Raw genomic sequence first — 288,358 nt, 5'->3', positions numbered from 1 at the left:
TTGAGGCCAAATTGAGTGGGTGGCAGGCATTTAAGGCAAAATTTATGGGTTAGATTCTTGAAAATTTGCTGGCAATCTAGCATTAATGGGTTGAATGTGGGGGGAATAGTCGGATTTGAATTCAAAAAACCCTATAAATTACAAGTGGTTGTCCAGTGAAAAACACTTAGAATTTTGAAAATTCAGTTGTCGCACTATCAGCTGTGTATGGACCATGCGAATTTTGAGGCTTTGAGAGAAAGTTCAGCATTTGAGAGATTGCCGAGGGAGATGTAGGACCTCCTGAATAGAATGATGTCAACACCCTTAGAAGCCATGGACACAGAAGTGGTGATAGCCGAGAAAGCCACGCAGGAAATTGAGGTAGTAGAAGATGCCCTAGAGAGTACCAAAGTGGTAGTCTAAGTCCCTAAATCACCCAGGACACGGAGACCAAAGAAGGATAAGTAGAATTAGCCTATGCTACCAGTGTGCATCTCACCAAGAAACCCACATAGGAGCAAGCTCACCTTATAGGAGAAGGGGAAGGCCATTAACCTTGAGGAAGGCGAGGAAGAATCTGAATAAATCCTGGTGGATGAGAAGGATGTGGAAATGGAAGTTGAAACATAGGGTGTGGACCCTATTACCAGGTTGCTAGAATATGTTCCACTGCACAAGGGCAAAGCCAAGGTACTGAAGGACATAGACGAGAGCAAGAGCTCCCCACAAATTCCATTGCTCCCGGATGACATTGTTTTTGAGGGGCTGCGCTTAGGGTGGGTCCTTGTACTAAAATTTGAAGATTGGGACCTCGCAGATCATGAGAAATTCCCACATTTGGTGACTGAGCAGTTAATGCACCAAAGGATTGATACAACTATTGGAACGGTCGAATTAGAGCCATGGAGATGGCTCAAGGGTGTAGAGAAATCCAGGTTGTTCAACCTTCTCTATGTACCACATTACCACCACACCCCAGTAACCATCTTCATCATCAGGAAGCTACTCTGCTTGGTGCATGATGGGTGTTTATGGATGGAGGAGCCCATTCCCATCATAGATCACTTGATTCCTCACATCACATGGTTGCCTTACTCAAGGGAGAATCTAGCCAATATATCAGAAGGAAAAGGTGGTGAGTTGAACCTCACGGAGGTTATGAAGGTGAAATTCAAGTTGGAAAAGAAGAAGCAGAGATATGCCATCTCCAGCATTAACAACCTTGCAGTCAAGGTAGGTGTTATCACCTAAGAAACAATTTCTAAATGGTTCACTCATTTTGATTGTAAAGGTTTAGTGTTAGCCCGAGTTTAATTTTCTTTCAAGATTGGGCTTTTGGGCTTATATTTATCAAGAGATGGAAAAAATTGGTATTGCTGGGTCAAATGGCACCCCTTACAGATGACAGCTGACAAAAAAAATTGATCACCGCCAAGCAGAGAGTGCAATAGACCGTATGGATTGGATTGAGAATATAACAGGAGTAATTGCTTCACTTCTGTGTTCTCAAATGCCAGAGCAGAAGCTGCCTTGTAGTCCAATGAGTAGTGGACATCAACGCACAGCCAGTGAGATCAGCTCATTGGGCAGCTCTTCTGATTTTTATTACACAATACCTGAAGACAATGCATTACAGAATTGTAATCTTATAGTTTTGGGAGCCTTTTGTTATCAACTTGTTCCAATCTCTTGGTGATACTTATGCCAACTCAGTATGGGAGGAGATTCTAGAATCTGAGAGGAATTTGAGAGAAGATGGTAAACTGCAACTTGTTACTGAGAAGGAGACAAAGGGTTCTGTTTACAATCTGAATGCATTTAATGGAAAGTTGCTTGCTGGCATCAATCAAAAGATTCAGTTATACAAATGGGAGCCCTGTGATGATGGTTCAAGAGAGTTGCAGTCTGAATGTGGCCATCATGGTCATATTCTTGCACTATATGTTCAATCTCGTGGAGATTTTATTGTAGTTGGTGATTTGATGAAATCGATCTCTTTATTGATATACAAACATATAAAATCCAAACCATAGAGTTAGCCATCTATCCATATCTTTAATCAATATCATTAACCCTTTGAGAGAGCCCTCTCAGGCTAAGGAGGCTAAGCCTTAGCTAAAAGATTGGTTTGAAATAGTTACACAGAGATAGTCTGATCAGCAGCCTATCAGGGTCCTATTTTGGTGATAACATTTTGGTGCGTCTGCCGGGAGTCTGAAGATTATTCATTCCCGAAATCAAGAGACTGAACTTCTGAAGGTAGCAGGAGCTCAGAAATCTTTTTGAGGCTGTAAATCTACCTTAGCGACTCCATTGTTGAAGAATTCAAAATTCATAGATTCATGGTGATTCCACTGGAGTTATGAAGGACCCAGATGCTACCATTCTTATTTCAAGGTATGCATGCATAATTCATGGTTTCCCAAATCATTTTCCCAAGGATGCATATTTTCTAAGGAATGGTCCAAAATTCAATGGAGAAGATTTGAGTTTAACTTTGAAGCATATATCAGATTTTTGTGATTTTACAAAGCTTCTTAGAGTTAAACATGAGGATGTTTGCATTATGTTGTTCTATGATTCATTTCAAGGGAAATGTAAACAATGGATTGAAAGCTTTCCTACCAAATCCATTAAGTCATTTGAAGACTTTTGGCTTATGTTTTTGGAGGAATGGATGGATAGATCAGATGCGGTGGCAAACTCTCCTTCAATTCAAGGTTTCAAACAGTGGAATGATCATCATATTAATGAAGAAATAGTTGAAAATTTTTCTTTGTCCTTGTCTTCTTATCTAAAATCATTTGACTGCAAAGCAGAGGATAAGATGAAATTTTTGGATGAAGTTGCTAAAGACATTGAGAAAGACATTGAAGGTTTACAAGGTCAAATTCAGGCATATAGTCTTCATAATCATGATCATTATTTTCAGAAGCTTTCTATGGCAGAACACAAGGAGAGAGTGTTGCTTCCTTTCTCTTTCACGATTGAGGAACTGTACACTGTTGTTGAAGATCAGTTTGCACAACCAGAAAGTTACAAGAATCATCAAGCTGATCATGTATTCTGGGATCCTATAGCCAAATATATGGAAGAGTTTTACTTTCCAGTGTTTCAGTTTTTCTATGAAGATCAGAGGCAATTTCAGTGGCACTGGTCATCACAATATCATTGTGGCTCTGAACTCCGATGCAGTCAAAAAACTCAAATATCAGATAAGACAAATGATTGGCTACATTGGAAATTTCACATTGATTGAGCTGAAAGAAGTTTGAATTGATAGGGTAGGTAGGTAGGAAAATGCAAATAAGCTCAAGGTTGACTGAGCATTTTTTTCAGTAGTGGTAGATTTCTTTCTCCTACAGTCATCATCAAGCTTAAGCCCGAGGTGAAGGCCCAAGAAGCTTGAAGAGGATGTTTGTCAAGCAATTGTCCGTTTGTCATAAGAGGATAAAGCACTGGACCTACGAGTTCTTAGCATACTACAAGAGCACACTATCGCAAGTGGAGCCACCTGTTATCACCTAAGAAACAATTTCTAAATGGTTCACATCATTTTGATTGTAAAGGTTTAGTGTTAGCCCGAGTTTAGTTTTCTTTCAAGATTGGGCTTTTGGGCTTATATTTCTCAAGAGATGGACAAAATTGGTATTGCTGGGTCAAATGGCACCCCTTACAGATGACAGCTGGCAAATAAAATTGATCACCGCCAAGCAGAGAGTGCAATAGACCGTATGGATTGGATTGAGAATATAACAGGAGTAATTGCTTCACTTCTGTGTTCTCAAATGCCAGAGTAGAAGCTGCCTTGTAGTCCAATGAGCAGTGGACATCAACGCACAGCTAGTGAGAGCAGCTCATTGGGCAGCTCTTCTGATTTTTATTACACAATACCTGAAGACAATGCATTACAGAATTGTAATCTTATAGTTTTGGGAGCCTTTTGTTATCAACTTGTTCCAATCTCTTGGTGATACTTATGCCAACTCAGTATGGGAGGAGCTTCTAGAATCTGAGAGGAATTTGAGAGAAGATGGTAAACTGCAACTTGTTACTGAGAAGGAGATAAAGGGTTCTGTTTACAATCTGAATGCATTTAATGGAAAGTTGCTTGCTGGCATCAATCAAAAGATTCAGTTATACAAATGGGAGCCCTGTGATGATGGTTCAAGAGAGTTGCAGTCTGAATGTGGCCATCATGGTCATATTCTTGCACTATATGTTCAATCTCGTGGAGATTTTATTGTAGTTGGTGATTTGATGAAATCAATCTCTTTATTGATATACAAACATATAAAATCCAAACCATAGAGTTAGCCATCTATCCATATCTTTAATCAATATCATTAACCCTTTGAGAGAGCCCTCTCAGGCTAAGGAGGCTAAGCATTAGCTAAAAGATTGGTTTGAAATAGTTACACAGAGATAGTCTGATCAGCAGCCTATCAGGGTCCTATTTTGGTGATAACAGTAGGAACACAAATATTAGTAGGGAAGGTGATGCGGAAGTGCCACATGGATGAGGTGCCTACACCTTTTATTGCATTAGCAACCCAATGTGATGAGAGAGTCGAGTTCAACTAGGTGAATTATCTATGCGACGAGTTCCTTGTGAATTGTCACGAGGCACAAGAACACGACAAGACGTTCCACTACACATGGCTCTTTCTCTCGATTGTGTTGGTGGAATGGGAGCTGCCAGAGGATAGCCAATTCCATTCAATCGCACCGGACCTTCTGGAGGCAGCGAGGTATGCTTTGTTGTGGGTGACCAAGGATCTGCAACACGTAAAATGAAGCAAGATCTTTTGGATGTTGATGGAGATCAGTATCCGAATGGGGATCAATCGCAAGTTGCGGTTGTCACCCACAGTATATGCCAGTTTGCAGAGCATTGCAAAGTTCAAATTAGATTTCCACCATGTCTTTATGAGGGAGAGAAAGGACCCTACGAAGACATGGTATAACTTACCATATCTAAAAACTGACAATGTTATCTTCATAGTCCTCGAGTCTTGGCCGCCGGAGTGGCGCACTGCAACAGGCTCCATAGTGAAATGGAAAATTTTGCTGTGTAGCCTAAGAAGGAAGAAACATAAGTCTGAATGGTGCAGCTAGGTGAGAAGTGTAGAAAAGAGGAGTCGGAGGCTAAGGCCCAGGCAGCGCGTGACACCGCGAAGCTGGTAGAACAATAGAAAATAAGAGGAGAAGAGCGTGAAGGACAAAATTCACCTGCGCTTGGGATTGAAGAAAAAATAATGGAGCCAACAGAACAAGGTGGCATAGACTGCAGACGACGTCCACCCAACTCAAGTGTCAGTGACTGTAAGAGAAGGCAGGGCCATGAAAGAAAACCAAGGCATCAAAGACATCCTTTGACCCAATCACCCTCACTGAGGGGGATTTTCATGATATTGGATAAACGACGAGGGATGTCACCGCAGAGGCCCTCCAATAGTTCAGAGAGCAGAAGAAACTAGTATTAGGGGCTCTCTAGATAGAGTTGTAGGAGTTGTAGGCCCGAACTCCATAGGCTGGCACAATGTCCACTAGCCTTGTGATCGACACTTTAGTTTCTGCGAAGATGTTGCGCACAAAGGTGACCAACACGATAGTGCTACCAGATGGGGTGCTGTGGTGAAGTAAAATTATAAGTGCGGACACGAACGAATTCATCTAGCTCGATAATGGGTCTAGCCACAATAGATACATTCTATGGAAGATTTCCTTAGGTTAGAATTGATCAAGAGGGCCTACCTCTTGGTCACTTATCTTGCTTGATGATGTCCTCGCTTGCTCGCTCCAACAATATCTCGTTTACTTCTTCAAGTTCCTAAAACAACTAAACAACAACAACACACAAACATAATAATAAACAAATTGCAATTCAACCTACTTAACAAGTCAAGAAACATTAAGACATGAATATGTAATATTACAAAACATGTAGGAAATCAATCGATAGTTTCATATATTAATATCAAAGAGAGATTACAACCATTCGTCTTGATGTTGCAGTCTTCATCTGACAGGACCAGGTTCCCACACACTTGCTAGCATTCTGTGATGGCTTCAAACAAGAATAGTTTTAAAGCTCTTCCCTTTAGGCTTCACTCCAAACCAAAAAACACTTATCCCTCACACAACTAGATAGCTACAACTAGTAATATCTTTCTTTTCTACTCCAAACCAAAATAACATCAACACTCAACCAAAACTCTGCAACTATAACATTAGGACTCACTTGTGCTTGGGAAGAAGGGAGGCCTATATAGGAAATATGAGTGGGAGATGGATCCTCTTCTCATGGGAGAAGGACTTATCCCTTGAGGTATTTCCATCATTATAGGGGAAAGGAGCCCAAACTTTCATCCTCGACCCCATCCAGCCAAACCATTTACCAGATTTCCATTACAGAGCTTCTAGAGCTGGAAGCTTCAACTCTAATTTAAAAAACATTCCATAACATGACTGACGTGACTGAAACACATCTCAGTCGCTCCGGTTGGAATGAGGAGTAGTGCTAATCTCTGCACAATGGTGTGGGGGAGACAAAGGCCATTAGCACCGGTCTTGTAAACTGGGCAAAACAGAAGTTTTAGGGGAAATGTTGCAAAAGGGAATTTATCTGCTCATGAATAGGGACACAATGGGAGTTTCTTCATGAAGGCAAAGCATGTGGGGTTCATTGTAGAGGTCCCCTAAGATCAAGGAATGAAGAGTAAAGGAACATTGACAAAATTCTATGTAACAAACACTTACTACAGAAAATGAGGCTGACAGGCCCATGGTCAGTAGCCTGAAAGGGGTGGGATTGAATATGGCCACGCTCCCTCGAGAGACACTCCACCTATTGCAGGATGGAGTCACTCTGGAACTTAGGGCCTGGGAGAGTCGTGCTCTGCAAGTGATGAGCGAGAAACACATTAACATCGAGAAATTGGACCTGTAGTGCAACAAGGCAATGGAACAAAATAAGAAGACCATGCAGGTTGTGGAGGAAGCTTGCCAAATGGTCTCGAAGTTGGAAATTCAAGCAGAAGCACTGGTTGAGGTGTGCGTCCACAAGTTGGTCACAGGGGTGCATGACGCTTGAGCAGAGATGGCCAGGATTCAACTGGAGCTGAACCTGTAGCTCAGAGAATTATAGTTGAGGGCTCAACATTCAACCCTGCTAGAAGTTAGGGAACAACGTGCCACCACTGTTATGACATCAATAGCAGTGGTTAACAGTGCAGTAGCAGACTGTACAAGACTTTTTTAATAGTCATTTGAGGTCCTAACCACCCTGCAGGAGGACTCGAATGTGGAGCGTTTGGAGATAGAGGCACGTGAGCTACAACAAATATATGATGAGGTTAAAGGGACCACGTAGATAGTTTCCCTTGCACAGAGGCTCGCATAGATGCAGGAGGAAAAGACGCTTAAGTAATAGGTGGATGCCATTTGGCACAAAGAAGCGGTCTTAAAAATGCACCTACAACCATGGATAGATGAGCCATATACGATCACAACTTCCATTGAAGAAAAGCTCACGACACTGCAGGCAATGCAATAGAAGATTCAGGGTGGAAATTCAGCGGCAGTCACCAAGCAGAGAGTGGAAGAAGTCCAGCAGGCGACCGCTCAGTGCACTACCAAGGTTGTAGTCATCTAAATAGAGCTGGGAGTTCTTCGAGCTAAGATCTCCGCAGCTGCTGCGAGTGACTCGAGGGAGAGTCATGATGTTTGTGTTGGGATCCTATTAGGCGCGGGATCCCCCAAAGATATTTTGGGGCTAAAAGCCCACATTTTGGTCAAATTTTGTAATCCAAGTGTAAAGACTCCACATATTGTGGTCTCGGAGCACGTAGGTGTTAAAGAGTCACAGGGTTGTCCGCCCTTATTTTGGAAATGTAATGTTGGCTGTAAGAGATCTACCCATGGTCCGCGGACCATGGGATTGTATAAAAAGAGCTCAGCTCTAAGTAGTTAGAGACATCGAACATGTAAGAAAGTCATAGCTTAGAGTAGGATGTTTAAGTCTTGGGTCATAACATAGGTAAAGGCTCTATATCTGAGTGCAGAGAGGCCTAGAGTAGAAGTCTGTAGCTAAGTGTGCGGACCCCTGCAACTGAGTGCACAAGGCAGGTCAAGTCTGTAATTTTCCGGAATTATCAATAAAGAGAAGTATTCTACAATTTATGCGTCTTGTTATGTTGGGTATGAATTTCACTTATAATGCTCATATGATGCACGAATGTATATAAATGTGTTGGTTAAGTGAGCGCAACTAAGAACACCCATTTACGCAAAGATAACTAAGATTGGTTAATAAGATAAGTAAGACACTTAACCTAGTTTGGGAGATATAGCAGTTCGCTGCCATAGCAGTGCGAAAGTACCTTAGCCCCAGGTTAGGGCTGCGTGAAAGCCGATTGTACCCTTTCGCGAAGGTACTGAAGGGTGGAACAGAGGGCTAAGCAACCGACATGAAGGTAGGTATAGCTAGAATAAACTGACATCAAAACCATCTCAAGGGTGTGAAAAATTTGTTCCAGCATCCCCCCATACTTCTTCGAGGGAGACTTCAGTCTGCGCTCTGCCGGGTGATGCTGAAAGGGCCAGTAGTGTAGGGATTTGTTTGGCTAACTAAAACTGAACTTGGGTTAGGCCCCCTTTAAGCCAACACACAACCTCCATCCTGTCCCTCCGGGTTATAAAATTTGAATTTCCTTCCAAGGCATACTCAAGCCTCAACCCATGGAATGCCATCTGCCAATCCTGAAGTATATATGCAAATTTGACTTTCACCTGTAACCCAGAAACTCAAAACTTCAAAATATCCTCTAGAGAGATTATTTTAAATCAATGATATCTCCTTCATCTCAACTCTGATTTGGCCGATTCATTTTTTGAGTTTGGATATCTTTTCCCAAGATCTCGAGATCAACAATTTGTTTAAAAAAAAATTGCACAGAAATGATCACATCTGATCTGCAAAATCTCAGCCCAAAAAACAATATTTCTTTGATACCATGTATACAATCCTGTAGATTCACAACCTAATGCAATTTGCTAAAGAAAGAGACAAGAATATAATTCTACTCTTTACTGCGGAAGCCCATAAACATCGAGAAAAAGGTAATGAATAGAGGAAGAGAATCAAAGGCACATAACACAATAAATATCCGGGAAAAGCCACAGCTCAAAACCCCACTATCTGTTTATTAATCTAGAACATCAAGATGAAATTACAATTATTGTTCTCTCTAGAAAAATCCCAGCACTCAGCAGATTCAATATCCAACTCATAAGAAAGCTCAAGGCCAAATATTAGCCTCTTCACAAGCTTTCCAAGTCTCTATTCCAATGCGTAATTACTATGAAGGATAGCTTATATTTAAAGGGAAATAAAGCCTCTAAAAATTATGCAATCCCTCTAGGATTAGCTCCTAAATGCATGCACTATTAGTGCAACTCTGAAAAATCTAAAACAAATAGTACACTATCCCTGCACTCTAGTCTCAACTAGATCTTTTTCAAAATCAACATGCATGAGTTTCTGATGAGAAAATATTCAATTAACTAGAGTATCACTGGTGAAGTTCATTAGTGTCACCATTGACTGTTAACTCACTATTAGTTCTCTCAATCAGTTTGAGAACTAATTTAGTTGAACTGACTCATGAAACTGAGTCTTCTATTTTCCAACTAACAATCAACTCACGCTGGACTCCTACAACTTAAGGAGAACATACACATGATGATAGAAAGGCTTCCAACTTGAATTTCCTAAGTTAAGTAAGTTTAATGAACTTAATTAACTAATTTTAAGTTGCTATGAGAATAGAATTCGAATTTAATTCAAGGAAAAATTAAACTAGAATTTCTTGTTCCCATTTCTCAATATATATAGTGCCAAGTCTACCGATTGCAACAATGAATGAGATGGTTGATTGCGAGACTATGGAAGAGCTCCTCATGTAGTTATTAGAGCTTGAAGAAGACGAATTTTTGGCTGGATTTCACCAACAGGTGCAAAAGGAACGTGAGAAGGCCTGGCATGATAGGCATATTAAGTTGTGCACCTTCAAGGTGAATGAGCTCGTGTTGTTATATGATAGAAAGTTAACAAAGTTTCTAGAAAAAAATAAAATGCATTGGTTAGGGAAATATGGTGTTAGGGAAATCATGGATGGTGGCACAGTTCAACTCATGAAGCTGAATGGGAAGAGTCAATGAAAGCTGAATGAAGTTGTATCGAGGAGATCCTGCCCATGCGCGATGACTATATGATGGAAGGACAGTCTTAGTGCTCTAGGTAGCTATGAGGTAGTATGGGAATATAAAATACACTGCTCGAAGACTGAGAAAACGAATTAAGTGGGCTGCATGAGAGGAGTTGGAAGTGCGCCAAATGGAGTTGCGCCAAGGAGGTCGCGCCATGGAGGATGGTGCCACGCAACTGGGTCCAAATATAGCCGTTGAGTGAATTTTAACTGATTGGATGGCGAAAATACTGTTAGGAGGAGCGGGTAGGTGACATTTATGGCAAACATATTTGGAAATTCGCCACTAAAGATGCATTTATGACAAGATTTTGGAGGGAACAGTTGGATTTGCATTTGAAATCACCTATAAATTTGGTATACTGGGCTACAGTAGAACACTTTGCCTTTCGAAAATTATTTCTAACCTCTATTATTTGAAATTAATGAAACGAAAAGATTGGGAGGAACTTCTTTCACGACCAGGGTTATCTGAGTTTTGTGAGTGGAAACGAAAATCCTTCTTAGACAGTATGACTGGAACCAATCCCGCAGAAGCTGCCAGTTTTGAAGCCGTTGTAGTCATGCTGCAGCCCATGAAATTGCGTCGATGGAAGCTACATCAATGTCACCTAGGTTGAAGCCATCTACTACTAAGGAAAAGAAGAAGAAACCCCAAGTTGTTCTAGTGAGGCAGTCACGGATGAAGAACCCCACGAAGGTTCAGGAGAAAGGGAAGATGGAAAAATAAAAACATCTATACGAACCCTTGGATCTGGATGAAGAGGAGCTTGGCGATGGGGTTGAAGAGTTGGATGCTGAGGGGGGCGAGCCTATCACTAGGCTCCTATAATATATCCCTCCATGAAAGGGAAAAGCAAAGGTACCCAAGGATCTGGATTTTGAAAAATTTATTGTTTTGACACCACTGTTACCAAAGAAAATGCCATTTGAAGGCACCTAGTTAGGATGTGTCCCTGCACTAAAAATGGAATATTGGGATCTCACTCATCATTAGAAATTCCTTCATTTGGAAAAAAACAAATACGTGTCAAGAATGTACTATGAGGAGACTGGAGTCATGAGACTAGAGACAATGAAGTGGGTCACGGGGGTTGAAAAAGACGAGTTGTTGAATATGTTGTGGGTACCCCACTTTAGCTGAACCACAATCAACATTGTGTGTGTACCAGTTTCTTATGTTGGTTCCTGATGGGTGTCTCTAGCTGGGCAAGCCCATCCCCATCACAAATATATTGATCCACTATACCATGAGGTTTCCCTACCAAGGGATGGATCCCGTGAAGGAGTTTGGTGGAAAGAGTCAAGAGAAACAAATCATGGATAAAATGAAGTGCTAGTATGGCTTAGTGAAAAAGTTGTGTGGATACTCTATCCACTCCATCTCTGATAGTTTGGTGTAGTTTGCTGCCCAGATTTTGTCTTGTAACATAATGAGAAAGTGTTGTGCAGATGAGGTGTTGGTGCCAGTCATTTCATTAGAAGCACAATGTGAAAAGTGGGTGCAGTACATGTGCAAAGAATTCCTGTTGAACTGTAGCGATGCACAGGATGATGGCAAGGATTTTCACTATGCCTCGCTTTTGTTATTGTTTTTTCTTGTCGCATGGAGACTTCCGAAGGATAGTAAGTTCCCTCTGTAGGATTAGGATTTACCAGAAGTGGTGAAGTTTGCTTCGCTGTGGTCAATGAAGAACTTAGAAAGGGTCATGGAAACGGAGGTATTCAGGGTGCTAATGGAGATGGAACTTTGTACCATGCTTAATTAGAGGCCAAGGGTGTCACCAACATTGTTTGGACAACTGGAGGCCTACACGGATTTTAAAGCCAATTTTCATAATGTACCCATCTGTCTTGGAGAATTTGGTATCTACGGATAGATACTAATTCCCTAGATAAGTAGTTGTATCTAGAATGACAGTTTAAAGTGTTTTAGTCTTTTCCTCTAAGAAATAGATAAGATGAGAAGATAAGAAGACCTACTTGTAGTTCCTCTTTCCTCTCGTCTCCTTTGTATCGATCTTGTCGCTCCTTCCCGTACTTAATACACTTGAGAAGTACCTACAAACACAACAAAAAACAAAGAATCGATCAAAGCACACGATCTATTGAATATAAGTGAATGGAATCAGATACAATTCACACATATAATAATTATGAAACAATACCAACATATGGGAGAAAGGTTCAAACACTTTATTAAATAGAATAAGGAATTAAAAACATTGGTGTTTGATTCAAAGCCATTCCTCCAGCTTGGTTCCCATCCACATCACATCAAAAGCATGAACAACTTGTAGCATTACAATACTTGCTTCAAAGCCAAATATCATAGCAACATTATCTCCTTACAATTCAACATAATCCAGCCCCTGATCACTTAGGTGAGTGGTCAATTTATAGGAAGATGAAGGAGGTTTTGTCATAAATGGTGGCATTGAATGGCCTTCCATACTTAGAATTAGTTTCATGGAGGAAGGGATGAGAGGATAGGATGCACCTTAAATCATTCCTCATCCATTTTCGAGCTCATAGGAGTTGATAAGTGATTGAACCTTCTAGATGACTCCAAAAGATAAGAATATTCCCCAAACCCTATGTGAATTTCACTCATTCTCGCCCAGCACAAGTGAAAGGAATCCTAAGTGCTCTATAGAGCACCCTGGTAGTGGACTCAACTGCTCTGCAGTGCATCTTCATAAGGGCTTACCTGCGCTGGTCCTTCTAGAGGTTGTTTCTGGATGTCTTCAAGTCATGAAATAGTCTAGGAAGGAGGCATTCAAAGGGGTGAATTGTTTAGGGCATGAAGCAACTAAAATTAGGGTTTGATGAGCCCTAAAACACTAATCTAGATGTTGGGATTTGATGTGCCCAAGTGGAATTGTAACAACCGCCCCCTAAAGCATGAAGTCAGAAAAATGCCAATGTCAAATGAAATTCTTTATGATGTGATGAGGAGGTATCAAATTGGAAGGTGACCTGCATCAATTAAAATACATATATTATGATATTTGATTTTACATCAATTGTTGAGGGAAGCCATACCCATGCTCAGCTTATAAACTTTCATTACATGTACATAAACAATCATCTACAGATATAGACCCATGATCGGAATGACCATTAATGTAAATCCATTATACATATGATTTAGTACTCGTTAAATCACAGCCCGGATGGATGAAACTAGATCCGAGGTATTCAATCTTGTTCAATCACTCGCTCAAGTACGAGTCTAACCATGTGAATATGTGATCTGAATTCGAACATGGGAAGACACCATCTGATTACCAACCAATGATGTAAGCTGTTAACAGATGCGAGAGAAATCACCGATAATGATAATGATCCTCAAGGTACTGTAGTACATTCTGCATGGTGTGAATGGATCATTTGATGTCGAACACTATACAAAGTCTTTCGGTCGAAGGCCATTGATGTATGCCTATCACCAGAAGTGAGAAACTTGCCATTGATGCATCCAAGCTTCAAGGTATTGAATGGGTGTTTCTAAGTCAACTTCTTGGATAATGAGCTAATTTCGAAAAGGAGCAACTCGTTAGAGGAGGGCCTTGATGTATCCCACATCAATGACACGAAACGAGTGTAGTGATTTTGGAGATGGAATTTGACTGACAACACAAGGTTTAGGAATGGCAGTCATGAAAATGAAGATTTATGGTATTGCAAAGGATGAATTTTGACTGAATGAATTCTCTTAAACATTTTGGCGACACTAAAGTGAATTGGTAGCATTGACCCAAAACAAAATGACGTATGGTATGATAGACCAATGGTGTGATAACCATCAAGCTAATAACCCAACCCAGATAGTCAAGGTGATGGAGTGAAAGTGTCATTTTCAAGAGCGACCTGCTACCATAAAGTGGTTTTACCCTTTTTCCCATTTTCCCCAATCATTGTTGATCAATACCTCTTTATTTTTAGCAATATTGAGGAGGATAACATATGCTTGTTGTATAATTTCACCCTTCGGGTGAATCCATCGCTATTTGATGTTTTAACGAGTCTAGCAAAGGTGAAACTCAACCTTGTCTAGATGGACAAGTTTGTCACTGTTTGATATCTTAACGAGTTTAACGACAAATATAACTTGGTCCTTTTCATGTTTAGAGGTTTTGAAAAGGGACAGAAAGAAAACTCCACAAGTTATTTTTCGTAAATTAATCTCTGAAGACTGAAAAAGTGTAAAATAATATAAGAGAGATATCGTTTCCAATTCATTAATGAGCTGAAAAGGACAAGTGCTTAACAATCTTTTCATGTTTAGAGAGTCTGAAAAGAGCTTAAAGAAGACTCTACTTTGAGGTACGATTGGTGTCTATGATAACAACTGGTTCCGATGATGTTGTAACTTCTCAAAACATGTTGATTTATGTGAAGAGGCTGACTAATAAGACCACTCATTGCAACTATTCCTCAAAAAGGGTAAAACAACCAAGTGAAAGCATATGATCGGCCAAGTAGATAGTGACAATGGAAGGACAAAAACCAAGGCTCATTTGACAGAAGAGGTTGATAGAATGGCAATCACGAGAGTTAAAATGGAGATGGGTTCATTTTTACAAAAGCTTGAACCATGGGAAACTATGCTTGGATTCAGTTTCATGTTTACACAAACTTGAAATGAAAAACTATGCTCGGATTCAGTTCCATTTTTAGACAAGCTTGAAATGAAGAACTATGCTTAGATTCAGTTTCATTTTTACACAAGGTTAAAACGAAAAAATTATGGTTGAATTCAGTTTCATTTTTACACAAGCTTGAAGCAAAGAACTATGCTTGAGATTAGTTTGCATGCCCCCAACATGATGAAAGGGAGAGTCTTATGTAACAATATGGAAGTCACTAAAGTGAAGTAGGATAGTTATCCAACACCTTTTTGGCTTCATCCAGATAGGGACAAAGGTGAATGGGGTGATTCCCTTCACATAACCTACAGGGAAACTTAACTTTACCATTAGGTGCATTCCCCCCAAGCTTCATTAAATTCACCTAAGTAGACTACTCATGGCTATTAGGAGGATGGAATGAAGGTTTGTTTACAAGTTCAAGTGAAAGACTCAATTGGGATTTTACGAGATCTAACAAAAAACTCGACTTGGAACTTTGCTCTAGGGAACCTTGTTTCATTTTTTGATGAGCTTGACACAAGACAAGGAACTCTGCTTAGATTCCTTTTGTTATCTCAAAATCAGGCCCTGGAAGGCTGCAGACCAGGAACACTTCAAGTAACTGTTTCAAACCTACTTTAGGCTGAGGCTTAGCCTCCCGAACCTGAGAGGGCTCTCTCAAAGGATTAAAGGTTTTTTGATTATGATCAGATGGCTAACTCTTGTGAAACAAATAAAAATGAAAATGGTGGAAACACAACTAACGATTATCCATTGGGATTATGGAGTCATATATGATTCAATATTAACAGTAAGGTTGGCTTTGCATAAAAGTCAAGGCATCCGGATTTCAACATATGTAGAGCATACCAAACACATAGAAGGAAGTTTACGAGTATATGAAGGAAATTAGAGCACTGTAAGCGATTTGTAAGTAATCAAATACACATAACACTGTAGATAACATGAAAAGACAACAAAAGAAACTCATACATTGAACTCTCTATGATTCTTGAGAAGCATAAGCCAGTACTGTATTACCAAAAAAACAGAGTCTTTACATAAGCCAAATATCAGAGCGTTTTTCCATAAATTTCCAACCCTTGGTACATTTCTCTTTCTCCTATATATAGAGTTATTTTACAAAGCTGAGAATCCTCCTCCAACATGAGGGGAACTCGAATTCTATTTCTTATGACACCTATTCAAATTTTAACTACCTATTAAATGTCACATCTTCTCCATTGCCCCTGAAAAACAGGAAACTTCCCCTGTTTATCTGCCTTTGGTTTTCCTCAAAGATATTCGAATCCAATGAACCCTGCCCTTCATCTTTGATTATACAAAATATATCAGAATGCCACGTCCTTGATGTGCTGTCAACCTTTTCCATGTGTGAAGACAAAAGCTCCTCCAAGTTGTCTGACATATCATAGACTATAGTAAATGTGATCACTTTATAACAAAAAGTTTAGAGTTGGGTTCGAATATATGTTTCCTCCACCTGTCTTGAGCTTGTTGAAAGTTGATACCTTTAGATGATCCCTTGAAGATATTCCTTTTTCAAAAGTTTTCCCTCGGTCTTTCAAAATCAGTTGACTGAGTTTAAATTATGTAGCTTCAGCAGTTTCGTAGCGCACTATGAAACTGTTGTGCATTAGTCATCATCTTCAGCAGTTTCGTAGCGCACTACGAAACTGCTGTGTAATTCCAAAAACACAGTTTCAACCCAAAATTTTGCTCAATTGAGCGTCTTGATATTTAAACATCCCTTTCAATTGCTCCAAAGCTTTTCAAAACTGAGTGGAAATGTATGATTCTTCAAGAAATATTATAACAAGGAAAACCATCAAAATTTGAAACATAGCCTTACTTGACGTGTGACTCCCTTAAGGAAATTCTTTCTACTGAATTAACTGTATCTTTAAGTCTTCAATTTGTTTCTTCATGACTCTGATCCCAGCTCTCAGGTTTGTATTGACCTTTCTGATGAATTGCGCTTCCTTTATTGCAGGGACAGTCTAGCTACGGAATTGAACATTAAAATCAACCACCTCGGGTATTTGAAATGTTTTTTCCTCCCACCAAGCTTGCATTTGGTTAGAATAAGCCTCCTTGATTGCAAATTTCCGGGAGGATTTCTTCAGTCTAGCAATTTCAAAGTTTTCCAATTCCAACCTCCTTTTCAACTCTTCCATACTATCTTCTTCTTGAAGGGTAACTGCTTTGCCTTTATCTTTTCCTTCATGAGGCTGTGTTACCTCCCCTGTTTCATCTGCTCTTGGCAGTACCTCCTGTATTTGTTTAAAATTCCTCGTTATGGGTCTCCTTGGCTTAAATACAAATTGATCAACCTGATCATCAAACTTGAGTTTTTTCGAGGCTTTGACTCTCTTAGCCTTGTCTTTTCCTGACTCTATCAAATCTGCTTGAACCAGGGGAGATTCTTCAATGTCAATGGCTTGTAGTAAGTCATTTAAGTCTCCCTTTGAAACAGGGCTTTCTTCAATAATCATTGATTTGCCTTTTTCTTTAGCTACCTGGCTCCTAGTCCTTCTTCTTTGAACTCCTTCACATGTGCTTGATTCATGTGCACCTTCTTTGACCTGAGCTTTCTCTTTAAGGGAGTGCTGGGGTGTATCCTGGATAGTCAGTGGCTTGGTGAATTCTCTTACTTGTTTCCTAGCCTTCAACTTTGAAAAACTCCTGGATCTTTTTTCTCCCTGATGACCATTTGTTGTTGGAAGATCTTTTGCAGCTTGAGGATTGAGACCGGTCTCGTTCTTGAAACCAGACATGAATATGAATGTGGGCCAGTCCCTACCTACTATATGGAGTTCATGCAGAACAATCAACTTAATTAAACCGTGGTGAAACAATGAGGTCTCACAGGCTTCTTTCCATAGTTGCACCTTATCACACATTTTACTTAAGCTACGAAATAAGTAAAAAGGTAAATCAAGGGATATCTTTCCTGTAAAATGTAGCAGAAGCTTGAAATGGTATGAATACACCTTATTATATCTCCCTTCATAGTTAAAGTACCTTTGTATATAGGTAAGCAGATTGGCATATGAGTCCTTGGCATAATTTCTAGGCATATACGTGTTTAAATTTGAGTAAATGTACTCTGGCTTCAGAAATTCTTTGCAGGGGGTCATATCAAATTTGAAATTCTTAAACCAAGTTTCTTGTCACCTTGGAATCTCAGTAACTGTGGATATTACCTCTGGTGAGACTTGCAATTCGAGCATCCCAACCTTCGAATTCAGCCCTATGAAATTCAAAGAAAATTTCTTTGTGATTTGTGCATGACCTCCCTGGAGTTTCTCACAAAAATTCCAACATCCAACCTGCTTGAATGCATGCTCAACTTCTTTGTTTTTCAAGACAATGTCTACACCTTCAGGTTCGTTTCTCAAGAATCTGCCTGATCTGTGGTCTTTTCTTTCTCCAGATCCCTCCATGAGACTTCAGCGTAATGAAGGTTTGAAATGCTAGCACTGCTCAAACTTCAATCTCTGCCTCGCTTGAATGGCTGCCTTGCTTGATAACTGCCTCACTTGATAACAATGCATTCAAATTGAAAACTTGCAGACTTGTTCCCCATGCAACGAATACAATCATCATTAAGACTGTGAATACCTGGCTTTTCTTGGAACTTGCAATCCATGTGTACCAAGGTACCTAGCGGTGTAATGATGGAGATAAGTGGTTGGACATGATATGTGGAGTGTATAAGCTAACAGTGAATGATGCAACCATAACTGAACTTGACAGATTTGACAGTTAGGAAAGATTTTCTACGGATTGCACGAATCTTCGATTTCATTGCGCATCCAGTGTAAAATTTGAGTTATGCACTACGAAATCACCTAAAACATGTTGCACTGCGAAACTGCTAAAAAGATTTAAAAGGATTTATGCGCTGTGAAAACACTTCAAAATGATTTATGTGCTACGAAATCACCTAAAGAGCTTTGTGGCACATAGTAACCTTTGAACAAAGCTAACACATGGTTATGAGACTGGTGATGAATGAGAATGCATAATTGACCTTTATTTAAGTATACCATCAAGACTCCTAAGACTCAGACTCTAAGGCAAACAAAAATCAAACTTAGACTAGCACCGACCTTTACCATCAAACTAATGTGAGAAATTTGGGTATTATACTTATTAAGTGATAACACCTTGTTTCATCTTTTAACGAGCTTGACACAAGACAAGGAACTATGCTCATACCCTTGGTTTCATTTGTTAACGAGGTTGACACAAGACAAAGAACTATCCTCCTATCCTTGGTTTCATTTTTTAACGAGGTTGACACAAGACAAGGAACTATCCTCATGAACCTCTTTCATTTTTTAATGAGGTTGACACAGTAAAATAACTATCCTCATATTCTTTGTTTCATTTTTTAATGAGCTTGACACAAGACAAGGAACTATGCTCATATTCCTTGGTTTCATTTTTTAACGAGGTTGACAAAGTAAAAGAACTATCCTCCATATTCCTTTGTTTCATGACTCATAAGAGGTCATGAAGGAGAGATCTGGTTCCAATGCCCCCAGTACATGATGTACAACATCACGGAATTGATCGTCAGTTGATGTAGGTATGGAACGACTTGCCACATAATTGAGCCATGGCGGGGATGATGCCATTGGTACAAAAGGACCATTTAGGGAAGATGGTTGACTGGAAGCCATATTTGGACCGGGAAATGAAAGTTGGTCAACAATGACAATTCTTCCTTCATGTAGGAAACACATCACTCGAAAGAGTGTTGAAACAATAGCTCACATGAAATAAACATACTCGCGCCCAAGAAGTAAATTGTAATCTAAAGGGTCTGGTACTACCATGACATTCAGATAAATTATTTTTCCTCCCAAAGTAATAAGAAACTAAGGAATGATTTCTAATGGTTGATTGTTTCCTCTATTAAAAGCCAACAAATTCTGGGTAATAGGCACAAGTGGCAACGAACCAAGCACTTACCAAGAAGTTCAGGAAAGGATACTCACAGATGCACCTTCATCTACAATAGTTCTAGATATAATGATATTACAAACCTGTACTATGATATGGAAAGGCACATAAGAAGGAAGACGAAGTCCTGCCAGTCGGTTCCAATCAAAGGAAGTGACTAGACTACTTGGAGGGGGTACCATATAAACAGGAGAATTAACCCCTTGAGTTACGAGAGTGGGAGGATTTTCCTCTTGTCTTGATGGAATAGGAGGACTTCCCCCAAGCTCATTAGAATCTGAAGAAACAAAAGGAACTTGAGTGGTATCATATTCACTCTCTTCGGGAAAGGTACGATAAACTGAAGGTGAAATCGAGTCAACTGTTACTTTGACCTGTTGATTTGGGTCGGGTATAGACTCATAGGATTCACTTTTAGAGAGATTGGGTTTGACTGGCGGTTGATTTTGGTCAGTCAATTCATCAACTAGTGATGGATTTAGCGAGAGTTTCCTGTAATCAGATAGAAGTCTCTATGGTGAAGCAAGATGGTTATCCAACACTATTTTGGCTTCATCCAGATAGGGACAAAGGTGAATGGGGTGTTTCCCTTCACATAACCTATAGGGAAAATTAACTTTACCCTTCTTTCCATGAACTTTACTACCACTAATTGATGGTGTGTCACCAGCATGATCTCCAGAAGTTGATGACACAGGATGATGTGAACGGGAAGACCATTCTTCTAAGATTTGAGGAATACCAGAAAAATTTCAAAGAAGATGGTCTCCTACACAAAGTTTGCATGGATATCAAACTTTGTGAGGCTTGATAGATGATTTCTCATCAGATGTTGCATTCAAAGCAATGGTTGCTTGGTTTCTCCTCTGCTGAATTTGCTTCTTCTTCTTCTTCTGTTTCTTCTTCTTCTTAGCCACCTAGTTACTAGTAACAATACTTTCACCAGGCGAAGAGGAAGAAAGGGAGGAGAAAACAATAGAGGAAGAAGGAAAAGGGTCAACTTTAAGATCAATTGGAGGTTGATTTTGTCCAGTTGGAGGAGTTCTCGATTGCGGAGAAATCACGAAATTTTGAACCAAGGAGGTTGAAAAGAACCATACTGACAAGCCAATGGTAAATCCTAGTAGGGATAATGTTGCCATATAAGGAGCACCAATATTTCCAAAAGGAGGAAAAGGACTAGTATTTCCGTCAAAAGGAATTCCTTGATCAGTGGACTTCGGATTCGTCACCATATGTTTCAACCTAAGATCAACTAAGGAGCGAGCATGGAAGATGTTATCCATGGCCAATTAATTTTATTTTAATCAAATTAGAATAACAAAATAGAATAGGGATAATCTAGGAAAAAGGTTTACCAAGCAACTGTGAACTGCAGAATACCTCCCGGTGAACCGAGAAGTGCAGGCAGTTAATCTCCACGAGTGCTATGTTCAGTGTATCACAGGGTACAAAACGGCTGACTGGCTTACCTAAGGATGGATAGCAACCTAGTTTTGTCCTCCCATATGTAGCCAAAAGTACGTGGAGGCCCAATCCATATAAGCGATGTCTAATGCAAAATCGCACAATGAGAGCATTCGCATATACTTTACGTACTATAACACCGCCCTATATACCTGAAGGTACATGGACGAGCTATGATATACTCATGTACGTGGAATGATGTATCACACTCGGGATGTATTGCAGACAAGTTAGTGACAGCTGCATTGTTTTATGACGCTGGAACACATCTCTAGCCTTGACCTCTAAATTCTTTTCGTTAGGTGACAATGCTCCATTAGGTAAATTCAGATAAAGTTTATGTTGATCTTCTTTAGAATTTGCCTTTCAATGTTCACCACATGATGTATGTGTGCAATTCCTAAAATGCAACTAATATGATAAGCATTATTTTCATTCAATTAATCTTTGAAAACCTTAGCTAGTAGGGATAGAGAAATCAGATCTTTGACAAAGAGCAAAGAGCACATCTAATGCAATTTCCCTAACTATTCCTTTCAAGCATTCACAAACTACAATATGAACGATGCAAGCTTTTCTTTTCGAATCCATTAATGTTATGATGAATAAAAAGGAAACATGCACATACAATCAATCAATCTTTCATAATAACGAAGACTTTTACAATAGTTCTGTTTCGAAGGAAAAGAAGACTTTATGACACTTTCTTTTGAACAAAGATTAATCAACTATATTCTAACTTTGGCTATAGATCGATAATGACAAAGAAAACATTAAAGGAACATAAATAAGTCAAATCAAAGTAGGGCTAGCAAAGGAGATATAAACTTGTTCTCTGAGACATAACATTCATTGATCAATCAACAAACAAACAAATAGAGGAAATTTGGTAAAAAACTCAATCCAAAGGTGGAAATTTGACCTAAGGTGGATCAGCGCAGGTCAAAGAGGGCCTAACTACACTGCAGAGAACTGTCTCTCACTCAAGGGTGCTCTGCAAAGCACTGTCCCCTGACCAAGCCTGCGTTGATTCCTGAGAAGCCACTCAAGAGTCATCTAACCTCAATTTTTGGCCAAAATTCAATGCAAAAGAGTTCAAATACAGTCAATGAACAAAAGTAAGGTGTACAAGGATGTCTTAGGAGGTGAATAAGCTACTAAGAAAGGTGATAGTTCCCTAGCGGAGTCGCCAATTTATTTTGGAGAATTTGGTATCTACAGATAAATGCTAATTCCCTAGATAAGTAGCTGTATCTAGAACAACAGTTTAAAGTGTTTTAGTCTTTTCCTATAAGAAATAGATAAGATGAGAAGATGAGAAGAACTACTTGTAGTTCTGCTTTCCTCTTGTCTCCTTTGAATCGATCATGTCGCTCCTTTCCCTACTTAATATGCTTGAGAAGTACCGGTAAACACAATAGAAAACAAAGAATCGATCAAAGCACACGATCTATTGAATATAAGTGAAAGGAATCATATATAATTCACACATATAAGCATTATGAAACAATACAAACATATGGGAGAAAGGTTCAAACACTTTATTAAATAGAAGAAGGAATTAAAACCATTGGTGTCTGATTCAAAGCCATTCCTCTAGCTTGGATCCCATCCACATCACATCAAAATAATGACAAACTTGTAGCATTATAATACTTTCTTCAAAGCCAAATATCATAGCAACATTATCTCCTTATAATTCAACGTAATCCAACCCTTGATCACATAGATGAGTGGTCAATTTATAGGAATATGAAGGAGGTTTTGTCATAAATGATGGCATTGAATGGCCTTCCATACTTAGAATTAGTTCCATGGAGGAAGGGATGAGAGGATAGGATGGACCTTAATTCATTCCTCATCCATTTTCGAGCTCGTAGGAGTTGATAAGTGAAGGAACTATCTAGATGAATCCAAAATATAAGAATATTCCCCAAACCCTATGTGAATTTCACTCATTCTCACCCAACGCAGGTGAAAGGAAGCCTAAGTGCTCTACAGAGCACCCTGGCAGTGGACTCAACTACTCTATAGCGCACCTTCATAAGGGCTTACCTGTGCTAGTCCCTCTAGAGGTTGTTTCTGGATGTCATCAAGTGATGAAATAGTCTGGGAAGGAGGCATTCAAAGGGGTGACTTGTTTAGGGCATGAAGGAACTGAAATTAGGGTTTGATGAGCCCTAAAAAATTGATATGGATGTTGGGATTCAATGTGCCCAAATTGATCTGTAACACCATCTATGCGAGGCGAGACCCCAAGAAAGTATGGTACAAGTTACCATACCTCGTAATGGACGTAGATGTGTAGGAAGTCATAGGAAAGTGGCTAGCTGAGTGGAGGAAGCCATCAGATCTCGACACAGGAGTAAACACAACCGAGAAAAGTTCCAACGTGAAGGCCACATCAGCACATAAGAAAAAAGAACTCGTGTAGGCTTCCACTCGCGAGAAGGCATTGCAGAGAAAGAAAGAGGCTGAGCAGGAAGCAGCCCAAGAAAAAGAAAACTGGGAAAAGAAGAAATTTGTTGCTAAGGTAGCCGCTGACAAGGAGAGCATCGTGAAGGAGGCCACACAGGAAGTTGAGGAGTCTGCTTCTCAACATACTGAGGATACGCAAGGGTCCGAGGTGGAAGGAAGTGGTGGCGGGGAGATGAGCACTTCGTTTAAATTATAAAAGCGGACCAAGGAGACGACTTTAGGACCCAAGAAGAAGAAAATATCAGACAAGTAAGTAGACGCAAATCCAATGGTCCCCACTGAGGGGGACTTGGATGAGATTGGGGTCAAGGTTTGCGAAACAATGAAAAAGATGTGGACACAGTTCGAGCAGTAGTACTTGTAGATGCTTGGGAGCATCCAACAGGATCTGCACGAGTTGTAGATTTAAACAGGTAGAATTCAGGCGAGTGGGGGACAAGTGAATGGGATTCAAGTAGGCCTGCAACAAGCCAGCACATCGGTACTAGATGTAAAAAGGACTCTTGACGTTAAAGTCATTCCATTACTAGAGGGACCACTGTATGTAGATGCAGATGAAGCAAATGCCTAGCTCAGACAAATCAAGGATGTGGGTATCAACTTAGCTATGCTACCCATTCAGACCCTCCATGAGGTCAAGATGAAAAATGAGCAGATGTTTGCAGAAAAGGTTAAGGAACTAAAATAAAAGGAAACAATGGCCGCATGAAGCCAGAGCTTGGAGGTAGCAATTGCATAGGCATGCAAGATGCTGCCAGAACTTCACATTCCAGAGGATGAAGAAGCAACAGTGAATATTCGGAAGTTGGATGTCGCCGTCAAAGAATCTAAGGATGAGATCAGTCGTGAAACCTTTGACTTTCAAATGAAAATATTAGAGTTGCAATTGAAACTACAACCAATGACTCTGCTAGAGGTTTGGGAGCAGCACGGAGATGCCATCAAGGAAAGCATGGGCACTCTAGATGCAGTAGTCACAAGTTGCAAACTAATATTTGAATAGGCCATGGAGCTAGGGATGACTCTGCAGGAGGATCCAAACCTCCAAAACTTGGCATAGGCATCTGGGAGACACAGTGATAGTTTGAAGAAGTCAGGGCAACTGCGTGCACTTTGGTGCATTCCAACACCTCACTCGATTGCAGGAAGGAAAATAGTTGCAATCCCAAATTGAAGAGCTACAGAGGAAAGAGGTTGTTTTAAAGGCCAGAATACAACCATGGATAGAGGAAGCATATCAACTTACTCTGTCAATCTAGGAAAAGTTAAAGACACTTCAGCAGACACAAAGGATAATGTGCCTGGTAGTGGAAGGCCTAACTACAGAAAAGATGATAGAGGAAGTACAACAGGTCATGATACAGGGTTCTGTTGACATAGTAGCATTGAAATTTGAGTTTAGTGAACTCCGAAACAAGATCGAGGTGCTTTCTAAGTGACTCAAGGGCAAGTCACCATATTTGTGTTGGGGGCCTATTGGGATGGGGCCCCTGGGGTCAATTTTGTTAAGTTTTGAGTAATTTTGGAAATATCTTTTTGTAGCGAAGGTAAATTCTCTGCGAAATGTGGAAAGCTGAGCATGAAGCTAAGTAGAGTCAAAGGGGCTCTAGTCCCTTAGTTGGGGAGGTAATAGAGTTGTTTTGAGACCAGCCCATGGTCCGCGGACCATGGTATTATAAAGAAAATGCTATAAATAAATGAGTCATAACGAGTCTTAGAGATAAATTTGGTGGAAAAATCATTTTATGGACAAGATTCTAAGGCAGGAAATGTTTGTTTCCTATACTCATGCGAAAGGGGAAGGCTCCTTCAGTTGAGTGCGCAGAGAACTTGGTAAGTCCACAAGCTAAGTGCATGGGCCCCTATAGCTGAGTGTAGGAAGGAGAAGTATGTAATTGAACACTTATTCATAATAAACACTGTTGGGAAGAAATTATGATGCATTTTTGCCTTTTTATTTACTTTTGTTTAAGTTTATGTATCTTTGCTTTGTGATGTGTTTTATGTGAATTAATGCTTATTTACTGCACAGAACTGGTAGATCTGTAATATTTATGCATGATAAGTATAATTAACCACCTTCACAAAGATCTAAAACTCTTTTAGATAACGTTATAGTAGTTGTCTATCGAAAGGGTTATATTTGTGTCAAGGAAGACCTAAGCCGCAAGGCTATTAGGAAACCATCACAATGGCCTCTGGATATAGAAGCCTAGTTATAACATCCCCCAATACTGCTTCGAGTGAGATTGTAGCCTACGCTATGTAGGTTGTTACTGAAAGGGCCAGCAGTTAGGGTTTTGTGGGTTGGCATAGTTAAAGTTGAACCTAGGCCAGGCCCCATCAAGCCAACACTATCTCTATAAACTAACAACAAAATCATTGCTTAAAAAAGATAATCTTGAAATTAAATTAAAATTAGATTATTATTATTATGGTAAATACACCAACTATGAAAGAAATGTTTTCAAACACAACCATCAAAAAATGGTCTTAGTTTTTCAAATACAACTACAAACTTATTATATAAAATATTGTATTTATTGTTTTTCAAGGAGGAAAATTTTAACATTTTTGAAAAAATTCAGCGTTAATTTTGATGTACCAAAGCCCTCTCAATTCCAATATTCATTTACATTCTAAAACAAGTAGTATGCTTTCACTTTTCACAGGGTGGAGGGAAAACAAGTAGCATATTTTCACTTTTCACAGGGTGGGAGGTAAAACAATATTGAAGAGAGTTCCGAATTAAGCTTTTACCAGTAGTAGACTGATATCGAACCCCACCATTGGATCTTCATTCCATTAATGGTGCCTAGGTATGTTTCATTTTTAACCTTGTTGCATTTCCACCCCACTTTCAGTCTTCTTCAACACAGAGAGGAGTACACACACCTCAAATCTCTAGTTCAAAATCCACTATTTTTTTCGTCCTTGCTTTTAAGTTTATGCTTTAATCTCAGTGATGCACTTTGTTACTATTTGTAGGGATGGCGTTGGCACTTGATGACTTTTGGGGTCCATTTATCATAATAAAGAAGTAGGAGTAGAAGACCCAAATGAGGCTTAGATGCTCAGAATGTGAACATTGTGGTCGTCGGGGATGTCAGAGAATATTCCACACCTCACTTGACTCCAAGGGAATAGAAAAGATACTCTAGATCCCCTGCGGTAATGTCATCACTAGTATGCTCCTGTTCCTTTTATTCATTCTCTATTTCTGGATCAATGAAACCCCTTAAGTTATGAAAATTAGTAGAATTTACTTTAAAACATTTATGATTCATAACTAAAAATTACCTAAAAAAAATTGCATATATTCTGTAAGGAGTGAAATATGCCAATACTCTGTGATGTACTCACTCTTTCTCACAAACTTTGAGGCCCACTGAGTTAGATGCTCTACATATGTCGATGCCTGCCTACAAAAGCTCTTAAAATTAGTTAATGTGTTCAGATGTACTTTGGATCATTGGACGTCTAATGTGCATTAAGGGAATTTCAACCCCTAGATTTGTATGTGCAATATTGCATCATGTTGGTTCCCTTTATAGGTGCATGTCAGTTTTCGTTGTGGGTGGAGCTTGACACAATCAATTTGGTTAGATTTCGAGAACTTGCTATTTATAGTAGTTCTCCTATTTTATAGGAGATAGATTTTCAAGGCCTACATGTCAAACATATCTACATGGTATTGTTCCATGCATGTAATATACCCAATACCTTATATGCACTTTGAGGATTTGTTACTTCAGTTATCCACCCAAATTCACACAAATTTATGAAGGAACTGGACTGAATTGTTTTTGTTATTAACTATTTACTATTGGCAAGAATGAAACTATAGATTTATGCAACATAAATGCACACAACCATTCCATTATTCATGAATATGTAAATCACAAATGCAGCTAACACAAGAAGTTAGAGAGGCAAACTAAAAATTAATTCAGTCATGAAATAAACCATAAAAATTTAGTCATAATTCAATACAATTCATATATAAATTTAGGAATATTTATCTGCCTGGAATTGTTCAACAATTAGTTGCAGAAGAGAGAATTAAGATCACAACCATATAACCCAATATCAATCACAATTCACACATTTCTCGGTCACTCGCTTCATCATTGACATTGGTACTATTTAACTTGATCATAGGATCCATTGTTAGTAAGGTCTTTGTTTGACAATAAACCACACATAAGGGTATGCGGGTGTATTGTCTTACTCTCCATAAGTATCCCTGAAATATAATCTCTTCATGAGTATAATCGATGCCTTTTACTATATTGGAGCTGCGTAGTTGCTAGATTGAAGATTAATTTTTCAAAGGATAGTGAGTAATTTGACTGGCCTTTTTTTTATAGATCTTCCTTCCAAACCTATAGTTGTTCTTGGATGATAGGTACAGACAAAACAACATGATGCACTTCTTGTCTTGACGCTATTTTTTTTCAAGTCTATGCTTTGAACAAGACATAATATCTCTTTTGACGATACAAAAAGGAACACTTAATACTTGGTGAATAATCTGAAGAAGTGCCTTGGTGTTGTTGTGCAGAAACTTATGGACAAGAATAAGAAAGTGAAACAGAGCTAAATTGGTCAAAACATAGGTTTGTTATTGATCACTAGATCCATAACTAATGATACCATAGTGTTAGTAGATAATCGTTCCTTCAAATAATGATCCTCATATGTCTCGGGTTATTTTTGTTTTATTCCACCTTCCATGGTGTTGATCTATAATGTGGAAGAAATTTTCTGATGAAGGCTACTAAATTAGCCTATCAACTTCATAGGGCTCCAATTGATGTTCTTTTGTCCAACTTCTAATTTCTAGTCTTTAAGCTCTCTCGCAATGGTATATGTATATTGATGGGTCTTTCTGGACAATGTCTATAAACAATTGATCTTTCACTAGATAGACAACAAAGTTAGCAGTCTAAAGTTTTCTATCACATTTTTATTTTAAAAGAGATTCCTTTGGTTCTTCTCTCAAGGTTCCTTATTCCCCTTCATGTCACACTTCCATCATTTACTTTCACTATAATTTTTCTTAGTTGGGTTGTTTCTATGATTTTAGTGTTGTAGTAATTACTCTCAACATCTCCGTAATGTCTACATTTCTTTGATGTCTGCTTATCCAATTCACATCCACTCCTCCACATACCATGCTTTTTCTCTTTTCACAACTAGCTTCTAGAGATCATCTTACCAATTCTCATCCTAGAGCTGCTTCTCTCCCCTAAATCTCCTTTGTTGGATTTGCAACAAAGGAGGGAGAATTTTTTTTTCTTTGTTAGATTTTCTTCACAGCAGGTTCTTCCTGCTTTAATACGAAATGATGGGTGCTAGAAAATGCAAAACTTGCATAAATGCACACAATATACTGTAGGTAGATAAGAAATAAAATTTACTACCCATCTCAGTGGATGGTGTTAATCACAATCAATATACTTCGCTAAAAAGAAGCCAAGCAATTTGACATGAGGATTTTATCATTAAACTTGTATTATAACATTCAAGTAAATCAGTGAAATAATAGTGATGCTACTCAATTACATTCACTCTATAGTAGAAATTGATCCTCATGCATGAGATTAAGAAAGGATAAATAAAAATAAATACTTTGTTTCTCACACAACAATGGGTTGCATGGTTTCTTCTTTAGGCACAAATTCCATACTAGTTAACTTTCCAGGAATTTAACCTTCTTGTTGCTCAATGATTATTCCTTAACAATCTCCTTCATTTTCAATGGAGTGATATTGCTCAATTTCCTAGTGATATGCCTCAACTGCTCCAAGGATCTTCTTGCCCAATGATTGTGCTCAATTGCAGTTATGGGGAATACAAAATCCCTCTATAGTAACATCATCAGACGTGAGTACCAAATACATGGCATTTCCATTCTCTAGCAGAGCTCTGGAAGAAATTTCCCATTCAACCAGATTTATAATTTGGCTTCTCTTCAGAGGTATGTTGAAGGAATAACAATCATCCAACTTCTACTTTCCCAAACTTGTATTTTCCATGGTGATGTCCTTGTTGGATTGACCATGGTATCTCTCAGTGGTTTTCCACTAGCTGTACACAGAGGGATCTAGGGTCTTGCTGGCTTCCAAGGATTGCAAAAAATCTTCCACAATGGAATGTTGAGTAGGGTTGAATCTTCCATACCAAATGAGATGAACATACACAGTAGGACTAGTGGTCAGAAAAGGAGCATTTTGATAAGTTAAAACAAGGGGTTGTTGTTCAATCAATATGGAGGAACACAGTTCAATCAGAAGAAATAGACATACAATAAAATTAAACCCTCCCATTCCCAAAATCAGAGAAACTCTACAAACCCTAATGCTGTTGGTTTTTTCCTGACAGAGAATAAACACCTAATTTTTTTTCTCCCTCCTTTGTTGGATTTGCTTCATTGCAGGTTCTTCCTGCTTTAATACCAATTGATGGGTGCTGGAAAATGCAAAATTTGCACAAATGCATACCAATCTATTGTAGGTAGATAAGAAATAAAATTTACTACCTATCTTAGTGGATGATGTCAATCACAATCAATGTACTTTTCTAAAGAGAAGCAAAACAATTCCACATGAGTATTTTATCATTGAACTTGTTTTATAACGTTCAAGTAAATTAGTAAAATAATAGTGATGCTACTCAATCACATTCACTCTATAGAAGACATTGATCCTCATGCATGGGATTAAGAAAGGATAAATAATAATAAATATTATTTTTCTCACACAAAAATGGCATGCACGATTTCTTATTTAAGCACATATTCCATGCTAGTTCTCTTTCCAGGAATTTACCCTAATTGCTACTAAGTGATTATTCCTTAACAATCTCCTTCATTGTCAATGGAGTTATCTTCCTCAATTTCCTAAGTGATATGCCTCAATTTCTCAAAGGATCTTCTTCCCCAATGATTGCGCTCAATTACAATTGTGGAAGTCGTTGTGTTCTTCTCCAGAGAGTCTGTTGCTTCTCTCAATTTGTTTTCCTCAATGAATTCTTCCACTTTAGCCTAGTGATTTTTGGTCTATGTTAAAATTTCTTTCTCAATGATCTCCTCCTTTACAATGAATGTCTTAATTATTGCTGTAGTTGAATTTTGTTTCATCATTCAGCAAGATGTTTATGGAAATAACAAGATCCATGATGCATGCCATCGCACCCAGCTATATGTTAGTTAATTCAGTATCTCTTTATTTTTGTCTTATTTCTCCAATAAAAACAATTTGTCATCTCAACTCCTTGTTTTTATTGTGGTTCCTGTGTAATGAGTGAATAAACTAAGTACACTGTATCTTGCCTTTCCTGCTAGCTATTTTTAGAAATGTCACGTTTAAAGTGGGACTCAGTGAAGTTAAGAGTGACATCATGTGGGCTCATGTAAGTCTCACAAGAAAAAATTGTTGATTAAACATGAATGAGATGCTTGAATTTAAACACATTTTTGGTGATGGAATAACACCAATGGACTGGGGATGCTCCTGCATCAGTCATTCCAATGTCCAAAAGATAGCCTTTGTTTGAAAATATTTGTTGAAGTTACAATTTATTTATCACGTGGCACCATTTGGTGCAGTTATAACAGATTGAGTAGACACGTAGTTGAATAGATTTAATAGAGAAGTGGATCCAAGCCTGAGATTCCAATGGTAGTTGGCCTTATTTGAATGATAGGAATTGGATTTCCAACATGTGCCTGATGTTTTTAACTGCTTTCAACTTTTCCATTTGACAACATGTTTATGTCGTTGTTTGAATGCTAGAATTTAGTTATTTTCCCAATAATTATTTGGAGTAGTTTATGTTCTATTTGCAGTAGTAACCATTATTTATCAGGGTTCTTTGAATTTATAGGTTCACGTTTAAATACATATAAATTTGAGTTCCCCTGGGTCTAGTTCATTTTATTTCATCCTTTTCTTCTATCAATCCTTGTGTTTGTTGGTGATTTACAATTTGGTGATATCAGTTTCCTGCTGCAGCGCCTTGTTGGATTTCTTAAAGATTTTTCTTTGGCTTTATCTTACTATCTTTCTTGCGAAGAATGATTATTTATTTTCATAGATAGGGTTGATGTTTAAGCAGTTGGTTCTTCATTTGAAGGAATATTTTCTTATATGATTTGGTTCTATTTGGCAAGTATATCAACCTTTAGAAGAAGAAGTGATGGGATTTCTTGATCCCTATGTAAATATAGTTTGTTTATATTGTAATGAGGCTGTTGATGGTGATCTTTTATTATTGTGTGATCGCTGTGATTCAACATATCATAGATATTTTGTTGGCCTTGAAAGGGTTATCCCTTAAGGAGATTGGTATTGTCAAGGCTGTCAAACATCTATGTCTAGATAGTCCAGCACACATGATGAAGATGTTGAGGATTTCATGCTTGATTTTGACAATGGGGATGAAGGCTTAGGGATCATAGAATTTTTTGAAGATGCTTCAGTTGGGATGGTTGCATATAGATCTTATTTTATCACCACCTTCTTCTTCTTCTACTCCTCTCGTAGAGACAAGGCCAACTCATGTAAGAATAATTCACTGAATTATTTTGCAACAAAGCACTCCAAATACATCTCCTACATTTCTAGATGAAGCAAGGGCTTCACTTAAGAATACTGAAGAATATGGGTCTACATCCCAAGTATCCATTATACAGGAAAAAAAACTCGCGGGTCAGCGCATACTTCACGAGCGTGTGCAGGCTTTACATGACAATTGGTCTACACCAAAAAGAGTCTTTTAGAAGTTTTCACCTAGCTCTTCCCTTGACAGATTTAGGGTCGGAGATGGGGCTGATGCAATTGTACAACCCACACCCAACAATAGGTTGCTTCTCTTTCGTGAATCATCTCAGAGAAGTAATTTAGCCCCTATTTTAGAGATGGAAAATGATGCAGTTAAATCTGATGTTGATCAGGCGCGGGAAATGATGGAACATGCTCTAGCATCAATAATATAGGTCCGACTAATTCTCATAAATGTGTAAGAAATTAGTAGGGGTCATCTTCTGGTCATAAACAAAATGATTTATCAGAATTGATGGGCAATGCAAGGTCATGTGTTGTGAGTGAAAGCATCTTAACTGCTCATGTACAACCAAGAACTAGTTATAGTCAACATAGGCACAACCCTACAAGTGCTAACTATTTGGAAAATCAAGAAAGGATAACATAAGAGATCTCATGTAGGGATGTTGGAAATAATAGGTTTCTAAGACCTAATGTTTCTAATGAGATATTGGGTATAATATTATCTGAAAGAAGTAATAGCTTACATCATCAACTAAACAATGGCACTTCATTTAGTAAACATCATGAAAATGGAGGCATCAAAGTTGAAGGTGCAAAGGAGAAGGTGCTCCCCATGATAAAATATCATATGAAGTGCACAATCACAAGGGAACATACGTAAAAGCATCTATATTTTTCCTTCTTTTATGGGTTGTTTACATAGAATTGAGTTTGTTGAATTGAGGCTTCTGTGATCCATATCAAGTTTATGAGAAAAGTTTTTCGGCGTAAATCACATAATAAAACATTTGTTGACGTGTTTCAAACCAATGAGTGTGATTCATCGTCAGGACAAGTTGAAGAACTAGATCATGGCTGCATATTTAAATAGGGAGAGCAGATCGTCCAACGGCTATGTTTGACTAAAAAATGGCTATATTGAAAAAACGGCTATATTGGTTCAGACTAGATAAACGGCTAAGATTGACCAAGAATGGCTAGATTTGACTATTCAATTTTTAATTATATAATAATATTAAATTATTATTTTATTACTTATCATATGTTATTTAAGTGAAAAGTTAACCAAGTTTGAGTTTAAAATTTTATATTCAAATTTCGAGAAATAATAATTAATATTCTATTATTATTATAATATTGTTATCTTATTATTTTAATATTAGTTACATATTAGATCCCTCCAGATTATTCATAAAAAAGGGGGATCTAATATGTAACTAATATTAAAATAATAAGATAAAAATATTATAATAATAATATAATATTAATTATTATTTCTAGAAATTTGAAAAAATTTTAAACTCAAACTTGGTTAACTTTTCACTTAAATAACATATGATAAGTAATAAAATAATAATTTAATATTATTATACAATTAAAAATTGAATAGTCAAATCTAGCTGTTCTTAGTCAATCTTAGCCATTTATCTAGTCCAAACCAATATAGCTGTTTGTTCAATATAGCCGTTTTATAGTCAAACATAGTCGTTGGACAATTTGCTCTCCCTATTTAAATATGTAGCCATGATCTGGTTCTTCAATTTGTCCTGACGATGAACCACACTCGTTGGTTCAAAACGCGTCGAAAAATGTTCTATTATGTGATTTAAACCGAAAAACTTTTCCCATAAAATATAATTGATTTTACTAGGTGTACATTGAATGCATCTCAAAATTTCTCTTTAGGAAATTGTATTTTTATTCTTTCCATGAAAAACTCTCATGGGAATCCTAATGGATATTTCCCCACATTCATGTATGACATCCTAGTAAACCAATTGGCATTGAATAGTGCAGCTCACCCAAGGGATTTCTAACAGGGTATCTGCCAGCACAAAACTTGCCAAATACCCAGTAACATTAATGACATACAGTTGGGTTAACCCCTTGGGCTCAATAAATCATAATCAACTACACTATTTTACATATTAGCATACTGATCTTGTTTAACATTTTGTTAGAGTAACCATAATGATCCAAGCTTGTTCCTATTGTTATTTTGGTTTTTAATTCCTTTTTTGGTGTGGCGACAACTTTATATGACTGTACAGATGTTTATTTTTGTCAGAGTATATGTTGAAAAGTAGATTCTCTCTTACATTCTGCCTTGTCTGTTATGTATTGACGGAGTTTGGTTTCATTATTTGTGACCAAAGAACTATGTCAGACATGTATACAATGATTCTTGTATCACTATTTATAAATTGAACATTGTCCTTAAACAAGCAAAGTAGATCCTTAATGCTACATTTTTTCATCACAAGGAACTTCCAATCGTAATAAATGAGGTGAAATTTAAGTGTTTCCAAAATCCAAATTTGAGTTTTTGTGAATTCACTCATATATGGTCCTCGAACAATGAAGTGAAATTTAATTATTTGCAAATATTAAGTTTTGTGAATTCACTCATATTTGGTGCTAGAAACTTTTGAGCAAACATAAAGAATTTCTTTGAGTTGCATTCAAATTTTCCAAAAATAATACTAAATTTATCCTTGACTAATATTCTCCCTGAAATGGCCTTGGGATTGAAAGTTTTGTAAATATTTTTAGGGAAACAACCCGAAATAATTTTTCTGTATTAGAGTTTTATAACACTAGGTACTAAAACAATCTTCTATTTTCTGTTGATAATGTCTAATAGATTCTTCCCAGAAATTGATCAAAAAATTAGGTAGATTCGCTATATGGACTAAATAATTTTGAATGAATAATCATTTAAGATAAATGATATATTAGGTTACATAAATATATAAATTAGAAGCATGAAATGAAGAATAAATCTCAACGAGATTGATATATTCTTAATTGAGTTGAATGAGGCCATGAATAACTTTGACCAGAGGGTGTTGAAAATGGTATAATTTTGTTCTGGTTGGATAGCTTTAGAACTGAAAATCAACAGTTTTCTTGCTTGCATAACTTGGGAATATTTTTGTATCTCAAGTCTCAAACTTATTGAATAGTATGATTTTTTCCTTGCAATTTTGAGACATGTTGTGATACCACTTGCTAGTAACCTAAACACTTTGGATGAAAATTTAGTTTTGAATTTTACTTGCAAAAGATATAAGTGCAAATATAGATTAATTGTCCCTTGTGTAGAATTTCACTGAAATTTTGCTACTACTTGAATGAATAAATATGAAACTAATTGTTGCACCAAGACATAGAATTTCTCTACCAATATATAGCGGAATAGAACAGAAATAAAACACAGTCACACTATAACAAAACAAAACAAAAAGTTCTAGGGAACCCAACTAGGAAAACCCTTTGCTAGCTATAGAAATTTAAAATACTACCCATAGTAGAGTTTGAGACACCTTCTTCAAGACCAGGTTCATTGATGCTTATTGATTACCATATTCATTTTCATAAGCATTAGGGTTGTTTTCCTTCAAATCATAATAGCTATAAAGTGTCTCTTTGATTTCAAAAAGTAGATTGGGATCAACTTCATCCAAGAATCCCTTAGAAGGCTCATCATTAGCAACAAGAAAGGTCTCATTTTTTATTTCATCACATGCATCCATCATAATCATTCATTTTTCTTCATTTTTGTCATGGTCATTTTCAAAGTTAGATGCAAAAGGTAATCAAAATATGGTTGTTTGACCTTAGGAGTATGTTCAAGATTCAACCTGGTAAAAGAAACAACATCTTTATTATTACAGATTTTCTTCTCCTCCACACAAGTCTGCTTGTAATCCTTACCAAAAATCCTCAACCAAGTCTCATCAGTGTTCCCTCGATCGGATTTATGATTAGAGCTATGATCAGACATTTCTTCCTTATCAGCTTTATATATTTCATCTTCATTCCCATGAAGACAAGGATATTAATATACTGTAGATTGACATAATTTATCAATAAAACTCCACTCATTCTCTACCACAGAATTGTCGCATGTATTCATTGTCTATAGAACTTCCCAAGTAGCAAGGTCATCACCATCAAATAGTGCTAAACCTGTAGAACTTGACATTGTTATAGAGTCAATATTTCCTCAAATACTTCATCATGGATTTGATCCAATGTGCCTCCTTGGCAAACTTCAAATCTCCTTTCTTGATCTGCAATATCAGTCCAGTCATATTAAGATATTTGTTCCTTTCCCTCTTCTAGGAAAACATGCACATCATCATAGATTAGAAGAACCTCAAGGTTCTCTTTAAAATTTGGCATACGTTTATCTTCAAGACAGGCCAAAACTTCTGAAAATTCATCATCTTCTTTAGTGGTAGCTTCATCATATTCTAAAAGGCGTTGAAGACCTTCCTCTTTCAAGGTTGTTAATAGGTCTTCATAAGTGTCTTAAAAAATATGAAATCTTAGACCCCAATGGTTGAGAAATTACGAAATGAAAATCTTGATAGAGGATAGGCATTTTGGATTGCAAGAGTACCTAACCTAGTCCATTTTCCTTTTCCCTGAAGAGTACCAAAATAATATTAGTAAAATATCCTCATGTCTTTCATTGAATGTGACAACTCGGTCACTTTTTACCCTTTGTAAAATATTATGAAAAAAAAAAAACAAATATTTTACCTGATGATGGTAACTTCATAGGAGAGTTGAGTAACCCAATAATCACCTCCAGATAGATAAGGGGGTGTGCTATAGATGACTTCAACTCATTCACAACCCTTTATGTATCTTTCTTGAATGCATTGCTATGCAAATGATGACACATAGAATTTATGTCGATGAGGAAGGCCAGGTACACTTTATGGGTAGAATCATCTAATCCCTTGAGATAGTTGAGTAGAAGAGTTGGAGTGGCATAGTATGAAAGTGGGCACCTGCCAGATTTTCTATAAAAGTAGTCAAACATACCATGCAAGTATTGATTTCTTCTACTCATCATGCATGATATGTTTGCAAATGGAAAACAGTTCCCTTAATTGCATGGATATGGATTGTTTGCATGATCTCTAGGAAATTGTTCCCTTAATTGAGAGGATAATAAAAAATGTTATCCCTTCCCCTTTCTATCTCGTACATAAATAAATAAAAGCTTAGTTAAATTAAAATGATTTTTTTGTAGCTGTTTTGGTATATACATAAGCTTCCAAGGAGCATGTTTAATGTAGGCATTATTATGTTCCATAAGGTGATTATGTCCTTAATAATGTAAGAATGTACTTTTCTAATGGTCTTTATTTTTTAGGCTACAAAATGTATTGGGGCAACGAAATGGAAATTTTTTCTCCCCAAAAGGTCTGATTATGAATATTTACTGTCATGTTCTGGAATTATCAGGTCTCGGGTGTTCCGTTTTGGCCCCACACACTACTATTACACTCCAAGGTGTGCTCTCTAAAAGGCTACAATATACACGATACCTCTAGGAGACCTGATAATTGAATTAGAAGGTAATCCAAACAATATTCCACCACTCATTTTACAATGCACAAATATGTTTTACCTTAGCTCAAGAGTATTTGCCAACATTTATTTAAAAGACAACAGGTTCTTTGAGCTCAGTTTGCATTTCATTATTTTTTTGCAGACATGCACAGTGATATTCTCATTGAACTATTTGGAAAGGGAATCTTCTAAGTTGTGACCATGGAAAGTACTTATATTTATTTGATTCCTTTCAGATTTAAATAAGGAAATTAGGAAAAAATAACCATGAAACCAACCAAATTTAGTTCACTATGACTTCACTACATACTGCTAACAATTAAAATGTATGATGCATTTGTGTACATGCTTACAAGATACAGATAGAGACCAGTCATCCTGATAATGTGGATATTCATTATCATGATTGTAGAGTATTCCAAGTTGAGATGAGTCCTACACAAATCGTTGAACTGTAGAACAAATGAAGAAGCCACCATCAAGGGTTGATATTATCTAGTACAAATTTTCTGTGAGATTCTTTGATGTCAGATAAAATTCATGAACTTGGAATTCAAATGTATTAAAAGGTGGATTCAAGCCACTACTTATGTACCAATTTCCACTAAAATATAATTCCAATGAACCATGCTTTAATTTCTAGCAAAAATATCAACCTTCGAAATATTAAGTGGTTATTTTGAGCATCATATCAAACATATGTAAGTGGTTAATACCAAAGTATTGTCAAGCAATGACCTAAGTGTAGTTTTTAACCCCATACAAAAATTACCTACATATGAATTCTAAAAACAAAAAATGAAAAATTCCGAGAGCATAACACAAAACAAATATACACAGAGACTTTCCCCTAGATCCCAAAACTAGGACTACTAGATTGGTCTTTCATTATATTCCTTTCAATGTTACAATACATATGTATACATGCCAAAGCATCCATAAACCCCAATCCATTAACCCTAGATTAGAACATAACTGTAGTTCCCGTGATCGGATCTACAAAATACCATGGACCGAAAAACCATCGTGCCCAAAATCATGTGTGAAATCCATGCACAAAACCATAGGTAGGTCTACCCACCTAATATACGGTCAGAATTCTTTTTCTCTTGGGGCACTGTCCCGAACCTTGTAGAGGGGGGCTATCACCCACCTCAAACCCCCCTTATGACCCCTCCACTGCGGATCAACACAACGAGGGGGGCTCCACCCCCCCTCTAACCCCCTCTAACTACTGGGGCTAGTCGTTGAAAGAATATAACACAACCCAACACTAAGAAATTAGTGTTGTTAGCTCTGTTAATGAAAATAAACAATGCACTTGGTGTTTGAATGTGAAATAAAAAAGATCCCAATTGCACATATATACATTATAATACACTTTAGATTGAAAGTGCATATGCATCAGTCTACTTTGTTGTAGCAGCACATGGAACCATCTGAAATTTTTCTCATCCGCACATCTTTTTCATAATCATAGTGGACAAGATGCATGATGATTTTTCTATCATCGTTAGCAAAAACAAATTTCCACTTTAGCCTCCAAAAGGTGAACAATGGCACAACTTTGAGGTAGCTCCAAATCCCTCAAAGGGCCAAGAGCACAAGTGTTGGGAGCACGATTCCCCAAGGGTAGTTTTGGGGCTAAAAGCCCATGTTTGAGTCAAATTTTGTAATAAAATTGTGAAGTCTCGACATTTTGTGGTCGTAAAACGTGAAGGTGTCATGTGTCACAAAGGGTAGTCCGCGCTTAGTTTTGTAAATTAAAGTCGGCTGTAAGAGAAAGATTTAAGCTCTAAGTAGTGAGAGACACACAATGTAAGAGAGTTGTAGCTCTGAAGTAAGAAGTCTAAGTCTTGGGTTGTAGCATAGGTAGAGGATCTACAGCTGAGTGCATAGAGGCCCAGGGTAGAATTCCGCAGCTGAGTGGATGGACCCCTGTAGCTGTGTGCGCAGGGAGGATAGAGTCTGTCATCACTTGGAAGATATCAATAAAGAGAAATATTCAACAATTCCTGTGTCTTTTTTCTGTTGATACATCTTGATATGTTATGTATGAATTTCCTTTATTATGCTTATGTGATGCACGAACGAATGTAATTACATTGAATAATTGAATGCATTTACGAATATCTTTTTACGTGGTGTTAACTATAATTGTTTGATAAGATAAGAAAGTCACATAGATTAATTGGGGAATTTGTACGGCACGCTGCCATAGCAGCGCGAAAGTACCTGAGTAGCAAGCTAGGGCTACGTGAAGGTCGATCATACCCTTTCACAGAGGTATTGAAGGAAGGAATAAGGGGCTCATCTTGCAAGCCCTAGATCGAAGCGACCTGCATGAAGGCAGGGATAGAGGGAATCAAACGACATCACAACCATCTCAGGGTGCGGAAACTTGGATCTAGCATCTCCCCATACTGCTTCGCGAGCTGATGCCGAAAGGGCTAGTAGTGTAGGGATTTTTTTGGTTAATTAATGCTAAACCTGGGTCAGGCCCCCTTCAAGCCAACAAATGGTTCCAATGTGGGGACAAGAATCTGCATAAGGGGTGTGAAGTCATATCATTGGAATCCAACTAAGAAGGAGATCATAGACTAGTTGGATAGGAAGATCCACGAATTCGCAGTGCAGGAGAACAAAAACCGAGTACTGACAAAGGAACAGTGGTTGGAGAGATACCTGTATACAGAGATCCATGAGATATTTTTATGCTCCTTCCCAATTGAGCTATATGAGTGGAGAACAAAGCTAGTAGGTGGAAACATGACGGTCCTATTATTTGGACCCTGGAGCTAGTACAGAAATTGGAAGCATTTGAGGACAAGATCACCCACCTTGTCGATCATTAGTTTGATCACATCATAGGAGGGTTTGTGACTGAGTTCGCGGTTGACACCTTGGTCAGCTATAGTGAGGTGGAGCGATGATTTTTCAAAGGACCATGAGGTAAGTATGTGAAATTTTTGAATACCTAGATTACAATGTTATTGTGCGAAAAATTGGTTATGTGGCTACCTTGATGTTCAGAACTAGGTGAAGTGGAAAAACTTATAACAATGAAGGAAAAAAGGGTCCAGAGTATAGTCCATTGATTTCACCTCCGTGGGATGACGGGGAAGGGATAGCAAACGTTTCTCCGCCGAAGTGCTATTCAGTTAATAATACAAGGATTCTTGTGAATACCACCTCCGCCCACACCACCTCCGACTTCACCACCATCACCTGCGGCTTCACCCATACCACCTCCACCTCCACCACAGTTCAGTGTGGAAAACTTAATGAAGGTGCCTTTGTTCAAAGGCTTGCAAAATGAGGACCTGGACCAATTCTGATTCATTGTGAAAGTTGTATGGGAAGCTCAAGGTGTTACAGATGATCATATAAAGAAAGCAATATTGGTTAGTGCTTTGCAATATTCGGCACTAACCTAGTATATCAAGTACTCTAATGACAACCTTAATGATCGAGTGGTAGACATCTAGACAACACTGAATAGAGAGTTCAGTAGGCCTAAATCTGAGTCACATTTGATTATGGGATTCAAAGAAATCACGATGCAACCAGGCGAGATGCCTTGGGAACTAGATCAGAGGTTGAAGTGTGCAATCCATGAAGCCAACATGAATTTGACAAACAGACAACATCACAAGTGGTTTGTGCCGTCTCTACTTCCACACTTAAGGGTCACACTTGTTAACACCCAGGTTGTTCCCTATGACTCCCAAGGGAATACGGCCGGGGTAACCACTAACCAATCTTTGGATCACAGTTTCTAGCCAAACTGTAACCAGAGAGGGCTCTCTCTTTATAATTTGTCTCTGTTTTGATAGTGTTTTTAGGCTAGCTATTATGCTCAGGTTTTTGGTTTATGTTTTGGTTGAAGGACTTCTTTCAGTGCATTAAGATGTAGTTCTCAGAGAGTAGTATATCATTGGGCAATGGAGTCTAGAGCTGTGAAGTGTTTTGAAATGCTGGAGAGATGATGTTCAGACTGCAGGGCCTATTGAGTATCTCGACAAACAAAATTTAAACTTAAGTGGTGATGTATGGCCAGCCAACAGAAAGCAATTAAGAATTCTCTATTAAGCTGGTGATGTGATAGTGAAACATGTTGCACAGGAGCAAACTTGAATTCCTGAAACAAAGGTCACTGTGAAAGATATGTTCTGAAAGTGCAGCAATTAAGAATTACACTTATCAATATTATAGCTGAAGAAAACATTTATTAACAACATAGATTGAGCTCAGGGTATTGCATGAATAAATCCTGAAGGCTATTCTTTTTCTTTGTTGCTAAATACTTAGAAACTACAAACATGTATGGATTGTAAAAGATCGAAACACATAACAAAGAGAGTTACAGAAACTTATTGTATTGTGAGGTACACAGGAATCCTGCAGTTCTCAACAAACACTAGAACGCATTCAACACTTCAGAACTCCGAGAAATTCCATCACTTTCTTTATTAAACTCTGAAAGGATTACAACATAAGAACTTCTTCAAGAGAAATCAACAACAACCCCTGCAAGCTTGTGCGAGGGGCAAATATATACAATCAGTCTTACAAAATATCTCAGGCGTTGAGTCATCTGAGAAATAAATATTTCAACAAATTTGTTCAGAACAGCAGATAAGAAGTTATTGTTGTCTTTAATACAACATAAATGCATCTTTCTATCTGTCAGAAGATATTTTGGCTTTTGGAAGCCAACGAGTCGGTTGTAGTGATCTGCATTAATGTTGAGAAATGCGCTTTTGGAGCTGCTCTGCTGTAGCTTCTCGGCTTGGACACCTGTAGCTTCTCACCTTGCTTTGTTGGCCGTAAATTCTGCTGAGTTGGCTCAGCTTTAATCTTTAATGCATGCTGATTCTTTTAAACTGTCCTGTGTAAGACAATTTGCATTTTCCATGAACAAAATTTATTGAATGGCTTCCTGTTTATAAAATCATCTGTATGGCCTTAGTCCACCATTCTAGTGTAGGTAGTTGATGCCTGAGAATTGCATCCATAGTCTCCTCTGCCTCTGTATATTTGTAAAAATTGGGAGGTGCCTCAAACAGGTGTTTAATTTCATTCATTATAAAAAATAGACTTTCTACTCTGTTGTAGAGAGTCTGTCCTGTGGCAGGCCCTGTTTCCTCTGAGGTGCTGGGCTTCTCATTGATCTGACTTGTGGCAAACGCATTAACCCTTTTGGCATACTGCTCATGAGTGAACAGTCTCCCTGCGTTGTTCAGTAAGCTAGGGAGCCCTCTGTTTTCTAATACCTGAAACTTCTCCATAAACCTGTTTACCTCAGTCTGCATGTCCTCGGTTCTTCTCTCTAATGTCTGCACCAAGTTTCTCAGTGTAAGAACCCTCTTGATTAACTGAATGTGCTCAGTTCTGTTTGAAATTCCCATGGCAGCCAACTGAGTACTTGTTCTATTGTTAAGCACATTAATCATCCTGGTGGCCACTTCAGGCATATTGCTTAGAGCAGCTCTTGATCTCTGAATTTCAGTCTATGCTTTTGGAATGAGCTCTAACTGCTCATGGATTGTTTCAATATATTGCCATTGGTCATTAATAGATTGGCCAATATTAGCCCACAGCACTATTTTAAGCTCAGCCACAACCTTATCTAATCTGAGCTCATTCTCTAGCTCTTTGATCCTGTCTTTGAGGGCTTTTATCTCCCTGCCCTTTTCTGCCACAGACTGCTTGGACTTGTCGTATCTTTCATTGACTTTGGCTAGTTTCTCCCTGGCCTCATTCAATTCTGTCATTTGTGCTTCCAGGGCCTGAATCTCATTCCTTAGCTTTTGCATATCCAAGCTAGGGGCTTGCTCTGTTGTTGGTGGTGCTGAAGTAGATGGTGCTGCTTGTTCAGTCTGTTGAGGAGGAGGAACAGTAGTTGGAGCAGTTTCCTCAAGGTTTATTACTTCAGGAGGAGGCTGGGAGGTCTGACCTTCTTCTCTTTGTTTCAGAGTTGCTTGTAACGCTGCCTGTGCAGCCTTTGATTCTCCCAGCTTTTCTTGTGTCTGGATAAGCTGCTTGTAGAGAGACACCAGAAAAGCTGTGGCATCTTGATCATGCCTTTGTTGAGCTACTTCATCTGTTTGAGGGTGAATTGTGGCTGGGAGTTTGATCTTTCTCCTTAAAGCTGCCATATCTGCATCCCTTAATTTTAATATTTCTTGTATGCCCTTGATATCTTTGAGATCATGCCCAATCTCAATAATTATATCTTCTAAGGACCTTATTCTGTTGTCCTTTGCTTGTGAGGATTCCCTTTCCAACTCAAGTTGGGCAGCTGTATTATTAAGGCTATTTTCTAGCCTGTAGTTATCAAATGTCTTGTCTGCCAAGGAAGCATAGACCATCTCACCTGTTTGTTTATGCAACTCAATTTTATCCATCGGGTGGATGTCCTTGGCCAGGACCTCAAGATTGGTCCTCAAGTAATCTGAAGGGGACTGTGGCTGCAATGTAGTTGGTATGAGGTGACTCATTATCATCTTGCCCTCCTGGACATCATATGCAGACATTAGTCGCTGCTGGTTGGTGGGAGCCATTTTCAACAAATGGTTATACAGCTGTATCTTTATGGGCTCATTCCTTTTCTTTATTTCGATGAACTGCTGTTTAATGCTCAGTTCACCCTCTCTCTGCTGGCTAGAGGAGCTGACTTCTCCTCCCACTGTCCTCTCTTGTTCCTGTTGGAAGGAACTTGTAGATGCCTCCAAACTGGGCGGGCCCATACCCAAATATTGCCCTATAGGCATCTCTTCCTCTGAAAGGGGATTCATCCTGTGCCTCTTCTCACCATGACTTGTTGATGTAGTCAAGGGAGTCTCTCTATCTCTTTTTCTACTTACATCCTCCTTTTGAGGAGTTTGGAGGACTGAGGTTTCATTAACAGCCTCTTGCCTAGGAGGTACTATGTTTTGAGCCCGCTGCTCAGTGAGAATTGGGGCCTCAACTGCCCCTTCTTGCTGTGTGGGGTGCTCTCTGTCATGCTGCCCTTCTCTTTGCTGTGATTCCTGTTGTTTCTGTTGCTCTCCCTGCTGCTACACTTCTTCTTGTTGCTCCATCTCTTTTTCTGCTTGCCCTTCAGTTATGGGAGGTGGCTGTTCCTTCTCCACCTGTTTTTCTTTGCCTTTGCTTCCTGTCTGTTGAGTGTCCATGGCAGTTTGCTGATGTGTTGTTGAAGAAGAGGCAGCTGCTCCAAGTTGCCTTTGATATGATAAGGAAACCTGTCCACAAGTTTCCAAGTCAGCTTCTTTTTGAATATTCCTAGCCTCTCTCTCTAGTATCTACTCTCTAGAGATTGGCTCTTCTAGAGTGCCCTCTTTCCAGCCTAAATAATTTGCATACTTTTCAATATGAGGCAGCTTAATATGTGAATAGGTACCCAATTTGTGTTTTATCTTCCTGAGGGAAATAAAATGATTACGGTCATAAGGTGACCATTTGAAACTGGTTTGTAGTTTGAGGCTTGCTAGGATCATATCTACCTCCTTCCATCCCTCCTCTCTTTTGTTGTACAAAAAAGGGCCTAGCTGGCTCCTTACCTTCAGTTGTACCTTCTTGTTTTTGCTTTGGAAATGGAAGTAGTCAGCATATCCAAACTGCCTGAAATATTCTAAGGCAAAAAGTCTCATGGGGACATACCTTAGAAGCCTGAAAGGGTCCAACTCACAGCCATATACTCTGATTACTGTGTGATGTTGGTAAAAATACCAATCACCAATGCTGTAGGATTTGGAGAGATGGAGAACTCTCTGCATTTCATCGGTCAACCTTGGAGGAGGGACACCATACAACAAAGTCATAGCTGGGTGAATGAACAGGTCTATAAATTCGCAGTATGTGTATGGCGATTGAGAAACATGATGGAAAACTGGAGTCCAGAACACAACTGACCTTGGATTCCCCTGGGCATTAAGTTTCTTGAGGGGAATGGAGAAACTGTCTGGCTGATAAAAAAAGAACAGGTGGTAGATGTATGAGGTGTATCTGAACACCCTTTCCCTTGGTAGATTCATTAGCTGTTCATGGATCTTCTCTGCAATATAAGTGGCATAGTCATAGTGTACAGCTGGAGACTTTCCAGGAGAAAACATGGACAACATTGCCATTATAGTCTCATCAACATCTTCAATTCCTTTAAAGCCCAGGACATAGCTGATTAAATCCACTAGCATTCTGCCCAAGTCATTCAGGTAGTGATATCCAATAGGAGGAGTCCTTATAGTTTCAGAGCTTGGCTGTACAAATAATTGGTTAATTTTGGTAATCTGGGCACTTGACAGATTCCTCCCCTTCTTTATTAAGTCCAACATGGAAAGAGGGGTTAATGGCCTTGCAGTATGGAAATGCAGCATCTCATTTATGGTTTCTGGGGTGATAAAGAACAAAACTGAGCCTGTAGGACTGAGAACAGCTCTCTGGAAAGGATCATAGCATTCTTGGCACTTATGGATCAAGTCTGGAAGGGCATTGACTTGAGGGAGGTTGTAAATGGGCAAATTTGAGTCCCAAATCCCTAAAATGTCAGCTCCATTAAGGTGTTGAGCTTTCAATTCATTTAGCATGTGGATATTGAACTTAGAACCCATTGGAAACCAATCTAACATCTGATAGTCTACATCTCCCAGGGCTTTCCATGCTATCTCCCTATGAGGGGTATTCAGAGGCTGGACATGCAGGGCTATTGGTGTCTCCATGGCTACTGAAGCTTTTGAACTGTAGGTGAACCGGTTTCAATCGAGCAGAACAACGGAGAGGAATATTTTCTTGCAATGGAAGTGAATTGTAAGAAACAGAAGGCAAATTGAATAAACAGCAGTTGAAATACTGTCTAAAGGATTGATAAAACAATAGCAGGACTGACCAGGAGTATTTTCTGTGGTGAATCTGGTCAATTGAAATCTCTAGTTCACGACTACGCGAACTAGCTGTGAATTTAGCTTAATTTGTCAAATGCGGCTCTGCAGGAGGTTTATGGCTTCACTGGTTGAAAATGGGTGCAAGTCACCGTGTATTTGATGGTGAAAACAGTGTTTTACAGTCTCTTAACAGTTTGCTTGAGGAAATACGGATAAAACCAGGCTCATGGAATGATTTTGAGGAATACCTGGTAATTTCGCCGGTAAGAGTTGCAAATGGAGGTGCAATGGAGGCGCCGGCAGTCTTGGAATCAGCTTTAGCAGGTCAGCGCTGGTTTGAACGTGAGCAGCATGCAGAAATAGCTAGAGTTTCTTTTGCCAAAAGTGGAAAAAACATGACATTTTGGCCTAAATATGGATTTTTGGCAATATTGGCGCGTTTTTGGGATGACGTCAGCATGACGTCATCGCGTGGGGTCGAAGTCGGATGACATCAGCATGACGTCAACAGGTGATGTGGCAGGCTGCGATTGGTCCATGGGGATAGTGAGGTGGCGGCCATATCAGTGCGGGGGCGGATGAAGGAGTTGATGCGATGGCGAGGTGGCAGTGACGTGGCTCTGACGTGGGGATGACACAAGCCCGGCAAAACAGGTGGTAAGCGGAACAACGGTAATGGTTTTCTCGGACCGCTTACAATACGTCGACGGTTTTGTCAGAGGCCGACCCGAGAAGCTGTGAGGGCAACGCGTGGCAGAGGCCTGACGTCACCCTCTGACAGTTTCTCAGGTGCTAAACGTCGGACCTCGGGCCCAACCCGATATTCATAATAGTCGTCCGATCAAAAGTGCCCGATCGGACGGTTGACGGGTTGACGATTTGATCGGATGATACGGACGCGGGGGAAGGATTAAAGTAACATATTTTTTGGATTTTGCGCCCGGCGGAAAAACTTAGGGATATAGTGTTTTGTAATGTTTTTCAATGTATTTTTTCGGAATGAAATTATGCGGGCGGAGACTTTGGATAAATGGCAAAAAGTGGGTTTTTGTGTTATTTCATAATACAAAGCGGGTTATGGGTAAAGGGTTTTTTCCAAGGTTTTCTTAGCAAATGAAGGTTTTAATGGGCCAAATGGATTCAGAAGAGAGGAGGGGGGTTAGACTTAGGTTTATCAAAGTGACCAAATGTCATTTTGATCCCTGACAGAGAACATATGGCTATAATGCCAAGGGGAGGGATATTTATACAATGTTTGGGGTTTATACACCATGGTGTTATAATACTAGGGACAGGGTGATATAGGGGAACTATATAATAGAGTTAGGGTTAATATGGATGAAAGGAGTGGATGAGGGGAGATACCACTAAGTTTGTTTGAAAATAACTTAGCTTAGGGAGTAGAGCAAAATGAAAAGAGTTTTAGACAAGAAATGTGGCTTTTAAGGGACTAAAAACCACCATAAAACCATCGTTTCTTCCATGAATCACAACTGATGAGGGGATATTAGTAATGAATGGAAAGGGGATAAGTGGGAAGTTAGACATGCTTCCTTACTTTGCTACAACCTGATAGAGAAGAAGGACCTTTCAATCCATTGATTCTTCTTTTGTGAAATAGTTTAGCATACCTTCAATGATAAGGAATGATACTTCTACAACCCCATCTGCCTACCCATTTACTTGCCTAGCATTTTTTATTTCTTCTTGGAGGGTGCACTTAGGCTTGCAGACCCTTACCTGCCTTTTCTTTTCTTTGGCTTTTTTCTTTTGATGGTCTATCTACTTCTACCCTTATTTCTTCCAAGGTCCCAGATTAAGCTGTTGGGAGCCTTTCTTCTCTACCTAAACTACTTGTCTGCCAAGATTAAACAGTTTGGACAGACTTCTTTCTCTATTCTACAACTGAAAATTTAAAACATGGCATGATCCAGATTAGGCTGTTGGACCATCCATCAAAAATTGAGTCCACATCAAGCTATAAGCACAGATGGTATTCTCTTGGAAATATGTGATCTTTGCATCATCAAAGCAGAGCATATTTGGACCTTTTCATTGCCAATCATGAAATATGAAACCTATTGGTATAGGTAGCTAACAGTGGCTCCACATGGGGATGGTTTTTCTTTTGAAAGACCAAGAACAGCAGGTCAGATTGCCTTGGCCCTTGACTGCTTTTATCAAAATTTTGAAGTTTGCTGCTTTGAAATGCCAAAATTGTGTACTTCCCTTCTTGGTAGACCTCTTGATCCTATTTACCTTTTGCTGGTAGTTGAGAAAACTTTGAGAAATTGCATTTTTACATCTTAACAGAAAATAATATATACATCTGGATATGTACAAGGGAAAACTCAGGCTGCACTTATGGGTGGTATTCAAAATAGTGTTTCAGCATCCTGCCATTCACAGGACCTTCATCCAAATCAGTTTCATTAAGACTTTTAAGGAAATAAGTGTTGTTTCCTTATACTTCTTGGACAGCAAATGGTCCTCTCCAGAGGGAATCAAATTTTCCATGTTTTCCCTTATCCTCTCTTCTTGAATCCCACTTGAGGACTTTGTCACCAATGTTGAAATCTTCTGCCTTAGTTCTTCTGTCAAAGGCCTTCTTTATTTTTTCTTGTAGAACTTGAACTCTGCTGAAAACTTGGTCTCTAGTTTGTTGTAAACATATGATTTGATTGATTCTTCTTTGCATATCATTTGGTTCAGCTTGGCTTTCTTGAAGAAGTTTCATAACAGGTACCCCTAGTGATGAAGGAAACTTGGCTTCTAATCCATAAACCAACTCATATGGGCTGGTCCCAAGTGATCTTTTGGTTGTTAGTCTATCTGACCATAGAGCATTCACAAGCTTCTTATGCCAATTCTTTTTGTTCTCTTCTAGCACTTTCTTTATAATGTTTACTAGGCTTTTGTTTGATGACTCAGCAAGGCCATTACCTTGGGGATAGTATGCAGTAGAATGGCCTAAGGTAATGTGAAATTTGTGGTAGAAATTCACCATTTTCTTGGATCTGAAAGCAGCAGCATTGTCTGTTATTATTTTGTCAGGGCAGCCAAATCTAGCCAATATGTTGTTCTCCAAGAACTGAATGATAGTGGAATCATTTGCTTGTCTGCATGGAACAGCTTCAATCCACTTGGTGAAGTAGTCTGTGGCTGTTAAGATCCATCTATGTTGGCCTGAAGATGAGGGATGAATTTCCCCAATGAAATCCAAGCCCCATTGTTGAAAAGGTCTCTCTGTTGCAATAGGCCTCAAGGGAAGTGGCAGCAACTGTCTCTTTCCCTCAAACACTTGACATTTATGACATGAGGTGGTGAATTTCTTGACATCAGAAAACATGGTGGGCCAGTAGTAACCAGCCCTTAGTATTTTATCCACAGTGGACTTCCAGTACAAGTGTCCACCACAGTCACCTGCATGAAATTCTTTTATGATATTGTCAGTTTCATTCTCAATTAGGCAGTTTAGCAATATCCCTTCATGGTTTTTCCAAAATAAATTCCCATCCATAACACAGAATTTAGAAGCTTTCATTTTTAAGAACCTACATTTAGTTCTGGACAATCCTGGGGGAGCACACAGGTTTTGTAATACATAACATATATCAGAGTACCAAGGGGATTGTTCAAAGGCTACATTGATCTTTGGAGTCGCCAGCTCTGGTTCACTGTCCAGCTGGTTGATGTCTAAGGCTTGGAAATTTGCTTCTGTCATTAGTTTGGCCAAACCTTGCCCTTTTATTAGTTTTGTAGGTTTTATCTCAATATCAAATTCCAAAATGTTGGCAATCCACTTTCCTCTTCTGCCCTCTAAATTTTCTTGGGTGAGAATGTCTTTGACAATAGGACTTGGTACGTAAGCTATAACATGTGAATAGAGGATATAAATCCTAAAGTCTTTAATGGCTTTGACCAAAGCATAAGCTTGCTTTTCCATGATTTGATATTTTAAAGGTGCATCTCTAAGAGCTCTGCTAAAGAAAGCAATTGGCTTCTCATTTCCTTGGTCATCTTTCTGTAACAAAACAACAGCAATAGTATGCTGGGAGGCAAAAGAGAAAATGATAAATTCTCTGTCAAATTGAGGATTGGTCAAGACTGGGGTTTGGGTAAGGGCCAGCTTTATACCTTCAAAGGCTTGATTGGCTTCAACAGTCCATTTTACTTTTGAATCCTTCTTTAGCATGTTATTTAGCAATCTGATCAACTCTGCTAAGTTGGGGATAAACCTTCTCAAGAAATTGATTTTCCCAAGAATCCTTGCAACTCTTTGATATTTCTTGGGTGGGGCATTTGTAAGATAGCCTGTATCCTATCTGGGTCAATTCTAATGCCATCTTTAGAAATGATGTGGCCCAATAGTTTACCTTCCTCTAAACCAAACAGGGATTTCTTGGGATTCAAGGAAATTCCATATTTCCTACATGTTAAGAAAATCTGCCTTAAGTGTTTTAAATGTTCTTGATCTGATTTTGAGAAAGGTGTAAGGTCATCTAAGTAAATGACAAGGAAGTCATGAATCTCTTTGGCAAAAGCAATATCCATTGCTCTTTGAAAAGTTGCCCCTGCATTTTTCAATCCAAAAGGCATTTTTACATATTTGAAAGTTCCCCATGGGGTTGTGAATGCAGTTTTGTCTTGATCATCAGGGTGTACTAAGATTTGATTAAATCCTGAGAATCCATCAAGTAATGAGATCCTTGAGGCCCCTACCACTCTTTGGAGAATGTGATCCATCTTGGGTAAGGGATAGTTGTCTTTGAGGGATACTTGGTTCAGATTTCTTAGGTCCACACACAGCCTTATTTCACCAGTTTTCTTTCTTGTAGGGACTAAGTTTGAAATCCACTCAGAGAATCTGATAGGTGCTATGATGCCTGCCTTGAACATTTTCTGTACCTCTTGTTCCATTGCTGGGAGGAGCATAGGATTGATTCTCCTTAGTTTTTGTTTAAAGGGTTTTTGATCAGGCTTGAGAGGGATAGTGTGCTGGATTACAGAGGTATCATAGGACTTTAGGTCCTCATAACTCCATGCAAAAACATCCTGGAACTCTTTAAAGAGGTCAATGTATTTAGGCTTTTGGTCAGGAGGTAAGGAAGCAGACAATTTTATTATTTTGGGTTGTGCAGCAGTCCCAATGTTGCATTCTTCAATGGCTGCATTTTTAGTTTTCTGGGAATATCATTTGAATCAAAGATGTCCTCTAGTGGAGTTAGGCCTGTTGGAAGAAAATTGTCCTTCAGTTCTATGATTTCAGCTTCAGCATTGGCCACTTCTTCACAACTGATTGGTTGAATTTGCTGAATGTTTTCCTTGTTGAAAATAGTTGGATTTAGCATTTGTTTTGCTGTTCTAGGTGATATTGGGTGAGTAATCTATTGAAACTGTATTTGTGATGGACTTGCTCCTTCAAGTATTTGTGATTGACTTGCTCCTTCAAGTATTTGTGATTGACTTGCTCCTTCAAGTATTTGTGATTGACTTGCTTTGTCAAGTATTTGTGATTGACTTGCTTTGTCAAGTATTTGTGATTGACTTGCTTTGTCAGTGTCAATATTTAATCCTGCAAACTCTTGTTGCAGTGTTAAAAAATTGTTTATTTGCATATCATCCTCAAATACTTGCCAATCTTTAACATTGTTTGGAATGGAGGGTCTGTGTTTTATCTCAGCTGTGAAACAATTGTTAGGTTCCAATGGTAATTTGCAAGTACTAGCAAATGTGGCCAAACTATGAGCATGTGGATTATGGGTTCTAGGAATTTTAGTGATTTGGAATTCAGAGAAAAAGTTTAGTACCTCAGCAACAACAGACCTATAAGACCTTAGTCTTTTGTCATTGGTGACAAAATTTCCCTTCACTTGTTGGATAACTAAATCTGAATCACCCATGATTGAAACCCTGGCAGCTTGCAAGAACTTTACTAACTTGAGGCCTAGTAAAAGAGCTTCATATTCTGCCATGTTATTAATACATCTGAAGTTTAATCTATAGGCTCTGCCTTCTGCATGACTGTTTTCTTTATTGTGTACCCAAACTCCAGCTCCTGCCCCTAATTTGTTTACTGAGCCATCAAATTCAAGGAACCATAGAATATCTTGTTGTGAAGGAGATTTAATGATTTGTTCATGTGCTGGCAATGTAAGTTGAAGTACTGGTTTTTCATCTGGCTTGTCTTCTAGGACAGTTTCATCATTTAATTGAATATGCTTGACAACTAGAGCAGCAGCAGTGTCTAGGGATTGATTGACTGTTGTTTCATGGGTGGTAATTGTTTCATTAGAGTCTTCCTCTTGTATGAGTGTCTCGGTTTCAACATCATTTTCTGAGAGAGTTGTGTTGTCATTGAAGAGAATGTATGAGTCTATGTCTGAATGGACAGCATATATGGGAAAGTTTTGAGGCTTTTCTTCACTGCTGACCATGTATTTCATGAGTGTTTCTCTGTATAGTCTTTTTGGTTGCCCAAAAACAGAGATGGTGGCATATGACATGTCTAATTTTAGGGAACCTTGGAGTTTAGCTCCCCAAGATCTTGATAACAGCATCCCATACTTAGGTGGGATATCAGCAACTACAACATCCATCAGAATTGTTTTGTTTGGGTATTGAACCAGAGACACACATAAATCTTTTATGAGACCTAAACACTTGACTTGGCTGGAGTCAAAGGAAGAAAGGTCCTTGTATGGTCTTGTTATATCTAGATTCAATCTCTCCATGACTGCTTTCGGCATGAGATTATGAGAGGCACCTGAGTCAAACATTGCATTATGTAATATTTTATCATGAATATGTAAGCTGACATAAAAAGGTAATACCCCTGTGACTACTGTTTTTCCATCTACTTCTGGGCCAAACAGTAATTCTGGGGTGTCATCCAACACATTAACATCATCTTTGTTGCTAGTGAGTTGAAGGGAGTGCTTGATCTGTTGTTTATAGATGTCATGCTTGGCTAGTTCTGAGAGAGGAATTGCTATCTTTAGTTTGCCAATTTCAGTTTCTAAGTCAAAGGGTTTTTCAGATTGGGTCTTGGGGTTGTGGATAACAGTCCTTTCCTTGTTCACTAAATCTTCTTGTTGATTCTTATCTTGTTTGTGGAAGTTGTCCTTTTTACCCATCTCTTGAGGAGTAATATTTAAATTAGGGTGAGAGGATGAAGTAGCCATAGGCTGCTGTTCTAAGGACAATGGTTCAGTGATCTCTTCAATGATTACTTCTTCTGTAGGTGAATTTTTTTTTTCATTAGGCTCTGTGACTATGGCTCTTTTAGGCTGCTGATTATCCTTTATCTTATCAGGCTGATTTACATTCACAGTTCTGCTCCTTAGCTTGAATTGTTTATGGACTTCATAAACAGCAGTGTCATAGCCTTGTTTAAAGTCAAAGGATTCACCCGATTTATTTTGGAACAATTTGATTTCATCATCCTCATGATCTTCTTGTGTTAAGAAAACTTGACTTTCACCATCTAGACCCATTAAGTTAATCTGAGGATCTTCATTGGGTTCAGTTGATGTGGAAGTCTTTGCATAATTTTCTTGGAAAGGGGGTCTTATGTCTTGGTCAGCACTGGGCTTGCCAATGCCTGGGTTTTGAGTTCTCCTAAAATTTGGATTCCTAGGAGGGTTGTTCTGTGGTGCTTCCCATGATGATTTTCTCTCAACCGATTCCACTCTATCACCCAATCTTTTCATTCCATTGAGTATTGCATCCAGCTTTTGATCAAAAGCAAAGGGTTCCTCTTTGAAAACAGACCTCTTTTCCAACCTTGCTCTGTTTCTTTTGGCAATCAGGTTAGCTTCCACTGTGACAGCAACCCTTTGGGCCTTTGCAAGGGTTTGAGGGTCTGTTTCCTTTAACTGATAGGCCATGTCAGGGTCAAAACCATCAGGGAATTTGTACAAAGCTAGATCAGGAGGGGGTCTTAAATTTTGTGGGATTGCGTTATATACATTGTTAAATCTTGCACAATACTCCAAAATAGTCTCTTGGGGATCTCTTTTGATAGTGTCATATTCCCCAAGTATGTGCAGAGGATCCTTCTTTTTCTCCCATCTGCTAGTAAAGGCTTGATAAAGCTCATCAGGAGTTGTGATGGAATTTGCATTCAGGGATCTAAACCAAGTTCTTACATCCCCAGTCAGACTTTGAACAAACATCCTCATTCTCACACTGTCATCATCTATTTCATAGGTCTCAAAATGGTCTTGCATCCTTTTGGTATGCTGAGTAGCTGTGAGATGACCAGTGGAGTCAAAATATGAGATTTTGGTTTGGTAGTCTTGGGGTAGAGGTGCAGCATTAGCTGGTATTTGCAAGGGTGTATACCGGTTAGCCATATTCACAGGGTTTAAGGGTTTGACAGGGATGAATGGGACTGGGGTGACTGGTATAGCAGGGTTAATGGGAGGGGTAGAAACTAGAATGTTGGTTAAGGGAGTATGTGCAGTGGATGTGGGTGTGATAGGAGGGCTGTGAGATGTAGAAGGGGAACTGGGGGAATCAAGGGTAGATCGAAACAAAACCTTGATTGGGGTTGGAACAAGGTTTGGATAACCTATTTCAGGAGTTGAGTCAGCAAGAGTTTGCTATCCCTGCTGCTTCCTGATGATCCTAGGGATTATATTAGGATTTTAAAAAACAGCTGGTGGTTCTGGGTCAGGATTTGACCTAGTATGTATGGTTTTCCTTTTAGGAGCCAGTTTCTAAACTTCTTTTTGGTATTTTGCAGGATATTTTTGTGTCTACGGAGGCTAGACAAGATTTTGAACTTACTGTATATTTTCCAAAGCTAGTAGCAAAAGGAATGAGCAGCTTTCAAGAGATAAACAGAAATTAGAAAATCTTGAGGAAGTCCCCAGCGGAGTCGCCAATTATGTTAACACCCAGGTTGTTCCCTATGACTCCCAAGGGAATACGGCCGGGGTAACCACTAACCAATCTTTGGATCACAGTTTGTAGCCAAACTGTAACCAGAGAGGGCTCTCTCTTTATAATTTGTCTCTGTTTTGATAGTTTTTTTAGGCTAGCTATTATGCTCAGGTTTTTGGTTTATGTTTTGGTTGAAGGAGTTCTTTCAGTTCTTTAAGATGTAGTTCTCAGAGAGTAGTATATCATTGGGCAATGGAGTCTAGAGCTGTGAAGTGTTTTGAAATGCTGGAGAGATGATGTTTAGACTGCAGGGCCTATTGAGTATCTCGACAAACAAAATTTAAACTTAAGTGGTGATGTATGGCCAGCCAACAGAAAGCAATTAAGAATTCTCTATTAAGCTGGTGATGTGATAGTGAAACATGTTGCACAGGAGCAAACTTGAATTCCTGAAACAAAGGTCACTGTGAAAGATATGTTCTGAAAGTGCAGCAATTAAGAATTACACTTATCAAGATTATAGCTGAAGAAAACATTTATTAACAACATAGATTGAGCTCAGGGTATTGCATGAATAAATCCTGAAGGCTATTCTTTTTCTTTGTTGCTAAATACTTAGAAACTACAAACATGTATGGATTGTAAAAGATCGAAACACATAACAAAGAGAGTTACAGAAACTTATTGTATTGTGAGGTACACAGGAATCCTGCAGTTTTCAACAAACACCAGAACGCATTCAACACTTCAGAACTCCGAGAAATTCCATCACTTTCTTTATTAAACTCTGAAAGGATTACAGCATAAGAACTTCTTCAAGAGAAATCAACAACAACCCCTGCAAGCTTGTGCGAGGGGCAAATATATACAATCAGTCTTACAAAATATCTCAGGCGTTGAGTCATCTGAGAAATAAATATTTCAACAAATTTGTTCAGAACAGCAGATAAGAAGTTATTGCTGTCTTTAATACAACATAAATGCATCTTTCTATCTGTCAGAAGATATTTTGGCTTTTGGAAGCCAACGAGTCGGTTGTAGTGATCTGCATTAATGTTGAGAAATGCGCTTTTGGAGCTGCTCTGCTGTAGCTTCTCGGCTTGGACACCTGTAGCTTCTCACCTTGCTTTGTTGGCTGTAAATTCTGCTGAGTTGGATCAGCTTTAATCTTTAATGCATGCTGATTCTTTTAAACTGTCCTGTGTATGACAATTTGCATTTTCCATGAACAAAATTTATTGAATGGCTTCCTGTTTATAAAATCATCTGTATGGCCTTAGTCCACCATTCTAGTGTAGGTAGTTGATGCCTGAGAATTGCATCCATAGTCTCCTCTGCCTCTGTATATTTGTAAAAATTGGGAGGTGCCTCAAACAGGTGTTTAATTTCATTCATTATAAAAAATAGACTTTCTACTCTGTTGTAGAGAGTCTGTCCTGTGGCAGGCCCTGTTTCCTCTGAGGTGTTGGGCTTCTCATTGATCTGACTTGTGGCAAACACATTAACCCTTTTGGCATACTGCTCATGAGTGAACAGTCTCCCTGCGCTGTTCAGTAAGCTAGGGAGCCCTCTGTTTTCTAATACCTGAAACTTCTCCATAAACCTGTTTACCTCAGTCTGCATGTCCTGGGTTCTTCTCTCTAATGTCTGCACCAAGTTTCTCAGTGTAAGAACCCTCTTGATTAACTGAATGTGCTCAGTTCTGTTTGAAATTCCCATGGCAGCCAACTGAGTACTTGTTCTATTGTTAAGCACATTAATCATCCTGGTGGCCACTTCAGGCATATTGCTTAGAGCAGCTCTTGATCTCTGAATTTCAGTCTGTGCTTTTGGAATGAGCTCTAACTGCTCATGGATTGTTTCAATATATTGCCATTGGTCATTAATAGATTGGCCATTATTAGCCCACAACACTATTTTAAGCTCAGCCACAGCCTTATCTAATCTGAGCTCATTCTCTAGCTCTTTGATCCTGTCTTTGAGGGCTTTTATCTCCCTGCCCTTTTCTGCCACAGACTGCTTGGACTTGTCGTATCTTTCATTGACTTTGGCTAGTTTCTCCCTGACCTCATTCAATTCTGTCATTTGTGCTTCCAGGGCCTGAATCTGATTCCTTAGCTTTTGCATATCCAAGCTAGGGGCCTGCTCTGTTGTTGGTGGTGCTGAAGTAGATGGTGCTGCTTGTTCAGTCTGTTGAGGAGGAGGAACAGTAGTTGGAGCAGTTTCCTCAAGGTTTATTACTTCAGGAGGAGGCTGGGAGGTCTGACCTTCTTCTCTCTGTTTCAGAGTTGCTTGTAACGCTGCCTGTGCAGCCTCTGATTCTCCCAGCTTTTCTTGTGTCTGGATAAGCTGCTTGTAGAGAGACACCGGCAAAGCTGTGGCATCTTGATCATGCCTTTGTTGAGCTACTTCATCTGTTTGAGGGTGAATTGTGGCTGGGAGTTTGATCTTTCTCCTTAAAGCTGCCATATCTGCATCCCTCAATTTTAATATTTCTTGTATGCCCTTGATATCTTTGGGATCATGCCCAATCTCAATAATTATATCTTCTAAGGACCTTATTCTGTTGTCCTTTGCTTGTGAGGATGCCCTTTCCAAATCAAGTTGGGCAGCTGTATTATTAAGGCTATTTTCTAGCCTGTAGTTATCCAATGTCTTGTCTGCCAAGGAAGTATAGACCATCTCACCTGTTTGTTTATGCAACTCAATTTTATCCATCGGGTGGATGTCCTTGGCCAGGACCTCAAGATTGGTCCTCAAGTAATCTGAAGGGGACTGTGGTTGCAATGTAGTTGGTATGAGGTGACTCATTATCATCTTGCCCTCCTGGACATCATATGCTGACATTAATTGCTGCTGGTTGGTGGGAGCCATTTTCAACAAATGGTTATACAGCTGTATCTTTATGGGCTCATTCCTTTTCTTTATTTCGATGAACTGTTGTTTAATGCTCAGTTCACCCTCTCTCTACTGGCTAGAGGAGCTGACTTCTCCTCCCACTGTCCTCTCTTGTTCCTGTTGGAAGGAACTTGTAGATGCCTCCAAACTGGGCGGACCCATACCCAAAGATTGCCCTATAGCCATCTCTTCCTCTGAAAGGGGATTCATCCTGTGCCTCTTCTCACCATGACTTGTTGATGTAGTCAAGGGAGTCTCTCTATCCCTTTTCCTGCTTACATCCTCCTTTTGAGGAGTTTGGAGGACTAAGGTTTCATTAACAGCCTCTTGCCTAGGAGGTACTATGTTTTGAGCCTGCTGCTCAGTGAGAATTGGGGCCTCAACTGCCCCTTCTTGCTGTGTGGGGTGCTCTCTGTCATGCTGCCCTTCTCTTTGCTGTGATTCCTGTTGTTGCTGTTGCTCTCCCTGCTGCTGCACTTCATCTTGTTGCTCCATCTCTTTTTCTGCTTGCCCTTCAGTTATGGGAGGTGGCTGTTCCTTCTCCACCTGTTTTTCTTTGCCTTTGTTGCCTGTCTGTTGAGTGTCCATGGCAGTTTGTTGATGTGTTGTTGAAGAAGAGGCAGCTGCTCCAAGTTGCCTTTGATATGATAAGGAAACCTGTCCACAAGTTTCCAAGTCAGCTTCTTTTTGAAGATTCCTAGCCTCTCTCTCTAGTATCTTCTCTCTAGAGATTGGCTCTTCTAGAGTGCCCTCTTTCCAGCCTAAAGAATTTGCATACTTTTCAATATGAGGTAGCTTAATATGTGAATAGGTACCCAATTTGTGTTTTATCCTCCTGAGGGAAATAAAATGATTACGGTCATAAGGTGACCATTTGAAACTGGTTTGCAGTTTGAGGCTTGCTAGGATCATATCTGCCTCCTTCCATCCCTCCTCTCTTTTGTTGTACAAAAAAGGGCCTAGCTGGCTCCTTACCTTCAGTTGTACCTTCTTGTTTTTGCTTTGGAAATGGAAGTAGTCAGCATATCCAAACTGCCTGAAATATTCTAAGGCAAAAAGTCGCATGGGGACATACCTTGGAAGCCTGAAAGGGTCCAACTCACAGCCATATACTCTGATTATTGTGTGATGTTGGTAAAAATACCAATCACCAATGCTGTAGGATTTGGAGAGATGGAGAACTCTCTGCATTTCATCGGTCAACCTTGGAGGAGGGACACCATACAGCAAAGTCATAGCTGGGTGAATGAACAGGTCTATAAATTCACAGTATGTGTATGGCGATTGAGAAACATGATGGAAAACTGGAGTCCAGAACACAACTGACCTTGGATTCCCCTGGGCATTAAGTTTCTTGAGGGGAATGGAGAAACTGTCTGGCTGATAAAACAAGAACAGGTGGTAGATGTATGAGGTGTATCTGAACACCCTTTCCCTTGGTAGATTCATTAGCTGTTCATGGATCTTCTCTGCAATATAAGTGGCATAGTCATAGTGTACAGCTGGAGACTTTCCAGGAGAAAACATGGACAACATTGCCATTATAGTCTCATCAACATCTTCAATTCCTTTAAAGCCCAGGACATAGCTGATTAAATCCACTAGCATTCTGCCCAGGTCATTCAGGTAGTGATATCCAATAGGAGGAGTCCTTATAGTTTCAGAGCTTGGCTGTACAAATAATTGGTTAATTTTGGTAATCTGGGCACTTGACAGATTCCTCCCCTTCTTTATTAAGTCCAACATGGAAAGAGGGGTTAATGGCCTTGCAGTATGGAAATGCAGCATCTCATTTATGGTTTTTGGGTTGATAAAGAACAAAACTGAGCCTGTAGGACAGAGAACAGCTCTCTGACAAGGATCATAGCATTCCTGGCACTTATGGATCAAGTCTGGAAGGGCATTGACTTGAGGGAGGTTGTAAATGGGCAAATTTGAGTCCCAAATCCCTAAAATGTCAGCTCCATTAAGGTGTTGAGCTTTCAATTCATTTAGCATGTGGATATTGAACTTAGAACCCATTGGAAACCAATCTAACATCTGATAGTCTACATCTCCCAGGGCTTTCCATGCTATCTCCCTATGAGGGGCATTCAGAGGCTGGACATGCAGGGCTATTGGTGTCTCCATGGCTACTGAAGCTTTTGAACTGTAGGTGAACCGGTTTCAATCGAGCAGAACAACAGAGAGGAATATTTTCTTGCAATGGAAGTGAATTGTAAGAAACAGAAGGCAAATTGAATAAACAGCAGTTGAAATACTGTCTAAAGGATTGATAAAACAGTAGCAGGACTGACCAGGAGTATTTTTTGTGGTGAATCTGGTCAATTGAAATCTCTAGTTCACGACTACGCGAACTAGCTGTGAATTCAGCTTAATTTGTCAAATGCGGCTCTGCAGGAGGTTTATGGCTTCACTAGTTGAAAATGGGTGCAAGTCACCGTGTATTTGATGGTGAAAACAATGTTTTACAGTCTCTTAACAGTTTGCTTGAGGAAATATGGATAAAACCAGGCTCATGGAATGATTTTGAGGAATACCTGGTAATTTCGCCGGTAAGAGTTGCAAATGGAGGTGCAATGGAGGCGCCGGCGGTCTTGGAATCAGCTTTAGCAGGTCGGCGCTGGTTTGAACGTGAGCAGCATGCAGAAATAGCTAGAGTTTCTTTTGCCAAAAGTGGAAAAAACATGACATTTTCGCCTAAATATGGATTTTTGGCAATATTGGCGCGTTTTTGGGATGACGTCGGCATGACGTCATCGGGTGGGGTCGAAGTCGGATGACGTCAGCATGACGTCACCGGGTGATGTGGCAGGCTGCGATTGGTCCACGGGGATAGTGAGGTGGCGGCCATATCAGCGCGGGGGCGGACGAAGGAGTTGATGCGATGGCGAGGTGGCAGTGACGTGGCTCTGACGTGGGGATGACTTAAGCCCGACAAAACAGGTGGTAAGCGGAACAGCGGTAATGGTTTTCTCGGACCGCTTACAATACGGCGACGGTTTTGTCAGAGGCTGACCCGAGAAGCTGTGAGGGCAACGCGTGGCAGAGGCCTGACGTCACCCTCTAACAGTTTCTCGGGTGCTAAACGTCGGACCTCGGGCCCAACCCGATATTCATAATAGCCGTCCGATCAAAAGTGCCCGATCGGACGGTTGACGGGTTGATGATTTGATCGGATGATACGGACGCGGGGGGAGGATTAAAATAACATATTTTTTGGAGTTTGCGCCCGGCGGAAAAACTTAGGGATATAGTGTTTTGTAATGTTTTTCAATGTATTTTTTCGGAATGAAATAATGCGGGCAGAGACTTTGGATAAATGGCAAAAAGTGGGTTTTTGTGTTATTTCATAATACAAAGCGGGTTATGGGTAAAGGGTTTTTTCCAAGGTTTTCTTAGCAAATGAAGGTTTTAATGGGCCAAATGGATTCAGAAGAGAGGAGGGGGGTTAGACTTAGGTTTATCAAAGTGACTAGATGTCATTTTGATCCCTGACAGAGAACATATGGCTATAATGCCAAGGGGAGGGATATTTATACAATGTTTGGGGTTTATACACCATGATGTTATAATACTAGGGACAGGGTGATATAGGGGAACTATATAATAGAGTTAGGGTTAATATGGATGAAAGGAGTGGATGAGGGGAGATACCACTAAGTTTGTTTGAAAATAACTTAGCTTAGGGAGTAGAGCAAAATGAAAAGAGTTTTAGACAAGAAATGTGGCTTTTAAGGGACTAAAAACCACCATAAAACCATCGTTTCTTCCATGAATCACAACTGATGAGGGGATATTAGTAATGAATGGAAAGGGGATAAGTGGGAAGTTAGACATGCTTCTTTACTTTGCTGCAACCTGATAGAGAAGAAGGACCTTTCAATCCATTGATTCTGCTTTTGTGAAATAGTTTAGCATCCCTTCAATTATAAGGAATGATACTTCTGCAACCCCATCTGCCTACCCATTTACTTGCCTAGCATTTTTTATTTCTTCTTGGAGGGTGCACTTAAGCTTGCAGACCCTTACCTGCCTTTTCTTTTCTTTGGCTTTTTTCTTTTGATGGTCTATCTACTTCTACCCTTATTTCTTCCAAGGTCCCTGATTAAGCTGTTGGGAGCCTTTCTTCTCTACCTAAACTACTTGTCTGCCAAGATTAAACAGTTTGGACAGACTTCTTTCTCTATTCTACAACTGAAAATTTAAAACATGGCATGATCCAGATTAGGCTGTTGGACCATCCATCAAAAATTGAGTCCACATCAAGCTATAAGCACAGATGGTATTCTCTTGGAAATATGTGATCTTTGCATCATCAAAGCAGAGCATATTTGGACCTTTTCATTGCCAATCATGAAATATGAAACCTATTGGTATAGGTAGCTAACAACACTGTCGTAGCAGAAGATAACCACTCAGGCAGAGGCCTTGGAGATTGCCATGAGACTACATGAAAATCCAATGCAAGATCCAAACCTCAGGGTTTGGTAGATCCATGCGTAGTTGAAGAACCTATGCCTTGAGATGCAAAGTCTGAAGCAGAATAGGATGATTCGACCAGAGGTGCATGAGGAGGTATGGTGCTTGAAATGTAAGAGTCAGGGGCATGACAAGGACCATTTCTCGGTCTTTGTGAACTATATTTCAGGAGGAGGACCGATGCCTTTAAGGCCAGGAGCTCAAGCAGGACTTAGCGTGGGGCCTGCATTATGGTGCGCTATCTATCAGGTGGCAAGAAAACATGCCATCAATAACTTTCATTTGCTGCAAAATTTTGTACAGACACCGTAACAACTATTCTGCAACTCTTGTAGGTCGGTAGGGCATGATGAGCATAATTGCAGGAGTTATGAGTCGATGATGGATAGAACTCCCACCTATATTGTTCAACCAGAAACATGGCCCCCTGACCAGAGTGTAGGAATGGCATGGACAGGATTTCAGGGGCGTGGAAGAGGCCGATGTGGAGGAGGACTGGGTAGAGGTCGAGGATTGTTGATTTGCTACAATTGCAGAGGACCAGGACACTATGCCCATGATTGCACTAACCCAACACATCCGTCATGCAAATATTTGATCATTGAATGGAAGATTGTCCTATGATGACAGCTAGGATACGTGACAAAGGGGTGCTACCACCTTCGCCGACTCAAAACCTACAGATGATTAGGTCTGAGATGCACGAAGAGGATCCAAACATAAATATAGTGCTCAGGAGTGGAATCGTGACAAGAGATGACAAGGGGAATCAGCCAGAAGACAACACATGGGTCCACAAAGCTCCAGTGAAGGAGGCTGAGTTCGGTTTGGAGCGCGCATGTGAAACCTTCATGGAAGCTAAGAAGAGCTTCGTTGAGGCCTCCACCTTAGGAAGCAAGGATAAGCCTGAGAAGGAGATGGACCCCTCTATGCTCACAACTTTCCTGGAGACTTGTATGAAGTTACTGTGCGATAGTAAGGCTATGAAAGGGTTATAAGAGTTCATCAATACATGTGCTAGAACTACACTGGATGAGCCGTGTGTAGTACGAAAGATTGGAAATCATAAAACAAGAACGGGATGGGAGATGAGACTGATCGCGCAGATAGGAGAGTATGAAATGGATCAGGTTATTTTGGACCTAGGGTCAGATGTGAACATATTACCAAAGTAGACTTGGGAATGAATGGGGAGACCTGTGCTGTAGTGGTCTCCAATTCAGCTAAGGATGGCCAATTAGGAGAAGATCATCCCCATGGGGCAGCTGTAGGAGGTGACTATGGATATTGAAGATGTGAGAGTGCTAGCTGACTTTGAAGTAGTAGAGATAGTGGATGACAACAATCCCTATCCGTCACTCCTGGGAATTGACTGGGCTATTGATAAGAATGGGGTAATAAATCTAAAGGAGTGAAAGATGATATTTGAGAAGAAATCGCTACACATAATAGTACCCCTAGATCTTGCTGAGGGATCATGCTATACTAAACCAGTTTTTGATTACGAGAGTGATGACAATTTGGATTGTATCTATAAGATAACAGTGCGAGATCAATATTGGGTGAATCCCACCATTGATGGGCAGATTACCTAGGATAATGAGAGTTCCTACACTTTGGACTCCGATGAAGAGTTAGAACACAAGCCGAATTGGTTACATGAAGTGACTACGCTAAATTGCAACATGATGACTTGATCGCTATGCTGTGTGTCCTTAGAGGTAAGAAATATGCCTACTTATGATGGTCTGAATGAGGTAGATGTCGTTTTGGATGCAATTGAAAGGGACTTACGATAAAAGCAACACTTCCAGGCGTTGGACTAGACACTACACGCTACACCTGCAAGATGGTGGGGTACACATAAGGGAAGCTTTGATGATTGGCACAAATGTAGGAGGATGATGATAACATGATTTGGGAAGCCTAAGATGCGAATGACAGACAAGTATGATGGGAAAGATGATCCGTATGCACATTTGGCCAAATGGACCCAGGATTATGGAGAAAAACCCCAACCTGAATGAGTGCACTTGTTTTGTCATACCCTGGATATTGTCCCGATGAATTGGTACGTAGAAAGGGATCTCCACCATGGTATAGGTGAATGGGATATTTTGCGTGATGTCTTTGTAAGATGGGTTTGACTATATTGATGAGGCGCTACAAGAAGTGAAAGAAGCTATCTTTTGGATACCACAGGATCCTTTGGACATGACTCAACTTGAGTGGGCTACTCAGCTAAGTCATACGCTGGAATGCTATAACATGACCACTGAAGAGGAAGATGAGGATTTGTGGAAGATTAACATTCCGAAAACAGAGGGTCACCGTGAAGTTAAAGGATTGCTGATTGAGAACCCTGATATAACCGCACCGTTGAAAACGAAACAGGTAAACATTAGTACAGAGGAAAAACCCAAATTCGCGAAGATTAGAGATTACTGGGATGATGCAAAGGTGGATAAGGTCACTGAAATTCTCCATGAATACCAGGATTTATTCCCTACCAAGTTTATAGATCTAAAGGGGATAATTAAGGACTTAGGTATGATGAATATTACATTAAAGCCCGACGTGAAGCTGGTTAAGCAGAGGCCCTACCATCTCAATCCGAAATATAAGGAGAAGGTTCGCTTAGAGCTAGAAAAGATGCTTGTGGCAGGCATCATTGAGCCTATGGAGGTATCTAACTGGGTAAGCCCAATGGTGGTATAGGAAAATAAGTAGAAGGATGAAATAAGGATATGCATGGATCTAAGGAAGCTAAATATGCTTGTGTACATGATCCTTTCCAGACTTTGTTCACTGATGAAGTGTTGGACAATGTAGGTGGCGAGGAAGCATATTCCTTGACTGATGGATTCTCTAGGTACCACGAGATCAAAATCGTGTTGGAGGATAGGAGCAAGACAACATTTGCGACTGAGTGGGGTTGCTTTCAATACACTGTAATGCCATTTGGATCGAAGAATGCACCTGCGATCTTCTCGCGCATAGTTGTGGCTGCATTCAAGGAATTTATTCATAATTTCCTGGAGGTATATTTTGATGACTGGACCATGTTTGGGTTAGTTAAACGCTATGTAGAAAGCTTGTTCCTGATGCTGGATACCTATCAAAGATACCAGATCACTCTTAATCTCAAGAAGTGTTTATTTTGTGTTCCTTTTGGGAACTTGTTGGGGCATGTGGTTTGCAGATAGGGACTGATGGTAGATCCCACAAAGATAGTGGTGATATTGAACTTGGAAGTGCCAAGGAGTGTGAAGCAGCAACGCGCTACCTTGGGACATACGAGATATTACAAGAAGTTTACCAAAGGCTATCCCCAAACCATTGTGCCAATAAAGAAATTGATGAAGAAGGATGTCACATTCTGCTGGAATGACGACTGTAAGAAGAGCTTGGATATATTAAAAGAAAAGATGGTAACCGCGCTGATTCTTGTCTTCCCGAATTAGAAGAGTTTCATGTACATGTCAACATGTCATGTATAACGCTAGGAGCAGTACTGACACAGGCTGGTGGAGAAGGCTTGGACCATCCTATTGTGTTCACAAGCCGAAGATTATCCAAAAGGGAGAAGAACTATTCCACCACCGAACGCGAAGGGTTAGCTATGGTGTATGTGCTCCAAAAGTTTATGCACTATTTACTGGGAGGCCATTTTAAGATGTATACGAGTCACTCCACATTGAAGTACCTGGTCAATTAGCCTGTGTTGGGGTGGAGAATCTGTAGGTGGCTCTTATTGTTCCAGGAATATGATTTTGAAGTTATTGTAATGCCTAGACAACTAAACCTGGGACCAGAACATCTATCGCGCCTCGAAATAGGGGACAACCCACTAATTTGGAGGAGGGATTTCCTGATGCACATATATTTGTAGTGCACATCGCAAATTGTCATTTTGAGGATATAATACATTTCCTGACAATAGGTACCATGTTAGCACCTAAATCTGCCTTAGGCCGAAGGAAGGCAAAATTCAGGGTGACCACAAACCACGCTCATTCTGGTAGCTAGCCCTACCAGAACAGGAGAGGGCTCTCTTCGAGTCACGCTCAGCGAATAAGTAAACGGAATGGTCTGAGATGACTAATAGTGAAATATTGATCTTAGGATAGTAAGTAAATATGGATACAAGAAGCAATTTTTATGAATGATTGAGTTTCTGGGATGGTATGGGACCAATACAGCAATGAGTAGAGAATTTAATACAAAGGCACAGATTACTTCGTGAGGCAAGATAGGCGGAAAGTCTAGCAATTTAGTTTGAAATAACACGGAATGGAGGAATTGCATAGGAGGGTGAAAAGGCCATAAGTACATGAATCCTTTTCAACAGAAGAAGAACACTCAACATGAAATTTTCCCACAGGCAGAGCAATAAAAATGAATTCTACCTTATCTAACTTAGAAAATTTCACTGGAAATGAATATGAAATGAACTGTAAAACATTATGAAATACATATGAAACATAAGAGAAACATTTGCTACACTCACAACCACATGAATCTCATGAAACAAAGCCGCTGCCTTTCATTAATCCTCTGTCAGAATATACAATCGAGAACTGAGTTTCTCTCCCACAGTCTCCCAAAAATTACAAGCCAAAATTTTGAAAATGGTTTGCATACAATAAATAGACTATGCCATGATGAAATAGAATGACCAAGAGTTGGGGGTATTTCGAATCATTAAAAAGGGGAAGTGGAAAGCCAACCGTTAGTTACAGGTGCAACATTTAAAAAATGACAAATGGCTTGGGTGATTGCTCGCCTTCCTTTGCCACTTGGATAGGAGCCCACCTTTAGTGAAAATTATTTTTAAATATTGCCTTAGTTGGCAAGAAAAATATAGTGTAAATGAGCAGGCCCACTTGGAGAAAGTCGTGAATCGAAATTTCGCGAAACGGGCGCGATTTTGACCTTTTTCTCTATATGCGCCGCGCCAATTTGGAGGCTGTTTTGAGGCACCTGCAGGAGTCAAAAATTTGACCAAGTGTGATTTTTGGAAATCCTGGCCTTTCTACTTTCCAACCCAAGTGGAATTTTTGAATTTGGTGCTCATTTTCCCCTCCAAAACTTCATTCTCCCAAGACTGCTTCTTGTGTGTCAAAATAGGGGCAGAGAGGTCATTTTTTGAGTGTTTTTGACCTCCTGGGGACTAAAAACTTGCCCAAACTTCTTGTCCAAGCAACAGCAGTCATGATTTTTCATGCTAAATCAAAAGTTGCAAACATTTTGTGATTTGGAGCTCCCAATCCTAAGCGCCGCGCCAGTGGTGCAGCGCACAGGGAGAAAAAACCTCTGTTGTGACCAAAAAATTTTCATGTGACCAAAATGGCCCCAAATTTCTTGAAATTTGGGCTGGCTTTTCCTTATCAAGTGTTATGCTAGGCCAAAGAGGCTTTGGCCAATATCTGAAGTCTATCGAGCTCCCTTTTCCTCTTTTTCTTCTCAATTTCCTTCCTCAATTTCGCCTTCAAATTCCTGATTCGGGCCTTGCATACTTTGTTTCACGCCATGTAGTGGAAAGCCATGTGTTTTAGTAGTGCATGGTCCTTGTCGGCCTTGTCCAGCAGCCTCTCCAAGTGCATGTTAACTCTCTCGAGGTTGGTCTCCCGATCCTCATTAATCTCTTGCTCCAATGATGTGAGCTCAACTCTTCTCCTTTGTGCAGCTTGGCGGTGCTCATGAATGTTTTGTAGCTCCATGATTTCTTGCTGATCCTCAAGCTGTTTGTTCCTCTGCTCCAGATATTTCATGTTCCACTTAGCCCTCTCCAAGTCAAGGGATAAGGCTTCGATCTCTGATTTCTGCTCCTGGATGATCTCTTTGAGTTGTGCACTTGTTGGTTCTATATCTGTATCATCATCATGAAGGAGAACGAATTCGGTCTCTCGTTCACCTGATGGCTCACCTGAAGGCCCCTCATCATGCATTGGCTCCTTACCTCTGTCCTGTACCTGTAGTGCTGATGTCGGAAGTGAGGCCCCTTCCACCCCGGGTGGAGATAACACTCGCTTTGTTGCTGCAAACAAATGTCTAGCACCCCTCTGATATGTGATGAAAACCGGCACACTAGCAGTCTCATGGCACTCATACCGACGAGAAGGTTCACCCTCATGCTTAACCTCTGATAATACCTATGAAGTGCTGAAGAGGTCACGGGAGATGAAATCATCCCAAGTAATGCCCTGCAATCCCAGCTGATGAACCACCAAAATCTTAATAAGAGCAAAGTGATAAACACTGTTAAGTTGCTGCTGAGGGGTCTTGTGCTGCATGAAGGTGTTCATCCTCTCTATGTTCCTGCAAATGAAAAATGGGATGTTCATCATCCGTACCCTGGTAAAGTGCATGAGCAACCTGATGTGATAGGCATATAGACGAGAGAACCTCCCCTCACAGCTGAAGTACTTCATGATCAACTTCATGAGTGGAGCATATTCATCTTTCAAATATCTGAATGGAAAGACTCTTGTGAGATGCCTCAAGCAACTGGCCTTAATGTAAGGCTCATAATGCTGCCGATCAACTTTCTATTTCTTGTGCCATGGTTCTCCAACATTCGGTATACCGGTTGCTAATGAGACAGTTTCGGGTGTCAGTGTGAAGGTGACCCTGGCCAAGATAGAGTGATCTCCATGTAGGTGAAGCACAAATAGACGGGACAACTCATGATGAACATGAACATTAGCCACCCTTTGAAAAAATTCAAAACACGATAGATGCTGGAAGCATGACATGGCAAGAGGACAGACCTGCAATTCAGTGAGGGTGGTTGGCTCATCCCTAACATGTTTTCCACTCCTGTGATGTCTCCTGGGAGCCTGTTCTTCCGAGGATGAATCACTTTGTGTCTCCATCTCATACTCTGATGAATGCTTAGATGCCATTACTGTTGTGTGTACTGTACTTGGGCTGACCTTTGATTATGGTGTGAAACTAGGTGTTGTTGTGATGTCTGCCACCAAGGGGAACAATAAAAAAAGGGAGTATTAGGAGGGGAATAATATGATGGGAATAGGGGTTATGGGGAGAGGTTTTGTTTAGGGATATATAGGAGGGTTTGGGGATTTGATAGGGTAGGGTTTTTTGGGGTTTTGATAAGGTAGGGTTTTGGGGTTTATATTGACCAAAGAATGGAGGGATAAGGAATAGGGGTTTGGTAATATTTTAGGGTAGGGAGAATAGGAAAAAATGAGATAGGGGGATAGGGAAAAATGGTAAGAAAGGGAAAATGAGGGGTGATAACGGAACCTTGGCATCAACACCACAATTATGCAACCCTAGCAACAATGGCTTTTGGTGTTTTCTTGTGGTTGGTTTTATGAGTTTTGTTGCAATTAAACATAGCCATGAACCACCATAACATTCACAAAATTTGATGAGCAAGCCATGATATAGAGCCTACCTGTTGATTTGAGGGGTTTCACAGGCAACTTGAGGCAATTTGGCATGGTTTCGGGCCTTTGTGGGTGTGCGCCGTGCGCCAAACCCAGTGCGTCGCGCTCTTTATATGTGCCACGCCCTTGTAAACTTTTCACTGTGGGGTGGCTCTGTGTGCACTGCACTATGTATGTGTGCCGCGCCCCTCTGTGTGTGCGCCGCGCTCTTGAAAACGACTCCAACTCCCTCCAAACGCGTGCTTTGCACTCTCAAACACTTTGCTATGTTTCTCAATAACCTTGATTTGCACAATGACCTTGTTTCCTTGTGGAAATTCTTATATAAAGACTTTGAAGTCATGGGTTAAATTTTTGCTTCTTCAAAAACCCACTTTGCTAATGTTTCCTTTTGACACTTTTCACTGACTTAAAGCAACACTAAATTTCTTTCCTCCCTTTGAATTTTTAGCTAGAATGATGAAATTTTCAGCACTTTTTGTAGGGGTTGCATGACAAGGCATTTGGCCATGGAAACCATGACTGCATCTGAAGAAATCAATTGGCGACCTTTTGAAAATTTTATCACAAATGACACACTGTTTGACTTTTTCTTCAAAACAGTGTTTTGAAGAACAGTCGAAATTTTTCCACATGACGATGAAACTCTCTGAATCATAACTTTGTAAGGGCCCCACTCTGGCCTGCATGGCTTTATTGGACATGGTTGAAGACCAAATTGATTAATGCCTAGACCTAATTATCGAAAATGAATTTTTCCCATTAAAGGACCAGACTTTGACTGTCATGGAATTTAGTGATCATTGATAAAAGACCTAAGCCAGCAGGAGCCAGACATGAGAGGAAATGACTAGCATTACCTTTTTCGTCAGAGTATGGCATGCTCCTAGTGAAATGCAGCTGGGTAAATGGAGCGGGACTCCTAAAAATGAAATGCATAAAGAGTTTTGATCTCTGACGGAGGACTGACCAGACCGACTCTAACATTGGCTCCAATGGGGGATGGTAGCTCCTTGGAGGTGCCAAGAACAGTAGATCTTTGGAAGAGCTAGATAGTGCCTTCATCCATTGGCCTATGGAGTCATTTTTTCGACAAACAACACAGGACTCTGACTCATTTATGAAACTAAAATGACCAAAAAATTGACTCAAACTTGACATTGAAATGACTTGAAGACTAACTTGACAAAATCAAACCAAACTTAAATAAAAATGGTATTTACAATGACAGTGGAAGCAGCGTACCCCGGATGCGGGTGATGTGATGGCGGAGGGCATGGTGCCACATGCTGAGAGGACGATGCCATTTGCCGAGAGGACGGAGCCACGTGAAGAGGACGGAGGCTTAAATAACATAAGCCTCTGCCCCAAGAATCCTTAATGTCCATTAATGCTGGTAGCAGAGGGGAGAGAAGAGCATTCATGGCGCTCTGGTGCCGAGGGAAGGCAGAGGAGGTTAAGTATGGAGCCAGAATGTTGCAGCGACATTCTCGGCGAGTTCTGGTTCTGCAGAAGAGTGGGAACATTCTCTGTGCTTGGACGCTTCTGGAGATTTGTTATTGGGTTTGTAGTGTGGGCAGCTTCTCTGTTCACATGGCAAGAACTAGAGAAAGACAGCCATGTCGAAGGGGACCTGGACGCGGGGCACCTTCTCGCCCCCCCGCAATGGCAGAAGGGCAGCATCAATGTTGCTGCTGTTGTAGTCTACGACGGGCAGGAATTCCCCATCTGCAAGTTTCTCAATTCATGGATACATACGATCCGGATGAGAAACCGCCAAGGCAGCCTGGAAGCCCAGCAATCGGCACTGCGGTATTCAAGATGGGCAATTTCAATGTCCACGTTTCCATCCTCTTTGTCAGAGATGAAGCGATGGACCTTGAAGGGGCAAACAAGCATGAATTACTCTCTGCGAATCCGAGGGACCAAGACAAGGTTCAGGTGGAAGATACAAAAGGGAAGGAGCCTCTCCAGACTATGGCGCAGGGGGCGTCATCATCCAAAGAGGCCGCGAACGAGGACCTGGACGTTCCCTTTGGCTTCGGGTACCCGATTGTGGAGATGGACCCGGACGACTTGGACCTGGACAACTTGGAGCCAGACGCATAGTTGCATCACCCGCTCGCCGTTCAGGTCAGATTTTGATGTCCACGGTCTTGATCGCTTGGTCTTTGTCTGGTCGTCTGCTTATGTTTGGTTTGGTCACTGGGTCTTTGGCTGGGTCGAACGGGCCTGCTCTGTTTTCTTTTTCGAGCCTGCGGTGTTTTACATTTCACCATCTAGATTAATAAGGAAATTTGATAAGGTGCAGGGTCGCCCCTGCGTGGGTAATGTTTTCTGGGTCTCTGCCCCTGCGTGGGTGATGTTTTTCGGGTCTCTGCCCCTGCGTGGGTAATGTTTTTTGGGTCTCTGCCCCAGCGTGGGTATTGTTTTTGCGTCTCAACCCCTGCGTGGGCTATGTCTATGTTTAAACTCTGGCTTTTTGGAGGAGGTTCTGGGTACCCAGAGCTCAATGCAAGCCACTGTTGGCTGCAATGTCACAGTGCTGTCGCTGGTCTGGAAAACTCGTTTCACTGATTGTAATTTCTCCATGTACATAATATAATTTCTTAGAGTAGTATTATCGATAAAAAAAAAAAGACAGTGGAAGCAGCGTAAATAACTCAGAAATGGTACCGCTTGAGCAGCTGACCATTGGTTGGCCCTCCTAGACAATCTTCCCCATTCATTTCCTTCAGAAGAAAGGCATTCTGACCCCGATATGCTGCAATCTTGAAAGGACCTTTCCAAAGATTCTCAAACTTACCATGCTTACCTTTTTCCTCATTCCTTGCATCCCACTTCAGCACCACATCATCCAACTGAAATTTATCTGCCTTTGCTTTTCTATCATAAATTTTCTTGATCTTCTCCTGCAATTTGGATGTGTTCTTGAAAACTTCTTCTCTGGTCTGCTGCAAGTGGACCATTTGATTCAACCTTCTCTGCATGGGATCTTCTTCACTGCCGGCCTCCTGAAGAAGTTTGACTACCGGGGCAGTGAGAGAGGTAGGAAATACTGTATCAACTCCATAAACAAGCTCAAACGATGACGTACCAATGGATTTCTTCTGACTGACCCTATCTGCCCAAAGTGCATTGACCAACCTCTTATGCCAGCTCTTCTTATTTATTTCCAGCAGCTTCTTGATGATGTTGACCAATGATTTGTTCGAAGACTTCGCTAATCCATTGCCTTGCGGATGATAGGTAGTTGAGTGACCCAAAATGATGTGATATTTGTGACAAAACTCTACCATCCTTTTTGATTTGAAAGTTGCTGCGTTATCAGTTATTAACTTATTCAGGCAACCAAAGCGAGACAAGATGTTATTTTCAAGGAATGAAATGATTACCGCATCAGTAGCTTGCCTAGTGGGAATTGCCTCGATCCATTTCGTGAAATAATTTGTCACTGTGAGGATCCATCTATGCTGACCGGAAGAAGCGGGATGAATTTCACCAATGAAACCCAATCCCCATTGCTGAAAAGGGGCACTCACCTCAATAGGCTTAAGTGGCAAAGGCTGTAACTTCTGCTTTCCTTCGAAAACCTGACACTTATGACAGCGCTTGACCATCTTATATACATCAGAAAACAATGTTGGCCAATAGTACCCTGCTCTCAAAATTTTATTTGCTGTTGACTTCCAAAAAAGGTGACCCCCACAGTCTCCTTGGTGGCAGTCCTCCATGACCTTCTTTGCTTCTTCTTCCACCAAACAATTTAACAGAACACCACCAGGATCTTTCCAATATAGTGTAGAATTAAGAATGCAAAACTTGGCAGTTTTCAACTTGAGTGTTCTCGCTTTGTTTCTAGTCATGACGGGTGGTGGTGACAAACTTTTAAGCACATATATGATATCTGAATACCACGGAGAGAGAGAAAACATTTCAGATACCTAAATTGATGATTCTTCCTCATTCTCATTGGACATAGCAACGATCAGATTTATGTCCAAGGCGTGCAAGTTTGATTCGGCCATTAACTTTGCCAATCCCTATCCTTTAACCAGCTTTGTGGGCTTTATTTCCACATCATATTCCATCAAGGCTGCAATCCATTTGCCTCGTCTTCCTTCTGGATCGGTCTGCACTAAAAAATCTTTGACAACAACGTTAGGAACATAGGCCAAAATATGAGAATGTAGAATATATACCTGGAAATCTTTCAATGCCTTCACAAGTGCAAGGGCTTGCTTCTCAATGATGTTGTATTTTAAGACTGCATCTCTTATAGCTCTGCTGAAGAATGCAATGGGTCTTTCATGATCATCTCTTTTATGCAATAACACATCTGCCATAGTGTGCTCTGAAGCAAATGAAAACAATATGAAATCCTGAGTGTAGTCCGGGATGACTAGAATGGGAGCTGAAGAAAGAGCCATTTTGATTAAATTGAAAGATTTTACAGCCTCCTCCATCCACTTCACTTGGCTATCCTTCTTAAGCATGTTTGTCATCTCTCTTAGGTGCTCAATAAGATTAGGTACAAAGTGGCGTAGAAAATTCATTTTACCATTGAAAGATTGTATCTCTTTCTTATTCCGGGGCAGATCGATTTGCTGAATTGCTTGCACATGTGCTGGGTCAATACGAATGCCATCTTTTGAGATAATGTGCCCGAGTAGTTTTCCTTCCTCCATGGCGAACAAGCTCTTTTTAAGATTCAGCGACAAGCCATATTTTCTGCACTTTTGAAAGACAATTTTTAGATGGTACATGTGCTCTTCATCAGATTTGGAAAACACCGTCAAATCATCCAGGTACACAACCAAAAAGACATCCTTCTCATTTGCAAAAGCCAAGTCCATTACACGCTGAAATGTGGCACCCGCATTCTTTAAACCGAAAGGAATTTTAGTGTAATGAAAGGTTCCCCATGGAGTGGTGAACGCTGTCTTGTCTCGGTCTATTCATGGACAGAAACTTGGTTATATCCGGAATAACCATCAAGTAGTGACATACGAGATGCTCCCACTACTCGCTGAAGTATATGGTCCATTTTGGGCAGTGGATAATTATCTTTCAATGAAACTTTATTGAGATTTCTAAAATCAATGCATAAGCGAACCTCACCTATCTTCTTTCGTATGAGCACCAAATTAGAGATCCAATCTGAAAATCTGATGGGAACAATGATCCCTGATTTGTACAACCTGTTTATCTCCTTTTCAATAGATGGCAGCAACTTTGGATTTAGCCTTCTCAACTTCTGTCTGAATGGTTTTTGATTGGGCTTGAGGGGTATAGTGTGTTGAATTATATTAGTATCATACGTCTTTAAGTCAGAATAGTCCCAAGAAAACACATCTGCAAATGAAGACAACAAACTGGTATATTTGTCCTTGATCTTTGGTGGCAATGTTTTAGACAGTTTTAACAATTTAGGATTAGTAGTTGTTCCGACATTGACCTCTTCCACACCCTTCTCTGTTGGCTGCAATGTTGGTTTGCGGGCTACATCATCTTGATCGAAGAGTTCTTCTAAAGGTATCAAACCTTTAGGAATAACGTTATTCTTTAGCTACAACACATCCATTTGATTGATCTGCACATCATCTGTACCATTACCTTTACCATCGTCATTTTCTACATCAATTAAGGTTTCTTTGAACTTACATTTTTTTTGCAGAAAATCATCAATCTCCTCATCATCTTGGAAAACTTGCCAATATCTTTGATTATCTGGGACAGTCAGACGATGCTTGACATGGATTTCGAATTTATTACTAGAGTTCATTGGGATCTTCAAACTACTTGCTGCCTTAGCAAGAGCATCAGTAATACTATTTTGTATATGAGGCACACATGTCAAGGTGTATTCTGAAAACAATTTTAGGATGTCTAGGACTGCATTACGGTAAGCCCGCATCCGAGGATGCTTTGCTTGATATTCGCCTCTGTCCTACTTAATCACCAATTCGAAGTCGCCATGTACTGAAATCCTCTTAGCATTCAGCTTTCTTAGAATCTTTAGGCCAGCAATCAGAGCTTCATACTCAGCTTCATTGTTTGAACAATCAAAAGTCAACTTGTAAGAGCATACTCGCACATTACTAGGCATTTTGTTCGGGGTGGAGAAGGGACTGCATACTCAAATTCCAATTCCAGCGCCATCATTTCCCACTGCTCCATCAAAATCCATGGTCCACAAACCTTCTTCCTCCTCTTGCAAGTGTTGAAAATCTATTTGCTGTGCTTGATCTGCTTGCTGTCCATTACCTTTCGCTGATCGATCAATGGTGCTTTACTGTTCTTGTCCTTCTTTCTTTAAAACTCCTCTGAAATTTTCTGTTATTTTCAGAATATCATCTGCTTCTAACTGACTATCAATATCATTGAAACTATCAGAATACAAAACAAAAGACTCTAAATCTGTATGTACATAATTAATCGGATTATTTATTGGTTTCTCCTTGCTTGTGATCATGTATTTCATTTTTTGTTCCCGATACAATTTCCTCATTTGGCCAAACACCGGAATCGTTGCATAGGAGAAATCTAGCTGTAGTGTCCCTTTCAATTTTGCTACGCAAGACTTGGAAAGAAGCATGCCAAACCTGGGAGGAATATCTGCTACAACAACATCCATCAAAACATTCTTCATTGGGAGCTGATCCAGATTCACAACCAAGTCTTTGATGAGTCCTATACATCTTACTCCGCTGGAATCAAACGAATGGAGATCATGGTATTGTCGGGTGATGTCCAGACCAAGCTTATACATGATAGCCTTGGGCATGAGATTGTGAGAAGCTCCGGAATCGAACATGGCATTATGTAACACAAAATCATGCAACCTTAAACTGATATAAAAGGGTGGCACATCACTATCAGGAGACTCACCTTACGATGCTGGCCCAAAAATCATTTCAGGTTGATCGTCTTCGACATTCACCATGTCAGACATTGGGTCCAAATTCAACATTTTAGATACTTGCCCTCTATAACTATTGTTCCTCATTATTTCAATCAAGGGGATGGATACCTTTAATTTAGAAATCTCATTCTCTAAATTAAAAGCGGGAATCTTTTCTACCTCTTTGACTGGGATTTATTTCTTTTCCTTTTCTTTCAATGCAACTTGTTGATGTGATTGTTCTGCTGATGGTGATTTGCTGCTCTCCGGACCAACCACCTCCTTTCCTTTCCTTTGTGTAACTGATGAATCATTCTTTGATGCCTCAACATCCTTCCTTTTCTGATTTGGTTTGACTGTCACATCTCTGTTTTTAAGTGAAAATCGTTGTTGTTGGGTAGACAGAGCATTCATATAGCCTCTTTGGTACTCATATGATTCTTCCTCCAAGACGGTGTCGTTTGCTAGAATGAAATCTACATCTTTGTGTACAGCCGAACTTTCTGCATACTCCTCATCCTCAGTGAGATAAATAGGCAAATCATCAGGAGTAAAGAGGTGGTTTTCTTCACCTATTATATTCCCGTCCTCATCTGACTCTAGTCCATGCACAAAATTTTGCTGCAAAGGTGTTTGTACTGGCTGTTGTGCTGTCTGCTCTTGGGCTCGCTGATCTCTCTGTCTTATTCTATATTGTGGTTTTCGTTGACCACAAAAGTTAGGATTTCTAACTTGTGGCTCAGGTTTGTCGAGTTTCACCCTTTCAAGCATCTGTTCTACCTTCTTGAGTAATTGATCCATCGAGGAAGACTCTTCCTTGACTGTGACCTTCTTTTCTGCTTTCGCTCTAGCTCTTTTGGACAAAAAATTTGCTTCAACGCTGACCGCGATTTTCTGCATGTCTTCCATTGTAGCCGGCTCTCTCTCTCTCAGTTGATAAGCCATGTCAGCATCAAAACCATCCGGGAACTTCATCATGGCTAGTCCCATAGGTGGCCTTAGATGATCTGGAATTTTTTTATAAACTGAATTGAATCTAACGCAATAGTCTTGGACCGACTCACAAGCGTTTTGTTTGATTTGCTCATATTCCGCCAGAATTTGAAGAGGATTTTTTTCACTTCCCATCAGTTTAAAAATTATCTTTGTAGGTTATCCAAGGTAGCGATACATGCTGCTGGCAAACCTCTAAACCATTTCCTCACTTCACCTGCAAATGTCTGTACAAAGAGTCTCATTGCCACATTCTCCGCATCGATCTCATGAAGTTCATAGAAATCTGCCATTCTGTCTACATGTTGCTGAGTAGTAATGCTGTTAGGAGTGCCATCAAAAGAAAAGATTTTTCTTTGCTAATCTGCGGGCATATCATCTAGAACTTGAGGCAGAACCAGGGGTGCAAAACGGGCAACCATCACTCTTGGTGGATTTGGCCTTGGAGGTGTTGGAGGAGTGTGGACAATTTGTATGGGGCTAGCAATTGGAGTTTGAAGCTGACCTATAATGTAATTATCAATTGACCAGTTAGCCCTTTCCGTCTCCAAGTCTATAAGAAATTGTGGATTGGGGATAATAGTCAACCGCCCTTTCGGATTTGGTTTCAAACAATGATAGTTCAAACTGCTCATCAAACTCGAGCTCTTCAAGATTCTAAAAAATGTTAGGACATGAATGGGATTTGAACATGGGAGTTATAGTGCTCTCTTGATGATGAATTCTTGAAATCAAATTGGGATTTTCGTAGATGTGCGGAGGATCTGGATCTGGATTAGCTATGGTATATCGTCTCGAAGCCAGCGTGCTATTGAGAGAGATCAAAGGACACAACCAACCTACTTAGCCTATCCAATCCGAAACTTATCATTCGAAAGCTTAGAATTATCAAGAAGTAAGGGGATTAATTTTTCTCCCCAGTGGAGTTGCCACTATGTTAGCACCTAAATCTACCTTAGGCTGAAGGAAGGCAAAATTCAGGGTAACCACAAACTACGCTCATTCTGGTAGCTAGCCCTACCATAACAGAAGAGGGATCTCTCCGAGTCACGCTCAGCGAATAAGTAAATGGAATGGTCTGAGATGACTAACAGTGAAATATTGATCTTAGGCTAGTAAGTAAATATGGATACAAGAAGCAATTTTTATGAATGTCTGAGTTTATGGGATGGTATGGGACCAACGGATAGCAATGAGCAGATAATTTAATACAAAGGCATAGATTACTTCGTGAGGCAAGATAGGCGGAAAGTCTAGAAATTTAGTTTGAAATAACGTGGAATGGAGGAATTGCATAGGAGGGTGAAAAGGGCATAAGTACATTAATCCTTTTCAACAGAAGAAGAACACTGAACATGAAATTTTCCCACAGGCAGAGCAATAAAAATGAATTCTACCTTATCTAAATTAGAAAATTTCACTGGAAATGAATATGAAATGAACTTTAAAACATTACGAAATACATATGAAACATAAGAGACACATTTGCTACACTCACAACCACATGAATCTCATGAAATAGAGCCACTGCCTTTCATTAATCCTCTGTCAGAATATACAATGAAGAACTGAGTTTCTCTCCCACAGTCTCCCAGAAATTACAAGCCAACCTTTTTCAAATGGTTTGCATACAATAAATAGACTATGCCATGAGGAAATAGAATGATGAAGAGTTGGGGGTTTTTCTAATCATTACAAAGTGGAAGTGGAAAGCCAAGCAGTAGTTACAGGTGCAGCGTTACAAAAATGACAAATGGCTTGGGTGACTGCTCGCCTTCCTTTTCCACTTGGATAGGAACCCACCTTTAGTGAAAATGATTTTTAAACATTGCCTTAGTTTCCGAGAAAAATATAGTGTAAATGAGCAGGTCCACTTTGAGAAAGTCACAAATCGAAATTTCGTGAAACGGGCGCGATTTTGGCCTTTTTCTCTATATGCGCCGTGCCACTTTGGAGGCTGTTTCAAGGCACCTGTAGGAGTCCAAAATGTGCCCAAGTGTGCTTGTTTGAAAGCCTGGCCTATCTACTTTCCAACCCAAGTGGAATTTCTGAATTGGGTGCTCATTTTCCCCTCCAAAACTTCATTCTCCCAAGACTGCTTCCTGTGTGTCAAAATAGGGGGAGAGAGGTCATTTTTTGAGTGTTTTTGACCTCCTGGGGACTCAAAACTTGCCCAAAATTCTTTTCCAAGCACCAGAAGTCATGAGTTTTCATGAATCCAAAAATGCAAACCATTTGTGATTTGGAGCTCCCAATCCTAAGCGTCGCGCCAGTGGCACGACGCACAGGGAGAAAAAACCTATCTTGTGACCAAAAATTTGTCATGTGACCAAAATTGCCCCAAATTTCTTGAAATTTTGGTTGGAGCTTCCTTATCAAGTGTTATGCTAGGAAAAAGAGGCTTTGGCCAATATTTGAAGTCGATCGAGCTCCCTTTGCCTCTTTTGATTCTTGATTGCCTTCCTCAATTTCGCCTTCAAATTCCTGATTCGGGCCTTGCATACTTTGTTTCGCGCCATGTAGTGGGAAGCCATGTGTCTTAGCAGTGAATAGTCCTTGTTGGCCTTGTCCAGAAGCCTCTCCAAGTGCATGTTAACTCTCTCGAGGTTGGCCTCCCGATCCTCATTAATCTCTTGCTCCAATGATGTGAGCTAAACTCTTCTCCTTTGTGCAGCTTGGCAGTGCTCACGAATGTTTTGTAGCTCCATGATCGCTTGCTGATCCTCAAGTTGTTTGTTCCTCTACTCCAGATATTTCATGTTCCACTTAGCCCTCTCCAAGTCAAGGGATAAGGCTTCGATCTCTGATTGCTGCTCCTGGATGATCTCTTTGAGTTGTGCACTTGTTGGTTCTGTATCTGTATCATCATCATGAAGGAGAACGAATTCGGTCTCTCATTCACCTGATGGCTCACCTGAAGGCCCCTCATCATGCATTGGCTCCTTACCTCTATCCTATACCTATAGTGCTGATGTCAGAAGCGAGGCCCCTTCCACCCCGGGTGGAGATAACACTCGCTTTGCTGCTGCAAACAAATGTCTAGCACCCCTTTGATATGTGATGAAAACCGACACACTAGCAGTCTCATGGCACTCATACCAACGAGAAGGTTCACCCTCATGCTTAACCTCTGATAATACCTGTGAAGTGCTGAAGAGGTCACGAGTGATGAAATCATCCCAAGTAATGCCCTTCAATCCCAGCTGATGAACCACCAAAATCTTAATAAGAGCAAAGTGATAAACACTGTTAAGTTGCTGCTGAGGGGTCTTGTGCTGCATGAAGGTGTTCATTCTCTCTATGTTCCTGTAAATGAAAAATGGGATGTTCATCATCCGTACCCTGGTAAAGTGCATGAGCAACCATATGTGATAGGCATATAGGCGAGAGAACCTCCCCTCACAGCTGAAGTAATTCATGATCAACTTCATGAGTGGAGCATATTCATCTTTCAAATATCTGAATGGAAAGACTCTTGTGAGCTGCCTCAAGCAACTGGCCTTAATGTAAGGCTCATAATGCTGTCGATCAACTTTCTGTTTCTTGTGCCATAGTTCTCCAACATTCGGTATATCGGTTGCTAATGAGACAGTTTCAGGTGTCAGTGTGAAGGTGACCCCGGCCAAGGTAGAGTGATCTCCATGTAGGTGAAGCACAAACAGACGGGCCAACTCATGATGAACTTAAACATTAGCCACCCTTTGAAAAAATTCAAAACATGATAGATGCTGGAAGCATGACATGGCAAGAGGACAGACCTGTAATTCACTAGGGGTGGTTGGCTCATCCCTAACATGTTTGCCACTCCTGTGATGTCTCCTGGGAGCCCGTTCTTCCGAGGATGAATCACTTTGTGTCTCCATCTCATACTCTGATGAATGCTTAGATGCCATGACTGCTGTGTGTACTGTACTTGGGCTGCCCTTTGATGATGGTGTGAAACTAGATGTTGTTGTGATATCTGCCACCAAGGGGAACAATAAAAAAAGGGAGTATTAGGAGGGGAATAATATGATGGGAATAGGGGTTATGGGGAGAGGTTTTGTTTAGGGATATATAGGAGGGTTTGGGGATTTGATAGGGTAGGGTTTTTTGGGGTTTTGATAAGGTAGGGTTTTGGGGTTTATATTGACCAAAGAGTGGAGGGATAAGGAATAGGGGTTTGGTAATATTTTAGGGTAGGGAGAATTGGAAAAAATGGGATAGGGGGGATAGGGAAAAATGGTAAGAAAGGGAAAATGAGGGGTGATAACGGAACCTTGGCATCAACACCACAATTATGCAACCCTAGCAACAATGGCATTTGGTGTTTTCTTGTGGTTGGTTTCATGAGTTTTGTTGCAATTAAACATAGCCATGAACCACCATAACATTCACAAAATTTGATGAGCAAGCCATGATATAGAGCCTACCTGTTGATTTGAGGGGTTTCACAGGCAACTTGAGGCAATTTGGCATGGTTTCGAGCCTTTATGGGTGTGTGCTGCACGCCAAACCCAGTGTGCTGCGCTCTTTATATGCGCCACGCCCTTGTAAAATTTGCATTGTGGGGTGGCTCTGTGTGCGCTGTGCTCTGTATGTGCGCTATGCCCCTCTATGTGTGTGTCGCGCTCCTGAAAATGACTCCAACTCCCTGTTACACTAAAAAATGTCACCTTGACTACTTACAGTTAGTATGGCTCAAATCAACGGTCATGCTACCCTCTTAGGCAAGTCTCATGCCTCTGTTATCCATCTCAAACTCAAAGAAGAGAGAAAGTCTTGTAAAAACTATGTTTATCTCTGGGGTCGCAGGTTCTCTCTAGCCTTACCTGCGGGGACGCTGACCATGTTCACAAAATCTGCGTCCATGGACGCTCTGTATGTTAAGGGACAGGTGCGTCCCTCTGTAAAAGGCAAAATGCGCGAGTTTTATCTTGAAAAAGTTACTTGTGGTTACTTCTAGAACATTCTAGAGGTCGGTTTGATGAAATGGATGCGCCTCCAGTTGGTTCATGTATCTCTATTAAGGGGGAACTTATCCCATCAATAAGGGAGCTATCCCACCCATAGAGGGGGATGATCCCATTGATAGTGGACCTGAATAACCTCTTTACAGCACTATAAATAAAGGCATTGAGCCAAAAGGAGAGGAGGTTGGAGCTATACATTTTCTTTGGGTAAATGCTGCAGGATTTAGGTCTTCCATTAGAGCCTTTGTGAGGAGAGATTGTCTTCACTTGATTCTACTTGGGAGAGGGTGAGCTTTGTCAAAGTAGAGGAAAACCCTTGATGGACCCTGGGAGGAACTTGCACAACACCAAGGCCAGGTTGTAAGAGTTTCTTTGTTTCGTTATTAATACAAACTGGTTTATTTTTCTCAATAGCTTGTGTTAATGAGTTATTTCATGTGTTCCTTGGTCTGCATGTTGAATATATGTTTTATTATATGAAATGCAAGTGCTTGGTAATTGTTTGATTGTTTGTGGTTGCAGGAATTGACTTGAAGGAGGAGCTCATCCGGATCGTCAAGAACGGACTTCAACAACAGCGTTTTGGAATAAGGTAAGCCTAAACACTTGTAGTTTTCATGTTGTAAAAGGTGTATTTAGAGAAAGATCACTCCATTTTGTCTTGTTTGTCATTAGAATGTCTTAGACTTCTAGGAAGGTCAGTCGTGTCCGCACCCTTGACAGATTCCGTGTGACAAATTGGCGACTCCGCTGGGGAATCCATTAATGAGAGAGTCTTTTCCTTTATATGAACTTTGCTTTGAGAAAATCATTTTTATTTTCTGGTTTTTGACTGTGAGAATTAGTATTTGGGTGGCTTAGCTTTAGATTTAGTTAGATTTGGTTTTTCTTCGTTTTTCCAGAAGGACGCACCCTCTTAGTACTGCACAGTGCGTCTTTGGACGCGCTGTTGCCGTCTGCACAGAGCGGGGCCGCACCTGTGACAACGGGTTGCCTGCGTCTTCCTGTAAAACTTAAGAAAATTCCATTTTTGCTTTAAATTGCTTTTAGATTTTGTTTTTCCTTAGTGTTTTCTGCCCAGATCCTTTAGTACCCTGTCAAGAATTTTCACCTGAACTAGTTTTGTGAGCTTTGAGTGTTTTAGTGGTTTTCAACGAAGTTTAGACCTAGGGTTTGATTTTTGGAAAGGCTTTGTAGTGACTTTGATAGTAGAAAGTTGTCCAGCCTTAGATCTCTCTGGTTAGTCAACCTTCTTAGAAGTCGGGCCTGTCGTAAAGTCTCCTTTTGTGAGCAACTTGCCATTTGAGTTGTTTTGGGTCAAATTTCGAATTACTTGTTTATAAAGTATTGATTTCCATTTTACAAAAAAAACAAAAAGATTAGAGTTTTGTTTTGGCTAGTTTTTGATTCTGCAATAAGCTAGTCCTTGATTTGATTGTGATCAAGTAAAACACCTTAGAAATAATCATTGTTAGTTTTGGCCTCGTTAAGATTGCTTAGAGTAAATTTGCCTTTAGTTTGCTTATGAGTGCATTTTCATAGATTTTAAGAGTTGTTAAGATTGATTTTTGGTTATATTAGATTTACTTGCTTTATTAAAAGAAAAATACAAAAACATCTTCTTAAAAAGTCTTGTTTCAAGTAGCTTTTTGTTTTCAAAAGAAGAAAAGAGTTTTTTCGTGCATGTAAAGAGAAGTTATGTTTTTATGCTTGGAAAAGACAAACGAATTGTTTCTTTGATTGTCTTCAATTAAGAAGTTGCTTTTATAAAGATTGCATTCTCTCAACTTTTTAGTTAAGCAATTCATCGAAAAAGTAAAGTAGTGGATAAATCATTTTAGGTGCATTTTGTAGTGGTTTCGAGTCGAGTCAACACACCACTAGTTTCACTTCCATCACCTTTTGACTTAAGAAACAACCTTAAAAGTAACGCTTAAATTAAAATCAATCTAGTAATCTTTATTTTTCTAGGGCTCTGAAGCACCAACATAGCTTAGGCTAGGGTCTTGGAGTAGGTGAGTACTTAACTCTCCAAGACTACAAAACCAAACAGATAGTCTATCTTGAGTAGAACAAATCCAATTGTTTCAGTTACATTCTGGGAAAGCTCCTCTTAAAGGAGAAACACGAGCTCGTGTCCGAACCAGTGAGGGGATCATTCCTCCCTCGTTGGGAACGACGCCAGGCAGTACGTATTACAAACGGTAAACCTCGGATTAACCATTGTCGAGGAGCCAGGGGTCACTTATCGGTAAACCTTGGATTGTTGTCAAGGAGCCGGTAAGGGGATTGGAGCTTGCTACTCTGCCCTTGCGTGCTGTCGGAGTTTAGACTGTTCCCCCAGGTGTAATTGTTGTGATTGGTAACCTTAGTGGCCATAATATCTAGGATTCTACCCAAGGTGACGGTGGAGGGAAGGTCCCACTGTACCTGGAGCAGACGTCGGTTATACTCACTTGGATTTTCTGGGGGGTTCGCTTCACTTCGAGACGGTTAAAGTGGAGGAACTTGGTCCAGTCTATTCATTAAGCAGGTTGCCGGGGTAACTGTTCCACCCACTATTTCTGTACTGAATCCTGCGAGGTTGGGCCTAATCACCAACTAGCGCTTTTGGTCCGGAAGACTACTGTTTGTGTGTGGTTTGACGCTCTAGATTATTTAGGCGTGTGCTTCAAATTTGATTGGTTCTTTAGAAGACTTTAGGTGGTTTGATTTGAAATTTTTTACTTTGTTTTCGTGTGTTGTAGTTAAAATCTTTAATTGTGGCGGAATTACCGAGACAGTCCCGTAGACTTCGGGGCAAGTCTCCTGAGATTGTTACCGGAATAGATTTGTTAAGAAAACTCCGTAAATCGCGGGGTGAATCTCCTGAAGACATTCCGGGTCATTTAGAAGGGTTAAAGGTCCTTGTAACTCCTCCTAGTGGCAGTAGAGTAGGATCACCTGAAGAAGGAGAATCTTCCTTGGTAGTCCATCCAGATTACCAAAGATTAGAAACAGGTTACAATCCCGAAGCTGTTACAGTTTCCGAGCTTGCTGGTAGTTTTTCATCTGCCAGTGAAACAGGCGAAGAACCTGAAATTTCAGAACCTGTTACTCCAACTCCTAGTGTTCCTGATTCACCAAGAATAGAAAGAATTATCACCGAAAATCTTCCTGTTGGATTAATTGCTATAGAAGAACTTGTTCCAGAGGAAGAAATAGGCGTTTCTGATTCTGAAGATCTAATTACCCTTGATCTAAGGGAGCGTGAATCCATCTTTTACAGTCCTCCTAGAAGTGAATCTTGGTACCTTGCATTAACCAATTTTTTAGACAACTCAGTAGGTTTTTCTACACCTCGTACTCCGGTTCCACCTAGAGGAATTCATTCTCCTGTAAATATGTCTGGTCAGTCATCTGTGTTTTCACAAAGTCCTGAATCATTTTTACATGGCGGTCCTTCTGTTCCTACTGGGTATCAATCACTTTCTGGTACCTTTGCGGGAGCATCTCCTCAACCCATTGATCATGGGTTATTAGTTGGAAACACTGGTAATGTACCATTGAGTATAGGTGACGTTTATATGATGTCAGGTTCAACTCCCATTAACCAACCTCAAGGTGGCCAATTACCGCCTGGGGGGCAACCTTCGTTAATGCCTGGGGGGCAACCTCAAGGTACTTCATTTGTGACTGGGGGGCAACCTCAAGGGTATCAACCCCAAGGGTATCAACCCCAGCCTCAATATGTACCCCAAAGTCAACCTCAGTATCAGTATCAACCTCAAGGATGGCAACCTCAAGGATGGCAACCCCAAGGGTATCAACCCCAAGGGTATCAACCTCAAGGATACCAACCTCAAGGTCAAGGTCAACCCCAGTATTCGTATTTACCTCAAGGTTATCAACCTACGGGTCAATACCCTGGTCAAGGTTATCAACCACCTCAAGGGCAATCATATGGGACTGCACCTTACAGTTATCAACCCTATCCTCAATACGGCTATGGATCTCAGTATCCTCAACCTGTTACGAGTCAATACCCTGGAATGTTAACATGGGATCCGTCACAGGGTCAACAGATGTCGCAACCAAGTATACAGTCGGTACCTCAAGCAGGACAACCTGCAGTTCCTGGTCCACCCCAGCAACCGCAACCTGTCCAGTCAAGTGTTCAGACCCCTGTAACTTCTGTAGTTACTCAGCCGCCAATTGCACCTAGTACTCCACCTCACACGGCTGCAGCAACTACCGCTTCATCTACCATGCTTACTTCTGGAGTATCGGCAGCTCCGGTTTCTACTGTCCCTGTAACCACTCCTCAGACATCTGTACCGTTGTCTGGACCCACGGTTCAAACCACAGTCCAGATGCCTGCAGGCCAACCTGGTACAAGTACGGTTGTTACTACTCAACCTCAATTTGTTCAACCTCCGTACCAGGGACAGTATCAACCTGGGCAAGCTGCCCAACAACCGGTTTACCAGTATCAACCGTATCCTGGGTACACTTATCAACCACCTCAGCAACCCCAGTACGGTCCGGTTAATCCTGGTTTTCCAGGAGGATATAATATCCCAAATGCGACTCCTGTTCCTAGTTATCCTGGATATCCTCCTCCTGGGGCTGGTATTGTGACTCAGAGTTTTAGAGATCCTAACCGGCAGTTACCGTTTATTGCGACTTTAGATTTACCCGACTTGACGCGCCTAACGAACGATCCAATTCAATATCTTCCGTTCTGGCCGCCAATGCCAAATAAGTTGCCCAGCGATATACCCAAGTTCGAAGGTAAGTCTGGAGAGGATCCGTCTAATCACGTGATGACTTACCACCTCTGGTGTGCATCAAATTCCATCTCAGATGATTCTATCCGCTTACGTCTTTTCCAGCGTACACTCATTGGTCTCGCAGCCAAGTGGTACATTGAGTTACCACGGGCTTCTTTTTACAACTTTAGCCAGTTAGCTACTTCATTCTTAACTCATTTTCAGTTACCAGTCAGATACGATAATGGTACAGAATTATTAACTTCGCTAAAACAATCGACATCCACGTACATTTCTGATCACATCCATGAGTGGAGACGTCGAAGGAGATTAGTGAAAGTTTTTATCCCGGACCAAATCTTAGCTGAATGGTTTGTCAAATCATTATTACCAAGAATTACTGAAGATGTAGCTAAGGCCGGAGTAGTTACTGAGGAGCAAGTCATTGCTCAGGCACAATACCTTGACTTAGTTTACACTCAGTCGGGTACGTTACACGAGAAAATTCCGGATCTTCCAAAGTCAAACCAAATCGCTGCTGCTCCTTCGGGATCTCATGCCGCTGATGGTATGATCGGTATCGTGACTACGAAGAGTAAGAAGAAGTCTTCCAAGGCCTCCAATACTCCAATTATCACTTTGCCTGATTCTCCGACAGGAGAGTCTTCTCCTCCTGAACTTACCGCCGACATTCACGCTGTAGAGTCATCTACGGCCAAATCCAAAAACGGTGGAAAGAAGAAAGGAAAGAAGAAGGCTAAAGCAGACAAGGCTCCAAAGGAGAAAACGGAAAAGTCGGAAACCAATGACGAAAAGCGCAAACCTCGATATCCTTGTCTTATTTGTGAAGAAGATCATTTTACGAGAGACTGCCCTCATCGGGCCGAGGTAGTGAAAATAGTCAAAGGTTCTCCCACTCCTGCTGTGTTAAAAAATCCATTTCCAGAGCAGGAGAATAAGATGATAGGTTCTTCTTCGAATGCCAGTGAAGAACCCATTTTGATGATGTCTCATGTCAGGATTGCGACTCGATCGCAAGATTATGGTAGTAAGGCTCCTGTTGATGGTAAAGAAGCAGAATCTTCTCACTCTAACCCATCAACCTCAGCTCCTGGTTCCGATCCACTACAGATCGAAAAACCTAACCCAGACTTAGTGATTAAGCCGCCCGCCAAGGGTGTACTTCGAAGGTCTGCTTTCAATCCACATGCGAGAGCAGCCCAGAATTACAACATTGTTGAAGACTTAGCTGTTTCACCTTCAGCAATGTCGGCACTCGAAGTGCTGCAATCATGTCCAGCGCAACGAAAATTGCTTTTGTCGGCTATTGGAGCTGTCGATGTTCAGGACCCGAACCTAATGATCTTTGATCTAGAAAGTAGTACACCGCGTCTCCCCCATCAAATGGCTTTCCAAATTCCAGTGATAGTCAAAAACAGGCCTATTCATCGGACTGTGATTGATGAGGGAGCTTCTACGTGTATTATGTCGATTCAATGTTGGAGATCGCTTGGTTCTCCTTCGTTGAACCAATCCCCCACCATCCTTAAGGCCTTTGATGGCCGTGGGTTCCGTCCGTTTGGTATTCTACAAGAATTGCCTATAGGGGTCGAAGGTAAAACCGTTAGTCTGGATGTGGAAGTGGTTGATGCCCCTCTAGACTACAACCTTCTTTTGGGTCGAAGTTGGTCATATGCTATGACAGCGGTCGTTTCATCGGTCTTCAGAGTCATTAAGTTTCCACATAACGGTAAGATCGTGACTATTGATCAGCTGACATACTTTTCATCCGACCCAACCTCTTTAGAAACTATCCAGCATGTTGGTAAAACGACAATCCCTTATAGGGACATTGGTGTAGGTTTAGTTAAGGATTCCGGTTTACTGGGAACTTTTCCTCTCCCTCCACTCAATGCAGACCCTTCGTTCGCAACAATTCATATGATCACGTCAGAAAACATTATTTATGATGATCCTTGGTATGTTCCCTCTGACTCTGAGCTAGACTCACTCGGTGATGTTATGCCGTTGAGTCCGTATGAGATTGCTTATGAAGCTCTTATGTCTTTTACCGACTTTCATTCAACCGACCAAATGAATGTGGTCAGTGAAGAGTCACTTTTCACCTCACCCTTAGAACGGATAACGTTTCCCGAAGAAGTGTCATCTGACGAACAACTTCGCGAAATCCTAAGTGTAGATGATCTACCATGGGAAGATCTCCATCACAGATCTTCGTTTTTACCTAAGGATGATGCATTTGAAAATGATTTTTCATCTATCTTTACCGCTGAATATGTCAAAGACGCTCAGGATCCAACGAAACATTCTGATTCAGAGCTGAATTTAGGGAATATTTCTCGTACTATTCCCATTGATATTTCAGTGAAGCCCGGAATCGAGGAGAACATTCATATAGGTGCCGCATGTACTGAAGAAGAAATCCAAACTTACAAGGCCCTATTCCAAGAATTCCGCGACGTGTTTGCCTGGTCTTACGAGGAAATGCCGGGAATTGATCCTGCCATTGTTGTTCATGAAATCAAAACCTACCCGGATGCTAAACCCATTCGGCAACGGTTGCGTCAGATTCACCCTCGAAAAGCGGCTGCGATTAAAGCAGAAGTCGAAAAGCTGTTGAAAGCAGGTTTCATTTATCCGATCCCGTTAACGGATTGGGTATCGAATATTGTTCCCGTCAATAAAAAACAAGGAACAATAAGAATCTGTATCGACTATAGGGATATCAATCGAGCTTGTCCAAAAGACAACTATCCTACGCCTTATATCGATCAAATTATTGATGATTGTGCCGGAAGTGAGATGTTTTCCTTCATGGATGGTTTCTCAGGCTATAATCAAATCAATATTCTACCTGCCGATCAACCAAAAACGGCATTCATTTGTCCATGGGGGACATTTGCTTATTGCAAATTACCTTTTGGGCTTAAGAACGCCGGCGCTACTTTTCAACGGGCGATGTCTTATGCATTTCATGACATCAAGCACATTGTGCAACCCTATCTCGATGATTTGCCTGCTCATTCTTTACAACGAGCTGATCACCTTGTCCACCTACGAGCAATCTTTATGAGGTGTAGGCATTATCGAATTCGGTTGAATCCCCACAAGTGTGTTTTCTGTATAGAAACAGGTCGATTGCTGGGATTTGTTGTTTCAAAAACCGGCATTCGCGTCGATCCCTCGAAAGTCGAGGCTATCATCAAATTGCCTCCTCCTTCGAGTTTGCGCCAACTCCAAAGTTTGCAAGGGAAAGCGAACTTTTTACGCCGATTCATCCCAAACTACGCCGAGGTCACTAAAGGTTTTACACGGTTGTTGAAACAGAACGCACAATTCTTTTGGGACGAGATTGCCCAACAATCTTTTGATGCACTGAAACACGCGTTGACCCATGCACCGTTATTGCATCCTCCCAACTACAACCAGGACTACTTCTTATACCTCGCAGCTTCGCATTCCACCATTGGAATGGTGTTAGTTCAAGAAGATGAATTCAAAGCAGAGCATGTGATATATTATCTTAGTAGAACCTTAAATCCCACTGAGTTAAAATATTCGCATGTGGAGAAATTGGCCCTGGCAGCCGTTCAAGCTGTCCAGCGTTTTCGTCACTACATTCTTCTCCGCAAAACTACAGTTATTTCGGATTGCAACCCTATGATTTATATTTTGACAAAACAACTGCTAGGGGGCAAGTACTCTAAATGGATTGTTATCCTGCAAGAGTTCGACTTGGAGTTCGAGAAGTCCAAGTCTAAGAAATCTTTAGTTTTTGCGGAATTGATGTGTGATTTCCCGAGTGCTGACACAGAGACTGTGGCAGAGGAGTCCATTGTGGACGAATCTTTGTTTCTTATTAGCACTTTAGATCCGTGGTATGGGGATATAATCATCTATCTCCAAACCCAAACCTTTCGGCCTGAAGCTTCCAAGGAAGACCGTCGAAAAATTCGGTTTCGATCCCAGCAATACAGAATTATTGGAGATACACTTTATCGCCGGGGGGCAGACTTAGTTTTTCGACGTTGTTTAACTCACGAAGAGGCTGAGAGAGTTTTGAATGATTGTCACTCTGGAGCATGTGGCGGTCATATGTCTGGGTATGCCACAGCTCAGAAGGTGTTGCGCGCTGGCTATTTCTGGCCGTCTATGTTTAAAGATTGTATCCTTGCTGTCAGAACATGCCACAACTGTCAAGTGTTTGATCGAAAGATGCGCGCTCCACCTGCTCCTCTCCACCCTATAATTGCCGCTGGTCCATTCGCCAAATGGGGCATTGACTTTATTACTTGTAACCCTCACTCGGCCGGGGGGCATGCGTATATCATCCTCGCGGTTGATTATTTTACAAAATGGGCCGAGGCGATGCCTACATTCGACGCAAGCGGCAAGACAGCTGCAGTTTTCGTATTCAATCATATCATAACTAGGTTTGGTGTCCCACAAGCAATCATTACTGACCATGGGAGCCATTTTCGAAATGTCATGATGACTGAGCTTACAAGCCAGCTTGGTTTGCGCCACGATAGCTCTACTCCTTATTATCCGCAAGCCAACGGTTTGGTTGAGTCAATCAACAAAGTTCTAGTCATCATGATTCGACGGATCATTGGTATCCATCGAACGAATTGGCATAACATGTTATTTTCGGCGCTATGGGCATATCGAACTTCAGTGAAAAATTCAACAGGTTTCACCCCTTTCCAGCTAGTTTATGGCTTAGAAGCTGTGTTACCTATTGAATGCGAAATCCCATCACTTCAAATGGCTGTCGAATTACTTCCAGCTACTTCCGAAGAGGAGAAACGGTTATTATACTTGGCTAAATTAGATGAGACTCGACGTGACGCTACTTTAGCTATCGAGACTCACGCGAAACGAATGAAAGCTCAGTACGATAAAAATGTAACCCCTCGAAGTTTTTCGGAAGGAGACCTAGTACTATTATATGATCAAGCTAACGATAAGCTAGGTGCCGGAAAATTCGTTCCCATGTGGCATGGGCCCTACATTGTAAAGCGAAAGCTAGCAAAAGGGGCTTATGAGTTAGTTGATTTTGATGGGGACTCTTTGGGTAAACCCAGAAATGGACTTTACCTAAAGAGGTATTATGCTTAAAATGATGGGTATGGAGAAATTTTTAGATAGGTTAGATTTTCTTTCTAGCTAGCAAGTGTGTTAGTTTAGTCAGTGTGCTTAGCTTAGCAAGTGTGGTTTTTCGTCATTATTTTGGCTCATCTTGGTTTTACTCTTGATATTGTAGATGTCGACGCCTCTCCAAACATACATTGGATTTGCTGATGGTGCTTGTCGTAGTACACGGAATATCTCTTCCGCAGCTTGGGTTATCTATTCGCCCTCTGACGAGTTAGTTTCTATGCATGGGGTAAGCCTCGGTCAAACAACGAATAACATTGCAGAATACAGTGCAGTGGTTGAATTATTATCCGAATCTATTTCATTTGGAATTCGACGTTTGATAGTGAGGTTAGATTCTGAACTTGTTGTATTACAGCTTAATAGAGTTTATGCCATTAGAAATCCTGTGTTATTAAGGTTGTTTTTGAGAGTGCGTCTCTTGGAACGTGAATTTGATTACATTGAATATCAACATATTCCAAGGTCTTTGAATACATTAGCAGATGCAATTGCTTCTCGAATGTTGGACAGACATTTACAATAATCATGCAAGTAAATTTAAAAACATTTCATCACATATGTTAAACAAGATAAGCCGGTAATAGTGATATATATAGATAGAAGTGTGTCAAAAAATATATACATCGTCTTCGATCATAGGTTTAAAACACCTTATGATCGGCAAAATGATAGTACAAAAAGTCAAAATGTCACATGTGACTACAAAAGTGACTAGTCAATCACTGGTGGTGCTCTCTGTACGACACCACTGCGCGGGCTACCTTACGCAAAAATCTCCTAAACGGTCCAGGGACCGCGACTACGAAGCGCTGAAGCCTCATAGGAATGTCGTCCATAGTAGTCTCAGGTATATCTGCCGTGAGACGCTCTAGATCATGCTCCAAATCAGCTAGTACTTCTGCTGTCGCATCCTGTGGGGCCGGTACCGGTGCAGCTGGATGTAGTCTATCATAAGGCCGGAGGTTGGCTGGACGCTGTGGACCAACATCTGCATTTTGAAAGATTTACTATTAGTTTTGAGACGATATATATAAAAAATACAAAAATACATAACTAGAAAACTTGTGAAAATAAAAAGTACCTCTGTCGTCCCATTGTTCTCCCTGTGGAAGAACCATGTCCGGATCACCTCTGAAATCCATTCCGGCATACGGAAAGTCCTGTATCACAAAAAGCTGGCCCTCTAACCAGTCAAAATAACTATCTGAGAATCGAACTACTGTCGCGCCCTCGTCAGGATGCCGGGCCATCACCGCAACCCATCGTATCAGCTTTGGCTGCTGAGGACCCAAGATATCAACAGTGAGTTGCTGAGGGATCAGCATTGGAATTCTCTCCAAGGCAAAGCTCACGACTATAGGCCCATATCCAAAAGTCTTTAGTCGTCCGTTCTTTGCCTTGGTAGTTGGCTCTTCATATGAGCCGACACAGCTTCACACCAGTTGAAAATGGTGCCTTGGTAACAGTCAATTGCCATCCGCATTTGGGATCCGGAAGCAATGTGCAAGGCGGCCGCGCCGCAAATTCTGGTAACCGTGAACGCTATGACTTTGAGTTCCGGCAGAGTGATGTGTTTTATCTCTATGCCTTTTGAATGGTGAGCCCCAGGTGTGCACCAATCTCGCGGAGACTATCAAGGGATTGGCCACCCGGCCTAGTCCCCGCAAGGTTGAGTTGCTCACCTCTGTTTGGCAAGCCAGTGAGAAAGTATACATCCGAGGGCTCTATCTCGAGCTGGTGCCCTCCTATGTAAAAGCATTGTTCTTGTACGTTCCATCGCTCAACCAGCCATTCCAAGAATCTTACCTGGCCCCTCATGCCCGGTATGGTCCAATATTTGTATAATCCGCATGCTCTTAGGGCATCCAGGGAAGGTTGATGATTTATTGCAGCTTCATCTTCCTCTACATGCTCTCTTTCTCTCCAGTCTAACATGATTAATGCCCTGCATATCAAAAATAGCAATTAGAAATTAATTTGGGAATTTTTGGTGGTTTTTTGAGAGAGTTGGGGTTTTGAAATGCGCGTTTCTCGGAGGACGCACCCCGGCTTTGTAGCACAGGGCGCCCGGACGCAGCTGGCCTGAAGGCGGGCTGCGTCTTCCGACCATTTTCCCGTATGAGAAAAAGTCGGGGGACGCAGGTCACCCGAAGGGCACCTGCGTCCGCCGAGAGGCGCATTCCAAAACCAAAACCCCCCCAAAAAATGAAACTAAAACCTAAAAATTGATTCTAAACGGATAGAAATGCAGAGTGGGATGTGTAAAATACCTGGATGAGACGGCGTTCGATTCCAACGGTCAGATTTTCCGCAGCGACCACGGGAAGTTTCTTGTCAAAAGCTCTTTTTTCAACCTCAACAGTGAAACGGTAAAAATGACATGGTAAAAGGTCTTTTTATAGGTTTTTTGGATGAATTAGTTCATTTTTTACCATGAAAAGATGTTTTTGAATGTATTTTTGCCTATTTTAAACAGGTATGAGTAATGTGTCGCTTTTGTGCAGGACGAAGGGATTTCGAGGGAAATTGTAATTTTTCACAAACAAAATTTCAGAGTCATCTTTTAAGCCCTTTTCTGACTCCTAAAACATGAAAAGATCGCCGAGTGTTTCTTTTTCACTCGTTAAAACGGAATTAAAAGACGGTCCCCTTTTAGCTCTTTTCTGACCGCAAAATCAGGAAAAGATTGCCGGGTTTTTGTCGTTTCGAACTCGATAAGGAAATAAAACGACGTGTCCTTGATCGCTTTTTACTTTTCAGGTTAACGACACTATTATGAAAGTACTCCTTGGTCGCAAGATCAAGCGGTTCCCCCAGGTATTATTTTATACTTTTTCGGGCTTGAGGGACACAAATATACGAAAAAGTTCAACGTGGAGTCTCCTTTAGTTTTTTCAGACTCTCTAAAATTGAAAAACGCCGAGTTTCTCCTATACTGGGCTCGTTAAACTTTTACAGTAGAGGACCTGTTCAATTACAAACAGGAACGAACCACTCCTTCCTAGGGTTCGAATTTAAACTAGGTTGGACTCGTCCGAAGGATGAGCTTATAATCAAGCATATGTTATCCTCCTCAAGCTTGTTAAAAATAAAGAGGTACTTGCCAGAAATGGTGGGGGAAAAAAGAGAAGAATGAACCTATTTGTCACCTTTTGTCTCAGAAGAAACTTTATTACCGCTCTTGAACACGACACTTTTCATTCACCTGGGTTGGGAAATCTTTTACCTCACAGTTGACCAAATCACTTTGAAAGTCTTTAACCGGGTTTCGGGGATTAACTTTGAGTTATTCGTCACCAAGCCATCTGTTGTGTCGTTATGTGTTCAAGAGGTCTGCAAGAAAAAACTTTCATCTGCAAAATACTTGTCATCCATTTGACCATCCCTGAGTCAGTCCTTACAGCAACATTTCTTCAACTTGAACAATGATTTCGTGTTGCGGGCTTGCCTGCAACGGGTCGCTTTCTATCGACATCGACACATTATCTAGAAAGATGACTTAGGAATCGACAGTACCTTGAAGTCTGCATGCATCAATGGCAGGTTTCTCGCCTTTGACGTCAGTTTACATCATTGACTTTCGATCAGAGGATTCCGTGAAGTGTTCGACATCAAAACATCTATTCACATTTCACGGGTTGTGCTTGGTACTTTGGGACCATTGACATTACTGGTGGTTTCTCTCACGCTTGTTAACAGTTTACATCATTGACTGGTAATCAAGTGGTTTCTACCATGTTCGACATCGAATCATTTAATCACATGGCTAGAATCGTACCAATTCGAGAAGTAGAAGTGAAGACCCTGGATCTAGTTTCTACCATCCAGGCTGCGAGGAGTTTTGTATTCATTGTCTATGTAGACTTATCATAAACAGATGGCTGCGTCCATACTGTGTCTACAAAAGTCTATAAAAATGATGTACTGCAAGATCATTCCTGTATCAGAATAGTTAGTCCATTAGTTAAAGTTTTGAATCTGAGTATGGGAATGCCTACCTCAGTGATGATATAATCTTATCCATGTATTTTGTGTTGAAAATTGCAGGTTCCAACCAGGCCATCCACAAGGCAATCCTTGAAATGATAAAGCGCTTCACCCTTCCTAGAATTACAAAACCCTATTCTATTCCAGGCTTCGCACTTTAGGGGGCAATCTGTTACACTAAAAAATGTCACCTTGACTACTTACAGTTAGTATGGCTCAAATCAACAGTCATGCTACCCTCTTAGGCAAGTCTCATGCCTCTGTTATCCATCTCAAACTCAAAGAAGAGAGAAAGTCTTGTAAAAACTATGTTTATCTCTGGGGTCGCAGGTTCTCTCTAGCCTTACCTGCGGGGACGCTGACCATGTTCACAAAATCTGCGTCCATGGACGCTCTGTATGTTAAGGGACAGGTGCGTCCCTCTGTAAAAGGCAAAATGCGCGAGTTTTATCTTGAAAAAGTTACTTGTGGTTACTTCTAGAACATTCTAGAGGTCGGTTTGATGAAATGGATGCGCCTCCAGTTGGTTCATGTATCTCTATTAAGGGGGAACTTATCCCATCAATAAGGGAGCTATCCCACCCATAGAGGGGGATGATCCCATTGATAGTGGACCTGAATAACCTCTTTACAGCACTATAAATAAAGGCATTGAGCCAAAAGGAGAGGAGGTTGGAGCTATACATTTTCTTTGGGTAAATGCTGCAGGATTTAGGTCTTCCATTAGAGCCTTTGTGAGGAGAGATTGTCTTCACTTGATTCTACTTGGGAGAGGGTGAGCTTTGTCAAAGTAGAGGAAAACCCTTGATGGACCCTGGGAGGAACTTGCACAACACCAAGGCCAGGTTGTAAGAGTTTCTTTGTTTCGTTATTAATACAAACTGGTTTATTTTTCTCAATAGCTTGTGTTAATGAGTTATTTCATGTGTTCCTTGGTCTGCATGTTGAATATATGTTTTATTATATGAAATGCAAGTGCTTGGTAATTGTTTGATTGTTTGTGGTTGCAGGAATTGACTTGAAGGAGGAGCTCATCCGGATCGTCAAGAACGGACTTCAACAACAGCGTTTTGGAATAAGGTAAGCCTAAACACTTGTAGTTTTCATGTTGTAAAAGGTGTATTTAGAGAAAGATCACTCCATTTTGTCTTGTTTGTCATTAGAACGTCTTAGACTTCTAGGAAGGTCAGTCGTGTCCGCACCCTTGACAGATTCCGTGTGACACTCCCTCCAAACGCGTGCTTTGCACTCTCAAACACTTTGCTATGTTTCTCAATAACCTTGATTTGTACAATGACCTTGTTTCCTTGTGGAAATTCTTATATAAAGACTTTGAAGTCATGGGTTCAATTTTTTCTTCTTCAAAAACCCACTTTGCGAATGTTTCCTTTTGACACTTTTCACTGACTTAAAGCAACACTGAATTTCTTTCTTCCCTTTGAATTTTAGCTAGAATGATGAAATTTTCGGCACTTTTTGTAGGGGTTGCATGACAAGGCATTTGGCCACGGTAACCATGACTGCATCTGACGAAATCAATTGGTGACCTTTTGAAAATTTTATCGCAAATGACACACTGTTTGAATTTTTCTCGGTAACCATGACTGCATATGAAGAAATCAATTGGTGACCTTTTGAAAATTTTATCGCAAATGACACACTGTTTGACTTTTTCTTCAAAACATAGTTTTGAAGAACAATCGAAATTTTTCCACATGATGATGAAACTCTCTGAATAATAACTTTGTAAGGGCTCCACTCTGGCCTGCATGGATTTATTGGACATGGTTGAAGACCAAATTTATTAATCCCTAGACCTAATTATCGAAAATGACTTTTGTCCATTAAAGGACCAGACTTTGACTGTCATGGACTTTAGTGATCATTGACAAAAGACCTAAGCCAGCAGGAGCCAGACATGAGGGGAAATGACTAGCATGACCTTTTCCGTCAGAGTATGGCATGCTCCTAGTGGAATGCAGCTGGGTAAATGGAGCGGGACTCCTAAAAATGAAATGCATAAAGAGTTTTTATCTCTGACACAGGACTGACCAAACTGACTCTAACATACCGCACTGGAAGGATACGCTATCCAGCAGAAGAAAGAGTTAGTGGTGCGTGCGGTAGATTTCTCTGTCATTGTTGGGCATCTGTACAAGATGGGGACTAATGAGATATTGCGACAATATGTACCTGAGTTTGAAAGAAGCAGCATCCTTGTGGATGCTCATGGGGGCACCACAAGAGGACATTATGTAGGAAGAGAAATCGCGCAGAAGATTCTACACGCAGGGTCGTGGTGGCCAACCCTACATAAGGACTCAAAAGCATATTTCCAAGCGTGTGATGTGTGTCAAAGGATTGGTTGGCCATCATGGATGGATGAGATGGCTTTAAATCCATAGATGGCATTGCAACCCTTTGAGAAGTGGGTGATATATTTTGTGGGACCCATTCAGCCCCAAGGAAAGATGGGAGCAAGGAACATTATCACTGCAACAAAGTATTTGACTCCTTAGGCGGAGGCATAGCCTGTGAAGGATTTCACAAGCACGACTGCTGCAAAATTCCTCTTTGAGCATGTACTGATGTGATTTGGTTGTCTAAAGATCTTTATGAGTTATTGTGGTACACACTTCCTGAATGAGACAATCAGTGCGCTGACGAAATAATTTCAGGTATACCACTAGAAAAGCACACCTTATCACTCGCAGGCTAACAGGACGGTGGAGGCGTTCAAAAAGGTGCTCAAAAATGTGCTGACCAAGGTTTGCAATGCTTAGTGAAATTATTGGGACCTACATATACCTGCATTACTAAGGGCTTATCGAATGACATGCAAGAAGTTGACTGGAAAAACCCCCTTCAGGCTTGTCTATGGTGTTGAAGTGGTAATGCCTATGGAATATATTGTGCCTAGTCTATGCATAGCAGTGATCACAAGTATGATGGATCACAGAGCCTTGGAGGAGAGGCTCGCACAGCTGGATGAGCTCGAGGAAGAGAGATTTTTGGCTGGATTTCACTAGTAGGTCCAAAAGTAGCGCGAAAAGGCATGCCATGATGGACACATTAAGTTGCGCTCATTTAAGGTAAATGACTTGGTTTTGTTATATGATAGTAAGTTTGATAAATTTCCAAGGAAATTCAAAATGCACTAGTTAGGGCCCTATGTCATTAAGGAAATTGCCAATGGAGGAGCGATACAACTCATCAAATTGAATGGAGAACCTTCCCAGGAAAGGTGAATGGTGGTTGCTTGAAGTCATACACCGGTGGTCCGACCATGTGAATAATGAAGGTAGCACAATCTTAGCGCTCCAGGCAACTAAAAGGAGGCAAGGGACTATAAATTACACTGCTCGGGTTGGGAAGCTGCGCGATTGGAGGATGGTGTGAAGTAAGGAAGTGTCACAGGGTCCACAACAGCGTGGAGGGAGCTGCGCTACCCAGGGATAAATTGCATAGGATAGCCAGAAATCGACCCTAAAAGTTACTCTTCATGATTTGACAACAGAAGTGAGGTTAAATGGAGTAGGCAGTCAGCATTTAAGATGAAATTTATGGCTCAAATCCTTGAAAATCAGCCGCCAATCTGGCATTAATGAACTGAATTTGGGGGGAACGGTCGGATTTGAATTCAAAATGACCTATAAATTACAAGTGGTTGTCCAGAAAGAAACACTTGGCATTTTGAGAATTGAGTTGTTGAGTTCTCAAGCACATATGAATCACGAGTAATACAAGATTTTGATAGCTAATAAGGTATTTGAGACTTTTCCGATGGAAACACAGGAATTCTTGCATAAAATCATGTTAGCACCCCAGAAATTATAAATACTGAACAAGTAGTAGAGGAGCCGGCACAGGAAATGGAAAGAGAGGTAGAAGTAGCTGCTCTGGAAGTGGTTGAAGTATTGGCAGAGGTCCCTAAATCGCCGAGAACACTGAGACCAAAGCCAACCCCAACTAAGGAGACTATGAAGGACAAGAAGGGAAAGTAGCCTACCATACTGGTGCATGCATCACTAAGGAGAAACCCACCAAAGCCCATTGCACAAGAGAAAGGCAAGGCTATAAACCTAGAACCAGAGGAGGAAGATATTGAAGACATCTTGATGGACGATGAAGATGTGGGAGTGCGAGTGGAGGAGGTTGAAGCCCAGGGTGTAGACCTTATTATGCGGTTGCCTGAGTATGTCCCTCCACACAAGCCTAAGTCCAAGGTCCCAAAAGACATTGATGAGAGTAAGACTCCCCTGCAAACCCCTCTGCCGCCGGACGAAATTGTTTTTGATGGTGCGCGCTTGGCACAAGTGCCCCTACTGAAGCTTGAAGACTGGGACTTGGTGGACCACGAGAAGTTTCGACACCTAGCAATTGAGCAGACGATGCACCACATCATAGATATGAATATGGGAATGATTGCCTTGAAGCCATGTAGGTGGATCAAGGGAGTAGAAACGGAAGGGTTACTCAACCTGCTATGGGTGCCACACTACAACCACACCCCGATGATAGTTTTGGTCATCAAGTAGCTATTGTTCTTGGTGCATGATGGGTGTCTATGGCTGGAGGAGTCAAAACCCATCATAGATAGGTTGATTCACCAAATAATGCACTTGACGTATATAGGTGAGAATCCAGCCATGATATTTGGCGGAAAGGGTGGTGAGTAGGCTCTCCAGAGTCAATGAAGGAAAAATTCAAGCTGGTGAAGAAGCCCCGCGGATATGCTATATCCAGCATCTATGACCCCGCTGTGAAGGTATCGACACAGATCCTTGCACGAAAGGTAATGAGGAAGTGTCCCACCGATGAGGTGCCAATGCCTGTCATTGTGCTCGCACAAAAATGCACTAAAGGAGTCGAGTTTAACTAGTTTGAATACCTTCGCGGAGAGTTCCTAGCGAACTGTCGCAAAGCACAAGAGCTCAGAAAGATGTTCCACTACGTCTGGCTCTTATTATCGATTGTTCTAGTAGCATGGGAGGTACCAGAGGACAACCAGTTCCCTTCTATCATGCTAGACCTCCTTGAAGCAGTGAAGTACACTTCGTTGTTGGTGACCAAGGATGCACAGCGAGTCTGGGACAGTAAGATCTTTGGATCTTGATGGAGATGAACATCATTATGGCCATACATCGCAAGCCATGATTTTTTCCCATAGTGTATGCCAACCTGCAGGGCTACGCCAAGTTTAAATCCAATTTCCATTGAATATCCATCAGGGCGCGGAAGGACCCTATGCAGAAGTGGTACGACTTTTCGTGTTTGGCCACGGATGACGCCATTGATGTGGTGCTTAAACAATGGCCGGTGGACTGGCACACTACCACACACTTGGCGATCGGTGGGAGCAAGTCTGCCATGTAGAAGAAGAAGGAGGAGGTCAAGCTGAATATGGTACAACGGGTTAAGAAAAGGAAAAAGGATGCCACTGATAAGGGAAAGGAGACAAGTGGAACAAAGCATGGCTCTAACCAAGGTGCGAGGTCGCCTTCACCTCAGACAGAAGAGGAATAAACATAACAACATGGCGCGGACCCTCAAGAGATGTCTTCTTGCATTAAGTGCCCAAGAGATCTGGAGAAGGGAGGGTCCAGGAAGAAATCAAAGGCGACCAAGACCTCATTGGACCCTATCACATTGACAGAGGGCGACTTACATGATATCGGTGACATAATCAGGGATTTCACCACGGAGGTCTTGCAACAATTTGAACAACAATATCAAATCATCCTAAGGGTTATCCAGGTTGTAGGAATTGTAGACCCACGCGTCGCAGGCTAGTACGATGTCTACCAGCTTGGCTATCAACACTTCAGAGGCTGGTGATATGCTGCACACAAAGGCTTCGAGTGCGATAGTGCTGCTTGATGGAGCACTGGCCACCGAAAATGAGGCTGACAGGACTACTATTAGCGGCCTGAAGGGACTTGGGTTGAACCTACTAGTGCTTCCGCGTGAAGCACTCCACCTCTTACAGGATGGAGTAATTGTAGTGGTGAGGGCCTGTGAGCATCGTGCCCTCCAGATAATCAGCGAACGATGGATCAACAATGGGTTGATGGCCCTACAGAGAAATGTTTCCATCGTCGATGAGACCAAGGAAACCAATCAGAGTAAGAGGATTATGCAGGTCATTAAGGAGGCATGTCGAATGGTTCAAAAATTGGCCATTCTGGAGGAGGAGCTAGTCGAGGTACACATCCGCAAGTTGACCACAGGGGTGCACGACACTTGGACTGAGATGGTGCGGGTTTAGTTGGAACTGAACTTGCAAATTACCGAGCTACAGTTGAGGGCCCATCCTTCAACACCGCCAGAAGTAAAGGAACAATGAGAAACCACTATCACAGAAGTAGTAGCGATGGTGGATAGTGCAATAGAAGACTGTATGCAGTTGTTTGAGCAATTATTTGAGGTCCTGACAAGCTTGCAGGAGGAACCAAATATACAAAGGCTAGAGACGGAAGGGCATGAGCTACAACAGTGCTACGATGAGGTTAAGGGAATAGTGTGAACTGTCGCGCTGACTCAGAGGCTAGCCAAGCTGTGGGAGGCCAAGCAGCCGAAGGAATAGGTGGGTGTAGCACTGCACAAGGAAGTAGTGTTGAAGGCGAGACTAAACCCCTATATGGAGGAAGCTTACACAGTCATAGGAAATATTGAAGGCAAGCTTGTGACTTTGCAAGCAACGCAATAAAAGTTTTAGGCTGAAAGCATAGGATCAATGACCAAGCAGATAGTGGAAGATGCGAAGTAGGCGGCAGCTCAGTGCATGACCAAGGTTGCGGACATACGGGCCAAGCTGGACGAGCTTCATACACAGATATTTGTGCCTACTGAGTGACTTGAGGGCAAGTCACGATATTTGTGTTGGGGGCCTGTTGCGAGCGGGATCCCCCAAGGGAAGTTTTGGGGCTAAAAGCCCATGTTTGAGTCAAATTTTGTAATAAAATTGTAAAGTATCTACATTTTGTGGCCATGGAGTGCGAAGGTGTCATGTTTCATAAAGGGTAGTCCACCCTTACTTTTGTAAATTAAAGTCGGCTGTAAGAGATCTACCCATGGTCCATGGACCATGGGATTGTATAAAAAGAGCTAATCTCTAAGTAGTTAGAGACACACAATGTAAGAGAGTCGTAGCTCTGAAGTAAGAAGTCTAAGTCTTGGGTTGTAGCGTAGGTAGAGGCTCTGCAGCTGAGTGCGCAGAGGCCTAGGGTAGAAGTCCGTAACTGAGTGCACGGACCCCTGTAGCTATTTGCACAGGGAGGATAGAGTTTGTAATCACTTGGAAGATATCAATAAAGAGAAATATTTGGCAATTCTTGTGTCTTTATTTTGTTGATACATCTTGATATGTTATGTATGAATTTCCTTTATTATGCTTATGTGATGTGCGAATGAATGCAATGACATTGAATAATTGAATTTACGAATATCCGTTTACGTGATGTTAACTATAATTGTTTGATAAGATAAGCAAGCCACTTATATTAATTGGAGTATCTACACAACACACTGCCATAACAATGCGAAAGTACCTAAGCAGCAGGTTAGGGCTGCGCGAAGGTCGATCATACCCTTTCGCGAAGGTATTGAAGGATAGAATAAAGGGCTCATATTGCAAGCTCTAGAGCGAAGAGACCTACGCGAAGGTAGGGATAGAAGGAATCAAACAACATCACAACCATATTAGGGTGCGGAAACTTGGTTCTAGCACCCCCCATACTACTTCGGGTGAGACTTTAGTCTGCGCTCCGCAGACTGATGCCGAAAGGGCTAGTAGTGTAGGGATTTGTTTGGCTAATTAACGCTAAACTTGGGTCAGCCCCCTTCAATCCAGCAACAAGATACTAGAAATTTTCAAAGTTTTTAGTATCCAATGCACCTTTTCCTGAAAGAAACTGAGTGTTGATCCTCAATGTCTTGCTAGTTTCCTCTTGCACACATGAAGTCAAAAAAGATGTGTTTCACTTGTCTATGGTTTAATCACAACTTTAGCAAAGCCCATATGTAAACATTCTCTTAGCAAGATAAGTCTTGGGTGGCTTTGGATGGTTGATGAAGAACCATGCAAGGACCTAGAGCCAGAACTGTGAAGCCTATGAATCCACTTATCCTCGAGATTGGAGGATTGAGAACAATTCAAAATCCACTCAAACCAAAAACCAATGACAAAAAAACAACATAAAAGTGAAAATGACCCCATAAATGATAAGAAATAAGGAACCACTAAATAATCCCCCTAATGGTTGCCACAAATGTGCAGTTATAATGTACAAGTATGGTAGAACTGACCAATGAGAGAGATAGGATTTTATAGCAGTACTTTGCAACACACTGGGTAGTCAACTTTGATGCCTTGTTTGAAACCACTCCAAGGTAACTTAATGTCTGTGAAGTCTTTAACCCACCTGTCGGCATGATTTCTAATCATCTAAGACCTTGCTACCCAATGAGACATTCTTATACCCAGTTGCAACCAATCGTTTCAATGGAAATATTTTTCTTAACTGTGGTCCCACACCTCATCTTGACTAAATTATGGATTCTTTTGTCTCTATACTTGATCATAATATTTAAAGATAATTATATTTCCACCAAAGCTAAATAAAATAATTTACCATAGATTCCAAATAAACAGTTTATTTCAGTTTTCTAACTGTATGGATAATTGATTATTTTTCATGGTAGGTTGTAGAGATCACACCGATCAAAATAATTCCTTGAAAATGACATGTAACTTTACTAAATGTATTCCTTTCGTGAAGAGGAAGGAGCCAAGTATGAAATATTTTAACAACATCTATAAAATTACTTTTGTAAATTATTCTCGAGTTCAGATAGAAATGACTATCGGTATTCCAAATATGTAGTGATTAAAAATTGTCTTATTATATTTCATGGTTTACGTAATGGAACTAAGAAAAAATAGGGATATATGATGTAAATATTTATCAATCTATGGTAAGCTTGGAAATGGATTTATAGGAGAGGTAATTACATTTTTGGTTTGACATAGTCATAGACATTTTGATCTAGATATTTAAATAGTATTTTACTAAAAATATACTATAATTTACAGGTTGGGAACTACTAAACAAAGTGGTGATATTATTCGGAGGCCTACCTCTTCTCCAATTTTTCCAAGGTCAATGATTTCAAATGTATATGTTCTAATGAATTTGAAAGAAATGTGTTTGAAATTTAAAATGAGATTTATTCTTTTCTTATTTAGTAAAATATTGTGTTGTTTCACAACACTAGAATTTCTGGCTTTTGTATCTTGAAGATATCATCTCTCTTCTGAGTTTCATAAATTATAGTTGCATATTTTTATCGATTTTTGTATTTTCTCTCAATTAAATAGTGAAGAAAATGTTATTCCTTTTCCTTTGTTATTCTTTATAGAATTCACATAAGCCATGGACATTTTGCGGCTTTTTGTAGATCAACATGAGAGTGGATATGTGACTATTTGGAATGGAGTAGTATTGAGTTTTTTGAAAATATGACGACATTGGTCATACAAGTAAGTGTCTATAAGTCTATGACATTTAATGATAAAGGCTAGGGTTGACATACAATGGGCACACATAAATTGTGGTCAGAACAAGCATACAAAAGCTTGTTGTATGACATGATTGAGGTAAATGCAAGAAAAATGACGGAAACACAAAATTGTGGCCAAGCGTAGGCACAATGATAGATACACAAAATTGTGGACAAAAGAAATCACACAAAAATCACATGGAACATCGACGTCGAACAAGTATTACTACAAAGTTTATGTCATTGAGAATATGTACCGGGTGGGAAAAGAGAGGTATGCATTCAAGTTTTGGTGCACATGAATTTTGGAAAATCTTAAGCATGTGTTGGTTTTGGTTAGAAGGTTTATTAAGTATTTACTATGAAATTGAGCTTGACAATGGCTCCAAGTTTTGGTGGTGAGAATGGTGGTCTCAGCACTAGGAAATGAATACACCCTCTTGTTTGGTCAACCTTTTTTGGCTTATATGTCGGATTGTAGACTGAGTTTTGACACTAGCTACAAGTTTTGGTGGTGAAAATGGTGGTCTTAGCACTAGGCAATGAATACACCCTCTTGTTTGGTCAACCTTTTATGGCTTATATGTTAGATTGTAGACTGAGTTGCAGGAATCTGTGTGGAAATTAAATTAGAACCCATGGTTGGTGGTTAGGGGTAATCTAGTCTAAAACCCATCATAGTTGATTTGGGGCAATGCAATTCAAAAACCTATGCTAGAAATTTAATGTGATTAATGGTTTAAATTCTTTATTAGATCTCGTGTGATGAGGGATATTAGAGGTGCAAACATGAAGCTTCAATTTACTAACAATAGTAATGCATTATTTATTAAGGTGTGCATGTAACATATAAGTAACATAACATAATATTGAAGTAGATAATAATTGCTATTAAGGCTACTTAAGTTGTTAAAGTGTTAAATTTCATACCATGTTAAGAAAATTATGGACTTAGACATAATATAACCTAAGCCTATGTGGCTGAAAACAAAATTCCAATCATGACAACAAATTTGAGAATTTACAAACTTCAAACTCATATTGTCGGATTTTATGAACAACGAAAGGACATGAATCAAAATTGTTCAAAATTGCATTTGTATTCTATTTATGAACTATAAATACGAAAAGTATAATGCATAAGGCTTGAATACAATCTTAGAAACCAATACAATGGTGCACCCTAGGTTTTCTTCATAGAATGAGGAAGACAAGGAAGTTCAATGCATCTAGACATCCATTTATGTGCCTTGGCAGTAACATCAAAACACTAACCATAAACTCGTATGGTAGTGCCCCTTCATGGAAAATACTACCAAGGATAATGTGCACAATGGAAGGTGAGAAAGCTAGTGCGTGCATGCATTAAACGATCAAACTAAAGATCAATTGTGGCATCATTTTATTGGGACGTATTTTCTAAACCCCCTAGCCGGTAGGATTCAATCATGTAGATCATTATTCATAATTGCAGCATATATATATCTTGATTAGGCTTAATGGTTAAGAGAATGTGTTTCCTCCTAAGAGGTCACAGGTTAAAAATTAGAGGGGGGTAGAGTACGTATGCCTTCGTATAAAAGTAAAATCTTTGTGCGGAGGTGGGTCCCTTGTCCCACAAACAAGGGGGTCTCATACACCAATTTGGTGTCTGGCTTGGCCGTGACCTTTAAATTGGATAATAATAATAATATATTCACTGTTTTTCACTTTTTGGCATGCAAATAAGTTTTTAAGAGACAAATTTGTATGCTGTCACAATAGATTTGCATGGGTCCCAATGTGAGAAATCAATATTTGGTGCAATTGTAGATTTTAGGTTTGATAATTATAGGTCATTTATAGGCTATACATGTCTTCAAAGTTTCACTTCTAATTGAGTATTCAATTGAACATATTGAGTATTTTATATATAACTATTTTTCCTTCCACCCACTTTTCATAACTTCCATAACCATTAGGTAGATACCTACATCTTAGATGTTATTTCACTTTTTTAGTAAGAGATTGCCAAGGCTTTAAATTTTTTTATAATTTATTGAAATTTGTAGAATTTATAATTTATAAAACTTCAAGGTCTAATTTTCTAAAGTCTAATTCTTTAAAGGGTGCTATCTCAATGAAAGAGCACCTTCTTTACAAGCAGGAGGTTGGTGGTTCAATTCGTTCGTGCCCTAATATTGATATGGAATTACGACACTTCGTTTTTTTGTGACAGAGTCTCTTTTGAACATCATCAATGAGCTTATGGTGACCTTTTTAGACCCTCACCAAAATATGAAATGCCGACGGTCAACGAATGCCATGATATATATGCATCAATAGTGACAATTATGAAAGTTCCATCACTATAAATCATTGTTGTTCATATGAAATGGTGAGGGTTAGTGTCTATCATTATAATCATTATTCGTGATGGATTTTGAATGTCACCACAACACCTATACTTTTGGTGATGCCACCTTTGGTGATGTTCAATTTTTTGGTGACGAAGGCTAAGGTTCGTCACCATTGCTCATATGAAATGGTGATGGTCACTATCTGTCATTATAAATCATTATTGGTGACTGACCTTGAATGCCACCACAACACCTAGACTTTTGGAAATGCCACCTTTGGTGATGTTCCATTTTTGGTGACAAATTCACTTTTCATTGTCACCAATGAGCTTATGGTGACATTTTTCTACCCTCACCAATGTCGTTTTTTGTTGTAGTGTAGACTCATGTTTCTCAATGTCATGGAAGTGATTTTGAACCAGAAAGTCCTCCCAATTATCTCCTTTACTCTTAAAATGGGTTTCAATTAATATTTTTACTAACCTGTCATGATAAAGGGCATTGTCAATTGACTGAGTTTTCCTATGGATGTTGGTGGCCATTTTTCTTAAACTACAGAGAAAGAAATATGGAAAATTGATTTCGTCTCCATCAATGAAATACATCATTAACAAAGCATGGTAAAAGAACATATTTCCAAACCTACCCTCACATGTTATGAAATTTTGAATAAATAACATCAAATTTCTCCATTTACTTTTTAAAGTTGTTAATGGAATTCCCTTCTTAAAAATTGTAATGTCTATACCTGGATTTTTTTAGGAATATTTCCCAATATTTCTCTTTGATTTTTCAATTTTTAAACCAACTTTCCCTATTTCTCGGCAATCTTGTAGCTTCTGCCATGAATGATTATGTTAAGACCATCCTGATATCTCCAATTTCCACTTTTATCCCATCATATTCCCCAGAAAATGACTTTGTAACCTCCTTATTGCACCCATCAAAATTTTCGAAGAACTGTAACCACCATGCCTGCTACAATTTTTGCTTAACCTATGTATAACCGTCAAGAAACTTGACTCTATTTGGCTCATAATTCACAATAACTCCCATGGTGAGGAAGCTTTAGTCTGCAATTTCCCTTTATGAGAGGATTATAGAGTGTATGAAGGATGGGAATGGAGTTTAGGTAGTTGTTGAGAGAGTTTCGGCAAAGAAAATTAAAATAGAGCTGAGTGACATGGGATATAATGCAAAGGAAATGGGATGTGTACAGGAGAAATGGAATATATATGGATAAAGGTGAATGCTTTTTAACATTAGCAAGGTTTGAATGTCATTCACATTTCTTGATTTTATGCATTGAATGGCGGAAAAAAACAATATTATATTATGACAAAGGTAACCACTACATAATATGGTGGAAGAAATGGTTATAATCATCCCTAAATTTCATAACTCAATGTTGATCCTTAATTATTTAACTAATATTTACATACCTTTCATCCCGCCTTACTAATTTTCTCTTTTTATAGGTTTCTCCGGTTGCTTTAATTGTGATCTCCATTTATATTTCTTTGACCGTAACCTTAATTTTCTTTGGTTCTGATCTGTCAAGTCAACTATGGACTTTCATGAGAGTTGTAGATTATTGACAATTATGTAGTTGTCTTATTTTTGCAAAGAGGAATAAAAGAAATGGTACAAGAATAGGGAAATTAAAAGAAAATCTATGCTGCCAAGAATTCTTGGTTTTCAACTTAGATTTTATGTATAAACATGCCCACAATGTTGGTTTTCATGTTTATACAATTTTTTATTTTTTTATTTTTATTTTTTATTTATTTTTAATTTAATTTTATTATTATTATTTATGTGTGTGTTTTTTTTTTTCTTTTAAATAAAGTAGAAGGCTAAGTTGGAGAGGAAGAAGAATATTCCTTGGCCAACTTCAAATCAATATTATCTTGCAGATTTCTTATGAACTCTACCTTTCTTAATGGTTTATGATATACTCGTAATCTATGACCATTTACAAGGAAAGTTATTGTTTCTTCATCAATAGTTTTAATTCTAACTATTCCATTATTAAAGAGAGTTTCAATCTCATAAGGACCAAGCCAATGAGTTTGACAATTTCCTTGAAAGTATTTAAATTTAGAATGAAAAAGCAATGCCCAATCACCTGGTTTGAACTTCCTATCTTTGATAAACTTATCATGCCATATGGATCTTTGTTGTTGAACTATATTGGTTCTATGAATAGCATCTTGTCGTATCTCATCAAGCTCATTCAATTGCTCCATTCTTTGTTTTTGGGCTTTTGATGGATCAAGACCCATTTGACTATTGTTTTGAATGTATTTATTTGGAACTCAATAGGAAATGAGACTTGCTTCCCATAAACAAGTTCATAATGAGTATGTTCCGATGTGTTTCTCCATGTGGTGCGATATGCCCATAAAACTTCTGGAAGCTTTTATGCCCAATCCTTTCTATGCATTTGTACAGTCTTGGCAAGAATTGCTTCAAGTACTTTATTAGTAGCTTCAACTTGTCCATTTTCTTGTGGATGATATGGAGTGGATTTCTGATGTTTGATCTATTATTCCTCCATTATCTTTTGCACCAAATTGGATGCAAATTAAGTACTTTGATATGTCAAAATTTCCCTTGGGACACAAAAATAAGTGAAAATATCCTCAAAAAGGAATGAAACTATATAATTTTCCGTAGCAAAGGAAGTACTTTAGCTTCTACCCATTTGGTGACATAATTTGTACAAACAAGTGTACCTTTTTTTTATGGTGGATTGATTCGACCAACAAAATCTAGAGCCCACTTTTCAAAGGGTTCAATAAGTACCTAAGGTTGTAGAGGCATGTCATCTGAAGGAACAGGATTTTCCATTCTCTGGCAACAATCGCATCTCTTAACATATCCTTTGTCATCTTTAAAAATAGATGGCCAATAATATCCTAAGAGAAGGATTTTATAGGGAGTCCTTTTATCAGAAAAGTGTCCTCCACACGTTTCATCATGGAAAGCCTTTAATATTTGTGGTACTTCATCTTCACTGACACCTCTTCGAATGATTAAATCGGGACCTATTTTGTACAATTCTTCATTTATCCATGAATAAGGTGCACTAGTTTGAATAAATTCCATTTTCTCTCGGGGAGACAAGTATGATGGTAACTTCCCTGTAGCCAAACAATTATCAATATCTACAAACCAAGGAGATTTAATAGATACTGAAAAAGGTATTCATAAGGAAAATTATCTTTTATAGGAACATCCTTATTATCATTTTGGATTCTAGATAGAAAATCAACAACTTTGTTTTCCTTTCCAAGCCTATCCAAAATAGTAATATTGAATTCTTGTAATAACAATAACCATCTTGTAACTCTGCCATTAGTAATTGATTTATTCATTAAATATCTAATTTCAAAGTGATTTGTATGAAAAAAAAGTTTCATAACCAGAGATATAGTGTTGAAACTTATTAATGGCATGTGCAAGAGCTAAAAATTCATTTTTTGTTCCAGTATAATTTAACTCTGCAGGAGTCAAATTTTTACTTGCGTAATAAATGGCATAAGGAGTCAAATATTTTTTTCCTAATACAAATCCCAAAGTTGTATTTGAAGCATCAATTGAAATGTGGAAAGGAAGACTCCAATTTGGTCCTCTTAAGATAAACACTTCGAAAATATTTTCTTTCAATGTTTCAAAATATTTTTGGCTATCATAATTCCAAATCAATTCATTTTCTTTTTTAAGTAATTTGAAAAGTGTAGAGGCTATCTTTGTAAAGTTTTATATCAATTTTCTGTAATAACCAGTAAAACCAAGAAAAATTCTAACATCTATTTGACAAATGAGAACTGATAATTTAGAAATAACTTCTACTTTAGATGAATCCACTTTAATTCCATCTCCTGAAATGTGGTGGCCTAAAACAATTCCCTTAGTGAACATCATAAAGCATTTTTCATGGCTTAATGAGAGATTTGTTTCTTTACAGCTAATGAGAACTTTTTCTAAATTTTCAAGAGCTTCCTCAAAATAATTACCATAGACAGTGAAATCATCCATGTAAACTTCCACATAATCATGAATTAGATAAAAAATGCCTAGAACTATCGTTTGAAATGTTGCAAGTGCATAACATAATACAAAAGGAAGTACCCGGTAAGCATAGGTTCCCCATGGGTAGGTAAAATTTGTTTTGTATTGATCTTCTAGAGCTACTTGGATTTGGTTATATCCACTAAAAGCATCCAAGAATGAAAAATACTTCTTCCCTACTAATGTATCAAGGACTTGATCTATAAAGGGAAGCATAAAATGATCTTTCAAGGTAGGTTTATTCAGTTCCATATAATTGGTGCATACTCTCCATTTTCCCTTTTTTTTTGGAACAATCACTAATGGTGAGACCCACTGAATATCTGATATTGGGTAAATGAAATTCACATTTAACAGTTTTTGTAATTTCCCTTAAATTTGGATTCATCCTTCTTTGGGGTTGTTGAATTGGTCTACCATTTTATTCAATATAGATATGATGCATACAAGTATTAAGATCAATTCCTTTCATATCAGTGTATTCCCATGCATATGCAGGGGAATGTTCTTGTAACATCTTTATCAGTACTTTCTTTCAGGATTCTTCCAAATTATCATTAATGTTCACAGTTTTCCCAGGAAAGATTTCTATTAAAGAATTGCCAAATTTTTCCATAGAATGTAAATCCATTTGATGTGATGATAAATATTCAACATTATATTGTTCTTGAAAATTTTAGTTTTGTTCAGAATATGAGGAAGAATCATTACTATTCATTAGAATTAAAATTTGATCTTCTTTATCTATTTGCAAAGTTGAAAATATTGGTTGTATATCAAAATATTCATTATCATCATCTATCGTAATTGTACTTTCTACTTCTATTGTTTTTTTTACAAGAGGATATAGTGTGAATTTATTAGTATATCTTCCATCAGAGCTAAACATATCCAAAAATCTACAACTTATAAAAGAATTAGCTATAACTAACCATGGTCTTCCTAGAATCAATGGATGTCCTCCTAAATTATTCTTGGGAGTTAAAATCCTAAAATCAACAAGATATTCCCAAGAATCTAAGGAGATAGATACATCTTATAATACACCATCTATTTTGGTAACAGATCTATCTACTAATTGTAGTAATATTGATGTGTATTGAAGATTAGAATTTTTTTAATGATCCATAGTTTGTTTACTCGTGATATTGATAGTTGCTTGTAAATCAATCAATGTGTTTGGAATCTCGACACCATTAATGTGTGTTTTCACAATGGGATTACCTGGATCTAGATATTTTTGAATTGTTTGTTTTTCCATCATAATATCTACAATATTTCCAACTAACTAAATTTTTTTAACTTATTTTCTTTTTCTTCCTGGTTTTTTAATGCTCAACTCCCTGATTGTTTTTGCAAATATTGGTATTTCCTTAATGGCTTGTAACAAAGGAATTTTGATCCAAACATTCTTTAATCCATGTAGCATATCATATTCAGGGAACATAAATTGTTTTTCTATTCCTTTGTCAATTTTTAGCCTTTTAAGAAAGGGTGGATTTTGAACAGAAACAAAAGTTTGTTCTACAATGGGAGTTGAGTTTATTGAGGTTTCATGTATAGGGGTGCTCTCTTTTTGAGGAATTTCTTCTTGATTAAGAGATGTTTATTTTTCAAGCGATTAATTCTCTCTAGATTCGTAAATAACAATAGATGATAACTTCTTTTCCAAAACTCTACTAGATCTAAGTTGGACATTGTTTAGATCTAATGGAGCTATCATGCAAGCTTGGAAATTTTGACCTTCTATATAGTAAACAGGTTGTGAGTTTTTATTATTTGGATATGGAAGTGGCTAAGAAGGTAGTTGATTGGATTTTTGAGGGTATGATGTGGATGGTAATTGAAGTGGTTGAGTAGAAGCCTGAGTTTGATTTTGAAATTATGGAAAAGTGTTTGATTGAGGAGGGTAATTTGGAGGTTGGTATGGAATAAATGGTTGTTGAAATTGATTATATTGAGGATTCCTAAGAGAATACTACAAACCTTGTGTCCATAATGGATTTTGAGGTGGACAATTTTGCCAAGGTATTGGAGTATTCCAATTGTTCTGAGGTTGTAAAAATGATTGGTATTGAGGATTAAGACTTTATACCATATCTGTTTGTTGTGGTGGCCATGGTCTTTTACCAATAAAACAAGGTGACTCAGCTTGGCTTGCTTCAACTTCATTTTGTAAGACTACTTTAAGTCCATGAATGGAAGGGAATTCCTTTGTGATATGACTTTCTTCATAGATAACACATATTTCTACACTATCAAGAGGAAATTCTCTTAGAGCATGCTTATTCTTACGTTTAGGACAAAAAATTGATAATGCAACATTTTCAACTTTTTCTTGTTTTGAACCTTAAGAGTATCTATTTGTTCACTAATACTCACTAAGATATATGTTTTGAAGTTGTCAAGAAAATTTCCTATTTATGCTCTACTTATTGTCCCATCTTCATATTTATTAATCCTCGACATAACAGGGTCTCTTGGATTTTTCCTAGTTCTAGCCTTTCCTCTTGAAATGTGTGCACACAATTCACAAATTTCCCTAAATTATAAATCAGAAACATCCCCTTTTCCCATTAAATTGATAAGATCTACCCAGTCATCTCTAATGGATTTTACCAAAAGAGATTTCAAAGTTTCTTCACCTAGATTATGCATTATAGCCGTTTTAACATTATAAGAAAATCTTTCAACGAAATCCTTAATATTTCCAACCTCTTTTTGCATCATTTTAAAGAATTCATCTTTAAGTTTATGAGGTATATAATAGTGTTTTTATTTTTCTAAGAACACATTTTTCATTTCTTCCCATGTTCTTATGGTATGTGTTCCTAATCCCATAAACCATTTAAGAGCTTTGTCTTTAAGAGTGGATGGAAAGAATTTCTATTTTTTAGAATCAAGCAAGTAGTCATAATATCTACACAATACTTCAAAATAAAAAAGAATGTTTTAGGATCCTCATGTCTTACTCTATGGAAATTAGGGAGGATGGAGGGTGAGATATTCTTCATTGTAACTATGGTATCTTCATCTAAGATGGGAAACCCAAAAGGTTTTGGTTCTCCTCCACCACCTCTTCCTCCACCTCCTCCTCTACCTCCCCCTCTACCTCCTCCTCTTTTACCACTTCCACCTCCAATCTTAAAGTCACCATTCAAATTATGTACTTTTCCTTCTCCTTCCCCTACCTTTGTGGATTCTTCAGAGATAATGTAGGGTTCTTCAATTGGATTTTCTAACTCCTGTTTTGGTTCTTCTATCAATGGAATAAAATACATTTTTTCTTATTCTTCAATAGGGAATTCCAATTCTTGTCCTAGAATTAGTTCTCCAGTTGAAGACTGAAATATTACTCCATTGGATGGGGATGTAGGTTTTCCCACTACAATTTCAGTAGAAGAAGTTTGTGAATCTTTTGGTTGGATTTTAAATCTTTGTACCTCAGGAAACCTAAGTCTACCTTCAAATGATGGAATATGAGTTTCGTTGGATGGTGTGGTACTATGAGGTCATGGTGGGGTGAGTGGTGATGTTGGAATGAAACTCCTACTTCTACTTATAAACCTACCCCTATAATCTCTTTCCCTATGCATAAATATGTTTTTATCTTTTTTTTTAATGAAAATATTCCTAAAAATAAATATTATATACACTTCCCCGACAATGGCACCAAAATGTTTGGTAATTTAATTAAGCTTAATTACTACATAAATTATCAATTAGGGCTTGTAAATTGATGAAGTGTATGTGCACCAGTTGTGCTAGGATTCTTTATTATGTGAGTAAATTGTCAAATTAAATTAGGATGTTTTCATGCACATGATTCATCTAAGAAATTGTCACTCTTGTAAGAAAGGAAAATATCACACTGACAGAAATAAAACTAAATTAAAGTGCAGAAGTAAATAGAAAAACCAAACCCAAATTCTCTTTACGTTTGCAGAAAAGAAAACTAATCTAAAATTGCAGAAATCAAATATCACACCAGCACAATTAAATCTACTTCTTACTCACAAACATGAAACTATTCTTAAGTGAAAAAATACACACTATCAAATCTTAATCACACTCATAAAGCCTTGGAAGAATTATACTTCTAATTGCATTTAAATGATTCTACTCTTCATGTGCACAATAGATCCCTATTTGATTTATTTCCTTCATCCTTCAAATAACAAAATGATTAAGTCTATAAAATAAGTCTTCAAAAAACTTTGTCACAAAACTTTGTTCTCACTGTCATAAGCATTCACTAAAAGTCAAAACTGAAAGATTAGTAGCAATAAACTAGTGCTACAGAATTTAAGATGTAAAACTGAAATACTAACTAAAAACAAAATAAGACCTTACAGCTCTCAGGGGGCCTCCTGTGAGTTGAAGGTAAGCAGCGATCAATCAAATATTAAACACACATCAACGCAATACATAGAGGAGTAATCAAGCTTCAATTTTATAAATGCAAAGAGTGTTTTCAAAATAATAACCGGTCTGTCATTGTTGTGCCAAGAGGTAGGTTTTATAACCTCCTTCAATAAACTGTTTAGATATTTTTACGCCTATCCTACTCGACATAAATCCTAAAAATGACATAAGATAATGCGAGATAGTTATTCTTCATGATTTTCTATTGGAGAAGAAAATCATGAGGAAAAATATTAGCTTCATTCTTATCATCAATTTTCTCACTTCACTGATTCACCCTGGGCTCCTTTTCGCTGGGTTGACTTCCATGTTGACCTACTCATATAATACACTTATCATCCTTCTAGATCAGGAAGATAGTTGTATATCATTATGTCGATTTTTAGCTACCTAACCATATATTTTTCTCCTCAACTGGTATTTCAGAACCAACAGATTATTCAAGTAAGCTGCAGAATTGATCATTAGCTGTAGAATTGGTGAAATCTGGTATCTTATGCAAATATTAAAGCAAATAATAAGGAAACAATAAAACCATGAATAAAATATGATTAGGTAGTTTCTTTTGCCAATAACCTTGAAAGATGACACCTTCTTGGGGTTATTATGATCAAAAAGGAAGAAAATGGAGTGTAAGGAGTTTAGGGGAGGTGTCAAAAAGACACAACTTTGGTCTTCAACACCTTGTTCAAAAAGTTGTCTTGTATATGTCCTCTTCCTTCATGTGTACCTAATGATATCCAAATTTCAAATAAATATTTAAGAACACTACTTCTGCCTTGAACTAATCGAACAAGTCATCAATCATCGACAATGTATATTTGTTCTTAATGGTTACTTTGTTCAACTTCATGTAATCAATGCAAAACCTGAGAGTACCATCCTTCTTCTTCACAAAGAATACAAGTGCACCCTAAGGTGATATACTTGGCCTAAGGTATCCATTTTCAATAATTTCCTTCAACTGTAACTTCATCTCTACTAACCTTGAAGTGCTCATCCTGTTCAGTTCCTTCGATGCTGCCACTTCCCCTTAGATCAACTCAATGGAAAATTCCACTTCTCTGTGAGGTGACAACTCTGAAATATCTACTAGAAAAACATCCTAAAACTATTGTAAGACCAGGTACCTACTTAATACCTCCACATCCTCAACATTCTTACCTTTATCACTAACAATACACACTACAAATAACACACACACTTTTCTGCGACTGCACTTTTCCTCCATAGTTGTAACCATTCTGAATGATGTTACCTTCTTCTTACCCTGTAAGACTCTCTGTTACCCATTGTCATCCATGCACTCAATGGATTTGTCATAACAATCCACTTTGATCATATGAAGATACAACCAATACATACCCAACAACATACTGTATGATCCCAATGATAATACATTCAATGTGTTGATGTAGGCATACCATTCAAATAAAAAACAGAAGCTCTTACCCAATGATGAACTCTCTTCTTTGTACCTACAACCAATTTCCCTAACTAAGATTGTTTATGCACTTCTTTATTCAAACGACATTTATCCACCAAGTTAGGGTTAACATAACTATAATTAGATCTAGGTTCAATGAAAATAGAAACAAATTTATCACAAAGATTACCATCCATCTCAATGGTAGATGCTTAGTGATATACCTGCTTGTTATCCAATGTTTCATAGATACGAGGAATGTTCTACCCAACATCCCCAACAATCTATTCCTCTTGATAGATCTAAGGCCTACCACCCTGATTATGTGGAAAATATCTCTCAAGATGTTCATTACCACATGTCCAACACTACAACCATCACCCCTATTCTATTTTTTTGACCCATGTCCCTATCTAGCTACATTGAACTTCTTGTATGAGGCAACATTCTCTTTCTCTTCTGCATTCTAAGTCCTTAAGCTTGTTCTTTTTAGCCACCATTTACCTTTTCCTTTATCTTTCTCTTTCCATCCTTGCTAAGATTCATTCTTACGCTTGGACTTTTCGTAACAGTGTTTCAATTTCCTAATAACATCCTTAAGTTACTGAGGCTCATTGTACTAAATCCGATCTCTAAATGCTAATAGAAATCCACTAAAAAATATTTGAACTTTAGCCTTATCATATTTAATATATGGTACATACCTCAATAGCTCCAGGAACTTAGTCGTATACTCCTCATATATCATTGATCCCATCTTTAGCTCATAAAATTCCTTGGTCTTCCTATCGTAGCACCTTTTTGACAAGTATTACTTCTTGGAGAATCTCTTGAATTCATGCCAACACAAGTCTTTTGTCCTCAATTCTCTGACCCATTTTACATTTTCCCATAAGATGTCTGCTTTTCCTTTGAGGCTGAAGATGTATATTTTAGCCTTCATATTCTCTATGTATTCGTGCAACTCAAATAATTTCTCATCCCAACTAACCATGATTCTGCATCCTCCGGTTTCTTCAAATCTCCATCAAAGGTAGGTGGCTTAGCTTTCTTAAACTCATCTGGAAATTATCCCCTATCACTCCTCCTATAAGGGTGATAATGGTGATGATTATATCATTATCTTCTTTGCAACTTCTTATTTCTACCTTCAAGATTCTGAATGTGTTTTCTATGTCAAAAGAGTGCCCAACACCATGCTACTCATATGATCCATAGGGAGAGCCTCTTGAACTTTAGTCTACCATTTTTCTAGTCATATTTGATATTATTCCTTCAAGTAAGCCATGTCAGCTACACTAGACAATAATATAATCAACATACCTCAGTATAGTTTTGGGGAGGATATCTCATCCACAAGATCAACCAAATTAGCACGATACATGTATAAACACAATCACATCATCATATACCATCAGTTTAACTGCTATCCAGTTATAAATGCATGACCATACCAATCACATACCATAACCTCATGCATGTTAACTATAACCATGTCAATGTATGCATAATCAGAATATGTACAACATGCATGCATACGCAATACATATAAACACTGACATGCATAACCAGTGCATAATCAATCTATACTCATGATAAACACATCCAACATCAACACTATCAACTTTCACATGGTGACACCATTGCAACCATGGAAACCAAAATGCGTGCACAATAAGTATATATAACAAAAGCATAAAGAACACATATATGCAATCGGCATGAATGAATGACCAACACACCTCCCATCTAGTCCAAGGGGTGAACCATGCTCTGATACCACTTTGTAACACCCTCCTCCCACATTTACCCAAGTTATCAGGGTCATTGGGGTAAAAAGTGACGAGAGGTTCAACTCCCCATGTACAGTTAAGGAAGTGGAACTAACAAAACAAAAACAAACGGACCTTATGCACATGTTACCTAACCTTTAGGATCCAACCAACCCTTAAAGGTGACCAACCCCTGTAGTGACTTGACATTTTACTGACCTAGAGCCTCAGTTTCTCCCATGAAATGAGCATGCATGCAATTGGGACCCTGCAATAACTCCCACATCAAGGGCATGCCAACGAATTGGGATTTTTTCTGCTAGTTTTGAGTGAGCAACCCAAGATTTTGTGCCACGTTTTCAAGGTTAGGTCTGAGGCCACTATCTAGAACTTTATGAAACTTCCATAAATGAAAAATAAAATCAAAAAAATGATACTAATGCAAACACTTGATCAATGTCTTGATTGGACCACTACTAGTCATGATAGGAATTTCTTCAAACATGTCACAAATATGCAATTTATAGGTCATATCAACAAATCTAAGCATAGGGGTCTCATACTTATCTGAGAATCGCTAAGCATTGACGTCTTATCAAATTAGTTACATTATCATATATTAGGTTATATATTCATTGTACATTCCTTTACAAGTAAAAACATGATGAGATACATACATCATCATTGTCATAAAACATACTCATAACTAGTATATAAACAACATAAATGATAAGGATACAACAACCATAAAATCCACATATAAACCAATACATTTACGCATGGAATACCAAGGGAAAGAAACTCGTATTAATGAATGCAAAATCCAACTAGGTTTGGGACTTCCGTGTATCGTCCGACCATAAATAGGCTAAACCAAATCTTTCTTTCAGCTAACCACCCCCATGCAATATTCTAAGCATGAATGTGGGACTCATACCCAAAATCAACTAGGGCTTCTCAAGGCTAAACCACCTCACCCTCATCAATAGAACCAGGCTTTACCATAATCCACATTGGATTACTAGGCCCTAAATAAGCATGGATGCCACCATATTTATTCACCTACATCATGGGGAATTTTCCTGTCTCATAGTCTTTAGGTTTTACCGTACATCGAGCCATACACTGATCAAGGATCCCTAGGGATAATCAAGACTCCACCCTCCAGGATTTACGATATATTCTTCCATTCATGAGATAATCATTCCTAGGGCTAATCCAGGGCACCCACCTCTAGTATTTACTGTATATCCTTCCATTCATTGGTCAAGGATTCCTAGGCCCACCGAGGTAATAAAAAAATCATCTTTACCGCAACCCACAGTCCATTTCAGGGGTTACTAGGCCAAGGATTTTCTACAATCCATAATCTCATTCAGGGATCATTAGGTAATGTGTTATTTCTTTCAGAGACCACCTCACTCAGTTTTGAATCCATCCAGAAATCTAGCTCAACCGAAACATGAGAACCCCATCACACCATGGCTATCTGAAAATGGCAAGGAAAGGTTGAAAAACACTGTCACACCTAACAAAACCCATGTCAAAGGTAGCAAGAGGCCCAAGAACACACATGCATAACCATGCATGCCAAAAATAGCAAGGAAATCATACTTGCAACTCGATACCTGCAAATAACCTCGTTGTAGCCACTTGACCCTCCTCTTCCCTACTTGATCTTTGCTTCCTCTTGCCTTCTTTTCTTTACTTGATCCAATGCTGAAGTTCTCCAAGAAAACTATAAGTATCCAAGAGTGCAAGAGAGAGCTCCAAAATTTAACTGGTAAAAGGTACCAATTGATCCTCAGAAACCTTTTTATTAATGAGGTCTCTATTTTCTTCAATTTTCCATGATTTTCCTTCATTTTCCTCCTCACATGAAACTTGTGGCCTTTCACCTTCCTTTTCTCCTAATTTTCATTATTTTCATAAATAAAATGTCACTTAATGCCCCTTTTCCTTTCCAAAGCCTTTTCCTTCACCTTTGGAAATTTCCTTAGCCATACTAAACCCAATGAACACCCACACTAAGATGTTTTTCCCAACATTAAACTTGGAATAAGTGTCCCATGACCGTGGTTATTATTTTTCCTTTATTAACTTTATTTACATGGAATTTTGACCAGGGTTGTTACAAAAACAAATTGAAATATTTCACTAAGCCTAAGCAAAAATATTTTTTATGGGAAAAATTAGAAAAGTCTAATTTTATTAATGTTCTTTATCAGTAGACAATATTCTCCAATTCAAATCATTCAAGTTGGCCTTGTAATGAAGGTTGGGAATTGTTGGGTGCAACCCAACTTGGCAAAATTTTTGGGAAGAAATCCAAGTTTTGTTGAGCATCCAGTAGAAAAGATGTCATGGAGTACGAAGGGGACCATGCAGTAGATCAATAGAGCCAAACAAATACTACATAGCAAAGTCACCACGCAACATAGGGGCTTCACGGCGAAGCCCCTCCCTTTTTGTAAAAGCATAAAATATTGTAAAATTTGATGGTTTTCGACCATAATCCATTATATTTTGGATACCATGGTATCGGGTCCATGGTAATGTAGTGATATAATACCTCATGTAATAATATATATAGGGATCAATAATAAATATGAAGATCATCTTAGGATCATATAATTTATTGAATGGTTGAATCTTGGTGACTGGACTTTGTGGGAAAGGAAAGGCCCCACAACCGAATGTGCAGAGACCTAAGTCTATAGTTGAGTGCACAGATGACCTGCAGCTGATTGCATAGGTCAAGAACTATTTGTTGTACTAATTCTATATTATAAGAAATAGTTCTTGTGGATGTAGTCCCACATTAGGATGAACCACAGTAAAATCTATGTCTTCATGTGTTGATTTGCTTAGTACCTGCACTTTATTTTAGTACTGTGAAGTTTATGGATGTTTATGTTATGGTTAAGTGATGAATATAATTCTGCAAAGTAATATATAAGTGTTAAGTAATTGATATATGCGAAGTAGTTTATCATTATTAGAGCATAAATAAAACACAAAATTTACACATCGTGACATCCCTCTGGCTACAAAAACCTTGTTCCTCAACCTCCCATAGTCACTTCGGGTGAGACTACGACTTGCTTGTAGGTCGTTTTCGAAAGGGAAGTGATTAACGGTGGTGTTGGTGCACAGTAAATTCTGAACCTAGGTTAGCCCAACCTAAGCCAACAAATGGTTCTGTTTCCAGGATCGGGATCTGTTTGAGGGATGTTTATGCGGCATCCAGTGAAGAAAGAAATTCAAGATTGGGTAGAACATAAAGAACATGAATTTTCACAACAAGAAAATAGAAGTCCTCGTCTGTCAACTAGGAGGTGGTTGGAGAAGTATATTTTTTAAGATCAATATGAAATCTTCTTCGGCTCATTCCATGTGTATCTATACGAGTGGATATCAAGGATGACTGACAGAAAAGATTGTTTGAAAGGAGATGAACCTAAGAAGTGGACTCATGACCTAATACAACGAATCAAGAACACTGAAAATAGGATCTCAAGAGCTGTTGACTTCTGGATTGATAGCATCTTGGTAGGATTCATTACTGAGTTCGTGCTAGATTCGATTGTGTCCTATAGCGAAGGAGAACGAAAAATTTTCAAAGGACTGTGAGGTAAATTCTTGAAATCTCTAAAACTTTGGATTAATATTCTTTTGCGTGAAAAGGAAATTTTACGAATGCATTCAGATTATTAGTTACTTATGTTTGGGAGAAGATTTGAAGAAGAAACTAGAACAATGTGAAGTAGAAAAATATATAGAACAATATTCACCCTTACAGTCTGAAAGTTCGTCGAAGCCAGAATAAAGTATTAATAAAGGTGCTTTTGGTTTTTCCCATGTTGTGAAGGTAAATTCCATTTGGGGATAGACACGATCCCTCTATCCTAATGAGTGGGTCTAGCAACAAACTAAACAAACTAACATACACTTTTCTAGCTTATGTTTAACAAATACAAAGATGGGGAATGGCCTACCATGCTCTGATGCTAATTGCTCAGTCCTTTGGAGATGACTTGGATTCTTTCATTCCATTCCTCTCCCCTTACTTGTTCTTTATGTTCGAGTACCTGCAAAGAAGATCAAAGAAGTATTAAGCTAAAAGAATTGTTGGCTTGATGGGCCCTGACCTAGGTTCAGCGTTAGGCAGCTAAGAAAATCCCTACACTACTGGCCATTTCAGCATCATTCCATGGAGCACGGACCAAAGTCTCACCCGAAGTAGTATGGGGGGATGTAAGAATTAAGTTTCCACACCCTGAGATGGTTGTGATGTTAGATTTCTACCTCAATCCTTGCCTTCGCACAAATTGATAAGCCTTTTAGGGCCTAACGATGTATTTCCTCTTCTATATTTCAGAATCTCCACGAAGGTATCTGGTTGTCCTTAGTGCAACCTCAAACAATGATTCAGGCACTTACATGCCCCTGTGACTATGTTACATTCTCGTTCCCTAATTATCTTAGTGGTTAGCCAAGTTTATCATGCAATTAAGATTACCCTCGCGTAAACATACATTATTACTTGTGTTCAAATAATATATAGGAATAGATACATTCGCGCATCAATTTGACATTATAATGTAAACCCAGAAATTAATGTATAAAATACAGTGATTCTAGAATACTTTTATTTATTTATGATTCAAGTTCCCTATATAGACTCTATCTGCCATGCGCACACAGCTGCAGGGGTCCACGCACTCAGCTATAGACTTCCACCCTAGGCCTCTGTTCACTCAGCTGTAGAGCCTCTTCCTAAGCTAAGACTCTCACTCTTAGCTCTCCCAAAACTTACTAATTGACTCCTAACTTACTTAATTTCATCCCTTTTATACAATCCCATGGTCCACAGACCATGGGTAGATCTCAAAACTGAAACAACTTATCTAAACCAAGGGTGGAAAACCCTTTTAACTTTAGATATCTTTCACGCTTCGTGACCAAAAAATGTGGAGACTTTACATTCCTTTACACAAATTCGAGCCTTCTACCCCAATCTTGGGTGTTTAACCCAAAATTGACCCCTAGGGGACCCGTTTCCAATAGGTCCCCAACACAAACATGGTGACTCGCCCTCAAGTCACTCGGCGGGTGTAGAGATCTTGTCACGAAGACCTATCAGCTCAACCTGGACAACTGCTACCTCGGGGTTGCACTACGTTGCCACTTACTTCAGCTCTTCGACCAATTATTCTAGCTTGTGCTAGCAGTCTGTACCTTCTGCTAAGTCTCTTGCATACTGGCCAACTTTCCTTCAATGGTGGTCATGATATCATGGGCCTCATCTAAGCAAGGCTTTAGGTGAGCCTTCAACATAGCTTCCTTGTGTTGTGTTGCATCTACCTATTCCTTCACCGCCTTGGCCTCCTACAGCTTCATGAGCCTTTGCGTAATGACAACAGTTGCACTATTACCTTAACCTCGTCGTAGCATTGCTACAGTTCTCGCACTTCTGTCTCCAACCTCTGTACATTAGGGTCCTCTTGTAGGCTGGTGAGGACCTCGAGTGACTGCTCAAAAAGTGTCGTGCAGTCCATCACTACACTTGCTACCACTGCTACTGCATCTGCCACAGTAGGCACACATTGCTTCCTAACTCTCGGCAAAGTCGAAGGTTGGGCCTTCAACTGTAACTCCACGATCTTGAGATTCAGCTCCAGCTGAACCTTGGCCAACTCTATGTGTGATTCGCGCACTCCCATAGCGAGTTATCAAACCTTCACATCGACTGGCTTAGCCTCAGGGATGTCCATCTTTGGGATAGTCTAGCATGCTTCATGGACAACCTTAGTGAGGCGCTGATTCTTATCTATAAGGTCAAACACAAGGTTGATGGCGGGGTCATGTTGTACATCCATATAAGCATTGTTGACCTTTTTCTTGCTTATCACTTGTAAAGCACAGTGTTTGTGGGCTCAAAGTTTGGCGATCACACCGTCCTACAAAAGGTAAAGCAATTAACTAGGAATATCTGCTAGATTAAGTCCCATACCCTTGAGGGTGCTAACAACGGGTCTGTCAGCATTAGTCGCAGTCGTCAATGCTCCATCTAGTAGCACTATGGCTTGGGGGTCCCTAACGCGCAGCATCTCCACGCCTTTTGAGGTGCCAATGGCCACACTGATGGGCACCATGTTAATCTGCATGTGTGAGGTGTGGATTTGCAACTCACACAGACCTGTCTGAATAGCGCCCAATGCCTGCTGTTGTTTTTGCTCAAACTACTGTAGCAGTTCTACGGTGGCATCCCCCACCATATCCCCTATATCATTCAGGTCCACATCTATCAGGGTGATCGGATACAAATACGTCTCACTCACTTTGGACTTCTTCCGCAGCCCTATCTTTTTTGGACCCTTGGTGTGCTTGATACAGAACATAGTCATTTCCAAGTCCTCTCCTCCCTACTCTGTCGATTCATTCGATTCTTCCTCTGTCTCTAGTGAGGGCGATTTCTCTTTTTCAGAGCCACGCTCCTCTCCTCCTGCCTGTCCTCCTTTCTCCTGCATGGCAGTGGGCTCTACCTTAGCCTTAGCATTGGCCTCCTTTCTCTGTTTCGCAGCCAACTTCTTCATCTTCAGCATGGCTTCTTCCTTCTTTCACTGCGCAATAGTCTTGCTAAATCCCACAGTCAAGTCTGATGAAGTGTGCCATTCTGTCGGCCAGCTGTCAAGGACCACTTTAATGACATCATCCATCTCCAAGTAGGGCAATTCATGCCACTTCTGCTCAGGGTCCTTCCGTGTCCTTATTGATACGTGGTGGAAATAAACCTTGTATTCCACGTACTCCTATAATCTGTCAAATTTGGTAGGTGACAATCGTGGCTTGTAGTTGATGGCCATGTGCACGTTCATCTCCATCAAGGTCCAAAAGCTTTTGTTTTCCTTTACCCGCTAATGATCCTTGTGTTGGAAATAATACTGAGAGGGGGGGGGTGAATCAGTATTATCAAATCAATATAACTTTTTCATTTCCATATTCAGATTCATATATGCTACTTCAGTTAAGGAAAATCACGTGTATACGCAACTGTGTCTAATGCAACTAGCATATATCCAATAAACTTATGATTCAGTTAATCCATTAAATTGTTGATCTTTAGTTAGTGCATCAGAACTTTATTAACCATATGAGTAGTAAACAGGTGTAGTAAAATATAACAGATCATCACACACAAGAAGCACACATGAACACCATGATGTAAGGTGGAAACCAAATGTGGGTGAAAACCACTTGCTGCAAGTCGTCTCTATCTTCTTTTTAATAACAAACTTATTTTTACAATATTTCTGTATTGGTGCAGTCTTATACCAGTACACAGGCTTATACCTGCAGAAGGCTACAACCTTCTCTCGTTCTCCAGCTTCTCCTGGAAGGGAGCTGCAACCCCCTTAGCTCTTGTACTAGTTGATCCTTTTACTAGTACGTAGATGCCAGCCTACTGAATGCTCCAACCTTCACTAATTTTCCAGCTACTACTGGAAGGGAGCTACCACCCCCTTAACTCTTGTACTAGCTGATGTACTAGTACGTAGGTGCCAACCTACAGAAGGCTACAACCTTCTCTTTCTTCCTCCAAGTACCACATTTCATAAATTTTCAGACTGGATAATCCTGAAGCACAACACCATAATCCGAAGGCCACGTTTCATCCAATTTTCATACTGGACCCATCAATATCATTGAAGCACACAATCAATCAACATTAGCATCATCAATCTTTGAATCACCCAATACTGAATCACTGAAACCCTGTCAACAAACTGCAATCACCAGAACACAAAGAAGAACACAAAACTATACAACAATGTTCAGATCTAATTGTATCATCAAAAATCATGCATCAGAGTGCATACGCCACTTGGAAGAGCCTAACCAGTGTGTATACGCAACTTCACCAAAGCAAACCAGTGTATATGTCATTAATTACTTACTTATGTCTTTGCTGCACTTCCTGATTTTATACATAACTAGATCATTACATATACAAGGATAATACGCATGTTAGCAACTAGATCTAGTCCATTAGATCACATAAAGATAAGTCATTATGATCCCGATCCATTATATATCTCATCCATCAACACTGAAGCTAAACATAATCAACCAATCTGAATATGCAGAATACTGACACCAGTAAACAGTCACCAGAACTTAGACTTTGCATCAACTACCAGAACCACCTGTAACTTAAAATATCATAGTGTATATGGTATATGCTACTTAGATATATATAACCTACATATGTACGCGCTTTTATCAAAGTCAACCAGCATATACATCTGTAAATATTCATTCATGAGTTGTAACTATTTCAAACTTAAGTTATACCCAGATCAGAAAATTACATGCGTCAGTATACAGATCTAGAATAAGCAAAATCAAACCATATAGAGATGATTCATTCCAAACCATTTGATCCTAATCTATCCTTAGATCTTGTTCTCCATCAACCGGTGAGATTCCTCCTTAGCTCAGATCAAACAAAGCATCATGAACCCATAACCTGCATACTAGATCTCATACTTCATCAGATATTCAAGACTTTCTCAGTGCCTTTGCCTAATGATCTTCTCCTCCTTTTATAGTCTTAGGCCTTACTTAATACCATGGTCCAAAACCATAAAGAATCAATACCATGGACCCAATACTTGGGTTCAACACTTCGGATGAGATACCATGGTCCAAAACCATAGGTCCAAATACCAAAGACTAAATACCATGGACCAAAACCCAATGTACGCGCCTTCCCTTGCATGAAAGTGCGTGTATATGTATACACACCTTTTGGTCAGCTAACTCACGTGTATATGCGGCTTTATCAAGAGTAACCTGCGTATATCTCTTTTTCTTCATTCTGTGAGCCTTAACTGTGATCTGTCATCTTAGTAAATTGCCATCAAGGACAATACCTGTATCATAATGCCAACAATCTCCCCCTTTGGACTTGATGGCAAAGCTAACTTGCCATACTAATAACTATCATTTTAATGAGTTTCCATTGTACATTACATCTGAACTTGATTCCTTTGAGCTGACGTGCATCTCATGTATTCTGTCACATCTGATATCTCTTCTGTAGATTCATCTAGTTATATATAAGTGAGTTGTTCTGCTACAAGAGAGTTGCCATAAAGTAGAACACATGCATCATAATGCCAACAATCTCCCCCTTTGGACTTGATGGAAACAACCATACCAAGTCACTCTCCCCCTTTGACATCAAGGGCAAAGGGCGGACCAAGATATTCTCTTCCTTGATATACATTCCGCTATCCATACTCCCCCTGGGTACCTGTTGAAATCTCTGATTGAGCTCCCACTTTGTATATGTCAAGGTGTATCAATTTGTCCATGCTCCCTCTGAGTACATGCTGAAATCTCTGCTCTGCTGAAGTGTGATGTTCATGCTCCCCCTGATTGTAAGAAAGTTCTGCAAAAAGATGTTCTACAAGAAGAACATGACTCTATACATCATAAATGAACTTCCTATCACCAAAGACTCATACATACATCCATCTCCCAACCAAGTGGGGATATACCAATATTGACTCATCAACCCAGCCAAGTGGGGATACACCAGATACCAATAGTTTATACATGACTGAAATATTACATCATCCTTCCCATGCGTAGTGGGGGTACAAATTACATCATATGTCCAAAAGGGATTCATCAAATAACTACAATAGATAGGGACAAACTATTACATGATGAGTCTTGGTATGACCTTTACATTGAATGATATATATGGAATTTATAACAGAGACCAAATATCTAAATAGGACCATGATAGTCGTCAGCAACTATCATACACATTGTATGATCTGCTCCATTCTATCAATAGCCTCCAGACCAGCAACCTGTATATGACCATTAGTGTATAAGTCATCAACGTGTAACAAGGTATGTCTGCATATAGATATCAACTCATCCTTTTGAACATTATCATTGCCTTCCATGAATGAATTGTGCATATGACATACAAAATCATTCACATTATATCATATGTGAAAAACACCATAGCCATCTCATCAACATCAAGATCTGCATGATCTTATATATCATCCATGTATCATCACTTGGGAACATCTACATAAATCAACATATGTAAGTATCAACCTATCATCATATAGGTAAGAACTCATCATCATCATGTCTCTAACAATGCAACTTTGAGTAATCATCCATGTATCTAGCACTATGTATCTTGAGCTCAAGATCATTTGTCAAGACTTCTTGATATCATCAACAACAACAATCCTCATCCACATGAGCGCCAAGAATTATAGGAATCCTGCGTCATAACTATATTATATGATCTTTATGCATATGATGACAACAGCATATGAGTGACTCATCATCAAGTAATGAAGTTGTGTATTCAAGCTTTGTACTTCTCCTTATCCTTATGAAGATCACCATGTAAGCACCATGTATGCATCATTAGAGAATCAACCAAATATCTGATCTGAACATCAATTATGTAACCCCAAGAATCATATGAGATTTTGTCATGGACAACTCATAACCATATCATAGCAAGATATATCATTTAGGCATACAAGCATCATCACCAAGGACTACTAACCATAATGCCAACAATGCATTATTAAAAGCATATGCTTCCCCTGAACCTGTGCCATCTTGCTTATTGTCAGATTTGATCATGCATATATTAGCAAGAAGTATCAAGGCATCATCATCATTATTTAGGATCAAAACACTTTTAAACATCTTACAAGTGTCAAGACATTTCAACACATCATCAGCAGATTGTAACCATTATCAAACAGAGCAAATAATGGACTGAATCATATCAGACCCTTTTTCCTGAGCCTGTCCCTACTGCTTTTCCTCAAACTAACATATATGCGACTGTGCAGTAACTAACTCGCGTATATACGTGAATTCCCTTTATGAAACTTGTGTATGAGATTTAGGACACTGAAATTTTACACTTTCAGCTCCCTCTGAGTCTGTTATGTTTGTATATTGTGTTGTGCCACATCTTTCTGACTGTACTTCCTTCTTCTTCCATATCTTCAAGTGTGATGATGTTTTCTCCTTTTGGTATGGTGCCCATATTTTGTTCCTGCATTTCTTTGCTGTATGTCCAATCTTGTTACATGCATAACATCTTACTTGTTTCATATTCCTTCTGTAGAAATCAACAGCTCTGTGACCAAACATATTGCAAGCAAAGAAATATCCCTTAAAGTACCTGGAATGTGACGATCTTTCTATGTGCTGGTCTTGAACCATTCTTCTTCTCCATCTGGCTGCAACATGTCCAAGATTATGACATACATAACATTCAACATTATTCATCGGAGGAGTAAAAGATTTTCTTTGAAGAATTTCTTTCCTTGGCTGTTGATGGGGTTGTCCTCTCATCTCCTTGTTGATTATTTTAGATTTCTCATTAGAGTTCCTTGCCTCTCCTTGTGAGCTAGATTCATAAAAACCAAGGCCAGTTTTGATAGCAGGAGACCTTTGACTACTAAGAATATCATCCAAGATCTTAGTACTATCTTGAAATCGTAAGAGCTTATATTTTTCTTCTAAGTTATCTTTTAGAATATTTACCTCAACCTCATGTTGCTCCTCCTTTTCATGATATTGCTTCTTCATATTTTCTTCAGCTTCTCTTCCTTCTTCCAACTGATGTCTTAATTCAAGAACTTTGTTTTCTTATTTTTCAAGAGCTTGGAGTAGTTCTTTATTCTGCTTATTTGATTCTTCAAGATCTTCTTTTAGCGAGAGGATCGTAGCTTCAAGACTTTCATAGTAACTGGATCTTTCTATGAGTTTCTTGATTGTTGTGCTCCTTTCATTAACTTCATTTCTTAATGATGTCACTTCATCCTGCAACTTTTGACATTGATCTTCCTTTTCTTTGAATAACTTCCTTACCTTGTTTCCTTCCTCTAGTTGATCTTTTAGTTTGGTAACTTCTTCTTTGGAGATACATTCCCTTTTGTGCAATAGATCTTGTTGATCTCTAATTTTGTCTGTAAGCCTTTTAAATTCTGCCTCTTTTTGATATCTTTCTTTCTCACCCATAAGAGCAAATTCAGTTGTTTTGCTATCACTTTCATAATCTTCAAATGGATGGATAAATGTATCTCCAGAGGATAACAAATTCATACTTGATAGTTCCTTTGCTTATTCATCTTCATTCTGAAGTGTTTCTTCCACATATTCCCCAATCGATTCTCCCACTTTCATAGTTCCTTTGAGATGTTTTCTTCTTCTTAGGCACTTTCTTCTTAAGCTTCTTTCCCATTGTTCTATGGATCTCCTTCAAGCGATCAAGCTTCTACCAAAGGACGTGAGGGGGGGGGGTGAATCAGTATTATCAAATCAATATAAATTTTTCATTTCCATATTCAGATTCATATATGCTACTTCAGTTAAGGAAAATCACGTGTATACGCAACTATGTCTAATGCAACTAGCGTATATCCAATAAACTTATGATTCAGTTAATCCATTAAATTGTTGATCTTTAGTTAGTGCATCAGAACTTTATTAACCATATGAACAGTAAACAGGTGCAGTAAAATAGAATAGATCATCACACACAAGAAGCACACATGAACACCATGATGTAAGGTGGAAACCCAATGTGGGTGAAAACCACCTGCTGCAAGTTGTCTCTATCTTCTTTTTAATAAGAAACTTCTTTTTACAATATTTATGTACTAGTGTAGCCTTATACCAGTACACAGGATTCTACCTATAGAAGGCTACAACCTTCTCTAGTTCTCTAGCTTCTCCTGGAAGGGAGCTACAACCCCCTTAGCTCTTATACTAGCTAATCCTTTTACTAGTATGTAGGTGCTGACCTACTGAATGCTCCAACCTTCACTCGTTTTCCAACTACTACTGGAAGGGAGCTACCACCCCCTTAGCTCTTGTACTAGCTGATGTACTAATACGTAGGTGCCGACCTACAGAAGGCTACAACCTTCTCTTTCTTCCTCCAAGTACCACATTTCATAAATTTTCAGACTGGATACTCCTGAAGCACAACACCATAATCTGAAGGCCACATTTCATCCAATTTTCATACTGGACCCATCAATATCATTGAAGCACACAATCAATCAACATTAGCATCATCAATCTCTGAATCACCCAATACTGAATCACTGAAACCCTGTCAACAAACTGCAATCACCGGAACACAGAGCGGAACATAGAATTCTGCAATAGTGTTCAGATCTAACTGTATCATCAAAAATCATGCATCAGAGTGCATATGCCACTTGGAAGAGCCTAACCAGCGTGTATACATAACTTCACCAAAGCGAACCAGCGTATATGTCATTAATTACTTACTTATGTCTTTGTTGCACTTCCTGACTTCAGACATAACCAAATCATTACATATACAAGGATAATACACATGTTAGAAAACAGATCTAGTCCATCAGATCACATAAAGATAAATCATTATGATCCTGATCCATTATAGATCTCATCCATCAATACTGAAGCTAAACATAATCAACCAATTTGAATATGGAGAATACTGACACCAGTAAATAATCACCAGAACTCAAACTTTGCATCAACTACCAGAACCACCTATAACTTCAAATATCATAGTGTATATGGTATACGCTACTTAGATATATATAACCTGCGTATGTACGCACTTTTATCAAAATCAACCAGCGTATACATCTGTAAATATTCATTCATGAGTTGCAGCTATTTCAAACTTAAGTTATAACCAAATCAGAACATTACATGCGTAAGTATATAGATCTAGAATAAGCAAAATGAAACCATATAGAGATGATTCATTCCAAACCATTTGATCCTGATCTATCCTTAGATCTTGTTCTCCATCAACCGGTGAGATTCCTCCTTAGCTCAGCTCAAACAAAGCATCATGAACCCATAACCTGCATACTAGATCTCATACTTCATCAGATATTCAAGACTCTCACACTGCCTTTTCCTAATGATCTTCTCCTCCTTCTATAGTCTTAGGCCTTACTCAATACCATGGTCCAAAACCATAAAGAATCAATACCATGGACCCAATACCTAGGTTCAACACTTCAGACGAGATACCATGGTCCAAAACCATAGGTCCAAATACCAAAGACTAAATACCACACACCACCCCAATGTACGTGCCTTCCCTTGCATGAAAGTGCATGTATAAGTATACACACCTTTTGGTCGACTAACCCGGGTGTATATGTGGCTTTATCAAGGCTAACCTACATATATCTCTTTTTATTCATTCTGTGAGCCTTAATTGTGATCTGTCATCTTAGTAAATTTCCATCAAGGACAATACCTATATCATAATGCCAACACCTTGGTTGCCCACAGTGAAGCATACTTTGTAGCCTCTGGTAGGTCCGGTGCAACCGAAAGGAACTGACTGTCTTCGGGTAGTTCCCATGCTACTAGCACTATGGACAGCAAGAGCCATGCATAGTGAAATGTCTTACTGAGATCCTGTGCCTCGCGACAATTCGCAGGGAACTCACCATAGAGATAGAGCACCCAATTAAATTGAACTCCCCCTACACATTAGGCCGCCAAAGCTACAACTGGTGCCGACACTTCATCTGTGTGACACTTCCACATAACCTTCCCTACTAAGAGTTGTGTGGCTAGTTTGACTGCCAAGTCACAGATGCTTGAGATGGCATAGCCGCATGGCTTCTTCACTAACTTGAACTTTTCCTTCATGGCCATGGCTGTATTTTCCCTTGTGTATGATAGTCATGCGATCCTATGGATCAATCGAACAGTGATGGGTATTGGCCCCTCTAACCACAAACACCCATCATGCACCAAGCATAGTAACAACTTGATTAGCACCATTGTGATGGGTGCATGGTTGTAATACCGCAGCCATAGTAGGTTGAGGAGTCCTGCCTTATCCATGTCTCTCAGCCACTTTCATGGCTCCAACGCAGTTACACCAGTGGTTTTGTGGAACACGCAGTGCATGAGTTGATTTGTTGCTAGGTGAGGAAACCGCTCTATGTTCGCTAAATCCCAGTCTTCTAATTTCAAAAGGGGAACATGCCCCAAGCGTGGTCCTTCAAACACAATCTAGTCCAGTAAGAGGGGTGTATGCAGGGTGACCTTACTCTCGTCAATGTCTTTGGGCACCTTGGTCTTTCCCTTGCATGGAGGAACGTACTCAGGCAGCTTAGTGATGGGGTCAGACCCCACAATTTTGACATCTTCTGTTTCCATCCCAACATCCTCATCATCCATTGGGATATCCTCAAACTCCTCTTCTTCTGGCTCTAGGTTAATTGTCTTTCCCTTGTCCTATGAAGTGGACTTAACCTTCTGGGGGTGTTTCCTGGGAGATGCGCGCATCGACTGCGATGTCATGGTCTGCTTTCCCTTCTTGATCTTGGGACCCTCCATGGTCAGGGTAGGCCTTGGCCTAGGCATCCATGGAGACTTTGGTACTTTAGCTGGTATTTTTGCAGGTGCTCCCTCAGGCGCAGCTCTTTCTACTACCATAGCCACCTTTGGGACAACTCCCTCGCCTGTCACTGCTTCCTTTCTCATAGCTTTAGTGGGCGTCGACATCATGCTACGTAATAACTCCTAATTCACCTGTGGAAATGTCTCAAACACAAAACTTTCTAGGAAAAGTTCGAAGGTTTCATAGTTCGTGTGCACTTGAGAGCTCAACAAATCAATTCTCAAAATGCCAAGTTTTTTTCGCTGGGCAGCCATGTATAATTTATAGGCACTTTCAAATTCAAATCCAACCATTCCCCCCAAAATTGGTTCATTAATGCTAGATTGGTGGTAGATTTTCAGAGATTTGCCCATAAAGTCTGACTTAAGTGTCGGCTCCCCGCTCCATTTGGTTATTTTTCATCATCAAATCATGAAAAGTGACTTTAACCGTCACTTTCCGGCTGCTCTGCGAGGTTGCTACCTTGGTAGCACAACCCCTTGCATACTTTCGTGGGCATTGTGACATATCTTCATCCTGCGCAATTCCCTGATCGCGCAACTCTCCGACCCGAGTAGTGTAGTCTATTGTCTCGTGCTTCCTTTCAGCTGCCTGGAGTGCTAAGACTATGCTTCCCTCATGTAGTCACCTAGTTGGATCATTGGTATATGGATTCAATCAAATTCCATTCACCTTCCCTAGGAAGGGTTCTCCATTCAATTTGACCAACTAAACTGCTCCACCATCGATAATATCCTTGATAACATATGGCCCTAGCCAGTGCATCTGAAATTTCCCTAGAAATTTATCAAATTTACTATCATATAATAAGACCAGGTCATTTAACTTGAAGGTGTGTAGTTTGACATGCTGATCATGCCATGCTTTTCTGCGCTCCTTTTGAACTTTTTGATGAAATCCAGCTAGAAATCGGTCCTCCTCAAGCTCTACTAGCTATGTGAGCCTCTCTTCCAAGGCTCTGTGGTCTACCATTCCTATGAGTTCCACTATGCGCAGACTAGGTACAATGTATTCCATTTTCATCACAGCTTCTACGCCATACACGAGTTTGAAAGGTGTTTTCCTAGTCAACTTCTTGCAATTCATTCTGTAGCCCATAGCACCGTTGGTACACGCACATCCCAGTCACTTCTCTAAGCATTGTAGACCTTCATGAGTTTGTTCTCTAGTATCTTACTAAATGCTTCCATAGTCCCCTTGGCTTGCGGGTGATAAGGCGTGCTCTTCTAATGATACACCTGAAATTATTATGTCAACGCGTTGATTATTTCATTAAGAAAGTGCATACCGTGATCGCTCATCAAGATCTTTGGACAACAAAATCTTGTCAATACATATTCAAAACAAAACTTCATTGCTATTGCACCTGTATAGTCCTTCACAGGCTATGCCTCTGCCCACCTAGTCAGGTACTCAATCACGGTGATGATGTACCACGAACCTATCTTCCTTCCCTGAGGGTGAATTGGGCCCATAAAGTCAATTTCCCATTTCTCTAATGGCTGTAATGTCAATTGTGGCATTAAAGGTAGTTCATCCCTCCGCGATGGCCTGCCATTCCTTTGACATGTCTCACATGCCCTACAATATGCTTTCACATCCTTATGCAGAGTTGGCCACCACAACTCGACACACAAAACCTTCTGTGTTATTGCTTTTCCTACATAATGTTCTCCTGCAGCTCCTCCATGAGCCTCGATGAGAATGTTGCTTTTCTCAAAGGCAGGTACATAAATTCACAATTTTTCTTCTGACCCCATTTTTTACAAGTATCCTATAATGACAAAGAAGTCTGTTGCACGCACTACTAACTCCTTCTTCTGCTAGCTTGTGTACCCTTCTGGAGCAGTTCTTGTAAGCTATCTTCAAAGTGACTATTCGCGATGCATACTGCAAAGAGATGAGTGTTAGGTAACCCCTCTTCCAAATTAGTAGGTTCCTTTCCCATTTCAATGTGCGACAGATGATCAAGTCTTGCATTCAGTCGTCTTGGCTTCACAATACTTTAAAGTCATACTCCAGGAACAACAACAACCATTTGCAGATCTTGCCCCCCCACACAGGCTTATTGACCAAGTATTTCAACACAAAATGATTTTTATACATCTTAAAATGTCCGCCTAGCAAATAGTGCCTGAACTTTTGGAGCATGTATACCATGGCTAGTCCTTTGTGCTCTATAATGGAATAGTTCTTCTCAGCCTTGGACAGCTTCTTGCTCACAAATGCTATATAATGGTCCAATTCCCCCTCACCTTCCTACGTCAATACAACCCCCATCACAATACATGAGGCATCCATGTGCACATGAAATTCATTCTTCGAATCTAGGAAGACTAGGATTGGCGCGATGACCATTTTCTCTTTGAACACATCCAAGATCTTCTAGCATTCATCACTCCAACAGAACGTAGCATCATTTTTCAACAATTTCTCCATGGGCATGGTGATCTGGGCATAGCTCTTGATGAAATTCCTATAGTATCTAGTACGTCCTAGAGTTGCACGCAGATGTTTCACATTCCTTGGTGCCTCCAAGTTGATTATCACCTTGATCTTCGCGGGATATACCATCAATCCTTGTCTTCATATCACATGACCTAAAAGGATCCCAAAAGGGACACAAAACAGACACTTATTTAGATTTAGTGTGATCTGATATCTCCAACATGTATCTAACATTAAGCGCAGACTTGCCACATGACGCTTGACCAATCCAAACACTATCCAATAGTCAAAGTATACCTCCAGAAACTTGTGAATGAAGTCTTTGAATGCCACAATGACTACGCGTGAAAATATTATTGCCACATTATTTAGTCCAAAAGGCATTACGGTGTACTGAAAACATCCCCATTTAGTCACGAAGGTTTTCTTGCTTCTATCTTCAAGTGCGATTTTGATTTGATGGTACCTAGAGAACCCATTAATGAAAGAGTATGCTTCTTGGCTGCCTACATTATCTAGGGCCTCGTTAGTGAATGGGGTCGGGAATGGATCATGTACGCAAGCATCATTCAGCATCTGGAGATCCATGCATATCCTTATTTCTTCTTTCTGTTTCTTTTCCTGAACCACTATCGGGCTTACCCAATCATATTCTTACACTGGTTCAATAATTCTTGCCACAAGCATCTTATCTAACTCAGCGCAAACCATTTCCTTGTACTTATGATTAAGGTGGTAAGGTATTTGTTTGGTAGGATTCACATCCGGTTTCAAGGTGATCTTCATGACACCTAGGTCTCCTATTATCCCTTTTAAATCAGAAAACTTCGTGGGGAAAAAATCTTGATATTCACGGAGGAGCTCAGCGACCTTGTCTACTGTCGCATCATCCCAGTAGTCCCCAATCTTTGCAAATTTTGGTTCCACCTTTGCGCCAAATTTGACCTGCCTAGTTTTCAACTGTGCAGTTATGTCAGGATCCTCTATCTATAGACCTTCAACCTCACGGTGACATTCAATTTCCAGAATATTAATCTTTCTGGGATCCTCGTCTTCTTCTTCAACGGTCACATTATAGTATTCCAGTGCATGACTTAGCTGGGTAGTCCAATCAAGTTGGACTAGGTCCAAGGGATCTTGCGATATCCTAAAGATCACTGCTTTAACCTCTTGTAGCATCGCGTCAATATAGTCAAACCCATCCTCAAAGCTAAATGTCATTATAAATTCCTCACACAAGATTTCCCACTCTTCAATGCCATGGTAGAGCTCAGTTTCCATGTACCAATTCATTGGTATGACACTGAGGGTATGACAAAATAGATGCACCCATTTAAGCTGGGGCACCGCTCCATAAGCCTTAGTCCATTTGGCCAGGTGATCATAGGAATCATCCCTTCCATCATACTTATCTGTCATCCACACTTTTGGCTGCCCAAAACGTATTCTCATCATCCTCTTATAGTTGACCTAATCACTGAAATTATCCTTGTGCATACCCCACCATCTTGCGGGTTCAGCGCACAATACCCAGTCCAAGGCCTAAAAGCGATGTTTCTTCGGAACTTCTCTTTCAAATGCATCCAAAAAGAAATCAACATCAGTTAGCCCATCATAATGAGGTAGATCCCTGAATTTGGATGACATACAATGCAATGACTTGGTCATCATATTACAATGCAGTGTAGATACTTCATGCAGCCAGTTTTTCCAGTGCTCTAATTCTTCATCTAAATCTAACGTGCAGGAGCTTTCACGGTCCCATGCAATACGTCCATCCATTGTCAGATTCACCCAATCCTAGTCTTGTGCTATTATCTTGTAAATCTAGTCCAGATCATCATCACTTTCATAATCTCAGACTGGTTCTTTATAGCGCAGTCCCTCCATGGGATTTAGCGGCACCACCACCCAGAGCGAATTCTTTTCAAATATCATCTTTCACTTCTTCAGGTTGATTACCCCATTCATGTTAGTGGCCCATTCGATTCTAAGGAGTGCAGGGTAGGGATCGCTATCATCCACAATCTCTATTACTTCAAAATCCGCTAGTGCACTCGTGCCCTCGATGTCAACTGTGACCCCTTGTAGCCTCCCCATTGGAATAATTTTCTATTCATTTTCCATTCTTAATTGTATCAGATACCATTGGAGCATAGGTCTCCCCATTCTTTCCCAAGTCTGTTTTGGCAAAACATTCATGTCGGACCCCAGATCCAGGATAACTTGGTCCATCTCATACTCCCCTCTCTGCGTGGTGAGTCTCATTTCATGCCTGGTCCTTGCCTTGTGCTTGCCAAGCTTCCTGACCACGCGCGGTTCACTAGTAGTGCCATCCTTACCAGCACACCAATTGATCAGTTCCTGCAAGCCCTTCACAACCTTACTGTCACGTAGTAGCTTTATGCAGGTCTCCAAGAATATGGTAATCATGGATTGGTCCCTTTATTCAGTTGGTTTCTCCTGATTTCTTGAGGTAGAGGCCTCACCGAAGCTTTTCTTTGCTTCCATAAATGTTTCTTTTGTGCACTTCAGATCAAACCTAGTCTCTTTTTCTAGTGCTTTGCAGACCCATTCGCCTTTTGCAGGCTTCTTTCCTTTAGCCTCCCCCATCGTAGTCCTACTTCGCAACATAATATTTACCTTAGGATCTTCCTCGCGAGGCTCAACTCTCATCCTCTGGAGGTTTTGAGTCAGCTGCAAAGGATGTGCTCCCTTTTCATGAATCTTAACCAACAATATTAGGCAATCCTTAGTTGCATGGTCAAACTGAGTACAATAATGGCCTGACAATCGCATCGGATTCGGATAGACCCTAACATAGTGTTCTGTGCCTCCTCAATTGTAACAAATCAACTGTCCGCGGCCACTATTAGGCCCTCCTCCACCTCGGCCTTGGCTGCGCCCCTGATACTCACCTCGCGTTCCCCCAACGCCTTGGTCTAGAGGCCACGTTTTGGCCTGCACCATGTTTGTATTCCTCTCCATCATTAATTCGTAACTATGGAAATTGTGCTCATCATGACCAACTGATTAATATAAATTAAAAAAGTGTTACTGTGGTGTTTGTATGAATTTCTGTAACAAATGGAAATTGTTGGTCTCATGTTTCCCAACCACATGACATATAGCGTACCATAGCGAGAGCCCTGTACTTGGCCTTGCCACAGCTTTCGGTCGTATAGGTATTGGCCCCCCTGCTACAACATAGTTTGCGAAGACTAGGCAGTGATCCTTGTCATGCCCCTGACCCTTGCATTTTAGGCACCAAACTTCTTTGTGCGCCTCTGGCCAACCTGTTCTATCCTGCTTCAAACTTTGCATTTTGAGACAAAGGTTTTGCAACTGTGCATGAATTTGTTGAAGCCCTAGATTAGAATCCTACATTGGGGTATCATGTAGCCTCATTTCAGTTTCCAAAGATTTCTCTTGAGTCCCAATCTTCTGTTGTGATAGCGCAATCCTTAGGTGTGGCAAGAGTGAGGCTACGAACCATTCGTGGTGCTGCCCGCAGTTAGGTTCATGTTGGCTTCATGGATCGTACACTTCAATCTTTGATACAAATCCCAGGGTGTCTCCCTAGGCTTCATCATAATCTCCTTGAATCCCATAATTGATTGCGCTTGAGACTTAGGTCTAGTGAATTCTCTATTCAGTGCAGCCTGGATATCTGCCAATGCTGATGTTGGGTTATCAGTATTGTCCCTAATGTACCACGTTAGTGCACGGTGCTGCAGAGCACTAACCAACATGGATTTCTTCATTTGGTCATCCATGATACCCTAGGCTTCCCATACAGTCTTCGTGACAAACTAGAACTAGTACGGATCTTCATTCCCTATGCCCTTCAATACATGTAGTTTTATGGAGTTCACCATATTGAATAGCGGAGGTGGTGATGGTGTGGGTGATAGGGTGAGTGGTGGAGGCGAGGATGGAGGAGGTATAGATGGATGGGATGAGGGTGGAGGCAGTGTAGGTATTCACGAGAACCCTTTTCTTATCAAATGACTAGTGCTTAGGGGAGAAGTATGTGATGCTCCTTTGTCATCACTCAAGAGAGGCACGATCAATGGGCTATACTCAAGACCTTTTCTTCCTTCGTTGCTGAAAGGCTTTATGCTTCGCATAGATCCAAACATCAAGGTAATTGCATAACCCATTGTTCACACAAGAGCATCTTAATCCAAGTATTTAGCGATTTTATATACTTACCTTGTGGTCCTTTAAAGAAGCGGTGCTCTGCCTCGCTATAACCGACGGAGGTATCGACTGCGATCTCCATCACAAATTCTCCTATGATGCGGTCGAGCCAATGGTCGACAATGCACACCATATTATCTTTAGAATCTTCCAATCTCCTTACTAACTATGATGTCCAAAAATTTGGATTTTCAAGCATCCACCTTCCTTGGCTATCTGCCAACTTTGCTATCCACTCATATAACTCAATTGGGAAGGAACAGAAGAAGATTTCTTGTATTTCTATGTACAGGTATCTATTCAACCACTGTTCTTTCGTCAATCGTGGATTATTGTTTTCTTGTGTCGCTAATTCATGGATATTTCTATCCAACCAGTTTTATATCTCCTTATTAGTTGGATTCCAATGATACAACATCACACATCTTGTTATGCAGATGTCGGTTCCGGAAACAGAACCATTTGTTGGCTTGATGGGCCTTGACTCAGGTTCAGTGTTAGGCAGACAAGAAAACCCCTAAACTACTAGCCTTTTTGACATTAGACCATGGAACGTGGACCGAAGTCTCACCCGAATCAGTATGGGGGGGACGCAGGAACCAAGTTTCCACACCCTGAGATGGTTGTGATGTCGGTTTTCTACCTTAATCCCTGCCTTCATGCAAATCGATAAGTAGGCTCATCGATCTACGCAAAGGCAAGGATTAGGTAGAAAACTGACATCACAACCATATCACGATGCGGAAACTTGGTTCCTGCATCCCTCCATACTTCTTCGAGTGAGACTTCAGTCCATGCTCCACGGACTGATGCCGAAAGGGCTAGTAGTGTAGGGATTTTCTTGTTTGCCTAACATTGAAACTGGGTCAGGGCCCGTCAAGCCAATAAGCATAAACATTCACAATTATGGAAAGTGAACATCAGATGTATATATTAATAAGATAAAAAGGGAAGCATGCAACCCGTGCCTTGATGTTGGAGACCTCCTTTTGGTGGATTTCCAAGTCCAAGCCAAGACTCTCCAAGCACTCCTTTTCTAAACTAGAATGGGTAGCATGTAAGCATAATCTCAACATAGGGATACAAAAATCAATGACCAATCATTTGGGGATGGAAGGGAGTGGATTGATAAGAAGGGAGAGGGAGTTAGGGGTCCACAAAATAGGGATAAAGGTCAACATCTCAAGGGGAAATCCCATGATGATAAGATCAAGAGGTCCAAATGGGAGAGCTTGAGCATATCAACAACAACCAATATCCATCTCGTTGTTCTCGAAGGTTCTAGTGCACAAATATTCTCCTCTAGTTTGGTAACACCTTCAAGAAGAGGTTCAGTGCGAGTTTTCATATCAAAACCCATGCTGGTAGCGCTAAGGTACAACAAAGCAACCTCCCGTCAGCACGGGTAGGCACTATAGAAAAACGCACTGGTCCTAAAAATTAGGATTTTAGTCAACCTTCTTCAGAATGAATTCAAGGCAGATTTCCTTTGATTCTTCAGGGAGATTTTAGTCTATATATCACAATGGATATGTTGCACAGTTGTCAACTCTTTGGCACTTCGAGATATGGAACAGGAAGTGTGACAAAATACTATGTAATAGATGCACCCTAAACCATGAAGGCAGAACAGGGAGAGATGGTTGAGATGCTTTACAAGTTAGTGCAAGGACTAGAAGAAGACTGCCAGGAGACCTGCAAATAAATCATATACATATACATATACATATACATATCTGACATCTGTGATAAACATGCCAAGTGATACATGAATAGGAATCTAACAATACATGAATTCATGACATGGGTGCAACCATCCAACTAGAAAGGATCATATGTATGGATCCACGACATGGATGCAACCATCCATATGAAAAGGATCATTTATACAATCATGAATACTCAATAACTCCTAGCAACCTGGATTTCATCAGAAAGAATCCAGGGTCTTGCGCTCCATCTTGACTTGATCAATGTACAAATTATAACATGTGAATAGATGCGTCGAAGTCAAACATGATGGAAAACCACCTGATTATCGGTCAATGATGTGAATCATTAACAGGCATGAGAGGAACCATCAATAATGACAATGGCTCTCAAGGCACAATCATCACAGTCCACAAATGTGAGTAATGAAGCTGAAGACGAACACCCATGGAATCATCTAATTGAAGGTCAATGATGTAAACCTTTCATCGAATGTGAAGAACTTTCCATTGAGGCATGCAAGCTCTAAGGTAATAGAAGGAAGTTTCTAGATCATCTTCCCGGATAATGAGTTGAAGTCAGTAGGAAGCGATTTGTTGAAGGAGGGCCATAATGATCCCCACCTCATTGACACGAAACAAAAAGATGTAGTAAAGTAAATAAGTGTGATCCAGGACTGTGGTTGAAAGTGGGACAATGTATAAGCATTAAAGAACTACAGATAGGACTTCTCTTGAACATATAAGTGACATGACTCCAATGTTTGGCAACATTTGACTCAACATAGGATTATATGCCATGATTATTAAATGGTATAATCAGATGAGAGGCAAAATCGATTTCCCAAACCTAGGAGGTAAGTGACTAAGTGAGGATGTCCCAAACTTGACATGAGCAACATATGAGTGTCATGTTCAAGAGTGACATGCTTCCTTTAGAGAATACAAGAGATGATCTCTTTCACTTTTTCCCCCACCATTTATGGTGAGTACCCAATATATTTTTTATCGCAATCTTGAAGGGGATAGCATGTGCTTGCCATTTAAGTTCATCCTTCAAATGAATCCATCCTAGTAATTTTTACGAGCCCTAGGAAGGAGAAACTTGGTCTCGTCATGGTGACAAGTCTGCATCTTTTAAGTTTTACGAGTCCGACAGAGGTAAGTCTCAACATCTTTTTCATGTTTAGAGAATTTTAAAAAAAGGGGAAAAGAAAACTCCAAAGGTCCCTTTTCGTAGATCATCCTTCGAATCCGAAAAAGTAGAAAATGATATTCGAAAGAACCTATTAGTCATGGTAGACCAAGGTATTCCTTTTTTGTTCAATAGTCTATCTTAGTCCAAAAAGGGGTTAAACTTATACTGAGTAGAAATCATTTCATTTACTTTAACGAGTTCAAAACAACAAGTACTCTCCAATGTTTTAATTTTTCAAGAGTTAGAAAAGAGCTTAAAGATGACTCTAGGGGGTCACTTTTTCATTTGCTTTTTACGAGTGTGAAAAAGTGATAAAATAAAACTTGTTGAATCTGTCAAAATAAATCACCATCACCAAGAATGTATGACCTATCACTGCATAAGGAAATGCACATTACCGATTTCAAGAAAAAATATTAAAAAATGAGTGAAATATGCCCTAATTTGGTAAATATATTATTTAAAACTTATAAATAGGGGAAAAAGTAAATCATTTTTTACCAATTTGCAATTCTAAGAGAATTTTACCTCATTTTACCTCGATTTTCATGCAAGGAGTACAATCAATCCCAGACACCATTCGTCGAGCCGCTTATTGTCGATAAGAGTTATGTCCCTTCCCTTCATTTTGGTACTTATTTCATGTATTTTAATCTGTATATTAGTCTGCAAGGAGGACTTGCAAAAAATTCATATCATGGGTGACCAGCGCGGGTTTTACCCATTAGACTTGCTCTGCTCACCCTGTGGTCAATTAGGCCCTAGCGCTGGCAATGCGAGAAAATCCATACAAAGTCACAATGGTGCCGAGGTAATTTTTTTTTTGAAATCGTCCATGTTAAATGGTTTATCTTGGATTTTGTCTCCACGGAAGCTCATTAAATGTTGTTTTATTGATTTTCCACAGGATAATCAGTCCAAAATGGTTGTTGAGTGGAAAGAAAGAGGACATGAAGTTGAAGACCATCAAGCTGCTCAGGACCAAGATTGTGTTGATGCCCTGCAAGCATGTGCATTTCTCAAGTTTTCCAAGATTCCTGGTATTATATCCCAACCTGAGTTATTACAACCTTTGATTAGTTGATGGGATGTGGATCACCAACTATTCACGATTAGGGATCAGGAACTCGAAATAGATGTCACCAACATTTATTTCATTATCGAGTTGTCTAGAAAGGGGCAACAGGTTTAGTTGTCTGGTTGACACATTAGAGGAGAGAGCACAAATATGTTGATTTCAAGGCATTGTCTAAGGACCAAAAAGACCCAAATTGGGAGGATCGATATAAAGACCATCACAAATCTCCCACTATGAATAATTTTGCATACTATGACCTAAGTAGTTGGGACTCAATCATTGCATAAGGAAAATAAATTAAATTTCCAGTATGAAATCGAGTGTCTGAATCCCATGGTGTTGAATTGGAGTGAGGTTTTTTTGGTTTTCATGAAGCATCAACTTACCAAGTGCAAGTCAGGGAGTTTGAAACAATTTGGTTTTAGATCCATTTTGGTGATGTTCTTCTTGGAAGGTGTGGCATTGTTTCGTTATCAGTGGATAGAAGTGGATCCACCAGCGCCCAGAGATCCACGATTACTCAGATGGGGAGAGTTGATGCCTCCTCATGGAGGTGGCTAGTAGATGTCATTCCCTCCAGCATGCTAATCATGGTTGAGTTTTGGGCATATACAAGCATGGATTTTTTAGGAGATCCAGATCTTCCACTTCGACCTGACGGACAGTGCACTGATTCAGATAAAAACTATTTTTGAAGTATTTGATTTTTTTCTTGTACATATACTTAGATTTGACTTATGATGATTTGTAGATGTGGGACCAGAGAGACCTCCATGGGTTTCTCCAATATTCAAGTGAGTGGCACGCCAAATTGAGGAGGCTCCTTATGACGAGGAAGCATATTCGATTGTCGAGGTAGAGCGTAACCTGGAAGTTTTAACAAGGGGCATTCTAGAGTATCCCTCAATAAATGAGGTCCCATTATGCTATTAGAGGCACACTGTAGGGGTTTTCGCCAGACTACATTAGCTGTTGGGCCGATTCATTAGGGTTTTTTCATGCTATCATGAGCACCACGTGGGTGAATAACCAACTCTATTTTACTTTCTACACTGATGTAGGCTTATAAATCCATGTGTCCCCAAACATATATTTTGTCATTTTTATGTAGAAAACTCTTTTGCAAACTCTCTCTCTCTCTCTCTCTCTCTCTCTCTCTCTCTCTCTCTCTCTCTCTCTCTCTCTCTCTCTCTCTCTATATATATATATATATATATACCATGTCTATTATGTCATGTGATTCTTTATGATTTACAGGTTTCGCAAATGTCTATCTTACACATAGTTAGCCAATACATTTGTTAATGTTTTCATGCATCTTGGAATGTGATGATAAGTAATGAAATAAAAGTATCATTCCAAGAGATGAACTCACAAATACATTCTCAAAATTTGAGGGTTTATAATTGAATATTTTCCATTAAGCTGTAGTATAATGAGCTGTGAACCAAGCTTTACGATTAACTCTCTAATGCCAAGAGTGATGGCTTCTAACAAAAGCTCGATGACCACACTATATTCGGCAATGTTACTAGTCATACGACCTAAACATATACCTTGTAAGTTTACTAACCCACCATTAGGGTCATAGATTTCCCCATGCAGCGGAAGATAGATTCCGTGTACTACAACAAGCACCATCAACGAAACTGATGTAATAGTTGGAAGACATCTGCAAACCAAGTAGAGGATGAGGTAATCATAGGAAAACCTATTTGTGAAAGTAAACTAATGCACCAAAACCACACTGCACACTGATGAAAACACACTAATGTAGAAAAGTATTTACATGGAAAACCACGCATAACACTTCTTTAGTTAACGCCTGTTTTGGGGCTCAACCAAAGAAATTACTTCATAATCTAGTAACTCATAGACACCTTTTTGTAAAAATCATTTAACAATGTAAGGCCCATGCCACATTGGTTTGAATTTCCCATCTGCTAATTTGTCATTGGCTTGATCATATAGCAAGACCAGGTCACCTTCAACAAAAATGTGGGGAGAACAATTTCTATCATATTGAGCCTTAACTTGTTTCTTTTGGGCTTCAATTACTAATGTTTCAATACAACAAGTTTCATTGAGCCTTTCGAGGTAAAGTAAATGCTCCTCATCACATGAGGTATCAGGGAGTAATTCAATAGTTAGTTTTAGTGAAGGAATTTCACACTCAATCGGAAGCATTGCCTCTAGACCATACCCATTTGAAAGGGTGTGAATCTAGTGGCAGTCTTATTTGCAGTTTAGTAAGCCCAAAGAGTTGAAAATAGCATGAGATGCCAATTCGATTTGTGCATTCCAATGGTGTGTTAAAGCATGGTAACCAAGACTTTGTTGACTGCCTCAACCTAGCCATTGGATTGTGGATAATGAGTTTAGTTGTCGTGACGCAAACCCAACCGAGCCGTGAGCTCTGACATCATGTAATTTTGGAAATTAGATCCATGATTAGTAATGATGGCTTGAGGGAAACTAAATCAAGTTATGACATGGTTGAAAAGAAATTGAGTGGTAGTTTTAGCATCAGCATCACATGTGGTCATCGCCTCGACCCATTTAGTTAAATAATCAACGACGATGATCATTTAACCATTCCTCCCTAGTCGAGAGAGGGTTACACGTCATGAAATCAATACCACATTTAGCAAAGGGGACGACAGGAACAACTGGGTGTAGGGGTGCGGGTGGGGCATGATATTTACAATTCTAAATCTAGCAGGCGTGACATTTTCAGATTGCTAAAATTCAATCTTTAAAGATTGAAGGCCAGAAATAACTGACACAAAGGATTTTATGAGCAGTAGCATATCTTGACATGTGACCCCCACAAGCACTAGAGTGGCAGTCATTTAGCACTTTCTCGACTTCTTCAAGTGTCAAACATCTACAAAGGATAGAATCGACACCAACATGGTACAAAGTATCACTAATGATTTGATAGGGTTGGGACTGATGTCAAATGTGATAATGTTCAAAATTTGGAAACTTTGATAAAAAATATTGGGATTGGAGATAAACAATAATATCCCCATACCATGGGTCAATAGTGCTGATGAGAAAGAGAGTTTCGTCAGGAATGAGTTCATCAAAAGCCGTAGATGTAGTCGTGGAGGGAAGGGCACACATTAACTCGGTGAAAACCAGTGATTTCTTTGATTTAGCTATAGAAAATTCCAAATCAAACTCCTGAAGGATAACAATCCACTTAGGATAATTTCCCCCCAGCAACCGATGAGTCAGAATGTAGGTCATGGGGTTGTAGTAAAAAATCATAGTATTTTTCCGCAAGAGAATATAGTGGTGAAAGTGTTGAACAATGTGAACAACTACTAAAGCCAGTTTCTTGACATGTGCATATCGAGTTTCAGTATCGATCAGATTTCAGCTTAAGTAGTAAATCACGTGTTCGTTTCCATCACCATCGTCTTTCACCATTACCATGGTAATAATACTATTGGCTGCAGCCAAGTACAAGAATTAATCACGATGATAATTGGGGGGATGCAGTAAAGGGGCACTAATGAGGGTGTTATTTAATGCATTGAAATATTTTTGAGCGATTTCATCCCAAATAAATCGGATCCCTTTTTCAGCAAATGAGTAAATCCCTTGGCCAGTTCAACGTAATTGGGCACAAAATGATGAAGGAACTTAGATTTCCCTTGCAAGCTCTACAACTGGTGTAAAGATGATGAAGGGGGTAGATTCACAATGGCCTCAACTTTGAGGGGGTCAATCTGGATGCCTTCTTTAGATACAACAAACCCTAGGAGATGACCAAATTCGACGCAAAGGACACACTTATGCCTATTTCTACGAATATTGTAGTGTCTACATTGAAGAAAAATCACTCAAAGGTGGTCAAGATGATCATGAAGCTTAGCAGAATGGGCTAGTAATTCATCAAGATATGGTTGAAATATGTGTTTGATTTCATGAAAAGTGTTATCTATGATAACCTAGGAATAGTTTTCAAGTCTATCAGTTAAGTTAATTAGGGATTTTAAATTTCCACAAAATAAAGTTCATGATCATACATTTTTTGGTCATCATGACATGATGTGGGGTCCATCAAGGTTCAAATATGGTTAGTCATAAAATTTCAAGTTCTAATCTTTCATATGTGTCAGGTCTATTTTTTCATAATTGAAATTTGTCAGTTCTGCAGAAATCTGAAGCAACTCCAGTTATATATACCAAGTATTTTCTACAAAAGTTCTTGACACTTCCATAGCGAATCTGTCTTTTTGAACACTTGTCTCGCTATGAAATTCTGATAAACTTCATAACTGGGTTTAACGGTGAAGTAATGGTTCTTTAGGGTTAAAGGTTGTTATTGGTCAGTTTGGTGGTGTGTCATGATTACACTTTATCACTTTTTTTCCATTTTTCCTATATATTAACATCACATAGCTCCTTACTGCTTACTCTCATTTTCTTATTTTACCATGTTGTCATAAGCTTACTCTGTCAAAGAATTGTCTTGCTTCCTCTCACACCGACCTAGATTTCATACAAGTCTTGTTGTCTCTAGGTTGATTTGTAGGTGATAAGGAGGAACCTTACGTGTTGCAACTATGGCACACAGGAAACAATATAAAGGAGGATTAGTGGTACATTATGAGCCTATGGACATGAAAATGATGGAAGAAGACCCTACCTTTATTCAAGAATTTCCCGGTGTGGGATGCCTATGTTTTTATCAAAAGATACAGGGTTTTCATGTACAAATTGCTAAATATTTTGCTATGAATTTCACTGGAACAGAGACAAAAGTCGGTCTTCTAAACTTTGTAGTGTCACTTGATACAATTTTCATGCTACATAAATCCCTAAGTCAAGAGAATTATGGTTTAAAGTCTAGAAGATAAAGCTGCCAAACTGTGATGAATTTCTTAAAGAAGAACACGAAGGTATTGACATGATTGCAAGAATTCCAAGAACTTGCGGTAAAGAACATTTCTCCAAGCTCTTGATGGTCATTCAAAAGTATTTCACATGTGAAGGAAAATTAAACATGGTGTATCTGTATTTAGGTTGTTACTTCATTTCACTAGTAAGAAGCCTCCAGACATTACATTTTATTTTTTTATAAGTTTGGGAAAAATGGCAGACAAGGTTCAAGCCAAACCTGATGCAAGTGACACCTATGTCTTTCATCACGACCTTATTAAATTGTTGGTTGTAGAAGAGCTAAATAGGTTAAATAGAGATTGGCTTACCTTCCTATTCTTAAGTGGATATGAATTAGATGTTGCTACCCCCTCTAGGAGAACTCCACAATCTAAATCCACAACCCCTATGTTACACTAAAATTTGTCACCATGACTATCTACAGTGAGTATGGCTCCATCAACTATCATACTATCCTCCTTGGCAAGTCTCATACCTCTACTCCTCATGTCAAACTCCAAGAAAGAGAGAAAGTCCTTAAAAAAGTCAATTAACTCTGGTTACGCAGTTTCTCTTAACCTTACCTGCGTGTATGCACGCCAAGTTCACAATACATGCGTACTTGTATGCTCTGTCTATAAAGGGGTGGGTGCGTACTCCTGTAAAGGTCAAAAGGTGCGAGTTTTAATTCAAAAAAGTTACTTGTGGTCGATTCTAGAGCTTTCTAGAAGATGGTTTGACGTGTATTGAGCGCCTCCAGATGGTTCATGTATCCCTATGAAAGAGGAACTTATCCCATCAAGAGGGGAGCTATCCCATTCAAAGAGGGGCTTATTCCATTAATGGTGGACCTGATTAACTTCCTCCAAAGCATTATAAATACAGGCACTGGGCCAGATGGAGGGGAGGTTGAAAGCTAAACATTCCTAAGGGTAGATGTTGCTGAAATTAGGACTCCCTTATAGAGCTTGAGAGGAGAGATTCCCATCCTTTCTTAGCTTCATTTGGAAGTGGGTCAGCTAATCAAAGTAAAGGAGAACTCTTGCTAGACCCTGGGAGGGACCAGCACAACACCAAGGCACTGGTTGTAATGGTTTCTTTTGTTTCCACTTAATACAATTAAGTTCATTTTTCTCAACAAGTTGTTATATATAATTTGTTTCATATACTCCTTGGTCTTTATGATGAATATGTTTTATTTTATGAGTTATTCAGGTGCTATGTAATCGTTTGCTTGTTAGTGAATGCAGGTTTCGAAGAGAAGGAGGAGCTCATCTGGATCGGAGAGGCTGGACTGCTACAAACAGCGTTGGATTAAAGGTATGTTTTAAACACCTGATTACTTGTATTCTAAATGCATATTTAGGGAAAGATAGTGCTTAATTGTCTTGTTTGTCACTAGAAAGCCTTAGCTTCTAGGGAGGTCGGTTTTGTCCGCAAAATTGACTCTTTCCACATGACATAATGGCGACTCCACTGGGGAATCCATGGATTTGATTGATTTTTCTTTTGATTGATACTTTGATTTGAGGAAAGTCGATTTCTTTCTGGTTTTTGGCTGATTGACTGTGAATTTGGGTGGAGTAGCTTAGGGTTAAGTTAGATTTTATTTTTCTTGGTTTTGCTAGCAGTACGCACCCTCTGTGTTAAGCACAGTGTGTACCTATACGCACTGCAGCTTTGTACACAGAGCGTACACGCACCTGTGCAAACAGGCTGCCTGTGTACCCTGTCAAAAGTTGAGAAAATTCCATTTTTTCCTTTTTGCCTCTTAGATTTTGTTTATAATTTGTTTTTGCTGCCCAGATCCACTAGTTACCTATCAGTAGTATTCATCTAAGCTTGTTTCATTAGTATCAAGGGTTTTAGTGAAATTCATAGAAGTTCTAGCCCTAGGGTTTGATTTTTGCATTGGTCCTGTAGTGACTTTGGCTTTAGAAGTTGTAAAACCTTGGATATCCCTGGTCTTTTCAGTCTTCTTAGGAGTCAGACCTTTCATAAAATCCACCTTTGTGAGAAACCTACCTTTGTGTTGTCTCTTTGCGGAATTTCGATAAAGCTTGTTGGTTAAAGCTGTGAATTTCATTCTTAAGAAAAAGAACAAAAGATTTTGATTTTTGTTTTTGACTGGTTTATGATTCTTCATGAACGAGTCCTTAGTTGAATTGTAACTGAGTAAAACATCCTGGAATTATATTTTGTAGGCTTTTGCCTCATTAGATTTGCTTTTAGGTAAATTTCTCTTAGATTTGCTTTTAGGTAAAATTGATTTGATTGTCATAGATTTTTTAAATTGATTTTTGTGAAGTAGTTTTACATGCTTTGTTAATATAGGAAAAAATACAAAAATCTCTTTTGAAGAAAAGTTTGTTTTAGTAGCATTTGAAGTCTTTGAAAAGAAAAAGGAGTTTTCGTGAAATAATTAGTGGTCATGTGTTGTATGCTTTGGAAAAGATAAAGAGATTGTTTCTTTGATTTTCATTTCCAAGAAAGTTTTCTTTATATCAATTTTACATTCTCCAACTCTCTTAGCTAGGGAATTCATTGAAAAAAGAAAAATAGTTTAAATCATCCTAGGTGCATCTTTTTAGTGGATTTGAGTTGAGTCTACACACCATCAGTTTCATCTCCACTACCTTTTGTCCTAAAGAAAAGCCATAAAATTAACGCTTAAAGTAAAATTAACTTAGTAACTTTTTATTTACTAGGGTTCTGAAACACCAATATAGATCAGGTTAGTGTCTTGGAGTAGGAGAGTAATTAACTCTCCAAGACAGCAAAACCAAACAAGTAGCTCATCTTGTGGTAGGATAAATCCAGCTGTTACATTTATGCTCTGGGAAAGCTCCTCTTAAAGGAGAAGCACGAGATTGTGTCCGAACCAGTGAGGGGATCAATCCTCCTTCATTGGGAACGACGCCAAATACGCACGTACTACAAATGGTAAACCTCGGATTATTGTTGAGGAGCCTGGGGTCACTTGTCAGTAAACCTTGGATTATTGTCAAGGAGTCGGCAAGGGGATTGAGCTTGATACTCTGCCCTTGCATGCTATCGGATTGTAGACTGTTCCCCTAGGTGTATTTTTTGCTCTTGGTGACCTTAGTGACCATTATCTTTAGGATTCTACCCAAGGTGACGATGGAGGGAAGATCCCATTGTAACTGGAGCAGACGTCGGCTAGACTCACTTGGATTTTCTGGGGGGTTCACTTCACTCGAGACGGTTAAAGTGGAGGAACTTGTGCCGGTCTATTCATTAAGCAGGTTTTCGGGGTAACTGTTCCACCCGCCACTTCTGTACTGATTTTGGCGATGTTGGGCTTCATCACCAACTAGTGTTTTCGGTCTGGAAGGCTACTGTTTGTGTATGGTTTGACGCCCTAGATTCTTTAAGCGTGTGATTTGAATTTGTTTGGTTCTTTAGAGACTTTAGGCGGTTTTCTTTGAGATTTTACTTTGTTTGCGTGTGCAGTAATTAAAAGTTTTTAACTGTGGCTGAATTACCGAGACAGTCCCATAGACTTCGGGGCCAGTCTCCTGAGATTGTAACCGTGGCTGATTTGTTGAGGAAGTCCCGTAGACTTCGGGGCCAACCTCCTGAAGACGTCCCGGGTCATTACGAAGGTTTGAAAGTCCTTGTAACTCCTAGTGGCAGTAAAGTAGGTTCACCTGAAGAAGGAGAGTCGTCGTTGGTAGTCCATCCAGATTACCAAAGTCTAGAAACAGGTTATAATCCCGAAGCTATTGCAGTGTCTGAGCTTGCTGGTAGTTTTTCATCTACTAGTGATATAGGCGAAGAACCTGAGATATCTGAACCTGTTACTCCAACCTCTAGTGTTCCTGATTCACCTAGGGTATAAAGAGTCATCACCGAAAATATTCCTTCTGGTTTGATAGCTATTGAAGAACTTGCTCCAGAAGAAGAAATAGGCATCCCTATCCCTGAAGATCAACCTACTATTGATCTAAGGGAGCGTGAATCCATTTTTTACAGTCCACCTAGAAGTACTACTTGGTATCTTTCGTTAACTAATTATTTGGACAACTCAGGGTCAAGCTTTTCTCCACCTCGTACTCCTTATCCACCCGGAGGTATTTATACTCCTGTAAATATGTCAGGTCAGTCGTCTATGTTTACTCAATCTCCTGAATATTTTTTGTACGGCGGTCCTTTTGTTCCCTCTGGGTATCAGTCACTTTCTGGTACTTTTGCGCGAGCATCTCCTCAACCCATTGAACATGGGTTATTAACTGGAAATAATGGTAATAAACCGTTGGGCGTAGGAGACATTTACATGATGTCAGGTTCAATTCCCAGTTCCCAACCTCAAGGTGGCCAGTTACCGCCTGGGGGGCAGCCTCAATTAACGCCTGGGGGGCAACCTCAAGGTACACAAATTGCGTCTAGGGGGCAACCTCAAGGACAGTATGTACCCGTGGTGCAATACATTCCTCAAGGTCAACCCCAGCCTCAATATGTACCCCAAGGTCAACCTCAGTATCAATTTATACCTCAAGGTCAACCCCAGTATCAGTACTTACCTCAAGGGTATCTACCCCAAGGTCAGTACTCGAGTCAAGGTTATCAACCACCCCAAGGTCAATCTTATGTTCAAGGTACGGGAAATGTACCTTTCAATTATCAATCCTACCCTCAATCCGGTTATGGATCTCAATATCCTCAACCTGTCATGGGTCAATACCCCGGAATGAACATAGTGTGGGATCCATCGCAAGTTCAACAGGTGTTGTAGCCAAGTGTACAGTTGTCATATCAAGCTGGACAACCTTTAGTTTCTGGTTCACCCCAGCAACCAGTCCAGTCTAATGTTCAAACTTCTGTACCTTCGGTAGTTTCTCAGTCTGGGCCTATTGCACCTAGTACTCCATCTCAAATGACTGTTGCAACTACCGCAACATCTGTTCAATCTACCACACTTACTTCTGGAGTATTGACAGCTCCGGTTTCTACTGTCTCTATAACTACTCCTCAAACATCTTTACCATTGTCTAGATCCACGATTCAAACTATGGTTCAGATGCCTGTAGGACAACCTGGTTTAAGTACGGTTGTCACTAGTCAACCACAATTCGCTTATCAACCATACCAGGGACAGTACCAATACAGGCCTGCTGTCCAGCAGCCATTTTACCAGTATCAACCGTATCCTGGGATCAACAACCACAACAACCCCAGTACGGTCCGGTTAATCCTGGTTTTCCGGGAGGATACAATACCCCGAACGCGATTCCTATTCCAAGTTATCCTGGATATCCTCCTCCTGGGACTGGTCTTGTGACCCAATGTTTTAGGGATCCTAATCGGCAATTACCATTTATCGCAACTTTGGATTTACCAGACTTGTCACACCTAATGAACGATCCAATAAATTATCTTCCGTTTTGGCCGCCAATGCCAAATAAGTTGCCCAGTGACATACCCAAGTTCGAAGGTAAGTCTGGAGAGGACCCGTCGAATCATGTGATGACTTACCACCTCTGGTGTGCCTCTAATTCCATATCGGATGATTCGATCTGCTTACGTCTTTTCCAGCGTACTCTCATTGGTCTCGCGGCCAAGTGGTACATTGAGTTACCACGGGCCTCTTTTTATAATTTTAGCAAGTTAGCTACCTCGTTCTTAACTCATTTTTAGTTGCCAGTCAGATATGATAATGGCACTGAGCTACTAACTTCATTAAAAAAATCGACGTCCACTAATATTTCTGATCATATTCATGAATGGAGACATCGAAGGCGGTTAGTGAAAGTTTTTATCCCGGACCAAATCTTAGCTGAATGGTTTGTTAAATCATTGTTACCGAAGATTACTGAAGATGTAGCTAAGGCCGGAGTAGTTACTGAGGAGCAAGTGATTGCTCAAGCGCAGTACCTTGACTTAGTTTACACTCAGTCAGGTACGTTACACGAAAAGATCCCAGATCTTCCTAAGTCAAATCAAATCGTTGCTGCTCCTTCGGGGTCTCATGCCGCTGATGGTATGATTGGTATGGTGAACACTAAAAGCAAGAAGAAGTCTTCAAAGAATTCTTCGCCTATTATAACCTTACCAGACTCCCCGACAGGAGAATCTTCTGCTGAAGTTTCCGCTGATATTCACGCTGTAGAGTCATCTATAGCTAAATCAAAATATGGTGGGAAAAAGAAAGGTAAGAAGAAGAATAAAGCAGACAAAACTCCAAAGGAGAAAACTGAAAAATCAGAAACCAATGACGAAAAGCGCAAACCTCGATATCCTTGTCTTATTTGTGAAGAGGATCATTTTACAAGAGATTGCCCTCATCGGGCCGAGGTTGTGAAAATCGTCAAGGGTTCCCCAACTCCTGCTGTTTTGAAAGATCCATTTCCAAAGCAGGAGAGTAAGATGATAGGTTCTTCCTCGAGTGCCAGTGAAGAACCCATATTGATGATGTCTCATGTAAGGATTGCGACTCGATCGCAAGATTATGGTAGTAAGAGTCCTGTTGATGGAAAAGAAGCAGAATCTTCTCATTCTAATCCATCAACCTCAGCTCCCGGTTCCGATCCACTACAGATCGAGAAACCTAACCCGGACTTAGTAATCAAACCGCCCGCCAAGGGTGTACTTCGAAGGTCTGCTTTCAATCCACATGCGAGAGCGGCCCAAAATTACAACATTGTTGAGGATTTAGTTGTTTCACCCTCAGCAATGTCGGCTTTGGAAGTGCTGCAATCATGCCCAGCACAACGTAAATTACTTTTGTCGGCTATAGGAGCTGTTGATGTTCAGGACCCGAACCTAATAATCTTTGATCTAGAAAATAGTACACCGCGTTTACCTCATCAAATGGCTTTCCAGATCCCAGTGATAGTCAAAAATAGGCCTATTCATCGGACTGTAATTGATGAGGGAGCTTCCACGTGTATTATGTCGATACAGTGTTGGAGATCGCTTGGTTCTCCTTCACTAAATCAATCCCCGACAATTCTTAAGGCCTTTGATGGCCGTGGGTTCCATCCATTTGGCATTCTACAAGATTTGCCTATAGGGGTTGAAGGAAAAACCGTTAGTCTAGATGTGGAGGTGGTTGATGCCCCTCTAGACTATAACCTTCTCCTGGGTTGAAGTTGGTCTTACGCTATGACAGTGGTCGTTTCATCAGTCTTCAGAGTAATAAAGTTTCCACATAATGGAAAGATCGTAACAATAGACCAGCTGGCTTACTTTTCATCTGACCCAGCCTCTTCAAAGAGTATCCAGCATGTCGGTAAAATGACTATCCCTTATAAGGATGTTGGAGTAGGATTAGTTAAAGATGCCAGTTTACTGGGAAATTTTCCTTTTCCTCCAATCAACACCTCATCTTCGTTTGCATCCATTCATATGATTACATCAGATACCATTGTTTATGACGATCCTTGGATCGTTCCTTCTGAATATGAGGTAGACTCATTTGGTGACGCTATGCCTTTGAGTCCATATGAAATTGCCTATGAAGCCATGCAGTCTTTTACCGACCCACGTTCAACCCAAATCGACCAAATGAATGTGGTCCGCGAGGAATCACTTTTCGCGTCAACCTCGGAGTTAATAACGTTTCCCGAAGTTGTGTCATCTGACGAGCAACTTCGTGAAGTCCTGTGTGTAGACGATTTACCATGGGAAGATCTCCATCACAGATCTTCGTTTTTACCTGAGGATGATCATTTTGAAAACGATTTCTCATCAATTTTTACAGCTGAATATGTCAAAGAAGCTCAGAATCCAATGAAACATGCTGATTCAAAGCTGAATTTGGGAAACATTTCTCGCACTATTCCAATTGACATTTCAGTCAAGCCCGGAATTTTTGAGCACATTCATATAGGTGCCTCCTGTTCAGATGACGAAATTCAGACATACAAGGCCCTATTTCAAGAATTCCACGATGTGTTTGCCTGGTCCTATGAGGAAATGCCAGGAATTGATCCCGCAATTGTTGTCTATGAGATCAAGACTTACCCGGACACTAAACCCGTCTGGCAACGTTTGCGTCAGATTCACCCACGAAAAGCGGCCGCAATTAAAGCAGAAGTTGAGAAGCTGTTGAAAGCAGGTTTCATTTATCCGATCCCGTTAACAGATTGGGTATTGAATATTGTTCCGGTTAACAAAAAATAGGGAACAATAAGAATATGCATCGACTATAGGGATATCAATCGAGCTTGTCCCAAGGACAACTACCCAACACCCTATATCGATCAAATAATTGATGATTGTGCCAGCAGTGAATTATTTTCCTTTATAGACGGTTTTTCCGGTTACAACCAAATCAATATTCTACCTGCCGATCAACCAAAAACAGCTTTCATTTGTCCATGGGGGACATTTGCTTATTGCAAATTACCTTTTGGGCTTAAGAATGCCGGAGCCACTTTTCAAAGGGCGATGTCTTATGCGTTTCATGACATCAAACACATTGTGCAACCATATCTCGATGATTTGCCCGCTCACTCATTACATCGAGCTGATCACCTTGTCCATTTACGAGCAATCTTCATGAGGTGTAGGCATTATCGTATTCGGTTGAACCCACACAAATGTGTCTTCTGTATAGAAGTGGGTCGATTGCTGGGATTTGTTGTTTCGAAAGCCGGCATTCGTGTCGATCCCTCGAAGGTAGAAGCTATCATCAAATTGCCTCCTCCTTCGAGTCTTCGCCAACTCCAAAGTTTGCAGGGGAAAGCAAACTTTTTACGCCGATTCATTCCTAACTACGCCGAGATTACAAAGGGTTTTACCCGGTTGTTGAAACAGAACGCTCAATTCTGTTGGGATGAGATAGCTCAGAAATCTTTTGATGCACTCAAGCACGCGTTAACCCATGCACCGTTGCTACATCCTCCCAACTACAACCAAGATTACTTTTTATACCTCGCCGCCACTCATTCCACCATTGGAATGGTCTTAGTACAGGAAGACAAATTGGGAACGGAACATGTGATATATTACCTTAGTCAGAAGTTAAATCCAATCGAGCTCAAATATTCACATGTGGAGAAATTGGCATTGGCAGCCGTTCAAGCTGTCCAACATTTTCGTCACTACATTCTACTCCGTAAAACTACAGTCATTTCAGATTGCAACCCTATGATCTACATTTTGACTAAACAATTGCTAGGGGGCAAGTACTCTAAATGGATCATTATCCTGCAAGAGTTCGACTTGGAGTTTGAAAAATCTAAGTCTAAGAAATCTTTAGTTTTTGCCGAGTTAATATGTGACTTCCCGCGTGCTGACACGGAAACTGTGGCAGAGGAGCCCATTGCGGACGAATCTTTGTTTCTCATCAGCACTTTAGATCCGTGGTATGGGGAGATAATCGTCTATCTCCAGACCCAATCCTTTCGGCCCAAAGTTTCAAAGTTGGAACGTCGGAAAATTCGGTTCCAGTCCCAACAGTACAAAATTATTGGAGATACTCTTTATCGCCATGGGGCGGACTTGGTTTTTCGACGTTGTTTAACTCACGAGGAAGCTGAAAGGGTTCTGAATGACTGTCACTCTGGAGCATGTGGCGGTCATATGTCTGGGTATGCCACAGCCCAAAAGATATTGCGCGCTGGCTACTTCTGGCCGTCCTTATTTAAAGACTGTATTATTGCGGTCCAGAAATGCCACAACTGTCAAGTGTTTGATCGCAAGTTGCGCGCTCCACCTGCTCCTCTCCACCCTATAATTTCCATTGGTCCTTTTGCAAAATGGGGTATCGATTTTATTACATGTAACCCTCACTCGGCCGGGGGGCATGCGTATATCATCCTTGCGGTAGATTATTTTACTAAGTGGGCCGAGGCGATGCCTTAATTCGAGGCAGACGGCAAGACAGCTGCAATTTTTGTATTCAATCACATTATTGCTAGGTTTGGTGTCCCACAAGTGATCATCACTGACCATGGGCGCCATTTTCGAAACGTTATGATGACAGAACTTACAGGCCAGCTTGGTTTGCGTCATGATAGCTCAACTCCTTATTATCCACAAGCAAATGGTCTGGTTGAGTCCATCAACAAAGTTTTAGTTATCATGATTCGATGAATCATTGGTATTCATCGGTCGAATTGGCACAACATGTTATTTTCCGCACTTTGGGCGTACCGAACTTCCGTGAAAACATCAACAGGGTTCACTCCTTTCCAACTAGTTTATGGTTTGGAAGTTGTGCTCCCCATTGAATGCGAAATCCCGTCACTTCAAATGGCCGTCGAATTACTTCCAGCTACTTCCGAAGAGGAGAAGCGTTTATTAGACTTAGCTCAATTAGATGAGACTCGACGTGATGCTGCATTGGCGATCGAGACTCATGCAAAACGTATGAAAGCTCAGTATGATCGAAATGTGACCCCTCGAAATTTTTCGGAAGGAGACCTAGTGCTATTATATGATCAAGCTAACGATAAATTAGGTGCTGGAAAATTCGTTCCTATGTGGCATGGACCCTACATTGTCAAGAGAAAGCTAGCAAAAGGGGCCTATGAGCTGGTAGACTTTGACGGGGACTCTTTGGGTAAACCCAGAAATGGACTTTACCTAAAGAGGTATTATGCTTAAATGATGGGTATGGAGATTTTAGTTAGGTTAGGTTTTTCTTTCTAGCTGGTGTGTTTGTTAGTTTAGACAGTGTGCTTAGCTTAGAAAGTGTGTTTTTCGTCGTTATTTTGCTTATCTTGGTTTTACGCTTGATGTTTGCAAATGTTGATGCCTCTCCAAACATACATTGGATTTGCTGATGGTGCTTGTCGTAGTACACAGAATATCTCTTCCGCAGCTTGGGTTATCTATTCGCCCTCTGACGAGTTAGTTTCTATGCATGGGGTAAGCCTCGGTCAAACAACAAACAACATTGCAGAGTACAATGCAATGATTGAGTTATTGTCTGAATCTATTTCATTTGGGATTCGGAGTTTGATAGTGAGGTTAGATTCTGAACTCGTTGTATTACAGCTTAATAGAGTGTATGCCATTAGAAATCCAATGTTATTAAGGTTATTTTTGAGAGTGCGTCTCTTGGAACGTGAATTTGATTACATTGAATATCAGCATATTCCAAGGTCTTTAAATACATTAGCAGATGCAATTGCTTCTCGAATGTCAAACAAACATTTGCGATAATCATACATGTAAATTTAAAAACATTTCATCACACATGTTTAACAAGATAAGCCGGTAATAATGATATATATAGATAGGAGTGTGTCAAAAAATACATCGTCTTCGATCATAGGTTGAAAAACACCTTATGATCGGCAAAAATAATAAGTACAAAAAACCAAAATGTCACATGTGTCTATAAAAACGACCATCCAATCACTGGTGATGCTCTCTATACGACACCACTGCACGCGCCACCCTACACAAGAACCTCCTAAAAGGTCCTGGGACTGCGACTACATAGTGCTGAAGCCTGATAGGAATATCATCTATAGTAGTCTCTGGTATGTCTGCCGTAAGATGCTCTAGGTCTTGTTCCAACTCAGCTAGGGTCTCTGTGGCCTCGTCCCGTGGGGCCGGTGCCGCTGCAACTGGTAGCCTCCTCTCGAAAGGCCGGAGATTGGCTGGACGACGTGGGCCTACATCTGCATTTTGAAAAATTATTACTGTCAGTTTTGAGACGATATAAAAAACAAAAAAAAGTAGATAATTTAAAAAACTTGTGAAAAAATGAAGTACCTGTGTCATCCCATTGTTCTCCCGGTGGAAGAACCATGTCCGGATCTCCACGAAAATCAACTCCGGCATAAAGAAAATCCTGTATAGAAAAGATCTGGTCCTCCAACTAGTGAAAATACTCCGGAGTAAATCAGACAACCTCCGTGCCCTCGTTAGGATGACGTGCCATAACCGTAACCCATCGCAACAACTTAGGCTCTCGGGGAGGCCCAACCTCAACAGTGAGCTGTTGTGGGATCAGCACCGGAACCCTCTCTAGGGCAAAACTCACAACTAAAGGCCCATAACCAAAAGTCTTCAGCTGTCCGTTTTTGGTTCTAGTCAGTTGGCCCTTTAAGTTGGCCAACACAGCATCACACCAGTTGAAAATGGTGCCCCGATAACAATCAATCGCCATCCGCATCTGGGATCCAGTGGCAATGTGTAAAGTGGCAGCCCCACAAAGTTTGGTAACTGTAAAAGCAATCACCATAAGTTCAAGTCGGGATATAGTTTTGATCTCTATCCCCTTCTCCTGAGACTGAGTGTTACACCACTCTTGTCGGAGACTAGCGATGGACTGGCCACCTGGCCTAGTCCCGAACAGAGTCAAGTGTTTGCCTCTCTTCGGCAAACCAGTGAGGAAGTAGATATCTGAGGGCTCTATCTCGAGCTGGTGCCCTCCAATGTAAAAGCACTGGTCCTGGATGTTCCATCTCTCTACCAGCCACTCTAGAAAGCGCACCTGGGCCCTCATGCCAGGTATGGCCCAGTATTTGTAAAGGCCGCATGCCTTCAAAGCATCAATGGACGGTTGATGATTAATGGCGGCCAAATCAACATCTTCATGCTCTCTCTCGCACCAATCAAGCATGGTGGGAAATCTACACACCAAAAAACATCTGTTAGAATCAATGAAATCAAAACATTTTGGTCCTTTGTGAAGAAATTGGGGTTTGAAAACTCGTTTTGCGGGGTACGCACCCCGCCTTTAGGAACAGGGCGTGGGTACGCGGCTTCCCTTAAGGCAAGGTGCGTACGCCCAGAATTTTCCCAACTGAGAAAATGTCGGGGTACGCGAGTCACCAGTGGAGCACCTGCGTACCCCGAAAGGCGGACCTTGAAACCCCAAAGTCTCCAAAAAATGAAACAAGGGCCTAAAATCAAATTCTAAACAGATGGAAATGAAGAGGAGGATGTTGTAGAATACCTGATGAGACGACGTTCGATTTCGACAGTCGGATTCTCCGCAATGTCCACGGGAAATTTCTTGCCAAAAGCCCTTTTTCTCTCCTCAACAGTAAAATGGTAAAAATGAATTGGTAAAAGCCCTTTTTATAGGTTTTTTGGGTAAATAAATGGTAAATTTGTTTATTTTTCACCATGAAAAGGTATTTTTCAAAGTATTTTTTATCTATCTTAAACAAGTATGAGTAATGTGCTGGTTTTTGTGCAGGATAAAGGATTTTCAGGGAAAATTGTCATTTTTCACAAACAAAAACATCAGAGTCATCTTTAAGCCCTTTTCTGACTCCTAAAACATGAAAAGATTTCCGAGCATTTCTTTTACACTCGTTAAAACGGAATTAAAAGACGGTCCCCTTATGGCCCTTTTCTGACCGTAAAAACAGGAAAAGATTGCCGGATTTTTGTCGTTTCAAATTCGATACTGGAAATAAAACGACGTGTCCTTGATCGCTTTTTACTTTTCAGGTCAAAGACACTAATTATGAAAATAATCCTTGGTCGTAAAAGATCAAGCGGTTCTCTCAAGTATTATTTTATACTTTTTCGGGCTTGGGAGACACAAATTTACGAAAAAGTCAACCCTGGAGTCTTCTTAAGTTTTTTCAGACTCTCTAAAATTGAAAAAAGCCAAGTTTCTCCTATACTGGACTCGTTAAAATTTCACAGTAAAGGACCTGTTCGATTACAAACAGGAACGGACCACTCCTTATTAGGGTTCGAATCTAAACTAAGTTGGACTCATCCGAAGGATGAGCTTATAATCAAGCATATGTTATCCTCCTCAAGCTTGTAAAAAATAAAGAGGTACTTGCCAGAAATGGTGGGGGAAAAGAGGGAAAAATGAGCCTATTGGTTATCCTTTGTCTCAGAAGAAACCTTATCACCACTCTTGAACACGACACTTTTCATTCACCTGGGTTGGGAAATCCTTTGCCTAACAGTTGATCAAACCACATTGAAAATCTTCAACCGGTTCCAGGTATTAACTTTGGGTCAATTGTCACCAAGCCATCTGTCGTGTCGTTATGTGTTCAAGAGGTCACTGCAAATAAACCATTCATCTACAAAATACCTGTCATCCATCTCGACCATCCCTGATTCAGTCCTTACAGCTACATTTCTTCAACATGATCTATGATTTCGTGTTGTGGACTTGCCTACAACTGGTCGCTTTCTATCGACATCAACACATTATCTAGAAAGATGACCTAGAAATCGTCAGTACCTTGAAATCTGCATGCATCAATGGCAGGTTTCTCGCTTTTGACGATGGTTTACATCATTGACTTTTGATCGAAGGATTCCGTGACATGTTCGACATCAACACATTCATTCACATCTCATGGATTGTACTGGGTACTTTGAGAAGCATTGACATCACTGGTGGTCTCTCTCACACTTGTTAACAGTTTACATCATCGACTGGAAATCAAGTGGTTTCTACCATGTTCGACATCAACTCATTTATTCGCATGGATAGAATCGTACCATTTTGGGAAGTAGAAACGAAGACCCTGGATCTAGTTTCCACCATCCAGGCTGCAAGGAGTTTGGTATTCATTATATAGTAGACTAATCATAAACGGATGGCTGCATCCATACTGTGTCTACAAGAGTCTATGATTATGATGTACTGCGAAATCATTCCTATATCAGAGTAGTAGTTAGTTGGTTAGTTAAAGTTTTCAATCTGAGTATGGGAATGCCTACCTCAGTGATGATATGATCTTACATATGTATTTTGTGTTGAATATTTGCAGTTTCCTACTGGGCTCTCCATGAGATAATCCTTGAAATGATAAAGTACTTCACCCTTCCTAGATGATATGAAACCCTAACCTACTACAGGCTTCGCACTTTAGGGGGCAATCTTTTACACTAAAATTTGTCACCATGACTATCTACAGTGAGTATGGCTCCATCAACTGTCATACTATCCTCCTTGGCAAGTCTCATACCTCTACTCCTCATGTCAAACTCCAAGAAAGAGAGAAAGTCCTTAAAAAAGTCAATTAACTCTGGTTACGCAGTTTCTCTTAACCTTACCTACGTGTACGCACGCCAAGTTCACAATACCTGCGTACTTGTACGCTCTGTCTGTAAAGGGGTGGGTGCGTACTCCTGTAAAGGTCAAAAGGCGCGAGTTTTACTTCAAAAAAGTTACTTGTGGTCGATTCTAGAGCTTTCTAGATGATGGTTTGACGTGTATTGAGCGCCTCCAGATGGTTCATGTATCCCTATGAAAGAGGAACTTATCCCATCAAGAGGGGATCTATCCCATTCAAAGAGGGGCTTATTCCATTAATGGTGGACCTGATTAACTTCCTCCAAAGCATTATAAATACAGGCACTGGGCCAAAGGGAGGGGAGGTTGAAAGTTGAACATTCCTAGGGGTAGATGCTGCTGAAATTAGGACTCCCTTATAGAGCTTGAGAGGAGAGATTCCCATCCTTTCTTAGCTTCATTTGGAAGTGGGTGAGCTGATCAAAGTAAAGGAGAACTCTTGCTGGACCCTGGGAGGGACCTGCACAACACCAAGGCACCGGTTGTAATGGTTTCTTTTGTTTCCACTTAATACAATTAAGTTCACTTTTCTCAACAAGTTGTTATATATAATTTGTTTCATATACTCCTTGGTCTTTATGATGAATATGTTTTATTTTATGAGTTATTCAGGTGCTATGTAATCGTTTGCTTGTTAGTGAATGCAGGTTTCGAAGAGAAGGAGGAGCTCATCTGGATCAGAGAGGCTGGATTGCTACAAACAGCGTTGGATTAAAGGTATGTTTTGAACACCTGATTACTTGTATTCTAAATGCATATTTAGGGAAAGATAGTGCTTAATTGTCTTGTTTGTCACTAGAAAGCCTTAGCTTCTAGGGAGGTCGGTTTTGTCCGCAAAATTGACTCTTTCTGCATGACACCCTAGAAAAGAGGAGAAACCAGTAGCAGAGAAACAAGTGGCAAAGAAACCTGTAGTAGAGGCTTCCACAAGAGCCAAGAGGAGGATGACCAAAAGACAGAGTAGAGAATAGAGTACAAAGAAGGGCAAGCTAATTGCTATTCTATATGCTATTGAGATTGAAGAAAGCCCAATTTAGAAGCCTATATAAGTAACCGAAATTGAAACCAAGAGGAAAAGCAGGAGGGCTAAGAAGTTAGACTTTAGATAAGAAGAACATGGTTTCATTTTTAGGCCAAGGAAATTTGTCACAAGTATGTTTGGATAGAACATAACCATCAAAAGAACCATCAAAGGAATAATCAAAGAAAAAGAGAGGCAAGGAGGTTGTACAAGAAAAATGTGAAATAGAGGTTCTGCAGGAATCGTTAAGAGAAGCTAGGAAAGAAGTTATCAAATCCAAACTTGAGTTTGAAGAGTGGAAAAATGAAGTGTCAAAGCAGATAGACTTTTATGATGAAATTGCAGATAAATCTAAAAGGATGTTAAGGAGGACTTTTCCTTTGCATAGAATGTTGAGGCACATGTATAAAAGGAATAAGAGGTTACAAGAAGACAAGAAAACCTTACAGCGAAAAGTCATAGCACTGGAAACTCAAATTGAATTGATCAAGGTTGAACTCAAAAATAGAAATCTCAAGATCATTGTTGAAGTAGATGCTACTCCTTGAAAATGGTAAAATTTTCAATTTTGTCTTCACTATACCTAAACCAGTAAACTTAGCCTTATATATAGTGAACATGATATTAGGAGTAATAAAGAGGCATTAGGAATGATGAAAAATAAAAAAACTCATGATTTTGAAATTTCATAGCAACTCCCATAATGAAGCTGAAAATTTGCTACAAAATTGTTGTAGCTTTTCATGGAGGAAAAGGAAAAATTAAAATATATCAAATAAACTTCTGAAGGTATGTATTTAGTTTAAAAACATAAATGAAGTCCTTATAACTTTCAAAGAGAGAAAAGGGGTAGAAGAAAGGTGTTTTTGAAGTTGCTAGCAAAGTTTGCTACGAAACTGTTGAAGACCTTTTTTTTCTACGAAACTAGAAAATAATTTGCTTTTCTGTCTTTTTTAAAAATTTTGAACATCAAGCATCCAAGCTCCAAATGGATTACATAACATCAAGGGTGTCCACATCGACTCCTATTTTTTAGGAAGATAGGTCAGCAAGCCAACCAATTCTGCATCCACATGGCAATAAGACACATCATCAACTACAACATATTCAAAAAATCAGTTTGGTTTGAGAAGCTTCACCAAATAGAATTCAGATGAATTCATTTATGATGGAAGAGTACTACTTCTATTGAAAATATGTAAAACTGTCCTAAAATTTCTCAATAGGTGTCAAGTAGGATAAGGTTTCAAAACTATTTGATAGAATCTAGCCCAGGTGGAAGATTTTTGTAATTAATGATATTGTTGGCTTATGGGGGCCTAACCCAGGTTTAGAGTTATTCAGTAAAACAAATCACTACACTACTGGTCCTTTCATCATTAGCCCATGGAGTGCAGACTGAAGTCTCACCTGAAGCAGTATGGGGGGATGCTGGAACCAAGTTTCTGCACCCTTGAGATGTTTGAGATGTTGGTTTAGTCCAACTATGTATCCCTTCGTGCAGGTAGTTTCACACATTGTTCTAACCTTTAATACCTTCGTGATCTATTATAATCATCTTTCACGCATCCCTAACCAAGGGTTGAGATGCTTTCGCGCTGCTATGGGAGCGAACTGCACTATTTACCCAAACTACACCATGTATCTTGCATATCTTCTTAACAAATCTTACTTATCTTCGTGTAAATAGTTATTCTAACTTGCATTCACTTAATCAACACAGTTATACACATTCGCGCATCATATAAGCATTAAAAGTGAAATTTATGTCCAATGTAACAGATGCATAGAACACGAACAAATACACAAAAATGGTAGGAAACTTCTCTTTATTAATACTTCCAATTGTTACAGACTCGAGTCGCCCTGTGCACTTAGCTGTAGGGGTCCGCGCACTCAGCTACAAACTACTAGGCCTCTGTGCACTCAGATGCAGAGCCTTCTCCTACTCTACGACGTAAAACTAGACTTTTCTCCACACATATGACTCAATTTGTCATCCTTTTCGTCATTAGATTGATGTCTTAACTACTTAGGGCCTCGTTCTATTTATACAATCCCATGGTCTGTAGACCACGGGTAGATCTCTATAGGTGACATTACATTAACATAATTAAGGGCAGACAACCATATGAATATTTTACAAACTACATGCTTCGCACCCACAAAATGCACAGTCTTTACATCGGAATTACAATCTTTGACCAAAATCTGGGCTCTAAGCCTCAAAACTTCCTTGACCTAGGTTCAGAGTTATTTAGCCAAACAAATCCCTACACTACTAGCCCTTTTGGCATCAGCTTGTGGAGCATGGACTAAAGTCTCACCCGAAGCAATATGGGGGGATGCTGGAACCAAGTTTCCACACGCTTGAGATCTCTGAGATGTTGGTTTAGTCCACCTATGTATGCCTTCACACAGGTAGTTTCGCGCATTGTTCTAACCTTTAATACCTTCACGATATGTTATAATATTCTTTCACACAACCCTAACCAGGGGATGAGATGTTTCGCGTTGCTATGGCAACGAACTGCAATATTTCCCCAAACTACACCACGTATCTTACTTATCTTCTTAAGAAATCTTATTTATCTTCGCGTAAATAGTTATTCTAACTTGCGTTCACTTAATCAACAGAGTTATACACATTCACACATCATATAAGCATTAAAAGTGCAATTTATATTCAATGTAACAGATGCATAAAATAGAAACAAATACATAGAAATGGTAGGAAACTTCTCTTTATTAATACTTCCAACTGTTACAGACACGACTCACCCTACGCACTTAGTTGTAGGGGTGCACACACTCAGCTACAAACTGCTAGGCCTTTGCGCACTCAGCTGCAGACCCTTCTCCTACTCTACAACCCAACAATAGATTTTTCTCCACAGATATGGCTCAATTCTTCATCCTTATCGTCATTATATTGATGTCTTAACTACTTAGGGCCTCTCCCTATTTATACAATCCCATGGTCTGCGGACCATGGGTAGATCTCTACAACCAACATTACATTAACAAAATTAAGGGCGAATAACCCTATGACTCTTTTACAAACTTCGCACTCCATGCCCACAAAATGTAGAGTCTTTACATTAGAATTGAAATCTTTGACCAAAATCTGGGCTCTAAGCCCCAAAATTTCCCTTGGGGGATCTCGCACCCAACAGATATGATGGTGGTATTACTCTATATATTTGTAGATCCTTGACTCTAAAAGGGTTGATCGATAATGTAAAGAGTTGGACCTTATGTAATATTTTGATCCTATTAACATAAAATTTGTAGCAACTCTATATTTTTACCTGAGATTCATGTCATGGCTTTCATGTGTTCTTTCCATGTTTTTTTTGTTTTACATAGTATTTTGATTACTTATCAATCTTATCAAACTACTCCAATTTCCTTCACTTACTATGTATGACTGTGGATGTTAATTTGATATTAGTTTTCAAGCTAGAGATGCCTCAACTTCCATTAAACACTTTTGTTGGCCATAATTTGTTTTAATTTGATTCCATTCCCAACAGTGGTAGTCATCACATTTTCCTTCACCTGTAAAACCACATAAAAGAATCATAGTTAGTCATATGTAGTTTGAGTTGTTTTTAAGTGAAATTGATAAATATTTAAGAGAGCCCTCTAAGATTAGAAGGGCTAACTTTTAGTCCAAGTGTTTTGAAATAGTTATGATGGGTTGAAGGTTGATACAACCCAATTCTATTAGTTTAGTGATAACATTTTGCTACAATTGCCAGGAATTTGAAAGTGTTTATTATCCTGGGTGATTCTTTTCAAAGTAGTTGAGCTCTTGAAGGTAGTAGGAGATCAGAGATTTCAAGGTTGTACTTCTACCTTGGCAGCTTCATTGACTTTTTCAACTTAAAGGTTGCTCCCAAGAATATTTATACGAGGTGTTAGGTTCCTATACCAATAGGTTTCATTTTTCATGATTGACAGTGGAAGTGCCAAATATGTTCATCTTTGATGCTGCAAAGGTTCCATATTTTGTATACAGATAGACAGAATTAAAAAATGTGAAGAGGGTATGCCCTAAAAGAATTATCAAAGGGCAAAAAGAGTAAATTGGTCAGAAAGAAAAATAAAAATGAACCCCAAAGAAAGACCAGGAAAGTGGCCAGTCAAAATGCCACTACTATCTTATTTGCAAGTCCACAATGTGCAAGTATTGTTGTTATCACACTTGACGGGTGGCCCAACAATTCAATCTGGACCATGCCATGTTTAAATTGCTGTTGTAGAATAGAGAAAGAATGTTTGTCCAAACAGTTCAAGCTTGGCAGATGAGTAGTTAGGTAGAGAAAGTAAGGAGCCCAACTGCTTAATCTGGGCCCTTGGAAGAGATAAGGGTAGATTTAGATAGGAGGGCAGTCAAAAGAAAAGAGGATAATCAGGGTTTGCAAGTCTAAGTGCACCCAGTCAAAAGGAAGAAAAAATGTTAGGTGTATTAGGCTGGGTAGGTAGTTTGAGGTTGCAGAAGCAAGGTTTTTGTCACTTATGGTACTGTCAAGGAGAGCTCATCTCATCAATGACAGAAATGTCAAAGCAGTTGGCTGATTACACAACTATGGAAGCATGTCTAATTCCCCTTCACTCCCCCTAAAAAGTCTCTTACTAACATCCCCCTAAAGGACCTTGGGATCCGCCCAACAAGTCCTGCTTTCACTGCATCTTTGTAAAATACTAAATCAAGTTTTAAGCTTTTCTCAAGGAAAAGAAGCCACATTTCTTGTGTAAAAATCCTTCACTCCTCATACCATTCACTTCCTTTATCTAAGTTTCATTCTATAAACTTAGCATCGTCCCCTACACTTTCACTCCACAAAGCCATATTAACTTCTAATTTTATTATTTAGCTCCCTAAGCTATGTTCCCACCCCTAGTTCTACAAAAACTATGTAAAAACCCCAAAAAAATATTAAATAGTCTACCCCTTGGCACCATAGCCATAAAAACAAAGTTAAGGAAATGCTAGGTCCATTTGGGGCCTTAGCATTAGCCTTCCGCGTCCTAACCCTGGAGTTAATTTAACCCCTCGTTAAATTAATAACCACTGCCCACCCCTTTACCCATAAATCTGACTTTTTTACCCTCCGCGCTTATTATTTAAGGTTTTGTTTAAATGTTTTAATTAAACATTAAACTATACTCCGCTGGCGCATAACCTCATCAACCTTCATTAACCAAAGTTTTCAACCCCCCCCCTGGCGTGCATTTAAATATTATACCCGGCGGGTCCCACGCCTAACCGTCCGTTGCTCCACTTGCCCCGCCCGCCGTCCGATGTTCCATGCCGTAGATCTAACGGTGGGCGGTCGATTTCAAATCCCGATCCGCCGGAGGTTAGCGTCTGGGGGATTGGCGGTTTTGCTGCCGTACCCCCGCCACGCGTCATCCTCCCGGCGTGTTCGGAGGCCCCCTCCCCGATACCGCTCAGGCCCAAAGGTGGTGTGGGAGGAAACCAGAAACCACCCTCCTCTAATGACGTCGCCACTAACGTCACCACCGCGTCAGCCCGCCACTGCCCCGTGTCACTGCCACCTCACCAGCTCATGACCCCGCCCCACCAGTGTGTCCTCTGCCACGTCACCGCATGAGTCAGCCACCACGTCATCGCGTCGTACCCACTACCCACCAAATGACGTCATGCTGACGTCATCTCAAAAAGCGCCAAAAAGCCCCAAATTTCATAAAAATGCCCGAATTGACTGTTTTCATTCATTTTCATTGGTCAAGTTTGGAGAGCTACGCATGCTGTTTTATGTCATTTTACCACCAAAGTTCAAATTCAAGCAATCACGCCGCTGCTGCCTGCAATTTCAACTCCATTGTTCGTCATTGTACCAGCTCAACCACCCTCGGCGACATAAAAACCAGGTATTTGCCCGAATTTCACCTGTTAACCCCTGTTTTCGCCGTTTTCTCCATTTCAGTTGCTTGAAACTCTGCAAATTCCCAAACTAAAGGCACTCATACACCTAAATGCTGCCTAAAATTCACTGATTAACCCCCTGTTCGAAGAAAATCTTGTGAACCCGCGCCCACTTGCAATTTCACCATTAAAAATCGTTTTTAAAGTTCGTGTTGCCGGCAGAATTTTCATACTGTCGTGCATTGTCCCCTTTTGCCTAAATTCCTCTGCAAAATTCCTCCTATTTGGCTCAAAAAGGACTTTCTCATTCCCTCTGCAATTTGCCTCGCAAGCTTATCAACCCAGTGAATTCATCAAAGAGAAGAAAAGCCTGTTTGAACCCAGCAAAATTTGCTTCTTTGTCATAAGCTACAGACAGTGAAGACTACTGCCTCATTTCAACTCATTTTACAGCTCCTTTGCAAATCCTCACAAGCAAGTTTTATCAGTCTGTTGTTGCTCTAATCTTCATTCCAAATATAAGCACAAAAAGACTTCAAGATGGCCACTCCAGCAGCTTTAAACATTACTCCTATCAATCCACCCAACAAAGAGCTTGAAGCAATGCCTCTAGCTGATAAGGATTACCTCATTCAGGATTTGGTTGGGGACAGGAATCACTTGCAGACCTTCTGCCAGTTGAGAAACAGTTATTTAAACAACTGTGACATGTATGGCATATGGGAGTCTAATTTGCCTTTTTACTTCCTTCCTTCTGTTAATATTTTTCCTGAGATTATCCATCTATGTGCTGAGAACTATGATCCAACCCAAAGAGCTATCAAGTCTCCATCTGGGAGCATACTCTTCCATATCACTCCTGATTCCATTAACCAAATGCTAAATTTCAAGTAGACTCAGCTTCTAGTCCCTTTTTCTATGAAATACCTGTTGGATGAAGGCTCCAAGCTCTCCAGCTCTGAGATTGCAAGAATTGCCAAGACATTCATGAGGGCAGACCGCCAGCCTACAGAAACACCTCCATTCCTATATGTCAACTTCAATGAGGTGGGCAAACTGCTTGTAGATATGATTTCCTCTGTGCTCGGTTTTAAATCAAGTGAGCACATTGATGAAACAGTGCTGGTCTTATTGTCTGCATACAGTCCAGGACAGCCCTCTGCTGTCAAGTACAACTATACCAAATTCATTGCTAATAAAATGCATGACCAACTAGTGAAGCTGGATAGGGAGGGAATCTTCAAATATTCATCATATATCTATCATTTGTTCATGTATTACCAGTCTGAATGTTTCCAATGTCCCATCAAGAAGTTGGATTCAAAGGGTGAAAGAAGGTCTGCTATTTTTTGGTCATCAGTCTTCCATCAAGTCCAAGACTCTCCCTACTCTTACTGTGAGTTCATTGACCAATTTGTTTACCCAGTCTCCTGTCTCTTGAAAAGAAATCCTCCTCCTAGATTATCTTATGACATGCAAAAGATATTGCAGTTGTCCAAGAATTACAAAATAGGTGATTGGTATCTCTACCAAAATCACACTGTCATTAGAATCTATGGCTGTGAGCTCTGTCCTTACAGGCTCCCAAGATATGTACCAATGAGACTGTTTGCCTTGGAATACTACAGGCAACTCATCAATTCAGATCTCACTCATTTTCATAGTGCTAAGAAGAAAGCTCGCCTGAAATTTAAAGACCATCTAGGCCCCTTTATTATGAACAAGAAAGAAGGTTGGCAAGATGCTGACCAAATATTGAAGGAGAAACTCATGTTGAAAAGAAGTTTTTGGTAGGTCCCTTATGACCCGGATGGCTTTATCAGTGCCAAAAGAGTTAAATATAAGCTGACAACATATGAACATTGCAAAATTCCACACATTGAACAATTTGCTAATTAAGATGAGTGGGTGCAAGGCACATTAGTTGAAGAACTCACTCAAGAAGAAATAATGGAGCAAAATGTCAAAGATTTAGAAAAAACTCTTGACTTGGATTCTTAGGTAACATTCAAATTGCCACACCAAGTTGGAGAGGGCTCATCCACTGCTGCAACTTCACAAGCTGCCCAAGAAGCATCTACATCAGCAACAGGTACAGCAAAAGGAAAGGAGGTGATGGATGCAGAGCAAGAAATGGTTACAGAACAACCTACCACCTCAAAGGAGCAAACTCAAGAACAAGCTCCTCCACAGCAAACAGAGGCACTGCAAGTGCCAGCTTTACAAACTCCTGCTAATGAAGAAAGAGGTAAGAAGCGAGACCGAGAAGACTCCACACCTGCTAGTGGGTCTACCCAGTAGCCCGAAGCCAAGAGGCAAAAAGTTGATCCTCCAGTTGAGGAGGAAATTAGTGAAGAGGTCCTAGAAAGTCCAAGGAGAGAAAGGGAAGCAAGCCAGCAGACACCTACTAGCTCTTTCCAGCAAGAGCAAGAGAGGCAGCATGGCATGGAGGTATCCTCCTCAACACAACAAAGCAAGCGACCACCTGGTATCAAAACTGCTTTCATGGAAATCAAAGCCCAAAATGAACTGTTAAGAGTACAACTATATGATCAGTTCCTCAAGGCAACACCTGCCAAACAACAAAGATTGATGGCAACTTATGATTTCAAAGAAGAAAAAATGATTCTTAGCCATTTCAAGCCGAAGATACAGCAGCCACAGTCAGCTGCAGATTATGTGAAGACAAATTTAGAGGTCCTTGCCAAGGACATTCACCCCATGGACCAAATAGAATTGCACAAGCAAACAGGTGAGATGGTCTATGCCACTCTAGCAGATAAGGCCATGCTGGCCCATGAATTGAAGGAATCTTTGAAGAATACAAATACTCAACTAGATTTGGAAAGAATGTCCTCCTCAGCCAAAGATAACAGAATAAAAACATTGGAGGACATTATTGTGGACCTGGGACATGATCCTAAGGATCCTAAGGGTGTCAAAGCCCTTATGAAGAAAAAAGAAGATGATATTGCTGCCCTCAGAAAACAATTGAGGTTGCCTCCTACTATGCACCCTCAAACTGCAGAGCTGGTACAAGAAAAAGATGTTGAGGATACAATGGATCTACTGATGAGGATGAACCAAAGAATAATTCAGATGGAGGAAGAATTGGAAAGAACAGTCCAAGGCAAGCAGGGAGAGTCGACCTCCCAGCCACCTCAAACAGTTCCAACTGATGTCCCTGTTCCTCCTACACAAGTAGCAAAAATCCCTCCAGTCATCCCAACAACCACAGCAGCAGTAACTACAACAACACCTGAATCTAGCATGAGCATGGAAGAAATGATGAAGGTTGTCAAAGAGCTAGAAGTTCAGGCAACAGAAGTAAAAGAGGCCAAAGAAAAGTTGGCCAAGCTGGAGGCAAGCTATGACAAATCGAAAATGACAGTAGCTGAGAAGCAAAGAGAGATAAAAGCTTTGGACAACAAGGTAAAGGCCTTAGAGAAAGAGCTGGATTTAGATAAAACTCTAGCTGAAATAAAGAAGATTTTGTGGGCCAAAATCAATCAGTCAATCACTGACCAATGGCGGTCAATTCAGGCTATATATGAATAGATTGAGTTAATAGGCCTGGCCCAGTTTGAAAATCAAAGAGCTAGAGCAGCATTGGGAGGTATGCCTGAACAGGCCAATAAGATGATCAATTTTTTGAACAAACATACCAAAGAGGAGCTTGCAGCAATGAAAATCATGAGTAGAATAGATACCATATTGACAGCAAAGAAGGTGTTGACCTTAAGAAATTTTGTGCAAACTCTGGAAAGGAAATGTCATGAAATACAAGTAGATATAAACAATTTCAAGCTGAAGCTTGCAGCATTGCAAAGCAGGGGATTGCCCAGCTTGTTGACCAGCGCTGGAAGACTGCTGACCCGAGAACAATATGCCACCAGGGTGAACAATTATGTTACAAATCAGATTACTGCATCTTCAAGTTCCCCAGCAGAAACAGGGCCTCCCTCTGGACAAACTCTCTATGACAAATTAGAGAACTTATTTTACATTGAGCATGAAATCAATCATCTGTTTGAGGTCCCACCCAATTTTTATAAATACATAGAAGCTGATGAGACACTCATAAAAATACAAAGACATCAGCTACCTCCTGAGGATTGGTGGCAGGCAATGCTGGAAATTTTGCCCAGGTAATTTCGGTCTTTTTCCTCTTCTTTTCAGTGTCGGATTTTGGTCAACCACAGATCATCTACAGGTCAGCAGAGTTGAGTACGTAGGCACTGGACAGAGCATGAAGACAACAGGTACAGTAGGTCAAAGCAGTGACTCAATAAATCACTGAGACAGCAGGCCCAAAAAAAAAAACAACGCAAATTAAAAGCGCAGCCTCAGCCGACTCAGTTGATCCCAAAAGTCTAAATTTTCTGACAAAATGGACAGCTAGCAAGCTAATACTTACTGCAGTATTTAATTCTTCAATTACTTCCTTGGAAGAGTTGGTGATGTAATTTATTGCATGAAGACTCATCATCTAGATATTTTGTATCTCATTTTTGTATATATACTTCCCCATAGAACGTATTTTGGGTTGGTGATTTTCCCTCTAAGACATTGCACTGTAAATTTTCAGAATTTCTAATACAAATGGCTGGTGAAGTTCGTGGTCTCTACACTGTCTGGATGTGAAAGTAATGAACTGCGTTCTGCTACATAATTCCTGTGTCTTTTAATGGAACAATAAGTTTTCCTAAACCGTGTTTTGTCTTTTCTATGTTTACAAGTTTCATATATGTTTCATGATCTTAGCAATAGAGAAGAAGAATAACTCAGGACTTGTTTGAATACACCCTGTGCTCAATCTCTGTGTCTAACTTTGTTTTCTTCAAAATTGGTCATAAATATGAATTCTTAATTGCTCATGTTTGCACTAATTTTCTCATTATGAATGTTGTTTAGGAATTCTTAATTTCTCCTAGATAATATTCTCACACTTTCCCTCTATCAGCATAGTGAAAGATCCTTGACTGCCTTTCATTCCCTGATTTCATGCCATCATTTCCCAGATTTGAAAAATTGTTCCATAGATGCCTGTCTGGCTCTGTAGCATTACCTTTTCCCCAAGAAATACTTTCAGCAGTACACCATCATTGACTCCATTGCCCAATAGTTTAGACTGTTCTGAGACTACATCCCAGTTCTGCCTAAAATCATCATCCAACCAAATTTAAAACAAAACCCTGTACATCATAACTAGCCTAAAATTACTCCAAAACAAATCTAAAATATAAAGAGAGAGCCTTCTCTGGTTGCAGGTAGGCTAGGACTTGTAGCTAAAAGATTGGTTAGTGGTTACCTCGGCCGTATTCCCTTAGGAGCCAGGGAACAACCTGAGCGATAACACGAGGATCAATCTAGATCAAAATCCACCAAAGATAATTGATGATCCAAAGAAAATTCTCAAAGAAATTGGTAGCTCATCAAAATCAGGTACCCCTCGTCTTTTTAGGTCTTTGTCTTTACCCCTTGGAGGTGTTAGAAGTTCTGAAGGCATAAAATTTGATGAAAGGTTTGAGAAAAAACGTTTTCGGTCTAAATCAGAAAATGAATTAATAGAAATTGTCCTAGATCTAAAATTATTAGGAGTAGATACCACAACTATTGTTTCCAAAGAAGAAAAAGAAAGGTTTTTGGAAACTGTCACATCAGAATTATTATTAGAAAAATATTCTTTAGAGAAACTAAGAGAGCTTGATCCTTTTGAATTCTTGTTGAAAAGAAGAGGTGGTATCCCTTTACCTGAGTTGAGTTCTTTTATATCTGAGTTGAAGATCCCTGTAACTCATTTTCCTACAATCACCTCTTCTTTTACTACCACTCATACTAGTTTGATAACTACCCCACTAGTTGTGGTGTCTATTAGTACATCCCCTATTGTTACTTCTACAATGGCATGAGTTCCTCCTCCTCCACCTCCTGTAGGCCCTGCTAGATATGCTCCCCTTGTCTTACCTACTCAGCTTCATGATCTACCACAAGGATATTCCACTAGAAGAAAACTTTTAGAGGTGAGGAGGGAATTACTACAGAACAACATGTGACAAATTTAATGATTTCATAGACATGGAGGAAGTAGAGGATGAAGATGTTAAAATGAGATTGTTTGTACAAAGTTTCATTGGTGAAGTCAGAAAATGGTTTAAAGATTTAAGCCCAAGAAGTACACAGGATTGGGATCAATTAGAAGACACTTTATTAAGGAAATGGGGGAGTAAGGTGAATCTTGTTCAAGAATTGATTGAAGATAATAACTTGAAGAAAGAAAGTAATGAATTAGTTCAAGACTTTACAGAAAGGTTTAACAAAGTGCAGAATTCCATTCCTGCTCATATTAAACATCCCCCAGGAGCTGCTCATTTGCATTATGCTGAAGCTTTTGATTATGATTTTCCCATTTTGGTAAGAGAGAGAGAATCTACCACTTTGGTTAACATGCAAAATGATGTTGTTAAGGTGGACGTTAACATGGGCGCAAAAAAAAGGACAAAGATTGAGAAAGAAAGAGTAAAGGAGGAAGATCAACCTTCTTTATCTTCAGATGTAAGATTTGATAGCATGATGAAAACCATGGAGAAAATTATGGACAGACTAACACTCGGTAATAATCCTCTTATTGCACAACCAAAACCACATATAAGAAACCCTAATTTTAGGAGAGTTCAGATTAAATAGAGAACCAGAGAAGAAAGAAACCATCCCAATCAACAAGTTAGGCATCCTTTTCAACAAAATCTAATTGATGAAGAAAAAATGCAACCATTAAATCAAGAAGACATCATCCATTGTTTAGATGAGGATAAGACAAGGATGTTTTTAACAAAAGAAGAACATTATGAATCTAGTAATGACATGTGTATTGACGAAATTGAAAAAAAGCAGATTACCTAAAAGGATAACAGCATGCCATTTTTTAGATGCAAAAGCAATATAACTTGAGGAATACGAATGTCCCTATATTTGCTAATAAGAATCAACCTAAGAAAGAAGATGGTGCAAAAATTCCTAATCAAAAGAAGGATGCATCTGGGAAAGAAATTGAAAAATATCAAAAGAAAGATGTTCCTGGGAAAGAAATTGAAAAAGTTCAACCAATTTTTAACCTTGAAAATGAGATTTCAAAGATAAAAATAGTTGTCCCTTTTGGAGAAGTATTGAGAGTTATAGAATACATAAATCAAATTGTGAAAATGCTTAATACTCAAGATAAATCCTCTGATATTCTAAATCTGCAAGAAGATCACCCTACCATTTTCTTAGGGCCAAGAGTGGAAGACGAACAAAATGAAGAACTACCACCTTTCTATGTAAGTTTAAATATTCATGACATGACATTACACAACTTTATGTTAGATTCAAGAGCATCTCACAATTTGATGCTAAAGGTCATCATGGAAAGATTGGGCTTGGACATTACCAGAACTTACAAAGATTTATTCTCATTTGGTTCTAAGAGGGTTCAATGTATAGGCTTAATCAATGATGTGGTGGTTGGTTTAACTCAAATCCTTGCTAAAATTGTACTAATGGACATAATCATAGCATATATTCCAGCGAAGTTTGGTATGTTGTTGTCTAGATCATGGGCTACTAAAATCAAGGGAACCATGCAAATGGACATGTCCTATTCCATTATCCCTGTTTTTGGTGAGCAGCTAAGATTATTTCAAGAATCTATAATGGCATATATGATCAAAAACAAAGACAAACCTCAAAATTTCCCAATTTATGCAATGGAAACAGAGTTAAGATCCTCTATTATTTTCAATGGGATAATTAATGAAGCGGAAATCAAAAAACAGAAAACCAACAAGTTGAATAAATTGATAGAGAAGGTTGGTGGCACATGATCTTTGATGGTTCTGCTGGAAAAGATGGATCTGGTTCTAGCATTTGGATAATAAGCCTAAGAGATGAAAGTAAGCTTTGCTCTTACAAGCTAAATTTTTATTTCACCAATAACATGGCAGAATATGAAGGTTTGGTTTTGGGTTTGGAAAATTTAAAGAACTTAGGTGCTAAAAAGATTTCATTTTTTTGTTATTCTAAGTTAGTCATCAAACAAGTATATGGCACCTATCAAACCAAAGATGTTAGAATGAGAGCATACAAAAATCTAATTCTTGAGTTACTGGAAAATTTTGAAGAACACAATTTAACAGTTAGGCTTAGAGAACATAACAATATTGCAAATTCCTTAGCTATTTCAGCCAACCAATTTACAATTCCAACTCATTATAGCAATAAATATGAGATTGAAATCAAACATAGACCAACCATTCCCGATAACATAAAAAACTGGCAGGTATTTGACAATGATCAACAAGTCAAAAAAATTTAGGAATTGAAAGAAGAGTTTGAAACTACTCAAGTTGACTAGCAGAATATGTTTGCTGAAACCAAAGCTAGTACAGAAGTCATTCAGCTGAAAAACAACTGTATTCCTAAGGGACTGATTCCTCTTGAAAAATTGTTTAACCAGAATGATGTAGACAAGAATCTGTCGTGCTATTCAACAATACCCCCCTCCCCCCCCCCATTTTATTAGCTTAATAGCTAATATTCAATTAATAAATGGGTACCCTTAATAAAAAAACCCTCCAAAAAATAAATTTATTACCTAGGCACTTTCCTTTGAACTTTTAGGAATAAATCAAGATAACGGGTCAAAACCCTTTGAAAACTAGCAATTATCACTTTTTCACATACCCTTAGAAGAAGTGTGTTAAATTCCTTATTAACGAACAAAACTCACGAATTGCGATCAAAAGGATCTCTGCACTTAACTTAGATATCATTGGGATTTTTATTCAAAAGCTAAGACCTAAGGCATTTCACATAAAATAAAGCTCTTATTGCAATCGCATATTGACACTCACAAAGGACGCAAACCCGTAAAGCATGTTGAAACATCCAAGACATGATATTGCAATAGGACAAGTCAACCTCATCGCATCGCATCAATTTATTTAAAAAAAAAAATCCAATCTTATGAAATGCGTGAGCTTCCAAAATGTGATAAAACATGGACCCGGTAGAAGCCAATGTTATAAATTGAGATTTAAGTCTGTCATGTAGTGAAAAGCGCTTTATAAGGTAATAACTCTATCAGACAAACTACGCTCTAAACAGTAAAGGATATCTCGCTTATCTCGCATCTTGCAGAATCCTAATGAACTTCAAGAAAGCACGCAACCAAATGTGCGATAATGCTATTTGTGATATTGCATCGCAATTGCAAAATTGGCATTCTCGTAGCTTAACCCTGCCACCTTAAAAAAATTATTCCCACTTTTGTGATGCGGTACATTAATGAGTAATAAAGGTAGTTATAAGGGACCATTAGTGGCTATTTAATATAGGTTATTGGAATTTCTGTTAAAAAGTGACTCGACTTGATACAATATCTTTTCATCTGTGTTTGATTAAAACTCCTTTCTTGTCACCATTTCAAGTTATCTATATCATTCATTCTAATTGTCATTCTTGCTTTTGTTTATCCGATAACTTCTGCTTTGCTCTGTTTGAGGAAAAATCAACAAGGAGCATCGTCAAAAACAATGGGAAAGAAAGGAAAGACAGTTGCATCTGAGAAATCAGAAATGGTCCCTCCTCTCTCTGATACTACGTGTAGAGAGATGGAGGAACTACAACATGGGAGGCCATGTACAACTTGTTAGAAGAGGATCAACCCAGACCACTGGAAACAAAGGCCATGAAAGATTCTCAGGAATCATCTGATACCTCCTATTTCGAAATGACATGTTCTTTCCTACACCACGTAGTTGCATGACCAAAAATAATCCCATACACAGACATTTTCAAATGGGTAATTGACGAGGTAGACATCATAGACCAAAAATTCAAGAATCACTGGCAAGAGATCATGTGGTTTTTCTAAGCAGATAGCCTATGACTAATGTACCAGTTACCTGAGCCACAAAAGTTTTACAACAAATAGTTCCATGAGAAATTTTCCAAGGAAAATGAGGACCCAACAGACATCACACAGACCTGGACATCAAGCGAAGGCAGCTCAAACAAGATAAAATGGGTATGTACTCTACGACATCCATTTCGCCCCCTCATATTTTCGCAGCAGCAATGATATGTAGATTGTTCGTTAAACCCGATAATGCCAAGTTTTCCCTGGAATGGCTCCCATTTATAGATGCAATAGCAAATGCAAAAAATAATGCACTAGGATCAAATTCTATCAGCCAATTTTTCTAAGGTCAGTACAAAATATAGAAGGAAGATAAATACTTCTCTAAGAATTCTTCCCCCCTTTTTCATGAGTGCTTTTGTAATGGATGCAATTTTTTTTAGTTCTAAATTTCCCTATATGGGATGGAAGTGAACTATACAGGACCCTCTTCCCATTCATATGTACCATAAGATTTTGTGGGAATCTCAATTTCACCCCCATTTTTATAAAATTTGTCAAGGAGTTATGCTACCCATCCATAAAGAAGTGTACAACGGAAATGCCCCTAGGTTTTCTAAAGAGGTCGAGGTAGATATCTTGCCAGTAGCCAGATGGTTTGGGGAAGAAACCTTTACCTACATCAGAGTATTTGGGAGCATTGCTTCACTGCATGTTCTCCCATATTATGTCCTCGACAAACTAATGGCTAGAGAAATAACCTACCAAACATCAGGGGAAAGCAGATTAAGTAGAGGACTGAAAGAGAAGAAGAAGGCCATTTTGCCTACATTTCCATTTCAATGTGGTGCATTTGTGCCACATGATTTTGGACATGCATGCAAAGAAGCAAAGATTATTAAATCTTTGAAATTAGCTACATTTCCTGGAAGGAGGTATGAACCAAATGACACTATTAAGGATTTTACTACTATGTTAAAAGTAAAGCAGTTCACCCACGAAGAGGACGCCTTTGATGACCTCTTCCTATAGGCAAAAACATATTCAGAAGTGTTGCATTTTGCATCGTGGTGATGGTGCTAGACCCGCCAATATGTCAAGGGGATCTCCCCGGTAAGAATTCCCAATTAGACCTCAAACCGTTTGGTGTAGGAATCCTAGCAGTGGGTCGTAAGGTAATGCCTTAACCGCGATGTCGCACAGAGGAAAGTAAGATAACTCTATTAGTAGCAAGGGTGTGACTAATGCAGTGAGTCAAAAGTGTATGAGAGGTTCTAACACATAAAGCGGAGATGAGGGTGAAGGTGAGTTCCAGGTTGAAAGGGATCAATCCCAACTCGGCTAGGAACACACAACACAAAAGGACATGCATCGCTTCTAGCAAAGCAGTCCACTCGGATGCAGTAGTCACAACATATGAGGTAAGATAACACATACAACACTCATGGATCAGTCCAAGACAAGTGCAAAGGTTGTTACAACAAGGTTCAAGTGAAATATCTGTCTGGTGTCCGACAGAATAGTCGACATGGACGGGACAACATTAACAACATGTGCAACGCATTAACAACAAGATTCATATAATTTCATACAAATACTTAAATTAAACAACATATATCATTAAGGCAACCGAGTAGTCCAACTACAATAAGAACATATGCATGAAAATGTGTTGGCTCTTATGATATAAAGAAGTGTAATTCACAATCATACAATACATCCATGTAAACCTACTAGCCCCGAAAGTGGAACGTTACAACCACATCCGCCTGCTCCTCCAAAGAGATGAACTAGCTCAGTGTAGTGGAGAAGCCAAGGCATGTTACAATATTGTCCAAGCTTTATCCAAGATAGTCTTATCAAAAGCTTGGCTAGCCAAAATCTCTTACAATGAGTTATTAGGGACTATTTATAGCAAAGGGTTGGGTGGCCCTTGACATTCCCCTTTGTGACAGTTCAACTACCCTCATGACTCTCCACCTACTCTATGATTATTACATCCAACCATTGAAATTTGACTTACAATTTACATGACTCAACATTACAATGAACATGTACTCATGTGAGACAACATGGCTTGAGCAAGCCTTGCAAGACATCACTAACACTTGGTCCATTGTGACGAGACCAACTCTTTGAAATGCTTGTGATCACGGAGGTGGTGAGCTGATGCCAAGCTTGGTCATCCATGATGGTGTGCACGCACCTCATGGTGACATCTTGTTGAAGCAAACTCTTGCCTCTATTGCAACCGGTGCATTGGTTCATCCCCTTCATCCAATTCATTTCCTAACATGTGCATGGTCTTCTCGGGTATGGTTGAACAAGAAAAAAATGATGCATAGTGTTCATGTTGATCTTCAAGTGTGTGCTGGTGGTCATGCGCATCAAATTTTCAAAGTACATGTTTAGCCCCAGTTGGACTTGCTTCTTGTCTTTGCCTTGGTGAGTGTGTTGAATTCGTTGGATTGCATGCATGCGCTCAACGACATGCATGCCTCTGAATCCCATGCATGTGATCAACAACACTGCTCACCATGTCTTCTCTGTGTCAGTTGCTAGGATGGATCCTTATCTTGTACGGGCACAGTTTCATCCATGAGTGCATGTTGTGTCCACTATTGTTCCTATTCCTATTGCAACTCATTCATCTATCTGTGCAACTTCATGTTCTTCTTGAGTTGCTATTTCATCACATACAACTCCTTCTTTGTTCCATCTTCTCGCTTTGCGTGATCTTCATGTCGTGTCATCGCTTCATAGCCAAAGTCTCCAAAGTTGCTTTCATCATCAATGGACCTGCTTGAGCTTACAACCTTGTTCCGCCTCTGGGTTTTCAACAACCCTCCTCTTGCATTCGTTGCATTTGGTACACTGTCTTTAATTATTGTTCATGATGCTACTCGTTGTGATGCTATTGTTGTCATATCTTGATGTCCTTGTCTACGAATAACTTGATGTCTTCATGGGTAGGCAAGTCCATGCACACTTGATCAACTACATCCCCAAGTGTGCTCTTAATGGTGTCTTCATCTCTCCTCTCCTGGAAACCATTGTACCTGTACTGATGAGAGGCAGATGAACACCTGGGATACCTGGAGACATGGAAACACTCATGGCAAGTAATCTGTCAGTCGAAAACCAAAATGAACATGAGAACTGACTTGCAACATACCTGGGTGCATGATCATGAAGGTTGCGCAATTTCGGTCAGGAGGTTGGGAGACTGACTGCCAAGACTACACAAAGCACAATCTGGGTTGTTGGGAGACTGACTAGATGTTGGAATTTCACAATGAATAATCCATTCTAGCTACTAACTTATGGGATTGTGTAATGCAAAATTGTAGATGGGAAGGAACGTTGGCCTAGGGACAAATTTGCACAATTTCTTGGGCCAAGTAGCCACTGTCCTCTAGAAATGTGAAAAATAGTCTTGGAGGCTACTTCTTGGTAGGAATGCGCAAATCTAGAGAGGAAGGTGATCCTTCCTTCCACAGATTGTGCAATGAAGCCTTGGTGAAGGCAGAGTCTGAGCGAAGGTTGGGTTGACTCGCCCACAGGAACCTGAAAGCAACTAAGACAGTAAATGCATGGTGACACTAAGTGATAGCAGAAGTGATTAACAGTTCATGAAAGACATGAACGAAAGATTTAGAAAATAGATCAACATGCATGTGGGTGAGGCAGTTCGTCGGTTGAGCGAACGTCCATGCAAAATAGTTTCATGCATACAACAGTAGTGGGATATTAATGAAAACTGAAACAGAGCTAGGACAAGCTAGTATATATGTAAATGAGAGTAAGCGTTCAAAGAAATCAAGAAAATAGTACTCCCACAAGAGAAAACACAAAAAGTGAGAGAAATGTAGTACAAGGCATGGGAAGCGGGCTTACCCCAAAAAGGTTGAGTTGAATGTGCCGACTGCTCCTAGATGTGATGTCGAATGTCAGAGCTACAAGGTTGATGTGAGGAAGGAGCTCTGCAGCATTTGGTTGATGAGTTTTGATAAATCGAGGTTGTGACACTCATGCCACGAATCTAGGGGAAGCGATTATTGGTGGGAAGTTTCGAAATTTCTCCTTGCAGGTAACATCCAACTACTAAACATAGATTGTTGAAATAAGGGATTCCTTTGCATGTTGCCTTGGTAGAAGCAACCCTTGCATGCAAGTCTATTTTGCTCAGTCTCGGAGGGAACTGGTTAAATCAACTGCACATGCAAGAGACTGCTCGACTGCTGGAGAAAAATGTGCATTTTTGGCTGGGAGTTGGGTTAGCTACCTAGGATATTTGCACAAATTCTAGGCAGAGCAGCTGAATGATGCACAGATTTGTGCAAATTCTAGGCTAAGTAGCCTTGCTGGGGAAATTTGCACAAATCTTGTTGGGAGTGTTGGCAGGCAGGATTGCACAATCCTGGAGTCCAGCAAGCTACCAAGCAAGATTGCACAATTTCTGGAGGGAAGGTAGGTTTCCCTCCAGAAATGCGTAATTTTCAAGGGGAAGATACTCAGCCTGCAGCTGAACCAAGTCCAGGTGAGTAGCCTATGAGGGGAATGGATCAAGTTGTGACCGACAGGCTGCCTTTGTTCAAGAAATACACTGAAGCTTGTGAACTTAATGAAGCAAGGAATGTTGCTATGAAGGTTGGAATGGAGGCTCCGAAATGCGGCTAAGGTAAAATTTTGGAGGGTAGTTGTAGTTACTACAACACTTGGCGACACACTAGTAGAACTCGAGCTCTTTGAATGGACGTTGTTTGTGAAAAGCAAGTCTAACACCTCTGGAAGTATTGTTTAGTTTTCAAATCATCTTAGTTTCACACTAACTTGATTGTAAGATGTAGCATATGCCAAAAGCTTGGTTGATTGAGACACATTCCAAGCCAAGGCAACACATTTGTTTCGATTGGGGTTGAGGGGTGTATAGGTGCACAAGCAGTATAGTCATCAGAGTCTTAGTTTCATCTATGGTGTTGCTCCACTACCAGGAGGCCTGGAAAGTACCTGGGTGGTGTCACATAGGAACACAAGCATGGCTCTGCTGCAAGTAAGCCTGGTTGGTGCCTTGGTGGAGTTACTTGCATCACCCCCTTGCACATGAAGCCTTTCTCTTCCTTCGCCTTATTCATTTTTCATTTTGAATTTTTGACTTTTCATTTCTTCATTTTTTAGTGTGCATAACACTTATTCATTTCAGAGGCGGAAGAGGGATCCCAACTTATTGAGAGCAGAAGAGGTTGTTCCAGTAGAGAAGTAGTTTATTATATTTTGTGACGTACCTATTAGGGTTTTCCCCCTTACCTTACTTTACTTGATTGAGCTGACAAGGGTTAGCCCAAAAACAATTGACTAGAGAAGGTGACACTAGTTAGCACGCAAGTGTTGTGTTTACACCAAGGTTCACTTCGAACAGTATGTATTTTCCTTTGATGTATCATGGAATAAAAGTAGAAATCTCATCATACAGATGCAAGATGAAAGATAACCAAGTAGTGATAGCTATACAATCCCTCTTGTACTTTACCCAGCTTGCCTCAAGATTCATACATGGTTTCATGCAAAACTAACCTATGAACGAAACAAGTGAGCGAACTAACAATCAAAAAACCAAAGCAAGAGAAAAGAAAAAATGAAAGCGAAGCAAGTAAACAAACAAGCAAGAAAACAAACAAGCAAACAAAGGATGTAAGAAAACAAGCTTGAAAGAAAACAACTGAAAAAAAAACACTACTCCTACTCCTACACTAATGGTACATGGGCTTGATCATGTGAAGTGATACTTCCAATGCAACCATCGGTGCATTGGTAGACCCATGTTGCTAAAGGCTTGGTTCGTGAGCAACCCAATTCTACAAACCAGCAAGCAAGAAAGATATAACAATGAAGACAACCCCACTTCGTGATTTAAATTTCCCACAAGACATAAGTGAGTGCATGTGCATGACGGGCAGTCCACGAAATGATCATGGTGCTGTGTGACACTACATGAAACTTTGAAGCATAAGCACACTCTTGACTGTGACATGCAAGAAAACGAAAGAAGCAAAGATAACTTTCGTCATGCATGAGTACTTGCAATGTAAGACTCCTCCAATGCATGAGTGATGGAATCATGTAGTTTGAGTGGAGGAAGTAAATTCTAAGTGTTAGATTTATCTTGAGTGAATATAGATGAGTGATTAGGAGCCTTGAGTGTTTGAACAATTTCTTGATTGGAAGTGAAACCAACCTTAGGACAGTGAGGGCCTAACATAACCATTAGCACGGGCTGAAGTGCCTCGATGGTCTGTGGGGTTTCAACTTCGTTGACATATGGATCTTCATAGACCAATGGCTTAGATAGATTAACAACAAGTGAACCAACATCGTGATCATATGATGAGGTGAAGAGATCACGACAACTAAGATCATAAAATTCAGGATGTTGGTTGACATCCTCATGGTTTGATGAATCACATAGAGGGCTAGATGAGCAGGAAGGATGTTCACCCTCTACATTTCCAGAAAAAGCAATTGAAAGATAAAGTGTATTTCCAATGAATGATTGGTCCTCTCCATTGTTGGATAATGAGCTAACATATGGTGTGTCCTGCAAATATCAATAATGGGTGCATCCGTGGATGGAGACACACATGTCAAATCATGGATGGTAGGTTCACCAACAATTTTAGGAAAGAATGGAGGGGGCTCGAATGGAAGGGAGTCATCCTTCACCGAGAGTTGATGCTCAAGCTCCCACTCATACTCTTCATGAATGACAACGCATGTTGGTTGTGCAACATCAACTCCGTTAGTGGCTTGTTCCTCATTCACAACAAGTGAAGAGTCTAGAATGGATAAACACAAGACAACATCATCCAGAGGAACACCCAGGTGCGAAGACGAAGGTCATAGAAAAGAACGCATATGAGGACTCGAAGGACTCACAACCAAATATGCATGAAAATTGAGTGAAGTGATGTTGGGAGGGTGTGAAGGATGAACAAGTGTGTGAGCATGATCCTCAACATCACTGGGCAGTGGTGGAGTTGTTGAATAAGAGGAAGACTAATAGTGAGTTGAGACAATGTCCACTTCCACATGATACTGCACAACACCATCAACGAAGAATGTTGAGCAAGGCTTGATCTCAAACTTTCTCTTGGGATAGGAAGATTTCTTAAGGTAGTACTCGAACTAGTCCCAAAGATAAGCAAATTTCATCTAGTTCCTTGGAGCTTGAAACTGCACATCATGGAAGTGCTACCAAAAATCAATAACAGATTCATGCAGAGCCTTCCGTTGTTGTAACAATTTTGAGTTGAGATGGTCTAGATGAAAATGATAGAATGTGTCTTCAATAAGATCACAGAAGTGCTCAAATGAGTTGATCCGAATTGGATCCTAAACACTCTCCAAGTTTTCATAAACCCTTTTGAATTATACAAAAAAAAATTAAGTCCTAGAAAGATCAAGCTATCAAAAAGAATCCTTGTGACAGTTGTAGTTGTGATCAGCCCAGAGCAACGAGGACCCTCGGTCAAGCGCGCAGACCATTGGCCCATGGTTACGCGCGCTGGCACAAATTGGCAAAACCAGAGGCTAATTCAAGAAATGGGGGTGGTTTCTAATACGCGATTAGTGCTAATCATGTATCGTAGGGAATCCCCCTTAGTGAAGGAAAGCCACGAAGCGCCCGGACCTGAAATGACTATGAAATACGAAAAATTAATGCACTCAGTTCTGTAGCATGGGATTCCACAAACCGACAGGATATCGAAAGGCCTCGAGGCGGTACGCAGTTTTGACTGAGTCGCGCCCAATGCCACACATCGAGTGACATGCATCCAGTGGATGAGAGAGAAAACCCCCCGTATCGGATGGGTAAACGTCATGAAACTTACCCGCCCGATATGGATGACGACCATAGGATCTGGGGAGCCCAGATCAATGGCGGAAGCATATCTCGACAAGTGACCAGATTTGGTGAAGTTATGAAGCAAGATTACAGGGGATTTGAAGTCTGACATGGACAGTCATTTGGAAAAAGAGTCTTGATTCGTGGGCAATCTTGAAGCAAACGGAATTAATCGCCATTCAAATATGATTCAAGGAATCTAACACCCAGTTCGTTAGAAAACAGGTGGCCACCTCCCTGCGAGGTGTTACACAGTAATGATGACGCAGAGCAGAGGAGTTCGAATGGAAAGAGGTAGGGAAACCAGAGGGTGAAGAAGCAGAAACGAACAGTCAAAAGAACAGACTGGCATTAAAGCCATGAACTGACAGAAGCAGAGAACAACAACAACAACAACAACAACAACAAGAGAGAGCAGTAAGAAGCTATGAGCAGAGAATAAAAAGTAGAAGCTGAGCTAACCTAAAGGCAGCATCGATCCAAACAAAGCCAGAGAGAGTCAGAGAGTTTGTGTACTCCAAAGAAGGCTTGAGAGGTTCAAGCAAACTCCTCGACATAGGCCTGTCATGCTACTGTGACCAGTAGAGGTTGTGTTCAGTAAGGAGAGTCTCTGTACTCCAGTCCTACTGATTTTTATCTATTAGTGAGACTCGAATTGAGTCCACTGTTGTATAAACTCTGCTTTGAAAACATAATAGAGAGGCCACCACTAAAGGCTGGACTAGGAGACGTAGCCCAGGAGCGTTGGGTGAACACCTTATTAAACTTGTTCTGTTTACATGTTTGACTGTTATGTTTTCTCTAACTGCCTCAGTGTCTATGTATTCTACCAATCTTATCGATCCATTGCATAAAGTAACATACGCAACATCCATGCACATGAGTCTATAATACCTTTAATTCTTTGTCCTGGATAAATTCTAGATCAAGTGGTGTTAGAGCTCTAGGTTACTAAGGTTGGACAAGCTTGTGCGTGATTTTGTTGTTGAATGCTAACTGGATCAAAGCTTAAATTAGGATAAAACGAGTTGGTTGAAGTTAACCCAGAAATTGGAAGAGTCTATCTTAAGAGGAAAATGTCAGAAGAAAGTTCCTTGGAATCAGACACCTAGTTCATGGATAGTTTTATGACCATGAAATCCATGGTGGAGGAAATGTATAGAGAATTTAGAAAAAGTAAAGATGAAGATTCATCAAACTCCAAATAAGACAAAGGAGTAGAAGAATGTCTCCTCCATGACCACTCTAAAGGCAAAGGGAAAGAAGAAAAATTTCTCACACCTCCTTATAGCCCTTAAAATAAAAATAAAGCATCTTTGATTAAATTAGATGTTAAATTTGATTTGTCGATATATGATGGAGAGTTGAATGCAGAGAAGATGGATAATTGCATCAGGAAAATTAATGTTTATTGCAGAGTGCAAAGAATTCATTCAAACAAGAGTATGTTGAAAAGTGTGCAACAAGAAATGCTTGTTGAGAATGCAACAAGATGGTGGAGCTTAGTGAAAAGAGTCGCCTTCACTAAGTGGGCCCGCAGGCAAATTATGGCGCAAGTTCTATTTTTGGATCCCAGCAGGGATGATCACAGCAGGAGTGACCACAACAGGGATGATCATAGCAGGAGTGACCACAGCAGGAGTGATCACAGCAGGAGTGATCACAATAGGAGTGATCACAGCAGGAGTGATCAAAGTCTATTTTTAGATTGGTTGTCAAAAATAGAAAAGTCAAATATTATTGTCTCATAATAATATTTAGACTATAAACTTTATCTTATTCTCTTGGAGCACTTCAGTTTGAGCTACAGATGTGGCACATGCAGCTGTCAGAAGGAAGTACACTTTCTTTGTGGGTCAGTTGAGTTGTTGCATGCATGACTTCAGTTAGAACTCAATCAGTTGAGTTTGGTGGAGTTGATTGTAGAGTTAATGAAGTTGTGTTCAATTTGACTTGGTTAAACTAGTTGTAATTAGTCTAACTACAAATAGACTAATGATGAGTTGTTAAACTAATTATTAACTCATAATGCAACTATAGAATACATCAGTTAACTCAGTTGCATGTCAGTGCATGTTCAGTTCAGCATGGAAAGGTGTTAGAGGATCAGATTGCTATCAATTGTGACTATAGTTGTGCATGATGATTTGCACAATCAAAGGGATTGAGTATGCCAATGAATTGGCCAATACCAAGTATTATAGCCTTTTCTCACGTCTTTCCTAGTGTGAGTGATTCTTTGGAGGTTAAATACGAGTTTGGTAAACCATTCTCATTCATTCTTGAGCAGGTATTGAGCTGTGGAGGCAGGAAAGCAGCAGGGGAGATTTGGAGATCAGATCTGAGCTGTATTGTGTGTAGTATGTGGAGATAGTACTGAGTACTTGTGAGGAGTATTGTACTATGTATTTTTACATGATTCAATCACTATAATATACAGATAGTTGTGGTTTTTAGCGAGATGCTTTCCCCAGGAAAATACTGTGTTGATATGTGTGATTGATGCTTCTATGTGCACCTGTGGATGTTTATGCTTCTGTAAATTGATGATCAATGTAGAGGAGGTTATGTATTATGCATGTTTCACTTATAAGTGTATAATAAGGATAATCTCTTTGAATATGTGTCATATTATTCAAAATTTCTACATGGTATCAGAGCTCTCTGATTTGTAGAAAAAATTCTACAGGATATCGAAGCGAGGATTGGTCATCAGATCTATTATTCAGAAAGTGTTTACATTTTATTTCTTCGAGCAGAGTCTATAATCGGGCCAGGTAGCTTCTGTATTCATCCTTCTTTTGGAAGGTGAGATATCCGGTGAATTCCCATACAGTCAATCTCTATATAAGAAATACTTTGTTCTCACGAATTCTAGATCGGAAGTGGTTGAGTTTTTGAGCTGGTGGAATTCGAATTTAATTCCAAAGCAAGAGATAAAACTCAAAAACATTAAGTGTGAGAATGGAGACAGTATGCCCCAGTATCTCACGAAGTTCACCCAATGCCAGGATGAGCTGGGAAGTGTGGGGCTGACTGTCGGATGAGGATGGTGAGTCTAACACTCCTTGACCTTCCTAAGCGTTGGCATAGCTACCAGGATTCGGTGAATGGAAGGGAGAAACTGCCAGGATGGGTGTTATAGACATTTTTGTGCCTTGCGACATGGAGCATGAAATGTCAATAATTACAGGGATCCTCAGTCCCTAAACATGTTGTTCTTACCCCTAAAAGAACAAGGTCATCGAACAACAACACTTCCAATCAGTTCTCCACCTGAAAACACTTCAAAACAGGCTAATTTTGGATCATGTCAGCTGCTCCACTGAGCATCTGCGCTGGAATGAAACTGCTCCTCCTTGTACCTGCGCTGGAAGTCAAATCTAATGAAGGCTACCTGCGCTGGGCGAGATTGGCCAAGTGGCACAGTCATTCTGCAAGGTGTCAACTGCCCAGGAAGCTTCCAAACTGACACTTGGTTCATGAGATTCGCCCTGTGATGAGTAAGAGGTACTTGATCACCATGTGTAAGCAAGGATCTCCAAGTGGACTTAAGAACTGAATATTAACTGAAGAGGGAGAGGACACTAGTCAGCTCTATGCCAGCCTCAAGCTGACTCATCCTCTCTTCTTCTCTCCTATATATAGAGCTCTTCTATGAGGTCTAAGGAGGCTGGAATTTTGTGTAAAGTAAGGAGGTGCTGTTGGTTTACAGTTAGAGCTATTGGGTGATTGTTTTACTAGAGGTGAAGAGGAGAGTTCTTGCTGCTGGGGAGGTGCTGCTGGATTGGAGCCATTATTGGTTGTAACCTTCTCAGAACCCTGTTACTTCTATCAATAAAGTTTTTCATGTTCTCCTATATACTTGTATTGCATTGATGTATTGTATTTACATGTATATTTGATTCATCCTAATCCATGCTTCAGTTATGAGTACTTGTATCTTGTAGTTTGCTCTCTTGTTTGTGCAGGATCTGTGTGTGGCTGGACCGGCAAAGAGAGTAAAGAGCTGGGAACAAGAGACAAAGAGAGAGGACAAGGATCGACTAAGCGAAAGACACCAGGTTGGTTAATCTTTCTTCATTCTCTCTGTACTTTCATAAAGGAAATCATCAAAACTTTACTTTCAGTTGTTGCTAAAGACTGTCACCTTTAGAGTAGGGATAGGGTCATCCGCATCGGATACTTTTCCCCACAACAATGGGAGAGACTTTGGTGGGATCTTATGCAGGAATAGATTAGATGGAGCACCAGAGATGGTTCTTCATCCATGCAGGATGAGGAGAACCGTGCCTTAGCGAGTAAGGTGAAGAAGGGGAAGGAGAAGGGTTCTCTTTCCCAATCCAATTCTTCCAATTATGGGAAGAAGGTTGACAAGGCGAAGGTGAGATGCTTTCATTGTCATGAGTTGGGTCATTATGCTACTAATTGCCCAAAGAAGAAGTCCAAGAAGGGATGCGGGGAGGGATCTGAAGGTGAGGCACTTGCTTCACAGTTTGACTTGGATTTCACACTCTTCACATGCATGGTTTCATCCATGGTGGAAAGTGGTTGGTTTCTTGACACTGGAGCTTCTTTCCACATGACCCGTGACAAAAGTTTGTTCAATACTTTGGAGGAGAAATATCTCCAGACACTCATAGGGATGGGTAATGATGAGAAGTATAGTGTCTCAGGTGTAGGCACTGCTATTTTTTAGAGGGAGCATGGAGCTCTCCTTACCTTGACTGATGTCAAGTATGTACCACGACTGAAGAGAAACTTGGTGTCGATCGCGATGCTAGAAGACAAAGGCTAGGATGTAGTCTCCAGTAAGGGAAAGGTTTTCCTTAGATACATCATCACTAGACAGGTGAAGCAGATTGGTTCACGGGTCAAGAACCTGTATGCTCTTGAGGTTCAAGATGCATGGAAAGCCTTGAGTAGCGAGGCAATTGATGGAGACTTGGTGGTTGAGAGGGAAGGTATGTTACCTTTCAACATGCAGAGCCAGAAGAAGTCTCAGACGATTGTGGAGGAGCCACGATTGGTGCAGCAGCTTCAGGGGGTTGTGGAGGAGCCACAAAAAGGGAAGCTGAGAGGAGATCGAGTAGAGACATCTACTCATGCAGAGACCTCCAGTAGGGGGAAACTTCGAGCCATGTGGGTAGAGGGATCGCATGCAGCCATACCTCCAGGTAGAAGGTGGGGTGATGTGGATTGATCATCCAAAGGAGGAGGGGCAGGATCGTTGAGGTACTCAACCTCTTGGATGAGACCTTGCTACGGGAGCCCCAATGTGTTGTAGCAAGAACTGACTGATTGGGTAGAGACAGATGCGGATGGAGTGGCAGAGAGAGTGACAATGCAGGGAATCTCAGGATAGCGCATAGCTAGCAGGCTGCAGCAATGTGAGAGGCACAAGTTTTTTGCACAGTGCTAGGTGGCACAGAGAGGTGTGCAATGGTGCGAGATGCATGGAGATGTTGCAGTAGCGCAGATGTCAGAGAGGGAGCACTTGTCAGTAGTAGGTAGAGCTTCAGCATCAGAGGGTGTTTCTAGCCCAACAGGGAGGTCAGTTGGGTGGTGCAGTGCTGATGAAATGCTGGGAGATAGAACTAGCAGCAGCACAGATGCAGTCAGAGATCAAAGTGACAGAGGTTAGAGCAGTCATATACTAAAGAGCACAGAGATGCAGAGTCTTCAGTCAACAGAGGCAATAGCAGTCAGAGACTTTGATGACAGAGCAAGTGGACCGGCCAGATGTGTTGCATGGAGAACATTCCAGAGTTAGAGGATCAGGTTTGAGAGGAAGCCTTTCTTGTTGAGAGGGAGTCTTGAAAAGTGTGCAACAAGAAATGCTTGTTGAGAATGCAACAAGATGATGGAGCTTAGTGAAAAGAGTCGCCTTCACTAAGTGGGCCCGCAGGCAATTATGGCGCAAGTTCTAGTTTTGGATCCCAGCAGGGATGATCAAAGCAGGAGTGACCACAACAGGGATGATCACAGCAGGAGTGACTACAGCAGGAATGATCACAACAGGAGTGATCAAAGTCTATTTTTAGACTGGTTGTCAAAAATAGAAAAGTCAAATATTATTGTCTCATAATAATATTTAGACTATAAACTTTATCTTATTCTCTTGGAGCACTTCATTTTGAGCTACAGATGTGGCACATGCAGCTGTTAGAAGGAAGTACGCTTTATTTGTGGGTCAGTTGAGTTGTTGCATGCATGACTTCAGTTATAACTCAATCAGTTGAGTTTGGTGGAGTTGATTGTAGAGTTAATGAAGTTGTGTTTAGTTTGACTTGATTAAACTAGTTGTAATTAGTCTAACTGCAAATAGACTAATGACGAGTTGTTAAACTAATTATTAACTCATAATGCAACTATATAATACATCATTTAACTCAGTTGCATGTCAGTGCATGTTCAGTTCAACATGGACAGGTGTTAGAGGATCAGATTGCTATCAGTTGTGACTATAGTTGTGCATGATGATTTGCACAATCAAAGGGATTGAGTATGCCAATGAATTGGCCAATACCAAGTATTATAGCCTCTGTTCACGTCTTTCCTAGTGTGAGTGATTCTTTGGAGGTTAAATACGAGTTTGGTAAACCATTCTCATTCATTCTTGAGCAGGTATTGAGCTGTGGAGGCAGGCAAGCAGCGGGGGAGATTTGGAGATCAAATCTGAGCTGTATTGTGTGTAGCATGTGGAGATAGTACTGAGTACTTGTGAGGAGTATTGTACTATGTATTGTTAAATGATTCAATCACTATAATATACAGATAGTTGGGGTTTTTAGTGAGATGCTTTCCCCAGGAAAATACTGTGTTGATATGTGTGATTGATGCTTCTATGTGCACCTGTGGATGTTTCTGCTTCTGTAAATTGATGATCAATGTAGAGGAGGTTATGTATTATGCATGTTTCACTTATAAGTGTATAATAAGGATAATCTCTGTGAATATGTGTCATATTATTCAAAATTTCTACATGGTATCAGAGCTCTCTGATTTGTAGAAAAATTCTACAGGATATCGAAGCGAGGATTGGTCATCAGATCTATTATTCAGAAAGTGTTTACATTTTATTTCTTCAGGCAGAGTTTGTAATCGGGCCAGGTAGCTTCTGGATTCATCATTCTTTTGGAAGGTGAGATATCCGGTGAATGCCCATACAGTCAATCTCTATACAAGAAATACTTTGTTTTCACGAATTCTAGATCGGAAGTGGTTGAGTTTTTGAGCTGGTGGAATTCGAATTTAATTCCGAAGCAAGAGATAAAACTCAGAAACATTAAGTGTGAGAATGGAGATAGTATGCCCCAGTATCTCATGAAGTTCACCCAATGCCGGGATGAGCTGGGAAGTGTGGGGCTGACTGTCGGATGAGGTTGGTGAGTCTAACACTCCTTGACCTTCCTAAGAGTTGGCATAGCTACCAGGATTCGGTGAATGGAAGGGAGAAACTGCCAGGATGGGAGAGACTTTGGTCGGATCTTGTGCAGGAAGAGATTAGACAGAGCACCAGAGATGGTTCTTCATCCATGCAGGATGAGGAGAACTGTGCCTTAGCGAGTAAGGTGAAGAAGGGGAAGGAGAAGGGTTCTCTTTCCGAATCCAATTCTTCCAATGATGGGAAGAAGGTTGACAAGGCGAAGGTGAGATGCTTTCGTTGTCATGAGTTGGGTCATTATGCTACTAATTTCCTAAAGAAGAAGTCCAAGAAGGGATCCGGGGAAGGATCTGAAGGTGAGGCACTTGCTTCACAGTTTGACTTGGATTTCACACTCTTCGCATGCATGGTTTCATCCATGGTGGGAAGTGGTTGGTTTCTTGACAGTGGAGCTTCTTTCCACATGACCGGTGACAAAAGTTTGTTCAGTACTTTGGAGGAGAAATATCTCCAGATACTCATAGGGATGGGTAATGATGAGAAGTATAGTCTCTCAGGTGTAGGCACAGTTATTTTTCAGAGGGAGCATGGAGCTCGCCTTACCTTGACCGATGTCAAGTATGTACCATGACTGAAGAGAAACTTGGTGTCGATCGCGATGCTAGAAGACAGAGGCTATGATGTAGTCTTCAGTAAGGGAAATGTTTTCCTTAGATACATCATCACTAGACAGGTGAAGTAGATTGGTTGACGGGTCAAGAACCTGTATGCTCTTGAGGTTCAAGATGCATGCAAAGCCTTGAGCAGCGAGGCAATTGATGGAGACTTGGTGTTTGAGAGGGAAGGTATGTTACCTTTCAACATGCAGAGCCAGAAGAAGTCTCAGACGATTGTGGAGGAGCCACAATTGGTGCAGCAGCTTCAGGGGGTTGTGGAGGAGCCACAACAAGGGAAGCTGAGAGGAGATTGAGTAGAGACATATACTCATGCAGAGACCTCCAGTAGGGGGAAACTTTGAGCTAGGTGGGCAGAGGGATCGCATGCAGCCATACCTCCAGGTAGAAGGTGGGGTGATTTGGATTGATCGTCCCAAGGAGGAGGGGCAGGATCCTTGAGGTACCCAACCTCTTGGATGAGACCTTGCTACGGGAGCCCGAATGTGTTGTAGCAAGAACTGACTGATTGGGTAGAGACAGATGCGGATGGAGTGGCAGAGAGAGCGACAATGCAGGGAATTTCAGGATAGCGCATAGCTAGCAGGCTACAACAATCTGAGAGGCACAAGTTTTTTGCACAGTGCTAGGTGGCACAGAGAGGTGTGCAGTGGTGCGAGATGCATGGAGATGTTGCAATAGCGCAAATGTTAGAGAGGGAGCACTTGTCAGTAGTAGGTAGAGCTTCAGCATCAGAGGGTGTTTCTAGCCCAACAGGGAGGTCAGTTGGGTGGTGCAGTGTGGATGCAATGCTGGGAGATAGAACTAGCAGCAGCACAGATGCAGTCAAAGATCAAAGTGACAGAGGCTAGAGCAGTCATATACTGAAGAGCATAGAGATGCAGAGTCTTCAGTCGACAGAGGCAATAGTAGTCAGAGACTTTGATGACAGAGCAAGTGGACCAGCCATATGTGTTGCATGGAGAACATTCCAGAGTTACAGGATTAGGTTTGAGAGGAAGCCTTTCTTGTTGAGAGGGAGTCTTGAAAAGTGTGCAACAAGAAATGCTTGTTGAGAATGCAACAAGATGATGGAGCTTAGTGAAAAGAGTCGCCTTCACTAAGTGGGCCCGCAGGCAAATTATGGTGCAAGTTCTAGTTTTGGATCCCAGCAAGGATGATAACAGAAGGAGTGACCACAACAGGGATGATCACAGCAGGAGTGACCACAGCAGGAGTGATCACAGCAGGAGTGATCACAGCAGGAGCGATCAAAGTCTATTTTTAGATTGGTTGTCAAAAATAGAAAAGTCAAATATTATTGTCTCATAATAATATTTAGACTATAAACTTTATCTTATTCTCTTGGAGCACTTCAGTTTGAGCTAAATATGTGGCACATGTAGCTGTTAGAAGGAAGTATGGTTTCTTTGTGGGTCAGTTGCGTTGTTGCATGCATGACTTCAGTTAGAACTCAATCAGTTGAGTTTGGTGGAGTTGATTGTAGAGTTAATGAAGTTGTGTTCAGTTTGACGTGGTTAAACTAGTTGTAATTAGTCTAACTGCAAATAAACTAATGATGAGTTGTTAAACTAGTTATTAACTCATAATGAAAGTATAGAATACATCATTTAACTCAGTTGCATGTTCAGTTCAGCATGGACAGGTGTTAGAGGATCAGATTGCTATCAGTTGTGACTATAGTTGTGCATGATGATTTACGCAATGAAAGGGATTGAGTATTCCATTGAATTGGCCAATACCAAGTATTATATCCTCTACTCATGTATTTCCCAGTGTGAGTGATTATTTGGAGGTTAAATACGAGTTTGGTAAACCATTCTCATTCATTCTTGAGCAGGTATTGAGTTGTGGAGGCAGGAAAGCAGCAGGGGAGATTTGGAGATCAGATCTGAGCTGTATTGTGTGTAGCATGTGGAGATAGTACTGAGTACTTGTGAGGAGTATTGTACTATGTATTGTTACATGATTCAATCATTATAATAAACAGATAGTTGGGGTTTTTAGCGAGATGCTTTCCCCGGGAAAATACTGTGTTGATATGTGTGATTGATGCTTCTATGTGCACCTGTGGATGTTTCTGCTTCTGTAAATTGATGATCAACGTAGAGGAGGTTATGTATTATGCATGTTCCACTTATAAGTGTATAATCAGGATAATCTCTGTGAATATGTGTCATATTATTCAAAATTTCTATAGAGTAAGCCAGCCTATGCCTCGGAGGCACTACCTTGGTATGGTGGGAAGGCAGGACACAAGTTGACATAAAGAAACATGGTAATATTCTTTCTATCTGGAGTGAATTTTTGTCTGCAATTAAATAGAAATTCTTTCCATTAGCCTATATGCAACAAACCATGATGAGCTGGCAAACTCTTCACCAACTAAAAGGGAAAAGTGAACAAGGTTACACCCAAGAATTTAGAAAGAGAGCTTTGATCCAAGGAGTTTCTTTAGACTCACCTAAAACTCTCTTGAAGTATATAGGTGGTCTACACAGCTACATGAGGCATACTATCCTCATGTTTAATCCCACTAGCATAGATGAGGTATTCATTCAGGCTACACATCTAGAGGCTAGAGGTAAGAATGGGAACCCAAAAGTTGGGGGATCATCTAGACCCACTGCAAGCAAGAATAAGGAGAAAAGAAAACATAAATGGAAAGAGAGGAAGAAAAATACTGTACATAAGAGCAAGTCTTCATGCATTCACTGTAAGAAGGATGGGCATGATGATGAACATTGCTGGATTCTACATCCGGCGCTGAAACCCAAGAAAAATGAGGGCAAAAGGAAGAAGATTGTTGCAGCTATTTAAAAGGATTTGGGGTTAGACTAAGGAGATGAAACAATGATCAAAGCCATAGGTATAAAAGGTAAAAATTCTGAAGCATCTGTTAGTAATTCTGCTACTGATAATGAAGAAAATGAGAAGAAAAGACATGAGCTTTTTCATATCCGAGTTATTTCCAATCATCAAAAGATTGATACTTTGTTTGATAGTGGTTCACAAGTAAATTTAATTTCTGAAGCAATTGTAAAGAAGTTGGGATTACTAACCACACCTCACAAGAAACCATATCCATTAGGTTGGTTATGTGATAAAGCAAAGCTACAAGTAACTAGACAATGCAAACTTAAGTTTTCTTTTAGGTCAACATTTGTAGATGAGGTTGAGTTAGATATAGTTCCTTTGGATATATGTGGAATTGTTTTAGGAAGTCCTTACTTGTATGATAGAAAAGCTATTTTCTATAGAGTTGAGAACAAGTATCTACTGGCTAAAAATGGAGTCGAATATATTGTAAGAGCTCATAAGCTCAAGGATAATTATACTCTCATAAACTCAGGGTACATGAAGAGAATTGTAAATTCATGCAAACAATTTTTACTGATGGTTGTAAGGGAAAAGGAACCTGATAAAACCAACATATTTGAGGGTTGTGATGCTAAACAACAAGCTGATTTAGAAAAAGTTGTTTTAGAATACGATATATTATTTCAAGAACCTAAAGGTCTGCCACCCAAAAATGAAATATTACATGATATTAATTTGCAACAAGATGCTCCATTTCCTAACATTGGAATGTACAGGTTGTCCGCTTTAGAGAATGTAGAAATCAAGAACCAGGTATAGGAGCTACTCGAGCAAGGGTTCATAAGGCCTAGAACATTGCCATGTGGGTCTCCAATTGTCTTGGTGAGAAAGAAAGATGGCTCATGGAGAATGTGCATTGATTACCGAGCACTGAATAAAATAATGATCAAAAATCGTTATCCTCTTCCTCACATAGATGATCTATTAGATCAATTGAAAGAAGTTGTTTATTTTTCCAAGTTGGACTTCCATAGTGGATATCATCAAGTCAGAGTTGCAGAGCAATATGCATGGAAGATTTCTTTCAAAACAAAGCAGGGATTGTATGAGTGGTTGGTTATGCCTTTTGGCTTAACTAATGCTCCTGCTAATTTCGTGAGAGTAATGAATGATGTACTCAGACCTTTTATTGATGATTTTGTCATTGTATATTTGGATGACATTATTATATTCAACAAAACATGGGAAACGCATTTAAAGCATGTTAAGCAGACTCTAGATGTTTTGAAAAGAGAAAATCTTTATGTTAAACTCTCAAAATGTGAATTTGGCAAAACATCTTTGAATTATTTGGGTCATATAGTAGGGGGTGGTGAATTGAAGATAGATCCCTCTAAGGTTGCAGTCATTGTAAATTGGCCTAAACCCAAATCTGCTACAGAAGTTAGAAGCTTCCTAGGAGTAGCACAATATTGGAGAAAGTTTATTTCTAACTTTCCTTAATTGCAGATCCCTTACATGCTTTAATAGGATTGAACAAGGTGTTTCAGTGGGGAGGAAAACAGTAGAAAGCCTTCAAAACCTTGAAAGAAAAGATTAGTACATCACCAGTACTAGCACTGCTTGATCTTCAAAGATCATTTGAAATTGAAATGGATGCCACTGACTATACCATAGGAGGTGTTGATGCAGCATGGTAAACCCATATGTTATCATTCTGAGACATTTAATTCTGCAGTAGTTAACTATCCCACATATGATAAAGAATTGTATGCATTAGTACAGAGTGTGAAAAAGTGGAAACATTACTTAATGGGCAAAGAGACAATCATACATACTGATCATCAACCACTTCAATATTTACACTCCCAAACTAAGTTGCAACAATCAAGACACTATAGGTGGATGGGTTTTCTACAATAGTTTCATCTTGTCATCTGATATAAAAAGGGCATACATAATAAAGTTGCAGATATGTTGTCTAGACCGATAGTAAATGCATCTACTATACTTAAGCATAATTCAGTATTTCATGAAAGCTAATTTGAACAATATGCTCAAGATATAGATTTTAAAGACGTATATGCAACTTTAAGTCAAGGCAAACAAGTAGGAGAATTGGATTATCATGTTAAGGACTAGCTCTTGTATCATTTTGGGAATATATGCATTCCACAAACTGAGAGAGTAAAGATAATTCAAGAAGCACACACTTCTTTAATATCAGGTCACTTTGGTGTAAGTAAAACAGTTGCACAGCTGCAAAGATTTTGTTATTGGCCAAAAATGAATGAGACAGTTTCTAGATATGTGAGAGGGTGTACCATGTGTGCTAAAAGCAAGCCCAGTAATAGAAAACTAGGCTTGCACACTCCACTACCAGTTCCTACTCATCCTTGGGAAAGTGTTTCCATGGACTTTGTTGGAGGACTGCCTAAATCTAGGAAAGGTCATGACTATTTATATGTTGTTGTGGACAAGTTCAGCAAAATGTGTATTTTAATACCTTGTAACAAACAGATTACAGCTGAAAAAACTGCAAAGTTTTTCTTTTAGCATGTATGGGTTCAATTTGGATTACCCACTTCCATTATATCTGATCGAGATACCCAATTTGTTGGGAAATTTTGGTTGAGTCTATGGGAATTAATGGACACCATACTGAAAAAACAGTATAGCTTTTCATCCTCAAATAGATGCCCAAACAGAAGTGGTCAACAGGATAGTGATCCAGTTGCTCAGAGGCTATTGCAGCAAGCATCCCAAGCTTTGGGATGAACATTTATGTTATGTGCAGCATGCTTACAACCGAGCTAAGCATTCTTCTACACAAAGATCTCCTTTTGAGACCTGTTTTGGTTTCATACCAAGGTATCCCTTGGATTTTTTCTTTGGTAAAGACATAACAATTGATGGAAACAGTGATGTGGACAAGGAAACCAAGTTCATTGAACAAATCCAAGAGATTCACCAGGAAGTATATGAATAGCTAGAAAAGAGCCAAGCCAAGTACAAGGCAAGGCATGAAAAGCATCAGATGGAGCATAGTTTCCAAGTTGGTGATCAAGTTTGGCTATATATCAGCAAAGACAGAATGCAAGGTGAAGGTAAGAAGCTAAAGCCAATAAGGTATGGACCTTTCAAAATACTTGATAAAATTGGTGAGAATTCTTTTCGCCTTGATCTACCAGCTTACATGCACATCTACTCAGTTGTTAATGCAGATAGCTTGAGACTATTTGAACCTTCATTAGTTGAAGACCTCGAAGAGCAGAGTCAATTGCCTTCTATTGATGATCTGTTGCCTAAATATCTTAATGAATTGAAGGAAGATACAGTTCTAGACAGGAAGGTGAGAACCATGTGCAGAGGGGATGTTGAGTACCTCAGGATTGGACTCAAAGGTTCAAAACCAAGTAGTGCAAAATGGATAGAAATTGGGCAAGTGAGGAATATATACCCTCACTTGATTGATGCTTAAAGAAAACCAACTTGTGGTGGTCCAAAATCATTTTTTAGTGGGAAGGCCATGATCCAAATTGGAGCCTGAACACTCTCCAAGCTTTCATAAACCATTTTGAATTATGAAAAAAAAATTCAATTCCTAGAAAGATCAAGCTATCAGAAAGAATCCTCATGACAGTTGCAGTTGTGATCAGCGTGGAGCAACGAGGACCCTCAGTTGAGCATGTAGACCGTTGGCCCATGGGGACACGTGCTGGTTCACACTGGAAAAACCAGAGGCTAATTCAAGAAATGGGGGTGGTTTCTGATACGCAATTAGCGCTAATCATGTATCGCATGGCGTCCCCCTCAGTGAAGGAAAACCCTAAAGCACCGAGACTCGAAATGACTATGAAATACAGAAAAGTAATTTGTTCAGTTCCATAGCGTAGGATTCCACAAACCGGTAGGATATCAGAAGGCTTCGAGGTGGTAAGTAGTTTTGATTGAGTCCCGCCTGATGCCACACATCAAGCAACACATGTCCGATGGATGAGAGAGAAAACCACCCACATCAGATGGGTAAACATCATGCAACTTACCCACCTGATATGAATGATGACCATAGGATCTGTGGGGCCCAGATCAATGGCAGAGGCATATCTCGACAAGTGACTGGATTTGGTGAAGTTATGAAGCAAGATTACAGGGAATTTGAAGCCTGATGTGGACGATTAGTTGGCAAAAGACTTGTGATTCGCAGACAATCTTGAAACAAATGGAATTAACAGCCATTCAAATATGATTCAAGAAATCTGACACCCAGTTCGTTAGAAAATAGGTGGCCACCTCCCTGTGAGGTGTTACACAGTGATGATGATGCAGAGCAAAGGAGTTCGAACGGATAGAGGCAGGGAAACCAGAAGGTCGGGAAGTGGAAATGAACAGTCAAAAGAATAGACTGGCTTTAAAGCCATGAATTGACAAAAGCAGAGAACAACAACAACAACAACGAGAGAGAGCAGTAAGAAGCTACGAGCAAAGAACAAAAAGTAGAAGCTGAGCTGACTTGAAGGCAGCATCGAGCCAGATAGAGCTAGAGAGAGTCAGAGAGTCTGTGTACTCCATAGAAGGTTTGAGAGGTTCAAGAAAACTCCTCAGCATAGGCCTGTCATGCTACTGTGACCAATAGAGGTCGTGTTCAGTAAGGAGAGTCTACGTACTCTAGTCCTAATGATTTTTATCTATTAGTGAGACTCGAATTGAGTCCACTGTTGTATAAACTCTGCTTTGAAAACATAATAGAGAGGCCACCACTGAAGGCTGGACCAGGAGACGTAGCCCAGGAGCATTGGGTGAACTCCTTATTAAACTTGTTGTGTTTACATGTTTGACTATTATGTTTTCTCTAACTGCCTCAGTGTCTATGTATTCTAGCAATATTATCAATCCATTGCATAAAGTAACATAGGCACATCCATGCACATGAGTCTGTAATACCTTTAATTCTTTGTCCTGGATAAATTCTAGATCATGAGTGCATGGTGTCAACCGGTAGGCTTAGCACCCAATGAAATGGAGATTTGTGAAGTGTGTATATAAGCAACTAACTGGCCTGTTTGTCAGAAAACTCATCTTCCTCATGAATCATGGAAAGAAAGTTGTGTAGGTGCTCAGGCCAGGCTAGTTTGCATTCACGATCATATGTGTGATTGGACAAGAGATCAAAAAGCTTCCCTGAGATGGAGACATCTTGACGATTCGAAAAGAACCTCAGGGGAAGAAGAGTGCAAGACTGCATGAAATATATGTAAAGGTTTAAAACTAGATGAGAGGACACAGCTTGTCATCAGGCCCTCCTTCTAGCACCAGAAATGTTGACTGTGTTGGACCCTCCAACATGTCAAGGGGATCTCCCTGGTAAGAAGTCACAATTAGACCTCAGACTGTTTGGTGTAGGAGTCCCAACAATGGGTCATAAGGTAATGCTTTTACCATGATGTCACACAGAGGCAAGTAAGATAACTCTATCAGTAGAAAGGGTGTGACTGATGTAGTGAGTCAAAGAAGGTGTATGATAGGTTATAACACATAAAGGGGAGATGAGGGTGAAGGCGAGTTCTAGGTTGAAAGGGATCAGCCCCAACTCGGCTAGGAACACACAACACAAAAGGACATGCACAGCTTCTGGCGAAGCAATCCACTCAAATGCGGTAGTCACAACATACAAGGTAAGATCACACGTATGACACTCACATATCAGTCCGAGACGAGTGCAACAGTTGTTACAACAACATTCATGTGAAAGATTTGTCTGGTGTCTAGCAGAGCAGTCGACACGGATAGGACATCAATAACAACATATGCAACACATTGACAACAAGATTCATATAATTGCATACAAATCCGTTCACACACAAATACGTAAGTTAAAAAACATATATCATTAAGGAAACCAGAGCAGTCCAGCTACAATAACAACATATTCATGAAAATGTGTTGGCTCTTATTATATAAAGACATGTAATTCACAATCATACAATACATCCATGTAAACTTGCTAGCCCCAATAGTGCAACATTACAGCCACATCTGCTTGCTCCTCCAAAGAGATGAACTATCTCCATGCAGTGGGGAAGCCAAGGCGCATTACAATATTGTCCAAGCTTTATCCAAGATAGTCTTATCATAAGCTTGGTTGACCAAAAGCTCTTACAATGAGTTATGAAGGACTATTTATAGCAAAGGGTGGGGTGAACCTTGACTTTCCCCTTTGTGACATTTCAACTACCCTCATGAATCTTCACCTACTCTATGACTATTACATCCAACCATTGACATTTGACTTACATTTGACATGACTCAACATTACAATGCACATGTACTCATGTGAGACAACATGGCTTGAGAAATCCTTGCAAGACATCACTGACACTTGGTCCGCTATGATGAGACCAACTCTTTGATATGCTTGTGATGGTGAAGGTGGTGATTTGATGTGAAGATTGGTCATCCGTGATGATTTGCATGCACCTCATGGTGACATCTTGCTTAAGCAAACTCTTGCCTCTATTGCAGTCGGTACATTGGTTCAACCCCTTCATCCAACTCATCTGCTAACATGTGCATGGTCTTCTTGGGTATGGTTGAACTGGAAACACACTGATGCATAGCGTCCATGCTGATCTTCAAGTGTGTGCTAGTGGTCATGCACATCAAATTGCCAAAGTACATGTTCAACCCCAATTAGACTGTCTTCTTGTCTTCACCTTGGTGAGTGTGTTGAATGGGTTGGATTAAATGCGTGCGCTCAACAACATGCATGCTTCTGAAGCCCTTGCATGCAATCAAAAACATTGCTCACCATGTCTTCTATGTGTTAGCTGCTGGGATGGATCCTTAACTTATATGGGAACATTTTCATCCGTGATTACATGTTGTGCCCACTGTTGTTCCTGTTCCTATTGCAACTCATTCATTTATCTGTACAACTTCATGTTCTTCCTGAGTTGCTACTTCAGCACATGAAACGCCTTTATTCCATCTTCTGCCTTCGCACAATCTTCATGTTGCACCATCACTTCATAGTTGGAGTATCCAAAGTTGTTTTCATCATTAATGGACCTGCTTGAGCTTGCAACCTTGTTCCGTCTCCATGTTGTCAACAACCCTCCTCTTACAATCGTTGCATTTGGTATGCTGTCTTTAGTTGTTGTTCATGATGTTGCTCACTGTGATGCTACTGCTATCATATATTGATGTCCTTTTCTATGAACAACTTGATGTCTTCATGGGTAGGCAAGTCCATGGACACTTGATTGAATGCATCCCAAATTGTGCTCTGAACGGTGTCTTCGTCTCTCCTCTCCTGGAAACCATTGTACCTGTACCGTTGAGAGGGAGATGAGCACCTTGGATACCTAGAGACATGGAAACACTCATGGCAATAAATTTTTCAGTCGAAAACCAAAATGAACTTGAGAACTGACTTTCAACATACCTGGGTGCATGATCATGAAGGTTGTGCAATTTTGGTCAGGAGGTTGGGAGACCGACTACCAAGACTACACAAGGCATAGTTTGGGTTGTTGGGAGACTGACTGAATGTTGGAACTACACAATGCATAGTCCAGTATGGTTGTTGACTGTTGGGATTAGGCAATGCACAATTCCAACTGGGAAGGACTACTGGCCTAGGGGAATATTTGTGCAATTTCTTGGGTCAAGAAGCCACTATCCTCCAGAAATGTGCAAAATAGTCTTGGAGGCTAGTGTTGGGTAGGAATGCGCAAATCTAGAGAGAAAGGTGAGCCTTCTTTCCCTAGATTACACAATGTAGCCTTGGTGAAGGTAGAGTCTAGGCCAAGGTTTGCCCGACCCGTCGACAAGAAACTGAAGACAAATAAGACAGTAAATGCATGGTGACACTAAGTGATAGAAGAAGTGATTTCCAGTGCATGCAAAACATGAATGAAAGATTTATCAAACAGAAAAACATGCATGTGGGTGAGAAATTTCTTCGATTGAGCGAATTTCCGTGCAAAATAGTTTCATGCATGCGACAATAGTGAGATAGCAACAAAAAAGTAAATAGATCTAGGACAAGCTAGTATATATGTAAATTACAACAAGCATTCAAAAAAATCAAGAAAATAGTACTCCCACAAGGGAAAACACAAAAAGTGACAGAAATACAACACAAGGCACGGGAAGCGAGCTTACCCCAAAATAGTTGAGATGAATGTGCCGACTACTCCTAGACATGATGTGGGATTTCAAATCTGTAAGGTTGATGTGAGGAATGAGCTCTGTAGTATTTGGTTGATGAGTTTTGATAAAATTGATGTTGTGACGCTCATGCCACGAATCTAGGGGAAGCAAACTTAGAGGGAGGTTTCAGAATTTCTCATTGCATGTAACCTCTAACTGCTAAACATACATCCCTGAAACAAGGCATGCTTTTGCATGATTCCTTGGGAGAAGAAACCCCTGCATTCAAGTCTATTTTGCTCAGTCCTGAAGGGAATCGATCAACTCAGCTGCACATGCAAGAGACTGCTCGACTGCTGGAGAAAAATGTGCATTTCTGGTTGGGAGTTGGTCTGGCTGCCTAGTAGATTTGCGTAATTTTTGGGTAGAGCAGCTAACTACTACCCATATTTTCTCAAATTATGGGCTGAGCAGCTTTGCCGGGGAAATTTGTGCAAATCCTTCTGGGAGTGTTGGCAAGCAAGATTGCACAATCTTGGAGCCCAGCAGGCTGCTAGAGAGAATTGCACAATTTCTAGAGGGAAGGCTAGTTTCCCTCCAGAAATGCACAATTTTCAAGGGGAAGCTTCTCAGCCTGAAGCTGGACCAAGTTTGGGTGAAAATCCTATGAGGGGAATGGATCAAGCTATGACCTTTTTGAAGCCTCGAAAATCATTTCTTACAATATTGAGGAAAAACCACCTAGTCCAGACCTTGGTTGGTAGATCCTTTTCCATTTGGTGTAGTGGCTCCGACTAGGGGTAATGGGACTAGTTTCCGAATATAAATTATGATAGTGCTGATGGGGTGATATATGATAGTTTGGCAGAATGTTTATGCTAAATTTAATCTAATCCAAACTAATAATCAAATGCATATATCCTAATTTAAACACTATCTAGCTATGGCTATACCCAGGAATAAAATTGAAACATGCGATCTACAATAATTTCCTAAAGAAATTAGTAATAGAGATCATGCAACTGCAATAGGAGGTGAAATTATTTTAACAATAATCGTTTTGGATAAACAGTTAGCTGAAAATATTGTGAAAGATATATTGCATCAGAAATTATTCACATATTCAACATAAAATTTAGGCCATCACCATACAAAAGTGCAATAATGCTAACCAAGATTTAAACTTTCATACATAAACAATTTGAATAAAAATTCCAAGCGTGGAGCACTTACACAACAGCTCTCATTGAATCTCATGTTCGAATAAGAGAATGGGAGGATGAGATTACTTGGTCCATCGCAAAAAATGGTCGGTACTCCCCAAAACAGGGGTATCTATGTCTAGCCAATCGACACAAGCCCCAGCACATAGATAAATGGTGGAAAGGAATGTGGAAGCTCAAAGCACCCCCTAGAACAAGATTACTTGTGTGGTCCATACTGAAGAATAAGGTGCCGACGACAGACAACTTAAATAGAAGAGGGCAATATGGACCTTACTGGTGCTGCCTTTGTAAGGACAACACTAAATATTTGGTTCACCTTTTCCTCTCCTGTCCCATCACAATTGAACTTTGGAACTCCATTCTATCTAACACACTCTCATCCATCAATTGGAGGGGTCAGACCACCAAGGAGGTATGGGAAAATTGGTGGTCATTTATATCATCACCTAAAGCTAGGAACCTCCCCCTACTCATTAGTTGGGAAATATGGATAGCTAGGAACCACACCATCTTTCAAGACTCTACCCCCCACTGGCCATCCATCATAGCTAGACTAAAAGCTGACTACATTACACTACCCAAGGACGAGGCTGACACGCCACCCAGAACTATCATCCGCGAGTCCATTGATCACTCACAGCCCTGGGCATATTTTGATGGATTGACACAAGAAACATGATGTGGAGGCGGGGCAAAACTATATATTATAGATTCACATTTCTATCATATTCAAATGGGACTTGGTAATGGCACAAACAACTTTGTAGAGCTCGTCACTACCAAAAACCTCATACAATTTGCAATTGAAAAGAACTATCATAATCTACAAGATTTTGGTGACTCGAAAATTGTCTGCAACTGGATTAATAAAACATCAACATGTCATGCATTCACATTGTGACATATATGGGATGAGGTGCATAGATACATCACATATTTTGACAAATTTTCTTGTCACCATATCTACAGGGAACGAAACACACTCGCTGACAAACTTTCCAAAACGACAGGGATCAGGCCATGCAACCTATGGATGATCCAAGAGCAGCGGGAAGGAGAATAGTACCAGTACTACCACTATCCATACATGGACCATGCAGATTAGGCTTAATAGGAGCCTTAAATCATTTGATAATTGACTGTTTATTTCTATTTCTATTTATTATTCTTATATATAATCAGCACATGTTTTCAGGAGTACTCTCTGCGTAGAGTAACAAATTTTGAAGTTTATTTATGCAACACTCTATTTAAAGACTGTCTCCCTACATGGAGCACATATTTTTGGTTATTAAATTTTTTATTGGCACACAACCACTAAATTTTTCATATGCTCATAGAATCTACAACATGTAATTTTCCTTTCTTAATGAAAATTATAATTTTTCCAAGGGGAAAATTTTTTGAAGAAAAATTATTGCTTAATACATAAACAAAACAAAGTCACGAGATAAAATTACCATTTCTAATAAGTTCTAATCATGTGTTTCAACAATATCGACCTACTTCCAATCAATCCAACACCATCTAAGAGTACAAAAGTGCAATTTCATTAGAAGATGCCAGGTGACATAAAAAGAAATCTTGTTCCATTCATTTCACCAGAACTTTCCTCAATGGGACAGAAGTGCATGTTTTGAAGATTGTTTTTGATAAAATTTCTAGACCCCTCTCTAAATGCATGAGAGGGGTTTAAATACTAAACTATAAATCCTAATAATAGATTATTACAAAAATAGTTGAGGAGGTTTAAATGACCTTCCTCAAATTGTGCAAAACAAAACAAAAATAGAAATTAAAAAATGGTGACTAACTCCTTTTCATTTGATCTTTAAGATCGCAGATGTCCATCATGAGTTTGAGCTATGTCATTCGGTTGATCACAGATTTCAACTGCCCAGTGAACATGGAATTGGTTAGTGTTGGCACCATTTTCTGAGTGGAAGAGGTTAGGCATCACAGGGTCATCCATCGACTGTAAGGTTTAACTAAATATTTCTGGTACGCTTCCCAGTTTAACCTGGTCATTTACCTAATTGCTTCCTCTTTCTCTCCCATTGCCTACCTCCACTATTGTTCGAGCTATTTGACATTCAGAAAGAAACCTGGTATAGACTCTGCCACCAGGTTTATGTTTGTAGATTTTCATTGATGTTTTCAGTAACATAGTTTGCTACTGCTACTACGACTGTCGTTTCATTTTCTGATTGCCTAAGCCGAGAATCCCAGCCTGCAAATAAAATTTCTTTATGTGACTCCTTCAGTATAGGAAAATCGACCTTCATCCCATCCTTTGAATTTTTCCAAGTGGAAAATATTTTTAATAACTCATCATATTTGAGTCTCGTGTCAATGACCTGACTCATTAACTTGTCACTAGTCTCACAATAAGGACTCAACTGTGAGACCTTCTAGCATATAATTTTTTTTTGATGCATAAGCTGGGAGTTCAAGCTGAGCACTTCGATTATAAACTGATCAATATTTGGGTTGTTCTTATACTTATCTGTTAATGATTGTATATGTGTTTCTTTTTCTGCTAAACTAGCTTGATGTTTTATTTGTATTTGCTCGAATTCTTGCTGGAGCTTGGCTATTTGCAATTCCACTTGTTAGTTAGATTTTTCTTGCTCTAACTGTTGTTCCAATAGAAAAATTTTATTTTTCTTTTCTCTGAGAAACATTTGTACTTCTGTTGCTTTGTCAATAGTCATTGTATTGTAGGCTCCTGCAAACTGACACAGTCTAGTAAGGTTATCAGATGGGTCGATGGGTGAGTCTTTCCAGACAATATCCATGGGTTCATTACCAAGAGTAGTAGAAGTTGTAGCATCGACCTTCCTCTTATATCTCTGCCTTTTGACAATAGTTTTGTGGGTTGGGCTATAGAACACATCCAAAGGAGGAATCTCCTTAATTCTCAAAACAATTTCAGAGGTAGGAGTGGTAGTAATGTGCTCTACCTCATGAGTACTTATAGTCTTCTCTACTCTAATTTCTTGAGTTTTTTTTGTGTTGAGGAGTTTGTGGCTCAGGTGCTTGTTTCTCTATATGGAGATTTTTATTAAAATGCTCCCATTCTTTCTCTAAATCAATCACCGGGGTGTTTGTTGACTGGGTGGAGGTGGATTGAATTATAGCCAGTTTTCTAGCTGAAGTTTGCTTAGCTGTCTTTTATGTAGATTGGCCTGTATCCTTTTATGACTCCTTGCTTTTGCATCCCCCATTCTGTGACTGTTGCTATGATTTCTCTGACTCCCTGTTATACTTCTCATGAGACTCTGCTTAGGGATCATCTTTAGTATTTTCTCTGGAGCTTCCTTCTAGGCTTACGCTGGGAGCTGACTCCCTTATTGGTTCAATCTATAATTGATCTAATGGGGCCTTTAACAATCTCCTTTCTTTGTATTGAAGAAAGGCTTCAAGGTCTTCTTGGTCAAAAAGTAGCGATGACATGTGCTTCACTTCTATGAATGTCTCTTTGATGTCATCAAATTCGTCTTCCTCATGATTTAATACCTTCACTTTTACCATGGTAGTGAAGTCTTTGGTAGTGCCATTTGGGTCATACTGGCGACCTGGGAAGTTAGGTAATTTCAAAGATTGCATGATCTCTACTTCTTTGAATGCATGGCCCAGATCATGCAGTGCAAATGCTCCACACTATAACGGAAATGGCCTTTTTCACTTCCTTTAATCCTTTGCTTAGCCCACCCTCACTAGATGTTTGATAGGCTATCTCTCTAGCCATCAATTTGTCTGGAACATAGTATGGGAGGACATGAGGTGAGGTGATGCTCCCAAAAATCCTGATATATGTGAATTTTTCCTCTCTAAACCATCTGGCCACTGGGAGGATATCTATCTTTGCTTCCTTAAAAAACCTAGGGGCATCTCAGTTGTAAATCTGTTTGTGGATAGGCAGCATGACCCCATGAAAATTTTTTAATATGCAGGTGAAACTGAGACTCCCACATGTCCTTATGATATATATGAATGGGAAGTGGATCTTTCACAGTCCATTTCCATCCCATGATAGGAAACTTTGAACCAAAAAAATTGCATTCATCACATAGGGACTCATAAAACATGGAGGGTAAACCTTCGTTGAGACACTCATTTTCCTCCTATAATTGATTATTTCCTTTGCTAAATTATCAGACAAAATTTGGGCCCAATTCATTATGGTTATGTCTACGACTGCATTTATTAATGGCAACCATTCTCAGGAAAATTTAGTGCTATCGGGCCTACCAAACATCCTACATAGCATGGCTGCTCCAAAACTATGGGGAGGAGAAATAGATGCAGTAGAGTACATACCTCCTTTGTCCCTTTTAATCTTGCCCTCATTATTCGACCAGGTATATGTGATATCTGTTGGGTCCTTGTTCTCTTTTTCAAACTTCTCAAGGAACTATTTGTTGTAGATCGCTTGTGAGTCTGGTAGGTGGTACATAAGCCGTAGGTTGTCTGGCGAAAATGATCCCATAACCTCTTGGCTTCTACTCTTAAATTTTCTATCTGAGATATCAGCCTGATCAATAATCCACTTGACCATATTTGTGTAAGGGATTATCTTTGGGCGTGTGGCTATGCGATGCAGAAATGAGCATGCCATCTCAAAAATGGTGGCATCTGAGGGAGTACGGCCGTGATCTATGACCTTTGTTTCTAGAGGTCTTGGTTATTCTTCTTCCAATAAATCATACATGGTTTCCCACGTAGAGGTCCTTCCTTCTCTGTTGCGTGTAGTATCTGTGAATAAAGGAGTCATTTCTAATTTCTCAGATGCAACTGCCTTGCCTTTCTTTGCCATTGCTCCCAAAGACTTCTCCTATGGATTTTCCCTAAAAATGGAGAAAAATAGCAACTATTGGATATACATAGATAATAATGAATGTAAGATGGGATAATACAAATAACTTGAAAAGGTGATAAGAAGGGATTTTTATTTGAATGAAAGTGAGAAGACATCATATCACCTTGGATGGATTTTCATACATAAATGCCATTAAATTTTACTAAATTCCCACTAATGGTTCATTATCTCTTTGCTTTAATGCTCATTAATTTCCACTTCCTAAGTCAGGAAGAAAGCTTTTAGGGTGGCGAACATTTAAATTACGAAAATGGCAATTTTGTGATTTGCAAAGCAATCTCACAGAACGCATTATCACGTTATGTTTGTATTCTTTCCTTATTGTTTCTGTGAGATGCGAGATGTAGGCCGCTTAATATTGTTTATATAACATAACCCATTTGTTAGGTTTTCTTGTGAAAATCGCTTTTTATTATGCAGCAAACCTAAATACTTGTCTGCGACGTATCTCGAGAGTGGGTCTAGGTCTCAATCACATTTTGGAATCTCGATGGATGGTAAGTTTGCAGTGTTCTTTAAAACGTCCAAAATGCGATGTGGCAAGGGAAATGTTGTTATCGCAATTTGGCATCTCACACATTTTAAGGTAACTCATTAAGGTGTGCCTTCTAAGAATAGGGATATGCGATGTGGGCCTTAGTTCTAGTAAAATGCCTTAGGACTTAGTTTATATAAGAAACGTGCTAGTTTCAAAGTATTAAAGAGTAGAGTCCTCTTTTGATCACTTTTCACTAGATTTGGTGGATTAGCAAGGCTTTCAATCATGCTTGATCGTGCAATATGCGAGAAAGGGAGACATTTAATAGTTTTTTGAAAAGGTGTTTGATTGATATCTTGTTTTATTCCAAAAATTAATAAAGAAAATGCCTAAATCATAAACTTATTTTTGGAAATATTCTTTAAAGGATCCCCATTTACAAAATAATATTGACTACTACTATTAAAAAATGGGGGGTTGTTGAATAGCACAAAAATTGGTGATTCACTTGGAAGAACTTGTTATCTCTGACAATTTTTTCAAATTTCTAAGACTTCCAAAATAAATATGGTTTAGAAAATAAAAATTACTTAACATATAAGGTAAGTAATACTACTCTTTGAATATTTAAACAACATTCACTTAACTATCATCCATTTGATTATCCTCTCCTCATAAGAAAGTCACTTTGTCTACATCAGTCATTACTTGGTTTTTAAAAAATAAAAATGGGGAGGCTCTTCACAGATCAGTTTTTGGTGTACTTAGTTGTCATAGGTTGCCAGTAGGCATGCATAGCCTCAACAAGGCTACCTTTTAACCAAAAATGATTCAGTATCCAACTTTGTTCAGAATACAATTTTTAAAGATAAGCTTAGATTATATACTTATTTCCATTTATTTTCTGAAATAATTCCTTTTCTTCAAATTTTCATTTTTTGATCCCTTAAAGGACAATGTCCTAGTTTGGTGACCAAAATTGGCAATGCCATTCACTTGATTATAACTTAATTGAATAAGTTGGCTCTTGATGAGACCTCTTGTATTTTTATTAATACAATCTCAATCCATTACCCTGTTTTGATATGCAATATTAGGTAATGTCAGCTAGTTACAACCTTATGATCATGGTAAGCTGACTCTTGATGAGACATCTTATCCTTTACGTTTTAAGTATATTTTAGAATTACACTCTAAAAAATGTAAACTAAATAGATGGGGGGAACCATTGGCTCCTTAAGATCTTCTGGATGACAATTGTAGAGTTTAAAATTTCTTTTCTGTAGAGAGACTTTGCTTTGTTATTGATACTTTTCTTGACTAATGCAGAGGCATAGTTTATTTTCTAAAGTTAAGTTTGCTCAAAGATCAAATAATTTTGGCAGTGAACAAGAAATTTGAGAGCAACATGACTTAACCCTATATTTTATGTGTGAAATTAATTTTCATAATAATCTTTACTTATACAAGCGAAAAGTCAAATAAAAAGAGATTAATATTTGTAAAGCCAAAAGTAAATTTTCTTCAAATTGTATTATTCTTTCTAGAAAAATAAAATAAAGGAAATAATATATAGTGAATAGAAGAGATCATCTTCTATGGAAAATATTTCTTTAAGATCTTCCCATTAACAGGTAGAGATTCTCTCTTGCCTGATAAATCCTACAATAAAAAGGTTGATGGGCCTATTTGTTCCACAATCTGAAATGGGCCAAGCCACATTTGTTGGAACTTGGTATGCTTACCTTTTTCCTTGTGGGCTTTATCCCATTTCAATACTAGGTCTCTGAGTTGAAATGATTTTGAACTTACATAATTTGAATCAAAGGAAGCTTTGACTAACTATTGATGATGTGCATGTGTGATTCTGGCCTTTTCCCTTTCCTCTTCGAGCTTAAGGATTTGTAACTATCTAACTTGCATAGAAGAGGAAGGAGTTTCTTCAATGAAATGAACTAGGGATAAAGAGAGAATAACTACATTTGTAGGTAAGACAACTTCTTTCCCATAGACCAAATTAAAAGGAGAAGTGCCAATGGAGGCCTTCTAAGTTATTCAATCTGCCCATAGAGAAAATATTAAAGACTTATGCCAGTTCTTCTGATTTTGGTCGACGGTTCATTTAATAATCCTTATGAGATTTTTGTTTGTAGATTTAGCTAACCCATTTCCCTGTGGATAATAGTTAGCAGAGTATTTGAGCTTGAGACCTCTTTTAAGAGAAAATTTTGTCATAGCATTGCCTAAATAAGATGCATTATCAAACATCATGGCAGATGATAGACCAAATATTGTAATTATAAATTGATTGATGAATTCAATGATGTTTTCAGAACTGGCTAGCTTTAGTGGAATTGCTTCCACCCATTTTGTGAAGTAATCAGTTGTTGTAAGAATATATCTATGTTGCTTAGAAGAATGAGGAATGATCTCACCTATTATGTCCAATCCCCATTGCTCAAATGGTTATTCTATATTGATTGGCTATAATGGTAACGAAGGTTTTCTCTATCTCCCAATAGTTGTCTGACAAAATTTACATCTCCTTACATAACTGTGTGCATCCTTGAATAATGTTGGCTAGTAATAGCCAGCATGTAGGATTTTATGCATAGTGGTATCTCCTCCAAAATTTCTACTAGTTGGTCCATCATGGAGTTTCTGCAACACATTTTCTAGCTCATATTTTTCAAGACATCTAAGTAAAATAGAATCATAATTTATTCTAAACAACACATCATCGATGATTTGATATTGTCTACCTTTTAGCCTCAAGACCCTTCTCTTCTTATAATTTAATTGCATTGGGGCATATCCATTTCTTAAGTAAAATATGATATTATCATAACTTGACTTAGTGTCATTAAGCCTTACCTCATAGACTTGTACATCATCACTTGAGTCTTGTAGTGTTGATAAATCAGATGCTCCTGCTAACATCCTACAAAAACCTTGACCTTTTACAATTTTTGTTGGTATGATTTCAATGTCATATTCTTGTAGAGTTGTCACCCAATTTTCTCTCTTCTCCCCTACATCCCTTTGTATCAACAGATTTCTTACTGCTGAGAATGACACTATTACTTTGGTGTGGGTTTTGAGGAGAAAAGGTCTGAAGTGTTTTATTGATTTGAAAACAGCAAAAGCTTGTTTTTCAGCATTTGAATAATTCAATTTAGCCCCCTGCAAATTGAATCTAAAGAAAGAGATTGGGGCTTCAACATTTTCTTCATTGACTTGTGTCAATATGGTTGCATATGATTTCTCGGAAGCGAAAGTATATAGAATGAAATGATTTGAAAAATTTGGAGTCACTAAAGAGGGAGCATTAATGATTGCTTGTTTAATCAAATCAAAAGCTTCGTGTTCTGTGTGTCCCCATTTAAAAAGAGAATTTTTCTTTATCATAGATTGAAGAGGTAAAACAATCCGTGAGAAGTCAGGGACAAATATTTTAACAAAATTAATATGACCTAGGAAAGATTGCATTGATTTTTTGTTATGAGGTAAAGGAATTTCAGAGATTTCTCTTATTCTATCAGGGTCAATGTGAATCCCTTCATTGGATACAATGAATCGAAGGATTTTTCCTTCACTTAAATTGAAGAAATATTTCTTAGGATTAAGAGAAATTCCATACCTTTGACAATGCTCAAATATTTGTTTTAAATCTCTCAGATGATTACTGTGCTTTTTTGAATATACAATTATATCATCCAAGTAGATTACTACTGATTTGTTCACTAAACCTTTGAAGGCTATGTCCATGGCTATTTGGAAAGTAGAACCAACATTAATTAGTCCAAATGGCATCTTTTGATAAGCATAAGTGCCGCATTTTGTCCTGAATGTAGTTTTCAACTAGTCATATGGATGTACTAAGATATGATTATAACCTGAGAATCCATCCAGGAAAGACATTAGTTTTGAGCTTGCAACTGATTGCAATAGCTATTCCATAGGAGGCAATGGAAAGTTGTCCTTTTGACATGCTTTGTTTAGATTGTGGAAGTCTATACATATCTGAATATCACCACTCTTCTTTTTGACTGGGACAAGATTGGAGACCCACCTGGAATATCTGATAGGGAAAATAATCTTAACTTTGAGCAGTTTGTTTAATTTAGATTTAATCTGATTTTCTAAATTAGGATGGATTTTTCTTAATTTCTGCTGAACAGGTTTCTCATCAGACATCATGGGGATAGTATGTTGAATAATAGAAGTGTCATATGTTTTAAGATCTTCATAGTTCCATGTGAAGACATTCTTATATTTTTTCAACAAACGTATAAAGGTTGATTTCTCATCTGATGTAAGTCCGAGGCCTAGATTAATATTTTGAGGTTTCAGGTCAGTTCCAAGGTTAATCAATTCAAACTTCAGAGTTGAACTCTGAAGTTTTGAATTGATGGGTCATTTGAATATGTCCTTAAGGTCATATAAATATTCCAACTTAACCACAGACTTTGGTATAGCATTATTGGTTGTTTCTTGCTTAAGTTGGTTGTCATGCTGGTCTTCGTCAACTATCTGGTCATCATAAGAGCCTTTTGATGTCAAAAATATTATGATATCTGGATCATTATTAAAGACTCTATAGTTGGTGATATTGTTGGGAATATAAGGCCTAAAAATCAATTTAATAAAAAAGCGATCATGACTATAATCTCCTGGTGGAATAAGCTTGGAAGCCACATTAGTTAAGAGATTAGTGCTTGCATTTTGGAGTCTCGGAATAGGGGAAATATTAAATGTTGTAAAGTGGGAAGTCAGGTCTTGGACTAACGACTAATAGTGTTTGAAATGTTCTGGCAAACAGTGTATAGTATTTATAACCTTCTTTATCACAATTTCTGAATCTCCAAACACTTGGAGGTGTTTGATATTAAGGTCAATGGCCTTATATAAACCTTGAACTAATGCTTCGTATTCTGCAGTGTTGTTTGTGCAATCAAATTCAAGTCACATGCTAACATAGTCTTTTCCCCTTCTAGGTTAACTAATATGCATCCTGCTCCTACTCCATCATTGGATTTAGATCCATCAAAAATTAATTTAAAAAAAAAGAGCTAACTACAGGTTTATCTACAAAATTTACACACTTAGAAGTATTTGTTTGGGAAAAGTTTTCAACTTGAGATACTACATAGTTTTCCAAGAAAGGTGAAGTATAAGCATTAAAATTTCCTAGAAATGATTCTACTGAGTAGTTTCCAATGATATTGTTAAGATACGCCACTGGTTCAGTTTATCCTTCTAGCTCTGTGACTATGTACTTTTGATGTTTTTCGTGATCAACCCTTATTTGATTTGGATTTCCATTATAAAAAAGCCACATGTGAGACCAGTCAGTCGCAAAATATCCATGAAGCTTTTCTGACCAATCTCTACTAAGGATTAAGCCATAGAACTTGGGAATATCAGCTACAAGAATGTCAATGACTTGACAGAATTTGGGATTTGATGAGAGTCTGATGGTTACTTGATTAATTTCCCCAGCAACTTCGACTTGAGACCGATCTAACTGCACGATGCGTACATCATATTTTTGAGGCTGAACATTCAACTTTGCATAAACTGTTCTAGGTAAAATGTTAGATGAAGCTCCTGAATCAACTAAATAGTTGTGTAAGTTTCTATTAAAAATTTCAAAAGTAAGGAGGAATGGAGGAGTATGATATTTAGATCTTCCTCCAATCAAAGCAATGTTGGTTGGGTCAATTTTGTTTAAAGAGGCGCTAGGGGGTCTTCCCAATTCTTGGGCAGCTTGTGAGATCACAGTAGCAGGAAGAGGTGAATTAGGTACTACTTTGAACTCCTTAAGGAGTAGTGTCTGTTGATGTTTTAACTTTCTAAGCTCATGAAAGGTGATGTTTTCCCTAGTCTTTTTCATATCATCAACAATATTATATTCCATTTCATCAGATACTATCAAGGTTGTAGTTGAGGATGAAGTGTTCAACTAAGGAGGAGTAGTTTGAGTGGGTTTTGGTGAAGATTTCTTATATATTTTTTTGTCCTTGGGATGTGGTGTTGAAGCCTTCTTCTTTGGATTTGTTTGTGGCAAATGAATAGGGTTTTTACTTCGGGTGGCAACAGGCAGCGATTCTTGTGTTTCTTCATTGGGAAGTATAAAATCCCACATTCCTTGTAACTCTACCACTTCTTCATCATATGTTTTCTCTTCATTTGTTGAAACTCCATCTTCCTCGCCATATGATTCAACATTTGATATAGCATTTAGAGGTTTAGGATCATTAGGGGAATTCCTTTTAAATGGTCAAAAAAGTTTTCTTAGAGGGAGTGTCTGCTACCTGTTTTTTAATATCAACCATTTCATTAGACATGGTTTTGAGGACTTTTTGCAAACCTTCAAGATCAAAAGGATTATTTGGTGGTTTCTTCATAGATTCATCCCTAAAAGTCACTTGATTGGATTTTCATTCTTTTAATGCATTTTTCTTATCTACAACTAGAATGCAGTTTTCTACAACTATTGCCTCTTTCATATTTTCTGCCAAAGTTGGTTTGATAGCTCTATCGATGAAAATAGTTGTGTTTGAAGGGAGAGCATAAATATACCACTCATTTTGGACTTCATTGTTAGGCTTAGATACTGCTGGTATCTTATTCAATAATTTATTGAAGCGAGAGTTGAATTCCTTTATTGGTTCTTTAGGTTCAACTTTCAAATTGGAGAGATCATTGATTAGGGTAGTTGTGGATCTATCATCTCCAAATTTAGTTAAGAACCACTCTTGAAAATCATCCCAACTATCAATAGAACCTGATGGTAATGAGAAGTACCATGATCCTGTTGCTCCTTGCAAATTATATGGAAATAATCTTACAATTGCATCTTCTTCTACTACTTAGTTCAAGTTAATGGACAACATAAACTTGTTTATGTGTTCCTCATCCAATAGGGCACTATTAAGATTGAACTTTGGTAACCATTTCTCTGGATGGGCTGGCAATGGAAGTAAAGGTGCAGCCATCCTAAAATCTCCTGGATTTTTCCATGGCCTTTGAGGAGGTTGAGCCATTGTTGGTATTAGAGAAGAGGAAGATGTAATAGTGGTTGAAGGTGATTGGGTAGAGGAAGATGGAGTTCCAGTACCTGTGTGAGTCACAATCTGGAGTGGTGAGGTGGATGGAATGAATGAAGATGATGATTGTGTTGAAAAAATAACCTCGATGTGAGATTCAGATGGTGTCTTCTTAGCTTTCTTACAGCTTGGTAGAGGGAATTCAATGGTGGGATTCCAAGTTTTTCTCTCTGTGATCTAATTAACTGTTGAGATGGGGTAAACTGAGAGGTAACACTATCTTGGGATATCTTAGATTCCTCTTGAGATATCGAAATCCATTGTAATTTATGAATCAAATATTGGACTTTAGGGGCTTCGATAGAAGAAGAATGATCTGGGTTCTTTGGGATTTCAAAAAGTGGGCTCTATTGTTGTTTTTACAACTTCTCGCTTAGGATTAGGAGATTTGGAATTCGATCGAGAAGTTGGAGGTGATGGTGAGGGATTTTTACTCTTAGAATGGTCTGTTAATTTGGATTTAATTGCCATTCACAATCAGGCCCTCCTTCTAGCACCAAAAATGTTGAAGCCTCAAAAATCGTTGCTTACAACATTGGGGGAAAACCACCCAATTCTGTCATTGGTTGGCAGCTTCTTTTCCATTTGGTGTAGTGGCTCTAATTGGGGGTAACGGGACCATTTTCCCAATATAAATTATGATAGTGCTGATGGGGTGATATATAATAGTTCGACGGAATGTTTATGCTAAAACTAATCTAATCTAAATTAATAATCACATGCATATATCCTAATTTAAACATTATCTAGCTATGACTATACCCAGGAATAAATTTGAAACATGCGATCTACAATAATGTCCTAAAGAAATTGGTAATAAAGATCATTCAACTGCAATATGAAGTGAAATCATTTTATCAATAATCATTTCAGATAAATAGTTAGCTGAAACGATTGTGAAAGATATATCGCATACAAAATTATTCACATATTCAGCCTAAAATTTGAACCATCACCATACAAAGGTGCAATAATTCTAACCAAGCTTTAAGATTTCATACATAAATAATTTGAAGAAAAATGATTGCTTAATACATAAACAAACAAAATCACGAGATAAAAGTACCATTTTTAATAAGTTTTGCTCATGTGTTTCAGTAATATCGACCTACTTCCAATCAATCCAACACCATCTAAGAGTACAAAAGTGAAATTTCAGTAGAAGATGCCAGATAACATAAAAATAAATCTTGTTCCATTCTTTTCACCAGAACTTTCCTCAAAGGGATAGAAGTGCATGTTTTGAAGATTGTTTCTGATAAAATTTCTGGACCCCTCTCTAACTACATGAGAGGGGTTTAAATACTAAACTATAAATCCTAATAATATATTATTACAAAAATAGTTGAAGAGGTTTAAGAGACCTTCCTCGAATTGTGGAAAACAAAACAAAAATAGAAATTAAAACATGGTGACTAACTCCTTTGCATTTGATATTTAAGATCATAGATGTTTGTAATGAGTTTGAGCTATGTCAGTCGACTGATCACAGATTTCAACTGCCCAGTGAACACAACATTGGTAGTGCTGGAACCATTTTCTGCATGGAAGAGGTTAGGCAACACGGGGTCATCCACCAGTTGTAAGGTTTAACTAAATATTTCCAGTACACTTTCCACTTTAACCTAGTCATTTGCTTAATTGCTTCCTCTTTTTCTCCTGTTGCCTACCTCCACTATTGTTCGAGTTGTTTGACATTTGGAAGGAAACCTAGTAGAGACTCTGCCCCCAGCTTTCGCTGTGTAGATTTTCGTTGATGTTTTCAATAACACATTTTGTTGCTGTTGTTGCGACCGTCATTGGCTTTTCTACTTGCCTAAGCCGAGAATCCTAGTCTGCAAATAAAATTTCTTTATGTGACTCCTCCAGTATAGGAAAATCACCCTTCCTCCCATCCTCTGAATTCTTCCAGGTGATGAAGTCAGAAACTCTTTTGAATACTTCATCTTATTCGAGTCTCATCTCAACAACTTGACTCGTTAACTTGTCACTAGTCTCACAATAAGGACTCAACTGTGAGACCTTCTGGCATATAAGTTATTTTTGATGCATGAGATGGGAGTTCAGGATGAGCACTTCGATTATAAACCAATCAATATTTGGGTTGTCCTTATACTTATCTATTAATGCTTGTATATGCACTTCCTTTTCTGCTAAATTGGCTTGATGTTTTATTTCAATCTGCTCGAATTCTTGTTGGAGGTTGGCTATTTGCAATTCTGCTTATTGGATAGATTTTTATTGCTCTAACTATTGTTCCAACAGCAGAATATTATTTTCTTTTTCTCTGAGCAACATTTGTACTTCTATTTCTTTGTCAATAGTCATTGTAGCGTAGGCTCCTTCAAACTGACACAGTCTAGTAAGGTTATTATATGGGTTGATGGGTGAGTCTTTCTAGACAATATCCATCGATTGATTATCAAGAGTAGTAGTAGTTCTAGCATCCAACTTCCTCTTCTTTCTCTTCCTTTTGACAATATCTTTGTGGGTTGGGCTATAGAACACATCTAAAGGAGGAATATCCTCAATTCTCAAAACAATTTTAGAGGTAGGATTGGCAGGAATGTGTTCTACCTCTTGAGTACTTACAGTCTTCTCTACTGTAATTTCTTGAGTTTTTTTGTGTTGCAAAGTTTGTGGCTTAGGTGCTTTTTTCTTTGTATGGAGATTTTTATTAAAATTCTCCCATTCTTTCTCTAAATCAACCACCGAGGGTTTTGTTGACTGGGTGGAGGTGGAATGAATTTCATCTTGTTTTCTAGATGAAGTTTTCTTAGCTATCTTTTCTATAGATTGGGTTGTATCCTTTTCTGACTCCTTGCTTTTTCTTCCCCCATTCTATGAATGTTGCTTTGATTTCTTTAACTCCCTGGTAGAATTCTCTTAGGACTCTACTTGGGGATCATCTTTAGAATTTTCTCTGGAGCTTCCTTCTAGGCTTACACTAGTTCAATCAATAATTGGTCCAATGGGACCTTTAACAATCTCCTTTCTCTGTATTGATGAAAGGATTTAAGCTCTTCTTGGTCAAAAAGTAGTGGTGACATGTGCTTCACTTCTGTGAATGTCTCTTTGTAGGAAGATGTCATCAAATGCATCTTCCTCATGATTGAATACCTTCACTTTTACCATGGTAGTGAAGTCTTTGCCACTGCCATTTGGGTCATACTAGCGACCTGGGAATTTAGGCAATTTCAGAGTTTGCATGATCTCTACTTCTTTGAATGCATGACCCAAATCATGCAGTGCAAATGCTCCACACTGTAATAGAAATGTAGGCCAAATGGCCTTTTTCACTTCCTTTAATCCTTTGCTTAGCCCACCCTCACTAGCTATTTGATAAGTTATCTCTCTAGCCATCAATTTGTTTAGAACATAGTATGGGAGGACATGAGGTGAGGTGATGCTCCCAAAAACCCTGATATATGTGAATGTTTCCTCTCCAAACCATCTGGCCACTAGGAGGATATCTACCTCAGCTTCCTTAGAAAACCTAGGTGCATCTCGGTTGTAAACCTATTTGTGGATAGGCAACATGACCCCATGACAAATTTTGTAAAAATGTGGGTGAAACTAAGACTCACACACGTCCTTATGATATATATGAATGGGAAGTGGATCTTTCACAGTGCATTTCCATCCCATGATAGGAAACTTTGAACCAAAACAGATTGCATCCATCACATAGGCACTCATAAAAAATGGAGGGTAAACCCTTGTTGAGACACACCTTTTCCTCCTATAATCGATTATTTCCTTTTCTAAATTATCAGAAAAAATTTGGGCCCAATTGATTATGGTTGTGTTTATGAATGCATCTATTAATAACAGCCATTCTGGGGAAAATTTAGTGCTATCGGTCTTGCCAAACATCCTACATAGCATGGCTATTGAAAAACCATGGGAAGTAGAAATAGATGCAGTAGAGTACATACCTACTTTGTCCTTTTTGATCTTGCCCTCATTATTCGACCAGGTTCGGGTGACATCTGCTAGGTCCTTGTTCTCTTTGGAAAACTTCTCAAGGAACTATTTGATGTAGGTGGCTTGTGGCTCTGGTAGGTGATACATAAGCCATAAGCTATCTGGTGAAAAAGATCCCATAACCTCTTAGCTTCTATTCTTAAATTATCTGTCTGAGATTTCAGCCTGATCAACAATTCACTTGACCATATCTGTGTAAGGGATTATCTTTGAGCATACGGCTATGCGATGTAGAAATGAGCATGCCATCTCAAAAATGGTGGCATCTGAGGAAGTACAACTGTCAGCTGTGACCTATGTTTCCAGAGGTCTTGGTTGTTCTTCTTCTACTAAATCATACATGGTTTCCCACATAGAGGTCCCTCCTTCTCTATTGCATGTAGTATCTCTGAATAGAGGATTCATTTCTGATTTCTTAGATGCAACTGCCTTGCCCTTCTTTGTCATTTCTCCCAAAGACTTCTCTTGTGGATTTTCCCTGAAAATGGAGAAAAACAACAACTATCGGATATACAGAGATAAGAATGAACGTAAGTTGGGATAATAAAGATAACTTGAAAAGGTGATAAGAAAGGAGTTTAATTTGAACGCAAGTGATAAGATATCATATCATCTTGGATGGATTTTCATATATAAATGCCATTAAATTTTACTAAATGCCCACTAATGGTTTGTTATCTCTTAGCTTTAATGCTCATTAATGTCTGCATCGTAAGTCAGGAAGAAAGCTTCTAGGGTGGTGAGCCTTTAAATTGCAAAAATGGTGATTTTGTGATTTGTGAAGCAATCTCGCAGATCACATTATCGCATTATGTTTGTATACTTTCCTTATTGTTTCTACGAGATGCGAGATGTGGGCCGCTTACTATTGTTTCCAAGACATAACCCATTTGTCAGGTTTTCTTGTGTAAAGTGCTTTTTATTAAGCAGCGAACCTAAATACTTTTCTGTGATGTATCTCAGGACTTGGTCCAGGTCTCAATCGCATTCCGTAATCTTGATGGATGGTAAGTTTGTGGTGTTCTTTTAAATGTCCGAAATGCAATGCGGTAAGGGAAATGTTGTTATCGCAATTTTGCATCTCGCACATTTTAAGGTAACTCATTAAGGTGTGCCTTCTAAGATTAGGGATATGTGATGCGGGCCTTAGTTTTAATAAAAATGCCTTAGGACTTAGTTTATATAAGAAACGTACTAGTTTCAAATTATTAAAGCATAGACTCTTCTTTTGATTGCTTTATACTAGATTTGATGGATTAGCAAGGCTTTCAATCACACTTGATCGTGTGATATGTGGGAAAGCGATAAATTTAATAGTTTTTTGAAAAGGTGTTTGATTGATATCTTGTTTTATTCCAAAAATTAATAAAGAAAATGCCTAAATGCTAAACTTATTTTTGGAAAGATTTTTTAAAGGGCCCCCATTTATTAATGTAATATTGACTACTACTATTAACAAATGGGGGGTTGTTGAATAGCACAACAGACCCACAGGCTTCCTTTCTACAAGAAAGACACTAAAGCTTGTGAACTTGATGAAGCAAGGCAAGCTACTATGAAGGTTGGAAGGGAGGCTCCAAAACGAGGCTAAGGAAAAATTTTGGAGGGTGGTTGTAGCCAGTACAACACATCGGTACTTTTAACCCCAAATGAAGTCAAGACTTTCCATGTGTATAGGGAAAATATATTATTGAAGGTCACGTTATACCTATTTCATATTGAACCAATAAGGGAGTCAACTCCCAGTGTAAGCTTGGAGGGCAGCTCCAAAGCAAAATCTTAAGCTTGGAGGGCAGCTTCAAAGAAAAATCTTAAGAAGAAACCCAAGAGAGATCTACACATGAGTCAGAGCACTTAGATTAGAAGTCTCGAAATGGGGGAGGAAACACCAATAAATAGTCCAAAAAGGACACAATGAGAACTACATAAGAGACGGCCAAGAAAACCTCAACAAAGAAACAAGCAGAAGTTGCCTCTACATCAACTCAGTCAGGTAAAAGCCCAATTATTGACTTGGAATAGGAAGGGGAACAGATCAACAAAAAGCTTCATATAGATTCAAATCATGAGCAAACATCTGAGATACAAAATCCTAAGCAAACCTAGCACAAGTCAAATCTAGAAACGACACAGGAAGGAGCTACGGGCACTCAGGATGTTGACATCATTCTTGCTACTCCTACTTCAGAAATTGTTCTAAGAATTGAAGAAATACCTCCTTTAGATGTATTCTATAGCCCTACCAAGAAAGTTGTACTCAAGAGACAAATGAAGAAAATAAAGTTGGACGTTATAGCTGTTACGACTTCGGAAAATGAACCAATGGATATCGTATGGAAGGACTTGCCCCCGAACCCATCTGAAGATCTCACAAAACTATTGCAATTCGTAGGATTTTATGCCACAACAACTATTGAAAAAGAAAAAAAGGTCCAAATGTTGCTCAAAGAAAAGGAACAAAGAATTCTGCTGCTTGAACAAAAATTAGCTCAAGAAAAGTCTAATCAGCAAGCAAAAATACAAGTAGCCCAGCTCCAAAAGGAATTCGAATAGATGATAATACAACATCAAGCCATCTTAGTGGAAAAAGATGCATGGATACAAGCTATAATAGATAAGTTTAGTACAATCTACAAATCGACGAATTCATCAAGGAAGCACTCTACCTTAATTCCCTAATATTGCAGCAGAAGGAAGTACTTTGCCAGGAAATCTCGCAGATAAGTCCTTATTGCAAGACTAGTGATAAGTCAACAAACTAGGTTATTGACATGAGGCTCGAATACGACAACATCCATAAAAGGATTTCTGAGTCTATCACCTAGAAAGAATCAGAGGATGAGAGGAAGGCTAACCTACTGAATCTGGAGGAATCTCACAAAGACATTATGTTCATGGATTGGGATTCTCAGTTGAAACAAGCAAAAAAGTCAACAACGATAGTAGTGACAGTAGAAAACATCGTAATAGAAGCCATCAATGAAAATTTTCATGGTGCTAATCTTTTCAAGGAATGTATACCACGATTTCTTCTAAATAAAAACAGTTAGAGTAGTAATGGAGATAGGTAGCATAACAATTAGAGGAGGCGATCAGAGAGGTAAACATGTTGAATTGGGAAGCATATTGGCATTTCTTAGTGAAACCACACAGCCAGTGGATGACCTTGAGGTGTTTAACAACCTCTACAAAAAAAATGGTGCCAGCACTAACAAATGCCATATTTATTGGCCAATTAAAATGTACACTCCACCTTAATTCCCTATTATTACAGTAGAAGGAAGTACTTTGCCAGGAAATCTCGCAGATAAGTCCTTATTGCAAGACTAATGATAAGTTAACAAACCAGGGTATTGACATGAGTGTTATAGACATATTTGGGCACTTCAACCCCAATCACATATGTCGATAAACCAAGGGCTCTTTAACCCCTAAAAGTGTTGTTTCATACCCTAAAGGATCATGGTCAACTGATTACATCATTTCCCAGAAGTTCCACCTGAAAAACCACTCAGAACTGGCCAAAACTGGACCATATTGATTGCTCCATGGTCGAGGTGCGATGATACTAGTTTCTACACTAGCTAGGTGCGATGCATACTGAAGAGGCCTTCTATAGGGTGAGATGAGCGAGAATGGACAAATGGCAGAGAAAGTTTGCTAAGTGGATGCTCATGGAATCTTCTAGAAACTTCTCCCATGACACTTGCCTCTCTGAATTCGCCCAGGGATGGGTAAGAGATCAATGAAATCTCCAAGTGGAACCAAGAACTATCAATGGAATGACACTAATCAAAAAGCCAGAGCTGACTCACACCCTTGCAAGACATCTATAAATGGATCCCTCATCTGAGAGATCTAGGTGCTGGAATTTTGTAATCCGTAAGGAAGTGCTATTAGTTTTTCTTTGAGAAAGAACATTGTATTGTTGGGTGATCCTGCTTTTCATGAGGTGAAGAGGGCTTTGATGCTGGGAGGATGATGCTGGATCAGACACTTGGGTTGTAATCCTCTCTTCTACTATTAATAAAGTTCTTTGAGTTTTCCTCCATATAATCATGTATTTGTGAATCTTGTTATTTGTGAATGCAATTGTATGGTCAATGTATTTTTGATTTGGCATTGTTTATGATATTATAAATCGAGATGCTTTGATGGTGTTTTGTTACTTTGACTCTATAGGTATTCTCTAAAGTGGGACAAGTAGGAGAGGAGTTGCAAGCTCTATCAAGGGAGAGAGAAATCAAGCAAGGAGTCAAGTGAAAGATCCAGTTTGGTCCCCTTTGCTTCTCTGTTATTAATCATACATAAAGGAAATCACAAATTGCTTTGATTGTTTGCTTCTAAGATAGCTACCCATCTTAGTGGGACTAGCAAATCGAAAAGACACTAATTTTCCCAGAAACAAAATGGAGACTCCACTGGGGAGCGAATAGTTTGTTTTTTTATTGTTTATTGTTTGCTTTATAAAATATAGATGGAGCCTGAAGTTAGCCAGATAGCCTTGGAACTGCTCTTTCTATGCAATTGCAAAGTAGATGAACGCTGCTTCAGTCAATCTCCGGGTTGGTTTATGAACTGAACATCTAACTTACAAGCATTCTAAGCGCCCTTGTGGTAGCTCAATAACCTTCTAAGATCATACCCCTGTACTTTATTCTTTACTATTCATAATAGCTTAGCCTAAATCCCTGAACTCAGATGCAAATTTGACCAAAAACCCAACTCAGTTTCACTCCCTGGCACATCGCACTGTCTGCGATTGGAAGCCTGTATGCATCACACCTCCCATGTGTAGAAGTTGAGATGAATCCCTGTTTCTTTGAAGGATAGGTGTGATGACTGAGTATTCCTATTTATCTCTTAGAAATTTGGGTTTTTTTCCTTGTTTTCAGCTCTGTTTAATTGTGTTGCTGCTTATGATTAGTATCTCATTGCTGAAACCTCCTTCCTTTACATTATTTAGCCTCCATTGATTAGGATTAGTAGATTTTTTAATGTATTTTTCCGTCATTTGCGATCCTTTGTCAAAACTAGCTTAGTTGAATTGTCGTTTTTTGATGCAAAAAAGTGTCCTAACTGTCATTTTGATTCAAAAAGATGAGTGTCGTAAAGTCATCCTCCTCTAGATAGTCGATTGTACTTTTGTCATTGTATTTGATTTTAATTGTTAATATTTGAAGTGTCAGAAGTAGCTTTCTATTTGAAATCGAAAAGTGTCGTTTTAGTCTTCCTTTCGTTTTGAAAAGAAATTGTCAAAATGTCGCTTTGAAGAAAATATTTTAGATCTATACTTAGTTTTCCTTTTTTGGCATTCTCACATTAAAGTAACGAAAAAAACTACATGCATTTGCATTTTCATTTAGACTATGTGCAAAAATGATTTAGGAAATGTGCATTTAGTGTGTGCTCTTTGCTCTCTGTTGAAAGAATCGTAATCTTCTTTCCTTAGTAGCTAGGATTTTCATTGCTAAAAGAAAATAAACGACTGTTTATCATTTTAGATTGCATATTTAGGAATTTTACATCTACATCACGTGGTGAACCTTGAAACAAAAAATTCTAAACAAGATCAACTCTAAAATAAATCTCAATGAACATAAAAACGCTTTGGAACCTAATGCAACACATCTAGAAGTCTAGGCTAGAGACGTGTTTTGGTGTTGTAAAACCTGGTAACTATCATTTTCATCGAAGGTTGGGTGATTCCTCCTCTTTGATACGACAAGTGCTAGTATGGACTTGTGCTCCCCATACCGTTGAGTATATATTGGGAGACCACAATAGGCTGATATCCTTTATCCATAGGAAGCCGTGTCTGCCGCCCTATCGATCGCAATGCACTGAACATAGCATTCAGGAAGATTGACTACCGTACATAAGTCCTCCGTAATTTCTCTTTAATTTACCACCAAGGTGTATATTGTAGTTTTGTGATTGGTTTGGTAAACCCTCTATCTATATTTCTAGAGTATTCACTTTCGTTCCTTTTCAACTCCTTAAAATAAAAGGTCCATCTAAGCACTTGTCATTTCAGGCTCATTAAAAATTGAAGGCGACTAGAGTCATCTTTAGCTTTTTCTCGACTCTTAAAAATTGAAAAAGCGAAGTTGTGTTAAAGTGTCATTAAAATTTATTTAATTCAGAATAACATCATTTTCCCTTAATTTTGAGTTGATCAAGTAAACCGCAATCGTGGAAGAAAGTCATCAAAACCCCATCGTTCATGGAGACTAGCGATTCAACCATCTTTGACTCCAGAAACGAAACCATTCCAGGAAAAATGGTCTGGTTTAACTGAGTCCAATTCACCTGATTTATTTGAAACTTGTGTTTCAACATCGTTAGAGACTACAGTTACTCCAATCATTTCTGGTACATCTACCTTTATAGAAGAAGCTCCGCGGTTACAAGAGGACATTAGAACTGATCCTAGTGTAACGGTAGACACTTCTATACCTGAGACAACTCCATCTAGAGTTGAACCAGAGACTGAAGTTCACTTACCTGAACATCTGGAAGTTGAGTTCCAAAATTCAGAAGGTGTCACCCCTCCAGTATCTGTCACTACAGAAGCTATACCTTCTTCGGCTCCAGAAATATTTTATGGACCTGACGGTCTTCCTCTTCCACCGAGACTGATTGCTATAGAAGAGATTGTAGAGGATCTTCCATCCAGTACCCCATTTCATTTTGGAACTGGGATCCACTTATATCCTTCTACTACTGAAGTTAGTTCTTTTAATCATCCTTCATCGCAAGTTCCTGTTGAATCGCTAGGAAATATTTTGGATAGACTAAATATGTCTGAGCAACCATAAACATCTAGGACTGTGTCATCTGATACAGCCTCAACAGAACTCCTCGCTGCCACTCCGACGATGTTTGCTAGTATACCATCTATCCCAACTAGTTATCAACCACTAGATGGAGTCCACCTAGGGACTATTTCGATGTCATGGTCTGTTCCTATTTGTTCATCCGGAATCCTATTTGGCATTACTTATGTTGAAACTCAGCAAATTGATCCTGCATACCAGTTTCAATTTGGGCAACCCAGTCTTCAAAGACCGATCTATCCTTTGAGCACTGGATTGCCGCCATATGGAGGGTAGTATGCTTTTTCATTGTTCCCTCCTGGAGAACAACCATATGAGAGTTTACAAAAAAATTTAGGTCAAACTGGAATTACATCCAGTGGTTGGTTACCAATACTGCCTCAACAGCCAAGAGTTGTATATTCAATGCAACCAACTCAACCTGTGTCGAATATTCCCACTACACTTGCTATTGTGACAGTGTCGCAAGTATAAGCACTATCTTTTGTATGTCAACCTCAATTTTCTCAGGTTGCAATACAATAACCTCTTGTCTCTATGGCTCAATCACAACTAGAACGTTCAACCATAGTTATTACAGGTTCAGCTCCAGTGTCAGACAAGTTCAGTTTTTGCATCTAGAATGTGTGGAAACTGACACTTTCTTGTCCTTGATTCAAGACCGGAAATGTTCCAGCAAATATAATTAGTTTTTGTGAAGAGTCAGAGCAACCATGAGTACTGCCAGATTTATTAAGTGTGTGACTGTGGGGATGGTGCTGTGGGAAAGACTTGCATGCTTATTTCCTACACAAGCAACACATTCCCAATGATACTGGTGCATTATTTGGACAGGGTATCAGCCTCCTCATTGCTGGAGTGATTTTGACTGCAAACCAAAATTACACAATATAAACCATATTTTCTACACATGTCATGGAATATTTTTATGCATAGTTTTAGTTGTACAAGCCATATTATCACATCGGCAAGGAGCATCACTTATGTACATGTCAGCGCCTGGCATCGTTCAGCAAATTAGTAGCCTGCAATCCGATTTGAAATTGTTTCAATCTGATCTTGAGAATTCTGTGTCAGAGGATAAGCATGTGTAACATAATGCGAAAGACACAGCAACTTAATTTTTCATCTTCAACAACTGCACAACCCATATTGACACCTTGGCTTCTCATGAAAGAGCTGGCCAAGATAGAGAAGATCAACTTTCAAACTTTCAGCTGTTATTGAAGAAGTTACACGTGAGCATTGTGAAAAAGAAGGAGATAAAAGGTAAAAGAACTAGTTTTATTAAAAATTGGTTTTTATTTAAAATAGCAAATGAAAAATGCCAAGTCAAAATATGCCTAAAATAAAATGAAGAATACTTGCCACAGCAGAGAACAAGATTCGATTGCCTATGTTTATCTTCAGTAATGGGATTGACACCTATAAATGCCACCTCTTCATCAGTTATCAACAGATTCGAGTAGAAAATGGAGTGCTATTCTATCTTCAGAAATGCTGATTGGCTTTTTAGTTTTGTTTGTTTAATGATGATAAAACCATCCCTTATTTTGGTCGATGGGTGTTTTCAGAGTTGAGTCTATTTATTGTATTGAAAAATCACTTGTAGGTAGGTTTTTGGAGAGCTGTGGGAGAAAAAATTAGAGTTTCATTGTACAGCTTTGACAGAGGAATAATTGAATGGTCAGCTCTGATTTATAAGATTCCTGTGGCTTGAAGTTTAGCATAATGTATTTTCTCTGTGTTTCATATGTATCTTGTAATGTTTTTCATTTCCATTCATAAATCGTTTTCAGTTTGAATGCTTGAGAGTAAGAAAGGTAGAACTCAGTCATTTCTCTACCTTGAGGAAGTGTTCAGACTTTGTGTGGCTTTCTTCTGTCTGAAAGGGATTCATTGTTTAATGCCCTTTTCAGCTATCTTAAACAGCCTTTCCATGCCATTTAATTTCAATTTAATTGTTAAACTTCACTCCTATCTTGCCTTATGGAATAATCTGTACCTTTGATTAAATTTCTGCTCTTGCTATCTTTGCCCCATGTAGCCTAGAAAACCCAATCATTTATTAAAAACCCTTTTCTTATCTATTTACTAGCCTAAAATCAGTTCCCATTCTAGAGTCATCTCGCACCCTATTGCTCATTGTATCGATATTGATTGGAGAGAGCCCTCTCCTGTCCTCGTAGGGCTAGCTACGAGGCTAAGCTTGGTTTGATGTTGCCTCATGTTTTTCCTTCCTCAGTCTGAGGTAGATTTGAGCGCTAACATAGTGGCAACGATACTAGGGAAGTCCTCCTTGGTAAAGGATAACAAAGTTCAGATCTGATGCTGATGGTGGATAGCAGTCAGACACATATGAAGGCTAAAACATTCACTTGCGGACTCCAACTTGATCCGGAGATTCCAGTGCTTGCTGATCCACTCATGCAATGGTAGGGTATGTGGCAAACCCTGCACTGTGTGAAGCTGTAAAAGAAGTAAGAAATCAGTTAGCAGATTTTGAAATTAATGAAGTTTTTTTTCAATGCCTTGCTTCAATGTTTTAAATCTCCGAAGCTACCTCTTGAAGCTAAAACTGGTGTCTGTGAGTTAGTTGTTGAAAGAATTGAGAAGGAAATTCAGTGTTTAAATGATCAGATCCAGTCTAATGAATTCCGAGATCGCAAAAAGTTCTTGGAAATGCTCCCTCCTTCAAAACAAGAAACAATAGAGTTGCCTACAGATGTTTTCATTGATAGTGTGCAGCTGGATGTATGTATTGCAGAGTTGGGGCAGAAAACAGAGTCTAGATTTCGCGATCCTATTGCGATGTACATGGAAATGTTTTTCAGTTTGACTGACAAATCAAACTGTCTTTTACATGATCAGACTCATTATGTGCATGTAGGGCTGCCAACAATTGCATCTGTGATCTAGTTGAAGCACTCTCAAGTAGCGTTCTTCTCAAATTTACTTGAATGGTTGATCTGGTATTATAGTATTACCTAATCTATTGTTTTTGTAGCAAAGTAGGGTATATTTTGTAAATAAATAAGCAGCTAAAGGGCAACATTTCGTTCTAATTTCATTACAGTTTTGGTTGGAAGTTTGCTGAGTCAGTTTTTCAATCATTTCAGTCAAGTTTCAGTCCATTAATGAGTTGAAAGTTTCGGTTGTTTGTTGAAATAATGGACTGTTGTTTGTTGAAATAATGCACTCCATAGCCCAATGGATGGAGGCACTATCTACTCTCCCAAAGCTCTGTAGTTCTTGGCACCTCCAAGAAGCGGCAGTTGCCATCCCCATTGGAGCCAATGTTAGACTTGGTCCTGTCAGTCCCTTGTCAGAAACAAATTCTCCAAAGTTCATTTCTTGTCATTTGCAGTCACTGATGTTACTGTGGTCCAGAAAAGAGTCATTTTAATTCTTGAACTCAGGGTTTTGTCTTCAGAAGTATTTCAATAACATGTGCAAGCAAGAAGAAGGTTTAGTAAGTTATTATTTTAGGGGTTTCAATGATCAAAAGGATAATTCTTCTCCAAAACCCTATTTTGGAGAAGAAGTTGTCAAATTAGTTGTTTGCAATAAGTATATTTTTAAGGTCTGCCCTCATGTAGAATGTTGAATGCAGGCCCTGGTCACCTTGCCAGGACTCATCAGCTCTTATCCCTGCAAGGAGACAAAGAAATCAGGAGTTATTTTATCTCAATGTTTGAGATATATTCAGGATAGGAAAGAGGACATGGTGGTTGATAATAATCACCTTCTTAAGCACAAACATGAGGAACAGTTCATCAGACAGAAACAAAGACTCAAATGGTTCTTGTAGTAGCTTCTTTGGATAACAAAGATCAGTTTATAGCTTTGGTGGCTGATAGGAGTAAAATTCTTCAGGTTTATGGTGGAAGTGAACTTTTTCCTGACAGTGATAGAGACAGTGATATATTATTAGCTCCAAAATTAATTGATGAAATGAAAAATCGTGATTTTCAAAGCTCTGGACTGGACTGTAGGTGCGCGCTATGCACAGAGGAGGCGCGCTACTCATATAGAGCGCGCTACGCATATAGCCTCCCCAGCCTGTGTGAAATAACAAGTGCGCTACACATATGGAGCGCGCTACGCACTGGGTGAGCGCGCTACGCATATAGTCAACAGGGCATAGGCCTTTTAAGAAAGGAAAAACATGGCTTTATTTCTAATAGAGTGATTCTATCACCTGGCATTTCATTAGAGACATGTTTAAATGATACCGAGCGGAAGGATGCTTCAAAGCAATCATTTCTCACCTCAGAAGCATGAATATACGTATACCCAATCTAATACCCATGCATGGCTGAAGAAATTGTGGTGACTGAAAGTTCAATTCACTACACAGACTTTTGAGGGGGACAATGAATTGATCCATCTATTACAAAATCTTCTCTTCAATAAATTAAAAGAAGCGAATAACTTGCTATAGCTGATTAGAATTTAGAAGAAGTCCTGGTGTCGCATATTGTCATATGGAGTGAGGAATACATGCCATTACAATGCAGAAAATGGCTTGAATTATGGGAAAAATGGATTTTCATAGGATTCTATTCCAAACTTATAGAAAATATTTTCTTCTGTATTCACACTTGCAGACTCATCAGACTTCTGCGTCTCCTTGAACTTGTGTGTATATGGATGGTTTTCTCTACTTGGTCAATGAACAAGCACCTGTAGAACGTTCAACCATAGTTATTACAGGTTCAACTTCGGTGTCAGACAAGTTCAGTTTTTGAGTCTAGAGTGTGTGGAAACTGACACTTTCTTGTCCTTGATTCAAGACCGGAAATGTTCCAGCAAATATAATTAGTTTTTGTGAAGAGTCAGAGCAACCATGAGTACTGCCAGATTTATTAAGTGCTTGACTGTGGGGATGGTGTTGTGGGAAATACTTGCATGCTTATTTCCTACACAAGCAACACGTTCCCAATGATACTGGTGCATTATTTGGAGAGGGTATTAGCCTCCTCGTTGCTAGAGTGATTTTGACTGCAAACCAAAATTACACAATATAAGCCATATTTTCTACACATGTCATGGAATATTTTTATGCATTGTTTCAGTTTTACAAGCCATATTATCACATTGGCAAGGAGCATCACTTATGTACGTGTCAGCGCCTGGCATTGTTCAGAAAATTAGTAGCCTGCAATCCGATTTGAAATTGTTTCAATCTGATCTTGAGAATTTCGTGTCAGAGGATAAGCATGTGTAACATAATACGAAAGACGTAGCAACTTCTTTCTGCATCTTCAACAACTGCACAACCCATATTGACACCTTGGCTTCTCATGAAAGAGCTGGCCAAGATAGAGAAAATCAACTTTCAAACTTTTAGCTGCTATTGAAGAAGTTACACGTGAGCATTGTGAAAAAGAAGGAGATAAAAAGTAAAAGAGCTAGTTTTATTAATATTTGGTTTTTATTTAAAATAGCAAATGAAAAATGCCAAGTCAAAATACGCCTAAAATAAAATGAAAAATACTTGCCACAGTAGAGAACAAGATTCGACTGCCTATGTTTATCTTCAGTAATGGGATTGACACCTATAAATGCCACCTCTTCATCAGTTATCAACAGATTCGAGTAGACAATGGAGCGCTATTCTATCTTCAGAAACGTTGATTGGCTTTTTAGTTTTGTTTGTTTAGTGATGATAAAACCATCCCTTATTTTGGTCGATGGGTGTTTTCAGAGTTGAGTCTATTTATTGTATTGAAAAATCACTTGTAGTTAGGTTTTTGGAGAGCTGTGGGAGAAAAAATTAGAGTTTCATTGTACAGCTTTGACAGAGGAATAATTGAATGGTCAGCTCTGATTTATAAGATTCTTGTGGCTTGAAGTTTAGCATAATGTATTTTCTCTGTGTTTCATATGTATCTTGTAATGTTTTTCATTTCCATTCATAAATTGTTTTCGGTTTGAATGCTTGAGAGTAAGAAAGGTAGAACTCAGGCATTGCTCTGCCTTGAGGAAGTGTTCAGACTTTGTGTGGCTTTCTTCTGTATGAAAGGGCTTCATTTTTTAATGCCCTTTTCAAGCTATCTTAAACAGTCTTTCCACGCCATTTAATTTCAATTTAATTGTTAAAATTCACTCCTATCTTGCCTTATGGAATAATCTGTACCTTTGATTGAATCTCTGCTCTTGCTGTCTTTGTCCCATGTAGCCCAGAAAACCCAATCATTTATTAAAAACCCTTTTCTTATCTATTTACTAGCCTAAAATCAGTTCCCATTCTAGAGTCATCTCGTACCCTATTGCTCATTTTATCGAGATTGACTAGAGAGAGCCCTCTCCTGTCCTCGTAGGGCTAGTTACGAGGCTAAGCTTGGTTTGATGTTGCCTCAAGTTTGGCCTTCCTCAGCCTGAGGCAGATTTGAGCGCTAGCACCTTCTTCAACTCCAGAAATATTTTATGGACCTGACGGTCTTCCTCTTCCACCTAGACTGATTGCTATAGAAGAGATTGTAGAGGATCTTCCATCCAGTACCCCATTGCATTTTGGAACTGGGATCCACTTATATCCTTCTACTACTGAAGTTAGTTCTTTTAATCATCCTTCATCGCAAGTTCCTGTCGAATCGCTAGGAAATATTTTGGATAGACTAAATATGTCTGAGAAACCATCAACATCTAGGACTATGTCATCTGATATAGCCTCAACAGAACTCCTCGCTGCCACTCCGACAATGTTTGCTGGTATACCATCTGTCCCAACTAGTTATCAACCACTAGATGGAGTCCACCTAGGGACTATTTCGATGACATGGTCTGTTCCTATTTGTTCATCCGGAATCTTATTTGGCATTACTTATGTTGAAACTTAGCAAATTGATCATGCATACTAGTTTCAATTTGGGCAACCCAGTCTTCAAAGACCGATCTATCCTTTGAGCACTGGATTGCCCCCATATGGAGGGTAGTATGTTTTTTCATTGTTCCCTCCTGGAGAACAACCATATGAGAGTTTACAAAAAAATTTAGGTCAAACTGGAATTACATCCAGTGGTTGGGTACCAATACTGCCTCAACAACCAAGCATTGTATATTCAATGCAACCAACTCAACCTGTGTCGAATATTCCCACTACACTTGCTATTGTGACTGTGTCGCAAGTACAAGCACTATCTGTTGTATGTCAACCTCAAGTTTCTCATGTTGCAATACAACAACCTCTTGTCTCTATGGCTCAATCACAACCATAGGTTAGTGTTTCCTTACCTGGAATGACTCAGGCTCAAACGGGTACTATCACCCCGCATCTTGGTCAATCATCCAGTATTGGGCAACAACAAATGGTCCAACAACCATGGCTGGTGCAATATCAACAACCATAATTCTAGCAAGCTTACCAAGGACCTGAGCAACAAGGCTTTGTAGGTAATGGGCAACCACATTTTCAAAACGGTTATCAACAACCATACTATAATGGTTATGCCCATCAACCTTATCAAAGTTATCAACATCAGATACATTATGCTGGTATGCAAAGACCTACTGCTCAGGCGATCCCATCTTATCCTGGGTATGCTTCGCCAAACCTGAATCAACAGTTGCCTTTTGTGGCGACTCTAGAATTGCCAGATCTAAAATGGCTGACAAATGATCCAATTGCTTACACCCCTTGGTGGCCAGCGATTCCTCATAAACTTCCCTTTGATATTCCTAAATTCAATGGAAATCTAGGTGAAGATCCATTGAATCACGTAATGATTTTTCATTTTTGGTGCTCATCTAAAACCCTAAATGATGATTCGATTAGGCTTCACCTTTTTTAGCGAACTCTAACTGGTCTAGCAGTAAAATGGTACATTGAATTTCCTAGAGCTTCATTCAATAACTTCAACACCCTTGCCACTACCTTTCTAACCCACTTTCAGTTACCCACAAGGTACGAAATGGGAATAGAACTCCTTACCAACTTTAAACAAACAATAGCCACTCACATATCTGATCATATTCATGAGTTGCGACGTCGTCGTCGAATGGTAAAGACATATGTTCCTGATCAGCTTCTATCTAACTGGTTTATTAAGTCATTATTACCTTCTATTACTGAAGATGTGGCGAAGGGAGAAGTTGTCACTGAAGAGCAAGTCATTGATTGTGCACAATATTTAGACTTGATCTATACTCAGTCCAGCATGCTCTACGACAAAATTCCTGACACTCCTAGACTAGAATTTTCCATTCCTCCCACTCCTAAATCAAATAGGGACTCTCATGCCAGTGATGGCGTGATTGGTACCTCGAGTACGCAAACTGCAAAGGCTCCATCTGGTAAAGCCCTTGCAGTTTCTAGTCAAAAAGCGAATGACAAACTTCTTACCTCGGAGGTTAATGCCATGTCATCTAACAAGGGCAAAGAACTAAAGCAACGAGGGGGCAAGAAGAAAGGGAAAAAAAAAAGAAGAAACAAGAAGATTCGACTCCTGAGAAACCTTCTGGAAACCTTGCTAGGCAAAAGAAACCTAATCAGCCATGTTTCATATGTAATGAGGACCATTATACGAAAGATTGTCCACATCGAGCTGAGGTCAAGAAATTTTTGAAAACTTCAAATACCTCAGCAGTATTGATTGATCCGTTTCCAAACCCAGAAACTAATCTGGTTGCTATCGATCATTCTTCCCCATCCCAAGTGCTTATGTTATCGATCTCGAAACAAAAAAATGATGCTTTGATATTGACAAGGAATAAATATTATGGAAATCCATAAATGTCGAACAACAAGGCTATAGATCAACCTAGAAGTTCGACAACATCTTCGTTAGAAGTTGTACTACCCATCATTCCTGAACTAACTATAAAGCCGCCAAAGGGAGTAGTACATAAATAACCATTTAATCCTCGTGCCCAAGTAGCACAGAATTATAATATAGTGGAGGATCTCGCTCAATCGCCATCTACTATGTTGACACTTGAAGTACTACAGAATTGCCCCTCCCAAAAGCAGGCTCTGTTATTAGCAATAGGTGGGATTAACCCAGCAGATTCCAATCTTGTGGCCTTTAACCATAAAGGATACAAACCTCAGTTACCAGCCCAACTCACTTTCCTTATACAGGTAAAAACCCTCAACAAAACTAATCATCGAACAATCATTGATGAGGGGGCATCTACCTGTATTATGTCAATGAGTTGCTGGAAAACTTTAGGCTCATCACCCTTGTCATGATCATCAACGACATTAAAAGCATTTTATGGAAGGACATACACACATATGGAATTTTAAGTAACTTGCAAGTTGAACTGGGGGGCAAGACAGTAGAAATTGAAGTCGAGGTCATTGATGGAAACCTTGACTACAATATCTTGCTAGGCAGACCCTGGATTTATGCTATGGCTTCCGTTATGTCAACATATTTTAGAAAGATTGCATTCCCCTTCCAAGGTGGAATTACATTCGTTGACCAACTAACCATTTTCCCCAACAGTTCACAAGCTACTAGAAGCATTCCATTGATCCATGGAAGATCTCAATTGCTTCAAAATGTCAAAATAGATCTCCTAAAGACCCTTCATTAATGGGTAATTTTTCCCTCCTGCCTCCAAGTAATCTGGTGGAAGTGGCCACAGTGGAAACTTGTCATATGATGTATTCTACATCAACAAAGATTAAGAAGAACTCTAACCATTTTGATTGTGTGGATCATCGCCAGGTGTTTCCCCCAAGCCCTATAGAATTGTTGTAGCAATCAATTTTCTGGGCATGGGCGGCAAACTCAAATAAACACTCAGCGAGTGTTTGGATAGACAGGTCTCTAGAGTATGGTACCTCTTCCAATCCTTGGACTCGTATACATTCTACAAACGAAGGAATCATTCAGTTAATGATGATAGGAGAGGCACCAAGGGAAGATTACCACCATCGTTCCCATCTTCAAGATAATAATGAAGATTATTCCAGTGACCTTAATCATCCATCAGTTTTTTATTTTCTATCAAATACTGTAAATACGGTGGATTCCGAGCGAAATCTGTCCAATATTGAGGAAACTATCGCCATTAATATCTCGACCAAACCTAATGTTGTAGAGAATATTCATGTTGGCAAATCTTGTTCTCCTTCAGAACTAGAAATATATAGCACACTCTTTCATGAATTAAAAGATGTCTTTGCATGGTCATATGAAGAAATGCCAGGCATTTACTCGAGTATTGTTGAACATGAAATCAAGATGTATCTAGATGTCAAACCAGTATGAAAGCGACTTTGACCGGTGCACCCAAAGAAAGATGCTTCCATTAAGGTAGAAGTTTACATGCTGGTTTCATTTACCCTGTTCCTCTAACTGATTGGGTATCAAATATTGTTCCTGTGATGAAAAAGAAAGGAACGATTAGAGTGTGCGTCGATTACAGGGATGTAAATAAAGCTTAAAGGAAAACTACCCTACACCCTTCATCGACTAGATAATTGATGAATGTGCTGGATGCGAAATCGTTTCATTCATGGATGGATTTTCTGGATACAATCAAATCAATATCCGCCCACAGGACCAGTTGAAGACTGCATTTATATGTCCATGGGGCACATTCGTGTACTGTAAACTACCTTTCGGTTTGAAGAACACAAGGGAAACCTTTCAGAGGGCAATGAACTATGCCTTCCATGACATCAAGCACATCATTCAATCGTATCTCGACGATCTACCGGCTGATTCGCGAAAGTGGACTGATCATCCGCAACATTTGAGAGCTATATTTCTACATTGTCGACACTACAAGATACGACTCAATCTACACAAGTGTGTTTTTTGTGTTGGTTCTAGTTGGTTACTTGGTTTCGTAGTTTCTAACGATAGAATTCAACTCAACCCATGTAAGGTTTAGGGAATCATCGACATGCCTCCACCTTCAAATTTGCTTTAGATTCAGAAACTCCAAGGGAAAGCCAACTTTCTAAGGAGGTTCATTCCAACTTACATCGAACTTGCTAAAGGTTATACACGTCTTTTGAAAAAAGAAGTACCCTTCAACTGAGATCAGGTTGCGCAAGCTTCCTTTGATGCTTTAAAAGGTTCCCTGGTAAAAGCATCATTAATGTATGCTCCTGACTATCAAAAAGACTCTAACCCATATCTCGCCGCTACAGATACAACCATCGCCATGGTTTTAGTACAAGAAGACAATGGAATAAAACATCCTATGTATTATTTAAGCCGCAACTTAAATGATACAGAAAGCAAGTACTCCTATGTTGAAAAGCTGGCTTTAGCCACTGTTCAAGTAGTACAGAGATTTCGACACTATATACTCTTTCAGAAAACTACCGTTTTGTCAGATTACAACCCTATGACCTACATTCTGTCGTTTCAATTGCTAGGGGGAAAATATTCGAAATGGATAGCCATTTTGTAAGAGTTTGATATGGAATTCACCAAATCCAAATCAAAGAAATCTCTAGTCTTGGCGGAGTTACTTTGTGACCTCCCATCGTCGTCCAATGATTTAACATCTAAAGCATCAATCATGGATGAAACTCTGTTTCAGATATCGTCAAGTGACCCGTGGTATGGAGATATACTAATATATCTCCAAACCCAAACTTTTAGGCTTAACACCTCTTGCTCTGAACAACGACGTATTCGATACCAAGCAAAAGACTACATGATCGTCGGTGATACACTTTACCGTCATGGTATCGATACAGTTCTACGAAGGTGCCTCACGCATGAGGAGGCCGAAAAAGTCCTAAGTGACTGTCATTCAGGTGCATGTGGGGGGCATTTATCTGTTTACACTACTGCACAAAAGATCTTATGAGCTGGTTACTTCTGGCCCACTATATTCAAAGATTGCATAATCGCAGATAGAAGTTGCCATGCTTGTCATATTTTTTATCGCAAAACCAGATTACCACTTGCATCGCTGCATCTAGTAGTCGTTGTTGGGTCATTCGCTAAATGGGGCATAGATTTCATGACATGTAACCCCACCTCGGCCCAGGGGCATGGGTATATCATAGTCGCTATCTACTATTTTACAGAATGGGCCGAGGTGATGCCTACATTAAACAACATCGGTGAAACGACTGCTCTTTTCTTTTTCAATCATGTAGTCTCTAGATTTGGTGTTCCACAGGCTATAGTCATAGATCATGGATCGAAATTTCGCAATCACATGATGGTTGAATTGACTGCCAAATTAGGATTGTCCCAGGACAGTTCTACTCCATATTATCCGCAGGCTAGTGGACAAGTTGAAGCAATCAACAAAGTCCTAAAGTGCATGTTGTAAAGGATGATTGGAGTCCACAAACGGAATTGGAATTTAATCCCGTACTCAGCCCTGTGGGCATATAGGACATCAGTGAGAAATGCGACTGGATTTATGCCCTTTCAGTTGGTGTATGGTGTTATCACTGAAATACAGTTGTCAAAAATTTTTAGCTTAGCTTAAAGTCAGGGTGTTTTCGCAGCGCCTGAGTTCTGTTTAGCAGTTTCGCAGCACCAGGATTCTTTTTAGCAGTTTCGCAGCGCTACCTGTTTGAGTGGTTTCGTAGCGTGCTACGAAACTGGGGATTTGTTTGAGTTTTCAGTGGAGGCCTGAATCATAGCATGTCTATTGTACACTGACTGCAACTGCTGTGGATGAGTGGCCAATTTGTGATTGTTTTTATTAAACCAGCTATCCTTTTGAGAAAGTTGAAGCTTATGCTACTCTTTGAAAGCCTTTCCTTCTAAATGAGCTTAGATCTTAACATCCTCTCCATAATAGTCGAAAGGTATATGAGCGCCATCAAAATTCTAGGCATTCTCACTCCAAGTATGCACTTGTAAACGGGGATTACCTCTATCAAGAGTTGGACTATTTTGTAGAGCAAGGGATTTTGTTCAAGTTCATGAAAAGTGAATTATGAAGCCTTTTGTGAAAAAACCAGTTCATGGATATGATCACAGTGTTATGATTTACTATCCAAGTTCTGCTGGTGGAGGAATGAAAAGCTACTTCAACAGGTTGGAAATCATTCATGTGAGTTTTGTCAAGATCTTAGAAATGTACGATGGAAGGTCAGTCTATTGAGTCCAGTTAAAGGGAATGTTAAGGAGCGCATTTCCTGGAGTTGATGTGGAACTTTAAAACTATCCCTTCACCATTATCGAAGTGTGTGCTTAGCAAGTTTGTGCCAGTATTACAGATAGGCAGCATTGTGTTTATTGCTGGCAGAAGAAAAAAGGGACGCTGAGAATTCTGTTTGGAACCGGTGTAAGAGGCTGAGATTCGCTTCTTCCCAGCTATTGAGTAATCCTATATTAAAGTTCATCTATTGCATTCTATAAAACATGAACTTTTCAGCCAGAAAACGAGATATTAGAGGCCGAATTCTTCTGGTGTTGATTTTATAATTATTGTGCATTGGTAACGTGGTATGAGGCCAGAACTTTTCTCAGCAACCATAGCCCCTGTATTTGTCATCACAATGGTCCGAGTGGTAGCAATGTAGAAGAAGAGTTTAGTAATTGAATTCTTGAAGGGCGAATGGTATCGTTTGAGAATTTGCGAATGGTATCATTTGAGAATTTGCAAGCCAAGCTTTTGCTAGAAAAGGGATTTATCTGTGATTTAAGTTACACCCTGCTACCTAAAAAAAAAAAGCAAGCAACTCCTCTTTCATGGCTTATGCGAAATGCATGGCAGCCGTTTCTTCAAGGCACACAGGTTTTAAAAATGACTGATATAAATGAAAATGGCGTGAATGTTATTAAGCACGTTGTTTCATTATTAATGCATGTTATGAAGTTATGAAAACGCTCTTATGAGATGTAGTGGTTAACGCCAAGTGTCAAGTAGCTTTCATAAAGTTTTGGTCGCCACAAGGTCGCCATTATCGGTGACACCGCGATAGAAATGTGGCACAAAAGCGGGAATTATGTTAACTGCTGTCATTAACAGATGTGTGCGCAAAACAAAAGAAGGGTGGTGCAATTACTACGAGAGACACTATCAATACAGGGCTTCTTGATCTGAACACTCCAAATGATCTCTGTTTGGCATTAATTTTTCAAATCATCTCCATAATCAAATGTCGGTGGCAGAGAAGAGAAATCGCTGTCGTAGTTACAAGGAAGCAAATGGTAAAGAGTTCGAAATAGACAAGTTTCTTCAGTCAATATGGACTGTATCGTGTAGGTGTTGTCTGCTATAAACGTGGTTGCCGTACCCGTTATATGCTTCAGCTATTAGCTTTGAGAAGGGGGATTGTCATTTATCATTAGCGCTCACTTCAAAGCCATGGATTAAGAAAAGAACATTACCAGAAGATGTGATATTGGATGGGAAAGTTTAGATAAGTTTAGGTAAGAACTAGAAAGTTCAGCACGGCATCCAGTATCTTATACTTCTCGGCTTCTTATGATAAGTTTGTAGAACCAGGGTCTCATCGCCGGATTAACTTGACATTATACCTTGTACAGTCAATCAACGTTGCAAAGGATGTGTTTTAGCTTGGCTCTCAGGATTTCTACATTTCTGTTCATATTTGCTTGATGTGGGAACGTTCTTTTGGTCATTTATTCAAACAGAGACAGTCATTTACACAATTATCTGCTCTGCAACAACCATGTTTAGGCTCAGGTGTATGCAATCAGTGGTTTCGTTGCACAGTGGTACTTTCAAGTATCTGATTGTTGAAAAGGCGCGCAGAGAGCATCAATGTCAGATTTGCATAATAGTGCCCGGAAGGAGAAGGTTCAGAGTATATCTCAGAGTTCAAATTACAACCGCAAGGGTTTCAATTGCAGATTGAATTGCGCAGAAGATGTGAATTTAAAAGTATCCTGAACATGTTGGCGGTACTGAGGAGGATCCAGAATGTAGTATATGTTGATATTTTTACATCTTTCTGTTGTTGTGTGCAGTTAACACCAGGTGCTATTGTTTGTCTACAACATACAAGAATGACCTTGTGAAATGCAACCCAGTCAACTTCTCAGGTTGCAGAGATCTGATTTGAAGTTGCACCACAGCATCAAAACAGTAAAGGAGCTCATAGTGACTCAAATCATAGTCAAAGTAACCAGAGAAAACACAGATTCTCAAGCAGATCATTTACCAACTCAAGATTTATTTGCTACGGAACAAATAGAGGTTATCTACAGCAGTTTCGTAGCGCGCTACGAAACTGCTGTAGAATGCTGTTTTGTGGAAAAACAATGAATTTTGATGATGAGGTCAGTTAATGGTGAAAGAAGGTCTCAAACTCAGGCAGTGAGATCATACATGTGTTTCATAACCACTCAAACAGTGACAGGTGTAGCTCTTGAAGAGAGGATAAAATATTTTGTTTATTTTCATAAAGTTTTCTCAAAGGCAATTTATGACCGAGCTACTAACGTATTGGTGGGGTTACCAGAATCTTCGGTTGATACACCTGTTGGTCCTTGAAGTATCCAGATCATATAACATATGGTGGTTATGCGTTGATTAATTGAAGGTTCAAAGAACTCGGAGTGTGGTCTTTAAATGATGAAGAGGAATGGAAGACAGGGGACCGTGGATGTAGGGTGATTAATTTTATCAATTAATAAGCTGTCTTACAGTTAGCATCCGAGACCAGCTTGCTTGGTGATTGTTCCCTTAACATATCTTAGCCATAATGAAAATCATACAGCTGTCCAGCATACAAGAAAGCATCAAGTCTGCGAGGAGAATGAAATTAGTATTTTAGTTGGATTAGGATTGTGTGTAATTTTAGTTCAGCATGTTTGTAATTAATACAGTAGTTAAGAGCATGTAGGAAGAGTTAATAGCCACCTTCGAGGCTCCCCTCATGCTGGAGGAGGAAGCTCGAGGTGTTGAAGTTTGCTTGCCTATATATGGGCCAAGTTAGGATGTAAAAAGGGTTGGATATTTTGGAGACTGTTTTGGCTTATATGTAAAGAGAGTTTTAGTAATACAGAAGACTGTTTTTCTTCTCAGGATTCACAATGGATCTTCTTGTTCAAATGTGTGATGGTATAGTTTCTTTAATGTTCTTTTACAGTTTGGTAAATGCATAATCACTCAGAACTCATGGATCATGCTCTGACTTCCTGTATGCCTTTGCAAACTGTGGTTTCATGTAAGTTATGTTTGAACATTTAGATGTAAAGTGCCCTGACTTCTATGAAAGATAGTGTTGTTGTTTACTGAGATATGAGTGACTCCATAAGCCCAATGGGAAGCAATTCTGTCCAGCCAGTACATTTTTCATGTGTCTTGTAAGAGTTAGCCATCTTGTTCAATATCAATAACCTATGAGAGAGCCCTCTCAGACTAAGGAGGCTAAGCCTTAGTTAAAAGCTTGGTTTGAAATAGTTACACAGAATCTTGCTGATTGGCAGCCTTCAGTACCTGATTTTGTGATAACATTTTGGTGCATCTGCCGGGAGCTTAAGATTGAATTTCTGAAGGTAGCAGGAGTTCAAATGATTTTCAAGGCTGCAAAACTACCTTGGCGACTCCATTGTTGAAGAATTCAAAGTTATATATTCATGGTGATTCCACTGGAGTTATGAAAGACCCAGAAGCTGCCCTTCTTTGTTCAAGGTATGCATGCATAGATTTCTCAGGACTTCATGGTTTCCCAAACCATTTTCCCAAGGATGTTTATTTTCTAAAGAATGGTCCGAAATTTAACGGTGAAGACTTGAGTTTAACGTTGGAGCATATCTCAGATTTTTGTCATTTTGCACAGCTTCTTAGAATTAAACATGAGGATGTTTGCATAAGGTTATTTTATGATTCTTTCCAAGGGAAATGCAAACAGTGGGTTGAATGCTTGCCTGCCAAGTCCATTAAGTCATTGCCAGACTTTTGGCTTTTGTTCTTGGAGGAATGGATAGATAGGCCAGAGGTGGAAGTAAAATCTCCTTCAGTTGAAGGTTTTAAACAGTGGAATGATGATCATAATAAAGAAGAAACAAATGAATCTTTTTCTTTGTCCCTGTCCTCATATCTGGAATCTTTTGACTGTAAGTCAGAGGATAAAATGAAATTTTTTGATGAAATTGCCAAAGATATTGAGAAAGAAATTGAAGGTTTAGAAGGACAGATTCAGGCATACAATTTTCATGATCATGATTATTATTCTCAAAAGTTTCCTGTGACAGAGCGCAAGGAGACTATGCTGCTTCCATTCTCTTTCATGATTGAGGAACTGAACACTGTGATTGAAGATCAGTTTGCACAGCTGGAAAGTTTCAAGGAAGGACAAGCTGATCATGTGTTCTGGGATCCTATAGCTGATTACATGGAAGAGTTTTATTCTCCAGTGTTTCAGCTTACCTATGAAGATCAGAGACAGTTTCAGTGGCAGGGGTCATTACATTATCACATTGGCTCTGAAATCCGATGCAGTCAAAGACATTTTCAGTGGCAGCTGTCATCTCACTATCACATTGGCGCTGAACTTCGCGACAGGCGAAGAAGTCAAATGTCAGACAAAGCAAAGGATTGGCTGCATTGGAAGTTTCATATTGATTGAGCTGAGGAAAGTTTAAATGGTTAGGGTAGGTAGGTAGGTAAATTGCAAATAAGCTCAAGGTTGGCTGAGCATTTATTTTTCAGTAGCATTAGTTTCTTTCTCCTACAGTCAGGCGTGTCAAGCAAATTTCTGTTTGTTACAAATGGGTAAGGCACTGGAGCTGCGTGTTCTTAGCGCACCACAAGGGCACACTATCCCTAGTGGAGCCACTGTTATCACTGAAATACAGTTGTCAAAAATTTTTAGCTTAGCTTAAAGTCAGGGTGTTTTCGCAGCGCCTGAGTTCTGTTTAGCAGTTTCGCAGCGCCAGGATTCTTTTTAGCAGTTTCGCAGCGCTACCTGTTTGAGTGGTTTCGTAGCGTGCTACGAAACTGGGGATTTGTTTGAGTTTTCAGTGGAGGCCTGAATCATAGCATGTCTATTGTACACTGACTGCAACTGCTGTGGATGAGTGGCCAATTTGTGATTGTTTTTATTAAACCAGCTATCCTTTTGAGAAAGTTGAAGCTTATGCTACTCTTTGAAAGCCTTTCCTTCTAAATGAGCTTAGATCTTAACATCCTCTCCATAATAGTCGAAAGGTATATGAGCGCCATCAAAATTCTAGGCATTCTCACTCCAAGTATGCACTTGTAAACGGGGATTACCTCTATCAAGAGTTGGACTATTTTGTAGAGCAAGGGATTTTGTTCAAGTTCATGAAAAGTGAATTATGAAGCCTTTTGTGAAAAAACCAGTTCATGGATATGATCACAGTGTTATGATTTACTATCCAAGTTCTGCTGGTGGAGGAATGAAAAGCTACTTCAACAGGTTGGAAATCATTCATGTGAGTTTTGTCAAGATCTTAGAAATGTACGATGGAAGGTCAGTCTATTGAGTCCAGTTAAAGGGAATGTTAAGGAGCGCATTTCCTGGAGTTGATGTGGAACTTTAAAACTATCCCTTCACCATTATCGAAGTGTGTGCTTAGCAAGTTTGTGCCAGTATTACAGATAGGCAGCATTGTGTTTATTGCTGGCAGAAGAAAAAAGGGACGTTGAGAATTCTGTTTGGAACCGGTGTAAGAGGCTGAGATTCGCTTCTTCCCAGCTATTGAGTAATCCTATATTAAAGTTCATCTATTGCATTCTATAAAACATGAACTTTTCAGCCAGAAAACGAGATATTAGAGGCCGAATTCTTCTGGTGTTGATTTTATAATTATTGTGCATTGGTAACGTGGTATGAGGCCAGAACTTTTCTCAGCAACCATAGCCCCTGTATTTGTCATCACAATGGTCCGAGTGGTAGCAATGTAGAAGAAGAGTTTAGTAATTGAATTCTTGAAGGGCGAATGGTATCGTTTGAGAATTTGCGAATGGTATCATTTGAGAATTTGCAAGCCAAGCTTTTGCTAGAAAAGGGATTTATCTGTGATTTAAGTTACACCCTGCTACCTAAAAAAAAAAAGCAAGCAACTCCTCTTTCATGGCTTATGCGAAATGCATGGCAGCCGTTTCTTCAAGGCACACAGGTTTTAAAAATGACTGATATAAATGAAAATGGCGTGAATGTTATTAAGCACGTTGTTTCATTATTAATGCATGTTATGAAGTTATGAAAACGCTCTTATGAGATGTAGTGGTTAACGCCAAGTGTCAAGTAGCTTTCATAAAGTTTTGGTCGCCACAAGGTCGCCATTATCGGTGACACCGCGATAGAAATGTGGCACAAAAGCGGGAATTATGTTAACTGCTATCATTAACAGATGTGTGCGCAAAACAAAAGAAGGGTGGTGCAATTACTACGAGAGACACTATCAATACAGGGCTTCTTGATCTGAACACTCCAAATGATCTCTGTTTGGCATTAATTTTTCAAATCATCTCCATAATCAAATGTCGGTGGCAGAGAAGAGAAATCGTTGTCGTAGTTACAAGGAAGCAAATGGTAAAGAGTTCGAAATAGACAAGTTTCCTCAGTCAATATGGACTGTATCGTGTAGGTGTTTTCTGCTATAAACGTGGTTGCCGTACCCGTTATATGCTTCAGCTATTAGCTTTGAGAAGGGGGATTGTCATATATCATTAGCGCTCACTTCAAAGCCATGGATTAAGAAAAGAACATTACCAGAAGATGTGATATTGGATGGGAAAGTTTAGATAAGTTTAGGTAAGAACTGGAAAGTTCAGCACGGCATCCAGTATCTTATACTTCTCGGCTTCTTATGATAAGTTTGTAAAACCAGGGTCTCATCGCCGGATTAACTTGACATTATACCTTGTACAGTCAATCAACGTTGCAAAGGATGTGTTTTAGCTTGGCTCTCAGGATTTCTACATTTCTGTTCATATTTGCTTGATGTGGGAACGTTCTTTTGGTCATTTATTCAAACAGAGACAGTCATTTACACAATTATCTGCTCTGCAACAACCATGTTTAGGCTCAGGTGTATGCAATCAGTGGTTTCGTTGCACAGTGGTACTTTCAAGTATCTGATTGTTGAAAAGGCGCGCAGAGAGCATCAATGTCAGATTTGCATAATAGTGCCCGGAAGGAGAAGGTTCAGAGTATATCTCAGAGTTCAAATTACAACCGCAAGGGTTTCAATTGCAGATTGAATTGCGCAGAAGATGTGAATTTAAAAGTATCCTGAACATGTTGGCGGTACTGAGGAGGATCCAGAATGTAGTATATGTTGATATTTTTACATCTTTCTGTTGTTGTGTGCAGTTAACACCAGGTGCTTTTGTTTGTCTACAACATACAAGAATGACCTTGTGAAATGCAACCCAGTCAACTTCTCAGGTTGCAGAGATCCGATTTGAAGTTGCACCACAGCATCAAAACAGTAAAGGAGCTCATAGTGACTCAAATCATAGTCAAAGTAACCAGAGAAAACACAGATTCTCAAGCAGATCATTTACCAACTCAAGATTTATTTGCTACGGAACAAATAGAGGTTATCTACAGCAGTTTCGTAGCGCGCTACGAAACTGCTGTAGAATGCTGTTTTGTGGAAAAACAATGAATTTTGATGATGAGGTCAGTTAATGGTGAAAGAAGGTCTCAAACTCAGGCAGTGAGATCATACATGTGTTTCATAACCACTCAAATAGTGACAGGTGTAGCTCTTGAAGAGAGGATAAAATATTTTGTTTATTTTCATAAAGTTTTCTCAAAGGCAATTTATGACCGAGCTACTAACGTATTGGTGGGGTTACCAGAATCTTTGGTTGATACACCTGTTGGTCCTTGAAGTATCCAGATCATATAACATATGGTGGTTATGCGTTGATTAATTGAAGGTTCAAAGAACTCGGAGTGTGGTCTTTAAATGATGAAGAGGAATGGAAGACAGGGGACCGTGGATGTAGGGTGATTAATTTTATCAATTAATAAGCTGTCTTACAGTTAGCATCCGAGACCAGCTTGCTCGGTGATTGTTCCCTTAACATATCTTAGCCATAATGAAAATCATACAGCTGTCCAGCATACAAGAAAGCATCAAGTCTGCGAGGAGAATGAAATTAGTATTTTAGTTGGATTAGGATTGTGTGTAATTTTAGTTCAGCATGTTTGTAATTAATACAGTAGTTAAGAGCATGTAGGAAGAGTTAATAGCCACCTTCGAGGCTCCCCTCATGCTGGAGGAGGAAGCTCGAGGTGTTGAAGTTTGCTTGCCTATATCTGGGCCAAGTTAGGATGTAAAAAGGGTTGGATATTTTGGAGACTGTTTTGGCTTATATGTAAAGAGAGTTTTAGTAATACAGAAGACTGTTTTTCTTCTCAGGATTCACAATGGATCTTCTTGTTCAAATGTGTGATGGTATAGTTTCTTTAATGTTCTTTTACAGTTTGGTAAATGCATAATCACTCAGAACTCATGGATCATGCTCTGACTTCCTGTATGCCTTTGCAAACTGTGGTTTCATGTAAGTTATGTTTGAACATTTAGATGTAAAGTGCCCTGACTTCTATGAAAGATAGTGTTGTTGTTTACTGAGATATGAGTGACTCCATAAGCCCAATGGGAAGCAATTCTGTCCAGCCAGTACATTTTTCATGTGTCTTGTAAGAGTTAGCCATCTTGTTCAATATCAATAACCTATGAGAGAGCCCTCTCAGACTAAGGAGGCTAAGCCTTAGTTAAAAGCTTGGTTTGAAATAGTTACACAGAATCTTGCTGATTGGCAGCCTTCAGTACCTGATTTTGTGATAACATATGGTCTGGAAGCTGTCTAACTGATTCAATGTGAAATTTCATCTCTCAAGCTCGCAATCGATCTACTTCCCGAAACTTCAGAGGAAGAGGCTCATTTCTTGGAACCAATCCACTTGGATGAAACCCGTCATGACACCGCGCTAGCAACGAAGCACATAAGAAACGTGTCAAAGTGCAATTTGACAAAAATTTCAAGCCTTGTGTCTTCTCGGAAGGTGACCTGGTCTTAACCTACTATCAGGACTCTGATAAATTGGGAGCAGGTAAGTTCGAACCATTATGGATGGGCCCCTACATTGTTAAATGAGTATTAGCAAAAGGAGCCTACGAGCTGGTAGATTACGATGGGATTCCACTGTCGCAACCCCGAAACAGGTTGTATCCTAAGTGTTACTATGCTTGATCAAGTGTAGTAATCTCTTTGTAGATATGCTTTTGTTACATTTTTGTTTTTCATCAAGAGTTGTCATTTTGGTTAGGTAATCCACTTTGCATTTGTTTCAGATGTTAGACCTTTTGAAATCATTTGTTGGGTACGCCGATGGAGCTAGTCGTAGTACGCGGAACCTAACTTCTGCAGCTTGGGCCATTTTTGCTCCAAGCGGCGAGTTAGCAAGTTTCAGAGGGATATGTATTGGTCGATCAACGAACAACAACGCTGAGTATAGCACGTTGATTGAGCTTCTCTCTGATGCCATTTCACATGGCATACGGTGACTTGTTGTCAGGCTAGATTCATAGCTCGTCATTCTGCAGCTTATGGGCATCTATTCCATTCGGAACCCAGCTATTTATCATATGTTCCTAAGAGTTAGGATTTTGGAAAGACAGTTTGATTCCATTCAATATCAACACATTTCCATAAACTTAAACACATTAACTGATTCATTAGCAAATTATGTGTTAGATAGACATTTGCAGAATTTGTAAAGAAAAGCATTTCACATTAACATTTGCATAAGGATCACATAGTTTAACTAAAATAAAACTCCGAAAATCAAAAATATATAATTGTTTACAGTTTTACAAAATGTTTTGTGTCCAAGACAAAATTGGTCACATGACCAAGAAACTCAAAAAATGAATGCAGAAAATCACCCTAGACTAATGGTGTTGGTGATAGCATGTCACCATGAGTGCGATCATACGCAAGAGCCTAGTCCATCGACTCGGTACACTAGTAGTATGGCGTTGTAACCTCAGAGGTAACTCGTCGGTCCTCACATCCTGAATACCAAGAGTGATACCCTCGATCTAATCTTTCAGTACTGCTAGGGTCTCTGCTATGTCTAGATCGCGGAGGATAGCCCTCCCTATAGCCTCTCCTGCTGGAGTGTCAGCTACTGCCCGTGGGCACACCACTGGTCGGATTGGCCCAATATCTGCACACACATATGAGTTCAATTAGTCTTGATAACATTTAAAAACACAGAAACATTATAAAACTGATAAACGAAGATATGGTCAAATCATTTTACCCATAACACTCCACTGCTCACCAACTGGTAATGCCAAATCTAGGTGGCCATGGAAATCCATCCCAACGTATGGATACTCCGCAAAGACCATCTCCTGACAGTCGAACCACCAAAAGAAGGCATCAGAGAAAGAAATCTGTGACTAACTAGCATGTCTGGCCATGAGATCAACCCACCTCTGCATCCGTGGTTCCCTTGGCACTGGCAATCCTAGTGAAATGTACTAAGGTTGCATCAGTGGAATCCTCTACAAGGCAAAAGCAGTAAAAATGGAACCGTAGCCAAAGTTCTTGGATCTTCCATTCTTTATCTTGGATAGCTATTCTTTTATGACCAGAAGTACCGCGTCACACCAGTTGAATACCTTTGGTTCCAAGCATTCCATGGCGTACTACATATAAGATCTATTTGCCAAATGAAGAGTCGCGCTACTAGCCAATCTAGAAAAGGTGAATAAAATGGTCCTCAAGGGCCAATCAATGACATCCCAGATATTGATCTTACCATCCCTGCTGGGCTGAGATCCATCTCTACAAAACTGGCGAATATAATCCCTCACAGATTCACCCCCACGGGCAGATCCTGATAGTGAGAGAGGGGCACCACACCTCAATAACCCCATCAAAAAGTAGATATCCTCAACTGTCAATGGAATGGATTTGCCTCTAATCTGGAATACCTGGTTGATCAGATCCCATGCATCGAGAAAATATTGCAACAAACTGATTTGTTGCCTCATGCTGGATATGCGGAAGAATTTGAGCAAACCACAGTTTCATAATTCAGTAACTATGCCCTGATCATGTAAGGCAATCATTTCCTCTTCTTCATGCTCGTGTTCATGCCATGTGACGACCATCTTGATTCGATAAATCTCTGAAACACAAACAAAAGATGAATTAGGATCCATTTTTGAGCAAAAACAGGCAAAATTTACATGAAAAATCATTGTGCAAAGTTTCCCTTTTGCGCCCATCGCACCTTGCCTATGCACAGGGTGAGATGCATACTAATTGGCCAGTGTCCAGCTTAGTATGCATTGCACTTTTTGATGCAGGCCAGGTTTGATGGAGGGAGAACGAATTCTTCAAACCCCAAGGGCTCAGAAATAGGGAAAAAATTGCTCAAAATCAGAAAAGGATGGAATGAAAATGAAGAGCTTAGGGTTAGCTCCTACTTGGTCTTGACAGTGCAAAGAATAGTCCACCAGATCTCCTGAAATCAGTTGCTGAAATTTGAGGGGGAAAACCACTTCAGAGCTCCAAAATCCCAAATTTGAAATGAAATGGTAAAAATGAGAGGTAAAACTACTTTTTATGTTACTATTCACGTACTTCAAGTAGAATGTTAGTTTTTTACTCATTTTTTGGGCATTTATATGTATTTCTAATCAATTTGATGGAGTAGTTGAGTAGGTTGAACGACCAACGAAAGAATCTAATGTGTTAATTTGTGAATTGAACATCTTTGACCACTACAACGAGAAATGTTTCTCCAAGGTTCAAGCTTGTTAAAAAATAAACCCGCCACTGAGCACATGTTAATGCAAGGTTCAAGCTCATTAAAAAATAAACCCACCTTCAGTAAACGACCTATGTGATTGCATTTCTATCAGCCTTTTGAGCCTTGGTTGTGTTCCTACCATCACCTCCATTCTTTTGGCCGATCATACACTTCCACTTGATTGTTTACCCTTTTGAGGAACAGCCGCAACGAGTGATTCTGTTAGCCACCCTCTTCACACTGCCATGTTTTTAGAAGTTCCAAACTTACCTAGAACCAGTTACTACTCGAAAACACCACTCGTTCCTAAAAAACGAGTCTCTTTTAAACTCTTTTTAGGCTCGTTAAATATAAAAAGATTGTCGAGCTATTGGCCTTTCCAACTCGTTAAAGTAAGGGGAAGCACCATCCCTCCTGTACATTTTAATATTTTTGGACTTGAGGGATTATCAAACAAAAAGATCGAGCGCTTGTCTTTTTCAGCTCGCTAAAGTGATCGAAAAGTCATCCCTTTTGTATTATTTTATAATTTTTCGGACTTAAGGGATTATGCTATGAAAAAGGACTACTGGAGTTTCCTTTTCGTCCCTTTTCAAACTCTCTAAACATGAAAAGGACCAAGTTATCTTTGTCGTTAAACTCGTTAAAACAATAGTGACAAACTTGTCCATCCAGACATGAACGAGTTTCACTGTCGCTAGGTTTGCTAAAACATAGCGACAGGTTTGCCCGAAGGAAAAATTATAGAACAAGAATATGTTATCCTCCTCAAGCTTGACAAAAATAAAGAGGTACTGGTCAGCAATGACTGGGGAAAAGGGAAGAAAACTTGAAGAATTTTATTGGTAGCAGGTTGCTCTTGAACATGACACTTTCACTCCATCACCATGATTGAGTCAGGTTGGGTTATTCCGTTCACTAGTCATATCACCATTGGTCCTTCGTACCATCCATCTTTTGGGGTTAACGCTACCAATCCACCACAGTGTCACCGACATGTTCAAGAGAAGTCATTCAAAGAATTCACCATCCAGCTAACACCTCATCCACTGCAATACCTTCACTCTCCATTTTTCATGACTGTCATTCCTGAACCTTGTATCATCAGATCGTTTTCACCTCCAGAAAATCATTTTCTTCATTTCGTGTCATAGATGTGGGATAGATCAAGGCCTTCCTATGATGGGTCACTTCTTGTCGACATCAGCTCATTATCCAAGAAGTTGACTTAGAAACAACCCTTTCAGTACTTTGAAGCTTGCATGCCTCAATGGAAAGTTTCTCACTTCCAGCGATAGGTTTACATCAATGGCCTTTGACTAAAAGATTTTGCATGGTGTTTGACATTGGCTCATATATTCACACCACATGAATTGTACTGTAGTACCTTGAGGGTCATTATCATTATCGGTGACTCCTATCGCGCCTGTTAACAACTTACATTATTGGCTGGTAATCATGCGATGTCTTTCCATGTTCGATTTCAGAACATCTTTTCACATGGATCGACTTGTACATCGGGCGAAGATTGAACGAGTTTGAAGACCCCGGATCTAGTTTCATCCATCCAGGTTGCGATATATTTAGGAAAATAAAGACATAAAATGTACACAGAAGCTGTACAGATGATCATCCAAGCTAAGGGATGATGACTCTACATATAAAGAATCACCAGTTTGCAATAGCAGACAATTATCTGTCCTATGTACATGAAAATGAATTTATAAAGCTGAGCATCAGAATGCCCGCCTTAGCTAGATCATGAAAATAATATGATGATGATGTATTGTATTGTATCTTATATAGGTCACCTTCCAGTTCGAATACCTCGGATCCTCATGATAAAGCATTTCACTCGACATCAAAAGATTTACGACCTCATGTTTTAGGAGGCAACTGTTATAGACATATTTGGGAACTTCAACCCTAGTCACATATGTCGATAAACCAAGGGCTCTTTAACCCCTAAAAGTGTTGTTTCATACCCTAAAGGATCATGGTCAACTGATTACATCATTTCCCAGAAGTTCCACCTGAAAAACCACTCAGAATTGGCCAAAACTGGACCATACTGACTGCTCCATGGTCAAGGTGCGATGCATACTGGCTGCTACACTAGCCAGGTGCGATGCATACTGAAGAGGCCTTCTGTAGGGTGCGATGAGCGAGAATGGACAAATGGCAGAGACAGTTTGCTAAGTGGATGCTCATGGAATCTTCTAGAAACTTCTCCCATGACACTTGCCTCTCTGAATTCGCCCAGGGATGAGTAAGAGATCAATGAAATCTCCAAGTGGAACCAAGAACTATCAGTGGAATGACACTAATCAAAAAGCCAGAGCTGACTCACACCCTTGCAAGACACATATAAATGGATTCCTCATCTGAGAGACCTAGGGGCTAGAATTTTGTAATCTGTAAGGAAGTGCTGTTGGTTTGTCTTTGAGAAAGAACATTGTATTGTTGGGTGATCCTGCTTTTCATGAGCTAAAGAGGGCTTTGATGCTGGGAGGATGATGTTGGATCAGACAGTTGGGTTGTAATCCTCTCTTCTACTATTAATAAAGTTCTTTGAGTTTTCCTCCATATAATCGTATATTTGTGAATCTTGTTATTTGTCAATGCAATTGTATGGTCAATGTATTTCTGATTATGCATTGTTTATGTTATTATAGATCAAGATGCTTTGATGGTGTTTTGTTACTTTGACTCTACAGGTATTCTCTAAAGTGGGACAAGTAGGAGAGGAGTTGCAAGCTCTATCAAGGGAGAGAGAAATCAAGCAAGGAGTCAAGCAGAAGATCCAGGTTGGTCCCCTTTGCTTCTCTCTTATCTATCATACATAAAGGAAATCGAAAATTGCTTTGATTGCTTGTTTCTAAGATAGCTACCCGTCTTAGTGGGACTAGCAGATCAAAAAGACACTAGTTTTCCCGGAAATAATGAGGCTCGAATATAACAACATCCATAAAAGGATTTCTGAGTCTATCACCTGGCAAGAATCATAGGATGGGAGGAAGGCTAACCTACTAAATCTGGAGGAATCTCACAAAGACATTATGTTGATGGATTGGGATTCTCGACTAAAACAAGTGAAAAAGTCAACAACGATAGCAGTAACAGTAGAAAACATGATAATAGAATCCATCAATGAAAATATTCATGGCGCCAATCTTTTCAAGGAATGTATACAAAGATTTCTTCTAAATGAAAAAAAATTAGAGTAGCAGTGGAGATAGGTAGCACAGGAAAAGGAGGAGGTGATCAGAGAGGTAAAAATGCTGAATTAGGAAGCATTCTGGCAGTTTTTAGTGAAACCACATAGCCAGTGGATGACCATGAGGTGTTTAACAACCTCTACACAAAAAATGGTGCCAACACTAACAGATGCCATATTTGATGGGCAATTAAAATTTGCAATCGGCCAACCAGCTTAGCTCAAGACAATAACTGATATTTAACTTCTTATTGTAGTTGAATGATATTTATTACCAATTGCTCTAACAAATCATCGTAGATCACATATTGTATTTAATTCCTAGGTATATCTATAGCTAAATAGCGTTAAATTAGGATATATGCATGTGTTTATTAGTTAGATTATATTACACTTAGCTTAATCACTTTCCTGTTACATCATATATCACCCCACCAACACTATCAAAATATTTTTTGGGAAATTGGTCCCATTATCCCCAGATGGAGCCACTACACCAAACGGAAAAGGAGTCTCTAACCAAGGTCTGGACTGGGTGGTTTTCCCCCATGTTGTTGCAATGATTTTCAAGGATTCAACATTTTTGTGCTAGAAGGAGGGCCTAACTATGAATGGAAAGAAAATCTAAATTAGTAAGTCGTTCCAAGAGTAAAACTCCCTCACCATCACCTCCAATTTCTCGTTCACATTCCAAATCCCCGAACACTAAGCGAGAAGTTGTAAAGAAATCCTTAGAATCCACTATTGAGCTCCCAAAGAAGTCAGATCAATATTCCCTATTGAAATTCCTGAAGTGTGGTCTTTAATCCATAAACTGCAAGGGATCTCAATATCTCAAGAAGAATCTAAGTTATGTCAAGCTAGTGTTACTTCTCAGTTTCTTTCCTCTCAAAGGTTAACTAGATCACAGAGTGAAAAATTTGGGATCCCCCCATTTGAATTCCCTCTACCAAACCAAAGATGAAGTAAGAAAGCACAATTTGAAACTCATAGTGAGGTTCTCTCATCATCACCTGAAACACCTTCATTCAATCCATCCACTTCATCACAAAATCAATCATCCACCTCACAACTCTAGATTGTGGTTTACACTGGTTCTCGGGCACAAACCTCCTCTACCCAATCACCTTCAACTACTAGAACATATTCCTCTACACATACCCATTATGGCTCAAAGACCATGGACAAATCCAGGAGTTGCTTGAATGGCGGGACCATTACATCCATTACCTGCACATCCAATGAAATGGCTACCAAAATTTAACCCTGATGATGGTTTGCCTAGAGAAGAACATATAAACAATTTTATGTTGTCCATAAATCTAAATACAGTGGTGGAAGAAGATGTAGTTGTAAGATTATTCCTTTTATACTTTACAAGGATCAACAGGATCGTGGTATCTTTCATTACCATCTGGTTCCATTAATAGTTGGGATTATTTTTAGGAACAGTTCTTAACCAAGTTTCGAGATGACTGATCGACAACTACTCTTATCAATGATCTCTCCAAATTGAAAGATGAACCTAGAGAACTGTTTAAAGACTTCAATTCACATTTTAATAAGTTATTCAATAAAATCCCGATGGCATCCAAGCCTAGTGATGAAGTCCAAAATGAATGGTACATTTATGCTCTTCCTTCAAACACAACTATTTTTGTCGATAGGGCTTCCAAACTAACTTTGTTAGAAAATATGAAAGAAGACATAGTTGTGAAAAAACACATTTTAGCTTTATAAAAAAAGAATGCATTAGAAGAACGAAAGTCCAAGAAGGTAACTTTTAGGGACGAATCTAAGAAAAAATCACCTAAAAATCCTTTTGATCTTGAGGGTCTACAAAAATTCCTTAAAACCATGTCCAATGAAATGATTGACATCAAGAAATAGGTAGCAGAGACTTCCTCAATGAAATCTTACAGACCTTACAAAATAAACCCTTCCTCTGATCTAAAGCCTCCAGGTACCATATCAAATACATAATGAAATGTGGAGGAAGAAGAAGTCCCAATGGCTGAAGAACAAACTAATGACAAAGAAGTAGTTGAATTATAAGGAATGTGGGATTTCGTTCTTCCTAATGGAGAAGCACAAGAAGAATTACATGTCGTAGCCAGGAGTAGAAGCATTGTTGATTTTCCACAAACAAATCGAAAATAGAAAGCATCAACTCCAACTCCCAAAGATAAAGTAATAGGTAATAAATATTCCTGCAAAGCCACTCAATCCACTCAATCAAATTCTTCACCTTCAGTTAAAACCCTATTAGTCTCTGATGAAATGGAATACAATATTGTATAATATATGAAAAAGACTAGGGAAAATATTACATTCCATGATCTTAGCAAGTTAAAACATCAACAAAAGTTGTTGCTCAAAGATCTAAAAGCAGTCCCTACTTCTCCACTTCCCACTGTTGTTATCTCACAGGCTGCTCAAGAAATGGGAAGGCGTCCTCCTACCTCATTAGATAAGATCAGTTCAACTGATATTTCTCTAATAGGAGAAAGATCCAGATCCCACACTCCCCCATTTCTTTTGACTTTTGAAGTTTTCAATAAAAATCTACATAATTGTTTAGTTGATTCTAGAGCTTCATCCAACATTTTACCTAGAACATTTTGGGAAAAATTGAATGTGGAGCACCAAAAATCTATTGTTTGCATTTTGCAGTTAGATCGATCTCAAGTCAAAGTTATAAGCGAACACAATCAAGTCACTATTCAACTCTCATCAAACCTAAAAAAATTTCAAGTCATTGACATCCTTGTGGCTGATATCCCAGAATTATATAGTTTTATCCTCAGCAGAGATTGGTCAGAAAGCTTCATGGCTATTTCGCAACCAACTGGTCCCACATGTGGCTTCCATATAATGGTAAGCCGAATCAAATAAGAGTTGATGGATAGAAACATAAGAAGTATATCATCACGGAATTGGAGGGAGAAAATGAACCCGTCACATACAATAGTAATATCATTGGAAATTACTCAGTTGAACCATTTCTAGGAAACTTTAATGCAAATACTTCACCCTTCTTGGAAAATTCTGTTACATCACAACTTGAAAATTACTCTCAAATAGATGCTTCTAAATGTATAAATTTTGTAGATAGACCTCTAGTTAAATCTTTATTTTAGAAATTATATTTTGATGGATCTAGATCTAAAGATGGAGCTAGAGCAGGATGCATATTAGTTAGCCGAGGAGGGGCAAAAATATGTTAGCATGAAGACTTTAATTTGAATGCATGAATAACATTGTCGAATATGAAGCATTAGTTCAAGGGTTGTATAAAGCTATCGGCCTTAATATCAAATATCTTCAAGTATTTGGATATTCAGAAATTGTAATTAAGTAAGTGAGGAATACTATACACTGCCTCTCTTGACACTTGAAACATTATCAATCATTAGTCCAGGACCTCACCTCTCATTTTACATAATTTAACATTTCCCCTATCCCAAGACTCCAAAATGCAAGTGCCAATATTTTGGCTAATGTCGCATCCAATCTCATTCCACCAGGAGATTATAGCTCTAATCACTTTTCTATTGAATTAATTTTTAGGCCTTCTATTCCTGACAATATTACCAAATGGCGAGTTTTCAATAATGATCTGGATATCATAAGTTTTCTAACATTCAAAGGCTCCTATGAAAACCAGGTAATTGATGAAGATCAACAAGACAGCCAGCTTCAGCAAGAAATGACTGCAAATTCTATGCCTGAATCTGTTGTTAAGCTTGAAGACTTATATGATCTTAAGGATGGGTTCAAGAAACCCACTAACTTATAGCTTCAAATTTCAACTTTGAGATTTGAATTAGTTAATCTTGGAACTGACCTTACACCTCAAAATATTAATCTAGGACTCGGTCTTACACTAGATGAAAGGTGAGCCTTTTTTCAGCTATTAAAAAAATACAAAGATGTTTTTGCATGGAATTATGAAGATCTCAAGAAATATGATACTTCCATCATTCAACATACCATTCCCATGTTATCTGATGAAAAGCCCGTGCAACAAAAGTTGAGAAAGATTCATCCGAATTTAGAAAAATAGATCAAATCTAAATTGAATAAGCTTCTCAAAGACAAAATAATTTTTCCTGTAAGGCATTCAAGGTGGGTTTATAACCTTGTCCCAGTCAGGAAAAAGAATGGTGATATTTGAATATGTATAGAATTTCGTAATCTCAGTAAAGCTTGTTTGAAGGACAACTTCCCATTACCTCCTATGGAACAGATACTGCAGTCAGTTGTAGGCTCAGCACTAATTTCTTTCCTAGATAGATTTTCAGTCTATAATCAGATTCTAGTACATCCAGATGATCGCTAAAGACTACATTTCGAACCAAATGGGGCACTTATGCCTATCAAAAGATGCCATTTGGATTAATCAATGCTGGTGAACCATTCTAGAGAGCCATGGAAATAGGGTTTGGTGAAGAAATCAGTGGTAATTTATTTAGATGATGTAACTGTGTATTCCAAAAAGCGTAGTAATCATTTAAATGATTTAAAACAAATCTTTGATCGTTGTTAGAGGTATGGAATTTCTCTTAATCCTAAGAAATCTTGCTTTGCTTTGAGTGAAGGAAAGATCCTTGGATTTATTGTACCCAAAGAAGGAATTATTATCTGTAGGTTTTAACCCCATACAGAAATTACCTGCATACAAATTCTAAAACATACAAAATAAACAATGTGAGAACATAACACATAAAACACATATACATAGATATTTTCCCCTAGATCCCAAAACCAGGACTACCAGCTTGATTTTTAATTATGTTCCTTTCAATGTTACAATACATATTTATACATGCCGAAGAATCCAATACCATGGACTGAAAACCATTTCATCCAAAACCATGGACCGAAAAACCATCATGTCCAAAAAACATGTGCGAAAATAATGCACAAAACCATAGGTGGGTCCGCCCAACCTATCATAGGTTCCAAAATCAAAATTTTCTGGGGCGCTGCCCCTGACCCCATAAAGTAGGGTTACGGGTACCCGTCAAACCCCCTGTGAACCACCCCCCCTCACTACACAATCAGCGCAACGAAGGGGGGGCTCTGCCCCCCCTCTAACCCCCGGTTAACTATGTGGGCCAGTTGTGGAAAGAATATAACACAACCCAACATTATTGATCCTAATAGAATAAGAGAAATTTATGAGATCCCTTTACCTCATAACAAAAAATTCATGAAAACTTTCCTAGGTCAGATAAATTTTGTCAAAAGATTTGTCCCTAACCTTTTACGGATTGTCTTACCTCTCCAATCTATGATTAAGAAAAAAATTGTTTTTAAATGGTGACATAGTGAGCATGAAGCTTTTAATCTAATTAAACAAGCAATCATAAATGCTCCCGCTTTATAAACCCTAAATTTTTCTATTCATTTCTCTTTATATACCTTTGCTTTTGAGACATCATATGTAGCTACTCTGACACAAGTCAATGATGACAAAGCCGAAACACCAATTTCTTTTTTTAACTCCAATTTGCAGGGGCCTGAATTAAACTACTTAGATGTTGAAAAAAAATATTTCATTGTTTTCAAATCAATAAAGAATTTCAAACCCTTTCTCTTCAAAACTCACACCAAGATATCAGTCCCATTCTCAACTGTGAGAAATCTACTAATGCAAAGAGATGTAGGTGAGAAAAGAGAAAATTGGGTAAAAACACTGCAACAACATGACATTGAGATCAGACCAGCTAAAATTGTTAAAGGTCAAGGTTTTTGCATAATGTTAGCAGGAGCATCCAACTTATCAGCACTACAAGATTCAAGTGATTATATACAAGTATATGAGGTAAGCCTCAATGACACTGAATCCAAATACGCTGACATTATCTTTTATTTGAAACATGGATATGCCCCTACGCAACTACGTTATAAAATAAAAAACTCTTTGAGAATAAAAGTTAAGCAACATGAAATCATCAATGATGTGTTGTCGAGGAAAAATTATGATTTTGCTTTTCTTAGATGTCTTTAAATCTTTGAGGTAGAAAAGGTTTTGCAGGAACTCCATGATGGACCAGCTGGTGGATATTTTGGAGGAGACACAACAACACATACAATCTTGCATGCTGGCTATTATTGGCCAACCTTATTCAAATATGCACACGAATATGTAAGGAAATTGTTATCACAAAATCACTACTGAGGGCTGCAACCAAGCAAGATTTCATGTAACTGTTTCAGACCAGACTTTAGATTAGGAATTAGCCTTCCTAATCAGAGAGGGCTCTCTCACAGGCTTTTTGATAGAGAATTAATCACAACAACAGAGGGCTAACTCTTCACACACTTATGAAAATATAGCTGGTTGGACACACATCAAATTGGTCTTCATTGGGCTATGGAGTCTCTCACATTTAATAAACAAAATCACAGTCATCTCATGGAAGTCAAGGCTCTTTGCATCAGATGTTCAAACCTATTTTACCTATACCAAAGCCTGCTAAACATACAGGAAGTCAGAGCATTAAAAATGAATTCTGAGTGATGTTCAAACAGGCTTCACCAAAACCCACAGCTTGCCAAGCACACAGGAAGTCAGAGCATATAATATGAATTCTGAGGGATTGTGCTATAACAAGGCTGTAAAAAGAACATTAAGAAACTAAACCATCATCACATTTGAACAAAGTGATTCATTGAGAATCTTGAGAAGAAACAACCTGTTTTTCTATTACTGTAACAGTCTTTCCATAGACTCAAAAAACTCTGTTTTGTATAAAAAGTCCAACCCCTATTACATTCTAATTTTCACCATATATAGGAATACATTTCCTCCCTCTAGAATGAGTTCGAATCTCCTATTAACTACTCCTACATGCCTTTAACTAACTGCATTAATTACATACATGCTAAACTATAATTACATAAAGTCCTAATCAAACTAAAACAATAATTCTTTTCTCCTCGTAGACTTGATGCTTTCTTGAATGCTTTGACAGCTGTCCTCCTTCAATTAATCTGATATGGCTGAGCTACAGGTGCAATGGATGCTGATTTAGGATGCTTAAGAGCGCTGATGGCTCATTAATTGACCAGAAGAGATGCTCCTATCTTAACGGTCTCTGTCTCCCAACATTCTCCTAAAGTATAGCAGCATGTTCCCAAATCTTTTAATAACTCCAGGTATGGAATGATGCCAGGTTTCTGATGTGCTGTAGGTGGTCTTGATAAACAGCTGTTCCTTTTCCTCAACTCCTGCTCACCGTGTCAGACTAGCTGCTCACAGTATAACACTAGCTGCCCTGCGCTTTAAATCATCACCTACAGCAGTTTCGTAGCGCGCTACGAAACTGCTGTGTGATTTAAAAACACAGTCCTCCTCACTGGTTTTCTGCTAACACTGTGCTACATTTATTAATGATCTCCTCATTCCAACAAATGAACAACAATTTACAAATAATCCTGTTTAGCTGCCAGGTTTCAATGTCAATAGCCTTTCCTAAAAACAAACTCAAACAGCATGCCCGGATTCCTCTGTTTTTTAGAGATACTTTGGCTGGAACATAGTTTACTAGTTTAGCATTTAGTCCCAGCTCTCTTTCCTCAGTCTTCCAACTCGATCTGAAACACCTACAAACAAATCATCAAAGTTTTCCAAAGAGGATGATGATGAAACATTTGTAAATTCATGGTCTGCTATGTCTAGCTCCTGAAAGAGGAACAATAGAGAATCCTTCTAGAAATATAGTTTTTCTTGGACAAACTTATATTCTGCTTCTTGAGATTTTGTTTTTAGACCATGAAGAGCTTGGTTAATTTTATTCTCAAATTTTAGCGCTATGATATGAACCAGTGACTTAAGTAAACCCGAGGATCCATTTATTTCTTCTGAAAGCAACCTCAATCTGCTCTGGAATATATCACGAACATAAACACCCATTGTGGTCACCCTTCCATTTTATCCTGGAGAAAATTCCTCCTCGTCCTTAACATAAGGCTCAACCCAACCCCATAACATCCTAGGATCTGCAACATAACGCAGGTACAAGAAACCAATACATCTCATGTATGGAGAATCCTCGTGCTTAAGAAGCCCATGCATTTGCTTCACTGTCAACTTCATGGTAAAAATTTGTAGAGAAGACAAAACAATAACTTCATGGTAGGTCTTCAGCCTTTACAATTCCTTGAAGTAATCTGAAGACAGGATGTTTATACAGAGAACCTTTTCAAGCAAAGAATCAATAAGCTTTCCACATGTTTGTACTTCCATATTCTTCCCCAATAAACTTCCTTGAGCTCAAAGCTTGATGTCTTCCTTTGTGAATGATGAGTTATAAAAGACGAATAAAAAGCAGCAAGGGATTCTTTGAATTGGCAAGGTAGAATGCAAGAGTACTGAATCTCTCTCTGCTGGGTTTATGCTTGTATCTCAAACCATCAATGTTAAATCATCGCTGCAAGAGACCATTCTGTCTCTGGAAAAGTCAAAAGAAACCGCCCACAGTGTTGATGTATGGTCGCTGACAGAATTTCCCAATGTTTGCAGGCATGCTTAGTCACCACCGTCTCTATCGTTTGCCCAAAACTTAATACATCTCAGGGTGGAACGGAAATTCTCAATTTTTGGTACCAACTGAAGTATTAGCAAGCGATAACTCAAGGGAACATTTGCATTCTTCACACATCGAACCTCTGAAACTTCTTGTGTGTCCTTAAAACAATGAAATATATAACCTGGTCCAACACACAAAGTACCAACATCTGCTTCTGGTCCATGTACCCCTAACTGATACGACTTCAAAATTGAATATTTTTGCATTACTGCTCGATTCCCATCAAGGCACCCGAATACTCTGCACTTGGTTGCGGCAATTTCATGACAATTTGGTTTCTTCATCGGCATATATACATCACAAGCCTCTTTCTTTGTAAGAACATGTGAAGCCGTATGTATATGAGTCACTTTTGGTAACTGTAATGGTATTGTTTATTTGTTATGAGAAGCATATACATTCGAGGACGCCAAGTGTTATCAGATATTATTTATTAGATGCTCTGCACGTGCCTCTCTGATCTGCGCAACAAGTTTACCATCTCCGAATGTTATCTTAGAACAATACAGGTGTGCCGCCATGTCACCGACAATATATCATTAATCAAAGAATTCGAACTTGCCACGAAACCAAGGGACTCTTTTCAAGACTGAACAAGAGGAACGAAAGTGACCAAGTCATGCTTGAGAACGAAAATACACCAGATCAGGAGAATTATCATGCCGCTGTCCGCCGTATGATGCTTGCAATCTAACTCCAGATTGTCGACCTTGTGGCAATCGAATTTTTATAGGAACCGCTTGACACTTGTCATTTAATCACTTAGGACTGCGTGTATTTTCTGCAGCATCAACCATATGAGGCCGGTGATCTCCACCATTCAATTGCAGACCAACCCTCTTCTTCTCTACTGGCTGGTCATCGATCTAGTAGCCAAAAGCCCTGGTGTAGCACCTGTATTTTCACAAACTGATGCCCACCACATCAGGATATTCGCAATGCGCCATCTCGAGCTTTCAATAAATCACTTTATCATGGCAATAAAAGCAATATCGCCCCCATTACATTAAGAACCAGATTAGAACACGATTGCAGAAATGTATAATGAAGGACTTTCCCACTTGTCACCAAACCAATTCTTGAAAAGTTTGCCAAGACCAATTGGGTTATCATCAAACATACTGCAGCACCCAGTATTAGCAGTTGCTATTAAACCAAACAGGAATCCCTGATCATCTTAGAGAATATGCTCACCTACAGCCCTTATTTTCTGGAACTCTAACGCTCTAAAATCTTTCTATGAGTGCAAAGGCTACAGATTTGACAAAGAAGCCATCACACGCTTATATCTCACTTTAGAGCACTGTCATTCGGGAAGCATTCCCTTTGTAAAACCTCAAGGATTGAACTCGATGGCTAGAAGCCACTAAGATGAAATGAAAGAATCTGGACAATTATCCTCGAGTGACCAAACCACTACAAACAAAGAGGTAGTAGATGGACCATCAACCTCATAGAAGATACCAATTTTAACAAATAGGCATCATTTCTTTTTGCTGCTATAATGTGATAAAATTATATACATTTTTTAGAACAATCATTACAAAGAGGTCTGCTGTAATGGGTGTAGGGTAGGATTTATCAGCTATTGGCCACAAGTTTGAATCCCAATTAAAGCATACTGCAGCATCTGACAGTGGAATGCTATCAAACTTGAACCCCAGATCATCATAGGCAATATTCTCACCGCAGTTACCTTGTTCTACTCAGTCATAATAACCTTCTCATCATGGCTTAGGAAGTCCACCATCTATACTAATAACATTAACAGGTCCATTATTTGAAATACAAGCAGTCTCTGTTTCACCCAGATTTTGCATGTCATAATTAGCTTCTGGGACAATCTTAAAGCCAGCAAACATTGAAGCGGCTTCAACTGCATTCCTTACATTGCCTTTCTCATCAAATGTGCAGCCTTCCAAGAGGCCACGAATTCTATGGTTCTGAATATTAAAATAATGCCAAACTGGATTTAACTCGGGCTCCAACTTCAATAACAGTATGATGGTGTTCTCAAGCTAAGATACATCAGATGCAACAAGCCGAGGCTCGTACTGCATTCAAGGGTGCACAGTCCTTCCCTTAAATATCTGTCATTTCCCAATTTCGCAGCGCAGCCACTGTAAGGTCAGTGTTTTCGCTACGAAATCACTAAAACATATGGCGCTGCGAAACTGTTAACAAGTTTATGCGCTGCGAAAACACCCTGCCTTTTAGATATGCTAAAAATTTTTGACAACAGCATTTTCAGTGATAACAGAAATGTAAAATATGTCAGACAACTGCTGGAAGACAGAGGAAACCCGCATTGGCATTGCAACCAATCAACATTGAACAACCATTTGAACAATGGGGATTGGACATAATAGGTGAGATCATTCCTCATTCTTCATAGCAGCATATATATATTCTTACAACAACTGATTACTTCACAAAATGGGTGGAATAAATGCCCCTTAAGGTAACCAATTCTAAAAACACCATTGAATTTATTGATCAGTTTATTATTACCAGATTTGGTCTACTATCTTCCCTCGTGTTTGATAATGCATCTTATTTTACAGGCAATGCTATGACAAAATTTTCTCTTAAAAGAGGTTTTAAACTTAAATATTCTGATAACTATTATCCTTAGGGAAATGACTTGGTTGAATCAACAAACAAAAATATCATAAGAATCATCAAGAGAATCGTTGATCCTGTTAGTGTCAGTGTTTTTGCACTGCCATCAGTGATCAAGATTACTCTTTTGCATTTCATACTAGGTGTCCCATTCTGATGAGTTGCATTCCATTAGGACATGGATCAACTGATGGTAGAGTCATTTCAGTTTTTTCCCTCATGACACATATCTGCTAACCTCCTTTCATACCTTGCAGTCCATGATTCTCGTTTATTTTCATCAATTTGGTCTTAGGTCTTAGGGTTTCAGTTTCATTAGGTATTATGATTTTACCATGGTCAAGTTTTCAGTGACTATTGATTAATAATGGTTAGCAAACACATGAGGATGACAATAATCATCAGGAAATTTTTTATCTCTTAATCTGTAAACTTAATAAGTTTTTCACCTCAAAACCAGTTTTGAGGTGAAAACAGAGCATTGGTATTTATTTGAAAATTTCATGTAATTATATTACTTCTCATATGTAATTAATGGTCTCATGCTGCTCTTGGTCACCTACTGATATTTCCAAATACATTCCACTGCAAAAGCAAAAGGTCATCAAGCATCAGTTTACCTATTTCTAGCAAAAGATCAAGCATCCAAAAAACAGGGTATTTGAAAAGCAAATAAACATTGAAAAGGAAAATAGACATTATAAATTGGGTTTCGAAGAATGAAAAATCAAAAGTTGCCAAGCCATATAAAGGTCATTTCTCTCTCAAGTTATTTCATTGTTTGAGTTGAGGTTCATGAGCAAAATCGCGAGTTTAAGGTGTTATTAAGCAAAGTGAGAGAAATTGCTGTGTTTTTGGAGAAATCTGCCTGGCGCTATGAACCAAAGCCCGATACTACGCATAGGAGTGGCGCTATGCACCTGGTTTCTTCGACTGTGTTATTTCGAACTGGTGCTATGCACCTAGGACAGTGTGCTTCGCACCTGGTAGTTGAGCTCCAAATCATTGCAAAGTGCATCAAATCACCTCAAAACTCCTAAATTCCTTTATTGCAAATAAGTATCACCACCATTCTTGCTGAAAAGAATTGTTGCATCAATCTTGGGTTGTTTTGTCTCTCAAAAACATCAATTTCTAATCGTCACTAAATTGTCTCATATATTCTAAAAAACTCACTCATTACTGTTGTCCTACATAATCTTTTACTATTTCCCTAAATCCCATCCTCCCATACATAATTCCCTAGACATCATTCCCTAAACTTTTCCCTAATTCCCAAACCCTATACACATACATCTTAAATCCTATACATATACCCCAAACCCTACACTATTCACTAACCCTACTCACTCCCTACCTCCCTTTCCCATTCTTGTTCACCCTCACCTATTTTCCTATTCAAATCTCTTCATACTCATCTTTCCTTCATTCACCAATCCACCACTCTTCGTACACCACAAGGAGAAACAATTGTACAAAAATGGAGAGGGATAGTGAGTATGAAATGGAGGAAGAAACCCATAGTGACAGTTCCATGGAGAGAGAGACACAGGGCAGGAAGCCTCATAAGGGAGGAAAACATATTAGAGAGGAGCCCACTAGTTTGAGGGAGCTGAAAGCCTGTCCATTTTCCATTTCGTGTTTCATACATTAGTCATGTTTCAGTTTATGTGAAATGGTGGAAAGGGTTAGATCTCATCATGAATTAGCAAGGTTGTTTGTGACACATTTGGAAAACAATGAGGTAAACCTTGTTGGAGTTACATTCACTTTGTCACCAGCTATCATTTTAGAAGCTACAGGTATTCCAAATGTGGGTGAAAAGTGGAGCAAAGGTCAAAACATTGACAGGGAGTACTATGAGCCTTACATCAAGGATAAATATCATAACAAACTCATCAGAGTATTCCCCTTTCAATTCTTGGAGGACAAGTTTGCTCCATTGATGAATATTATCATCAAGTACTTTACTTGTGAAGGTATGTTCTACAGACTGTATGCCTACCACATTAGACTGTTGATGCATTTCACTAGGGTGAGAATGATGAATATCCCCTACTTCATATTTAGAAACATTGAGAAGATGGCAGTCATTGTAAAGAAGAAATCATACCCCCAGCAGTTAACCAGCATCTATCACTTCTCTATGATTAAAATCATTGTTTTACATCAACTGAACCTATTTAACATGCCATGGGAGACCTTCATTTCTCATGAAATATTCAAAGTCCCTCAAGTATTTTCATCAGTGTCACATGAAGAAGGTGGACCTTCGGGACATGAAAAGGTCCAAGAGACTGAAATTGTTGGAGTGCCAGTATTTGTGACATATGAGAGGGGTACTAGGAAACATTTTGCAGCTACCAGGCGAGTAGTATCTCCACAAGGTGTTGAAGGGGTCTCGCCTTCATCTACAGGCCACAGGCAAATGCTATCTCCACAAGGAGTGGAAGGGGCTTTGCCTTCATCTTCAGCTAAACAGGTACAGACTGGGCAGCATGGCAAGGGCAAAGGTAAAGAGAAGAAAAATATGCATGAGAAGGATCTTAGTGATGGGAAAGAGAGATATTTTGACCTTGTTTATCATGAGGAGACACAAGGAGTTGAGGTCATTGATTTGGAAACTCAAGGTACAAAGATTACTAAAGACATGATCATCAAGGAGCAAGAGGTTGAGATGCAAGCCTTGTCAGACAATTTAGAGAGGGCAAAGTGGATCATCAATTATCTAGAGCAAGAAAACAAACAATTGGCTGACAAGCAAGTCCTCATGGAGCTACAAATGATAAAAGAATGCAGGCAAAAGATCAAGGAGGCTAATGTTCCATTAACCCCTATTGAGCAAGAAATTGAGAATGATAGGGAAACATGGCTTGAGAGGGTTAACATACACCTTGAGGGGCTACTCGAGGAGGCCAATAGAGACAAGAAGATGCTTTGTCACATGGCCTACCACTACATGACTTGGAACAAAATATGCAACATAAGGATGATGAAGCTTAAGGCTAGGTTGAGGAAGGACTTAAGGAGAAAAAAGGAGCATGACAAGCTAAAAATCTTGGCTGAGGCCTCACTAGCCCATCAAAAAAATTAATGAGAGTGCCTTGTGCCAAATCTGGGCAAATTTTGCTAAGCTTTTGTCATTTTGAAATTTTGAAATTTTCCAACACAGAAAATTGCCTTAGGTGCGTAGCGCCACCAGCGCTACGCTTTTGACTGGGAGAATTTTTGGAGAAATGGTTTGCATATTTGGATTCCACATGATGACATCATCAACCCCTGAAATTTTTAGCAATTGTGGAGCGAATCTTGGTCACCTAAAGGTCAAAAAACCATCAAAAAATGACCTCTCTGCCTCTTTTTGGACACACATGAAGCAGCCTTGGGACATTCCACTTTTGAGGGGGAAAATGACCTCCAAATGCAAACATTAAAGATATTCCAAAAGCTAGACAGGCAGTCCTTTCTAATGAGCTATCTTGGGCTCAATTTTGCTAAGGGAAAGGCCTCCAAAATAAGTTGAGACGTGGCACTACGCATCTGGCCAGTGGCGCTACACATAGAGCCAGTTTGCTCAAAAATCCAAATTTCACCTAGTTTTTCTACAAGTTGACTACTTCTCTCATAAATTTATGATTGTAAATGATGCCATGCTATGTAAATGTAATTGTAAAATGACCTTAAAGGGTAGATTCATTATTTTGAGGTGGTTTGGGGGTAAATGAATCAGTTTCCATGGTTTTAGAGGCAAGCTGTTCCACTGCCTATATTCATCTTCCTTGTTGGGAAATGATTGTAATAGTACCTTATCTCTTGGATTCGACCCCTGATGGCTAACATAGGTGGTTTGGTTGTCTATATTATGTATTTTTTCAGTCATTAGCAAAGGTTGGACTCTCTTGGATGCCTTGAGCTATGTTGTACATATCTACAGCAGTTTGGCAAGGAAATAAACCAAGATTTGCAGCTATTTTTGTGGGATTCTTATGGTAATGTGTTTTTGCATTGTTTCTCCTTCTATCATTAGTTTTTATCATGTGTTAATGTGTGCCACAATCTAATTCATTCTTATAGCTAAATGATATCAAGATAGATAGGTATAATACATTAGTTATAGTGCTCTGCCTTGGGAAACCATTTAGTTTTTGATGTTTTCTACAGTTTGAAGAGGATGCATGATCTTTGCATGCCCTCCTCAGCTCCTCACCAATCTTAAACCTTCCTTCTCACTCAATTTCAAGTGCCAAAACACCCACCTACCTCACCCCATAGAACACCCTGCATTCCTGACTTGATTTCCTGGACCCAAAGCTACCTGCTCCATTTGATCCAACAACAAAATCAACAAAATCAATCAAAAAACCTAGAGCTACTATACCTAGCCTAAAATCCATATTTGATTCAGCTATCTCAACTGATATTGACAAGGAGAGAGCCCTCTCCCGACCTGGTAGGGCTAACTACCAGGTTAAGCATGGTTTTTTTTTACCCTAGATTTGCCTTGTTAGGATATTCCGACACATAGGATATAGTTAAGTTCAACTTGGTCTAGTGTAGAGTTAGGTATAGAGTTAGGTAAAGTGTGTTTCTTTACCGTTGTACATTTTGTAACTTACAATCCGACAGTCACGATATGTAGTGATCCGACGGTTCACTCTCTCCTCGGTATTACCGACACTTGATCCGTGGCTTGACACCCGATTGGTCCATGAGTTCTATTTAAAGCGCATGGAGGGTCATTGTTCGGGTAATCCATGCATGAGAGAAGCTTATGTAAATTTTCATTCTTTGATTAATAAATTGTCTGTAGTAGCCACGTTGGTGCAGGCCGTGGACTGTTTCCCTCTTTGAGGGTTTTAACCACGTCAAAAATACTGGTGTATTGATCTGTGATCTGGTTGTGAGTGGTGTCCTTTTGGTGTTCTTTCTGAGGAACTTACCCTGTAAATTCCTACATGGTATCAGAGCTATTTGAGGGCCGCGTCCGTTGGTAATCCAAATCTGAAGCCGGTAGAACTGCATGCGGCTGTCGTTTCCTAGATCTGCTGTTTCTGACTGCTTTCGGGCCGAGAGGACTGCTCTGTTGCGTTCGGAGCATCTGTTCCAGTGAGGAACCCCTTTCGTTTCACGTGAAAAGGTTTCCGGTAGCCCTAGCTGCGTCATTTTTCAGATCGAGAGGTATACAGTGTTTTTGCAGTTTACTGTTATTTTCTCTCTGCTTATTTCGGTTTCGGTTTATTTAGCCCTTTTTTTTAACCGGATCTATACCTTTCATTTCTGCGTATGCTCTTTGCCCTGCGACTCTGTGCGATCTGGGCAAATCAGAAACAGAAAGGAAGGATTTTTCTCATGCGTATGCTCTTTTCCCTGCACCTTAGTGTGATCTCGGAAAATCAGAAACATTGAGAAAAATATTTAGTTTTTCGGCTAAAGCTAACTTTGAGATTTTTTTTTTTTAAATATCTAGTTTTTTTGCTAAAGCTAACTTTGAGCCGCAAGGTTCGTTTTTCTTTGCATATTCGTGTTGGGTTTTGTGTTTTGTGTTTTGTAGGGAAAAAAGAGCTTTCTCAAGGCAAGCACGCAAACCAAGGCCCCCCCCTCTCTCTCTCTCTCTCTCTCTCTCTCTCTCTCTCTCAAATTTTTTGTATAGATCAATTGATTCAAAGCTATTTTAAGAGAGTAGAGGTCTTGGGTTCAAGTCTCCATTTTGTGGGGGCGGATTTTTTCATTCCCGCACATTCGCGCACTTTGCCGGCAACTTCAACAATTTTTTTTTAAAAAGCCATAACTTCTTCATCCGGAAGCCTTTTTCAGAGCCGTTTTTTTTAAAACAGCCTAATTTTTCGAGATCTATCCATTGGAACACTTATTTTCAGCATCTTCAGCTTCAGTTTTTAAAAAAAAATGGAAAGTCCATGCCAAGTCATTCTTGACAGCACTAACTACTTCCAATGGATAGCCTACATGGAAGATTTACTTAGAAGTAAAGGTCTCTACAGAATAGCCACAGACCAAGAGAAGAAACCAAAAGATGAAGACAAAGCTGCAAAATGGGAAAATAGACAAGATCAAGCACGTGGTTTGATAGGGATGTCTATTTCTCCTGATCTTAGATTCCATATTGCAGAACTTGAGACTCCTCATGAAGCATTGGAAAAACTCACTAAAGTTTTTGGGATTAAAAATGAAATTAGAGCCCATCAACTTGAAAATGAGTTGCTTACACTGGATCCTAATAATTTTTCTTGCATTGAAGATTTCTTGTCCAAATTCAAGACCCTTAGATATCTCTTGGAAGGTGTTAAGGTTAAGAAAGAAGATAGTAACCTTATTTATTCCATCCTTACTAAGTTGGGACCAGCCTACTCTGTATTTGTTTCCACCTTCCATTCTACAAGGGAAGCTTTCATTTGTCAAGGAAAAGACTACAAGGCCCCTTCCTTTGACTCTTTTTGTGATTCTTTAATAAGAGAACAAGAAAAACTCTTACACCTTGGTCTTCTTAATCTTGGAAACTCTTCCACGAAAGCGTTAGCCGCCCAGCAGCAACCAAATTCAAAGAATCCTAAGAAGTCATATCCTCAAAAGAATGGTCCTAAACCAACTCAGCCTCAAAATGAAAGATCATTTCAGCAAAATGATAAGACCAATAAAAACAAATGGAAGAAGACTGATAGACATTGTAACTTTTGTAATCGAGATGGCCACTTAGAATCTAAATGCTTTAAGAAGATGGAAGCCTTGGAAGCCGCAATGAAGAAACATAACATCCATGTGGAGCATACTTCAACTTCAACTTCCGGAATGGCACTTTCTGCATGTCGTTGTCAATCATCTCAGTCTGGTTATGCATTAAATGTATCTTCTTCTTCTCCTTCTCATGAGTGGCTCATTGATTCTGGAGCCTCTTATCACATGGCCAAAAACCAAGCCATGTTTTCTTCTTTAAATGATTGTAACACCAAAAATATATATGTTGGTGATGATAGATCTCTTAATGTTGTAGGGACTGGAACTGTTCATCTAGACAATGGTCAGTTTAATGATGTATTATGTGTTCCAACCTTATCCTGCAACCTTCTATCTGTATATCAGATAACTCATTCAGGTGAAGGTAAAATTGTTGAATTTTCACCTCATGATGTTGTAATCAAGGATCTAAGAGATCCTAAACAGATTCTAGCTACTGGTATTGCTGATGATTCCACAAGGTTGTATAAGTTTCACAACTTTGGGTCATCAAATCTTCCCTCAGTATTTGTTGCTCATAATGATGAAGTGAGCAAACTTTGGCATGAGCGATTTGGTCACTTAAACTATCGCTCCCTTCAGCATCTATGTAAAGAAAATATGGTGACAGGTCTTCCTATGGTATCTTGCAGAGATGGTGTTTGTTCCGGATGTGTACTCGGAAAACATCATCGGGACAGTTTTGACAAACGTGCCTCTTGGCACGCCTCAGCCCCTTTACAGCTTGTGCACAGTGATTTATGTGGTCCACTTCCTGTTGCTTCATTCTCTGGCTGCAAGTATTTCTTAACTTTCATTGATGATTTCTCCAGACGCACTTGGGTATACTTCTTAAAACTCAAGAGCGAAGTATTTAACACCTTTTTGGCCTTCAAAGCCTTTGTTGAAAAACAATCTGGACATCAAATTCTTAAGCTAAGAACTGATAATGGTGGAGAATATGTTAAAAACACATTCATCAACTTTTGCACCGAAAATGGAATTCAAATGCAACATACTGTTCCATACACTCCACAACAAAATGGTGTAGCTGAAAGAAAAAATCGCACCTTAAAGGAAATGGCTAATTGTATGCTGCAATCTAAAGGACTCAGTCTTAGTTTTTGGGCCGAAGCAATTAATTGTGCAAATTATATAATCAATCGCACTCCTACTAAGGTTCTAGAGAATATCACTCCAGAAGAAGCTTGGAGTTCCATTAAACCAGATGTAAGTCACTTTCGTGTTTTTGGAAGTGAAGCATGGGCCCATATTCCAGATGAAAAGCATAAAGCTTTAGAACCTAAGAGTGAGAAATGTACTTTTGTTGGATATTCTGAAGATGTAAAAGGTTATAGACTTATTCCATTTAAGTCCAAAAATGTTATCATTAGAAGAGATGTAAAATTTGATGAAAATAAATCGGCCTGCGAGCCTAGTCCGGCGGATGTGCCACCTCTTCCTATCTCTTCTACTTTTGAAAACATTTCTTCTTCAGATGATGAAAGTGAGGATGATAATCCTCCCCCACCTTCTCAGGATCCTCAACTTCCAAGATGGGTCCGTGCTACTCGGGATGCAGCAGGTGATCTTGCCGGTGATCCTACAGATCAGCGACGTACACGTTCTCAGTTTGAAAGAGCCTCTTCTTTACTGGCTCAAGCTCCAGTAAATCATGATCCTGACACTTTTGCAGAAGCTTCAGGCCATCCACATTGGGAAGCAGCTATGAATGAAGAATATCATTCATTGTTGGCAAATGATACATGGGATCTTGTTCCTCTACCAAAGGGACGCAAACTTGTTAGATGTAAATGGGTTTACAGAACCAAGTATGGACCAGATGGGAAAGTTGATAAACATAAAGCTCGTCTTGTTGCTAAGGGCTTTTCACAGGTTGAAGGCATTGACTACACTGAAACCTTCTCCCCTGTTGCCAAAATGAACTCTATCCGCCTTGTTCTTTCCCTTGCTGCCTCTTTAAAATGGGAAGTCCATCAGATGGATGTTAAATCTGCCTTCTTGCATGGGGACTTGCAGGAAGAAATCTATATGGAACAACCCATTGGCTTCATACAAACAGACTCCAGCCTTGTTTGTCGACTTAAGAAATCCCTTTATGGTCTCAAGCAAGCTCCTCGGGCTTGGTATGCCAAAATGGATAGCTTTCTTTTAGAATCTGGCTTTTCTAGGTGTTATTCTGACAATACTGTCTACACCAAGAAAGTGGGCAACTCTCTTATCATCCTTGTTCTTTATGTTGATGATCTTATTCTTACTGGTAGTGATCCCAACCTTATAAACCATGTGAAGTCCAGCCTTAAAAAGAAATTTGAAATGACAGACTTAGGACACTTACACTATTTTCTCGGTCTTCAAGTCTTGCAATCCAAGGAGGGTATTTTCCTTTCCCAGTCCAAGTATGCTTGTGATATTCTTCGTCATTTTCACATGGAAGACTGTAAGCCAGTCCCTTCTCCCTTTCAGTCTGGAGTCAAACTTTCAGTCTCTTGTACTTCTCCTGAAGTTGATGCTACCTTATACCGTCAACTTGTAGGAAAACTCTTGTATTTAACCCATACTCGTCCTGACCTTTCCTTTGTTGTTGGCCTTGTTGCTCGTTTTATGCAAAACCCCCGTGAAAGTCATTGGAAAGCAGCTAAAAGAATACTTCGTTATGTTCGAGGTACAGTACAGTTTGGGATTCATTACAGTGCCAAAGCAGCTCCTCTATTAGTTGGTTTCACTGATTCTGATTGGGCTGGTGACCCTGATGATCGGAAGTCTACTGCCGGTTATGTCTTCACTCTTGGTTCAGGACCTATTACATGGGCTTGTAAGAAACAGGCTGCCATTTCTCTTTCGTCAGCAGAAGCAGAGTATCGTGGTGCCGTGGAAGCTAGTAAGGAAGCCTTGTGGCTTCGTCAGATCCTATCAAAGTTTGGCTTTGAGCAGCAGCATCCAACCACACTTTGGTGTGATAATCAAAGTGCCATTCAGCTATGCAAAGATCCAGTCCAGCATCAGCGCAGCAAACACATTGAACTACACATGCACTTCATCAGAAAGCTCATTCATGACCATGTTCTTGAAGTGCAATATTGTTCAACAGATGATCAGGTTGCAGACATCTTCACAAAGGCTCTCACAGAGGCGAAGTTCACTAAACTTCGATATATGCTTGGAGTTCAGGAAGTTGTCACTAAGGGGGGATAGGCTCTAGTGCCTCCTTCCTTCTCCTATTGTGTCATATTTGTAAATCCTTCAATCCTATCCCAAGTTGTTCTTAAGGGGGGATGTTAGGATATTCCGACACATAGGATATAGTTAAGTTCAACTTGGTCTAGTGTAGAGTTAGGTATAGAGTTAGGTAAAGTGTGTTTCTTTACCGTTGTACATTTTGTAACTTACAATCTGACGGTCACGATATGTAGTGATCCGACGGTTCACTCTCTCCTCGGTATTACCGACACTTGATCCGTGGCTTGACACCTGATTGGTCCATGAGTTCTATTTAAAGCGCATGGAGGGTCATTGTTCGGGTAATCCATGCATGAGAGAAGCTTATGTAAATTTTCATTCTTTGATTAATAAATTGCCTGTAGTAGCCACGTTGGTGCAGGCCGTGGACTGTTTCCCTCTTTGAGGGTTTTAACCACGTCAAAAATACTGGTGTATTGATCTGTGATCTGGTTGTGAGCGGTGTCCTTTTGGTGTTCTTTCTGAGGAACTTACCCTGTAAATTCCTACATGCCTCCCTTCAGCCTGAGGTCAATCGATGCCCTAACATAATGGAAACCATACTGGGGAAGTAATTTTTTGTTCCTCAACAAAATGTATCAAGTTTAGATCTAATTGTTGATGGTGGACAACGATCAGACGCTGAAAGTCTGAAATCATTCACCTAGTGACTCCAAATCAGTTTGGAGATCAGATCTAAGGACTCCACTGGAGGATGAACTTGACCAGTAAAAGCATGAAAGGACAATATGGAAGGATCAGGTATTCAAGTTGGAATTTCATCCAAGACATTATGTTCTTTGCTATAAATTATTTCTTCTCTTTTCCCGAGAATGTCAAGAAGGCTTTACAAAGTATATTGTATTTAAGAAAAGATCCTAGACCTACATTTGATTCTTTCCCTTTGAAGATTGTGAATACAAGATATTCACATGCCTTTGGTCTTGATCAAGACCCTTCTTCTGAATCTTATGATGACCGTCTTCAAACTGATGATCTAAAAGAGACCAAGACTGATTCTGCAACTTTTTTACATACCCCTATACCTTGTAAAATTCCAGATAGATACAAGCCTCTGATTTTACCTCCTATATCCCATGCTTTCCCTAAAAATAATTACCTATATCTACCAAGATTTGATGGTGACTAAAAAACATCTCTACTGAGAGACATGTACTGCATTTTGAGTCTTTCCTTAACCCTTTTGAAGTTGGTGAAGAGGATGTTAGTATTAGGCTTTTTGCTCTTTCTTTGCAAGGAAAAGTCAAGAGTTAGTTCAAAACCTTGCCTGATGCAAGCATCTCAGATTTCCAGTAGTTTGTCAAAGTTTTCCTCGACAAGTGGGTGGTCTAACAGAACCCTTTCTTGATTCTAGAAGAGTATAACCAGCTGAAAAGACTGCCAGGGGAGACAGTGCAACAGTTTTCTGCCAGGTTTAACCAAGTCTATTTTTCGATGCCTACCAATATAAGACCTCCTCTTGAATCCGCTCCCTTACACTACCCAGAAGCTTTTGATTTGGAAATGGAGTTTCAACTGAGATAAAGGAACCTTGCAACACTCGAAGAGATGCAGAATAGTGCAGTAGATGTAGATGCTAATCTACTGATCAGAAGGGCAAAGTTGAAGGAAGAAGATATGAAGAACATAGATCCAAAGGAATTGAAATCCTTAGAGGTAAAGCTCAACATTTTGGTAAGTGCAGTGGAAGAGATGATGCAAAAGATCACCACAAGGAATGAGTATGATGTTCAAGACCATGGCTCGCTGATTGAAGAAAAACAAGTGGCTGATCCAAAACATTATCTTTCTCATCCTAGTTGTCATAGATATGATAACGATTATTTTATAGATCATCTTGGAGAAGAGAGATTCGTTGATATGAAATGTATGCTTGATGATGTGTTTTATACTAATGATTTCCCTAAGTTTGATCAGTATGATGATGATTATGTTCTCCAAATAGAAGCTAGTCTTGTAGACAAATCAACATCTTGTTTGTGGAAGGAGGAAGTTCACTTTCAGCAGTTTGAGTACAGTGATCAGCCGTTGCATATTAGCTATGGAAGTGAGGGGGAAATTGCATCAAATTTTGAAGTAAGTGAAGCATCTTTGCCTTTTTGTTTTACTTCGTTTCAGATCATCAGAGACAACTTTCGTGCAATCAGAAATCAACCATCGATAAGTTTTGATCTGGACCATCTTGAGGGCAATGAAATCCTTGTTCAAGTCTTTTCATATCCAGATTTGCAGCCCCTGAATACCATTGATTGTTAGGTTGCAGATGAAGACTTGGAAGCTAGAACATATGATCAAATGATGCAAGATGATTATGTACCATTCTGTTTTGAATCATTTCAGTTTTTGAAGGGAAATTTGCATAGTATATCTTCAAATGAGCAGCCTGTAGAAAATCATGCAATCTCATTGGAACCAATAGAAAATGGGTTGCAACAGTCTTTTCAAGTTTTTCATGATCCAATAGCTGATGTGTTGGATGATGTCTACAATCAAAGTCATTCTCCATTAGCTAACTGTGAGCTTGAAAAAAGTGTTGATACAAACTTGATCTGGCAGCTGATTTCTTTGTCATTTTCAACAGGAGTCTCGTCACAAAGCTTAGGTGAAAGTTTTCATTCACGGTATGAGGAGAAGAAAAGTAATCCATTGGATGAGCTAAGCCCCAGTGCACATGAATTTCAAGATCCTTATGCAGTATTTTTGGAATCGAATAGAGAATCAATATTATTCAACAGATCTGTTTACAAGTTTTCATGGGAGTTGCCTTTAGTAGTTCTCTCTTGTTGTTCCTAAACAAGCACTTGAGGAGAGTTCAAATAGAAGCCAGAATGCTTACTTGGTTGCATTGGTTGTTTCATTTCACTTGATCAGGTGATCAATGGAAAAATTAGAGTAGGTTTTATTGAATAAGCTCCATTTTGAGTATATTTTCCAGTTTGTTAGTTGTGTTTTAGTATTGAGTCAGTTTAAAGTCAGTTTGTGCCTTTGAGTCATCAGTATTCAGTCATGTAATTTCAAATTGAGTTTTTGACTCCATGCCCAATGGATAAGGCACTAGTCTACTTATCCCAGAGATATATGGTTCTTGGCACCTCCAAGAAGCTACCATCCCCATTGGAGCCAATGTTAGTGTCAGTGTTTTTGCACTGCCATCAATGATCAATATTACTCTTTTGCATTTCATACTAGGTGTCCCATTTTGATGAGTTGCATTCCATTAGGTCATGGATGAACTAATGGTAGAGTCATTTCAATTTTTTCCCTCATGACACATATCTGTTGACCTCCTTTCATACCTTGCAGTCCATGATTATGGTTTATTTTCATCAATTTGGTAATAGGTCTTAGGGTTTCAGTTTCATTAGGTATTATGGTTTTACCATGGTCAAGTTTTCAGTGACTATTGATTAATAATGGTCAGCAGACACATGAGGATGGCAATAATCATCAAGAAAGTGTTTATCTCTTAATCTGTAAACTTGAGGTGAAAACAGAGCATTGGTATTTATTTGAAAATTTCATGTAATTTTATTATTTCTCATATGTAATTAATGGTCTCATGCTACTCTTGGTCACCTGCTAATATTTCCAAATCCATGCCACTGCAAAAGAAAAAGATCGTCAAGCATGAGTTTACCTATTTCCAGTAAAAGATCAAGCATCCAAAAAGCAGGGTATTTGAAAAGCAAAGAAACATTGAAAAGGAAAATAAACATTTAAAGTGGGTTTTGAAGAATGAAAAATCAAAAGTTGCCAAGCCATATAAACGTCATTTCTCTCTCAAGTTATTTCATTGTTTGAGTTGAGGTTCATGAGCAAAATTGCGATTTTAAGGTGTTATTGAGCAAAGGGAGGGAAATTGCTGTGTTTTTGGAGAAATCTGCCTAGCGCTACACACGAAAGCATAGCGCTACGCACCTGGGCTTTTTCTACTATGTTATTTTGAACTGGTGCTATGCACCTAGGACAGTGTGCTACGTACCTGGTAGTTGAGCTCCAAATCGTTGCAAAG

The sequence above is a fragment of the Pinus tabuliformis genome, chromosome X, assembly GCF_031772625.1.
Source record: "Pinus tabuliformis cultivar Carrire ecotype Pingquan chromosome X, CPIR1, whole genome shotgun sequence".
Taxonomy (NCBI): Eukaryota; Viridiplantae; Streptophyta; class Pinopsida; order Pinales; family Pinaceae; genus Pinus; species Pinus tabuliformis.
This window is presented reverse-complemented; position numbering follows the sequence as displayed.